This window comes from Heterodontus francisci, chromosome 5 (genome assembly GCF_036365525.1).
Source record: "Heterodontus francisci isolate sHetFra1 chromosome 5, sHetFra1.hap1, whole genome shotgun sequence".
Lineage (NCBI taxonomy): Eukaryota > Metazoa > Chordata > Chondrichthyes > Heterodontiformes > Heterodontidae > Heterodontus > Heterodontus francisci.
In genome coordinates, this window is record NC_090375.1 from 12,495,049 (window position 1) to 12,783,406 (window position 288,358).

Genomic DNA, 288,358 nt, shown 5'->3' on the forward strand with positions numbered 1-288,358 from the left:
TGAAAAGATCAGCCATGATGTTATTGAATGGCGGAGCAGGCTCGAGGGGCCGGACGGCCTACTCCTGCTCCTAGTTCTTATAAACAGCCTTACTGAAGTCCATGTAGACTACATCAACTGCTTTACACTCATCTACACATCTAGTCACCTTGAAAAATTCAATCAAGTTTGTTAGACATGATCTCCCCCTGACAAAGCCATGCTGACTATCCTTGATTAACCCCTGCCTCTCCAAGTGGAGATTAATCTGTCCCTTGGAGCAAGACACTTATAATTATCAGGAGCGAAAGTAATTACAAAGGATTGGGGCATCAGGCTAGTTCCTATAGCCCGCCAAAGTTTTGTATCCGGCCCGCTAATCAAAAGCGCAAATGGTTTGCCTGTACGTGGACCTCCATCCAATCGGAGTGCAGGGGAGACAGGACTCGCTGGGAAGACTGGAGCCATCAATCAGTTGCTCCCTGGCTGTGTCTGAGCAGATAGGATAGCGCACAGGAACCAATGCTCGAACTGGAAAGGCAAGGCTTCTTTGAGCCAGAGCTAGCTGTTTTTTTAGACACACTGTCCACGTTCTCAGCTCTCCAAACAACTTGATTTATCTCAGAGTGCGGGGCCGGCGGCAGTGTGTTTCTGCTCCTGGTGCTTGTGGGGAGGGAGAGGGGGAGAGAGGGAGAGGGGAGGGGGAGAGAGGTGGGAGGGAAAGAGAGGGGGAGAGGGAGGAGGGAGAGAGGGGGAGTTTGAGAGGGGAGATAGAGAAGGGGGAGGGAGAGACAGGGGAGATAGAGAGGGGGAGAGTGGGATGGAGGGGGAGAGAGTGGGTGAGGGGAGGGGGGAGAGTGGGAGGGAGGAGGGGGAGAGAAAGAGGAAGGGAGGGGGAAAAGAGAAAATGAGGGGGAGAGAGGGAGGGAAGGGGAGAGAGAGAGGCTGGGGGAGAGAGAGAGAGGGGGAGGGAGGGAAGGAGCGGACAGAGGGAGGGAGCGGGGAGAGAGAGGGAGGAGAGGGAGGGAAGAGGGGGACAGAGTGAGAGGGGCAGGGGTGGGGGAAGGGAGGGGGAGAGAAGTGTGAAGTGGGGGGAGGGGCAGAGCGAGTTATAGAGGAGGGCAATGAGGGGGAGGAGGAGAGAGAAAGGAGGACACAGAGGGGAGAAGGGAGCACAGAGAGGAGAGAGGGAGAGGGGAGAGATGGACACAGAGAGCAGAGAGGGCGAGGGATGGAGAGTGAGAGCGAAAGAGATCAAGATCAGTCCTGACAGATGGACATGAATCCGAATTCTCTGCATTGCTCATCAAGTGTGCGGGCTGACATTAACTACTTGTGCAAACAAAAACAATGCCAGGTATCTCACTAAATAATGAGAAATGTGTTTTAAATCAGACTGTGTTTTGATGGCATTAGGTTGGCTATACACCTTATATGCAGATTAAATGCCCCCACGTCTATGGTTGAGTCAATAATTTCGTGAAATGTCCGTGGTGCAACATGTCGGTGCCTATCCCTGACTGAGAGGCTGACTAGGAGTGGTAAAGAGTGTGAAGTCTCTGGTTAGAAGTTGAGACATAGATGAGGATGTCTTTGTTTATCTATCAAACTAGTATCAACTGATATTGAGAACAGTGTAAACCACCTAAGACTTAGGTTTTGCTATTAGCGTCACTTCTATGAATGCTGTTTCCGAACTGCTTTCAAACACTGTATTTTGTTTTGGCCACTAGATGGGAGTGCAGATCCAGCACACAAAGAATATGGTTATAAAATGGGAACAGACAAAAATCATCTTAATATGCTATTGCACCTAAAAAAAGGTCACCGTGTTACTTTCATTTAACATCATTGCAACAAAGTGATACATGGTTCTGTGAGCAGCCTTCTCCCTGCTGCCACCGTGTAATATAACCGATTTTAACTCTAAATGAATGGGTCTTGAGTAAGTAAAAATATCATTCTACCTCTTCAAAGCAGACACTGATGCTGACACTGGGTGACAAAGGTGCAAAACACATTTTGCTGGGTGAAATTCATCTTTGGATCTCCGCGCTGCTCCAATTCTGGCCTCTTGCACATTCCCCATCTTCATTGTTCCACTACTGTGTGCCGGTGTTGGAGAGAGTGAATATTTAAGGTGGATGGGATGCCAACCAAGTCGGCTGCTTTGTCCTGGATGGTGTTGAGCTTCTTGAGTGTCGTTGGAGCTGCACTCACCCAGGCAAGTGGAGAGAATTCCATCACACTCCTACCTTGTGCCTTGTTGATGGCGGACAGGCTTTGGGGAGTCAGGAGGTGAGTTATTCACTGCAGAATTCCCAGCCTCTGACCCACTCTTGTAGCCGCAATATTTATGTGGCTGGTCCAGTTAGGTTTCTGGTCAATGGTAATCCCCAGGATGTTGATAGTGGGGGAATTCAGCGATGGTAATGCCGTTGAACATCAAGGACAGATGGCTAGATTCTCTCTTGTTGGAGATGCTCATTGCCTGACACTTGTGTGGTGCGAATGTTACTTGCCACTTATCAGCCCAAGACTGAATGTTGTCCAGGTCTTGCTGCATGTGGGCATGAACTGCTTCAGTATCTGAGGAGTCGTGAATGGTGCTGAACATTGTGCAATCATCAACGAACATCCCCTCTTCTGACCTTATGATGGAGGGAATGTCATTGAAGCAGCTGAAGATAGTTGAGCCTAGGACACTACCCTGAGGAGCTCTTGCTGTGATGTCCTGGGAACTGAGATGATTGACCTCCAAGAATCCTTCAATCTGATTGATAAAGGTGATACACAGTTTCTTGCCCTGTTCACTCAGGTCCCTGATGCCTGGTGTTCCCTTGCTGCGATGCTATCAGCTCATAATTTCAGTAACAAGACATGCAAAAGTGTGAGAAACTGTGCACGGGCAAGACTAGCTCACAGCAGATGCCAATAGATGCTCTGCTACAGTGAAGTTTCACTCATTAGAGCAATGTGGTGCACCATTTAGCTCATCCTGTCTTTAACAGTTCTTATTGCGTCATCTCACACTTTAACATCTCACACTGAAGAGTGCCTGCAGAGTCTCATCGACAGGTTTGCGTCTGCCTGCAATGAATTTGGCCTAACCATCAGCCTCAAGAAAACGAACATCATGGGGCAGGATGTCAGAAATGCTCCATCCATCAATATTGGCGACCATGCTCTGGAAGTGGTTCAAGAGTTCACCTACCTAGGCTCAACTATCACCAGTAACCTGTCTCTAGATGCAGAAATCAACAAGCGCATGGGTAAGGCTTCCACTGCTATGTCCAGACTAGCCAAGAGAGTGTGGGAAAATGGCGCACTGACACGGAACACAAAAGTCCGAGTGTATCAGGCCTGTGTCCTCAGTACCTTGCTCTACGGCAGCGAGGCCTGGACAACGTATGCCAGCCAAGAGCGACGTCTCAATTCATTCCATCTTCGCTGCCTTCGGAGAATACTTGGCATCAGGTGGCAGGACTATATCTCCAACACAGAAGTCCTTGAAGCGGCCAACACCCCCAGCTTATATACACTACTGAGTCAGCGGCGCTTGAGATGGCTTGGCCATGTGAGCAGCATGGAAGATGGCAGGATCCCCAAAGACACATTGTACAGCGAGCTCGCCACTGGTATCAGACCCACCGGCCGTCCATGTCTCCGCTATAAAGACGTCTGCAAACGCGACATGAAATCGTGTGACATTGATCACAAGTCGTGGGAGTCAGTTGCCAGCATTCGCCAGAGCTGGCGGGCAGCCATAAAGACAGGGCTAAATTGTGGCGAGTCGAAGAGACTTAGTAGTTGGCAGGAAAAAAGACAGAGGCGCAAGGGAAGAGCCAACTGTGCAACAGCCCCGACAAACAAATTTATCTGCAGCACCTGTGGAAGAGCCTGTCACTCCAGAATTGGCCTTTATAGCCACTCCAGGCGCTGCTTCACAAACCACTGACCACCTCCAGGCGCGTATCCATTGTCTCTCGAGATAAGGAGGCCCAAAAGATTGCGTCAAGTAGGAACTTTAATACCTGAGCTAATCCATGAAACGTGAGGAAGTGTGCAGAAACTTTGTTTGGATGTGGATTAACATTGGCTTGATCTGACCTGAGATCACCAATGTACACATATAAAAAATATGTTTTTTTGTAAACTTTCCCACTTGGGAATATTTTACTCTTCACAAGTTATTTACCATTTCAACTTAAGGTTAACTAACAGACATTTGAGGCCTTCTGAATTTTGTGATGGTAGACACACAGTGATTCACATGGTCGTGATAGAATCCTGTGCTCCTGGCCAATAAACGTGATGGGAACACTTGCATGGTGCAGCACTACCTCGGAGTATAAGCCTCAATCTTTGTGCTCAAGCCCTGGGGCGGGACTTGAACCCAGAACCGTGTGACTCAGTGGTGGGTGTGCTGAACGACAGTAGATAAATGAGTGGGTGATTGGCTTTCTGATGGTGTTGCTTCTCTTGAGGTTGTGTTATGGGATCTTTTACATCCGGCTGAATCATCAGACAGAGCCTCGGTTTAATACCTCCACCATGCTTTCCTCATGCATTGCAGTGCCAGCCTAGATTATCTACTAAAGTCCTAGAGTGGGCATTGAACCCATAACCTCTGGATACAGAAGCACAAGTGCCTATTAAATCGAGCTGGGAAGAGGTAGCAATGCACCTTTCAATAGAATCCTCGAAATCATAGGCAATAAAGTGGGTACTGTTTAGAATTTATCCATCATTGAAATATTTTAGTTCTATGACGTCTGTTTATATCTGTACAGGTGCCAGTTTTTCATATGTTCGCGATAAGGAGTTTGGAATTTTCTATAAGTGCTCATTGGTGTCAGCTGTGACTCAGTTGATAGCCACTGTCACCTTTGAGTCAGAAAGTTGTGCGTTTGAGACCCACTCCAGAGACTTGAACACAGAAATCTAGGCAGACAATCCAGTGCAGTAATGAGAGAGTGCCACACTGTCATAGGTGCTGAGATATTAAACTGAGGATGGGAGTTGGGGGGGAAAGAGAGAGGGGGGGGGGGCGGGAGAGAGAGAGTGGGGGTAAGAGGGAGGAGGGGTGAGGGTCTGGGAGGGAGCCAAGGCAAAGAGGAAGGGATGTGCAACAGGGTACGAAATGGAATGGGGATTTAAACAAATCTCTAACATTAGCAAATCTCAGCACTGAAACCCCTTTTGACTGCATTATCTATCTGCATGTGTTACAGGAAATCATAGAATTATACAGCACAGAAGGAGGCCATTTGGCCCATCGTGACTGTGCTGGCTCTATGAAAGAGCTTTCCAACTAATCCCACTCTCCCTCCTCTTTCCCCATAGGCCTGCAAGCTTTTCATTTTCAAGTATTTATCCAGTTCCCGTCTGAAAGTTATTATTGAATCTGCTTCCACCGCCCTTTCAGGCAGCGCATTCTAGATCACAACAACTCACTGTGTAAAAATAATTCTCCTCATCTCCCCCTCTGGTTGTTTTTGCCAATTCTCTTAAATCTGTGTCCTCTGGTTACTGACCCTTCTGCCACTGGAACCAGTTCCTCCTTATTTACTCTATCAAACCCTTCACAATTTTGAACTCCTCAATTAAATTTCTCCTTAACCATCTCTGCTCTAACGGGAATAACCCCAGCTTCTCCAGTCTCTCCCCATAACTAAAGTCCCTCATCCCCAGTACCATTCTAGTAAATCTTCTCTGCACCCTCTCCAAGATCTTGACATCCTTCCTAAAGTGTGGTGCCCAAAATTGGTCGGAATACTGCAGCTGAGGCCTAACCTGTCTTTTTATAAAGGTTTAGCATAATATGCTTGCAGGAGTTGGAAGTAAATGTGGTTAGGACTGAGGGGCCAATCATTCAGGACTGAGATGAGGAGAAATTACTACACTAAAAAGCTAGTGAATCCTTGGAATTCTCTACCCCAGAGAGTTGTGGATCGTTGAATACATTTAAGGCTGGGATGGGCGGATTTTTGGTCTCTCAGGGAATCAAGGGATATGGGGAGTGGGCAGGAAAGTGGAATTGAAGCCCAAGGTCAGCCACTATTGTATTGAATGGCGGAGCAGGCTCGATGGGCAATATGGTCTACTTCTGCTCCTATTTCTTGTGTTCTTGTCACTAGCATCAATTGCTACCTTGAAGGGCTTAGTGAAATCTGGGGCAGCCAACACTGGTTCATTATTTAAAATGGTTTTCAGCCTCTCGGCAGGTGCTTGGCATTCTCCTGACCACCCTATCTTGCCTTTTTTTTTGTAGCAAGTCTGTCAATGGAGCAGCTATAGTATAAAATTTGGTACAAACTTGCGGTAGAAACCTCACATCCCCAAAAACCTCATGATTCCACGTTTAGTCTTAGGGACACGGAACTCTATCAATGCTTGTACTTTTGCTGTTCTTGGCAAAACTTGTCCTTGCCCAACTATATGCCCAAGGTAGGTTACTCGCACATTTGCAAATTCACTTTTGGCAAGGTTTATCACCAAATCAGCTGACTATAATTTTGTAAACAGAACTTTAAGTTGTTCCAAGTGGTCCTTCCAAGTGTCACTGTATACCAGCACATCACCAAGATAAACCACACAGTTAGGAACATTGGCTACCACTTTATTAGTCACTGAAAAGTTGCTGGGACATTTTTTAGTCCTAATGGCATCACTCAGCATTGGAAAACACCGTCTGCTGTGACAGGGTGTTAAAGGAACTTGCCAGTATCCCTTTAACAAATCTATTTTTGTAAGAAACGAGGCACTGCCAAGTCTGTCAATACAGTCTTCCAATGAAGAATTGGGTAGGAGTCTGCCTTTGTTACTGCATTAACTTTTATGTAGTCTGTGCAAAATCTAGTTGGACAATTAGGTTTAGGCACTAACACCACTGGTGAACTCCAGCTGCTTTGACTGGGTTTGATTAGGTGGTTTTTCAAAATGTATTGGATTTCTGTTTCCATCTGGGCCTGTTTCTCTGGACTTAAGTGATAAGAGTGTTGTATTCTCGGAGAGGATTCTCCTACATCCACATCATGTTTGTACACCCTGGTTTATCCCTACAGACTCCTTTAAATGCTGTGAGTAGCCTTGTTAGGTCTTCTCATTGTCCTGCATCTAAATATGAAAGCATAGTGTCCAATCTCCCTAACAATTCAGTGTTAGCTAACCGGATAGTAGGAGGTTCAATTTGAGCCTCCTTCTGCCTCATTCTCACTATCCCTTTCACCCTTCCCTGTTCCTACTACCTGACATATGTGTGCTTGCTTCTCCTCCTCCCGGCGGTGATATTGTTTCAACTTATTGATATGACACAGCCGATTCTTTTTCTGGCAATCTGGGGTGTCAATCAAATAATTTACTTTATCATTTCTTTTGACCACTTTATGTGGACCACTGAACCATGCTTTCAGTGGTTCACCCTGTAAAGGCAATAACACTAACACCTCATCCCCTGGTTGAAATGTTCGGGTCTTGGCATGCTTGTCTGCCCATTTCTTCATGGTAATTAAGGTTGTTCCTGAGCCACTTTGTAGGTACTCGTGAACCACTTCCGGAACACAGATACATAATCTAACATGGAAGATTCATCCCTCTGTTCTAAAAACTTTTCTTTAATTAATTTTAGAGGACCTCTTGTCCATAAACTGATTCAAAATGACTAAAACCAGTAGACTCATTAGATGAATCCCTAGAGGCAAACAAAAGAAATTCTAGCCCTTTGTCCCAATCATGGGGATGTTCAGGACAGTATACCCTGATCATCGTTTTGAAGGTCTGATGGTACCTTTCTAAATCCCCTTGTGTCTGTGGGTGGTAGGCTGAAGACTCCAACTGTGTTATACACAAATTATCCATAACTTCCTGAAAAACTTTAGACATAAAATTGGAACCTTGATCCGACTGAATCTCAATCACTAATCCATATCTAGTGAAGAACTGAGTTAACTTTTCTACTACTTCCGTAGCAGACATTGTTCTGAAGGGGATGGCCTCAGTAAATCGAGTAGCCATATCCACGATAGTGAGTATATATTGATGTCCCGCTTTTGTTTTTGGTAAAGGTTCTACACAATCTAAATGGTTCCCCAAAAACTGGTATGGGAATTAGAGGTGCGGTTTTACGGCAGGTTGTAGTTTTCCCACAATCTGGCATGTACAGCATGTTTTACAAAACTGCATCACGTATTTATAAAGACCTGGCCAATAAAAATGTCTGCTGATATGTAATTGGGTCTTCTGGATCCCCACATGTCCTGCCATAGGAATTTCCTGGGCTATCCTTAATATTTCCTGGTGATACTTGGGCGGTATTACTATCTGGTGAACAATTCTTCATCCGCAGGTCTGTGAGGAGGTCTCCACTTCCTCATCAGAATCCCAATTTAAATATAGTAGCCTTCTGGAACTCCCTTTGCTTCAGCTTCTGTTAGAACCGATTGTGCCACTTTACTTAACTTTTGATCGGCTTGCTGAGTTTTGATCAGAAAATCCAAATCCCCAAAGTAAGTTTCAGATATTCGGCTATTTGTCTGTGGTGCCAATTTTACCTCCGACAATGGAACTTGTTTAGCCATTGCTTGGGTCACTATACATGAAGGAGAAATTCCTGGAATCTTTTCCGGTAACTGTTCTGTCTCTAACTTCACTTGTTTTTGCCGTGACTACTGGTGAAGCGACTACCTTCGCTCCGGCCAAATCATTCTCCAGGAGTAGGTCAACTCCGTCTACAGGCAGACTATGGACAACTCCTACAGTTACCATTCCAGACATTAGATCACACTCCAGGTGCACCCGATACGAAGGTATGGGTATATACACCTACCGATACCATTCACTAAAACCTTGGCATTCAGTGCGCTCTCTGTTGGAAAAGTTATGTCTTTCCCCAGCAAAAATGTTTGGCTGGCTCCTGTATCCCTAAGTATAATTATAGATTTACCTGCCTCACTTGAGGGATAAGGAGTTACTTTTCCTTTTGACAAAAATTCCCTATAACTCGCAGGTATCGTGTTCACATCCCCTGCACTCTCAGCAGTTTTTGTATTTGACCTTACAGCTGCAGCCAGAGCTACAGCCTGATCTGTCGTACTCTCGGTCAGGGCCCCTTTCTCTACATTGGCTTTGTGTACCCCAATGAGTCCGGTGGGTTTACCCCGAAACTTCCAGCATTCTGCACAAAAGTGGAAATGGAAGCAGTTGGGCATGCAGCCCTCACTTCCACCCTTAGCATCTTCCTTTCTGGCCTGTGGAGGAGATCCTGCAGTGTTCCCAGCTGTCCCTTCTTGTCCCCAGCTACTTGCCTTCCTTTCACCCTCCCACTTTCTATCCTTCATGAGTTTGTGGGGGTGATGCACAAAGGATTTGGGCTTGTAAACAAGCTCATAATCATCAGCAATCTCAGCTGCCGGTCTGTCTGTTGAAACTTTCTGGTTCTCTTCATGGATTCTTACTAACAGAGGGAGTGAATTTTTAAATTCTTCCAGGAGAATTATTTCCTTAAGGTTCTCATACATGGCCTCTGCCTTTAGTGTCCAACAATCAAAGTTAATTTGCTTTACCCTCTCAAATTCTATACAAGTCTGCCCAGGCTGTTTCCGGAGGTACTGGAATTTCTGCTTATAAGCTTCAGGGACTAACTCATAAGCATGGAGAATAGCCTTTTTTTTTAACCATCTCATAATCTGCAGAAGCCTCCTCTGAAAGCATGGCATAAACTTCATGAGCTCGGCCCATCAACCTGCTTTGCATAAGCAGTGTCCAGCTTTCCTTCAGCCATTTCATCTGTCTTGCTATCTTTTCAAAAGAAATAAAAAATGCCTCTACATATCTTTCCTCAAACTTCGGGAGGGCTTGCACAAATTTAAACAGCTCTCCACTGGGTCCTGGGCTGGAGTCAGGCCTTTCTTCACTGTAATTTTCACTGGAGTTAAGACCACTCTTTTGTTTTAGTTCCAGCTTTTTAAATTTGAATTCCCTTTCTCGGTCCCTTTCTCTCTCCTGCCTCTCTTCTCTTTCCCTTTGAAATTCTAGTGAAAGTTTTCTCATTTCTTGGTCCTGTTCCAGCTACTTCATCTGCAACTGAGTTCTAGCTAATTTAACTGAACTACCAGCTGGATTGCCTTTTTTTTCTTCCAATTTCAAATGTCATGCTATTACTTCAATTATGTCTGCTTTCTTAGCCCCTGGTTTTAACTCTAACTCAAACTTCTCTGACAATTCCTTCAGTCTAGCCTTGGTTAAATTTTTCAAATCACTCAGGGATAAGTCCTCCCTCCCCAGAAAGGTCATAGCAACTGACAATTCCATTCCGGTAGTATAAACTTTAATGCACAAGAAACCTGGTGTTTTACTTTTCCCCTTTTCAATTGTTATTATCTCACTTACCATTGCACGTCAGCACCTTTGGGTGACCCTGCATAGAGCCCCCAATTATATGTTGTGACCGAGGCAGAAGGAGTGCACTGTCTTTCTCTAGTTTCACTTCTCCACAGGTCACAACATATATTTAAGTGTTTACTCCATTATCAATATAGCCAATTATATATTCTATTTTTATTTCAGAATAAAATCCACCAGCCAGGTTTCTTTAATAAACAACAAAATGATTAATTTATTATAAAACAAGACTTATCCAGTAAAGATGCAAAGCATTAACACACAGGTTGAAAAATGTAAGTTCCCTTTTAAAATTAGACGCACACACATGCAAACACACACTGGTTAAAGAAAAAATAAAGAAGTATTCTCTGCAGAGATCTTTTTACCAAAAAAGACATAATAATACTTTGGCCAAATACATGTTAATTCTTTAAGAAAAAGGAGAAGATATGGAATGATATCAGTTGTCGCTTTATTCTAGTGTCCCAAATATGCATAGACGACTGTCAATGGGATCTTTCTGGAGCAGCTCTCTTCAGACAACCATCAGTCTGGCAGGCTTTCCAGGAGAAATGTGGCATCAGGTGTTTCAGCTATCACACACTGGATTGTGCAGGGTTTCTCAGAGAGATTGAGAAAAGATGAGCTGGGCATTTCTCTTAGCAGGCTACAAACCCAACTGACTCAAAACTGTACTCCAAAACGAAACCAACTCTTGACCACCATAAATCTTGACCTGTCACTTCTCAGTAAACAACTCCCCCTAAAGTCACCAAGGCCTCTGTTGTTTACTTAGCTTAGGACATGTGACATCCAGTAAATGTTTTTAAACAGAAAGCTGAAGTGACCTGTTTAAAAAAAACAAAGTCCAGCATCTATGGAATCATAGATTCCATGCAATTCCATAAATTCCAAAGATTCCATAGATTTCAGTGCGAAAGATAAGGCTGAAGCATTTGCAACAATCTTCAGCTAGAAGTGCCGAGTTGATGATCCATCTTGGCCTCCTCCTGAAGTCCCCAGCATCACAAATGCCAGACTTCAGCCAATTCGATTCACTCTGCGTGATATCAAGAAACGACTGACGGCACTGGATACTGCAAAGGCTATGGGCCCTGACATTATTCTGGCAATAGTACTGAAGACCTGTGCTCCAGAACTTGCTGTGCCCCTAGCCAAGCTGTTCCAGTACAGCTACAACACTGGCATCTGCCCTGCAATGTGGAAAATTGCCCAAGTATGTCCTGTACACAAAAAGCAGGACAAGTCCAACCTGGCCAGTAACTGCCCCATCAGCCTACTCTCAATCATCAGTAAAGTGATGGAAGGTGTCATCAACAGTGCTATCAAGCAATACTTGCTTAGCAATAACCTACTCACTGACGCTCAGTTTGGGTTCCACCAGAGCCACTCAGCTCCTGACCGCATTACAGCCTTGGTTCAAACATGGACAAAAAAGCTGAACTCAAGAGGTGAGGTGAGAGTGACTGCCCTTGACATCAAGGCAGCATTTGACGGAGTATGGCATCAAGGAGCCCTAGCAAAACTGAGGTCAATGGAAATCAGGGGGAAAACTCTCCACTGGTTGGAGTCATACCTAGCACAAAGGAAGATGGTTGTGGTTGTTGTTGTGTCCTAGACCCAACCATCTTCAGCTGCTTCATCAATAACCTTCCTTCAATCATAAGTTCAGAAGTGGGGATGTTCGCTGATGATTGCACAACATTCAGCACCATTCGCAACTCCTCAGAAACTGAAACAGTCCGTGTAGAAATGCAGCAAGACTTGGACAGTATCCTGGTTTGGGCTGATAAGTGGCAAATGACATTCGCGCCACACAAGTGCCAGGCAATGACCATCTCCAACAAGAGAGAATCTAACCATCTCCCCTTGACATTCAATGGCATTACCATCGCTGAATCCCCCACTATCAACATCCTAGGGGCTACCATTGACCAGAAACTGAACTGGAGTAGCCATATAAATACCATGGCTACGAGAGCAGATCAGAGACTAGGAGTCCTGCGGCGAGTAACTCACCTCCTGACTCCCCAAAGCCTGTCCACCATCTACAAGGCACAAGTCAGGAGTGTGATGGAATACTCTCCACTTGCCTGGATTGGTGCAGCTCCAACAACACTCATGAAGCTCGACACCATCCAGGACAAAGCAGCCCGCTTGATTGGCACCCCATCCACAAACATTCACTCCCTCCACCACCAACGCACAGTGGCAGCAGTGTGTACCATCTACAAGATGCACTGCAGCAATTCACCAAGGCTCCATAGACAGCACCTTCCAAACCCGCAACCTCTACCAACTAGAAGGACAAGGGCAGCAAATGGATGGGAACACCACCACCTGCAAGCTCCCCTCCAAGTCACACACCATCCTGACTTGGAACTATATCACTGTTCCTTCACTGTCGGTGGGTCAATATCCTGGAATTCTCTCCCTAACTGCACTGTGGGTATACCTACCCCACATGGACTACAGCAGTTCAAGAAGGCAGCTCACCACCACCTTCTCAAGGACAATTACGGATGGGCAATAAATGTTGGCCTGGCCAGTGACGCCCACATCCCATGAATGAATAATAAAAAAATGTTTTAAAAACTTCAGCCCCAAATGAATCCATCTCCACAATCTTCAACCACGAGTCCTCAAAAAAATTAAAAAGCACTTTCATAACAATGTCAACACTTCTATTATAGAATTTTTTTTTATTTATAGGTCTGGGTTGACAAATGAGATTTCATTGCCTTTTGAAATGGATTGTGTGATCCACCTACCATTTCTAACACATAATAGATTAATGAGAATGATGGTGGTGTAGTGAACTGAATCGTCAAGTTTGCAAATAATGAGCAAAAAATGAAGAGTAATCCAACCATATTTAGCAGGATTTAGACCTTTTTTCTCAGTAAATATGTCATTATTTAGCAGCTATTATGGATAAGTTAAAGTAATTAATGTGGGAGCAAAGAACCTAAATAGCAGAAGGTGTTTAATGGAACAGGATGCACAAGTGGATCATGAAGGAGATCGATGGGCCAATTATTTTGGGAGTCATCTCAGTGTTCCCATGTAAACCTGGCAGCTTGGGGCTTGCATATGTTTGATTTGAGCAGTGCTGAAACCATTGTATTTCTGGTCGCAGCCAATTACTAGGATGTAGGCAAATGTCATGAATAGCAACCATCTGCTGTTGGGCATTCAAACAAAAGCAACAGCTTGCATTTATATAGTGCCTTTAATGTAGTAAAACATCCCAAAGTGCTTCACAGGTGAGATTATGAACACAAGTTTGACATCGAACCACATAAGGAGGTCTGAGGACATGTGGCTGAAAACATGCTCGAGGAAGTAGGTTATAAGGTGCGACCTAAAGGAGGAGAGAGAGGTAGAGAGGCGGAGAGATTTAGGGAGGGAATTCCAGAGGGGCCTAGGTAGCTGAATACACGGCTGGAGCAATTAAAATAAGAAAATCGGGGATGCGCAAGAGATCAGAATTGGAGGAGTGCTAAGATTGTGGAGGGCTGTAGAGCTGGAGGAGATTACAGAGATAGGGAGGGATGAGGACACGGAGGGGATAGAAATTTTTGTTGCTCCAGTTAGCTTAAAAAGGTGATCAGACATTCTGTCATCATCTCACTACTGATAGGCTGAAATAAGCTTCAGAAAATGTTGGTAATGATTATGACAGTAGCTCGGAAGAGCCACAGTTCAAGAAGGTAGCCATAACAATCTTACTTCAACATGTGCAAGCAGAGGAAGGACATCTACATTTTTCTTGTTGTCTATCAGATTGATTGAAGGGTAGATCTGGGTCCCTGATTATATTGGCGGTAATGACTAGAGCAACCTTTTCACAGGGGGAGGGCAACATTACAATTTTTGTATCACCTATGGGATCAGTGAGACAATTTCAGAAAGGTAAATCCTTTAAAAATGTATCTTACTATGAACCAAAACAATGACAAATATGCATTTTTGTGAAGAGCTTTAAATGAGAAGATTTATTTATTGACTTACTTTCTCGTCAATATGTTGGACATTGATTTAGTGAGATGCGTGGCATTTTTCTGCTTGCACAAGTAGTCAATGTTTGCCCACATTCTTGCTGTAGTGATGTGGAGTATTTTGGATAGATGTCCATCTGTCAGGAGTGATCTTGATCACTCTCTCTCTCCCTGCTCTCTCGCTCCCTGTCTCTCTCTTTCTCTCTCTCTCTCTCTCTTTCCCTGTGTTTCCCCTCTCTGTGTTCCCCTCTCTGTGTTCCCCCCTCTCTCTGTTACACCTCTCTCTGTCTTCCCCTCTATCTCTGTTCCTCTCTCGCTGACCCCATCTCTGTCCCCCTCTCGCTCTCTCTCTGTCCCCCCTCTGTCTGTCTGTCTGTCCCCCCTCCCTCTCTCTCTCTTTCCCCCTCTCTCTCTCTTTTTCTGTCCCCTCTCTCTCTCTCTGCCCCTCTCTCTCTGCCCCCCTTCTCTCCCTCTCTCTTTCTGCCTCTTTCTCTCTGCCCCCCTTCTCTCCCTCTTTCTTTCTGCCTCTCTGACAAGAACTCTCAGCAGAACAGCTTTGTGGTTGGTCAGTTTTTAAAAAAATTGCAATGTCAGTTTCACAGCTGACAGGTGCTGGGAGCGGGAACATCTATCTGAACATTGGGCAGCTTCAGAGTTTTCTGGCGGGCTTTTAAAAAAAGTCGGAACCTGCCGGAAAACCCTGAAGCTGTCCAAAGTTCGAAAACCACTATTCCCGCTCCCAGCACCTGTCAGCTGTGAAACTGACATTGCGATTTTTTTTGGAAGCCGGTCTGGAAGAAGAAGCCAATGGGAAATTTCTTATCTCTGAAATTACCAGTCACGGACTTCAAAATTGTTTACCATGGACACTGGTGTCCGTGTACAGACACGTTACCGACCCCTGGCGAGGTTGAGGAACAGCCCGGTACAGCTTACATCCGCAGGCCGGATGGAAATCTTTGGTGGGCCGGATCCTGGCCTGCGGGCTGTATGTTGGACAACTCTGGGCTAGAGAATCTACATTCAGAGTTGGAAAAAGTTCAATGATTCTTCAAGAAGGCCTTAGAGAAGGTGGTGGAGGCAGATTTCGGTGAGGTTTTCAAAAGTGAACTGGATACATATCTGAAGCAAAAATATTTGCAGGGCTACGGTGAAAAGGCGGATGAGTGGGACGAGGTGAGTAGCTTCTCCAGACAGCCGGCCTGGGCAAGATGGGCCAAATGACCTCCTTCTGCACTATAACCATTCTATGATTCTATGATGATAGAAAACATAGAGGCACGGGAGAGGGTGCAAAAAAGTCTTACAAGGATGACACCGAGAATGTGAGGTTCCAGCTATCTGGAGATGATGAGCAGGCAGAATGAAAAGAGAAAGCTGAGGGGTGACCTAATAGAAGTCTTTAAAATTATAAAAGGTTTTGATAGAGTAGATACAGAGAGAATGTTTCCACTTGTGGGGAAGAGCAAAACTAAAAACCATCAATATAAGAAAGTCACCTAGAAATCCAATCGGGAATTCAGGAGAAACTTCTTTACCCAGAGAGTGGTGAGAATGTGGAACTCACTACCACAGGGAGTGGTTGAAGCGAATGGTATAGATACTTTTAAGGGAAGGCTAAATAATCACATGAGGGCAAAGGGAATAGAAGCTATACTAATATAGTTTGCAAGTTTGCAAGTTCTCCCTGTGTCTGCGTGGGTTTTCTCCGGGTGCTCCTGTTTCCTCCCACAAGCCAAAAGACTTGCAGGTTGATAGGTAAATTGGCCATTATAAATTGTCACTAGTATAGGTAGGTGGTAGGGAAATATAGGGACAGGTGGGGATGTTTGGTAGGAATATGGGATTAGTGTAGGATTAGTATAAATGGGTGGTTGATGTTCGGCACAGACTCGGTGGGCCGAAGGGCCTGTTTTAGTGCTGTATCTCTAATCTAATCTAATCTAATCTAATCTAATCTAATCTAATCTAATCTAATAGATTTAGATGAGGAAGGATGGGAGGAGGCTTGAGTGGAGCATAAACACTGGCATAGACTGGTTAGGTGAATGGCCTGTTTCTGTGCTGTGCATCCTATGTAATCCTATGCAATATTACACAATAAGGGACATATGAAAGAATAGTGTCATGCTAGGCCTCCACCCGCCATGAATGAAGGCACATTAATTTTGTCATGAACATTGATTTTTACCTGTTGTTGGAGCGAGGAAATGACTTGTTAAACAGATCAGCCGAGGCTGGAAAAAAAATATTTACATACTAACAGACATCGAAGGTGAGGAAGCGCATTCCAGGGCCTACTAAGGATATACAATCCACAAGGGCCAGGACTGGGTTAGACCATTCGGTCCCATGACTACCTGGCTGTTCTAGGGTTTTCTTTTGAACTGGCCACAGAGAGTTTGAACGCAAAAAATTTGTTTGCTCCTGGACTGAGAAGATCTCTCCTGTCTTCTCCCATCTCTTTCGCACAATCCTCTGAATCCACTCAAGACACATAAGCCCCAAGAGAGAAGAGTCTCCTGCGCCAATCAAGGTTTAAGAAGAATACTGGGCCCCAACGAGAAGCAAGATCTACCTACAATCAAGGATTCTACAGTGAGCTCGGAGAACCGTAACAAAAACTCTTCAGATGTTGCCTCAAACTTTTCCACTTTATTTTTCTTCTGCTCTTTTCTGTCTCTATTTGCATGTATGTATCACGTATGCATGCTAGCATGGGCACGTGGTGTATCTGTAAGCATCAACCGAATTAGAGTTTAAGTTCAAGTTTAATAAATTTCAACTTTTCTTCTTTAAACCTAAGAAAACCTGTTTGTGCTGGTTTCTTTGCCTTATAATTGGAAAGTGGTGAACAAGGATTCACCAAGGGGGAGCTAAAAACACGGTGTGTTTAAAAATAAACCTTGTTACAGTAAGACCAGGTGAAGGCTGAGAGGGACCCCTAGACGCCTTTCTCACCTGGTCATAACAATAGCTAATCTATGGTTTAACTAACATTTATGGGCCATTTCTTTCCCCCCAATAATGAATGCATTTAAATAAAACAAAACACATCCTAACAGAAATGTTTGTCTACATGGTTTGATTTAATGGTTTCTGGGCCTATTTATAGTTTCATAGAGACAGTTCTTTTCCTTTTTCTGTCAGTTGACTTCGACAAAGATTTTCTTTTCTCTTTCATAGGAATAGGAGGAGGCCATTCAGCCCTTTGAACCTGTTCCGTCATTCAATTAGATCACGGTTGATCTGTATCAAGCTCAGTTTTGAGATTTTCAGTTGACCCTTCCAGATTCAACAGCTTTTTGGGGGAGAGAGGTCCAGATTTCCACCACCCTTTGTGTGAAGAAGTGCTTCCTGACATCATCCCTAAATGGCCTGGCCTAGATTTTAAGCGTATTGCCCCCTTGTTCTGGACTACCTGCCCCCCCCCCCCCACCCCCACCCCCCCCCCCCGCCCCACCGCCCCCACAACCAGAGGAAATCGTTTTTTTCTATGTACCCTATCAACTCCATTAATCATCTTCAACACCTCAATTAAATCACCCTTTCATCTTCTATGCTTGAGGGAATACAAGCCCAGTCTATGCAACCTGTCCTCGTAATTTAACCCTTTTAGCTCTGGTATCTTTCAAAGCTCACACTTTCTGTGACGAATGAAATCTCTTATCTGCTTAAAGAAGATATGTGGAAGAACCAGTGACCCATTTGAAATTGAGTCGAACGCCTTTTTAAAGGGACATTTCTTTGATGATGGCACTAATAAATGTACATTACAATATTTTTCTAGTTTTTTTAGTTTCTAGATAGGAGATTGAGTTAATTTCTTCAAAATAAAGTTTATCGAAAATTTCAAAACAACTCTGTCACAGCATTAAGTATAAAGAGTCTGAGATTTAAAAAAACTCAGGCAAACCACATCTTGGGAAATTCGTAGGCCAAATGCAGAGTTCAATGTTCATTCAAAGTGTGACAGTTTCTCTAAATCTACAGGGTAACACCATTTTAAACTTGGTAAGCAACCTATTCAAATGACAGAAAGGCTGAATGTATCTATTAGATATAAACAAAGTGTATGTCTTCATATAATGAAACAAGGAAAAATTGAAAATGACTGACAATAAATCCTAATTAGGTATAACAGTGACAGCATGTACTTAGATAGGACATTTAACATAATGAGGTGCATCACAGGAGTGTGTTATCAGACAATTTTTGCCAGTGAACCACAATAGGAGATATTCGGGCAGGTGACCAAAAGCTTAGTCAAAGTGGTAAAGAAAGAAAGACTTGCATTTATATAGCACCTTTCACTATCTCAGGATGTCCCAACAAATTTTTCAATCAATGAAGTACTTTTCAAGTGTAGTCACTGTTGTAATGTAGGAAACACAGCAGCCAATTTGTGCACAGCAAGCTCCCACAAACAACAATATGATAATGGCCAGATAATCTATTGTTGTGATGTTGATTGAACACTGGGGAAAACTCCCCTGCTCTTCTTCAAAATAGTGCCATGGGATATTTTACATGCTCCTCAAAGAGAAGGTTGGGCCTCAGTTTAACATCACAGCCTAAAGGCAGCACTTCTGACAGTGCAGTACTGCATTGGAGTGTTAGCTTTTGAATTTTGTGCTCAAGTCTCTATTGTGGAACTTGAACCCACAGCCTTGTGATTCAGTAGTAAGAGTGCTACCCACTGAGCCGCAGCTGACACCAATGAGCAGGAATCAACGTCTCATCTGAAAGACGGATGCCTTAAAAGGTAGGTTTTAAGGAGTGACTTAAAGGTGAAGAGAGGCGCAGAGGTTAGGAATGGAATTCCATTGCTTTCCCATTCCAAGCAACTGATGCCCCAGCCACAAATAGTGGGGCGAAGAAAACCAGGGATTGCACAGAAGTGGAGCAACAGAGCGATCTCGAAGGGCTGGTGGAATTTTCAGAGATAGGGAGGGACGAGACCATTGGAGGGATCTGAAGACCAGAGTCAGAATTTTGAATTTGAGGCTTACTCTTAACATCACAATATTAGTCAATATCACATTATGTTAGACTATTAAAGAAAGCAATCTTACACATTGCAAATAAATTCATCTTGGAAAAAAGTACTTTCAACAATGTGCAGCACTGAAAACAGAGAGAGGCCTGTGTACCTGCTGATACAAAGCACAAATTCCTGCATAGTTGCATTCTCAGGACCAGCGTGGTACTTAAACATTCGGTGGAAACAAAACCGCCTTGTGCTTTGATATTGTGAAAGACTTGTACTAATTGACTAAATCCAAACTTATTGCCACCTGACTAACTTTGTTTTTTTCCACAGCTCATTTTGTTATGCCTGAAAACAATCAGATGGATTTTCACTGCTGTAGATTTCCTGGAAGTACTGTTAGCAATGCCCTTTGTCGTGTAACCCTTTGAGGACTTTCATCATTATAGCACATAACATATTCTTATTCTTCTAAACAAACTTCTCGACAAATATCTTATCGAACTATATAAAAGGAAATGGATTTAACAACAAACTCAAGCAGTGCTCCATCATTTTGTGGAACCCCAAATCCACCTTCCCAAAATATTATAAAACTAATGTTATTGTCCTTACAATGGAATAATTGCTTTTGTATTTGTCAAGGGGGTACATAGTACCATGTATTTAGAGCAGATCAGTTTCCTTTATAGGAATGACACTAGCACTCAACATTTTACAAGCCACTTCTCTGTTTTCAGTGCCCTTTGCTAGTCATACAGATGACAGGAGTTCTTTTGTGGTGTCTTTTTCCTTCTTTTCTTCATTTTTATCAATGTCAATAACTTCAGAACTTTCAGGTTTGATAACCAAGTCCTCATACTCAATGGCTTGGCTCCTGCTGTTCTCCACCTCTGCATACTTGTCCCCAGAAAGCTGTGTAGACTTGAAAATGTCTTTAAAACGGTGCTTCCGATCTTTGTCTGGGCAGAACAGATATTCATAGAGGGCAGCAGAGATGATCCCACCCATCCCAGGGCCCACCCAGTAAACCTGACAGGGAGGGGGAAAGAGAAGCAACATAATAAGAATTACAATTACTTACAATGTGCATCACTAAAACAGGCCATTCGGCCCAACCCATCCACGCCAGCATTTATGCTCCACTTGAGCCTCCTCTCATTCTTCCTCATCTCACTCTATCAGTGTAACCCTCTATTCCCATCTCACTTGTGTTTATCTAGCTTACCCTTAGATGCTTAGATCCTCTGTGCTCAGCCACTCGCTGTGGTAGCAAGTTCCGCATTCTAACCACTCTGGGTAAAGAAGTTTCTCCTGAAATCCCTGTTGGATTTCTTGGTGACTATCTTATATTGATGGTCTCTAGTTTTTCTCTTTCCTACAAGTGGAAACATTCTCTCTGTATCCACTCTATCAAAAACTTTTATACTTTTTAAGACCTCTATTAGGTCACCCTTCAGCCTTCTCTTTCCAAGAGGAGAAAGCGCTAACAAAAACAAGAAATGCTGGATTCACTCAGCAGGTCTGGCAGCATCTGTGGAAAAAGACTTTTTCCACAGATGCTGCCAGACCTGCTGAGTGAATCCAGCATTTCTTGTTTTTGTTTCAGATTTCCAGCATCCACAGTATTTTGCTTTTATTATAGGAGAAAGCTCTAGCCTGTTCAAACTTTTCTGATACGACTTTAACAATTTAACAGCGGGCAGCCAACTAACTGCCCGTTGTCGGAGATGCCGTCCCTTTAAGGGACGAGCTCCCACCTCCAGAGCTGCTGGCCAATCAAAAGACTGGCAACTCTGCAATACTGGCAGCACCACTGGGAGCTGTGGCCACTGCAGGAGGCTCTGCAGCACCGAAGACCGGAGGAGATCTCGGCACAGGTGAGTGAGTTCAGGGTCACTGAGACTAGCCAGGCAGGCCCGGGCAATAGGGTGAGGGGAGATGGTGAGGGTGGGAGTGGGATCTTGCTGGGGGAGGCCATCGCTGCCAAGGGGGACTTCTGAGGGCCATGGATTTCCCAAAAGGAGGGACCCCTCCCCCCGAACCTACTGGAGGCTGCCAGGTCTTACCTGGCGGCATCTCTACATGGCAGTAGGCCCCTCCGTCTTCCACAAAATTGGAGTGGAGGCGAGAAGAGGCTCTTAAGTTGCGTTGGCCATCCTCGGCCTTCCCTGCTCCTGACAAAATGGCAGGGGGCCTGGGCAACGTTGGGAACGACACCCCTTGCCATTTTGTTTGCCCCCCAGCCTTCGTTCCCATTTCCAAGGCAGGATGTTGAACATTGTAAACGGCACTAGTTCAGCCTCAGCTGGAGTTACTACATCCAGTTCTGCACGCCAAACTTTAGGAAGGATGTAAAGGCATTAGAGAGAGTGCAGAAAAGATTCATGAGAATGGTTCCAGGGATGAGGAGCTTCAATTATGAAGATTGGAGAAGTTGGGACTGTTTTCCTTGGAGAAGAGAAGGCTGAGAGGTGATTTGATAGAGTTATTCAAGATCATGAGGGGTCTGGACAGAGTAGATAGGAAAAAAAACTGTTCCCACCCGTGAAAGGATCAAGAACGAGAGGGCACAGATTTAAAGCGATTGGCAAAAGAAGCAAAACTGACATGAGGAATAACTTTTTTCACACAGTGAGTGGTTAGGATCTGGAATGTGCTGCCTGAGAACGTGGTGGAGGCAGATTCAATCAAGGCCTTGTAAAGGGAATTAGACTGATATTTGAAAAGGAAGAAGGTGCTGGGTTACGGGGAAAAGGAGGGGGAATGGCATTCGGTAAATTGCTCATTCGGAGAGCTGGTGCAGACACGATGGGCCGAATGGCCTCCTTCTGCGCTGTAACAATTCTGTGACAAAATCCTGTCCACAGTATGACACCGAGCCACATATTAGGTCAGATGACCAAAAGCTTGGTCAAAGATGTAGCTTTGAAGGGGCGTCTTAAAGGAGGGTAGCAAGGTAGAGAGGTGGAGAGGTTTAGGGTGGGAATTCCAGAGCTTAGGGCCCAGGCAACTGAAGGCACGGCTGCCAATGGTGGAGCAATTAAAATCAGGGGTGCACAAGAGACCAGATATCTCGGAGGGTTGTGGGGCTGGAGGAGATTACGGAGATAGGGAAGGGGCGAGACCATGGAGGAATTTGTAAAGAAGGATGAGAATTTTTAAATCAAGGCGTTTCTTGACTGGGAGCCGATGTAGGTTAGTGAGCACAGGGGTGATAGGGTAACAGAACTTGGTGTGAGTTAAGACATGGGTGACTAAGTCATGAGTGAGAGTTTCAGCAGCAGATGAGCTGAGATTGAGGTGAAGTCAGGCAATGTTACGGAGGTGGAATTAGGCAATCTGAGTAATGGCATGGGTATGAGGTCGGCTGCTAATCTCAGGCTCAGATGTGACACCAAGGTTGCTAACAGGCTAGTTTAATCTCAGACTGTTGCCAGGGAGATTGCTATAATGCTGATATTGAAGATAAAGTGGTAACTTCTAAGTGGTTAAAAATATCTCTTGAACTTCTCATGAATTTGCCTTTTGAAATATTGTGGTACCATTTTGGATTATTTTTATGTGGATATGAGGTGATTATAATTGAGGGGATTAATTATCACTGAATATTACTTCACAGTACTTAAAATTGTCGAAAAATGAGTGGTGATCTAATTTCTTTTTGCTCCAGCCATAGTCCTAAAGGACCATTTGCATCTCTCCCCATTAGCGAGACAGTTGGTGATGCATAACTTGAGGGTCACCACTCCTCAATAGTCGGGCAAGGCAAGGAAGCAGGCATCCATGAACTACCCTAGCCGGTAACAGGGACTGAACCCACACTGTCGGCATCTTTCTTTGGCATACACTAGCCAACTGAGCTGGTGATCTAATTGAAGCGTGTACAATTTTTAAGGGGCTTGACAGGTTAGATGCTGAGAAAATGTTTCCACTGGTCAGGGAATCTGGAGCACAGGGGTCACAGTCTCAGGATAAAATGTCAGCCATTTAGGACTGAGATGAGGAGAAATTTTTTTTACGTAGTGAGTTGTTGTGATCTGGAATGCGTTGCCTGAAAGGGCGGTGGAAACAGATTCAATAGTAACTTTCAAAAGGGAATTGGATAAATACTTGAAGGGGAAAATTTGCAGGGCTATGGGGAGGAGCAGGGGAGTGGGATTAAATGGATAGTCCTTTCAAAGAGCCAGCACAGGCACAAAAAAGCCAAATATCTTCCTTTTGTGCCGTATCATTCTATGTGCTGGGCAATATGCCAATTTGACACATAGGGCTGGATTTAACCAGCCTCCTGATGTCGTGAGTAGTGGCGAGGTGGGCCCGGAATATATCTCCGGGAAAGGTCCGCCACAGGCCTAGACGTCGGGAAGGGCCCGCCCCATATTACTGGCGGTGACAAGGCCTCGTGGCAGCACCCCCCCCCCCATTCACCCTCCCCCCCCACCTCGCCGCTAGACAATGGAACCTTAATTTAAATACGTAAATAAATGTTAATTACTGCAAAATCACTTACCTTGTCCTACTGGCCGTCCCACGCTGATATTCTGGCTGGAACTCCTGCACCTTTGAGGAGATCCGAGGCAGAACACTGGTGGGGAGGGAGCAGGAGTGAAGTTTTCAGGGCAGGAGGTGGGGGGGGAGGGGAACCAGGGAAAACTTTTCCTATTGGTTAAGGGGATGGTGGGAAGGGGATGAGGGTCCAAGTTAGTAAAGTTTGGGGGGAAGTTCGAGATCTGAAAAAAGATTTTCTTCTGGGGAGAGGGCAATTTATATTTTGATTACTCATTGGCGGGGTGGGAGACGGGATTCAAAGTGCTATTTTTCAGAGACCGGGACCTTTACAAACTAAAATCTAACGGAAGGTTTTGAAGCCCTTTAAAACTGGTGCAGGCACCTATGTGGTGGCAGCGGACGCCGTTGCCGGGGACAGAGTGCCCGCCCTCTCCACATCATCGGCGGCAAGTTGGAAAAATTCAGCCCATAGTCTATCATTCACCATCATTTGAAATGACACAGAGTATCTTTTATTGCTACTAATGATAAGTGATTAATAATTACCCAGTGATGTTTCCATTTCCCTGTAATAACTGCAGGTCCAAATGATCGAGCGGGATTCATACTCGCACCAGTGTAGTTAATCTGAAGCGGAGAAAGAGAAGTTGCATGAACGCAAAACTGCAGGTAGTTTTGAATCAATCGCAATCTATTTCAAGAAAAGACTTACAGCGAACATGTGTCCAATGACTACAGAGAGACCAATTGCCAAAGCTGCCGAGCCCTTGAGATCATTGCGTTTAGAGTCACACGTGGCAAAGATGGTGAACACCAGCTGGAATGTTATGAACAGTTCAACCAACAGACCATGGCCTGCTGACAGTTTCTCATTTACCTGTGATATTAAGAAGAAGCCAAGAGTTTGTTATATTCATAGCTTTACATGGGTGTATGAGGTTGTTTATTCTGTATATACATACATAAAGAAAAGCAATTTTAAAGTCTTTTTCGGATTAGCAAGCTGAAAGAAATAAAGACTTGTATTTATATAGCACCTTTCACAACCTCAGGACATCCCAAAGCCCTTTATAGCCAATGAAGTAGAGTCACTGTTGTGATGTAGGAAACATGGCAACCAATTTGCACGTAGCAAGCTCCCACAAATAGCAATGTGATAATGACCAGACAATCTGTTTTGTGATTCTGGTTGGGGGATAAATATTGGCCAGGATACTGGTGGAGAACTCCCCTGCTCTTCAAACTACTGACTGTGGGATCTTTCATGTTCAACTGAGAGAGCAGACAGGGCCTCTGTTGGATATTTCATCCAGAAGGCAGCACCTCTGACAATGTAGAGCTCCCTCAGTACTGCACTGCAGCATCAGCCTAGATACATTCAAGTTGCTGCAGTGGGGCTTTAAACCCATAAGCTTCTAACATAGAGGCAAGCATGCTACACACTGCACCAGAGCTAACCACATTGCTCTTAACAACTTTTGATACTTAACTTCCCACTCATCCCCATTGCTACCCAACCTGCTAGTAGTTTTCTGAGATTGATTTACCATGGTAACGCCCAGTCCACCCACAACATCTGATGGCGTGATAAGGTAGAGGATTCCTGCTCCTACAATGGCACCGAGACATTGCGCAAGAATGTAGAAGAATCCTTTGGCTAGGCTTAGCTTCCGAGTACACACCATGGCAGCAGTTACCACAGGGTTAACGTGACCCCCACTGATGTGACCAAAGCACTGTACCATGGTAGCGATGCTGAGTCCGAAACAGAGAGAGATGAGGACAATGTTCAAAGGTGCATGTTTACCATCCCAGCCAATTGTGGAACCCAGGCTGAGAAGGACAAAGATGAGCGTTGCCAGGAACTCCCCAGAAACCGCTCTCCAGAACCGCTGTGTCCAGATCCCTTTGAAAGCCGTCATGGCTGCCTCACCACTGCACAATGGCGAGTGTTTGCTGAAAGGAGGAAGAGAAAGGAAAAGTTTAGGACCTTCGGAACTGGAGCTCCCAAAAACAGTAGTCTTGCATTAAAACCCTTCTAACATGCAGGTCAGCAAGCAATTAGGAAGGCTAATGGTATGTTAGCCTTTATCGCGAGAGGATTTGAGTACAGGAGTAGTGAAGTTTTGCTTCAATTGTATAGAACCTTGGTTAGACCATACCTGGAGTACTGTGTGCAGTTTTGGTCCCCTTACCTTAGGAAGGATATTATTGCCATAGAGGGAGTGCAATGAAGGTTCACCAGACTTGTTCCCGGGATGGTGGGACTGTACTATGAAGAGAGATTGGGGAAACTGGGCCTGTATTCTCCAGAGTTTCAAAGAATGAGAGGTGATCTCATTGAAACCTACAAAATACTTAAAGGGATAGACAGGGTAGATGCAGCTAAAATGTTTTCCCTAGTTGGGGAGTCTAGAACCAGGGAACACAATTTGAAAATAAGGGGAAAGCCACTTAGGACTGAGATGAGGAGAAATTTCTTTATTCAGAGGGTCGTGAATCTTTGGGAATTCTCTACCCCAGAGGGCTGTGGAAGCTCAGTCATTGAGTATGTTTAAAGCAGAGATTGACAGATTTCTAAATACCAATGACATAAGGGGATAGTGTCGATTGAAGTGGATGATCAGCCATGATCGTATTGAATGACGGAGCAGGCTCGATGGGCTGAATGGCCTACTCCTGCTCCTATGTTCCTATGAAATGTAGTGGGATCAGCCATTTGTCCTTCACTTCTAGCAAGGCTCCCATGTGACTGCCAGGAAACTAGTTCCTGTTGCTGCACAAGTGCTCAAGTTGCTTTGCAAACTTGTAATTTCCTCCTATGTGCAGGGTCACACTGGGTGCCCCTGTGAATGGTTCCCACAGCGCTGTACCTATGGTGCCCTCTCTGTTTGTGACATTCCCAACTCAGTCCAGGTGAATGCTGACAAATAACAACACTCTGCCCTTAAGAGAAAGTGTTCCCTGTTGTCCTGGTCAATATTTAACCTTCATCCAAGATTATCTGGTCAATATGACATTGCTCTTTGTGGGAGCTTGCTGTGCACAAACAGGCTGCCGCATTCCCTTCATTGCAACAGTGAGTACACTTCAGAAGTACCTCATTGGCTGTAATGTGCTTTGTGACATCCTGAGGGTGTGAAAGGTGTGATAGAAATCAAGTTCTTTCTTTCTAAAGACCGCATTGCCTTAAATTCATTTTTATAATATGTTGCAGTCATTTATTGTGACTCAATTTTATTCTTAAGACTATCTGTCTCCAAGGGCTTGTATGTCTTTGAGTCTAGAAGATTAAGGGATGATCTCATCGAGGTGTTTACGATGATTAAAGGAGTTGATAGGGCAGTTATTTCCTCTGGTGGGGGGAGTCCGGAACAAGACTCATAACCTTAAAATTCGAGTCAGGCCATTCCGGGGAGATGTCAGGAAGCACTTCTTCACACAAAGGGTGGTGGAAATCTGGAACTCTCTCCCTCAAAATAGCTGTTGAGGCTGGGGGTCAATTGAAAATTTCAAAACTGAGATTGATAAAGTTTGTTGGGTAAAGGGTATTGAGAGTCATGGAACTAAAGCGGGTCGTTGCAGTTGAGATACAGATCAGCCATGATCTAATTGAATGGCAGAATGGGTCCGAGGGGCTGAATGGCCTCCTCCCATATAACGTCTCAGGTCTGTGACCTTTCATTGGAACTGGACCTGAAACGTTAACTCTCTTTCTCTCTCCACAGATGCTGCCAGACCTGCTGAGTATTTCCAGCACTTTCTGTTTTTATTTGTATTTGTATTGCTGTACACTTTCAATGTCTATAGAACAGTTTAAAACTTGGCAGTTTTGGAATAAAGTTCTCGTATTCTTCCACCAGCACAATTCAACTTGAAGAGAGGGTTGCACAAACTTATTGTGGGTGCGACTTTTAAGATACTGGATCTGTAAGGAGTGTGTTGTTCATCTTAATGCAGATAATCATCAATTTAACAGAGAAAAAATGCGACTGCTGGTGAATCGTCAACAGGATGCAAGATTTCAGAAGTGCATCTGAGATTGTTCCCCTTAGACCAGAGAACGTTAAGGGGAGATCTGATAAAGGGGTTCAAAATTATGAAGTATTTAGATACAGCAAATAAGGAGAAACTGTTTCCAGTGGCAGGAGGGTCAGTAACCAGAGGACATATAATTGAGGCAATTAGCAAACGAGCTGGAGGGGAGATAAGGACGTTTTTTTGTATGCAGAGAGTTGTTGTGATCTGGAACGCGCTGCCCGAAAGGGTGTTGGAAGCAGACTCATTAGTAACTTTCAAAAGGGAATTGGATGTATTCTTATACAGGAGAAATTTGCAGGGGTGTGGGAAAAGAATAGTGGGTTGGGACTAATTGGGTCGCTCTTTCAAGGAGGCAGCACAGCACGGTGGGCTGAATGGCCTCCTTCTTTGCTGTGTCATTCTATGAATCTCGAAAGGCGATGGTGAATTTCACAGAAATCTACTGTCAATCTTCTTCACCCATAATCGCCCCTGTGCTGCAGTAAAAGGCCCCTCCACATCACATGTAGTTTCAGTAGCTTTGTAGCATATATGGTGCTCAATATTGAAATAAGACCACAGCAAATAAATGAGCTCCAGTTGGAAGTTCTACCCAATGTCGAACAAAATAATAACAACTTGCATTAATATAGCACCTTTAATGAGTAGAAATGCCCCAAGGTGCTTCACGGGGCAATATAAAACAAAATTTGACATCGATCCACATAAGGAGATATTAGGATAGGTGACCAAAGGTTTGGTCGAAGAGGTAGGTTTTAAGGAGCTTCTTAATGGAGGAAAGGGAGTGGTAGAGACGCAGAGAGGTTTAGGGAGGAATTCCAGAGCTTAGGGCCCGGGCTAGAGAAGGGATGGCCGTCTGTGGTGGAGCCAGCAATAAACTGTTATCGATGCCTAAAGTTATGAGTTTTATTACTGCTTTAAAAACTAGGCAGATACAATCATTTTTTAAGTTTGTCTGTTATGAGTAAAACTTTTCACAAGTGTTAAATCATTTTAAAAGGGACTTGGATAAAAACATCATTTGCAGTGCAATGGGGAAAGAGCAGGGGGAGCGGGATTAATTGGATAGCTCTTTCAGAGAGCTGACACAGGCATGATGGGCCGAATGGCCTCCTTCTGTGCTGTACAATTCTAGAAACACATCCAGATTGGCTATTGGTGCTTTTTTGACTGACAGAATAAGATTCATGCCACTCAGTTGGACCTTAATATTCTTTAGCTGTGCCTTTGGACATTTTGACCTGTTAAATTAACTAGCAGGGACCAGTTGGGCCAAGTGGCCTGTTTCTGTGTTGGACGTTCTATGTAATGAGCCTGGGCTGATGTAGAATGTCCCAAAACTCTGTGTTGTATTGAGTTTTGAAGCATATGAAGCCCATGTTTTAGAATTACTCCATAGCCTTGCCCCCTCCCTATCTCTGTAATCACCTCCAGCCCTGCAACCCTCTGAAATCTCTGCGCTTCTCCAATTCTGGCCTCTTGAGCATCCCTGATTTTAATCGTTCCACCATTGGTGGCTGCGGCTCCAGCAACTGAGGCCCTAATTTCTGGAATTCCCTCCCTACACCTCTCCACCTCTCTACCTCTCCGCCTCTCTATGCTCCTTTAAGACGCTCCTTAAAATCTTTGACCAAGCTTTTTGGTCATCTGCCCTAACATCTCCTTATGTGGCTCGGTGTCAAATTATTTTGATGACACTCCTGTGCAGTGCCTTGGGGTGTTTTATTACATTATAGGCGCTATATAAATGCAACTTGTCATTGTTGAAAGGAGCGAGTTTTAACTGGAGAGCAATCAATTTAAGCCAAAGCTCCCCAAATACACACAAACAAATCTGTATTGTAATGAAATCAACACCAGATCAATCCCGGATATTAACATCACACCCCAAGGCAAACTAGCTTAACTTCAAACTGACCAATTTCCTCTGATTAATTTATTATATAAAATGATCTAGGGGTATAAACTGTCATCAATATTTCAGCAGCCTTACATGCGCAATCGGTTCACTAACTGTGATCATTAATTCAAAGTGCTTGCTTACATTTTAATATGACTGACTGTTACTCACTGAATTATATCTGTGTCTCCGCCAGTTCTGAATGTTTACTTCCAATTTAAAATCCTGCCAAAACCCAATGGATTTGCCGTGGGTTATTTCATGATTATATTCCTTTTTTTCCCACAAAGACTATTTGCAAGAATCATCTCAAACTTGATTTGTAACAGGTTTTGAAAGTACTGTTAAATACCTTGCTGTTGATGGATGTGAGGATGTGACAGTAGCCAGAGAGTGCAGAGAGTGGACCAGGGGCTGGGAGTGAGACTCCTGCTCGATTCCCTGGTGTGAGCGATGCATTGTAGTCCGGCAATCCCTGCAGCTCTCTTTAATAAGCAGTTAGTGGGAGAGAGAGAGAGAGAGAGAGACGTCCCACGCCTGGTGCAGGGTAACGCCTGAATAAACAGGGCGGATCGTTGATAGTCCTGCCTCTGGAGCAGCCCCACACTGTCTGGATTTGGCACTGTGTCCTAAATAACAGCGTACCACACACTCACAGATGCACTCACAGACACACACATTCACTCACACACGTACATTCATTCAAACTCACATACTCCAACACATGCACAGACGCACTCACACACATAAATACACATAGTCACAGAAACACACACATTTGCTCACATAGACACAGACACACTCACACAGACACATACACACACACATACACACACACACGCTCACATAGACACAGACACTCATTCACATAGACCCACGTTCACACAGACACACACAAACACACACACAGGCACTCACATACAGACACGCTCACGTAGGCACGTTCACACAGACATGCTCACACAGACACACATACCCACACACTCACACACACATGCTGCATTTGTACTGCAGCCCACCTCTCCCAGTTTCCAGAACTGACATAGTGATTTGCTTGTTAATTCTCTAATAGTCCAGACTCCACTATTCCAATTTCCTCCTGACCAACCTCCCACCTTCCACTCTCCGCAAGCTTCAGTAAACCCAAAACTCTGCTGCCCGTATTCTAACTCTTGCCAAGTCCTGTTTACCCGTCACTCCCGTGCGTACTGACTGACACAGGCTTCTGGTTGAGCAACACCTCAAATTTAAATTTCTCATCCATGTTTTCCAATCTCTCTATGGCCTCACCCCCTCCCTATCTCTGTAATCTCCTCCAGCCCTACAACCCTCACAGATCTCTGTACTTATCTAATTCTAACATCTGGCGCATCCCCGCTTTTAATCACCACATCATTGGCGGCCGTGCCTTCAGCTGCCTGGGCCCTAAACTCTGGAATTCCCTACTTAACCCCCTCCCGCCTCTCTAGCACTCTCTCCTCCTTTAAGACGCTGCTGAAAACCTACCTCATTGACCAAGCTTTTGGCTGTCGAATTTTGTTTGATAATCGCTCCTGTGAAGTGCCTTGGGGGGTTTTACTACATTAAAGGTGCTATATAAATGCAGGTTGTTCTTGAAGTCGGATTCCACTGCACTAAAATCATAAATGAGAGCTACACTTTGGGCTGTGTGTGAAAGAAGTTTGGCATGAAGTTATTTTTAAAGTGACCAGACATTAACTGGAACCTTCTGGGGCTTTTCCAAACAGATTTCTATGGTTTTAATGTCAGGTGAAAGCAGACACTCCCACGTACACCCAGAAGTGAGACAGATTGCAGACACAGTGAAATAAGAGGAGTGCTGTGTAATTTTAAACATCATGCACATGGAAGTAAATTGCAGGTTAATCCAATGAGTGATTGCCATTCCTAGTGAGCAACACTTGTCAAACACACGAACACACAGAGGTTACTCCTTTTTTGGAATAAACTCCACTTTACCTTTACCATCCTTAATCTGAAAGATCTGCTTTGTTTGTCACTTCATAAAGTTGCTGTAAATATGTCACGGCTGTCAATATTTCTCTGAGGGCATCATCAGCAGAAACCCAGCTACAATAATAATATCTCAGTGAGATCTGTGGCTTATCTTATTTGAAGCCTCATACATGATCAAGGCAACATTGATGTGGTTTACAGTGTCAAAACAGAAATGCTGTTTCTTGACAAGTTACCTTGCAGCGGCCAAACAGCCTGATCTTAACCAAAGAGTCAAGGATTACTTGTCATAAACGAAATGATCATGTTCTGTTTAATTCCATCTCAATACCCAGGAACATCTATTTAAGAATCTGAAGTCTAGTGCTAAATGGCTCTGGTTAGGCCCCAACTAGGGTATTGCATCCAGTTCTGGTCACCACACTTTAAGAAGGATGTGAGGGTCCTCAAGAGGATGAAAAGGGGATTTACCAGAACGGTTCCAGAGATGGAGGATTTTACTTACAAGGTTAGGTTGGAAAATCTGGGGTTGTTCTCCTTAGGACAAAGGAGATTGAAGGGAGATTTAATAGAAATGTACAAGATTGTGACAGGCTTAGATAAGTTAGACAAGGAAAAACTGTTCCCATTAACTAATGATGCAAGGACTAGGGGAAGAGTTGGTGTCGTGGTGTTGTTGCTAGACGAGTAACCCAGAGACTTAAGGTATTGCTCTGGGAGCATTAGTTTGAATCCCACTACAACAGAAGGTGGGCAATTGATAAAAATCTGGAATTAAAAGGTGCTCTAATGCTAACCATGAAACCATTCTCATTTAAACCCATCTGGGACCACTAATGTCTTTTCCTTCCTTTAGGGAATGAAATCTGTTGTCCTACATGTGACTCCAGACCCACGGCAATGTGGTTAACTCTTAACTGTCCTCTGAAATGACCTAGCAAGCCTCTCAGTTGTATCAAACTGCTACAAAGTCCTAAGGAATGAACCTGCCCCACATGGACTGCAGCGGTTCAAGAAGGCAGCTCACCTTCACCTTCTCAAGGGCAATTACGGATGGGCAATGAATGCTGTCCTAGCTCACACTATGTAAATGATTTTATAGAATGCTTTTGTTCAAGTTGATCTCTCCAAAACCCTGCTGCTTGTATCCTAACTTGTACCAAGTCTTGTTCAACAGTCACCCCTTGTGCTCGCTGACCTACATTGGCTCCAGCCCAGCAATGCCTCAATTTAAAAATTATTATCCCTGTTTTCAACTATCTCCATAGTCCGGCCTCCCCCTCCTCCCTATCTCTGGAACCACCTCCAGCCCCACAACCCTCTGAGATCTCTGCGCTTCTCCAATTCTCGCCTCTTGCATATCCCCGATTTCCATCACTCCACCATTGGCAGCCGTGCCTGGCCCTAAGCCCTGGAATTCACTCCCTAATCCTCTCCACGTCTCCACCTCTCTTTCCTCCTTTAAGTCGCTCCTTAAAATCTACCTCATTGACCAAGCTTTTGGACATCTGTCCTAAACTCTCCTTATGGAACACGATGTCATATTTGTTGGATAGCACCCCTGTGAAGCTCTTTAGGAGGTTTTACTCTGATTTTATTTTATTCATTTCAGGAAATGTGAGTGTTGCTGGCGAGGCCAGCATTTATTGCCCATCCCTAATTGCCCTCGAGATGGCAGGGATGGTGAGCTGCCTTCTTGAACCACTGCAGGGCGCTTTATAAATGCAAGTTGTTGCTGTTGCTTCTTTCTTTCCACAGTAATATTTGTTTTCCTCCTCACTTGACTCTGGAGGGATTTAGACCTTTCAGTTAAATGTTAACACCAGGTGTTAATATTGATTGGCAAGCTAATCAGAACATTATATCTTATGACCAAACTCACGACCTCTACCACCTAGAAGGACAAGGGCAGCAAATACATGGGAACATGCAAATTCCCCTCCAGGTCACACACCATCCTGACTTGGAACTATATCGCCGTTCCTTCACTGTCACTGGGTCAAAATCCTGGAACTCCCTTCCTAACAGCACTGTGGGTGTACCTACCCCACATGGACTGCAGTGGTTCAAGAAGACAGCTCACCACCACCTTCTCAAGGGCAATTAGGGATGGGTAATAAATGCTGGCCTGGCCAGCGACGCCCACATCCTGTGAATTAATTTTAAAAACTGGAGCCCTTGCCATATACGTGGATTCTTTGGCCATTTTTCCACAGATCTAGATCTGAGACATTTTAAAATATTTGTTACTTTAAATCTAACCCTAAAGAAGTCAGTTTGTCAGAACAGTCCAATGCTAGGTTATGAATCCATACTTAGATGAAAGGTAGTTTAAGGTATGAATCAAAAGTTGTTTTTCCCAGAGAAAAAAGAATAAATGATTTGGTGGTTTGGCTCTGTAAGTGACAAAGAAAGAAAGACTTTCATTTCTATAGCATCTTTCATGAACTCAGGACGTTCCAAACTACTTTGCAGCCAGTGAAGTACTTCTGGAAGAAAACAAGAAATGCTGGATTCACTCAGCAGGTCTGGCAGCATCTGTGGAAAGAGAAGCAGAGTTAACGTTTCGGGTCAGTGACCCTTCTTCGGAACTGACAAGTATTAGAAAAGTCACAGATTATAAACAAGTGAGGTGGGGGTTGGGCAAGAGATAACAAAGGAGAAGGTGCAGATTGGACCAGGCCACATAGCTGACCAAAAGGTCACGGAGCAAAGGCAAACAATATGTTAATGATGTGTTGAAAGACAAAGCATTAGTACAGATTAGGTGTGAATATACTGAATATTGAACAGCAGCAAGTGCAAACCTGAAGAAAAACAACCTGAAAAAAGCACTTCTGGAAGTGCAGTCACTGTTGTAATGTAGGGAACATGGCAGCCAATTTGCGCACAGCAAGATCCCACAAACAGCGATGTGACAGTGAGCAGATAATCTGTTAATGTGATGTTGGCTGAGTGAACTCCCCTGTTCTTCGGAATAGTGGTATAGGATCTTTCTACAGAGGGCAGATGGGGCCTCGGTTTAACATCACATCCAAAAGACCGAACCTCTGACAGTGTGCTGAAGTACCAGCTGTGGCTCAGTTGCTAACATTCTTGCTTCTGCCTTAGACGGTTGTGGATTAAAGTCCCATCTAGGACTTGAGCACAAAAATCTAGGCTGGCACGCCAGTGCAGTATTTAAAGAGTGCTGTACTGTTGGAAGCGCTGAGTTTTGGATGTCTTGACTGATCCCTTTTAACTTGGTATTTCAAGGAAGTAATCACTTGAAAGTAATAATTATTCTCTGCTCAGCCTCAGTTTCATCGCCATTGGCATTCTTTAATAATCCAGTCTCTTTCCTCTCCCTACCCTTGATGTTATAATGCTGGAAGAATTTGTAAAGCTTATTTCTCTTCCTTATTTCACTTCAGATTTTCTTATTGATCCATTTGCGTTCATGTTTCTTTTAAGTCTTTGCTTGATAATTTTACAGGTGTTGTCCTACCTTTGAAGGCATTCTAGGTTTTAATCAACAATTACCACACCCCCTCCCCCCCATACCATCCCACTCCCCGCATCTTGTCAATCTATTTCAGTGCTTCCCTTATGCCCTTGCCCTTGCTCGTTTTGAAACTGTGTGGATGGGATGTTGGTGCTGAACTAGAACAAGTCCCAGATCAATATTGAATGTAATCATTTTATGTTTGCTATCACTCTGAGGTGCCTCAACTTCTATTTTCTGCAGACTGCTGCCTCTTTCCCGCTTGCTAAGTTGAACTGAGACCGTTTTCCTTTGAGGCACCGGGCAACAAAGCAATCATTTACCAATTCCGACTTCAATCCACTGGGGAAGTCGGAATGTCTGAAATTGCATCTTGAAGCTGCTAATGAGGAACTCCCACGACCTGAGAGGATGAGACAAGACCAGGTCCAGAGAGACAGGACCCAGTGTTACTGGGTGGACTGAATACACAAATTGGTAGGGGTCACAATCAGACAGAAAACACATTTAAACCAGTGCACTGAACAAAACAGTCAATCAATTGCTCATCAATACAAAAAGGACGTTGAATTCTACAGAATCATTCTGCACAACATTTAATCTGTCAGCAGGTTATTGAGCTTGTACCTCTGGTTGCAAAACCATTTAACTTGCAGTTAGTTTTAATGACAGAAATTAGATGGTGTCATGCTGATCACGGCTCCTGAAAGTTAGATTCCTTTATACAGCACAGAAGGAGGCCATTTGGCCCATCATACTTGTCCAGCTCTTTGAAAGAGCTATCCAATATGTCCCACTCCCTCCTGCTCTTTCCCCATAGCCCTGCAGTATTTTCCCTTTCAGTCAGTGCACTCCAGATCATATTCTTATTACATTGATAATTACTTTATTATAATATTTTTGGTCCAGGGATCTCATTATAAGGGGGTTGGTGCTCTGCAAGCTCAACACAAGCTCCCAAAAAAACACAGATTGCCAATCCAGAGGTGGAAAATTGAGGAAGAGGTGGCCAAATGTTAAGAGCTCATGACAACACCTTAGTAACAGAGGAACAGGAGGAGACCATTCAGCCCCTCGAGTTTGTTCCGCCTTTCAATTAGATCATGACTGATCTGTATCTCAACTCCTTCCACCCGCCTTGGCCTCATAACCCTTGATACCTTTATCTCGCAAAAACCTTTAAATCTCAGTATTAAATTTAAATCAGGAATCACATGTTTTGATTTCACATACTCCCCACTATTTGTTTGAAATCTTTCATTCATTCACAGGATGTGGGCGTAGCTGGCAAGGCCTATTCCTAATTGACCTTGAGAAGGTGGTGAACCTTCTTGAACCACCACAGTCCATTGTTGAAGGTATAGGTTTTTGGGAGCAATAAAATGTCCCAAAGGACTTCACAGGAGTGTTATCAGACAAAATTTGACACTGAATATTAGGACGGCTGGTCAAAAGCCTAGTCAAAAAGGTAGGTTTTAACGAGCATCTTAAAGGTGGAAAGAGAGATGGAGAGGTTTAGGGAGGGAATTCCAGAGCTTAGGGCCCAGGCATCTGAAGGTATGGTCACCAACAGTGGAGCGATTAAAATTGGGGATGCACAAGTGGCCAGAATTAGAGGAGTGTAGAGATCCCGGAGCGTTGTGGAGATGCAGGAGATTACAGAGATAGGTTTTGTCGGTTGTCATCAATCAGGCCACAGACACCACATACTTGCACGAGACAATTTGTAAGTGAAGGTGAGTTTAATGAATGTTGCTGTGTGGGAAAATTAGAGAAAGCATTTTTATTTGCAATTGCCACATAGATTTTTATTTCTTATATAAAAACAAAATACTGCGGATGCTGGAAATCTTAAATAAAAACAAGAAATGCTGGAACCACTCAGCAGGTCTGGCAGCATCTGTGGAAAGAGAAGCAGAGTTAACGTTTCGGGTCAGTGACCCTTCATCGGAACTGACAAATATTAGAAAAGTCACAGGTTATAAGCAAGTGAGGTGGGGGTGGGGCAAGAGATAACAAAGGAGGTCTAGATTGGACCAGGCCACATAGCTGACCAAAAGGTTATGGAGCAAAGGCAAACAATATGTTAATGATGTGTTGAAAGACAAAGCATTAGTACAGATTAGCTGTTAATACACTGAATATTGAACAGCAGCAAGTGCAAACCTGAAAAAAGTGGGTAAACAAACTGAACAAACTAAGATGAAATGAAAAAAATGCAAAAAAAAAATTGTAAAAAATGTAAAAAAGAATGTAAAAAAAAAAGAGAAAGAAAAAAATAACTAAAAATGAAAGTAAAATGGGGGGCTGTCATGCTCTGAAATTATTGAACTCAATGTTCAGTCCGGCAGGCTGTAGTATGCCTAATCGGTAGATGCGTTGCCAGCGGAGGTGGTAGATGCGGGCACGATGGCGTCTTTTAAGATGTATCTAGACAGATACATGAATGGGCAGTAAGAAAAGAGATACAGACCCTTAGAAAATAGGCGACATGTTTAGATAGAGGATCAGGATTGGCACAGGCTTGGAGGGCCGAAGGGCCTGTTCCTGTGCTGTAATTTTCTTTGTTCTTTGTTCTTTGTTCTATGAGATGCTGTTCCTCGAGCTTGCGTTGATGTTCACTGGAACACTGCAGCAATCCCAGGACAGAGATGTGAGCATGAGAGCAGGGGGGAGTGTTGAAATGGCATAGTGGTTCCAGCATTTCTTGATTTTTATTTCTTGTTTGCCAATGTCTCCCAATTAGGACATAATGCCCCTGTATCCTTAAATCTCAATTCCAATTCCCAGTTTGAATGTAAACGAGGGGTTAGAATGAAGTAGTGTCCTGGTGGGTGAGATTGCCTTTAAATAGCCAACGGACAAAATCGCAAATCCACCACTAGTACTCAGAAAGACGAGAGCAGCAGCTGCATGGGAACAAGTTCCCTCAAAGTCACACATCATTCCAACTGGGACATGTATCAGCCATTCATCATCGCTGGGTCACAATCCTGGAACTCCCTTCCAAACAGCACAGTGGGTGTACCTACAACACATGGACTGCAGCAGTTCAAGAAGGCAGTTCACCACCACCTTCTCAAGGGCAAATAGGGATGGGCAATAAATGCTGGCCTGGCCACTGCACTCACATCCTAAGAATAAATAAAGATTTAAATCAAACAGCAGGAGAATGTGACATCAAAACATGCGATTGTTCAGGAGATAATTTCATTCAAATACTGTTAATTGTGGAGGCGAATGAACATTCTTTTGGGTTTTGTTAAAAGATACATTTTACTCCCAAACTCTCTACAAGAGCAGGTCAGAGGCTAGGAATCCTGCGGCGAGTAACTCACCTCCTGACTCCCCAAAGCCTGTCCACCATTTACAAGGCACAAGTCAGGAGTGTGATGGAATACTCTCCACTTGCCTGGATGGGTGCAGCTCCAACAACACTCAAGACGCTCGACACCATCCAGGACAAAGCAGCCCACTTAATTGGCACCCCATCTACAAACATTCACCACCTCCACCACTGACGCACAGTGGCAGCAGTGTGTACCATCTACAAGATGCACTGCAACCACGCACCAAGGCTCCTTCAACAGCACCTTCCAAACCCGCGGCCTCTACCATCTAGAAAGACAAAGGTAGCAGATGCATGGGAACACCTCCAAGCTCCCCTCCAAGTCACACACCATCCTGACTGGGTCAAAATCCTGGAACTCCCTTCCGAACAGCACTGTGGGTGTACTACCCGACATAGACTGCAGCAGTTCAAGAAGGCAGCTCACCACTACCTTCTCAAGATCAATTAGGGATGGGTAATAAATGCTGGCCTAACTAGTGATGCCCACATCCCATGAACGAACAAAAAAAAACTCTCTGATTGGAAGATGCTGTACTGTAAAGGGAGCAATGTGAGATGATTAATTCTTTTCAATATGGTTTTGCTGCATTGACAAAATAGCTTGCCGCACTCTACCATCCCACTTCAAGCTGAGAATCTATAATAATGATGTTTATGGAATTGAGGTACAGATCAGTCATGATCTCATTGAATGGCAGAACAGGCTCAAGGGGCTGAATGGCCTCCTCCTGTTCCTCTGTTATTGAGGTATTGCCATGAGCTCTTAACATTTGGCCACCCCTTCCTCATTTTCCACCTGTGATTGTCAAGCTGTGTTTTTTTGGGAGCTTGCTTTGAGCTTGCAGAGCACCAACCCCCTTATAATGAGATCCCTGGTCAAAAAATATTATAATAAAGTAATTATCAATGTAATAAGGATATGATCTGGAGTGCACTGCCTGCAAGGGAAAATACTGCTGTTTTTGTCTGTCCGGTCTGTTTTGATTGGTCAGTTTAAGGGGTGCGTCTTTTGGTGGGGTAATTTGGTGGGTGGTTTGGTGCTCAGCATAGTGGGGAAAGTCTTTGCTCGAGTCGCTCTGAACAGGCTCCAGAAGCTGGCCGAGCGCGTCTACCCTGAGGCACAGTGTGGCTTTCGTGCAGAGAGATCGACTATTGACATGCTGTTCTCCCTTCGTCAGATACAGGAGAAATGCCGTGAACAACAGATGCCCCTCTACATTGCTTTCATTGATCTCACCAAAGCCTTTGACCTCGTCAGCAGACGTGGTCTCTTCAGACTACTAGAAAAGATCGGATGTCCACCAAAGCTACTAAGTATCATCACCTCATTCCATGACAATATGAAAGGCACAATTCAACATGGTGGCTCCTCATCAGAGCCCTTTCCTATCCTGAGTGGTGTGAAACAGGGCTGTGTTCTCGCACCCACACTTTTTGGGATTTTCTTCTCCCTGCTGCTTTCACATGCGTTCAAATCCTCTGAAGAAGGAATTTTCCTCCACACAAGATCAGGGGGCAGGTTGTTCAACCTTGCCCGTCTAAGAGCGAAGTCCAAAGTACGGAAAGTCCTCATCAGAGAACTCCTCTTTGCTGACGATGCTGCTTTAACATCTCACACTGAAGAATGCCTGCAGAGTCTCATCGACAGGTTTGCGTCTGCCTGCAATGAATTTGGCCTAACCATCAGCCTCAAGAAAACGAACATCATGGGGCAGGATGTCAGAAATGCTCCATCCATCAATATTGGCGACCACGCTCTGGAAGTGGTTCAAGAGTTCACCTACCTAGGCTCAACTATCACCAGTAACCTGTCTCTAGATGCAGAAATCAACAAGCGCATGGGTAAGGCTTCCACTGCTATGTTCAGACTGGCCAAGAGAGTGTGGGAAAATGGCGCACTGACACGGAACACAAAAGTCCGAGTGTATCAGGCCTGTGTCCTCAGTACCTTGCTCTACGGCAGCGAGGCCTGGACAACGTATGCCAGCCAAGAGCGACGTCTCAATTCATTCCATCTTCGCTGCCTTCGGAGAATACTTGGCATCAGGTGGCAGGACTATATCTCCAACACAGAAGTCCTTGAAGCGGCCAACATCCCCAGCTTATACACACTACTGAGTCAGCGGCGCTTGAGATGGCTTGGCCATGTGAGCCGCATGGAAGATGGCAGGATCCCCAAAGACACATTATACAGCGAGCTCGCCACTGGTATCAGACCCACCGGCCGTCCATGTCTCCGTTATAAAGACGTCTGCAAACGCGACATGAAATCGTGTGACATTGATCACAAGTCGTGGGAGTCAGTTGCCAGCATTCGCCAGAGCTGGCGGGCAGCCATAAAGACAGGGCTAAATTGTGGCGAGTCGAAGAGACTTAGTAGTTGGCAGGAAAAAAGACAGAGGCGCAAGGGGAGAGCCAACTGTGCAACAGCCCCAACAAACAAATTTCTCTGCAGCACCTGTGGAAGAGCCTGTCACTCCAGAATTGGCCTTTATAGCCACTCCAGGCGCTGCTTCACAAACCACTGACCACCTCCAGGCGCGTATCCATTGTCTCTCGAGATAAGGAGGCCCAAAAGAAAAAAGAATTTGGTGGGTGGTACCAGGGTACACTCAGCACTCGAATGCTACAGTAAAGTTTTAATTAACCAACTGTCAGCCAACACGTGCAGAACAACAGAGTTTTGCGGAACAACCTCACCAAACATCAAGCACTCTGCAAGAAGAGGGGGGAGGGGGAATGGCATGGGAGTGGGGGAAGGCATGGTGGGGGGAGGAATGCATGGGAGTTTGGAATGGGGGAATGGAGAGGCCATTCGGCCCAGCATGCCTGCACCGGCTCTCCGAATGAGCAATTCACCTAACGCCGCTCCCTACATTCTCCCTCTATCCTTTTTCAGATAACAGTCTAAGTCCCTTTGGAATGCTTCAATTGTGATCGGAGAGGGCTGAATGGAATGTGAGGGGTATGGTATGAGGGGGATAGGCATGGGGAGGGTGGAATGGCATGGGATGGGGATTTAAAGAAATACTGCTGCAATAAAGATACTAATTTCACTGCATTTGTTTTGTGGGTCTCTGCCAGTTTATATTAAACTAAAGGTTAGATTTTAACAGACTTTAATTCATGCAATGAACATAATGAGAGATGAATAACTCCATCAAAGACTGCAATATGAATCATTTAATGTATGCTTGCTGATCTGCACTTTAACACATAAATGAAAATCTGGTGAGTTAATCATTCTAGAGATTCTGGGATGAAATAGTCCACGCCAGTAGCACAACACAGACTCATAGCGAAGCAGCAGCCAATATCTTACCGTGCCAGTGTTCCATTGACAACATTGCCAAGATTTTTGATTTTGAACCAAGTTATAGTGACAGTGAGGCTAGGAAATGAGACAACAAGAAAGGTTAGACCTATCGTTCTGTGAATTCAGTGGCAGTGAAAAGTTAGCTGCTGATTCGCTATGAACCGATTACACGCCACTGGTGTACACGAATTCCTTTTCTTTTAATTTGTTCATGGGATGCCAGCACTTATGCCCATTCCTAATTACCCTTGAGAAGGTGGTGGTGAGCTGCCTTCTTGAACCGCTTCAGTCCATGTGGGGTAGGTACACCCACAGTGCTGTTAGGGAGAGGATTTTGACCCAGTGACAGTGAAAGAATGGCGATATAGTTCCAAGTCAGGATGGTGTGTGGCTTGGAGGGGAACTTGTAGGTGGTAGTGAAGGGAGCAAATGTTGAAGGTGGTGGAAGGGGTGCGAATCAAGCAGACTGCTTTGTCCTGGATGGTGTTGAACTTCTTGAGTGTTGTTGGAGCTGCACCTATCCAGGCAAGTGGAGAGTATTCCATCACACTCTTGACTTGTGCCTTGTAGATGGTGGACAGGCTTTGGGGAGTCAGGAAGTGAGTTACTCGCTGCAGAATTCCCAACCTGCTCCCCACTGAGCCACAGTTTCGATTGTTGTTAAAGTCATTTGGCCCTAAAAATGAAAAAGACCAGGGTTTGACTATGGCAATTAATCACAGAGTGATCAGTTGTGTTAGGGTTAGTCCAAAATGGTGGATTAAAAAAAATACTGAAACCTGAAAAATTTCCTGCCAGTTTGCAAATCCCCACTTCTGAGGAGGACATCCGAGCTGCAAATGGGACTCCATATAAGGGAATGGCACAATCTCAAAAAAGTGAGATGGAGGTTAGAGGCACAACTAATGGGCAGCACCAAAGAAAGTTGGTGGCCAATATTTTAGGATTATGGGTTGCCAACCCTCCAGAATTGCCCTGAAGTCTCCAGGGATTAAAGACTAGACTCCACCCATAGCAGCCACCCATAGAAAAATCACAGAGACATTTAAAAAGTGCCTATGCCTTTTTTATTATCTTTGAACACTTTAATTTATTAGTAAAAATATTGGAGCTGGGTTAAAAAGGCTGCTTAATTGCTTGAGACGGTTAGAGGCAGCAGGTCATGTGGTGAAACGTCCAGGAGTAAGTCCAAATGAGCCTAATGCTGTGGAGGATGAGTTTGTGGAGTGTGTTAGGGATGGTTTTCTAGAGCAGTATGTTGAGGAACTGACTAGAGAACAGGCTATTTTAGATCTAGTATTATGTAATGAGAAAGGACTAATTAATAATCTTGTTGTAAAAGAACCTTTTGGGAAGAGTGACCATAATATGATAGAATTTTTTACATGATGTTTGAGAGCGAGGTAGTTCAATCTGAAGCCAGGGTGTTCATTTTGAACAAAGGGAAATATGAAGGTATGAGGGGTAAATTGGTTGAGGTGGATTGCGAAAAATCATTAAAAGATTTAACAGTACATAGTCAGTGGATAGTCTTCAAAGAAATATTACATAGTTTACAGCAACTGTACATTCCATCAAGGCACAAAAACACCAAAAGTAAAGACAGTCAACCGTGGATAACAAAGATTGCATAAGATTAAAAGAAAAGGCCTATAAAGTTGCCAGAAATAGTAAAAAACCTGAGGATTAGGAGGATTTTAGAATACAGCAAAGAAGGACAAAGAAACCTATAAAGAAAGGGAGAACAGATTATGAATATAAGCTGGTAAACATTACCAAACCAGTCTGTAAAAGCTTCTATAGGTACATAAAAAGGAAACGTTTGGATAAGACAAACGGGGGTCTATTAAAGGCAGGTCAGGAGAATTTATAATGGAGAATACAGAAATGGCAGAGAAGCTAAATGATTACTTTGTATTTGTCTTCACTGAGGAAGATACAAGAAATCTTCCAGAATGAGAGATCCAAGGGATTAGGGGGGATGAGGAATTGAAGGAAATTAGTATTAGTAAGAAGGTTGTATTGGAGAAATTAATGGGGCTGAAGGTTGATAAATCCCCTGGACTTGATATTCTATATCCCAGAGTGTTGAAAGAGGTAGCTATGGAGATAGTGGATGCATTGGTGATCATCTTCCAAAATTCTATAGATTCTGGAGCGGTTCCTACAGATTGGAAGGTCGCAAATGTCATCCCACTATTTAAGAAGTAAGGGAGAGAGAAAACAGGGAATTACTGACCTGTTAGTCTTACATCAGTTGTTGGGAAAATGCTAGAATCCATTCTAAAGGATGTGATAAATGGACATTTGGATAATAATGAACTGATTGGGCATGGTCAACATGGACTTATGAATGGAAAATCATGTTTGATGAACCTGTTGGAGATTTTTGAGGATGTTACTAACAGAATTGATAAAAGGGAGTTGGTGGATGTGGTATACTTGGATTTTCCAAAGGCCTTTGATAAAGTCCCCCACAGGAGGTTGGTTGCAAAATTAAAGCATGTGGGATAGGAGATAATATACTGGAATGATTTAAGGAATGGTTAACAGGCAAAAAACAGAGAGCAGGAATAAATGGGTCATTCTAGCATTGGCAGGCTGTGACTAGTGGGATACCAGGGGGATCAGTGCTTGGACCCCAGCTGTTCGCAATATATATCAATGATATGGACGTAGGGACCAAATGTAATATTTCCAAGTTGGCGGATGACACAAAATGAGGTGGGAATGTGTGTTGTGAGGAAGATGCAAAGCGGCTTCAAGGGGATTTGGAAAGATTTAGTGAGAGGGCAAGAACGTGGCAGATGGAATATAATGTGGAAAAATGTGAGGTTATCCATGTTGTTAGGAGGAAAAGATGTGTAGACCATTTAAAAAAAATTCATTCATGGGATGTGGGCATCGCTGGCCAGGCCAGCATTTATTGCCCATCCCTAATTGCCCTTGAGAAGGTGGTGGTGAGCTGCCTTCTTGAACCGCTGCAGTCCATGTGAGGTAGGTACACCCACAGTGCTGTTAGGAAGGGAGTTCCAGGATTTTGACCCAGTGACAGTGAAGGAACAGCGATATAGTTCCAAGTTAGGACGGTGTGTGATTTGGAGGGGAACTTGCAGGTGGTGGTGTTCCCATGCATTTGCTGCCCTTGTCCTTCTAGTTGCTAGAGGTAATAGGTTTGGAAGGTGCTGTCTAAGGAGCCTTGGTGCATTGCTGCAGTGCATCTTGTAGATGGTACACACTGCTGCCATTGTGCGTCGGTGGTGGAGGGAGAGAATGTTTGTAGATGGGGTGCCAATTAAACAGGCTGCTGTGTCCTGGATGGTGTTGAGCTTCTTGAGTGTTATTGGAGCTGCACCCATCCAGGCAAGTGGAGAGTATTCCATCACAATCCTGACTTGTGCCTTGTGGATGGTGGACAGGCTTTGGGAAGTCAGGAAGTGAGTTACTCGCTGCAGGATTACTAGCCTCTGATCTGCTCTTGTAGCCACGGTATTTATATGGCTACTCTAGTTCAGTTTCTGGTTAATGGTAGCCCCTAGGATGTTGATAGTGGGGGATTCAGCAATGGTAATGCCATTGAATGTCAAGGGGAGATGGTTAGATTCTCTCTTGTTGGAGATAGTCATTGCCTGGCACTTGTGTGGCGCGAGTGTTACTTGCCACTTATCAGCCTGCATATTGTTCAAGTCTTGCTGCATTTCTACACGGACTGTTTCAGTATCTGAGGAGTTGCAAATGGTGCTGAACATTGTGCAATCATCAGCGAACATCCCCACTTCTGACCTTATGATTGAAGGAAGGTCATTGATGAAGCAGCTGAAGATGGTTGGGCCTAGGCGACTACCCTGAGGAACTCCTGCGGTGATGCCCTGGAGCTCAGATGATTGACCTCCAACAACCACAACCATCTTCCTTCTTAAAGGGTAAGAGATTAGAAAGTGTAGAAGTACAAAGGGACCTGGGTGTCCTTGTCAATAAGTCACTGAAAGCTAACATGCAGGTGCAGCAAGCAATTAAGAAGGCTAATGGTATGTTAGCTTTTATCGCAAGAGGATTTGAGTGCAGGAGTAGTGAAGTTTTGCTTCAATTGTATTGAACCTTGGTTAGACCACACCTGGAGTAGTGTGTGCAGTTTTGGTCCCCTTACCTCAGGACGGATATTATTGCCATAGAGGGAGTGCAATGAAGGTTCACCAGACTTGTTCCCGGGATGGTGGGACTGTCCTATGGAGAGAGATTGGGGAAACTGGGCCTGTATTCTCCAGAGTTTCGAAGAATGAGAGGTGATCTCATTGAAACCTACAAAATACTTAAAGGGATAGATAGGGTATTTGCAGGTAAGATCTGTCCCCTGGTTGGGGAGTCTAGAATCAGGGGGTACAATTTCAAAATAAGGGGGAAGCCACTTAGGACAGAGATGAGGAGAAATTTCTTTACTCAGAGGGTTGTGAATCTTTGAAATTCTCTACCCCAGAAGGCTGTGGAAGCTCAGTCATTGAGTATGTTTAAAGCAGAGATTGACAGATTTGTAAACACAAATGCATAAGGGGATAAGAGGATAGTGTGGGGAAAAGGCATTGAAGTGGATGATCAGCCATGATCGTATTGAATGGCAGGGCAGGCTTGATGGGCTGAATGGCCTATTCCTGTTCCTATGTTCCTATTTTCCTATATTCCAAACAGAGTTGGCAACCCAAGTCCTGACCAATGAGGCAACGGGTTCACAGGGAAAAAAGCATCTAAGAATAGCTGAGTATGTAACGTGATTCTCAACTCAGTCAAGCACATGTTTTCATGCAAGTGATTAGCCCTGCGCAGCCTGAGTGGCGTGATGGATTAAACACTACCCTTTTACCACTAGAAGCTGGTCTCAAAAACAGCCCAGAAGGATGGAATATCAATTCTGGCCTCTTGCGCATCCGTAGTTTTCGTCTCTCCTCCCTTGGCAGTTGTGCCTTCAGCTGCCTGGGCCCTGACCTCTGGCATGACCTCTTTCTTCTTCTTTAAGCTGCTCTTTATTGACCAAGCTTTTGGTCACCTGTCCTAATATCTCCTTATGTGGCCCAGTGTCAAATTTTGTTTAATAACGCTGCTGTGAAGCGCCTTAGGATGTTTTAGCATGTTGAAAGCGCTATATAAATGCAAGTTGTTGTTATTATACTTGCTGAATCTAAGAGCTGTCTGAAAGTTGCAATAAACAGCATCAAGCTAGATCCTTGTCAGCCTATTCCTTACTTGTTTCTATAACAGCACGATTTTAAGTGTAAGCTGCCTCGGAGACACTCCTGTCTAGTGTTCTGATAGAATGTGGTTCTCTCAACCTGGAATTAAGAAATATTAAAATAAATTGATTCGCCTCTCTGATAAGAGAGAAGAATTTGGCATGACTGCATTAATTGTTTGTTCAGTCACTTAGTTGCCAGTCATACTTTGCCTATAATAACAAACCATAGCTCTGAGTGCACATGAAATCTTTTATACAAATAGAAATTTGAGTTAATCGGTCATCCCTGTACAAACCGCCTCACACTTATTGAGGTAATCAGTTTCGATTTTATTGGGATGAATAGAAAAAAATCCCCATCTACCAAACTGGCGCTATCTTATGATAACTTCTTGTGATTCTTCGGTTTGATTTTAACATCCTGAACTTTATGGGAAAGATGAATGTAAACCTATGGTGACCCTTCTTTAGCCTCAATATGTTTGGAACCAATTACAACACCTGTTCCTAACTGTACCGGCTGTCAGGAGACATTCCTGGTCCTTTTGTACTCATTTATCACAAAGACAAGGAATTTTTTGACATGCAGAACCACTCCAGTTGGAATGTGTGGCATTATTATGAAGATCCTGGCTTTTACCCTTAAACTGATAGTCTAAGCACATAGGGGGTGAATTTCCACAGCGGTTTTCTCATTAGCAGATGAGTCGGAGAATCCAAACAGAAATTCACCCCCATTAAGTTTCCAAATGTCATGACTGAGACTCCTCCTCTCCTTCATCGCACCCTGTCAACATAACCTTCTATTCCTTTCTTCTTCATGTGTTTATCCAGCTTCTCTTAAATGCATCTCTACTATTGGCCTATTGGTGAGTTCCACATTCTCACCACTCTCTGGGTAAAGAAGTTTCTCCTCAATTCCTTGTTGGATCAATTAGTGACTATTTTTCGCCGCAAGTTCTGGTCTTGCTTGCAAATGAAAACAGCTTCTCTGTGTCCACCCGATTGAAGCCCTATCATAATTTTAAAGACTTATAAGGTCAGCCCTCAGTCTTCTCTTGTCTAGAAAGAAAGAGCCCTAATCTGGTCAGTCTTTTGAACAGATTTCAATTTAGGAAAAAAGGACTTGCACATATATTGTGCCTTTCATGACCATCGGACATTCCAAAGCACGACACAGCCAATGAAGGGTAGTCACTGTTGTAATGTAGCTGCCAATTTGCACACAGCAAGCTCCCACAAACAGCAATGTGATAATTTTTTTTTTATTTAGAGATACAGCACTGAAACAGGCCGTTCGGCCCACCGAGTCTGTGCCGACCAACAACCGCCCATTTATACTAACCCCACAGTAATCCCATATTCCCTACCACCTACCTACACTAGGGGCAATCTACAACGGTCAATTTACCTATCAATCTGCAAGTCTTTGGCTGTGGGAGGAAACCGGAGCACCCGGCGAAAACCCACACGGTCACAGGGAGAACTTGCAAACTCCGCACAGGCAGTACCCAGAATCGAAGCCGGGTTCCTGGAGCTGTGAGGCTGCGGTGCTAACCACTGCGCCACTGTGCCACCCAAAATAATGACCATCTGTTTTTTGTGACGTTGTTTGAGGGGTAAGTATTGGCCAGGGCACCAGGGAGAACTCCCCTGCTCTTCTTCAAAACAGTCCCACAGGATCTTTTACATCCATCAGGGCAGATGGAGCCTCAGTTTAATGTCTCACTCAAAAGACAGCACCACTGAGTGGAGCACTCCCTCAATACTAAATTTCCTCCCTTTAAGTCCTGGGGTGAAATTTGAACCCAAAACCTCCAGATTTAGAGACAAGAGGGTGCTACCCACTGAGTCAGGGCTGGTGTTTGTACTACTACTGGAATTAACAAAAGATTAATCAGTGAATCTGAATACTAATCGTCAGCAAGGATATTTTGTAAGACAAACATTGCAGCATTGAGCGTGCTCACTGTTCTGGTATTTGCACACACTTCCTTTTCTGACACACATCACTTGCTCTGTTAACTACGGATGATTTCATTTGAAAGGCAACAGAAGGAATCCAAAGGCATAATATGAAAATATAATTCATTTTATTTCATATTCACCAGTAGTATTGAAACCCAATAAAACGTAAGTCAGTTCCACATTTGTGATTAGATTTGAACCCGAGAAAAATTTCACTGTGTGTTGCATATTCACCATCAGGACTCGAACCCAGAGCATTGAAACCAATCCTATTTTTACATCGAGAATTTCCCTCCACTATCTGGCCCCCTAGTCAGGTGGGAATGTGTCAGAAGCAGCGGGGGGGGGGGGGGGTTTGGATAATGATGAGCCCCCAATCCTGATTGTCATCTCTCTGCCCTCGCTGGGAAGCCCCTTTGCACCGCCCCCACCCCCCCAACCCCCACACCACTTCCCCATCAGGCACTCCCCCACACCCTTCCTGCCCTTCACCCCCATATGCTGGTGGAAGGCAGGACTACACAATTTCCTGTGTCTCCTCCCCCATCTTGGCCAACCCCAGGGGTCACAGGAGAAGGCCCAGTGGGTTGTCCCTGGGGTAGCAGGGGCATCATGGGTAATAGTGGCTTTATCCTCCTCCAAAATGACTCCAAAAACTTACCTGTCCAGCTCAAGGCATTTGGTTAAAAAAAAAGGTTTGGCTTCTTCTGGACTTTTGCCGGTTCTTTCAGGAGTGTCTCCTTCATCTTTTGGTGCTACTGGGTATCCCCCTACTTTACAAATCAATTCTGAATCAAATATATTCAGTTGCTAGGGGAGATTAAAATGTTTCCATGACCCAGGCAGGACTAGGAACCTCCGAGATTCACCATTGCCTTAAATGTTGTGCCCCACAACATAAAACTTACAACCCTAGTATGATGAAACAGTAGCAAGTAAACACCTAAAAGCACCTAGTATAGTGGACATGTTACTGGACTTGTATTCCAAATGCCTAGGGTAATGATCTAGGCATATGAGTTCAAATCCCACTATAGCAGCTGGAGAGTGTGAGTTTAATTAAAAATAAACCTTGTATTAGTTTTGGTAATGATGACCAGGTAACTACCAGATTTTTGTAAAAAACTATCTGGTTGACTAATGCCCTTTAAGGATGGAAATCTGCCATCCTTACCTGGTCTGACCTACATGTGACTCCAGACCCACAGCAATGTGGTTGACTCTTAAATGCCCTCTGAAATGGCCTAGCAAGCCACTCAAGGGTAATTGGGGATGGGCAATAAATGTTGGTCTTGCCAGCCATGTCACACCCTGTGAATGATTTAAAAAAATTCTTCTAGAGTGCAGCAGAAGAATAGGCCACACATTGAACGAGTAGTTGGGGAAATCGTTTCCCGATCTCCTCAGCTGATCACGGAGAAGTCAAAAAGGTTGTTCAAACACCAGCTTCCTCACTTCCACACCATTCTATTGGAAAGAAGGGCAATGAACACAGTCACTGTTTATTTTGCTGGTTGCAAATTGGTTGGTGAAATCACAGCTTTTAAGACGTTTCCAAGATGATCATATTAGCATTGCTGAGTTAACTTTATAAACTCCCACTGTCAGCCCTGGACATGCATCCATTTTTAAAGGGCCCTCTCTCCCGAGCTGCTTGTGTTGAAGTCCCATCCCAGTGAGGAAGGAGGGAAGAATTCTTGATTCCCAAGCACGTTTTTTGATCCCTCTTAATCCTCTCCAGCTTTTTCTTTTTTCTACTGAATATGCTGATTCTTGCCAGGGCCTGGGATTCCCCATGACCTCGTTGAAATGGCTACCCTTCACACACGAGTTCCTGAGAGTGAGTGCGAGGGATCTATTGAACTGTAGAGTGCATCACTACCAGCATCGATCTGTCTTCCAACAATAGTGACATGCAGGAATCACTACAGAGCAAAGGCAAATCTTCTCTTCCCAAGTTCAGGAATGCTAAGAGCAAATTTTAACGGGAATTGCTCCATCAGTAGAGACTGGGATTTGAGTCTTTGATCTTTTGATTTGTATGGCTTCAGTGCCATACAGTACGATGTATCTATCCATAAAGCAACAGAGAGAGCTCACCCTTTCCTTTCCCATCATCTGTTATGCTAATGAATAAAGAAAAAACGTACAAATTCATTGAAGGCCTTATGTCTAAACATGATTCCAACTGCATAACAACATATCAACATAAGATCCACATCACAAAATATATTAATATTTGTGATAAATTACTTTTTCAGTCAGATACATATTAAAAATGTGGCTTAGAATAGTTAAACATAAGGTAGTCGAGGTAATAAAAGTTATAAATCTGTTGCCTTTCCAAAGGGGATATTTGATGTAGATATTTCTCAACCAAAGCAGAAGTTGTCCTTCCATCAGAGGAGTGCCTGTCTTTGAAACTAGGGAAATGGAGTTCGGGAGGGGCACCTATGAGTTTCAGAAAGTAGTTGGCATCATTCTCTAAGTTCTCAAACTTTCCAATAAAGTCATAATTAATTAGGCAGGGAGAGCAGAGCCTGCTGATTTGCTCCCAATGAATATCCATGCCTACAGGCTTCTGTGGATCCAAGAGATAGTGAACAAACTCCCTGAAAGTGACCCCTGATCCTGTCTTTAGGGCCTCAGTGCTAGCATTGGTTCTGTATTTCTTCAAGATTGCCCTGCCAAACACAGGGTGGTAATAAACATTTGGGTGCTCAAATTTATCCCTAAAAGCTGACACCAGTCTTTCCATCGGATCCCTCACAAACAAAATTTTAGTAAAGGTACTCAAAAACTCATAGGTCTCCTGAAGGCTGTAGCTGTCCAGCCTGCGAAGATGCTTTCCATAGTGCACAAAGTTGTGCGAGATATTGTGTGGGGATGAGGCGAGACCATTCAGCACCATCAGGACACGCTTCCAGTTCGAACATCCAGCTTTGGGCACCTCACAGTACAGCAGCTTATTTTTGTCCTCCACATAAACACGAGACACGAGCCTTCTCAAGGAGATCCTGTGTTTACTGATGTTATACTTCTTGCAGAAGTCAGCGAGGAATCGTTTCCTTCGCTCCTGAATGTTATCTGTCACCAGACTCCGATTCAAGGGATGAACCGTTGGCAGGTAAATAATCGGTTCGAAGAGCTTCTTTAGTAATAGATTCTTCATCTTGCTCTGTTGAGATAACCTCTTCTTCAGTGAGTTATCAACTTCATCGAAAGTGTATGTCGTGGCCTTTGAAGCAATCCCATTTCGAATTTCCTTAATCCGGTTACCTGCAGCTCCTGTGGTCTTGAAACTTATGCGATGCTCTCCTGGGATTTTATTTGGTTGATACCAGACCTATAAAGCAAATAAGACTAGATAAATAAAAGCAAAAGTCTGAAGAATGATTGGAGAAAGCCACTCTCGACCCAATTCAAAAATGATCGCCCACGCACTCTTGATAAACTAAAGCATAGCTAGCCCAAACTAGACTAATTTTCAGATTACAAATGTGTTGTCCAAAACTGAGTTTCAGTGCATCATAATTTTTCTGCTTTGCATAGCTGTTGCATAACTGCGCTGTTATAGCTAACAAGAAAGGCTGAAAAGGCTGGGTCTAAAAGAGGGGGCTGAGGTGTGACCTGTTAGAGGTCTCTAAAATTACAGAAGGTTTTGATAGAGTAAACACAGAGACACTTTTGGGGAAGAGCAAAACTGGAGGCCATCAATATAAGATAGTCAGCCAGAAATCCAATCGGAAATTCAGAAGAAACTTCTTTATCCAGAGAGTGGTGAGAATGTGGAACTCACTACCACAGGGAGTGGTTGAAGTGAAATAGTATAGATGCATTTAAGGGGAGGCTAGATAAGCACATGAAGGAGAAGGGAATAGAGGGCTACACTGACAGAGTTAGATGAGGCTTTACTGGAGAATTAATGTTGGCATGGACGGGTTGGGCTAAATGACCTATTTTTGGGCTGTACATCCTATGTAATTCTATGTAAAAAAAAACTTCTGTTCTTCAATGTGAGAAAGAAGAAAGTGTTTTTTAAACCACATTGTTCTGCCAATGTCTATTATTAGATTAGGAAGCATTACGTACAGATTGCAGGGGAAACACTTGGTACTGGAATAGCAAGAAAATTTAGCAGACCATGGGGTTGTAGACTTCCTGCAATGTGCTTGTCCCTTTAAAACAAATCCACCATCTCATGCAAATAGTTTACTTGGTTCTAACCAAATTAACTCTTTAATTCATTAAGGTTGCAAATATGAGGCAGCATAAACATGAAGAAGTGCGGTTTCTCAAACTAATACCAAACAAAATCAGAAAGGTTAATTTTTTTTTATCCCAGCCGTTTGGAATTTCAACCTCCTCAGCAGAACAGAGAGCAAGGATAGCCACCCAAAAACCTCAACGTTCCAGTACAGTACTGAGGGAGTGCTGCACTGTCAGAGGTGACGTATTTAAGATGAGACCTTAAGCCGTGGCTCCTACTCGACCTCTCAGGTGGATGTAAAAGATCCCACAATCACTATTTCAAAGAGGAGTGGACAGTTTTCCCCAGTGTGATGGTTAATATTTATCCCTCAACCAACAACACTAAAAAAAAATTATTTGGTCATTGATGTTTGTGGGATCTTGCAGTGTGCAGATTGGTAGCCATGTTTCCCACATTACAACAGTAACACCCATTCAAAAAAGCATTTCATTTCATTCCTTTGTTGTACGCCCTCCTCACAAATGCAAGACCCTTCCTCTCCTCCGCCCATGGGACAGCCCAGGCACGTAATCCTGTGCCCTCACTTTGTCTCAGTGACTGGGCTCCAGGCCATATTGGAAAAATCAGTCTGCTGGGACTTCCGTGAGACTGGGTTGTTATAATTGGCCAGGTGATATATTTCCGCACAGGAGGTTGGGGAATTCCACCAGGGCGAATTCCCCACCCGGACACTTTTTGGGATCTAAAATCCTGGCCAAATTCTCACAACAGTTATTGAATTGGGAAGTTAATTAAAATGATTATAGAATCGTACAGTACAGAAGGAGGGCATTCGGCCCATTGTGTCTGTGCCAGCCCTTGGAAAGAGCTATCCGATTATTTGCACTCCCCTGTTCTTTCCCCATAATCCTGCAAATTGTTCCCCTTCAAGTATTTGTCCAATTTCCCTTTGAAAGTTACTATTGAATCTGCTTCCACCGCCCTTTCAGGCAGCGCGTTCCAGATCACAACAACTCGCTGTGTAAAAAAATTCTCCTCATCTCCCCCCTGGCATTTTGACCAATTATTTTAAATCTGTGTCCTCTGGGTACCAACCTCCTGCCAGTGGAAACAGTTTCACCTTATTTATTCTATCAAAACCCTTCATGATTTTGAACACCTCTATCAAATCTTCCCTTAAACTTCTCTGCTCTAAGGAGAACAACCCCAGCTTCTCCAGTCTCCACATTAACTGAAGTCCCTCGTCCCTGCTACCATTCTAGTAAATCTCCTCTGTACCCTCTCAAAGACCTTGATATCCTTCCTAAAGTTTGGTACCCGGAATTGGCTGAAGCCTAACCAATGTTTTATAAAGGTTTATCTTATATGAATTATTTTTCACTATTTTGTATTCAATATCCTAGCTATTATTACTATAAGGATATTGATTCAACTGTAGTTGGGGGGCCCACAGTAGCATTTCACAGTCACTTGAATTATGAAAACATCTGTAATTACAATAGAATTATGGATTGTGTCCTTTCAAATTTGCACTGGTTAAACCACACCTGGAGTTACTGTGAGCAGTTCTGGGCACCACACCTTAGGAAGGATATACTGGCTTTGGAGGGAGTGCAGTGTAAATTTACCAGAATAATACCTGGACTTAAAGGGTTAAATTACAAGGAGCGATTAAACTGATTTCCAGCATCCGCAGTATTTTGCTTTTGTATTAAACAAACTAGGGTTGTATTTCCTGGAATTTAGAAGGTTATTGGAGGATTTAATCAAAGTTTTTGAGATATTGAGGGGAATGGATAGGGGAGATAGAGAGAAACTATTTCGGCTGTTTGAGGAGTCTAGGACTAGGGGGTGTAGACTGAAAATTGAGCCAGATCTTTCAGGAGTGAACATACGAACATACATGATGCTAGATCAATTGATAATGCTAAAACTGAGATTGATAGATTAACAAAAGGTATAAAGGGATACGGGGCAATGGCGGGTATATGGAGTTAGGTTGCAAATCAGCCATGATCTCATTGAATGGCGGAACAGGTTCGAGGGGCTGAATGGTCTCCTCTTGTTCCTATGTGTTTCAAAAGAGCAATTTGAGATTTTTAACACAAAGGGTGAAATAACTGTGGGTACAATTTAAGGTGATGAATTAAGACCATCACGCAATAGTACATCATCACACCAATATTAAAGCATTTTGCCTTGTGGGACCTTTTCATCGCCCATGCTACTAAACACACAATACTGACAGTACATTCTGTGCATCATTCTGTTGCTGCAGCTAGTGTTGCCAAGCTCCAGGACTGCCCTGAAGTCTCCAGGAATTAAAGACCAATCTCCAGGACAGTGCTGCCAGCAAACCTGGGAGAAAAATCATAAAGGCAATAATATATTTTAGAAACATTTATTTGAACAATTTCATTTACTGGTTTAAAAAAATATTGGACTGGAGCACACTGTCTGTCTGACAGAGAAGAATCATCCAATCAGATAATGACGAATGGCTGGGACGGCGGGGCACACTTGAAGATGGACATGTCGGGCGACCAATGGTGAGAGTTGTGGGGGTGGGATAGTCAGAGGCAAGAGGCCATGTGATTAAAGCAGAGGATTATGCACAACCACAGTTGACAACCCTAACCCCAGCTATTCTTTCAGTCCCAAATTGGATCCCAGAAACAATCTAAGTCAACAGAATGATGTTATAATATTGCATTGGAAAGCATTACATAAAAAAACTAAAACTGAAGATGTATCCAAGATCTGTTGTAGAAATGGTGAGGGTTGGTTTTGAATGTGAGCTATTGTCAGGTTGCTTACCTATTCTTCATAATTCTTGTGCACACAGTACCTGCATTATAACAGTGACTACACTTCAAAAGTACTTCATTGGCTGTAAAGCACTTTGAGATGTCCAGTGGTCATGAAAGGCACTATACAACTGCTAGTCTTTCTTTTTTCTTTTTATGTAATACACGTAATATGTAACACTACCATTAGGTTCAATTACCTTATCGCTTTGGCCCCGTTGAAGCTTATATCTCAACACTAAAAGAAAAGCAGAACATAAAATAAGGGTTAATTGGTATGAAAATATAATCTTCAAAAACAGAAGTGAATTCACCTGGACAAAATAAACTGCTTCTGAAGGCTACACTATGGCTGGATTTTGCAGTAGGAATAACAATGAAGCTATCAACATCCATCATTATTAAGAAGTAAATCGGATAGCAACTTCTGGAGTCTGCATGCGGAAATCAAGAGGTTGCTGTCCGAGTTGCCCTTCTCCACAAGCTTCCCTACACCAGTCCCTCGACATCAAACACACGAAGAGTGTGACGTTGTTTTACTTACCCACCAGATACCCATCAAACAGTCCAGAAAAAGTTACTGTGTCTATTCAAGTGTAAATGAATTTTTAACTGTGATAAGTCTTGATTACTGCCAAACAATCTCTCTGGCCCTGAAAATTTAATTTAACAAATATGACACCTCATTCCTTCAGATCTTAGTTATTGCTGGAGATTGTTACGACCAGGCGAGACATGTGTCTAGGGGTCTTTTGCTGTCTTTACCTGGTCTTATTGTAACAGGGTTTTATTTTTAAACACACCATATTTTGAGCTCCCCCTTTTGTGAATCCTTATTCATAGCTTTCCAATTATAAGGCAAAGAAACCAGCACACCAGGTTTTCTCAGGTTTAAAGGAGAAACATGAAGTTTATTAAAACTTAAACTTAAACTCGAATACAGTTAGCGCCTATGGATATATGATGCGCCGACGCTAGCAGCACATGTGATATACACATGCCGATAGGGACAGAAAAGAGGAGAGGAAAATATAGTAGAGAGGGGTTTGAGGCAATTTCAGAAGAGTTTCTTGTTTACTGTACTTCGAGCTCCCTTGATTGTAAGTAGTCTTGCTTTTCATTGGGGCCCAGTATTTTTAAACCTTGTTCACTGTAGGAGACATTTCTCTCTTTGAGGTTCATGTGTCTTCACAAGATTCAGTTCCTTGAGAGATGAGCAGGCAGACAGGAGAGGCTGCGGTGAGCCAGCCGGAGAGATCTTCACTCCATGGGCACACAGCTTTTTCTGAGTTCAAATTCCTTGTTGGAAGTTCAAACCTCAACAGCCAGCTAGTCATGTTACTAAAACTGGTCTGACCACTTCTTCTGTGTATTGGGGATTCTGCTATCTTAGCAGTCAACCTGGAATGCTAGCTCCCCCCACCTTCAAAGTCTGGTAATCAAAAGTCCATTGTTGGTTGAATGAGTCAGGGCATGGCCCTTTGTCCCTTGCTCCAACACTGTCTGTTACCATGCAAATGTCTTTTCAGTCAGGAGCTTGCAATTTTAAGTTTAATGTTCATGTGGCAAAATAACGTGTGCCTCAGTCTTGGGTGGCTTGCCTGACAAGATTTTTAAAATACATTTTAAATTTTTTTCTTTGCTTCTTTTATCTTTCTCTCTTAATCCCATATTTCTTTTTTCTTTCCCTCTCTTTATTTGGCTTTCTGTACTTGATTTTACATTGAATTAGAATATTCAAACTTAAAGTTCCTGGTATTAGGGATGGGCAACAAATGGCCGCCTTGCCAGTGTTGTCTACATCCTGTGAATGAATTTAAAAAAGAATCCATGTGTCTTAGTAAAGATTGTTCAATCTGATTGGCTGAATGTACACAGATTTGCTAGCCGTGAAGTGGGCAGCACACTGAAATACCTCTCCAATTAATGTAACTTGCTGCACAAACGCTGATTGTGGGCAGCTGTAAGTGTAATGAATGGTGGCCCAGTGCAATTTGTTCACTGCTGACTGCAAAATCCGGGCTATTATTCTTTCCTACAATGAAATTACTGGTTAGATGCACTATCAGATAGATTCCATACCAAGTCATGCAGACTGTGAAGATCCCTCAGTACTGACCCTCCGACAGTGCAGCGCTCCCTCAGTACTGACCCTCCGACAGTGCAGCGCTCCCTCAGTACTGACCCTCCGACAGTGCAGCGCTCCCTCAGTACTGAGCCTCCGACAGTGCAGTGCTCCCTCAGTACTGCCCCTCTGCCAGTACAGCACTCCCTCAGTACTGACCTTCCAACAGTGCAGCCCTCCCTCAGTACTGACCCTCCGACAGTGCAGCGCTCCCTCAGTACTGACCCTCCGACAGTGCAGCGCTCCCTCAGTACTGCCCCTCTGCCAGTACAGCACTCCCTCAGTACTGACCTTCCAACAGTGCAGCCCTCCCTCAGTACTGACCCTCCGACAGTGCAACGCCCCCTCAGTACCAGGAATTTCAGCCAAGATTAAATCGCCAGTGTGGGACTCAAACCCAAGAGCTTCGGACTCGGAAGCGAGAGTGCAACTCACTGAGGCAGGGAGACATAAATCTCACGGTCAGCATTCTGAATACAGAGACACCAATTAGTCCCAACAAAGAAACATTTACAAAGTGGAACACTGATTAAAAGATTTCCGCAACAAAGGAACCAGCTACAATTATCCAGACAGCAAAATGATAATGACCAAAGCTGGGAAGACAAATGAAGCATTTGGGGAAGGAACAATCAACCAGCTCATCAAACATTCAATCTGACAATCAAGAAGCCCATTTACACTTGCCAGGAAAACAACAATACAAATAGAGACAGAACTCATTACAGCTCCCGTCAGGTCAGAATCAGCTGATGTACAAACGTATGTTGGAAGACGAGCACCTATATCTGATATTATTATTGCGGGACCACTGGCACCAGGCTTAATGTGTGGGACTGCTGGTGCTCCAGAGTTTAATGGTGTCAATTTTAACCTGTATTGCTCAATGTTAATGGAGCGATAATGGTCTTATACCCGTTACACCCAACAATTCACCTGCCGCCATTTTGAAAGGGGCAAAAAAGATTAAATATTGAGGACAGATTGCAAAGACTAGGCTTGTCCCTCAAGTCTAGAAGATTAAGGTAAAATAAAAGCAAAATACTGCAGATGCTGGAAATCTGAAATAAAAACAAGAAACGCTGGAAATACCCAGCAGGTCTGGCAGCATCTGTGGAAAGAGAAGCAGAGTTAATGTTTCGGGTCAGTGACCCTTCTTCGGAACTAGCAAATATTAGAAATGTCAAATGTTATAAGCAAGTGAGGTGGGGGTGGAGCAAGAGATAACAAAGGAGAAGGTGTAGATTGGACAAGGCCACATAGCTGATCAAAAGGTCATGGAGCAAAGGCAAACAATATGTTAATGATGTGTCGAAAGACAAAGCATGAGTACAGATAGGGTGTTAACGGACAAAATATTGAACAGCAGCAAGTACAAACATGAAAAAAAAAGTGGGTAAGCAAACTGAGCAAACTAAGACGAAATGACAAAAACAAAAAAAATTGTCAAAATGTAAAAAAGAAAAAAAGAAAAAATAACTAAAAATAAAAGTTAAATTGGGGGCCAGTCATGCTCTGAAATTATTGAACTCAATGTTCAGTCCGGCAGGCTGTAGTGTGCCTAATCGGTAAGTGAGATGCTGTTCCTCGAGCTTGCGTTGATGTTGATTGGAACACTGCAGCAATCCCAGGACAGTGATGTGAGCATGAGAGCAGGGGGGAGTGTTGAAATGGCAAGCAACGGGAAGCTCAGGGTCCTGCTTGCGGACTGAGTGGAGGTGTTCCGCAACGCGGTCACCCAGTTTGTGTTTGGTCTCCCCAATGTAGAGGAGACCACATTGTGAGGAGCGAATACAGTATACTACGTTGAAAGAAGTACAAGTAAATCACTGTTTCACCTGAAAGGAGTGTTTGGGGCCTGGGATAGTGTGGAGAGAGGAGGTAAATGGTCAGGTATTACACCTCCTGTGACTGCAGGGGAAGATGCCATGGGACGGGGACGAGGTGGTGGGGTAATGGAGGAGTGGACCAGGGTGTTGCGGAGGGAACGATCCCTTCGGAATGCTGACAGTGGAAGGGAGGGGAAGATGCGTTTGGTAGTGGCATCACGCTGGAGGTGGCGGAAATGGCGGAGGATGATCCTTTTGCTATGGAGGCTGATGGGGTGGAACGTGAGGACAAGGAAAACCCTATCACGGTTCTGGGAGGGAGGGGAAGGGGTGAGGGTAGAGGTGCGGGGAATGGGCCGGACACGGTTGAGGGCCCTGTCAACAACAGTGGGGGGGAATCCTCGGTTGAGGAAAAAGGAGGTCATATCAGAAGCACTGTCGTGGAAGGTAGCATCATCAGAGCAGATGCGTCGGAGTCGGAGAAACTGGGAGAATGGAATGGAGTCCTTACAGGAGGCAGGGTGTGAAGAAGTGTAGTCAAGGTAGCTGTGGGAGTCGGTGGGCTTATAATGGATACTAGTAGACAACCTATCCCCAGAGATGGAGACAGAGAAGTCGAGGAAGGGAAGGGAAGTGTCAGAGATGGACCATATAAAAGTGAGAGAAGGGTGGAAATTGGAAGCAAAGTTGATAAAGTTTTACAGTTCGGGGCGGGAGCAGGAAACGGCACCGATACAGTCATCAATGTACCGGAAAAAGAGTTGGGGGAGGGGACCTGAGTAGGACTGGAACAAAGAATGCTCGACATATCCCACAAAAAGACAAGCATAACTAGGACCCATGCGGGTACCCACAGCAGCACCTTTTACAAAGAACAAAGAACAAAGAAAATTACAGCACAGGAACAGGCCCTTCGGCCCTCCAAGCCTGCGCCGATCCAAATCCTCTATCTCAACCTGTCGCCTATTTCCTCAGGGTCTGTATCACTTTGCTTCCTGCCCATTCATGTATCTGTCTAGATACATCTTAAAAGACGCTATCGTGCCCATGTCTACCACCTCCGCTGGCAACACGTTCCAGGCACCCACCACCCTCTGCGTAAAGAAATTTCCACGCATATCCCCCCTAAACATTTCCCCTCTCACTTTGAACTCGTGACCCCTAGTAATTGAATCCCCCACTCTGGGTAAAAGCTTCTTGCTATCCACCCTGTCCATACCTCTCATGATTTTGTACACCTCAATCAGGTCCCCCCTCAACCTCCGTCTTTCTAATGAAAATAATCCTAATCTACTCAACCTCTCTTCATAGCTAGCGCCCTCCATACCAGGCAACATCCTGGTGAACCTCCTCTGCACCCTCTCCAAAGCATCTACATCCTTTTGGTAATGTGGCGACCAGAACTGCACGCAGTATTCCAAATGTGGCCGAACCAAAGTCTTATACAACTGTAACATGACCTGCCAACTCTTGTACTCAATACCCCGTCCGATGAAGGAAAGCATGCCGTATGCCTTCTTGACCACTATATTGACCTGCGTTGCCACCTTCAGGGAACAATGGACCTGAACACCCAAATCTCTCTGTACATCAATTTTCCCCAGGACTTTTCCATTTATTGTATAGTTCACTCTTGAATTGGATCTTCCAAAATGCATCACCTCGCATTTGCCCGGATTGAACTCCATCTGCCATTTCTCTGCCCAACTCTCCAATCTATCTATATTCTGCTGTATTCTCTGACAGTCCCCTTCACTATCTGCTACTCCACCAATCTTAGTGTCGTCTGCAAACTTGCTAATCAGACCACCTATACTTTCCTCCAAATCATTTATGAATATCACAAACAACAGTGGTCCCAGCACGGATCCCTGTGGAACACCACTGGTCACACGTCTCCATTTTGAGAAACTCCCTTCCACTGCTACTCTCTGTCTCCTGTTGCCCAGCCAGTTCTTTATCCATCTAGCTAGTACACCTTGGACCCCATGCGACTTCACTTTCTCCATCAACCTACCATGGGGAACCTTATCAAACGCCTTACTGAAGTCCATGTATATGACATCTACAGCCCTTCCCTCATCAATCAACTTTGTCACTTCCTCAAAGAATTCTATTAAGTTGGTAAGACATGACCTTCCCTGCACAAAACCATGTTGCCTATCACTGATTAGCCCATTTTCTTCCAAATGGGAATCGATCCTATCCCTCAGTATCTTCTCCAGCAGCTTCCCTACCACTGACGTCAGGCTCACCGGTCTATAATTACCTGGATTATCCCTGCTACCCTTCTTAAACAAGGGGACAACATTAGCAATTCTCCAGTCCTCCGGGACCTCACCCGTTTTTAAGGATGCTGCAAAGATATCTGTTAAGGCCCCAGCTATTTCCTCTCTCGCTTCCCACAGTAACCTGGGATAGATCCCATCCGGACCTGGGGACTTGTCCACCTTAATGCCTTTTAGAATACCCAACACTTCCTCCCTCCTTATGCCGACTTGACCTAGAGTAATCAAACATCTATCCCTAACCTCAACATCCGTCATGTCCCTCTCCTCGGTGAATACCGATGCAAAGTACTCGTTTAGAATCTCACCCATTTTCTCTGACTCCACGCATAATTTTCCTCCTTTGTCCTTGAGTGGGCCAATCCTTTCTCTAGTTACCCTCTTGCTCCTTATATATGAATAAAAGGCTTTGGGATTTTCCTTAACCCTGTTTGCTAAAGATATTTCATGACCCCTTTTAGCCCTCTTAATTCCTCGTTTCAGATTGGTCCTACATTCCCGATATTCTTCCAAAGCTTCGTCTTTCTTCAGCTGCCTAGACTTTATGTATGCTTCCTTTTTCCTCTTAGCTAGTCTCACAATTTCACCTGTCATCCATGGTTCCCTAATCTTGCCATTTCTATCCCTCATTTTCACGGGAACATGTCTCTCCTGCACGCTAATCAACCTCTCTTTAAAAGCCTCCCACAGATCAAATGTGGATTTATCTTCAAACAGCTGCTCCCAATCTACATTCCCCAGCTCCTGCCGAATTTTGGTATAGTTGGCCTTCCCCCAATTTAGCACTCTTCCTTTAGGACCACTCTTGAAGGAAGTGAGTGGAGTTGAAGGAGAAGTTGTTCAATGTGAGAACAAGTTCAGCCAGGCGGAGGAGGGTGGTGGTGGATGGGGACTGGTTGGGCCTCTGTTCAAGGAAGAAGCAGAGAGTCCTTAAACCATCCTGGTGGAGGATGGAGGTGTAGAGCGTTTGGACGTCCATAGTGCAGAGGAGGCGGTTGGGACCAGGAAACTGGAAATTGTCTAAATGACGTAGGGCGTCAGAAGAGTCACGGATGTAGGTGGGAAGAGACTGGACCAGCGGAGAAAAGATAGAGTCAAGATAGGAAGAAATAAGTTCAGTGGGGCAGGAGCAGGCTGACACAATGGGTCTGCCGGGACAGTCCTGTTTGTGGATTTTGGGAAGGAGGTAGAAGCGGGCTGTCCGGGGTTGCGGGACTATGAGGTTGGAAACTGTGGACGGAAGATCTCCAGAGGAGATGAGGTCAGTGACAGTCCTTTGGACAGTGGCTTGATGTTCGGTGGTGGGGTCATGGTCCAGAGGGAGGTAGGAAGAAGTGTCTGTGAGTTGGCACTGAGCCTCTGCAAGGTAGAGCTCGGTACACCATACGACAACAGTACCACACTTGTCTGCAGGTTTGATGACCATGTCGGGTTTCGACCTGAGAGAATGGAGTGCCTCAAGTTCAGAGGGGAACAGGTTAGAGTGAGTGACGGGGGCAGAGAACTTGAGATGACAAATGTCTCGCCAACAGTTTTCAATGAAGCGATCAAGAGCGGGTAAGAGGCCAGGGGGAGGGGTCCAGGTAGAGGGAGAATGCTGGATGCGGGTGAATGGGTCTGCTGGTTGCGGGGAGGACTCCTGGTCAAAGAAGTGAGCCCGGAGGCGGAGGCGACGGAAGAAGAGCTCAACGTCATGCCGAGCGTGAAATTCATTGAGGTGGGGACGTAAGGGGATAAAATAGACCTTTGCTGAGTACAGAACGTTCAGCATCAGAGAGGGGGAGGTCAGAGGGTATACTGAATACACGTTCTTCTAATCTTCCCAGAAGATTAAGGGCCCATTAGGGATCAGAGTGGCAATCTGTGTGTGGAGCCGGAGGACATAGGTGAGGTTTTAAATTATTACTTTTCATCTGTGTTCACTATGGAGAAGGCGATGTACTTGAACAAATTAGCATTGAAAGGGAGGAAGTATTAGCTGTTTTAGTGGGCTTAAAAGTGGATAAATCCCCAGGCCCAGATGACTTGTATCCCAGGCTATTATGTGAGGCAAGGGAGGAGATAGCAGGGGCTCTGACACAAATTTTCAAATTTATCTCTGGCCACAGGAGAGGTACCAGAGGACTGGAAGACAGCGAATGTGGTACCATTATTCAAGAAGAGTAGCAGGGATAAACCAGGTAATTACAGGCCAGTGAGTCTAACATCAGTCGTAGGGAAACTATTGGAAAAAATTCTGAGAGATAAGATTAATCTCCACTTGGAGAGGCAGGGATTAATCAGGGATAGTCAGCATGGCTTTGTCAGGGGGAGACCATGTCCAACAAACTTGATTGCATTTTTCAAGGAGGTGACTAGATGTGTAGAAAAGGGTAAAGCAGTTGATGTAGTCTACATGGACATCAGTAAGGCTTTTGATAAGGTTCTGCATGGGAGATTGGTTAAGAAGGTAAGAGCCCATGGGATCCAGGGCAAGTTGGCAAATTGGATCCAAAATTGGCTTAGTAGCAGGAGGCAGAGGGTGATGGTCGAGGGTTGTTTTTGTGAGTGGAAGCCTGTGACCAGTGGTGTACCACAGGGATCGGTGCTGGGACCCTTGCTGTTTGTACTGTACATTAATGATTTAGATGTGAATATAGGAGGTACGATCAGTAGGTTCACAGATGACATGAAAATTGGTGGTGCCGTAAATAGTGAGGAGGAAAGCCTTAGATTACAGGACGATATATATGGGCTGGTAAGATGGGCGGAGCTGTGGCAAATGGAATTTAATCCTGAGAAGTGTGAGATGATGCATTTTGGGAGGACGAACAAGGCAAGGGAACATACAATGGATGGTAGGACCCTAGGAAGTACAGAGGATCAGAGGGACCTTGGTGTACTTGTTCATAGATCACTGAAGGCAGCAGCACAGGTAGATAAGGTTGTTAGGAAGGCATATGGGATAGTTGCCTTTATTAGCCGAGGCATAGAATATAAGAGCAGGGAGGTCATGATGGAGCTGTATCAAATGCCGGTTAGGCCACAGCTGGAGTACTGTGTACAGTTCTGGTCACCACACTATAGGAAGGATGTGATTGCACTGGAGAGGTTGCAGAGGAGATTCACCAGGATGTTGCCTGGGCTGGAGCATTTCAGCTATAAGGAGAGACTGGATCGGCTAGGGTTGTTTTCCTTAGAGCAGAGAAGGCTGAGGGGGGATCTGATTGAGGAATACAAAATTATGAAGGGCATTGATAGGTTAGATAGGAAGAAATCTTTTCCCTTAGCGGAGGGGTCAATAACCAGGGGGCACAGATTTAAGGTAAGGGGCAGGAGGTTTCAAGGGGATTTGAGGAAAATCTTTTCACCCAGAGGGTGGTTGGAATCTGGAACACACTGCCTGAAGGGGTGGTAGAGGCAGTAACCCTCACAACATTTAAGAAGTATTTAGATGAGCACTTGAAATGCCATAGCATACATGGCTATGGGCCAAGTGCTGGAAAATGGGATTAGAATAGATAGGTGCTTGATGGCCGACACAAATACGATGGGCCGAGGGGCCTGTTTCTGTGCTGTATAACTCTATGGCTCTATAACCTCCGACAGTGCAGCTATCAGTGACTCAGAGGTGAGAGTGCTACCCACTGAACCACAGCTGATATACAAGTAAATAAGGTGAAACTGTTTCCAATGGTAGGAGTGTCGGTAACAGAGGACGCAGATTTAACGCAATTGGCAAAGAACCAACAGGGAGACAAGGCGAATTTTTTTTTACAGAGTGAGTTGTTGTGATCTGGAATGCACTGCCTCAAAGGGCAGTGGAAGCAGATTCAATAGTAACTTTCAAAAGGGAACTGGATAAATACTTGAAAGGGAAAAATATTACAGGATATGGGGAAAGAGCTGGGTGAGTGGAAATATTCGGAAAGCTCTTTCCTAGGGCTGGCACTGGCATGACAGGCTGAATGGCCTCCTTTGGTGCTATAACATTCTATCACGTAGTTCTTGTGTAGTGTATTCTTACTTTTAATGTGTTAAAGGGGTTCTGCAAAAACGCAAGTTGTTATCAACTCCATTTACTTGAGAGAGCCAGTTTTCTAGTTTGTGGCCTGAGGCAGAATTTATCCTTTTACTCCATTAACTTCCTGAAATCCCCACCCACTGGCATCTCCGGACCTTTCAGATGGATAGTTTCTGAACAAAATAAATTTGCTTCATTCAACAAGTCACGTAATCCCGAAAAGAATTTGACATTTAAGACTTTGCTGAATTACTTTGCGGCTCTGAGAGTTCACGGAACTGTGCACCAATATGCAAGTCATGACTCAGCAACATTCTAATTAAAAACTTTCCATGCATTATCAGAGTGATATTTACCCTTTTTTTTTGAGGGACGAGGAGGGGACGGGGGCTATTCCCAGTTAAACACTCAGCAAGGTCATTTCACAATTCAATAATAAGCTTGCTTCCTTCAACATACATACGAACCTACGAATTAGGAGTAGGAGTCGGCCACTCGGCCCCTTGAGTCTGCTCCGCCATTCAACAAGATCATGGCTGATCCAATTGTAACACAACTCCACATTCCCACCTACCCCCCAATAACCTTTTACCCCAAAGTGAGGTTTTTTTTCATGTTTTTCAGAAGTTCCACAAGGGCATCATCTTTTACCCTTAGGGACTCTGCTCTTAGTTTCAAGCCCACATCCTCGCTTTCAAACCCTCCATGACCTCATCCCTCCCTAGCTCTGTAACCTCCTCCAGCCACAAAACCCTCGAAGATCTATGCGCCCCTCCAATTCCGGCCTCCGTCCCAACCCTGATTTTCATCCCTCCGCTATTGGCGGCCGTGCCTTCAGCTAAAGGCCTGCTCGGGTCTGCAAATGAGACCCGGCCCGAGCCCCACGGAACCCCATCCGAGCCCGACCCGGCCCGAGTCCTTCCATTTTTTCCCGCGCCCGACCCGACCATCAGTTAACCTACCTTCCGTTTTTCACTTTGTTCCTTACCTGCACAAGCTTAAAATAACTGTAGCAAAACCACCTTTAAAGTCCAAAAAGTAAATTAACATTAAAGTCACTTATCTGAGGTGGTGATGGACCACCGAATGCCCGAATGCCGGACCCGGAAGTGCGACCCGACCCGTCCCGAACCCGACACATGTCGTCAGGTTCCGTCGGGTTCGGGTTGGGTAGCAAGCCTTTACCTTCAGCTGCCTGGGCCTAAGTTCTGGAATTCCCTCTATAAACCTCTCCACCACTCTCTCTCTCTTCCTTTAAGACTCTACTTAAAACCTACCTGCTTAAACAACCTCTCGGTCACCTGTCCTAATATCCCCCCATCTGGTTCTGTGTAAAATCTTGTCTAATAATGCTCCTGTGAAGCATCTTGGGATGCTTTACTACCATAACTATGATATAATAAATGCAAGTTGGTGTTATTGTACTCCTACATAGAATTACATAGATTGTACAGGAAAGAAACAGGCCATTCAGCCCAACAGGTCCATGCTAGTGTTTCTGCTTCAGAGATGAGCCTCCTCTCTCCCTGCTTCATCTAACCTTATCAGCATAAACTTCTAGTCCTTTCTCCCTCATGATCGAGCTTCCCATTAAATGGATCTATACCATTCACCTCAACTACTCCATGTGATGGCAAGTTCCACATTCTCACCACTTTCTGGGTGTTTCTCTTGTTTGGATAGTTCTTTCAAAGGGCTGACATAGACACCATGGGCCGAATGCACTGTGCTGCCAATTCTAAATAGGTGTTTTTCCTCCTCTCCATATTGTTACTGTATTTAAACCATTACTAATTGTATAATCTACCTTCACTGTTTTTACACAGATCTCAAATTTTTTTTTAAACCTCCAATTGACTTTTAAAACCCAAACTCAACATTATCTAATCACAACTCTAAGGGGCCAACATGTAAGGGAAATGTTAATCAGATGATCCCAAAATCTACCAAGCAGCAGGATTTTGCCCTTTGGGTCGGCACCCTGATATCAGGGTCAAGTGGGGGCCACGACCCGGGGAACAGTCACTCAGCAGTGATTTTCCCCGAATTGGCCAATGCATGGCCAGAGGGCGGGTTCGACGTCCAATTAAGGAGGATGGGCGGGCTCTCAAAGCTGAAGGGCCAATAGGAGGCCCTCCAGCTAGGATGAAGCAGCAGGTAAGAGTCAGAGAGGGTTCCTCCACCTCTTTCCATCTGTTTAAACTTTTAAATATAAACTAGGCTCAGCAGCTGGGGCACCAGTGCGGAAGGGGATTCCCCACCAGAGGGAGGCCTGTGGCTGCAGCTGAAGGTAGGCAGACAGGAGACCCTGAAACTCTGCCTGGCGTGCTGGCTGCTTGGTGAGCCACTCGGAGGCCACCTCCAGGCAACTGGCCTAGTCCCAGACACCTCTGGGGGGTCCGCAGGCTGGCTGGAAAATTCCACTTCCCTGCTTACCCCCATTGAGGGCTGAAAAAGTTATATTACTATCGATTTCTCATCAAGCTGTAGCATTGTTCTCCTTTAGTCTTTGCCTGTTAAACAGGGAAATAGAAGTTAAAGTACCACTGGATGGTTAAAGAACCAGGGGATGATCCTGTAGCAATGATTAGCCCCAGGATAAAGCAGTGACAAGCTTCATTGGTGACCTGCCACTGCATGTTGCTTCATCTGAGAGTAGAGTGGGAAAACAGTAAGTTCTGCAGAGGAAAACTTCCAAATGCACATCATCCTTAATTAATTGGTACGAATGATACAGGGACAAGGACAAGCTTGTAATTAAAAAGTTTTCATTTGATGGAATAGCCATTATCTGGAACAAGAGTGCAACTATCGATAACAAAGTGAGGGAGTTATCTCAGTAAGGAGAAACTGTTGACACTGGCAGAAGGGTCGGTAACCTGAGGACACAGATTTAAGGTAATTGGCAAAAGGACCAGCAGTGAGATGAAGAGGATATTTGTTTTTTTTAAAGCAGCCAGTTGTTGCGATCTGGAATGCGCTGCCTGAAAGGGTGGTGGAAGCAGATTCAATAGTAACTTTCAAAAGGGAATTGGATAAATACTTGAAGGGGAAAAATTTGCAGAGCTATGGGGAAAGAGAGAGCGAGGCGAATTGTGTGTCTTTTTCAAAGAGCTGGAACAGGCACGATGGGCCAAATGGTTGCCTTAGGTGCTGTATCATTGTATGAGTATACTGGCTAACTCAATGGAAAAAAGAGCTTGTGCTATGCGAGGAAAACCAAAGATCCTAATAAGGGTTAAGTCAATCAACTCTCCCGTTATGGAGTAGCATTTTACCTTGTAAATAAATATGCAAAATGGAATCGTGTGGATTGTCAGGTGAAATGACGAAGGGAAATGTATAAAAATCACTGGTAAAAGCTTAAGATATGGAGCCACTTTACAGAGAGCACTTGCAATCCACAGCGAACAGAAATGTGGCCTTAGCCTTATCAAGTGTTTACTTGCTGCAGAAGTTTCCAACACCACAACTTGTGTCGTTGGCAGCTGATTTTTGCCCATTTGGCATTTGACAATTGAGCTTTAAACTGCATGCGTGTAATGTTTCCCACAGAACAATAAGCAATCTGGACACAGCTTCCACAAGGTATTAACACAATCTCTTCTGAAGAGGTTTCTTTTTGCCAAGTATTCAGTTCCCTTAGCAATGTGGACATAAAAGAGAAATCTTCAGCTGATGCTGATTGAACTAAATTAAGCAAAGCTGGCTGTCGAATTCTCCCAGTGCACAGCAGTTCATATTTAGCGATTACCCTCGCTATTGAAACAGAATTGTAATTGTTTGGGATGTTAATAAGGATGCATTGTGGTTTCCCACAGGGTTTAACAGATCCTGGGAAGCTTCATATTTCGTGTTATTAATACATCACCTGCCGTTTCATGAACCTTTACAAGATTCTCTCTTATGCAACCAGCCAATGATTCAGAAAATCTTGATTCACCAGGGGGTTCTATCACAGAATCTTAGAATGCTACATTGCAGAAGGAGACCATTCGGCCCATCATGTCTGCACCGGCTCTTTGAAACACCTATCCAATTAGTCATGAGTTTCTCTTATTTATTTTATAATGAACTGTTTTAACTGAGAGGGAGTATTGCTTCTGATGCTCTCAGTGTCTAAAGTGTTTCAGGACAGGTAACAAATCTGATTTGGTCCAAGGCCCATATGATTATCGCACTGCACTGAGCTTGAGCTTTGTTTGATCAAGCTCCTGTGTTCAAGTACACTGTTTGTTTAGTGACGTTCACTAAAACAGTTGAAAAGTTGTGATGCAGGAATTACATCGCATGTACAGCATAGAAACAGGCCATCGGCCCAACTGGAATATGCTCCACACGAGCCTCCTCCTAGTCTATATTCTTATGTGCTTATGCATATCCGTTTATTCCTTTCTCCATCATGTGTTTATCTAGCTTCCCCTTAAATGTATCTATACTATTCACCTCAATCACTCCCTGTGCTAGTGAGTTCCACATTCTCACCAATCTCCAGGCAGAGAAGTTTCTCCTGAATTCCCTATTGGATTTGTAGTCATAGTCTTATATCTATGAGCCCTAGTTTTGGACGTGGAATCATTTTCTCTATATCTAGCCTATCAAACTCTTTCATAATCTTAAAAACCTTTATCAGGTCACCCCTCTAGAGAAGAGAGCCCCAGCCCCAGTTCAACCTTTCCTGATAGGTATAACCTCTCAGTTCTGGTATCAGTCTAGTAAATCTTTTTTGCACTCCCTCCAGTATCTCTATATCCTTTTTATATAGAGAGAACTGAACTGGGCACAGTTTTTTAAGTGTGGTCTCACAAAAAAAAAAGGTTCCATACAAGTTTAACACAACTTCCCTGCTTTTCAATTCTATCCCTCTAGAAATGAACCCAGTGCTTCGTTTGCATTTTTGTGGCCTTGTTAACCTGCTTTGCTACTTTTAATGATTTGTGAATCTGTACACCTAAACCTCATCGACCTTCTATCTCAAAAAGCAAGATTTCACATTTATCTATTTGGAGTTTGTTTGCCAATTACACGCTCATTCAGCAAGTTTATTAATGTTTTCTTGTATTTTGTCACAGTCCTCAACATTTACTATTCCCACCAATTTGGCGTCATCCACAAATGTTAAAATCGTACTACTGATTTTCAAATCTAAGAAGATAATTATCATAGACTCCTACAGCACAGGAAGAGGACATTCAGCCCAGTGTATCTTTGAAAGGGCTAGCCAATCATGGTAAAGTTCCAATGATTTAATTGTTAAAAATAGTTTGGCCTGAAATATGATCAGAATGTGAAATTCTCAATGTGAATGTCAGTTTGTGATTTGTTTATGGAAATTGTCCTGTATGCCTGATTTCAAGAAACGACTGAAGGCACTGGATACTGCAAAGGCTATGGGGCCCTGACAATATTCCGGCAATAGTACTGAAGACCTGTGCTCCAGAACTTGCCGCTCCCCTAGCCAAGCTGTTCCAGTACAGCTACAACACTGGCATCTACCCGGCAATGTGGAAAATTGCCCAGGTATGTCCTGTACACAAAAAGCAGGACAAGTCCAACCCGGCTAATTACCGCCCCATCAGTCTACTCTCGATCATCAGTAAAGTGATGGAAGGTGCCATCGACAGTGCTATCAAGCGGCACTTGCTTAGCAATAACCTGCTCAGTGACGCTCAGTTTGTGTTCCGCCAGGACCACTCAGCTCCTGACCTCATTACGGCCTTGGTTCAAACATGGACAAAAGAACTGAACTCAAGAGGTGAGGTGAGAGTGACTGCCCTTGACATCAAGGCAGCATTTGACCAAGAATGGCATCAAGGAGCCAAGGAAAACTGAAGTCAATGGGAATCAGGGGGAAAACCCTCCACTGGCTGGAGTCATACCTAGCGCAAAGGAAGATGGTAGTGGTTGTTGGAGGTCAATCATCTCAGCTTCAGGATATCACTGCAGGAGTTCATCTTCAGCTGCTTCATCAATGACCTTCCTTCAATCATAAGGTCAGAAGTGGGGATGTTCGCTGATGATGCACAATGTTCAGCATCATTCGTGACTCCTCAGATACTGAAGCAGTCCGTGTAGAAATACAGCAAGACTTGGACAATATCCAGGCTTGGGCTGATAAGTGGCAAGTAACATTCATGCACACGAGTGCCAGGCAATGACCATCTCCAACAAGAGAGAATCTAACCATCTCCCCATGATGTTCAATGGCATTATGATCGCTGAATCCCACACTATCAACATCCTAGAGGCTACCATTGACCATAATCTGAACTGGAGTAACTGGCTACAGGAGCAGGTCAGAGACTAGGAATCCTGCGGCGAGTAACTCACCTCCTGACTCCCCAAAACCTGTCCATCATCTACAAAGCACAAGTCAGGAGTGCGATGGAATACTCTCCACTTGCCTGGATGGGTGCAGCTCCAACAACACTCAAGAAGCTCGAAACCATCCAGGGCAAAGCAGCCGGCTTGACTGGCACCCCATCCACAAACATTCACTCCCTCCACCACTGACACACAGTGGCAGCAGCATGTACCATCTACAAGATGCACTGCAGCAATGCACCAAGGCTCTTTCGACAGCACCTTCCAAACCCGCAACCTCTACCAACTAGAAGGACAAGGGCAGCAAATGCATGGGAACACCACCACCTGCAAGTTCCCCTCTAAGTCACACACCATCCTGACTTGGAACTATATCGCCGTTCCTTCAGTGTCGCTGGGTCAAAATCCTGGAACTCCCTTCCTAACAGCACTGTGGATGTACCTAACCCACATGGACTGCAGCAGTTCAAGAAGGCAGTTCACCACCACCTTCTCAAGGGTAATTAGGGTTGGGCAATAAATGCTGGCCTAGCCAGCGACGCCCACATCCCATGAATGAAAAAAAAACCTGTGCTCCCCAATTCGAGCCTCTTGAGCATTTCCCAATTTAATCGCTCCCCCATTGGGAGGCGTGACATCAGCTACCTCGGGCCTAAGCTCTGGAATTCCCTCCCTAAACCTTTCTACCTCTCTACCTCTCTCTCCTCCCTTCAGACGCTCCTTAAAACCTACTTCTTTGACTAAGCTTTTGGTCACATGCCCTAATATCTCTTCAGCGTCAAATTTTGTTTGATAACACTCTAGTGAAGCACGTTGGGACATCCTATTATGTTCAAGGGTGCTATATAAATGCAAGTTGTTGTTGTTGTTGTCTTTTATCTCTGGGTTACTGGTCCTGTTTGCACTCCACCTGCAGTAGCTCGCTAAAGAGGGGAAAGAATTCAAAAGAATGTTGATGAGGCCAATATTAAACCCCACGTTCAGTTATGTGAGAAGCCAACATTCCAACAAATCTTTGCAGCAGTAATTATGTACTTTAAAAAAAATATATATATATAGCCTGTAAAATTGGAGAAATAAGGGACAATAATCATTCTGAAACATCTGCACTGAATTGGCAGCAGTAAGATAAAGTGGGCCTGAACTGAGAGGCAAGTGCTGAGTTTCCCAATCTCAATAGCATTGACAATGGACAGACTATATTTGGTGTCATTGTCCCCAAACTGGAAGGCTGGGGGAAAATTAGCTGCAGCCCTGCTCACGATCGCTGTCAAGTAATTCCTAACTTGAAAACAAAAGACTACATCGACAATCCAGTGTGGTACTGAGCGAGTGCTGTGCTATGCTGTGGCTAATTTTCATGAGACCTTAAACCGAGGCCCCATCTGTCCTCACAGGTGGACACAAAAGTTCCCATGGGTTTACAAAACCGAGAGCAGGCTGGGAGTGGAGCAGAGCGGCATAAAGCAAGCCGGGAGTGGAGTGGGAAAACAGGCCGTCTCTCAGGCTGAGAGACTGAACCGAATGGGAAGGAAATAAAATTGAGGCTGAGATAGCACATTTATAGGTGTGATCACCCTGGAGCTTAAGGAGTTGCAAGCAGAGAGGGAACGGGTGACCACCAGACAGGTAGTGTCTGCATCCCCTGAGTGCATCTCACTCTCCAACTGGTCTTCAGTTCTGAATACTGGTGAGAGTGATGGTGCCTCTGGGAGGGCAGCCAGAGTCCACGGCAACCCAGATGGCTCAGCTGTACAGGGGGCAGCAGGAAGATTGGGAAAATCCATAGTGATAGGAGATTCGATAGTTCGGGGAAGAGACAGGCATTTCGGCGGCTGCAGACATGAATCCAGGATGGTCTGTTGTCTCCCTGGTGCCAGGGTTAAGGAAGTCACTGGACAGCTACAGAACATTCTGAGGGGTGAGGGGTGAACAGCCAGCGGTTGTGGCCCGCATCGGTATCAACGACATAGGTGCAAAGAGGGATGAGGTCCTCAAGGCAGAGTTTGGGGAATTAGGAAAGAAACTAGCAAGAAGGACCTCAAAGGGGCTAGTGAGTACAGAAATAAGAGGATAGAGCAGACGAATGTGAGGTTGGAGAGACGGTGCATGAGGGAGGGTTCTAGAGTCCTGGGACCGATGGGATCTGTACAGGCCAGGCAGGTTGCACCTGAACAAAGGCAGGACTACTGTCTTTGTGGGGCAATCTGCTAGTGCTATTGGGGAAGGTTTAAACAAACCTGGCAGGGGTGTGGGAACCAGGAGGTAAATGTAGAGAGGAAAACCAAGCTACACAGAGAATTGGGAGAGACAGATAGCACTAGAGTAGGAAGTAGTTAGGTATTAGGTGGGGTCAGAGTAAGCGGGAATGTAATAAGGTCTAAATTAGGTTTACTGTGCACGTATATAAATACACAGAGTGTGGTAAATAAGGTTGGTGAGCTGCAGGTGCAGATAGCTACGTGGAAATGTGATGTTATGGCAAAACGATGACCTGGCTCAAAAAAAGGCAGGACTGGGTACTAAATATTCCTGGATACAAGGTGTTCAGGAAAGATGGAGAAGGAAGGGAACGAAAGAAAGGAGGAGGGGGTAACAGTATTGATTAAGGAGAACTTTACAAGTGCTGGAGATAGAGGGTGTCCTAGAGGGGTCAAGGACAGTATCTATCTGGTTAGAGATAAGAAACAATGGAGGTACCTTTATATTGCTGGGTGTATTCTACAGGCTACCAACTAGTGGGAAAGATATAGAGGAACAAATCTGCAAGGAAGTTACAGAGGTGCAAGAATTATTGGAGGACTTTAATTATCTGAAGAGAAAAAATTGCAGGGCTACGGGGAAACGGTGGGGGTGTGGGAGGATGGTTGTGATGGTTGCTCTTGCAGGGAGCTGGCACAGACATGATGGGCCTAATGGCCTCCTTCTATGGGTAACCATTCTATTCTATTCTAAGTCTGGGGAAGAGCTAAATTTTGATCCTTGGCTCAAGTCAACAGAGCTGAGTGAGGACTTCTCAAGTACATAGTGCTGGCTCACAAAAAACATGCTAAGTTAAAGAATAACCTTTGTGCTCGCTGACCTACATTGGCTCCTGGTCTGCCAATGCCTCAATTTTAAAACACTCATCCTTGGTTTCAGATTCCACCGTGTCCTCGTCCCTAGCTCTGTAACCTCCTCCAACCCTACAACGCACCGAGATCTCTGTGCTCCTCCATGAGCATCACCGATTTTAATCGTTCCACCATTGGTGGCTTTGCTTTCAGCTGCCTGGGTCGTAAGCAATGAAATTCCCTCCCTAAACCTCTCCACCTCTCCCTTCTCCTTTCTTGTTGTTCTAGCCATAGACCCAAAGGACCATAGGCATCTCTCCCCATTTGAGAGAGACAGTTGATATTGTATAGCTTGAGATTCAAGACTCTGCAAGCGTAGGGTAAGGCGAAGAGGCAGGCCTCCATGAACTACCACAGCCGGTGTGGGTGCTCAACCTGCACTGTTGGCATCTTTCTGCATCACACCCCTCCTTCTTTCAGATGCTCCTTCAAACCTACCTCTTTGACTGAGCGTTGGGTCACCTGTCCTAATATCTCCTGATGTGGCTTGTGGTCAAATTGTTATTGATAATGCTCCTGTGAAGTGCCTTGGGATGTTTTACTATGTTAAAGGTGCTATATAAATGCACGTTGCTGTTATCACGGTACAATTAGTCTCCTGAAATAGTGCATGAACTTCCAACAAGGCAAAAAAGGCTGCTGGAAAAGTAAAGAAGCTGATCAAACTGTGTGACCTCATATTTCTTTTACAATGGTACATGATGAGGATAGGTTGTCGCCTTTTGAGTTTGGGTTTAAAATTTGCAGCTGGATAAAAAGTTCTTTGATCTGCATCTTGCCATGTTATGCAAATTTATGGGAGGAGGGTCGGTAACCAGAGATCACAGATCTACCACAATTGGCAAAAGAACTAGAGGGGGAGATGAGGAGAATTTTTTTTCACGCAGTGAGTTGTTGTGATCTGGAACGCGCTGCCTGAAAGGGCGGTGGAAACAGATTCAATAGTAACTTTCAAAAGGGAATTGGATAAATACTGGAAGGGGAAATAATTGCAGGGCTATGGGGAAAGAGCAGGGGGAGTGGGACTAACTGGATAGCTCTTCCAAAGAGCTAGCACAGACACGATGGGCCGAATTGCCTCTTTCTGTGCTGAATAATTCTCTGATAAAGTTGAACTTGCTTTGTGTGTTGTTCTCAGCTAACATGGCGCCCTCTGCTGGCAGAACTGCTTTGCACGATATTGCATTCCACTTACACTCCTGGCTTACTGACACTTGATTTAAAGTCCCAGTTCTTAGGAACATAGGAGCAGGAGTAGGCCGTTCAGCCCATCGAGCCTGCCCCACCATTCAATATGATCATGGCTGATCTTCCACTTCAATGCCTTTTTCCCCCACACTATCCTCATATTCCCTTATGTCATCTGTATTTAGAAATCTGTCAATCACTGCTTTCTTTTTGGTACCTTTCTTCGAAAATAATAAATCTGGAATCATTTTAAATTTCAACACCATTTATTGTTTCATTCTATCTTCTCGTTTACTGAAAATCATATCTCTCAGGAAGACGAGACTTTTCCTGCCCATACTGAAAGACCTGCCATTTTATAAGACAAACTTGCATTTCTATAGCGCCTTTCGTGCCTCAGCGCTCCCCAAGTGCTTCACAGCCAATGAAATATTTTAGAAGTGTAGTCACTGTTGTAATGTGGGAAATATGGCAGCCAATTTGTGCACAGCAAGCTCCCACAAGCAGCGATGTGATAATGAACAGATAATCTTTTTTTTCAGTGATCTTGGGCGAGCGATATATATCGGCCTCGTACTCCATCAAAACCTCGCAAAATTTTGAACGCCAGTATGAAGTCTGCATCTCTGACAATTTTCCAGCACTTCCAGAATGCTCTGCCAGAATTACGATGGGAAATGTGGACACATTGACTGCAGGTTCATCAGTGAAAGGACTAGTGGAACGTATTAAAAATGTGCAGCTTTCATTGAGCTCTGCAGCTCTCAAATCACATTCAACTTTGTATTGAAGGAAAATGAAGGAAACACCATTATTACACCATTCAAAAAAGGTTGGCAATGTGATAAAGTCCCATGATAGCTGTTCTTAATTATACTAATCACATGAACCCATAAAGGGATTGCCAGCGTGTTTACAGAATCTACAAACCATGCTTCACAAATCTAGAGGAATGCTTTGAGGGGGGTAACAAAAACTTGCATTTATATAGTACCTTTAATGTAATAAAACAGCCCAAGGCATTTCACAGAGGAAAAAAATTGACATCAAGCCATATAAGGGGATTTTAGCATGGATGAGAAAAAGCTCAATGACGTCGGTTTTAAGGGTTTAGGAGGGAATTCCAGAGCTTAGGATAGGCATCACTGGCATTTATTTCCCATCCCTAATTGCCCTTGAGAAGGTGGTGGTGAGCCGCCTTCTTGAACCGCTGCAGTCCATGTGGGGTAGGTACACCCACGGTGCTGTTGGGAAGGGAGTTCCAGGATTTTGACCCAGCGACAGTGAAGGAACGGCGATATAGTTCCAAGTCAGGATGGTGTGTGGATTGGAGGGGAACTTGCAGGTGGTGGTGTTCCCATGCGTCTGCTGCCCTTGTCCTTGGTTGAGGTTTGAAAGGTGCTGTTGAAGGAGGCTTGGTGAATTGCTGTAGTGCATCTTGTTGATGGTGCACACTGCCGCCACTATGCATTGGTGGTGGAGGGAGCGAATGTTGAAGCTGGTGGATGGGGTGCCGATCAAGCGGCCTGCTTTATCCTGGATGGTATCGAGCTTTTTGCGAGTGTGTTGTAGGTTCTTGGCAGCTGAAAGCACGGCTGCCAATGATGGAGAAATGAAAATTGGGGATACGCAAGAGTCAGAACTGAAGGAGCGTAGAGATCTCATAAGGCTTTTGGGCTGGAGGAGGATACAGGGATAGGGATGTATTGCAAAATGCTTTACAGCCAATGAGGTTGAGTTTATGGAAGTTGGTAAATGGGAGGCCAGCCAGGAGCATATTGAGATAGTCGAGTCTGGTGGTAACAAAAGATGTACAGTGGGCATAATTTATTTGGATTTTCAGAAAACATAGAATCATAGAATGGTTACAGCACAGAAGGAGGCCATTCAGCCCATCGTGTCTGTGCCAGCTCTCTGCAACGGCACCTCACCTAGTCCCACTCCCCTGCCCCCTCCCCTTAGCCCTGCAGTTCTTCTCTTCAGGTAATTATCCAATTCTCTTTTGAAAGCCCCGACTGAATCTGCCTCCAACACACTCCCAGGCAATGCATTCCTGGGCTTAACCACTCGCTGTATAAAAAAGTTTTTCCTCATGTCGCCAATGGTTTTTTTGCCATTTACCTGAAATCGGCATCTTCTGGTCCTAGATCCTTCTGGAACAATTTCTTTCTATCTACTCTGTCTAGACCCCTCATGATTTTGAACACATCTATCAAATCTCCTCTCGACCTTCTCTTCCCCAAAGGAGAACAGCCCCAGTTTCTCCCATCTGTCCCTGTAACTGGAGTTCAGATAACATTCAGCCATGATCTAAATAAATGGCGAAACATGCTTGAGGGGCTGAATGTCCTCCTCCTGTTGCTATGCAGCTGAGGTTTTTCCAAGAACTTTAGGACTTGGAGATTGCTGCATTGAAAACTGTGCTGGGAATTGAAAGCAGAAAGCAATAATAAATGGGAAGAGGGTCTCACTGGGAGACAGTGACTCGTGTATAGAAAGAGCTTGCATTTAAGCAACAACTTTCATTACCTCAGGATGTCCGAAAGTGCTTTAAGGCAATGGAGTACTTTTGAAGAGTAGTCACTGTTGTAATGTACAAAATGCAACATCTAACATCCACCAAGAGAGGACTCGAGCAGTGGTTATAAGGCTGAGGGGTTCCTGTGCAAAGCATGTTTTAAGAAGAACTTCCCATTAAATACAGCATGCTGCTGATAGCTCAGAGATTCGTGTGCTACATAGCTCTGCATTGCTGTTTTAATATGTTGGTTCTTAAGCTGTGAAAAGCACTGTGTCACTACCAGAAGCCCATTAAAGACTGAAGTAAAGCTACAGCATATGAGGTTCACTCACTTTAACTCAGCTTGATCCTCCATTTGTTCTGGAATCATACAGTGCAGGAGGAGGCCATTCAGCCCATCAGCTCTGTGCCAGCTCTTCAAAAGAGCTATCCAATTACTTCTTATAGCTCTGCGATTATCTCCCCGTTGTGACAATTACAACTTGATATAGCAAAGTCTCTAACAACCAGGCAAACTACATTAAGTGATGCTGTCACCTCCATGACCTTAACAAACAACTTGTTAGGACATTAATCACATCAGTGTCAGTACTTGAGGGAGTGCTGCACTACCAGAGGTGGCGTCTTTCGGATGAGAAATTAAACCGAGGCCCTGTCTGTTCTCTCAGGTGGATATGGCACTAATTCAAAAGAGCAGGGGAAAGTTCTCCCTGGTGTCTTAGCCATTTTCCATTCAAGAAACAAACATCACTAAAGCAGATTATCAGGTCATAGTCACATTTGCTGTTTGTGGGAGCTTGCTGTGGGCAAATTGGCTGTCGCTTTTTCTACATTACAACAGTGACTTCACTTCATAAAGTACTTCATTGGCTGTAAACCGTTTTGGAACATCCCGAGGTCATGAACTCAATGTAAATGCAAATGCAAACGTAAATGCAAGTCTTTCTTTCCAGCATCACATAAGCAGGGTGTGAATTTGCCTTCAGAGTGACATTACCTGATCAATATTTATCCTCTCAAAAATAAGATAAAAAATTAACAGAGAGACAGACAGCTGAAGGACTAACTAGGTATACCAACGGCCAGTGTAAAATGATTGGCCTTGTCTCATTAATTAATAGTCAAAATATATAGGCTTTCTTTATGATTCTCCCTGTCTGTCACAGCTACGTCTCCCATTAAAGACAGCCAGGTTTGCCAGCTTCTGTCTTTCGCAGTAGTTCTGGGAGGAATTGGACAATATAGTTTTATGTATATTTTTTCTTCGTTAATAATGGTTCAATTAATTCCTGTAACTCTGTCTTTATTAAACAGAGAATATCAGGCTCAAGGAGAAGTACTTCTCCTATTTCTTATGAGCTGTACACTTACTGATGAAGTCTGCAAGTCTGAGATGAAGTGATGTTTATTTACTTATGCTCTGCGTTGCTCGGTTTATTGGGTGAGAAACTCATTGATCTTGAAGTGGACAGTGCCTACACCACTCAGTAGCATCGCTTACAAGTAGCTTTTGACATCACAGAACAACGTGGACTTTTCATATTGAGGACAGTTCATTTAGATACTGTCACACATGAAGTATTTTCCATGCGCTGCTGAAATAGTCAGTAATATCGCCCAAACACAACTGGTGTTAGCGGTGGCTCAGTACACTCGGCTCTGAGTCAGAAGTTTGTGTGTAAGTCCCACTTCAGAGACTTGAGCACAAAATCTACACTGACACTCCTGTGTCATACCAAAGGAAGGGCTGCACTCTTCTCAATGAGATGTTAAACTGAGGTCCCATCTGTCCTCCCAGGTGGATATAAAAAATTCTATGGTGCTATTTTGAAGAAGAGCAGGGGAGGTTTCCCTGGTGTCCTGATCAATGTTTATCCTTCACTCAACGTCACGACAACAGATTATCACATTGCTGTTTGCGGGAGCATGCTGTGTGCAAATTATGTATATTACAACAATGACTACACTTCATTGGTTGGAAAGCACTTTGGCACATCCTGATGTTGGTGGAGTAAATAATGGGAAACTATTCCCTCTGGCAGGATGGAGTTCAGAACAAGTGGGGTGTAACTTAAATTTAGAGCTAGCGCCATTCAGGGGTGATGTCAAGAAGCACTGCTTCACACAAAGGGTCGTGGAAATCTGGACCTCTCGCCCCCAAGAAGCTGTTGAGGCTGGGAGTCAATTGAAAATGTCGAAACTGAGCTTGATGGATTTTTGTTGGGTAAGGGTGGTAAGGTTACAGAACCAAGGTGGGTAGATGGAGTTAGGATACAGATTAGCCACGATCTAACTGAATGTCGGAACAGGCTTGAGGGGCTGAATGGCCTCCTCCTGTTTCCTATGTTCCTAGAAGATCATGATACTAGTATCACTAAAACAAAGTTTATTGGCTCTCAAAAGGTGAAAAGATGCCACATAAGCCAAAGAAGGCGACAGGCAGTGTGATTACAGCAATTGCTTGGAAGACGTAGAAGGGATTATAGTCAAAGAATGTTAACTGAAGACCAGTTCACTGTGATCCTGTATAACAATCATGTTGGGAGAGTCCACAACTTCGATTGTGAAATTGTGAGCTAACTCATTGTACACAGTGAGCTGAATTGTGTGCCCACAGCTGGGCTCCCAGTGCCAGGCCGAAAAGGCAGGTGGGAATCCCGCCCTGGCCAGCAGGAACTCCCACCACCCCCCCCCCACCCAAGCCCCGCTGTGATTCTATGGCGCCAGGCCAATTAACAGCTCGGCATCGGGATTCCCATCCTTTCAAAGGTGGGGGATCTAATCTACAAGAGCTGCCGGCCAATCACAGGGCTGGCAGCTCAGCATATTGGCAGTACCACCAGGAGCAGTGGCCACTGCCGGTACTGCAAGTGGCCTTAAACCAAGGCCCAGCACTGGAGACCCAGCACAAGGTCAGTGAAGCAGAGTCGCTGGGGCCTCACCGGCAGATCCCAGCGAGGGTGAGCATATAGTGAAGGGGGAGGGTGGTTCGGGAGTTGCAGGTTTTCCTGGCAGGGACCCTCTGTGGGCCACAGATTGGCATGCAGGAGGGCCTCCACCCCCCCACAAGCCCACAGGGAGTTTGCCTAGTTTTACTGGGTGACCTCCCCGTGTGGTGGAGACACCCCCTCCCCCACAGCTGCTGGTTAAATCCCAGCAGTGGCAGCAAAAGGCCCTTAAGCAGCCATTAATAGGCCACAAGGGCCTCAATTGGCCTCTGGGTGGGAAGGCTGTCTTTGGCCAGCAGAGAAACAATGGGCTGAATGGCCTCATTCTGTGCCGTAATTTTTCTATGGTTTTTTTCTATGGCCTAACCGGCCATTGACAAAACTGTGTTGCGACAGGGAGGTGACAGGCCCTCCGCTCCCAGTCTCCCGTCACAATTCTATGGGCCGGCCCCCCTCCCCCGCCTTCGAACCTATCGTAGGGGGCCCCATAAAGTTTTTTTTATTCATTCATGGGATGTGGGCGTCGCTGGCTAGGCCAGCATTTATTTCCCATCCCTGATTGCCCATGAGAAGGTGGTGGTGAGCTGCCTTCTTGAACCGCTGCAGTCCATGTGAGGTAGGAACACCCACAGTGTTGTTAGGAAGGGAGTTCCAGGATTTTGACCCAGCAACAGTGAAGGAATGGCGATATAGTTCCAAGGCAGGATGGTGTGTGACTTGGAGGGGAACTTGCAGGTGGTGGTGTTCCCATGCATCTGCTGTCCATGTCCTTCTAGTTGGTAGGGGTTGTGGGTTTGGAAGGTGCTGTCGAAGGACCTTGGTGCTTTGCTGCAGTGCATCTTGTAGATGGTACACACTGTGCGTCGGTGGTGGAGGGAGTGAATGTTTGTGGATGTGGTGCCAATCAAGAGGGCTGCTTTGTCCTGGATGGTGTTGAGCTTCTTGAGTGTTGTTAGAGCTGCACCCATCCGGGCAAGTGGAGAGTATTCCATCACACTCCTGACTTGTGCCTCATAGAAGATAGACAGGCCTAGGGGAGTCAGGAAGTGAGTTACTCATCTCAGGATTCCTAGCCTCTGACCTGCTCTTGTAGCCACGGTATTTATATGGCTACTCCAGTTCAGTTTCTGGTCAATGGTAACCCCTAGGATGTTGATAGTGTGGGATTCAGCGATCATAATGCCATTGAATGTCAAGGAAAGATGGTTAAAATCTTTCTTGTTTGAGGTAGTCATTGCCTGGCACTTGTGTGGTGCGAATGTTACTTGCCACTTACCAGCCCAAGCCTGGATATTGTCCAGGTCTTGCTGCATTTCTACACGGACTGCTTCAGTATCTGAGGGGTCACGAATGGTGCTGAACATTCAGCCCAGTGTCACTCAGAGCATTATTTTGGAAGTAATGATACAGTTCTGGTTACCATATTATAGGAAGGTTGTGATCACACTAGAGAGAGTACAGAGGAGATTTACACTGGAGAGGACACAGAGGACATTTACAACCATGTTGCCAGGAATGGAGAATTTTAGCTATGAGAAATGATTGGATGGGTTGGGGTTGTTCTCCTTGGAAAAGAGGTGGCTGAGGGGAGGTTTAATTGAGGTGTTTAAAATTAGACAGAGTGGATAGGAAGGACCTATTTCCATTAGCAGAGAGGCCAAAAACCAGGGGGCCTCGATTGAAAATAATTGGTGGAAGGATTAGAGAGGAGTTGAGCAGTAATGTTTTCACCCAGAGAGTGGTGGGGATCTGGAACTCACGGCCTGAAAGGGTGGGAGAGGCAGAAACCCTCGTCACATTTAAAAAAACACTTGGATATGCAGTTGAGGTGCCGTAACCTGCAGGACTACGGACCAGGAGCTGGCAGGTGGGATTAGGCTGGATGGCTTTTCCCTCGGCTGCGATAGTCATGATGGGCTGAATGGCCTCCTTCCTGCATCATAAATCTTTCAACGTTTCTATGTGGAACTTTGTTGACTGCTGAATGAAGAGGCTCTGCCTTTGAGTGGCCACCAGAGGGCAGATGAGAAGTGTCTTGCTGATCTCAGTTGGCCTGGTATCTCCTCAGCCCGGCCGACTAAGTGATAACAGCACAGAAACAGGTCACTTGGCACAACTGATCCATGCCAGTATTTATGCTCCACTTGAACCTCCTCCCACCCCTCTGCATCTCACCCTATCAATATATCCTCATTTCCTTTCTCCCTAGTGTTTATCCAGCTTTCCCATAAATACATCTATACTATTCGCCTCAACCACTCCCTGTGGTAGTGAGTTCCACATTCTCACCACTCTCTGGGTAAAGGAGTTTCTCCCAAATTCCCTGTTGGATTTATTAGTGACTATTTTAGATTGATGGCCCCTAGGTCTAGTCTCGTCCGCAAGTGGAAACATCTTCTCTATGTTTACCCTATCAAATATTTTCATAATTTACCCCTCGGCCTTCCCTTTCTAGAGAAAAGAGCCCCAGCCTGTTCAATATCGCCCGATAGTTATAAACTCTCAGTTCTGGTTTCATTCTCATATATCCTTTTTCTGCACCATCCCCAGTGCGGCTATAATCTTTTTCCTAATATGCAGGGCAGGACTTTTCACAGTACTGTTAATGTGGTCTAACCAAGATTCTATACGTGTTTAAGATAACCTACCCCTGATGTCACATTTAAAGCTCCTCCAATTTAGAAACACATCTTAATCCATTGCTACTGGTTTATAATTCATTGGGATTTTTGATGCTGTTTGTTGGTCGGTTTCTTCCTCACCTTTCTCTCGATGCTGCCTCTCGCTGGGGTCTGGTTCCACAGGCAGTGTCTATACCCCCTACACCCCACAGTTAACTAGTCTTTATCAGTCAGTTCAGACTGTGAATGTAGACAGGCTTTAGGAGACAACAACTAAAATTTGTATTTATATAGTGCCTTTAAGATAGTAAAACATCCCAGGGCACTTCACAGGAGTGTTATCAAACAAAATTTGGCCCCGAGCCACATAAGGAGATATTAGAGCAGGTGACCCAAAGCTTGGCCAAAGAAGTACGTTTCAAGGAATGTCTTAAAGGATCAGAGAGAGGGAGAGAGGTGGGAAGGTTTAGAGAGTGAATTTCAGAGCTTAGGGTCTATCTCTATCTCTATTTCTGCAATCTCCTGAAGCCCCACAACCCTCTGATATCTCTCTGCTCCTCCAATTCTGGCCTCTGGAGCATCCCCGATTTTAATCACTTCATCATTGGCGGCCGTGCCTTCAGCTGCTGGACCCTCAGCTCTGGAATTCCCTCCCTAAACCTTTCCGCCTCTCTCTCCTCCTTTAAGACATTCCTTAAAACCTACCTCACTGGCCGTGTTTTTGGTCCATGCCCCAATATCTCCTGATGTGACTCAGTGTCAAATTCTGTTTGATAATACTCCTGTGAAGCGCCTGGGGACATTTCATATGTTAAAGGTGCTATATAAATGCAAGTTGTTGTTGTGCACCTTCAGAGATTATATTTTGATTGTGCAAAATTATCATTTTCATTAGCACCAAAAGAATGAAACAGATATCACGCTTCATTATTATCCATGAGCAGTTCTTTGTTCACACCATTTTTGAAAGACAAACCGCCAAGTTATAATTATTTTAATATCTGCCTCATGATCTTCAAGCACTGAAGATTCCTACTGGCAGCAACTGAGAGTAGAAACGAGACTCGAGCTTGATGTACACAAACATATTTTCCTCTCTGCACCAGGCTGGGTTGGAATATTCTGCAGGGAAGAGGCCAGTGTGTATTAGAATACTTCCACTTACCTTGTTTATTCTTCACGGCTTGTCAAACCCTTGATACATCAGAATTTTAGAGCTGCAGATTGCAACAAACATCACAAACTACTGAGCAATCCACAGCCTAAGAGACCTTTTCAAGAAGGGGCTAAGTTCCTAATTAATGAGGCAGTGGGAAGATACAGAGCAGACATAAGATTGAACACTGCAATTGGGAATTATATTTCAATCTCAATGACTGGGACTTGAATGCTTTTTCTCATAATTATGTAACTGCGAGGAATGAGGCATGTTAATTTCGTCATATGGAACATTAATTTTAAACTGTTAATGGACTGAAAAGATAACTTGTTTAAAGAGACCACAATAGTGGCTGAAAACATACTGCTCATTTGCCTTCTGGGAGACAGCTGTCTGGAGAAGACAATGGAACTGCTCCTTGGTTCAATTAACCAGATGGATTTTGCCCAAAAGACGTTGAATGTGTGGAAAGCTAGCATTCCAGACCCCCTACTGAGGATGTCTACTGAGATTGAAAGAATCCACAAATAATCCAGGCGGGGAGCTAGTCACAGGACTGGCCCGCTGGCCCAGGTTTTGTTTGAATTTTTCTGCATAGAAAAAAACAGACTGCAACTGAACTTGAAGACAGAACATCTCTCCCTGTCTCTCTCTCTCTCTCTCTCTGTCTCTCTCTCATGAAAAGAAGAAACTGCAACTAGATTTCAAGAAGACAGAAAACCATCGAAACAAGTTTGAAAGAGTGTACTGGGCCCCAACGAGACGGCAAGATCGAACTGCAAAGACTTTACATCAAAATCAAAAGACAGTCAGTGAACTCCAGCTATTGCTTCAAATCTTTCTCCTTGATTCTTTCTCCTTTTCTGTCTCTATCTGTGTGCGCGTTTACCGCGTATGCATGGCGTGTCGCATATTTTTAGCAGTTTTAACCAAATTAGAGTTTTAAGGTTAATAAACTTTCCGAGAAAACCTGTCTGGTTGATTTCTTTGCCATTACAATTGGAGAGCAGTGAACAAGGATTCACGGAGGGGAAGCTTCAAACACAACGTTTTATAAATTAAACCCTGTTATGGTCAAACCAGGAAAAGGCCGAGAGGGAACCCCTAGACCCCTTTATCACTTGGTCGTAACAGTAATATATTTTACTTTCTTTCAGTAGTGTCCTGTTTGTTTTTCCTGCAGATGGTAATTCTTTACCACAATACCACAAGTGCCTCTGGTACCTCACTCATGTCACCATCCTTCTTGTAAGAGTCTAGATAATGATTGTTGGCTTCACAGTTGGAGCCTGGACCTAACCTCAGCCAATTTCCAAAATAGTAACTTGTATTTATATAGCACCTTTGGCACAGATAGTAGTCCCAAGGCGTTTCACAGGAGCATTATCAGATCAAATTTGACCCCGAGTAACTTAAGGCAATATTGGGACAGATGACCAAAGGTTTTGTGAAATAAGTAGGTTTAAGGAGGCGAGAGAGGTTTAGGGAGGGAATTCCAGAGCTTGGGGCCCAGGCAGCCGAAGGCACAGTCATCAGTGGTGGAGTGATTAAAATCAGGGATGTGCAAGAGGCTGGAATTGGAGGAGCGCAGAGATCTCGGAAGGTTGTGGGGCTGGAGGAAATTACAGAAAAGGGGAGGGGCAAGGCCATGGAAGGATTGGAAAACCCAAGGATGATCATTTTAAAATCGAGGCGTTGCTTAACCGGGAGTCCATGTAGGTGAGTAAGCACAGCTGCTGCTGGGTGAACAGAACTTGATGCCTGTTCGGATATGAGTTTGCGATGAGCTGAAGTTTAGAGAGGGCGTAAGGTGGGAGGCCAATCAGGGGAGTATTGCAGTAGACGGGTCTAGAGATAACAAAGGCACCGTGATGTGATGTTGCAGGATAGCAGTGAGGAATGGGACCTTTAGCTGAGTTTTTTTGCCTCCCAAGTCTGGAGCAAAGACGGCTCGTTTTACTTCCTCTGCTGCTGCACCAGCTGAGGCCTGTCAGCTCGATGCAAACTTGGAGCCTGTTCGTCTCAATGGGTCAATTATACCCTGTGCCACCACCTAGATTGTCAGTGAGGTTTTTAAACCATTATTTTAATGTTAACCATACTGAGCTGCTGTGAAAACCTAATTTAAAACATTATTGGTGAATGAAAAGTTAAATTTAGTCCAAATCTGCAAAAAAATATAAAATCCTATTTTACAGCCATAGAATGGCTTTTGTGACATGTATTGCAGTGTGTTATCAGATTGAATCGCGCATAAGGATTTGCCTTCAGAGGGCATTCTAATATTTTTATTCTACTCCCAATAGCCTCTTGACAAACAAACCCACAAAGGACCGTCATAAGAACTTGCAGCCGCGTTTGCCGATGTATGAACAGTCCCAAATTAAAAGACAGCTGGAGGACTTTATTTAAGAGGGAAGATTCATGGGGCATGTTTTTAAGCTTAACCAGTGATGTGGGACTTCATTTACATGGAGCGACTGGAGAAGCTGGGATTGTTCTCCTTAAAGCAGAGAAGGCTAAGAGGAGATTTAATTGAGAGCACAGACGCAGACTTGGTTTCATACCTCATCGGAGACATGGCAGCTCAGACAATGCAGCTCTTTCAGTACCGCACTGGGAACGTCATCCCAGATTTTGTGCTCAAGTCTCTGCAGAGGGTTTTGAATCCACAACCTTCTACTCAGGGAACAAGAGAGCTACCCTCTGATTCACAGCTGACAGTGGTGAGGGGGGGGGGGGGGGGGCGGGCCTGGGCGGTGGGGCTTGAATTTCGGCGATTGCGAGCTGGGACCTCAGCTTAAAATCTGGAGAAATGGCGCAAGTGCTGATTATGTCACGACTTTGGACTTCCCACCATTTGGGTGAACCCATCTGGGAATAACTCGATAACTTCAACTCCAAACCACTTCCTCCTCTATAATCTCCAGCCTTTTAAAACCCAAGCTTCCAGCTGCTGATCACTTCTTCCTGATTTATTTATTTCTCTTCTACTCTTTTCAACTTCATCCAGATCCTACACAATGATCTTTGACCCTTCAAATTAGTTACTTCAATAAGAAGTCTGCACCTAGCTTTATAAGCAGGCTGTGGATTCAACCATGGAGGCTCTTTGATTTGCAAACCTGGCAAAGCATCATACGCAAAGTTATGCTAACCCTTTATAAATTACTGGTTCGGCCTCAGCTGCAGTATTGTGTTCAATTCCAGACACTGGACTTTGGAAAGGATATTGTTCAAAATTATGAAGGGTTTTAATAGAGTAAATAAGGAGAAAGTGTTCCCACTGACAGGAGGGGTGGTAACCAGAGGACACAGACTTAACAAAAGACCTGAAACATTAACTATGTTTCTCTCTCCACCGATTCTGCCTGACCTGCTGAGTATTTCCAGCACTTTCTGTTTTTATTTCATATTTAAGATGATTGGCAAACAAGAGGGGAAATGAGGAGAATAGTTTTTATTCAGCGAGTTGTTGTTGTGATCTGGAATGCTTTCAAAAGGGAATTGGATAAATACTCGAAGGAATTTTTTTTTTTGCCTTGCCAAGGGGAAAGAGTAGAGCAATGGGACTAACTGGATAGCTCTTTCAAAAGAGTCGGCAAAAGCATGATGGGCCGAATGGCCTCCTGCTGCGCTGTATCATTCAAGATTCGACAAAGAAGCAGCTCTGAAGGATGCTTTAAATTATTACCTTTGTATCAAAGTAGATTGGGTGCCGCAAGGATCAGTGCTGGGGCATTATGTTAGCAACTTAGACGAAGAGACTGAGCAATTTATCTAATTTTGCTGACGATACAAAGCTGGGTGGGAATGTCAGCTGTGGGAAGGACACCAAGAGACTGCAAAGAGGTATAAACAGGTTCAATGAGTGGGCAAGAAGGTGGCAGATTGAGTATCATATGGGTATCAATTTGAAGAGATGGTCTTGGCTACCTGTCCCCACATGGCAGATAGCTGATGAGGCTCACTAAGAGCCTAGTCAAGGCCAATTAAAGAAGGACAAATGGAGGCCCAGCACTCCGGGTAGGCCTCGAGGCCCTCCCTGCCTGCCTGAGTCCTGCCTGGACTCCCCATCCCCACCCAACAGTGGTGGCCTGGCTGCAGGAACCATTTTTTAATTAATGATTTAAAAAAAGTTGGAGCGAGGGACCTCCATGTTGAAGCACCTTCTCTCTTACTTACCTTCCATTGCAGCCTGCTGCTCCCCTCAAACTGGAAGGCCTCTGATTGGCCCGCCTGCTTCAAGAGCCCACTCACTGCCCTTAATTGGACAGGGAAGATATCTCTGTGCCAATTAAGGGGGCACATCCATGAAAATCCCATTGAGTAACTGTTTCCCTCCCCTCACCCCCAGGGGCGAGTTTAGGACCCAGAAATCGTCCCGACTTCTCTTTCCTGCCCCCGGAGGGAAAAATCCAGCCCAAAGTCCTGGACGAGCCACAATTTCCTCCAGTTAAATATTAGAAAACATTGATTTTATATCCCCACCGCCAACTTTGTACCCTCGCCACTGTTACCACTTTCTCTCCCGACTTGCTGTCTCAGGCTGAACCAGATTCTTCATAGCCTCAGCAGGCTATTTTAACTCCGAGCTGTGCTTCTGACTCGACATCCTCTCCCTCGCAAAGGCCACCTACTTCCAGCTATATAGCGTCACCTATCTCTGCCCCACTTCAGCTCATCTGTTGCCAATGCCGCTCATCCATGCCTTTGCTACCCCCAGACTCAACTATTGCTCTCCTGACCCGTCACCCACCTTCCACTCTCTATACTCTTCAACTCATTCAAAACTCTGCTCTGCCTATTCTACCCATTCACCCATCTTCCCTCTGCAGTGGCTGCTGGTTTCCTCAGTGTCCCACGTTTAAAATTCTTATCCTTGTGTGCCCCTTGGCTGCTGCCCCTTCTGTAACTTTTTACAGACCCACGATCTTCCAAGAAATCTGCCCCTCTCCAATTCTGCCCCCTTTTGCACCTGCCACTCCCTTTAACCCAGCGTTGGTTGCCATGCCTTCAAATGGCAAGGCTCTAAGCTCTAGAATTCTCTCCCCAAATCCCTCCTATTTTAAGGCTGTCCTTAAAGCCTACAATTTTTGACCAAATTTTTGTACTAATATCATCTTTAATTCAGTGTCAATTTTGTCTCTTCATGCTTCTGTGAAGCACCTTAAGACATTTTCCCAGGTTAAAGACAACATGCAAATGCAAGTTGTTGTTGAGGTAAAAAGAAAGAGCTTGCATTTATATAGCACCTTTCATGACCTCAGGAGGTCCCAAAGTGCTTTACAGCCAATGAGTACTTTTGAAGTGAAGTCACTGTTATGTAGGAAACGTGGCAGCCAAATTTGTGCACAGCAAGATCCCACAAATAGTAATATTTGGAGTTGAATTTTGTTGAAAGCTGCTCAAGGAAAAGGAGTAAATAAGTTGGGCAGAATTTGATTGAGCATCTTGGGCATAATGTGTGAAGGAGCAGGTCTGCTAATCTAAATAATAATTCTGCGTTTCAACCTGCTATGGCATTGAGTGACATTTGCGTCTGATAGATCCAGACAAGGGACAGAATAAAAAGCAGGAGAAATAGATGTTTAAATTCAATTGTTTTCCTATTTACTGAACGGGAGTTGGGTGGGAACCAGTAACCTGGGGCTGGATTTTACCAGCCCTATGGAGTGGGGCTGGGAGGCAAAATGGTGGGAAAATGCATTGGATGGGGAGCCCAACAGCTTCCCGCTGCCAAGGTATATTACCAGTGGCAGGAACCTCAGAGGAACTGTCACCTGCCAGTCAGCCAATGGTGGCAACTAAGTGCCCAATTAAGGGCCACCTCCCACCCCCACCAGCATTTTACCAGTCAGGATGGGCTGCCACCATGTGGGGAGATTGCCAGGTGAACCCTCTTTTTTTTTTATGCTTTCATGGGATGTGGGCATTGCTGGCAAGGCCAGCATTTGTTGCCCATCCCTAATTGCCTTTGACAACTGAGTGGCTTGCTAGGTCATTCCAGAGGGCAGTTAAGAGTCAACCACATTGCTGTGGGTCTGGAGTCACATGTAGGCCAGACCAGGTAAGGACGGCAGATTTCCTTCCCTAAAGGACATGAATGAACCAGATGGGTTTTTATGACAATTGATAATAGTTTCATGGCACTATTAGCTTTCAATTCCAGATTTTTATTAATCAATTGCAACTATTAATGAATTGAATTTAAATTTCACCAGCTGATATGGTGGGATTTGAACCGGTGAACCCAGGGCATTTGTTTAAGCCTCTGGATTAGTAGTTTAGTGACATTACCACTACACCACCCAACCCTGCCAGCCTCCCAGTACTTCCAGAGGTTGGGGGGGGGGGAGGTCCAATGGAGGGGCTGCCCGGTGGCAATGGCCACCCCTGCGGCTACAGTGCTGCCTCTTAAAGGTGCCTTACCCCACTACCTGCACCCCCACCACCCCCCCCCCCCCCCCACCCCCCCCCGCTACCGATCATCAGGGCCATCCTGTCTGGCCCCAGCATGTTTAAATAAAAAACTAACCAGCGTTCGAGGTCACCTGGCCCTTGAGGTGCCCTCGCCTTCATCGTGCAGCCTCAGCGGTGGTTACTCCTAACAGTGGCTACGGACAAGGCTGCTGAGCTGCCAGCACTCTGATTGGGCCAGCAGTTCTGGGAGGCGGGCCGCTGCCGGTAAAATGCCGCCCCAGAGTCCCGGCGCCCACCGGTCGGCTCCTGCTTTCAGTCCAGGTGGCAGGACCTCTTCCCTGGTGATAAAATGCAATCTCTGATCTCTCCACAGAGGAGTGATGTCCTTAATTGTAGAGAATTGCTTGTTCATTTCCTGTGAAGCTTCTATGAGGACCAAAGTGTTTAGAAATGTTAAACTGGCAGTCAGGAAATGCAGGTTCTAACTTTTAACGGTGTGTATTAATCAAGATTTTCTTATAGTTTCAAATGTCTTGGGTCAAGTTTGGGGAAACTTTTTTTTTCAGTGTGTGTGACCCATAACATCTTGTACAGCTGAAGAAACCCACTGCTGTATTTAATTGGATCACACAGGCGTGTGGACTTTCCCATAAGCCCTGAGTGAAGGGAGCCATTCTAGGAGTTGTGCATTCAGCCTGTTGCCCAGTGGGGAGATTGTGTTTTCAGGCTTTCCATCAACATTCCAGTGATAATAATCAGCCGCCTGACTTTCATATAACTAGAGGTCACATATGCCAGTGAGAGAGCAGCAAAGCAACTAGAAACAGATGGGAATTGTCTCCGTTTACTAAGCAAAGATGTCTTCAGAGCCATGTAATTCATGACGAGGGGGTAACCAGATAGCCTCTCCTCCTTATCCTGTATTAAAAGCACATTTCTCATGTCATGCATGCTCTGACGATTTCTGGTGTTGCACCTTTCAAACCTCTCAAATCTCCATTTCACCAGTGTCGAGTCACAGGATCCATGCTATCTGTCCTGTCGCCTTTGAAGTCAGTTCAGTTCCAATGTAAACCTTCTGAAGAATTGTGGTGACAATTAACTGCCGAGTGAAAAGCCAAAGGCTGTTACTAGGTCCTTCATACTGACTGTAAACAATCCCTGTCTCCGTATTATAAATAGGATATAGAGGCCATGCAGAAGGTGCAAAAATGATCTACTAGAATGATACCAGAACTGAGAGGTTATACCCAGCAGGAAAGATTGAATAGGCTGGGGCACTTTTCTCTACAAAAGGGAAAGCTGAGGGGTGACTTGACACAAGTCTTTAAAATTATGAAAGGGGTTTGATAGGGTAGATGTAGAGAGGATGTTTCCACTTGGGGAGACTGGAACTCGGGCCATCAATATAAGATAGTCACTAATAAATCCAACAGGGAATTCAGAAGAAACTTCTTTACCCGGCGGTGAATAGCGTCGATGCATTTAAGGGGAATCTAGATAAGTACATGTGCGAGAAAGGAATAGAAAGATATGCTGATAGGGTGAGATGTAGAGGGGGTGGGAATGGGCTGTGTGGAGCATAAATACCGACACAGACCAGTTGGGCCAAATGGCTGTTTCTGTGTTGTTAATTCAGAATCACAGAATTCTTACAGAATCACAGAATCACAGAATAATACAGTGCAGAAGAGGCCCTTCGGCCCATCGAGTCTGCACCGATGCATTAAAACACCTGACCTGTCTACCTAATCCCATTTGCCAGCACTTGGCCCATAGCCTTGAATGTTATGACGTGCCAAGTGCTCATCCAGGTACTTTTTAAAGGATGTGAGGCAACCTGCCTCTACCACCCTCCCAGGCAGGGCATTCCAGACCGTCACCACCCTCTGGATAAAAAAATTCTTCCTCAAATCCCCCTTAAACCTCCTGCCCCTCACCTTAAACTTGTGACCCCTCGTAACTGACCCTTCAACTGAGGGGAACAGCTGCTCCCTATCCACCCTGTCCATGTCCCTCATAATCTTGTACACCTCGATCAGGTCACCCCTCAGTCTTCTCTGCTCCAGTGAAAACAACCCAAGCCTATCTAACCTCTCTTCATAGCTTAAATGTTCCATCCCAGGCAACATCCTGGTGAATCGCCTCTGCACCCCCTCCAGTGCAATCACATCCTTCCTATAATGTGGCGACCAGAATTGCACACAGTACTCCAGCTGTGGCCTTACCAAAGTTCTGTACAACTCCAACATGACCTCCCTGCTTTTGTAATCTATGCCTCGATTGATAAAGGCAAGTGTCCCATCTGCCTTTTTCACCACCCTATTAACCTGCCCTTCTGCCTTCAGAGATCTATGGACAAACACACCAAGGTCCCTTTGTTCCTCGGAACTTCCCAGTGTCAGGCCACTCACTGAATACTTCTGTGTCACATTATTCCTTCCAAAGTGTATCACCTCACACTTTTCAGCGTTAAATTCCATTTTCCACTTTTCTGCCCATTTGACCATCCTGTCTATATCTTCCTGTAAACTAAGACACTCCACCTCACTGTTAGCCACTCAGCCAATCTTTGTGTCATCCGCGAACGTACTGATCCTACCCCCCACATAGTCATCTATGTCGTTTATATAAATGACAAACAATAGGGGACCCAGCACAGATCCCTGTGGTACGCCACTGGACACTGGCTTCCAGTCACTAAAACAGCCGTCTGTCATCACTCTCTGGCTCCTACAGTGAAGCCAATTTTGAATACACCTTATCAAGTTACCTTGTATCCCAAGTGCATTGGCTTTCTTGATAAGTCTCCCATGTTACAGCACAGAAGGGGGCCATTTGGCCCGTCGTGTCTGTGCTCGCTCTTCGAAAGAGCAGTTTGCATAGTACCAGTCCCCAGCCTTCCCTCCCCCACCCCCATCATTGCCCTGCACATTCTTCCTTTTCAGGTAACAATCCAATTCCCTTTTGAAAGCCTCGATTGAACCTGCCTCAGGCAGTGCGTTCTGGATCCAAATCACTCTCTGCCTAAAAAAGTTTCCCCTCTTGTTCGTGATCCTTCCACCAATGGGAACAGCTTTTCTCCATTTACTCTGTCCAGACCTCTTATGATTTTGAACACCTCTATCAAATCTCCCCTCAACCATCTCTTCTCTAAAGAAAATAGTCTCAACCTCTCCATCTATCCACATAACTGAAGTTCCTCATCCCTGGAACCATTCTTGTGAACCTTTTCTGCACTCTCTCCAATGCCTTCACATCTTTCCCTACAGTGTGGTGTCCAGAACTGGACACAATGCTCCAGTTGAGGCGGAACCGGTATTTTATACAAGTTTAACATGACTTCCTTGCTTTTGTGCTTTATGCCCTATTAATGAAGCCTAAGATACTGTATGCTCTATTAACTGCTCTCTCAACCTGTCCTGCCACTTTCAATGGCTTATGCACGTATACACCCCAGTCCATCTACTCCTGCACTCTTTTAGAATTGCACCCTTTATTTTGTATTGTCTCTCCATGTTCTTCCAACCAAAATGAATCACTTCACAATTTTCTCCATTAAATTTCATCTGCCACTTGTCCTCCCATTCCACCAACCTTTTTTTGGCCATTTGAGGTTCTACACTATCCTCCTCCACAGTTCATAATGTTTCCAAGTTTTGTATCATCCACAAACTTTGAAATTGTGCCCTGTACACCAAGGTCTAGGTCATTAATATAAAACAGGAAAAGCAAGGGTCCCAAGACTGATCCCTGGGGAACTCCACTACAAACCTTCCTCCAGCCTGAAAAACATCCATTAACCACCACTCTTTGTTTCCTGTCACTCAGACAATTCTGTATCCATGTTGCTACCGTCCCTTTTATTCCATGAGTTATAACCTTGCACACAAGTGTGCACTTCATCAAATGTTTTTTGAAAGTCCATGTACACCACATCAACAGCATTGCCCTCATCAACCCTCTCTATTACCTCCTCAAAAATCTCCGGCAAGTTAGTTAAACACGATGTAATAATTTCAGACGTTATGGTCAAAGTCTTTGGCTGGCTTTCCAAGACCTCATGTATCGGCTGTTTTGTCCCAAGCATTTTCTTTTAATGGCCGGACCCCCGCAGGCCACATCACTGTCCCACACAGCACAGTTTGTCCTTTGTGCCCTCCAGTCCCACCCTGGAGTTAAAACCGGGCCCTTAAAGTCACTGACACTAACATATGTGTGCTGGGTGGGGTTGTCAACTCTAGTTGGATGTATCCGGGAGATTCCAACATATGACTTACTGCCTCCGACTGCCCCGCCCGGTCAAATAGCCTGGAGCCAGGCCCTACGTACCCGATGGTATTCTGTAATCTGCCCTGTAAGCTGGTCCAAGGCAGAGTAACTGCAGTTTTACCATGTTGTGGAGCTGTTCCAATTAGAGGCGATTCAGTAATAGTTTTTCCCCCATCTAAAAAAAAATTAATTAAAAAAAATTTATTCTGGGAATATAGATGTCACAAGGGACGGGCATTTATTGGCTAGCCCTTATTGACCTTGAGAAGGTGGTGGTGAGCTGCCTTCTTGAACTGCTGATGTCTGTGTGACAAAGGTACTTTTACTGTTGGGTATTAAAGGGAGATTTGCACTTATATAGCGCCTTTCACAGCAACTGGGCACCCCAAAGCACTTTATACAGCTAATGAAGTAGTTTTGAAGTTTAGTCTCTGTTGTGATGTAGCAATCACGGCAGCCAATCTGTGCACAGCTCTCACAAACCGCAATGTGATTATATCCAGACAATCTGTTTGTTTTTAGTGATGTTGATTGAGTGATAAATATTGCCCACAGGGCACCAGGCAGAACTTCACTGCTGTTCTTCGAAATGGTGCCATGTATTATTTTACATCCCTCTCAGAGGGAAGACAGGGCTTCAGTTTAATGTCTCATCCAAAAGGCAACAGTTCTGACAGTGCAGCACTCCCTCAGCACTGCATTGGAGTGTCAGGCCAGCTTTTTGTGTTGAAGCCTGGGAGAACTTGAATCCACAACCTCCTGCCTCAGAGGCAAGAGTGCCACCCACTAAGACACAGCAACAATGAAGGAACGGCAATATAGTTCCACGTCAGGATGGTGTGTGACATGGAGGGGAACTTGCAGGTGGTGGTGTTCCCATGCATCTGCTGCCCTTGTCCTTCTCGGTGGTAGAGGTCGCGGGTTTGGAAGGTGCTGTCGAAGGAGCCTTGCTGAGTTGCTGCACTGCATCTTGTAGATGGTACACACTGCTGCCACTGTGTGTCGGTGGTGGAGGGAGTGAATGTTTTACAGTAACTATGGCTAGCATTAGCTCAACAGCCTGGAATTTTCCCTCTGTTTGCTAATTTTTGCACAAAGTTAGACATGAGTAGTAAGCGTCCTGTCACATTCTGCTTGTTTTGCTAAAATTTTGTAATACTGTGCATTTAGCAGAGGTAAGTATTACTTTAAAACAGTACTGTCCTTGAAAACTGGAGGGATTATGCAACAAAGCTACGAAACGTTGGAACAATCTATGACCCACCTATCAAAGATCTAAAGATCTCATTATTGTGTACTGTATGTACCCAATGCTGTGTAATTGTGAATACAATTTATAACTTAATTGTTTCAATTCTATTGTGTGCAGAATAATATTTCCACTTGGATTTCCTATTATGCAAGCTCTGCTGTCAAATTCTTTAAGATCTGCAGCTGATCTTTGAATTAATCAGTAGCTTTATTATAATTGGTGATTCAGAGACCAAAAACAGATTGGCAAAATAGTCAATTGGCTTCCATTGTAAATCCAAATCATTCTTTCCTGTAATCCACTGTTAGAAGTTGATAACTATAAATTTTCTCCCCACACTGAAGCCTTCAGAAACCACAACATGAAGAATAACATGAAACCTTCTGCATCCATTTAGCTATGCTTTAACTACACCTCCTCAGAGAGGAAAGAATGATGAATTGTGCCTTGCAGAAGTAAACAGCTGGTTCCATTGCAGATGTGCATACTTATGATGCCAATGTGATCGTCTCAAAATGTGTTTCAGCAGCAGTGCCAAACTGTGGTCCCACATCAAGAGCTACTACAATAAATATTTCCCCGTTTCTGTCTCCAGTCACAGCCAACATATGACAGATTTAGAAGTTATGCTTTACGTCCTTCCTAGTAACTGCAAAGTGCTGCTCCCCAAGTTCTCAGCCTCTGTTTGTTTGACTGGTGAAGTAGTTGGGAGGAGTATGCGCTGAGGATTCTAGAAAGTAGAACTCTTCTTCTTTGGCCTCCTTGTCTTGAGAGACAATGGGTAAGCGCCTGGAGGTGGTCAGTGGTTTGTGGAGCAGCGCCTGGAGTGGCTATAAAGGCCAATTCTAGAGTGACAGACTCTTCCACAGGTGCTGCAGATAAAATTGGTTGTCGGGGCTTTTACACAGTTGGCTCTCTCCTTGCGCTTTTGTCTTTTCTCCTGCCAACTGCTAAGTCTCTTCGACTCGCCATACTTTAGCCCCGCCTTTATGGCTGCCCGTCAGCTCTGGCGATCACTGGCAACTGACTCCCACGACTTGTGATCAATGTCACAGGACTTCATGTCGCGTTTGCAGACATCTTTAAAGCGGAGACATGGACGGCCGATGGGTCTGATACCAGTGACGAGCTTGCTGTACAATGTGTCCTTGGGGATCCTGCCACCTTCCATGTGGCTCACATGGCCAAGCCATCTCAAGTGCCGCTGACTCAGTAGGGTGTATAAGCTGGGGATGTTGGCCGCCTCGAGGACTTCTGTGTTGGAGATACGGTCCTGCCAGCTGATGCCAAGGATTCTCCGGAGGCAGCGAAGATGGAATGAATTGAGACGTTGCTCTTGGCTGACATATGTTGTCCAGGCCTCGCTGCCATAGAGCAAGGTACTGAGGACACAGGCTTGATACACTCGGACTTTTGTGTTCCGTGTCAGTGCGCCATTTTCCCACACTCTCTTGGCCAGTCTGGACATAGCAGTGGAAGCCTTTCCCATGCGCTTGTTGATTTCTGCATCGAGAGACAGGTTACTGGTGGTAGTTGAGCCTAGGTCGGTGAACTCTTGAACCACTTCCAGAGCGTGATTGCTGATATTGATGGATGGAGCATTTCTGACATCCTGTCCCATGATGTTCGTTTTCTTGAGGCTGATGGTTAGGGCAAATTCATTGCAGGCAGCTGCAATCCTGTCGATGAGTCTCTGCAGACACTCTTCAGTGTGAGATATTAATGTAGCATCATCAGCACTGAGGAGTTCCCTGATGAGGACTTTTCGTACTTTGGTCTTCGCTCTAAGACGGGCAAGGTTGACCAACCTGCCATCTGATCTTGTGTGGAGGAAAATTCCTTCTTCTGAAGACTTTGAACACATGTGACAGCAGCAATGAGAAGAAGATCCCAAACAGTGTAGGTGCGAGAACACAGCCCTGTTTCACGCCACTCAGGATAGGAAAGGGGTCTGATGAGGCGCCGCTATGCTGAATTGTGCCTTTCATATTGTGATGGAATGAGGTGATGATACCTAGTAGCTTTGGTGGACATCCAATCTTTTCTAGTTGACAAGGTCAAAGGTTTTGGTGAGATCAATGAAAGCAATGTAGAGGGGCATCTATTGTTCTTACCACTGATGGGTACTACATGTTGGTATGATCAGTGATCCACTTGTTGACGAAGACGGTGCAGATGGAAGCGAACAGGTTCACCGAGAGCCCGATTTACCCGATGAGGTCCTTTCTTAAGTGCATTACTACTAACCAATTAATGAAGGTACCCCACCAGCATTCAGATCACGAGAGGACAATGGTGGGAGCTGATGAAATGTTTTATTACCTGCACCCCCTTCCTCCACCCCCTCCCCCCTCCCTGCTCCCCCCTCGCGCCCCCCTCCCAGCTCACCACCCTCGCACCATTTTCCCCTCGCACCCCCTTCCCCTGCACCCCCTCCCCTACCCCCCTGCAGCCCCCTTCCCAGCTCCCCCTCGCACCCCCTTCCCTCAATCCCTTCCCACCGCACCCCCTCCCCCTCGCACCCCCTCCCCCCTGCACCCCCTTCCCCCCGGCATCCACCTATCCCTGAGCAGGGGCCCTAACAACCCCACTGCCTTGTGGGCGTCTCGGGAGAGACCAAAGTAGAACTAATTCTGGACAATTGTAGCTGTGTGGAGAGAGTGGAGAAGCTGGGATTGTTCTGCTTTAGAGCAGACATAGTTTTGGGGGAAATGTAATGGAAGCATTCAAAGCAGTGAAGTATTTTACATAAGAATATAAGAAATAGGAGCAGGAGTAGGCCATTTGGCCCATCGAGCCTGCTCCACCATTCAGTACGGTCATGGCTGATCTTCAGCCTCAGCTCCACTTTCCCGCCCACTCCCATATCCCTTTAATTCCTTGAGTGACCAAAAATCTATCTATCGCAGCCTTAAATATATTTAATGATGGAGCAGACACAACCCTCTGGGGTAGAGAATTCCAAAGATTCACAACCCTTCGAATGAAGAAATTTCTCCTCATCTCAGTCCTGAAGATTGGCCCCTCATTCTGAGACTATGCCTCTATGTTCTGGATTTCCCAACCAGGCGAAGCACCCTCTCAGCTCAACCTGCCAAGCCCCTTCAGAATCTTGTATGTTTCAATGATATCACCTCTCATTCTTCTAAGCTCGAGAGTATAGTCCAATTTACCCAGCCTCTCATCCCAGGAACCAATCTAGTGAATCTTCACTGCACTGCCTCCAAGGCAAGTATATCCTTCCTTAGGTAAGGAGACCAAAACTGCACACAGTATTCCAGGTGAGGTAGCTGGCGCCAGTATTTCTGGGCCCCATCTGTCCCAGTTTCTGCACCCCCCCCCGCATGTCTTTAGATGACGTCACCACAGGGCAGCCAATAGATGAGGAAGAGGATGAGGCCAAGGGGATCCTTGGGGGATCCCAGAGCTAACAGAGTGAGGTCGGGAAGAGAAGCCACTGCTGGAGATGCTCTGACTATGACTACATAATTAAGAGTGGAACTAAACGAGGACAGTCCCACTGAGCGAGAGGACAGAGAGAAGCATGAGAGGGGAATAGTGTGGTTGACCATGTCAAAGGATATTAGGCTGGTTGAGAAGAGCAAGGAGGAATAATGTACCATGGTGACAGTCACAAAGCAGGTCAGGTCAGGGCTTGGGGTGGTGATGGGGAGTTGAAGAACACAGGGCATAAGTAATGGACTTGTACGTAACCATGTAAAACATCAGAAACTAAGAAATAGGAGCAGGGCCATCAGCAGCAGCAGAATTGTATTCAACCACAATCTGTAACCTCATGGCCCGGCATATCCCCCACTCTACCATTACCATCAAGCTGGGGGTCAAAGAAGCATGCAGGACGTGCCAGGAGCAGCACCAGGCATACCTCAAAATGAGTTACTTGCATGCCAAACAACGAAAGGGCTAAGTGATCCCACAAGCAACGGATCAGATCCAAGCTCTGCATCCCAGCCACATCCAGTCGTGAATGGTGGTGAACAATTAAACAACATACAGGAGGAGGAGGCTCCACAAACATCCCCAGCCTCAACCATGGGGGACCCCAGCATATCAGTGCCAGAGACCAAGGCTGAAGCATTTGTAACAATCTTCAGCCAGAAGTGCTGAGTGGATGATCCATCTCGGCCTACTCCTGAGGTCCCAGGCATCACAGTTGCCAATCTTCAGCCAATCTGATTTACTCCGCGTGATATCAGGAAACGGCTTATGGCACTGGATACTGCAAAGACTACGGGCCCTGACAATATTCCGGAAATAGTACAGAAGACCTGCGCTCTGGAACTGGCTGTGCACTTAGCCAAGCTGTTCCAGTACAGCTACAACAGTGGCATCTACCCGGCAATGTGGAAAATTGCCCAGGTATGTCCTGTGCACAAAAAGCAGGACAAATCCAATCCGGCCAATTACCGCCCCATCAGTCTACTCTTGATCATCAGCAAAGTGATGGAAGGGGTCGTTAACAGTGCCATCAAGTGGCACGTGCTCAGCAATAACCTGCTCACTGACGCTCCGAAAGGGCCACTCAGCTCCTGACCTCATTACAGCCTTGGTTCAAACATGGACAAAAGAGCTCAAGGCCAGAGGCAAGGTGAGAGTGGCTGCCCTTGACATCAAGGCAGCATTTGACCGAGTATGGCATCAAGGAGCCCTAGTAAAACTGGAGTCAATGGGAATCAGGGGGAAAGCTCTACGCTGGTTGGAGTCATACCTAGCGCAAAGGAAGATGGTTGTGGTTGTTGAAGGTCAATCATCTGAGCTCCAGGACATTACTGTAGGAGTTCCTCAGGATAGTGTCCTAGGCCCAACCATCTTCAGCTGCTTCATCAATGACCTTCCTTCAATCATAAGGTCAGAAATGGGGATGTTCGCTGATGGTTGCAGTGTTCAGTTCCATTCAAAACTCCTCAGATACTGAAGCAGTCCATATGCAGCAAGACCTGAACAATATCTAGGCTTGGGCTGATAAGTGACAAGTAACATTCCTGCCACACAAGTGCCAGGCAATGACCATCTCCAACAAGAGAGAATCTAACCATCTCCCCTTTCGGTTCAATGGCATTACCATTGCTGAATCCCCCACCATTAACATCCTGGGAGTCATCATTGACCAGAAGCTGAACAGGACCAGCTACAAGAGCAGGTCAGAGGCGCGGAAACCTGTGGCGAGTAACTGCCTCCTGACTCCCCAAAGCCTGTCTACAAGGCACAAGTCAGGAGTGTGATGGAATACTCTCCACTTGACTGGATGGGTACAGCTGAAATAAAATTCAAGAAGCTCGACACCGTCCAGGACAAAGCAGCCCGCTTGATTGGCACCCTATCCACAAACATTCACTTCCTGCACCACCGACGCACAGCGGCAGCAATGTGTACCATCGACAAGATGAACTGCAGCAACTCACCAAGGGTCCTTCGATAGCACTTTCTAAACCCGTGACCTCTACCACCTAGAAGGACAAGGGCAGCAGATGCATGGGAACACCACCACCTACAAGTTCCCCTCCAAGCCACACACCATCCTGACCTGGAACTATATCACCGTTCCTTCACTGTTGCTGTGTCAAAATCCTGGAACTCCCTTCCTAACAGCACTGTGGGTGCACCTAACCCACATGGACTGCAGCGGTTCATAAAGGCAGCTCACCACCACCTTCTCAAGGGCAATTAGGGATGGGCAATAAATTCTGGCCTTGTCAGCGACACTTACATCCTCCAAATGAATAAAAACAGGAGTAGGCCATTCAGCCCCTCGAGCCTGCTCTACCATTCAAGAAGATCATGGCTGATCTGATAGTGGCCTCAATTCCACTTTCCTAACAAAAATCCTAAACTTCTTGAAGTCAAACCTAAAGCATATATCCATTTCCCCCATTGCTGTACCAAAATACAATGTACAAATGCCTCAACATTTTCTGGCCAGACAATTACTGAGATGGGAAACAAACAACAAATTTTACATTTGTCCACAGTGGAACATGCTTTAATTAGCATGCAATGTTGATTAAATATTGACAACATCAATGATCATAGGAGATGGGGTGTTATTTCAATTCCATGTGGGTTTGACATGACAACAGTGCTTAAACAGACAAAAGCACTGCTGGATGCAAACTGTGGAGTATATATTCCCAATGTAAAAATCACCAGAAATGTAGTCACATATACTGCAAAGATGTGATTTAATGGTTACTTCACTGCTCGTCCAGTCAACGAATGATTCTAGGTGAATCTCTGCAATATTACATCGAAAAGCAGAGGAGTTATGTTAAATTTGTATAGAAGCTTGGTTAGACCACATTTGGGAGTACTGTGAACAATTCTGGTTTCCATATTATAAAAAGGATTTAGAGAAGGTGCAAAAAAAGATTTATGAGAATGATACCAGAACAGAGAGGTTATACCTATCAGGATAGATTGACCAGGCTGGGGCTCTTTTCTCCAGCAAGTGAAGACTGAGCGAGGTCCTTAAAATTATGAAAGGATTTGATAGGTCAGATGAAGAGAAGCTTGAGGAACACCAGAACGGGGGGGGGGTCATAAATAAGAAAATAAGAAATCGGAGCATGAGTAGACCATATGGCCCTTCGTGTCTGCTCCGCCATTTAATAATGTCATGGCAGATCTTTTACCTCAAATCCACTTTCTTGCCCTATCCCCATATTCCTCAATTCCCTTAAGTTAAGGTAGTCTCACCAATAAATCGAACAAGGAATTCAGGAGAAACTTCTTTACCCAGAGAGTGGTGAAAATGTGGAACTCGCTACCACAGGGAGTGGTTGAGGTGAACGGTATCGATACATTTAAGGGGAAGCGAGATAAACATGTGAGAGAGAAAGGAATAGAAAGTTATGTTGATGGGATTAAATAAAGTTTTTGTTATTTGTTCATGGGATGTGGGCGTTGCTGGCTAGGCCAGCATTTATTGCCCATCCCTAATTGCCCTTGAGAAGCTGGTGGTGAACTGCCTTCTTGAACCACTGCAGTCCTTGGGGTGTAGGTACACCTATAGTGCTGTTAGGAAGGGAGTTCCAGGAGGTGAGGCGAGAGGAGGCTTACGTGGAGCATAAGCACCACATGGGCTTGTTGGGCCAAATGACCTGTTTCTCTGCTGTAAATACTATGTAATGCTATGAAACAAAATAGGCCCACAGTGAAAATGCAGTTAACTTGTGGGCAACTTGTCCTTGAACCGACTTGTTGAGCAGTGTTGTAATGTCGTCTGAAGAGGATGGAGACCACAAAAGAGAGACAGGTAGAAAGCCTTCTTTCATAGTGGTCTACTGAGCAGTTTGCTCGGCCACTTGAGGAGACATTAATGGGGTTCTCCCATCCTCCTGCTGTAACTTTTTTGGAAGACAGACATCGGATGAAATCTAAGATTTCCACTATCCGTGCCATAGTTAAGATGGATGGCAAAATCATCAAGGGTCAACTACATGGTTTGGAACTGGAGTCACTTGTAGGTCAACCAGCAAAGGCAATGGAATTAAAAACTGGGAGATTTGTGAAAACAGGCTGCCTGTGTGACACTATCGCAGCAGCTCTCAAGCTGGGGTCCAAAGATTCCTGGGGGGTTCATAGACACTTTCTCGAGGGCGTCCGACATTCACTCCCGAGCAGAAGAGAGACAGAGAGAGAGAGAAAGAAAAAGAGAAAGACAAGGGGTGAAAAAGAAAAATGAGGCTTGCATTTATATAACGTTTTGTCATGACCACTGGATGTCCAAAAACTCTTTATAGCCAATGAAATACTTTTTGAAGTGTAGTCACTGTTATAATGTAGGAAACACGGCAAACCAGTTTGCACACAGCAAACTCCCACCGACAGCAATATGATAATAACCAGATAATCTGTTTTTTGTGATGTTGATTGAGGGATAAATATTGGCCAGGACACCGGGGAGAACTTCCCTGCTCCTCTTCAAAATAGTGCCATGGAATCTTTCACATCCACCTGAGAGGGCAGATGGCACCTTGGTTTTAACGTTTCATTTGAAAGACAGTACAGCACACTCCCTCAGTACTGCATAGATTTCTGAGGAGAAGGAAAAAAAAAAGACAAGCCAACTGCATTGCATAAAGTAACAGTAGTTAGTGCTCGTCCCACACAAAGTCGCCAGCAAGATGTCTGTACCCCAAAGTTCCTGAATACCCACCCTTCTTTGTAACGGACACCTTAGCTGCCATGATTTTCAGCTGTGAGTGTCACATTTACTTTTGGTGGGGGGGATGGTTGGGGGAAGAGAAGGGAAGGGGAGGAGAGGTGGGAGGCCAACTACTGCTGTGATACTAGGGTGCATTCAATTTGGATTCAAACTGTCAGCAAGTGCCATTATAATGCTGCCTGGTCTGCTGAGTATTTTCAGCAATTTCTGTTTATATTAACCTGCTGTTGGTTCAGCGTTCGCCAGAGCTGGCGGGCAGCCATAAAGACAGGGCTAAATTGTGGCGAGTCGAAGAGACTTAGTAGTTGGCAGGAAAAAAGACAGAGGCGCAAGGGGAGAGCCAACTGTGCAACAGCCCCGACAAACAAATTTCTCTGCAGCACCTGTGGAAGAGCCTGTCACTCCAGAATTGGCCTTTATAGCCACTCCAGGCGCTGCTTCACCAACCACTGACCACCTCCAGGCGCGTATCCATTGTCTCTCGAGATAAGGAGGCCCAAAAGAAGGTTTGATTATTGCAATCATCATGAAGCTGTGAGTTTGACTTACTTAAATCTTCCACTATGTTGCTTATAATGTAAATTCCTTGAATGATTAAATATCACTGAGAAACTGGGATGAGTTTGCACAGGTCTGTAAAACATTCCCATGACTGTCCCATTCTGTAATAGAATCGGCAGCAAGGAAACGTGTTCATGGAAAATTATATTTTTAAATTAAAGTTGAAACCTGCTTTGAGCCTATTAAACATCTAAAATAGGGTGAGATGGCTATTGATACCGATTTGATCAATCACTGTGTGTATTGGATGTGATCTAGCAACTGATTGCCTCTTAATGGCAGATTTAACCTAATCTTTAACCACATTAAAAGCTGTTCAGTTGGCGTGCAGTCAAGTTATATCCTTTATCTCTAACTTGTCTGGTGTGTCTCATCATTGTTTACATCAGTGCTGTCCTCAAATTGATACTCTAAATAATTACCTGTTTTCTTAAAAACATTTTAAAAACTCTCTTTACATGCAGCATGTAATACTATGTGCATTATATAGTATTACAATTTTAGGTAGGGGTCTGTGATTACTAATCCATTGAAAAGGGGGTCTTGACCTAAAAAAGATCGAGAACCAATGCACCATCTCACAAAGTCAAGATCGACCCATTTGGCATCTGGTTTACCTTTTAGTAATTTCCTTAGACTTTAATTAAAAAACAGCCTCTGCTCCAAAACTGGAGTACGGCAAAGCTGGAGTGCGCAGGAAAACAGAACAGCATATTCCTCGGGACTAAAAAGCAGTGGGCTGCATTGCACATCAATAATTGAATTTGGCCTCACAGCTCAAGTCCCAGGAATGATCAAAGCTACACACATTTGTAGGGGATAGTAGATAACTGTCTTATTTCTGACTTTCTGAATAAAACATCCACTTTCTAAATCTGCTTCATATTATTAAGATGAGTGACTTAATAGTCGCGTTCAAGAATGATAATTTATAAAAGGTGAAGGATTGTTACACATGAGGTGAGGTGAGGTGAGAGTGACTGCCCTTGACATCAAGGCAGCATTTGACCGAGTATGGCATCAAGGAGCCCTAGAAAAACGGGAATCAATGGGAATCAGGGGGAAAACTCTCCTCTGGTTGGAGTCGAATCTAACGCAAAGGAAGATGGTTGTAGTTGTTGGAAGTCAATCATCTCAGCTCCAGGACATCACTGCAGGAGTTCCTCAGGGTAGTGTCCTTGCCCCAACCATCTTCAGCTGCTTCATCAATGACCTTCCTTCAATCATAAGGTCAGAAGTGGGGATGTTCGCTGATGATTGCACAATGTTCAGCACCATTCACAACTCCTCAGATACTGAAGCAGTCCATGCAGAAATGCAGCAAGACCTGGACAATATCCAGGCTTGGGCTGATAAGTGGCAAGTAACATTCGTACCGCACAAGTGCCAGGGAATGACCATCTCAAATTGTTTATCCCTGTCTGGTGCAAAAGTAAAACGGGAAAGGTAGCCAAACCATGGCTTACAAGGGAAATTAGAGATAGCATTAGATCCAAGGAAGAGGCATATAAATTTGCCAGGAAAAACAACAGACCTGAGGATTGGGAGCAGTTTGGAATTCAGCAAAGGAGGACCAAGGGACTGATTAAGAAGGGGAAAATAAAGTACGAGAGCAAGCTTGCAGGGAATATAAAAACTGACTGTAAAGGTTTCTATAGGTATGTGGAGAGAAAGATTGGTGAAGACAAATGTATGTGCCTTACAGTCAGAAACAGGGGAATTTATTATGGGGAATAAAGAAATGGCTGACCAACTAAATGCATACTTTGTTTCTGTCTTCACAAAGGAGCACAAAATATCATACCAGAAATGTTGGGGAACACAGGGCTTAGTGAGAGAGAGGAACTGAAAGAAATCAGTATTAGCAGAGAAATGGTGTTGGGGAAATTGATGGAATTGAAGGCCGATAAATCCCCAGGGCCTGATGGTCTGCATCCCAGAGTACTTAAGGAAGTGGCCCTAGAAATAGTGGATGAATTGGTGGTCATCTTCCAAGATTCTATAGACTCTGGAACAGTTCCTACAGATTGGAGGGTAGCTCATGTAACCCCACTATTTAAAAAGGGAGGTAGAGAGAAATCAGGGAATTATATTCCAGTCAGCCTGACGTCAGTAGTGGGGAAAATTCTAGAGTCCATTATCAAAGATTTTATAGCAGAGCACTTAGAGAACAGTGGTAGAATCGGGCAGAGTCAGCATGGATTCACGAAAGGGAAATCATGCTTGACAAATCTACAAGAATCCTTCAAGGATGTAACTAGTAGAGTTGATGAGGAGGAGCAAGTGGATGTGGTTTATTTGGACTTTCAGAAGGCTTTCGACAACGTCCCACATAAGAGATTAGCATGTAAAATTAAAGCGCATGGGATTGGGGGTAGTGTACTGCGATGGATAGAAAATTGGTTGGCTGACAGGAAACAAAGAGTAGGGATAAATAGGTCTTTTTCCGAATGGCAGGCAGTGACTAGTGGGGTACCACACGGATCGGTGCTAGGACCCCAGCTATTCACAATATATATATTAATGATTTAGATGAGGGAACTAATGTAATATCTCCAAATTTGCAGATGACACAAAACTGGGCGGGAGGGTGAGTTGTGAGGAGGATGCAGAGAGGCTTCAGGGTGATATGGACAAGTTGAGTGAGTGGGCTAATGCATGGCAGATGCAGTATAATGTGGATAAATGTGAGGTTATCCACTTTGGTAGCAAAAACAGGAAGGCAGATTATTATCTGAACGGCTATAAACTGAGAGAGCGGAATATGCATCGAGACCTGGGTGTTCTCGTACACCAGTCTGAAGGTAAGCATGCAGGTGCAACAGGTGGTAAAAAAGGCAAATGGTATGTTGGCCTTCATAGGGACAGGATTCGAGTACAGGAGCAGGGATGTCTTGCTGCAATTATACAGGGCCTTGGGGCGGCCACACCTGGAATACTGTGTGCAGTTTTGGTCTCCTTATCTGAGGAAGGATGTTTTTGCCATAGAGGGAATGCAGCGAAGGTTTACCAGACTGATTCCTGGGATGGTGGGACTGACGTATGAGTAGAGATTGAGTCGGTTAGCATTATATTCGCTGGAGTTCAGAAGAGTGAGGGGGGATAATAGAAACCTATAAAATTCTAACAGGACTTAACAGGGTCGATGCAGGAAGGATGTTCCTGATGGTGGGGGAGTCCAGAACCAGGGGTCATCGTCTAAGAATACGGGGTAAAGCTTTCAGGACTGAGATGAGGAGAAATTTCTTAACCCAGAGAGTTCTGAGCCTGTGAAATTCGCTACCACAGAAAACAGTTGAGGCCAAAACATTGTATGTTTTTAAGAAGGAGTTAGATATAGCTCTTGGGGCGAAAGGGATCAAAGGGTATGGGGCAAAAACGGGAACAGGCTACTGAGTTGGATGATCAGCCATGATCATAATGAATGGCGGAGCAGGCTCGAAGGGCTGAATGGCCTACTCCTGCTCCTATTTTCTATGTTTCTATGTTTCTAACCAGTCTCTCAATCACAGAATCATACAGTGCAGAAGAGGCCCTTTGGCCCATCAAGTCTGCACCGATGCATTAAAGACACCTGACCTGTCTACCTAATCCCATTTGCCAGCACTTGGCCCATAGCCTTGACTGTTATGACGTACCAAGTGCTCATCCAGGTACTTTTTAAAGGATGTGAGGCAACCTGCCTCTACCACCCTCCCAGGCAGTGCATTCCAGACCGTCACCACCCTCTGGGTAAAATAATTCTTCCTCAAATCCCCTTTAAACCTCCCGCCCCCTCACCTTAAACTTGTGTCCCCTCGTAACTGACCCTTCAACTAAGTGGAACAACTGCTCCCTATCCACCCTGTCCATGCCCCTCATAATCTTGTACACCTCGATCAGGTCACCCCTCAGTCTTCTCTGCTCCAGCGAAAACAACCCAAACCTGTCCAACCTCTCTTCATAGCTCAATATGTCGTGCCACCTCAGAGATCGATGCACATGCACCCTCAGGTCCCTCTATTCCTGCATACTCTTTAGAACTGTGACATTAATTCTATATTGCCTCTCCCTATCCTGGGAAGGGGGGTAAGGTACTGGTTGGCAGACAGGAAACAAAGAGTAGGGGTAAACGGGTCTTTTTTCGATTGGCAGGCAGTGACTAGTGATCAGTGCTACGACCCCAGCTATACACAATATATATTAATGATATAGATGAGGGAATTAAATGTAATGTATCCAAGTTTGCAGATGACACAAAGCTGGGTGGGAGTGTGAGCTGTGAAGAGGATGCAGAGAAGCTCCAGTGTGATTTGGACAGGTTGAGTGAGTGGGCAAAAACATGGCAGATGCAGTATAATGTGGATAAATGTGAGGTTATCCACTTTGGTGGCAAAAACAGTAAGGCAGATTATTATCTGAACGACGATAGATTGGGAAAGGGGGAGGTGCAGCGAGACCTGGGTGTCCTTGTGCACCAGTTTCTGAAAGTAAGCATGCAGGTGCAGCAGGCGGTTAAGAAGTCAAATAGTATGTTGGCCTTCATAGCAAGAGGATTCGAATACAGGAACAAGGATGTCTTGCTGCAATTATACAAGGCCTTGGTGAGACCACATTTGGAGTATTGTGTGCAGTTTTGGTCTCCTTATCTGAGGAAGGATATTCTTGCTATGGAGGGAGTGCAGCGAAGGTTCACCAGACTGATTCCTGGGATGGCAGGACTGACGTATGAAGAGAGATTGGGACGATTAGGCTTGTATTCGCTAGAGTTTAGAAGAATGAGAGGAGATCTCATAGAAACCTACAAAATTCTAACAGGACTGGACAGACTAGATGCAGGAAGGATGTTCCCGATGGAGGGGGAGTCCAGGACCAGTGGTCACAATCTAAGGATAAGGGGTCAGCCATTTAAGACTGAGATGAGGAGGGATTTCTTCACACAGAGAGTGGTGAACCTGTGAAATTCTCTACCACGGAAATCAGTTGAGGCCAAATCATTAAATATATTCAAGAGTTAGATATAGTTCTTAGGGCGAAAGGAATCAAGGGATACGGGGAGAAAGTGGGAACAGGGTAATGAGTTTGGACGATCAGCTATGATCTATTGAATAGCAGTGCGGGCTTGAAGGGCCGAATGGCCTACTCCTGCTCCTATTTTCTATGTTTCTGCCAAAATGCATCACCTCACACTTGTCTGTATTAAATTCCATTTGCCACTTGTCTGCCCATTCTGCTAGCCTATCTATGTCCTGTTGCAAGCAGTTTGTATCTTGAAATCACCTTTCAAATTTTTGAAAGAGAAAATAATTGCAGGGATATGGGGAAAGAGCAGGGAGTGGCACTAACTGGATTGTTCTTCAAAAGAGCTGGTGCAGACTCGATGGGCCGAATGGCCTCCTTCTGTGCCCTATTATTTTACAGTTCCAAGAACATCTGATCTGATTTGGATGTGGCAGCATTCCATAGTAATCAATGCTATTTATCAGGATATCATTGGATCTTAGGAAGCCAAACACTGTGGTTGAAAGCTTAATTGACGAAGACACAAAGGGGGCTATTCAGTTGCCGGAATCTGCATTGCTAAAATGTGCTGGCCTTTCTCCAAAGCCTCCCTGGTCACTGTGAGACACTGTCTACCTGTGTGAGCAATTCCCTTTGAAACAGTCCAGAGGGCTGTAACTGAGAAACAGCTGTTTCCTGCCACCTTGCATGCTGCATTAATCTGCTCCTTTCATCATTGTTCTGCCTTTAATCCTCAAACAATTGTCTCACATGTGGATCCAGGAAAGGGGTTGCAAGTTTGCTTCGAATAATTAAGCTGATACAATGTCATTAGAAGCAGCTCGCAACCGCCAGAGTGGTAGAGTTTAGCTGAAATCACAGTGGAATTTACTCACAAAATGAAAATGCACTTTTTCTTAATTGTGTGGGCTTCATAGATCATTTTTTTAAAAATTTGTTTGTGGGTGTCACTGTCTCAGTCATCATTTGTTGCCCTTGAACTGAGTGACTTGCCAGGCCATCTCAGAGTAACCACATTGATGTCACATGTGGACCAGCAGATTTCCTTCTCTAAAGGACATTAGTGAACCAGATGGGTTTTTTTTGTAACAATGGCTTCATAATCACCATTAGACTAGCTTTTGAATTGGCAGCATTTCCTACATTAGAACACCGACATCAAAAGTACTTAATTGGTTATAAAGTACTTTGAGACGTCCAGTGGCTATACAAATGCAAATCTTTCCTTTCTTTCTCTTTCTAATTGCTTGCTGTAGCTGCTTGTTAACTCTGTGGAGCTTAAACACCGACATAGATCAGTTGGGCTGAATGGCTGTTTCTATGATTTACATTCTATGTAATTCAAAGAACAAAGAACAGTACAGCACAGGAACAGGCCATTCGGCCCTCCAAGTCTGCGCCGATCTTGATGCCTGCCTAAACTAAAACCTTCTGCACTTCCGGGGACCGTATCTCTCTATTTCCATCCTATTCATGTATTTGTCAAGATGCCTCTTAAACGTCGCTACCGTACCTGCTTCCACCACCTTCCACCATTCGATGCTGTGATTGCCCGTGTTCCAACTCCATTCATGTTGGTCACAGAGTGGGTTCAGAGAAATGGCAGCTAACACTCAGTGCACTCGCACAAACATTGCAATGGTAATGTTAATTTCTAGCCACCCAGCAGTCTTTCCCAACAGTCAAGGGAAGGCCCACACTGGCCATTGCATGAAACCACATTTGTGGCCCTTATGGCAAACTAAGAATTGAACCTGAAATATGTATATCGCGATTGTTAGTCCGACTAGAATACATGAACGGCAAGAGGAAATTATCAAGGAGGAGCACAGGGACTGGGGTCACAGAGACAGAAACCAACTGACAAAAGTTGTCCTGAAAATAATTAGTTCAAGATAAAAAGGCATCAAGTGAATGCATGGAGTAACAGTTATGAGAACTAACTTACTTGACTTAAGAATATAGTGTTTCCTTATGAATAATAAAACAAATAAATCACAGTGCCTTCCCTTGGGTTAGCAGTCTAATGTTCGCTTTGATCAGTCTGTCACTGAAACAAACTAAGTGATACATGGGTTTTTCTAGCTCTAGTCTGACAGAGGCGCAAGGGGAGAGCCAACTGTGCAACAGCCCCAACAAACAAATTTCTCTGCAGCACCTGTGGAAGAGCCTGTCACTCCAGAATTGGCCTTTATAGCCACTCCAGGCGCTGCTTCACAAACCACTGACCACCTCCAGGCGCGTATCCATTGTCTCTCGAGATAAGGAGGCCCAAAAGAAAAGAAGAAGTCTGACAGAATACTTACCTTTGTCAACTGTGTATTGGTGGGTGGTACTCTTGCCTCCCAGTCCAAAGGTTGAGGGTTCAAGTCCCACTGCAAAGACCTGAACAGAGAATCTAGGCTGATCATTAAAGTGCCAATACTGAGGGAGTGCTGCACTGTTGGAGGTGTCAGCTTTCAGATGAGATGTTAAACTGAGGCCTGTCTGCCCTCTCCATTGGGAGGAAAAAAGTCCTGTAGCATTATTTTGATGGGCAGAGGAGTTCTCCCTGGTGTCCTGGCCAATATTTATCCCTCATCCAACTTTACTAAATCAAATTATTTAATCATTATCACATTGCTGTTTGTGGGAGCTTGCTGTGCATAAATTGGCTGCTATGTTTTCTACATAACAACAGTGACTACACTTCAGAAGTATATCATTGGCTGTAAAGCAACATTGGGACGTCCTGGAGTCAGGAAAAGGTGCTATATAAATGTCAGTCTTTCATTCATCAAACCATCCTGACAGAATAATTTTAAAAGTGGGTGTTAATGGTCCTTTGGAAGAAGCTAACAGTCCTGTCCAGGTCATCGAACTGAAGTGTTATTTCTGTTTCTCTCTCCACAGATGCTGCTGAGTATTTCCAGCACTTTCTTTTCTTCTTTCAGATTTATGAGGTGTCAACCTGGTGAAGCTACAACACAGGACTACTTGCATGCCAAACTGCATAAGCAGCATGCGATCGGCAGAGCTAAGCGATCCCATAACCAACGGATCAGATCTAAGCTCTGTCGTCCTGCCACATCCAGCCGTGAATGGTGGTGGACAATTAAACAACTAACTGGAGGAGGTGCCTTCACAAATATCCCCATCCTCAATGATGGGAGAGCCCAGCACATCAGTGCAAAAGCCCAGGCTGAAGCATTTGCAACAATCTTCAGCCAGAAGTGCTGAGTGGATGATCCATCTCGGCCTGAAATCCCAGATGCTAGTCTTCAGCCAATCTGATTCACTCTGCATGATATCAAGAAATGACTGAAGGCACTGGATACTGCAAAGGCTATGGTCCCTGACAACATTCCGGCAATAGTACTGAAGACCTGTGCTCCAGAACTTGCCGCGCCCCTCGCCAAGCTGTTCCAGTACAGCTACAACACTGGCATCTATCCAGGAATGTGGAAAATTGCCCAGGTATGTCCTGTGCACAAAAAAGCAGGACAAATCGAAACCGGCCAATTACCAACCCATCGGTCTACTCCATATCATTAGCAAAGTGATGGAAGAGGTCTTCGACAGAGCTATCAAGCGGCACTTGCTCAGTAATAACCTGCTCACTGACACTCAGTTTGGGCTCTGCAGGGCCACCTTGGTCCAAACATGAACAAAAGAGCTGAACTCCAGAGGTGAGGGGAGAGTGACTGCTCTCGACATTAAAGCAGCATTTGACCGAGCCTTGGCAAAACTGGAGTCAATGGGAATCTGGGGGAAAATTCTCCGCTGGTTGGAGTCATACCTAGCGCAAAGAAAAATAAGACAGCACCTTACAAACCCGTGACCTCTACCACCTAGAAGGACAAGGGCAGCAGATGCATGGGATCACCTGCAAATTCCCCTCCAAGCCACACACCATCCTGACTTGGAACTATATCGCCGTTCCTTCACTGTCACTGGGTCAAAATCCTGGAACTCCCTTCCTTATGCACTGTAGGTGTAACTACCCCACATGGACTTCAGCGGTTCAAGAAGGCAGCTCACCACCACCTTCTCAAGGGCAGTTAGGGATGGGCAATAAATGCTGGTCTAGCCAGCGACGCCCACATCCCAGCAATGAGTACATAATAAAAAAAAGGATGGCTGTAGTTGTTGGAGGTCAACCATCTCAGTCCCCGGACATCACTGCTGGAGTTCCTCACACTAGTGTCCTAGGCCCAATCATCTTCAGCTGTGTCATCAATGACCTTCCCTCTATCATAAGGTCAGAAATGGGGGATGTTCGCTGATGATTGCACAATGTTCAGGACCATTTGCTACTCCTCAGATACTGAAGCAGCCCGTGTGCAAATGCAATAAGACCTGGACAATATCCAGGCTTGGGCTGATAAGTGGCAAGTTACATTTGCGCCACACAAGTGCCAGGCAATGACCATCGCAAACAATAGAGAATCTAACCATCTCCCCTGGACATTCAATGGCATTACTATCACTGAATCCCCCACTATCAACATCCTGGCGGTCATCATTGACCAGAAACTGAACTACACCAGCTCTCTGGGGTAGTGAATTCCAAAGATTAACGACCCTCTGAGAGAAGAAACTTCGAGGTGAAATTTCCAGCTGGGCTTGGAATCAACATTAATAAGCTTAGTAAGTTGAGTGAAGCACAAACAATCCACTTGCCACCCACTTGGAAACTCTCACTGCGCAAACTATGCCTTTGGATACAGAAACAAGAATGAAGATACAGATCAGCTATGATCTTACTGAGAGGCAGAACAAACTTGAGGGGCTGAATGGCGTCTGCCTGCTCCTATGGTTCAGCTTTTAATGACCTTATCAACTTGTACTGCCACATTTAATTACCCAAGTATCTGCACAGCAAGGTTGCTTTTGCTTGCCATTTAAGGGAGATTCCCTTTTCCCATTCTTATTACCAAAATATATTAACTCACATATCTCTATGCAAAACTGTATCAGCCATTTAGAGGCCCATCTTGCAATCCTATTTGTGTCCTTCTACAGACTTGCTATTTCATTGGTTTTCATAATGCCTCAGCATGCTGTCATCAGCAAATTTCAACAATTCCAGTCTAGGCCTGCTCTGCCAAATGCAGCCCAATTTCTTGTGAGGATACTTAAACATTGGGCTGCTCATTAGCACATACAAGGAGCCCCAACATCTGAAAAATGGACCAACCCTGTTTTTCCAGAGGGTCTTTAGGGCACAGGATGCTGTGCTTCCAAATTAATCCCTTTTAGGCCAGTTCACAGTGTTATGATCCTGTAGTTTTATTTTGGGAAGAATGCGGTGTGCTTTTAAGGCTGGGAAAAGGAGCCATATTGCTATAAGGCAGCAGGCTCTAGAAGCTGAGTCAAACAATGCATTTTCGTTGTCCCAGGATGTAGCCATTTAGAGACTACAATTCAAGCGGTGCATTCTCGTTGCCTTGGATGCAAACATTCGGACCAAGCATCGAGAGATACATTTGTTACAATTTAATTTTGAACTGGCTTATAGTGGAAACATAGCCTGTTCTAACAGAGAAACAGACAGACAGCTGTGTGTTAGTACTTGAAAGGAGTGTTCTCAGACCATTTAAATGAAGGCAGAGAATTTAGTCTATTTATTATTCCCTCTCAAAATTCTAAAATGTCAAGCCAAAACAGAGATCTCTGATAATTTAAAGTGAAGGAGGGGAAGTTAGACTCTGACAATCTTTTATCCCTCAAAATTTCTAAAGCCAAATTGATTCATTAAAAAGTGTTTGCAAGATGCTAGTTGTAGAATTTCATCGCTGGAGAAGGAAAGCAACAATTTCAACTTCTGTATTAGACTTTGACTGTTCTACTGTTGAAGAACATTTTCTCCCATTGGACGGCTGTGAGGACTTCAAGCAACCTTGGACTGTTTCACATCCAGCAGGAGCGTAAATTTGCAAGGACTCTATTTTTTTCTATTTTAAATGTTGTTTATATATTTGCAGTGTTTAAGAATTTAGTTTTTCTAATTAAACAGCTAATTTGTTGACTTAAAGACACCTAGTTTGGTTAGCCTCATTTGGGGGTTAATAAATGGTACAATTTGGCTGAGTCTTTCTTTAATTTGGAAAGTTTAAAATGATATGTTTGGTAATCTTTGGAGAGACGGGATTGAATTAACAGTGCATTTCTCCCACCACAATCAGAATCGTATATTTTGATTGGGAACTTTGACAGGAGCGGTCAGTCGTAACAACAGCAGCAAAATAGACGCAGGAAGGATGAATTTCTACTTTGTTGATTGGTTATTCAGCTTATTGCTGTTTGTGGCATGTTGCAGGTGCAGAATGGTTGCCACATTTGCCTGCATAATAAATATAAATATATTTTGGGAAAAAAATGTGTTGAGCTGAAAAAGACTTCTTTAAGAACAGGAGCCCCTCAAGCCTGTTCTCGCACTTAGTTAAATCATGGCTGATCTGTATCGTAACTCCTTCTACCAATCTTGGTTCTGTAACCCTTAATACACTTATCCAACAAAAATCTATCAAGTAGTTGTTCGGTAGTACAGAACTTAAGTATTGCTGAAATTAGAGACATGTTGTCGAAGCTTTTCATCTTGCACTCATTGGGACAATTCGCAAGAATACCAATATAAGGGAAAGCAACAAATTTATACTGTATGAGAAGAGAGTGCTGATTGGTAAAGGCGTTGCCATGGAGAATGCATCAGTTTATAGTGACTGACTGTTAACTGCCAAGCTTTGTTTGAAATTTAAACCAGGCAGCTTGACTCTGATTGGTCAAGGCATTGTCCTGAGGAATGAACCAGCGAATGGCTGTCACTTATTTTGTTCAGCTGAAACAGGCGCAATGTGTGTACATGTTCTTTCTGCCTGCAAAGAACAGGGCCCTGTGTATTAATATATGTAGCTTCCAGTACGTGCAAATGTGCCACACTGCGAGCCCGACTGACAGTCTTAAATTGGTTGTCAGCGTAATTCCTAGAACACTGAGGATTATTTAGCAAATGTTGTCCAATTGCGGAATCGCATCTAATGTTGGGCACTGTGTTTTGAGTTTTGCAAGCACGGGCTGGTTGGATGCGGCCTGTACCTTGCCCGTTGCGAACAGCAGAAGGGACATGTTGTTTGATACGATCCTCCAGTCTTTCCGCCAACTTATGAACGGGCCTAAGGCCATCATTTTCGGCCCTGAAAAGTGCCCAGTCTACCTCAGATTACCCCGGAAGGGTAATGTATCCTAAAAATTTGATCAACAGGTGAAGCTAGCTGTTTCACGCTGCTACTATGCAGTTACAACACGTGTGGTGTTCACCACTAACAGGATGCTGCCATCAAGCCAAAAAGACGTCCTGCCTATCACACAAATGAATAATCTAATATATGAATTTCAGTGCCAGTGTGATGCTAGGAATATAGGCCGTACGTCCCAAAGACTGGAGGATCGTATCAAACAACATGTCCTTCCGCTGTTCGCAAAGGGTAAGGTACAGGCCGTACCCAACCAGCCCGTGCTTGCAAAACTCAAAACACGGTGTCCAACATTAGTTGTGATAAAAGATCACTGACTTAAAACATTAACTCTGCTTCTCTCTCCACAGATGATGCCAGACCTGTTGAGTATTTTCAGTAATTTTTGTTTTTAGTCCAACATTAGATGTGATTCTGCAATTGGGCAACATTTGCTAAATAATCCTCAGTGTGCTAGGAATTATGCTGACAACCAATTTAAGACTGTCAGTAGGGCTCGCAGTGTGGCGCATTTGCATGTACTGGAAGCTACATATATTAATACACAGGGCCCTGTTCCTTGCAGACAGAACACGCATTGCACCTGTTCCAGCTAAACAAAATAAGTGACAGCCATTCGCTGGTTCATTCCTTGGTCAAGCAGAGTCAAGCCGTCTGGTTTAAATTTCAAACAAAGCTTGGCAGTTAACTGTCAGTCACCATAAACTGGTGCATGCTCCATGGCAACGCCTCTACCAATCAGAGTTCACTTGCCAACCAATCAGCACTCTCTTCTCATACGGTGTAAAGTTGTTGTTTTCCCTTACATTGGTATTCTTGTGGATTGTCCTGATGAGCGCAAGATGAAAAGCTTCGACAAAATGTCTCTATTTTCAGCAAAAGTCTGTCAACCTCATTTTTGAGAATTTCAATTGACACTCCGCCCACCTCCCTCACCCTACTCCCCTCCCACCCCTCCACCGCCTCAACAGCTTTTTGGGAGAGAAAGTTTCAGATTTCCACTACCCTTTGTGTGAAAAGGTGTTTCCTAAAATCACCACATAAAGACAACTCTTTACTAATAAAGGAGAACCCGTACAAAAGTAAAGATCAAAACACATGCACGCACAAACCCAAGATTGCTCCTATAGTATCCGATACTATTTCTACTTCAGATAATTATTTTATCTTTCCCACCAGACACTTATCAATGACTATCATGAATAAAACACTCATCATATTTAAAGGTTACTAAAAGCAAAAGGGAACTTCCCCTGTTTTGAGTCTTGTGGTCTTGCATTTACCGCTAGAGAATGCACAAAAATGTAGCTGCTTTGTAATACACCTGGACAACTAAAACATCTACTCGTTCTTTCTAACATATGTTTACCAGACCTGTCTGACATGTTGTTGCTCAAGAATGTCAACCTAAGAATCCCACCATTTTTATTTTGCATGCAAACACAGAACATTGAATAAATATGTTGCAATTAATCTCAGTGTGGAATGTTTCAATAGCACTGTAAGCAATAAATCCAAAATATTTCACAAAAAAGATAGATTAGCATTAATGTCACCGTCGTTCACGACCTCAGGGCATCCCAAAGTGTATTACAGGCAATGGGCAATGAATTTCTTTTCGAGGTGTGATGGCTGCTGGAGCAATGTAGGAACTGGCTACGGAGATCTTTTTGAATTTTATTAAAGCAACATGAGGATTTGGTCAGTGCACTTTTCCAAGAAAAAATGTAGAGCCACAAGGCTGCAATAACACTGCATTTGTCATGCAGGAAAAGCCTAATTATGAGGTAAGTCCAAACTGCTGTGTGGGATGGATACCCAAGCTGAACTCTGCAATGTTTGCAGGAGTAGGGAGGTACTCAGCAGACTCTTGTTATGTTTCTACCATTGTGCTGCTTCAGGAAGGCAAAAGTAGCATGAAATCATCCCATGACCCTCAACTCCTCCACCGGTGGTTGTACAAATATGAAACATGACTTAAAACATTTCTGATAATTGTTACTCAGTGCTTTTCTTGCAACTCAATCAGTTACCAGCTCCAGTATGAGCAAGGTGCTGTTTGCTTTATCATAGAACTGTTCAGCACAGGAGAAGGCTATTCAGCCCATCAAGTCTGCGCCAGCTCTTTTGAAGAGCAATCCAGCTAGTCTCACTCCCCGCATCCCGGCAATTTATTTTCTCCTTCAAGTCCTCTTCCAGATTTTTCTTGAAGGCTACTTTTCAATCTGTATCCAGCACCCTAACAGGCAGTTCATTCTGAATCCTAACCATTCATTATGTAGAAGGTTTTTCCTCATGTCACCCTGGCTCTTTTACCAATTAGCTTAAATCTGTGCTATTTGATTATCAACCCTTCAGCTGTTGGAAATAGTTTCTCTTTATTTACTTGCTCTAAACCCTTCATGATTTTAAACACTTCTATCAAATCTCCTCAACCTTCTCTTTTCTGAGCTTCTCCAGTCTAGCCTGAAATCCCTCATCTCTTGAACCATTCTAGTAAACCTTTTCTGTACCCTCTCCAAAGCCTTGATGCCCTTCCCAAAGTGTGGTGCCCAAAACTCGATACAATACTCCAACTGGGGCTGAGCTAGTGTTTTATATAAGGATAGCACAACTTCCTGTGTTTTGTACTCTATGCCTCTATTTATCAAGTTCAGAAACCCGTATGGTTTATTAACAGCTTTGTTAACCTGCCCTGCCATCTTCAAAGATTTGTGCACAAACGCCCCCAGATCTCTCCGCTCATGCATTCCTTTAAAATTGTACCATTTAACTTGTTATTCTTCCTACCAAAATCAATCACTTCACACTTTTCTGTGGGGATTTCATCTATCATGCACCTGCCCATTCCACCAGCCTATGTCTTCTCGAAGTCTATTACTGTCTTTCTCATTCTAGTGCAAGACTGCTCAATCTCCCCTCAATCCCCTTTGCTCCAAGGAGAACAATCCCAGTTTCGCCAACCTAACCTTGTAGCTAAAATCCCTCATCCCGGGAACCATTCTGGTAAATCTCCTCTGTACTCTCTCAAGGACCCTCACATCATTCCTAAAGTGTGGTGATCAGAACTGGACAGAACACTTTAGTTGTGGCTTAACCAAACAGTATAAAGGTTCAGCATAACCTCCATGCTTTTGTATGAAATTCCTCTATTTATGAAGTCCAAGATCCCATATGCCTTGGTAGCTACTCTCTCAATCTGACCTGCCACCTTCAAAAATCCATGCACATGAACCCCCATGTTCCTCTGTCCCTGTACACTCTTTAGATCTGTACCATTTAGTCTATATTGCCTCTCCCTATCCCTTCTGCTGAAATGCATCACCTCACATTTCTCTTTATTTAATTCCATCTGCCACTTGTCTGCTAGCCTATCTATGTCCTGTTGCAGTTGATTGGCACCATTCTATCTGCCACATCTCCAAGTTTGGTATCATCGACAAATTTTGAAATTTTACTCTGTATTCTGATATCCAAGTCATTTATATACATCATAAAAAGCAGTGGTTCTAGCACTGAACCTTAGGGAACACTGCTATCCACCATCCTCCAGTCTGAAAACAGCTTTCTGACTATGCAGCAGTGTCGAGAGAGAATTGTTCCTTATTTAGAATTTGCAGTTCAAGGGGAGGTGGGGAGAAGCCCTTCTTGAAGCTTCTAGTGGTAGTTATGCATGACGCAGCAGAACATGACTGGCACCGTAAATCATCTGTCTGCAGGAAGGGAGGGAAACTGTGGAAGTCAAGAAGGCATACTTTCATTTCTATAGCACCTTATGTCCCTCAAAAACAATCAAGGCTTTTCACACATATTGAATTACTTTGTCATTATGTGTTATGTAGTATGTAGAAATGCATGTCGAATTAATTGCTAGTAAAAGTTAACGGAACTATAATCCAAGGCACCGGCTGTGGGTAGTCCCACTCCATGGACTTGAGCACATTATCTAGGCTGACACTCCCAGTGCAGTAAGGAGGGTGTGCTGCACTGTTGGAGCTACTGTGGCTGTGTCTGACCGTTTGGGGATGTAAAAGGATGTATTTTGAAGAAGGGCAGACGATTTCTCCCTGGTGTCCTGGACAATATTCATCCCTCGACCAAATCACTAAAACGGATGACCTGGTCATTATCACATTGTTGTTTTTGGGATCTTGCTGTGTACAAAATGTCTGCTGTGTTTCTTACATGACAACAGCAACTACACTTCAAAAGTTCTTCATTGGCTGTAAAGTGCTTTGAGACATCCTAAGGTTGTGAAAGCCGTGATATAATTCAAGGCTTTCCCTTTATTTTAAGATCACTGAAGCTCCTTAAACATTGGAGATTGGAGAGGAGAGAAGCTATAACCAAATAATCACCAATGAGACATAGTGCAGAGCTCCTGGCTCTTAAACCAAAAAGCAGTTATGTCAATTATTGCTTCAAGAGAATTAGAGAGGTGACTCTGCAGCTACCACTGTGAGACCATATCTGCTAAACAGGTGGCAATGACCATAATACAAGGGGCAAAGCCACAAGTGTGTCAAGATCATAAAAGGGTATTTTATATATACCATACTTTCCACAAAGATAGACTTAAACAATATGCATTACGTCCAAAATTATAGACCCGCACACAAATCTCAGATGCAAAAAGACGCTTGTTAAAATTTATTTTCCTACTTTTGAAGTGTTTTACTCACACAGTCCATGATTCCCACAGCGCTAAAACTGACAAATATTAAAGCAACTCCCCCTTGATCATAGAAATATATGGCAAAGAAGGTGGCCATTCAGCCCATCATGACTGTGCTGACTCTTTATTCTCACTCTACCCTTCTTCTGTCCCCATAGGCCCAGCAAATGTTTTACTTTCTAACACACTGGGGTAAATTTCGCCATTTGGGTGACTGATTTTGAGGCTGTGGGGAGCCACATTTGAATCTCCCTCCTCCTCCCCATGGTTATGGCCCACTGGGAGTCCAGTGGTATGTGCAAGAAGGTCCTGTTAGGGGATTAAGGCAAACTCAAGCATTGGAGATAAGATGAGTTATTACTTCAGATACAGACTGTTGGTTAAGGGTAACATCATACGTATTGAATTTTTGACACAAAATTAACTAAGTTAACAATAGTTAAGGGGAAATCAGCCACTGAGACATTTTTAAAAATGAAAACTCCCCCCTCGCCTCTTCACCAAGTTTAGGTTGCAACTGGCACCTTACAATTGTGAAAAGACCAAATGACCATTGACTAACCTATAGGCTGTACTTCAATCCAGGCATGGAAATACATGAAGAGCAGCAGCCCAGCTGCTCCAAATGACAAGATGGAAAAGAAGATGTGTCTCAGATTCATGTCTTCAGCTGACTCTTTATAGTAACATCTTCCTCTCGGCACAGTCTTCATGCATTGTGGCATCTCATCTTCAATCGTGTATACTTCTTCCCCGGAGGCTCTGCCGAAATGGATACATCCATGGTTATTAAAGCCTGTCCACCATCTACAAGGCACAAGTCAGGAGTGCGATGGAATACTCTCCACTTACCTGGATGAGTAGCTCCAACAACACTCAGGAAGCTCAGGTAACAATCCACAGATGATTAGCTTTGTGGTTCTGTCTCAAGCCCTCAAACTCTCTCAGCAGAATGTCATTCCTAGGTCTACCTATGTCGCTGATTCCTATGTGGACCATGACAACTGGATCCTCCTCCTCCCCACTCCAAATTCATCTCCATTCCCATGGAAATGTGCTTGGCACAGGCACTGGTGGGCAATGCAACCTTTGGAGCTCCCAGTCGCAGCTGCAGAGAACTGTATCCATCCCCCCTCCTATACTGTCGCATATCACTACCACATTCCTTTTTGCTGCCCCCCACTTGAATAACATCCTGCACCAAAGGGCCATGGTCAGTTTGCTCAGCCACCTGACAGTCCTTGCTCTTGTTCACATACGCAGCAAGCACCTCGTACCTACCCAAAGTCAAGGGCTGAGGCTCCTCCATCACAACATGCAGGATCCCCATACCTGCCTGACTCACAGTCACACCCTCCTGTCCCTGACCATTGACCAACAATAAAGTTCAACTTAACCCAAGGGGTGTGACTGCCTCCTGGAACAGTGTCCAGATAACTCTCCCCCTCCCTGATGCCCAGCAAGGTCTGCAACTCGGAGCTGAAGTTGCTCAAGCTGCAGAAACTTACCACAGATATGGTTGTGGAGGATTGAAATATGTTCCAAAGCACTACACCATCCCTGCCATGACTGTCTAACCTTATTTAATTATTTGATTAATTAATTAGTTACTAATTACACCGTGAAAAATACATGAGAGAGAACCCACCTGCACCAAATTCCCAGCTTAGCACTCAATCCACAAAGCAATCTGCTCCCAGATCACTTTGAACATAAGAGATAGGAGCAGGAGTAGGCCATTCGGCCCCTCCGCCTATACTGCCATTCAATACAGGCTTAAAGACAGGATTCTTGGTAGTGTGGAGGAACAGAGGGATCTTGGGGTCCATGTCCATAGATCGCTCAAAGTTGCCACCCAAGTTGATAGGGTTGTTAAGAAGGCGTATGGTGTGTTGGCTTTCATTAACAGGGGGATTGAGTTTAAGAGCCGCGAGGTTATGCTGCAGCTCTAAGAGGCCCTGGTTCGATCACACTTGGAATATTGTGTTCAGTTCTGGTCGCCTCATTATAGGAAGGATGTGAAAGCTTTAGAGAGGGTGCAGAGGAGATTTACCAGGATGCTGCCTGGACTGGAGGGCATGTCCTACGAAGAAAGATTGAGGGAGCTGGGGCTTTTCTCATTGGAGCGAAGAAGGATGAGAGGTGACTTGATAGAGGGGTACAAGATGATGAGAGGCATAGATAGAGTGGATAGTCAGAGACTTTTTCCCAGGGCGGAAAGGGCTATCACCAGGGGGCATAATTTTAAGGTGATTGGAGGAAGGTTTCGGGGAGATGTCAGAGGTAGGTTCTTTACACAGAGAGTGGTGGGTGCGTGGAATGCGCTGCCAGCGGTGGTAGTAGAAGCAGATACATTAGGGACATTTAAGTGACTCTTGGATAGGTACATGGATGATAGTAGAATGAAGGGTAGGTAGTTAGTTTGATCTTAGAGTAGGTTAAAGGTTCGGCACAACATTGTGGGCCAAAGGTCCTGTACTGTGCTGTACTGTTCTATGTTCTATGTTCTAATAAGATCATGGCCGATTCTCGACCTCAACTCCACTTCCTGATCCCAATGGAATCCAAATTCTGTTGATCTCAATCTTGAACATACTCAATGATTGAGCATCCACGAGCCTCTGGAGCAGAGAATTCCAAAGATTCACAACCCTCTGAGTGAAGAAATTTGTCCTCATCCCAGTCCTGAATAGCCGGCCCCTTATCCTGAGCGTGTGGTCCCTACTCCTAGATTCCGCATCCAAGGGAAACAACCTTTCGGCATTTATCCCATCAAGCCCCCTCAGAATCATATAAGTTTCAATAAGGTCATCTCCCATTCTTCTAAACTCTCAAGAGTACAGGCCCGTTCTCTTATCATAACAGTAATTTAATCTTTAATCATTAAAGCTCCACCTCTCCCAGTTTCCTTATCCTTCCTGTGACCTTATAACCTGTTATATTCCGTTTTCGGTCCTGACCATCTTGCAACTATATCTCAGTAATGGCTATCATATCATACCCACACACCCCACACCCCGCACCCCGCCCCAAGTTGAATTTGAATTTGCACCCATTCATTCAGTTTGTTTCTTATACTTATGCGTTTGAATAAAGAACATTAACTTGGGGCACACACCCTAACCTGTCCTGGTCTCTATTTATAGCTCTTGCTATTTAATTATTCAAGGGAGACTTGTCATTATGAGCAGCAGCAGTTAAATAAAAGAACCTATGTGACGTAATGTTTCATTGCACTCCCACTTTGTTGCAAAAATCATGGGCTGGATTTTCATTACAGAAGCAGGAAACGGGATCCGGGTCAGGTTTTGGGTCAGAAACCTACCTCCAGTGGGAAACCGATTCAGATTCAGATTTTCAAACAGGGAAGCCCTTAATTGGTATGGAGGTGGGTTTCCTGTCCACTTAGAGAGAGTGGGGGTGGGAAAGAGGTGGGTCAGATCAAGTGTGGGTCTTTTGTAGACTCCCCATGGCAGGCATTACTGAAGCTGCAGGTTGTCCTGAGGGAGAGATCTGCCTTCCACTGCACCAGAGGGAAGCGAGATGTCACAGGGGAGCGGAAGGCCTGGCACTAGGGGCGGAGCAGACCCGCACTTCATTGATGCCGACCTGGATCTAATACTGGAGGCCGTGAGGGAGAGAAGGGAGGTCTTCTTCCCAGTCATGCAGCAAGGGTACCTCTCTGTTCAACATCATCTTCCTCGGCCTCCAATTCCTCCTTTCATACCTCATGCTCCTCCTCCAATGAGGTGTCTCCTTCTAGGGCCTCATTGTCCATGGTCCACACTTTTCTGGAGGGCCCTGTTGCAGAGAACGCAGCAGACCACCACAATGACTGAGACCCTTACAGGACGGTATTGGAGGGCACCACCCAACCGATCCAGGCACCAGGATCACATCTTCAGAAACCTGATGTCCTGCTCAATGGTTGTCCTGTTGAGCAGGTAACATTGGTTGTATTGCCTCTATGCCTCTGTCTGGGGCTCCCATGGAGAGGTCAGTAGCAATCTCTTCAAGGGATTTCCCTTGCCCCCTTGGATCCATCCATGCACTTTGGAAAATGGAGTGAAGATCCAATCAGCCTGGAATGGCGGAGGATGAAGGATCATGGCTGTTGCCAGGAAAGAGAGCGCACACATAGAGGAAGCTCTTATTGTGGTTGGATGTTGAGGGAGTGGAAGCCCTTCCTGTTAATGGGTCTCACTGGCTGGTCACTGGGTGCCTTGGTGGCCACATGGACGCAATTGATGATGCTCTGCACCTGGGGGAATCCAGCGATGGCGGCAAAACACAATGCTGTCTGTACCTGCCCAGGCCCATCTGTGACAAAATGGATGTAGCCGCCTCCCGCTCCCCCACCCTCTTGAATAAGGCATCTGTGACCTGCCTGACAGGTGTGATGAGCTGCCGACTGAGAGATGCCACCTTGGTCCACAGCTGATCCCTGGAATGAGCCGGTTGCATAGAAACGCAGGGCAACGGTGACCTTGATGGCTACTGATAAAGGACTGTCATGGGGGACGTGAGGCCTCAGGCCATTGTGGATCAGAGCACACAGACCCGAGACCATCTGTCTGGATAGGCGTAGCCTCCTACAGCACTGGTGCTGTCATTTGCAGGTATATGACTCTTGGGCGGTAGACTTGATGTCTTGAGTAGCGCCTTCTTCCCCTTGAAGTCCCCCCATTCAGCTCCTCTGGCCTTCTCCTGTCCAGGAGGTTGCATCTGCGGCAGCTCATCCTGTCAGGGATGTTCCCATCTGAGCTCCGTCACCTGGGCCTTGTGCATTCACCAGGCCTTCCCGTGCCAACCCCAGCTGCCCAAGTGATGCCAGCAGCCTCACATCCCTCTCCAGATTCCTCCTACTCACCACTGAGAAGAGCAAGTCTTACAGCTCCAGCTATGGCTGCTCTGTGGCACTTTTGAAACTGCCGAGCTTCATTTTAATCATTATCTTAAACAGCCCTTCCCATAGCCTTCGTGGCCCTCCACAGTGTTCACAACTTGCACACTCTGTCATGTTCCCCACATGGTGTTCACCCTGTTCCCTACCTTCAAAAATTATAACAGGCTTGTCAGCAGCAGTTTAATAAACTCCTCGATGAACTCAACAGGCACTCAATTGGAGGCAGCGGGATTGCCGTTCACTGCCTCCTGGCGCCCCTTTAAAAATGCGTCACATTCGGTAGGCGATCTGGTGCCAATCTCTGGAACGTGATCTTTAAATCGCGCTTGTCCCCGCTCCCACCCTAGCGGGATTTAAAAATACAGCCCTCATCTTACTAAAATTGCAATGCACTGTTTTGGTGGGGATTAATTATTTAAAAGCAGTCTGCAGCTATTATGTTATCAGTTCGTGCATGAGATAAAAGGTTCTCCTTCTAATTTATTTTCCATTACCATGATTAGAGATCGGCTCCTGTTTCACTTAAAAGGGCACAGAGCTCTATATCGGCCGTCATCTTTGGCAATGCTGTGCTCGACTGGAAAGTGAAAACATTGCACTGAGCTCCATCGGGTTCACCAAGCGTCTACCTCATCTTTGAGCTGCTTCAGCAGTTCATCCAGCTCTCACATCAGCCTGCAATTCTGTGCAGCCGGAAATTATCCATTCTTGCTTTGCCTAAAGCAGGGAGATCTCAAGCTCTCTCTGTTGCGATCATTTACAAGTCAAGTATTTTGCAACAAAACAAAAATAAACTGAGCGACGGTTGTTTTTCCAACCCCCCCCCTCCCCAGTAAATCCTAAGAGATCTCTGAACTCCTCCAATCCGGGCCTCCTGAGCCCTTCCCGATTTCCAACTCTCCACCACTGGCGGCCGTGCCTTCCGCTGCCTGGACCCTCAGCTCGGAATTCGCTCCCTAAATCTCTCCACCTCTCCATCTCTCTCTCTCCTCCGCAAAAACCTACCTCTTTAACGAAGCTTTTGGTTCCTAACATCTCCTTTTGTGAGTCAGTGTCAAATTCTGTCCGATAATTGCTCCTGTGAAGCACCTTGGGACATTTTACTACATTAAAGGTGTAAATAAATGTTGTGTGTTATTATATTTCACAAACTAGGAGGTTTAACTCACCTCGCCAAATGGAACTTTCCAGTGTTTTGTTGCAGTGTGTAAAAGCTCAACAAACATCGAAGGTGGAAAATGCTTATGTAGTCCCATGTGTCAAATATAAGATCTGTTAGGCAAATGTTACCATTGGATACCAGATATTGTTTAACATTAATCAGGTTGAAGGCAGTTAGATATTATCCTAACATTGGTGAGGCAGGAATTGGTACCTTTGAGCCGTGAAACTGAGTGAAGTCAACACATTAGAACCATGGAAAAATTATGGCACAGAAGGAGGCTATTCAGCCCATCATAGAGTCATAGAGTTATACAGCACAGAAACAGGCCCTTCGGCCCAATGTGTCTGTGCCGGCCATCAAGCACCTATCTATTCTAATCACATTTTCCAGCACTTGGCCCATAGCCTTGTATGCTATGGCGTTTCAAGTGCTCATCTGAATACTTCTTAAATGTTGTGAGGGTTCCTGCCTCTACCACTCCTTCAAGTAGTGTGTTCCAGATTCCAACCACCCTCTGGGTGAAAACATTTTTCCTCACATCTCCTCTAAACCTCCTGCCCCTTACCTTAAATCTATGCCCCCTGGTTGTTGGTCCCTCCGTCAAGGGAAAAAGTTTCTTCCTACCTAACCTATCAATGCCCCTGATAATTTTGTATACCTCAATCAGGTCCCCCCTCAGCCTTCACTGCTCTAAGGAAAACAACTCTAGCCTATCCAGTCTCTCTTCATAGCTGAAATGCTCCAGCCCAGGCAACATCCTGGTTAATCTCCTCTGCACCCTCTCCAGTGAAATCTCATCCTTCCTATAGTGTGGTGACCAGAACTGTACACCGTACTCCAGCTGTGGCCTAACTAGCATTTTATACAGCTCCATCATGACCTCCCTGCTCTTATATTCTATGCCTCGGCTAATGAAGGCAAGTATCCCATATGCCTTCCTAACCACCTTATCTACCTGTGCTGCTGCCTTCAGTGATCTATGGACAAGTACACCAACCTCCCTCTGACCCTCTGTACTTCCGAGGGATCTACCATCCATTGTATATTCCCTTGCCTTGTTAGTCCTCCCAAAATGCATCACCTCACACTTCTCAGGATTAAATTCCATTTGCCACTGCTCCGCCCATCTTACCAGCCCATCTATATCGTCCTGTAATCTAAGGCTTCCTCCTCACTATTTACGACACCACCAATTCTCATGTCATCTGTGAACTTACTGATCATACCTCCTATATTCACGTCTAAATCATTCATGTACACTACAAACAACAAGGGACCCAGCACCGATCCCTGTGGTACACCACTGATCACAAGCTTCCACTCACAAAAACAGCCCTTGGCCATCGCCCTCTGCCTCCTGCCACTAAGCCAATTTTGGATCCAATTTGCCAAATTGCCCTGGATCCCATGGGCTCTTACCTTCTTAACTAATCTCACATGGGGGACCTTCTCAAAAGCCTTACTGAAGTCCATGTAGACTACATCAACTGCTTTACCCTCATCTACACATCTAATCACCTCCTGGAAAAATTCAATCAGGTTTGTTAGACACGATCCTCCCCTGACAAAACCATGCTGACTATCCCTGATTAATCTCTGCCTCTCCAAGTGGAGATTAATCCTGTCCCTCAGAATTCTTTCCAATACTTACCCTACCACTGATGTTAGACTCACTGCCCTGTAATTACCTGGTTTATCCCTGCTACCCTTCTTGAATAATGTACCACATTTGCTGTCCTCCAGTCCTCTGGTGCCTCTCCTCTGGCCAGAGAGGTTCGAAAATTTGTGTCAGAGCCCCTGCTATCTCCTCCCTTGCCTCACATAACAGCCTGGGATACATCTTATCTGGGCCTGGGGATTTATCTGCTTTTAAGCCTGCTAAAACAGCTAATATTTCCTCCCTTTCAATGCTAATATGTTCGAGTGTATCACAACCCCAGTCCCTGATCTCTAAACCTACATCGTCCTTCTCCATAGTGAACACAGATGAAAAGTAATCATTTAAAACCTCACCTATGTCCTCCGGCTCCACATACAGATTGTCACTTTGGTCCCTAATGGGCCCTATTTTTTCCCTGGTTATGCTCTTGCCCTTAATATACTTATAAAACACCTCCGGATTTTTCTTTATCTTGCCCGCCAGTCTTTTTTCATGTCCCCTCTTGGCTCTCCTAATTACTTTTTTAAGTAGCCCCCTACACTTTCTATACTCCTCTCGGGCCTCCGCTGTTTTCAGCGTTCTGAATCTGCCATAAGCCTCTTTTTTTTCCTGATCCAATCCTCTATAGCCCTTGACATCTAGGGTTCCCTGGACTTGTTGGTCCTACCCTTCACCTTAAGGGGTACATGTTGGCTCTGAACTCTCACTACTTCCCCTTTGAATGACTTCCATTGGTCTGATGTAGACTTTCCTACAGGTAGCTGCTCAATAAATCTGTGTCCTCTGGTTATCCAGTCAGTGGAACCAGGTTCTCTTAATTTACTCTATTTAAACACTTCATGATTTTAAACACCTCCATCAAATCTCTTGATAGAAAATAAAATCCGAAGGACACTTATACACCAAGACACACATTCACTCTATGGGAAACACATCAGGGCAGGTTGAAGACTGAATATTTCAGCTGCAGTATGCAACATAACAACAAGCTACCAATTTCCCTCCCCCTGCTCACTCACTGTACAAAACGTGCTGGACTATCAAACTGAACAGGACACCATACTGACAGACCACTCACAAAGGAGAAGTCATGACGTTTTCAGGTTAATATAGATACAAGTCAGAGTTTTTTTAAATCTCAAAATTATAAAGGTCAATCAAGGGTAAAACTAACTTTCAATCATAGAATCAAAGAAGGCTACGCCACAGAAAGAGGCCACTTGGCCCATCTGTATCTGTGCCGGCCAAAAAATGATCCACCCAGTCTATTCCCACATTCCAGCATTTGGTCCGTAGCCCTGTAGATTACGGCACTTGAGGTGCATATCCAGACTCCTTTTGAATGAATTGAGGGTTTCTGCCCCAACTACCCTTTCAGGCAGTGAATTCCAGGCACCCACCACCCTCTGGGTGAAAAAGGTTTTCCTCATGTCCCCTCTAATCCTTCTACCCATCACCTTAAATCTGTGCGCCCTGGTAATTGACCTTTCCGCTGGGGAAACAGGTCCTTCCCGTTTACTCAATCTAGGCCCTCATAATTTTGTACACCTCAATTAAGTCACCCCTCAGCCTCCTTTGTTCCAAGGAAAACAACCCTAGCCCATCCAAACTTTCCTCATAGCTGCAACTTTCAAGCCCTGGCAACATTCTTGTAAATGACCTCTGCACTCTCTCGAGAGCAATTATGTCCTTCCTGTAATGTGGTGACCAGAACTGCAATACTCCAGCTGCGGCCTAACCAGCATTTTATACAGTTTCAGCATTACATCCCTGCTTTTGTATTCCATACCACGGCCAATTCCATATGCCTTCTTCACCACTCTATCTATCTGCCCTGCCACCTTCAGGGACCTGTGGACATGCCCTCCAAGGTCTCTCACTTCTTCTACACCTCTCAATATCCTCCCACTTATTGTATATTCCCTCGCTTTGTTTGCCCTCCCCAAATGCATAACCTCACACTTGTCTGGATTAAATTCCATTTGCCACTTTTCCACCCACAACCAAACCATTGACATCATTCTGGAGTCTACAGCTATCCTCTTCACTATCAATTACATGGCCAATTTTTGTGTCATCAGAAAATTTCCCAATCATGTCTCCCACATTTAAGTCCAAATCATTAATATATATCACAAACAGAAGGGACCCAACACTGAGCCCTGTAGAACGCCACTGGAAACTGCTTTCCATTCGCAAAAACATCCGTCAACTACTACCCTTTGTTTCCTGTCACTGAGCCAATTCTGGATCCAACCTGCCACACTCCCCTGTATCCCATGGGCTTTCATTTTACTGACCATTCTGCCATGTGGGTCCTTGTCAAATTCCTTACAAAATCCATATAGACCACATCCACTGCACTACCCTCATCAATCCTTCTTGTTACTTTATCAAAAAATTCAATTACGTTAGTAAGACATGACCTTCCCTTAAGGGCGGCACAGTGGCGCAGTGGTTAGCACTGCAGCCTCACAGCTCCAGCGACATGGGTTCAATTCTGGGTACTGCCTGTGTGGAGTTTGCAAGTTCTCCCTGTGACTGCGTGGGTCTTCGCCGGGTGCTTTGGTTTCCTCCCACAGCCAAAGACTTGCAGGTTGATAGGTAAATCACCCCTAGTATAGGTAGGGGAATATAGGGGATGTGGTAGGGAATATGGGATTAGTATGAATGGGTGGTTGATGGTGGGCCAAAGGGCCTGTTTCAGTGCTGTATCTCTAAATAAGTAAATCCATGTTGACTATCCCTGATTAATCTGTGCCTTTTTAGGTGGCGGTTTATCCTGTCCCTCAGAACTGATACTAATAAGTTACCCACCACTGAGGTCAGATTGACTGCCCTATCCCTCACACCCTTTTTAAACGATGGTGTAATGTTCGCAGACCTCCAATCCTCTGACATCTCCCCAGCATCCAGTGAGGATTTGAAGATGATCCTCAGCGCGTCTGCTATTTCTTCCCTGGCTTCCTTTAACAACCTGGGATGCATTCCATCCGGCCCTGGCAATTTATCCACTTTCAAGGATGTCAGACCCTCTAGTATATCCTCTCTCATTATGCTTATTGTATCTAATATTTCACACTCCTCTTTAACTACAATGTCTACATCAACCCTCTCCTTTGTGAAGATAGAAACAAAAAACTCATTAAGAACCCTGCCCACATCTTCTGCATCCATGCTTAAGTTCGCTTGTACACTTCTGATAGGCCCTACCCTTTCTTTAGTTATCCTTTTGCTCTCAATGTACAGATAAAACATCTTCAGGTTTTCCTTGATTTTACCTGCCAATAATTTTTCATGCCCTCTCTTTGCTTTTCTAATTTCCTTTTTTACTTCACCCCTGCACTTTCTATACTCCTCTAGGCTTTCTCAGAATCACAGAATAATACAGTGCAGAAGGGGCCCTTCGGTCCATCGAGTCTGCACCGATGCATTAAAACACCTGACCTGTCTACCTAATCCCATTTTCCCATTTCTAAAGCATTAAAAATTTTTGTGATCGTCATAAGCTTTCTTTTTCTGCTTTAACTTACCCTGTAAACTTCTAGATAACCAGGAAGCTCTAGATTTGGCAGTAGTCCCCTTTATCTTTGTGGGGACATACCTACACTGTGCCTGTAGTATCTCGCTTTTGAATGCCTCCCACTGGTTTGCCACTGATTTTTCCTTCAAGTAGCTGTATCCAGTCCATTTTCGTCAGGTCACCTCTCAGTTTTGTAAAATTTAGAACTTTTACTCCTGTTTTATCTTTGGCCTTTTCCATGATTATGCTAAAACTAACTGTATTATGGTCACTATCTCCAAAATAGGCACCCACTGTTACTTCATCCACTTGCCTAGCTTCATTATCGAAGACTAAATCTAGAATTGTGCCCCCTCTCGTTGGACTTGTTACGTGCTGGCTAAAAAAGTTCTCTTGAATGCAGTTCAAGAGTTTTGTGCCCTCTGTGCCCTTCACACTGTTTGTATCCCAGTTGATATTGGAGTAGTTGAAATCCCCAACTATTATTGCCTTATAGTTTTTGCATTCATAAATTTGCCTACATATTTGTTCTTCTATCTCCCTCTCACTATTTGGAAGTCTGCAGTACACTCCTAGTAGTGTGGCTGTCCCTTTTTTATTTCTGAGCTCCACCCATATGGCATCATTTGATGATTCATTTAGCATATCATCCCTCCTCACAGCTGTTATCGATTCCTTAACTAATAATGCTACACCCACTCCTTTATTATGGCTTGGCCATGTGAGCCGCATGGAAGATGGCAGGATCCCCAAAGACACATTGTACAGCGAGCTCGCCACTGGTATCAGACCCACCGGCCGTCCATGTCTCCGTTATAAAGACATCTGCAAACGCGACATGAAATCGTGTGACATTGATCACAAGTCGTGGGAGTCAGTTGCCAGCATTCGCCAGAGCTGGCGGGCAGCCATAAAGACAGGGCTAAATTGTGGCGAGTCGAAGGTTAGTAGTTGGCAGGAAAAAAGACAGAGGCGCAAGGGGAGAGCCAACTGTGCAACAGCCCCAACAAACAAATTTCTCTGCAGCACCTGTGGAAGAGCCTGTCACTCCAGAATTGGCCTTTAAAGCCACTCCAGGCGCTGCTTCACAAACCACTGACCACCTCCAGGCGCGTATCCATTGTCTCTCGAGATAAGGAGGCCCAAAAGAACTCCTTTATTATCTCCCTCTCTATCCCACCTGAAAACTCTATTTCCAGTGATATTGAGCTGCCACTCTTGCTGCTCTTTAAGCCAAGTTTCCGTTCTAGCAATGATATCATGTTGCCACGTGTCTATCTGTGCCCTCAGCTCATCGGCTTTATTTACTCTACTGCTTGCATTTAAATAAATACCCTCTAACACTGCCAAATTCCTGTGCTGCACACTTTTAACCTTTGTTTCTGTCTTTCAGAGTTACTCACTAATTTTCTGCCTCCCATATCTACCCTGTCAAGCCCTCTCAGAATCTGATGTTTCAATGAGATCATAGAAACATAGAAAATAGGAGCAGGAGTAGGCCATTTGGCCCTTCGAGCCTGCTCCACCATTCATTATGATCATGGCTGATCACCCAACTCAGTAACCTGTTCCCGCTTTCGCCCATATCCTTTGATCCCTTTAGACCCAAGAGCTATATCTAACTCCTTCTTGAAAACATACAATGTTTTGGCCTCAACTGCTTTCTGTGGTAGCAAATTCCCCAGGCTCACCATTCACTGGGTGAAGAAATTTCTCCTCACCTCAGTCCTGAAAGGTTTACCCCGTATCCTTAAACAATGACCCCTGGTTCTGGACTCCCCCACCATTGGGAACATCCTTCCTACATCTACTCTGTCAAGTCGTGTTAGAATTTTATAGGTTTCTATGAGATTCCCCCTCACTCTTCTGAACTCCAGCGAAGATAATCCTAACTGACTCAATCTCTCCTCAGTCCTGCCATCCCAGGAATCAGTCTGGTAAACCTTCGCTGCACTCCCTCTATTGCAAGAACATCCTTCCTCAGATAAGGAGACCAAAACTGCACACAATATTCCAGGTGTGACCTCACCTGTATAATTGCAGCAAGACATCCCTGTTCCTGTACTTGAATCCTCTTGCTATGAAGGCCAACATACCATTTGCCTTTTTTACCGCCTGTTGCACCTGCATGCTTACCTTCAGCGACTGGTGTACGAGAACACCCAGGTCTCGCTGCATATTCCCCTCTCTCAGTTTATAGCCGTTCAGATAATAATCTGCCTTCCTGTTTTTGCTACCAAAGTGGATAACCTCACATTTATCCACATTACACTGCATTTGCCATGTATTAGCCCACTCAACTTGTGTAAATCATCCTGAAGCCTCTCTGCATCCTCCTCACAACTCACCCTCCCACCCAGTTTTGTGCCATCTGCAAATTTGGAGATATTACATTTCGTTCCCTCATCTAAATCATTAATGTATATTGTGAATAGCTGGGGTTCCAGCACCGATCCCTACGGTTCCCCACTAGTCACTGCCGGCCATTCCATTGGAAAAAGACCCATTTATCCCTGCTCTTTGTTTCCCGTCTGCCAACCAATTTTCTATCCATCGCAATACATTACCCCCAATCCCATGTGCTTTAATTTTACACGTTAATCTCTTATGTGGGACTTTGTCGAAAGCCTTCTGAAAGTTCAAATAAACCACATCCACAGGCTGCCCCTCATCAACTCTACTAGTTACATCCTCGAAGAATTCTTGTAGATCACCTCTCATTCTTCTAAACTCCAGAGAATATTGAACCATTCTATTCAATCTCTGCTCAATGGACATCTTGCTCATCCTAGGAATCAATCTACTGAATCTTTGTTGCACCCTCTCTAAGGCAAGTATATCCTTTCTTCGGTAAAGAGACCAAAACTGTACACAGTACACCCGGTGTGATGTCATCAAAACCCTGTCCAGTTGTAGTAAGACTTCCTTATTCTTGTACTCCAACCTCCTTGGAATATAGGCAAGGCCATGGAGGGATCTAAAAACAAAGATGAGAATTTAAAAATTCAAGGCCTTGCCAGACTGGGAACCATTGTAGGTCAGCGAGCACAGGGGCCGATGAGTAAATAGGACTTGGACTCGCCAACAGCTTTCTCTTGGGCCATTCAGATCTTGGGGCAGACCTGCCGTCAATCTTATTGAGAACTCAGTGAACCACCTGCCTGCAGACAATGTAAGAACATAAGAAATATGAGTAGGAGTAGACCATATGGCCCATTGAGCCTGCTCCGCCATTCAATACGATCATGGCTGATCTTGGGTTTCAACTCCACTGTCCCGTCCGCTCCCCATATCCCTTGATTGCCTGAGGAGACCAAAAATCTGTCTATCGCAGCCTTAAATATATTCAACAAAGGAGCATCCACTACCCTCTGGGGTAGAGAATTCCAAAGTTTCACAACTCTGAGTGAAGAAATTTCTCCTCATCTCAGTCCTAAATGATTGGCCCCTTATCATGAGACTGTGCCACCATGTTCTAGATTCCCCAGCATTTACCCTGTCAATCCCCTTCAGAATCTTGTAAGTTTCTTTTAAGACAAACAACAGAAGCAAAGGGTCTACCTTATTTACCATGTCCATCCCTTCGCCTAGTGCACACATTGGAGTCTGCTCCATCCTTAGTCATAGCAACACATCACCAAACTGAAAGCAAAACTTGCCCCAATGACAGAAAATCGAGGGTAGTCAATCATAGAAACTTTGCAAACTGGATAGAGGTTACAAGTAGCAGATGCACATGTCAGTCTTCAGAAACTTGCTGTTGTCTTAACGCTCCTGTGAAGGGCCTTGGGCCATTTTATTGCTTTAAAGGTGCTATATAAATGCAAGTTGTTGTTCGCATATAGTATTAAGTTATTTTTACCAAATTTTACGACAATGCCAAGTTAATAGGTTGGACAACTGATGAGAAACAGTGCAAGTGGAATAGAAGGAGTTTGATGTTTTAATTATGTGAGCCAGTGGATGGCAATTGCAGTTTAATGTGAATATATATGCTAATTGGACTGTAGTTCGGTGTGCTGATGAAGAAGGACATACAAGGACAAATGATTAATCTAGATAAATCTATGAAATAGGTGAACTAAATCTACAATACCACCAGGTAAGCATAAGTAAAGAGGGGCCTAAGAGCAGAAAGATAGAGCAGAAGTCAAGATGAAACACAACCAAGAAACGTTGGAAATACTCAACAGGTCTGGCAGCATCTGTGGAGACAGAAGCAGAGTTAACGTTTCAGGTCAGTGAACCTTCATCAGAACTGGAAGATATTAGAAATGTAAAAGGTTTTAAGCAAGTAAAGCGGGGGTGGGGCAAGAGATAACAAAAGAGAAGACCTCTGGATAAGGTCACAGAATAGCTGACCAGAGGGTCATGAAGCAAAGACAAATGGGATGTTAATGGTGTGCTGAAAGGCAAAGTGTTAGTGCAGAGAGAGTGTTAATGGACAGAAAACTGAACAGCCTGGATCCAAGCACAAACATGGAAAAAAACCATGGGTAGGCACAATAGAAACAAACTAAAATAAAATAAACACATAAAAAAGAAAAAAGAACTAAAAATAAAAATAAAATGGGGGGCCCGTCATGCTCCGAAATTATTGAACTCAATGTTCAGTCCGGCAGGCTGTAGTGTGCCTAATTGGTAGATGAGATGCTGTTCCTCGAGCTTGCGCTGATGTTCACTGGAACACTGCAGCAATCCCAGGACAGAGATGTGAGCATGAGAGCAGGGGGGAGTGTTGAAATGGCAACCAACTCCAAGCAAGCTCAGGGTCCTGCTTGCGGACTGAGCAGAGGTGTTCCACAAAGCGATCACCCAGTCTGCGTTTGGTCTCCCCAGTGTAGAGAAGACCACATTGTGAGCAGCGAATACAGTATACTACATTGAAAGAAGTACAATTATATTACTGTTTCACCTGAAAGGAGTGTTTGGTGCCTTGGATAGTGAGGAGAGAGGAGGTAAATGGGCAGGTATTACACCTCCTGCGATTGCAGGGAAAGGTGCCGTGAGAAGGGGACGAGCTGCGGGGGTAATGGAGGAGTGGACCAGGGTGTCGTGGAGGGAACGATCCCTTTGGAACGCTGACAGGGGAAGGGAGGGGAAGATGTGTTTAGTAGTGCCATCACGCTGGAGGTGGCGGAAATGGCGGAGGATGATCCTTTGGATGTGGAGGCTGGTGGGGTGGAAAGTGAGGACAAGGGGGACCCTATCATGGTTCTGGGAGGGAGGGGAAGGGGTGAGGGGTGAGGGTAGAGGTGCAGGAAATGGGATGGACATGGTTGAGTGGGGGGGGGGAAATCCTCGGTTGAAGAAAAAGGAAGACATATCAGAAGCGCTGTCATGGAAGGTAGCATCATCAGAGCAGATGCGTCAGAGATGGAGAAACTGGGAGAATGGAATGGAGTCCTTACAGGAGGCAGGGTGTGAAGAAGTGTAGTCGGGGTAGCTGCGGGAAGTCAAGATGAAGTTGGTTAGACCCCCAACTAGTTACTATGTACATTCCTGGAATCCTAGTCATAGAACCAAATTTATTACCCTTGCTTTGTTTTAGTCAGCTGGGAGTCTTTGGATCGTAGAAGCCCATTATCATGGTTTTAAAATACCCTAGGTGGAGTGAAAGGAACAATACCCTCATTCCCTATTATTTACAATGATTTTGACATATGGTAAAATTGTTAACTAAATAACCAACAGCATTCAAACAACACAAGCAGCTCCACTAAGGCTGCAAATTAAATGCTTTATTTTACTCAAACATATATTAACTAGTCTAGATTATAAACAAGGTACCAAGATCTAATTACTCGACTGATTTGATTTGTTTGGAATTGGATCTAACGTCAAGACAAAGCAAAGGTTTGACTGAACCAGGTTAACAGCAGAACTCTGAACCTCCTGTTGTAGCTAAAAAGACAGTAACACATCTGCAGACAATATAAGAAGCCACTGCTCAGTTTGCATTGCACTCTGGGTTATGTTAACATTGACTAACCACAGGGTATTGGGCAAAACCTTTTTAGCTACAAGCACTAAGTATTGCTGAAAAAAAGAGACATGCTGTCAAAGCTTTTCGTCTTACACTCATCAGGACAGATGGAAGAATGCCAAATTTCAAAGGGAGCTACCATTTATACTGCATGAGAAAAGGATGCTGATTTCTCCATGGCAATGCCTCGACCATGCACCAGGGAACTATTGCCCCTGCGCTTTTGTTAATTCAAAAAAGGCACAATGCCTGGACATGTTCTTATTGCCTGAAGAGGACAGGTGCCTGCATATGAATATATGTAGCTTCTAGCAAGTGTAAGTGAGCCACATTGCGAGCCCGACTGATAATCTTAAATTGGTTGTTAGTGTAATTCTTAGCATACTCAGGATTGTTCAATAAGTGCTGTCTAATTGCTGAATCACATCAAACGTTAGACATTATGTTCTGAGTTTTGCAACTATGGGCTGGTTGAGTACGGTCAGTACACTGCCTACAGCAAACAGCCAAAGGGAAGTGCTGTTTGATACGATCCACTAGTCATTGGGACGTACGGCCTACATACCTGGCATCGCAGTGGCACTGGAATTCACAGATCACATTACCCATTTGTGTGGTCGGCAGAATGACTTGACAGCAGCATCCTGTTAGTGGAAAATATCATTAGGCTGAACACAGAAGGAGGCCATTCAGCCCATCATGCCGATGCTGCCTCTTTGGCAAAGTTATCCAGCTAGTATTGAACATTAAGATCACACAACCAACTGGAGGTATCTATTACACTTTTCAGAAATGTCATATTGAATCCTAATTAACCACGTGTGGAGAGTGGCTAATGTATTAGGCAAAGCTGAATTAAATCACTCCAGTTTTTTGCATGTTAAAATCTAGCTTTATGCAGCAACTCTCACAGTTTCTCCCACTTTCAATTCATCATGCCTTTCATAACTTCAGGGTGTCCAAAGCACTTTACAGCCAATGAAGTGTGGCCACTATTGTGATGCAGGAAACGTGACAGGTAGTTTGCGCATAGCAAGCTCCCACAGATATGATATTTGGGTGTTGGTTGATGGGTAAATGTTGACCAAGAGACTGGGAGAATTCCCCTGCTGCTCTAAGAAATCGTGCTGTGGGACCCTTGACATCTACCTGAGAGGGCAGATGGGGCATCAGTTTAACATCTCATCTGAAAGACAGCACCTCCGACAGTGCAGCACTCCTTTAGTACTGCACTGGAATATCAGCCTAGATTTTGGGATCAAGTGTATGGAGTGGGACTTAACCCCACAGTCTTCTGACTCGGAGATGTATGTGCACCCACACATATCGTTCAACACCATTCAGGACAAATCAGTCCACTTGATCAGCAACCGATCAACCATCTTAAACATTCACTCCCTTTACCTCCGGGGCACCAGGTCAAAATCTGGCAGTTGGGAGACCCAGAGACATAATATCTTTTCTTCATTCATGGACGTCGCTAGCAACCAAATTGCCCTTCTTGAACAGCTTGCTCCACCTTCTTGAACAGCTGCAGTTCAGGTAGTATAGGTACACCTATAGCAGCAGTGCTGTTAGGGAGGGAGTTCCAGGATTTTGATATAGTTCCAAGCCAAGAGGACCCTTGGTGTCCTTTTTAATCCTGAGCTGAACTCTGACCCATTATCCTCTCTATCATCAAGACTGCCTACTTCAACTTCTGAAACCTCACCTGTCTCTGGCCCTGCCTCAGCTCCTCTCCTGCTGAAACACTCATCCATCACTTTGTAACTTCTAGACTCAACTATTCCAATGATTCCCTGGCCGATCTCCCATCTTGCACTGTCTGCAAACTTGAGCTCATCCAAAACTCCGCTGCCTGTACCCTAACTTGCACCAAGTCCCATTCACTCATGACCCCTATGCTCGCTGACCTACAGTGAATATCCCTTGATTTTAAAATTCTCATCCTCGTTTTCAAATCCCTCTATGGCCTACAATTGTCCCAGATTTCAGCGAGCCTCCAATTCTGGCCTCCTGACCATCCCCAATTTTAATTACTCCACCATTGTTGGCCGTGCTTTCTGCTGCCTGGGCCCTAAGCTCTGGAACTCCCTCCAAAAACCCTTCCATCTCTCGAACTCTCTCTCCTCCTTTAAGACACTCTTTAAAACCTACCTCTTAGTTTGTGTGACTCGGTGTTAAAGTTCTGTCTGATGGTGCTCCTGTGAAGCACACTGGGACATTTTACTATGTTAAAAGACCCTACATAAAAGTTGTTGCTAGGTGAGAAATCCTAGCAGAGTTTATCGAGGACAGAGAACTAAGCCCCAGTCATATTCTATTTTATTCACTCTTTGATGTATGTGCAGCTGGCGTGAACAGCATTTATTGCTCATCCCTAACTGAGTGGCTGGCAAGGTCATTTCAGAGGACAGTTAAGAGTCAACCACATTGCTGTGCATCTGAAGTCACATGCAGGTCAAACCAGGTAAGGACGGCAGATTTCATTCCCTAAAAGGACATTAATGAACCAGATGGGTTATTACAACAATCCACTAATTTCATCATTATTATTAATGAGACTAACATATTATTCATGGTTTAATTAGTTAAATTTACATTCCTCCAACTACCATGCTGGCATTCAAACTCATACATCCGGAGTATTCATCGCAGCCTCTAGAGTAATAGTTCAATAACAGTACCATTATGCTACCATGCCCTTAAGTACAATCCTTGGACATTCTATTACTTGAGGCTTGCTGTTTGTAAAGGGAAATTAGTCCACATCTCAAATTACAATTCTAGATATGGTGTTACTGAACTGGCTATCAACTGTAAAGTAGATTGTAATGGCAGATGAATTTAGAGTCATAGAGTTATACAGCACAGAAACAGGCCCTTCGGGCCCATCGTGTTTGTGCCGGTCATCAAGCTAATCCCATCTTCCAGCACTTAGCCCATAGTCTTGTATGCTATGACGTTTCAAGTGCTCATCTAAATACTTTTTAAATGTTGTGAGGGTTCCTGCCTCTACCACCTCTGCAGGCAGTGTTCCAGATTCCAACCACCCTCTGGGTGAAAATATTTTTCCTCAAATCCCCTCTAAACCTCCTGCCCCTTACCTTAAATCTATGTTATTGACACCTCCGCTAAGGGAAAAAGTTTTTTCCTATCTATCCTATCAATGCCCTTCATAATTTTGTATACCTGAATCAGAACCCCCCTCAGCCTTCTATGCTCTAAGAAAAACAACCCTAGCCTATCCAGTCTCTCTTCATAGCTGAAATGCTCCAGCCCAGGCAACATCCTGGTGAATTTCCTCTGCACCCTCTCCAGTGCAATCACATCCTTCCTATAGTGTGGTGCCCAGAACTGTACACAGTACTCCAGCTGTGGCCTAACTAGCATTTTATACAGCTCCATCATAACCTCCCTGCTCTTATATTCTATACCTCGGCTAATGAAGACAAGTATCCCATATGCCTTCCTAACCACCTTATCTACCTGTGCTGCTGCCTTCAGTGATCTATGGACAAGTACACCAAGGTCCTTCTGACCTTCTGTAGTTCCTAGGGTTCTACCATCCATTGTATATTCCCTTGCCTTGTTAGTCCTCCCAAAATGCATCACCTCACACTGCACAGGATTAAATTCCATTTGTCACTGCTCCACCCATTTTACCAGCCCATCTATATCGTCCTGTAATCTAAGGCTTTCCTCCTCATTATTTACGACACCACCAATTCTCATGTTTTCTGCGATCATATCTCCTATATCCACGTCTAAATCATTAATGTACACTACAAACAGCGGGGGTCCCAGTACCGATCCCGGTGGTACACCACTGGTCACAGGCTTCCACTCGCAAAAACAACCCTCAACCATTACCCTCTGCCTCCTGCCACTAAGTCAATTTTGGATCCAATTTGCCAAATTGCCCTGGATCCCATGGGCTCTTACCTTCTTAACCAATCTCCCATGCGGGACCTTATCAAAAGCCTTACTGAAGTCAATGCAGACTACATCAACTGCTTTACCCTCATCTACACATCTAATCACCTCCTGGAAAAATTCAATCAGGTTTGTTAGACACGATCCCCCCCTGACAAAACCATGCTGACGATCCCTGATTAATCCCTGTCTCTCCAAGTGGAGATTAATCCTGTCCCTCAGAACTTTTTCCAGTAGTTTCCCTACCACTAATGTTAGACTCACTGGCCTGTAATTACCTGGTTTATCCCTGCTATACTTCTTGAATAATGGTACCATATTCGCTGTCCTCCAGTCCTCTGGTACCTCTCCTGCTCAGAAGGCAAGGTGTACTGTAATGTGTTGAGAGTTCAGTTGCTCGGTTGTTGTCTGGCGCAAAGTGAATCCAGCTCAGCTTGAAAATAACCTAACAAAGTTATTACACAGCATTACCTTTTTTGAGAGTCTTGAAGGAGATGCAGTATGGCATCAGTGGAGTTAGACATGCTTATGTAAATCTGTATCTAGTTCTCTAATATGTAATAAACTAGTTATTGTTAAAACTTACTGAAGATTCAATAATCTCTCCTAGCTAAACTAGCCAAACATACAACAGGATGCCTCCCACTGATCTGGCACTGATTTACCTTCAAATAGCTGTTTCCAGTTCACTTTAGCTAAATCACATCTCAGATTAATTAAAATACCTCTTCCCCAATTGAGAACTTTTATTCCCGGCCTATCTCTGTCCTTTTCCATAACTACCCTAAATCTAACTGAATTGTGATCACTTTCACCACTGATACCCCATTCCACCTGCCCAGCTTCAATCCTTAAAACTAAGTCTAGAACTGCTCCCTCTCTTGTTGGGTTTGCTATGTACTGGCTAAAAAGGTTCTCCTGAATGCATTTTATGAATTCTGATCCCTTTGCACCTTTCACACTAACTCTATTCTAGTTAATACTAGGGTAGCTGAAATCCTCCACTATTACTGCCCTTTGTTTTTGCAATTTCAGCAATTTGTCTACATATTTGCTCTTCTATCTCCTCTGACTGTTTGTTTGGGGCTCTAAAGTACACTCCCAGTCGTGTGATTGCCCATTTTCTGTTCTTCAGTTCAACCCACATGGCCTAATTTGATGATCCTTCTGCAATATCATATCTCCTCACAGACATAATTGATTCTTTAATCAATACTGCAAACTACCCCACCCCCACCGCCTTTTCATCCTCCTCTCTACCTCGCCTTATTCCCTACACTTCTTGCATTGAAGTATATACCATTTAGCACTTTCAAACTCCCTTTAGTTTAGTTTAGAGATACAGCACTGAAACAGGCCCTTCGGCCCACCGAGTCTGTGCCGACCATCAACCACCCATTTATACTAATCCTACACTAATCCCATATTCCTACCACATCCCCACCTGTCCCTATATTTCCCTACCACCTACCTATACTAGGGGCAATTTATAATGGCCAATTTACCTACCAACCTGCAAGTCTTTTGGCTTGTGGGAGGAAACCGGAGCACCCAGAGAAAACCCACGCAGACACAGGGAGAACTTGCAAACTCCACACAGGCAGGACCCAGAATTGAACCCAGGTCGCTGGAGCTGTGAGGCTGCAGTGCTAACCACTGCACCACTGTCCCTTGTTTCCTCTGCCTTCCAAACACGCTTACTAATTTTCTGCCTTCCATTTCCAACTGTTTTCTCCCTTCTGAATCTACTCTCAGTTTCACATCTCCCTGCCAAGCTCGTTTAAACAGCACTAGCAAACCCCTCTACAAGGATATTGGTCCCAGCCCTGTTGAGGTGCAACCCGTCTGCTTTGTACAGGTCACACCTCCCCAGAAGCGTTCCCAATGCCTCAGGAATTTAAAGCACTCCTTCCTGCAGCATCTCTCCAGCCACACATTCATCAGCTCTATCTTCCTATTTCTGTACTCATTAACATGTGGCACTGGGAGTAATCGGAGATTGCTGCTTGTGAGGTCCTGCTTTTCAGTCTCTCTCCTACTTCCCTAAACTCTGCCTTCAGGACCTCATCCCTCTTTCTGCCTATGTCATTGGTGCCAATAAGGTGACTGAGGTGGGAGGAGTGCACTGTCTTTTTCTAGTTCCACTTCTCCAGAGGTCACAACATATACTTAAACGTTTACCCAGTTACTGATACGGCTAATTATTTTATTTTATTTATTTTTTTATTTAGAGATACAGCACTGAAACAGGCCCATCGGCCCACCGAGTCTGTGCCGACCAACAACCACCCATTTATACTAACCTTACAGTAATCCCATATTCCCTACCACCTACCTACACTAGGGGCAATTTACAATGGCCAATTTACCTATCACCTGCAAGTCTTTTGGCTGTGGGAGGAAACCAGAGCACCCGGAGGAAACCCACGCAGTCACAGGGAGAACTTGCAAACTCCGCACAGGCAGTACCCAGAATTGAACCTGGGTCCCTGGAGCTGTGAGGCTGCGGTGCTAACCACTGCGCCACTGAGCCACCCATTATATACTCTATTTTTATTTCAGAATAAAATCCACTAACCAGGTTTCTTTAATAAACAACAAAATTATCACATTATAAAACAAAGACGTATGCAGTAAAGATGCAAAGCATTAACACACACACACACACTAGTTAAAGGAAAAATAAAGAACCTTTCTCTGCAGAACTTTTGACAAAAAAAACTTTGGCCGAATACTTATTAATTCTTGAAGGAAAATGAGAAGATATGGAATCATATCAGTTGTCCCTTTTCTGGCTGTCACTGGGATCTTTTTGGAACAGTTCTCTTCAGGCGACAGCAAGGATTAGTCTGACTGGCTTTCCTGGAGAAATTCAGCATCAGGGGTTTCAGCTATCACACACTGGATTTTGCAAGGTTTCTCAGAGAAGTGGAGAAGGGGTGTCTTTATTTATTTATTTATTTATTTATTTTTATTTAGAGATACAGCACTGAAACAGGCCCTTCGGCCCACCGAGTCTGTGCCGACCAACAACCACCCATTTATACTAATCCTACATTAATCCCATATTCTCTACCACATCCCCACCATTCTCCTACCACTTACCTACACTAGGGGCAATTTACAATGGCCAATTTACCTATCAACCTGCAAGTCTTTTGGAGGTAGGAGGAAACCGGAGCACCCGGCGGAAACCCACGCAGACACAGGGAGAACTTGCAAACTCTGCACAGGCTGTTAGCAGGCTGCTTCTCTCTTAGCAGCCTGACCCTCAACTGACTTAAAACAGTATTTAAAATTAAACCAACTCTTGACCCCCATAAATCTTGACATGTCACTTCTCTGTAAACAACTCCCATAGGCAGAAGGCACCTGTTGTTTACCTAGCTGAAGAAATGTGACTTCCAGTAAGTGTTTTTAAACAAAGTCCTTCCAGTGATCTTTTTTTTTTAAAAAAAAGGTCCATATCTATGGAAGCACTTCAGTCCTCCAAAGTAATTCATTTCCACAATTCTAAAACATGAGTCCTCAAAAAATATTTAAAAATGGAAGCACTTTCATAATAACCACGACCTCTGGCTATTCATCCTGCCCCACCAGAATGTCCTTTAGCCGTTCAGTGACATCATTGAACCTGGACCCAAGGAGGTTACATACCCTGGCATCACGTCTACAGCCACATAAGCACCTATCTGTTCCCTCACTATCGAATCCACCATCACTATTGGTCTTCCAAACTTTTTCCTGCCCTACTGTGCAGCTAAGCCATCTGTAGTGCCATGGACTTGGGTCTGCCTACACTCCCCAGAACGGAATACCAGTTGGAGAGAGAAATGCACTCCAGGGTCTCCTGCACTACCTGCCTGGTCTTCCTTGACTGCCTGGCAGTCAACCATTCCCTGTCTGCCTGCTCTATCTTAAGCTGTGGGGTGACCACATCCAGAAATGTGCTATCCATGAAACTTGCAACCGTAGTGGCTCCAGCTGCTGCTTAAGCTTTGAAACCCAGAACTCGAGCTGCTCTAGCTGGCGACACTTCCTTCCACGGGTCTGAGGTGCCCTGCCATGCCTTCACTTTCTATACTGTTAACTAGAAACACTTAACTACTCACCAATCGGCTCCTACCTTGGATGGGACATCACTATAGCTGTTTTGCAGATGTTGCTTTTGCTATTGGTGATTTTGCTGGAGGCTCGCTTCCCCACTTTTAACTACTTGGTCATTGCATTCATTCTCTACCCAGGTCCATCACCACCATTGCTGCCAGTGAGTCTCAGTACCTTTAATGTAGTAAAGCCCCCCCAAAGTGCTTCGCAGGAGTATTATCCAATAAAATTTGACGCTGAGCCACATAAGGAGATATTAGGACAGATGTCCAAAGGTTTAGTCAAAGAGGTGGCATCTTAAAGGAGGAGAGAGAAGCGGCGAAGTTGAGGAAGGGAAAACCGTGCTTAGGGCCCAGGCAACTGAAGGCACGGCCACCAATGGGGGAGTGATTAAAATCAGGGATGCACAAGAGGCCAGAATTGGAGGAGCGCAGAGATCTCGAAGGGTTGTGGGGCTGGAGGAGATTACAGAGATAGGGAGGGCGAGGCCATGGAGGGATTTGAAAACAAGGATGAGAATTTTAAAATTGCTGGACAACAGTTAATTTGTTACAGTCTCTTTGCTTAAAGTGACATCATTTTCATGAGAATGTATTTAGTTAATCACTTTTCAGTTACAAAAACAATAAGGATACAACTTTGTAAATTATATCAAAACAACTTCACTTGAACAGGACCTGTTTCTGGTAAAAATATGCGTGCCCGTTCTTTTTTTTTCCATTCTTCAACTAAACAAGAAAAGTTACAAATTTATTTTCACAAAGCCAGTGCTCCTTTTATATTTTCTCGATTGTGTACAGGACACTTCCTTCTAATAGTCGCTCCTGTTTATAATCTGGATGTTTTGTTCTCTCTACTTCAAGCTGTATCTCAGTGTCAGCACTGTTTGAGCGTTCCTTTCTCTACTATAACATGAACAGAAAATACTCTGCAGGTCGGCACAGTATCTGTGAATAGAGAAACAGAGTTAACGTTTCAGGTCAATACCTCTCGTCAGAATCATAGATCTGAAATATTGGGCTGAATTTCGAGCAAGAGGATGGTGTACCCATTGCCCGGCGTGTTGTTGCCTCTGTGTGATTTTCCCAGAGGTAGCTTCTTGGGAATGATGGCCACCCACCCGGAAACGTAGAAACATAGAAAATAGGAGCAGGAGTAGGCCATTTGGCCCTTCGAGCCTGCTCCCCCATTCATTATGATCATGGCTGATCATCCAACTCAATAGCCTGTTCTGGCTTTCGCCCCATATCCTTTGATCCCTTTAGACCCAAGAGTTATATCTCACTCCTTTTTGAAAACATACAATGTTTTGGCCTCAACTGCTTTCTGTAGTAGCGAATTCCATAGGCTCACCACTCTCTGGGTGAAGAAATTTCTCCTCATCTCAGTCCAGAAAGCTTTACCCCATATCCTTAGACTATGACCCCTGGTTCTGGAAACTGCAGGCAACTAAGGCAATTAAGCGGGCAAGTAAGAACTATTTTTCTACAGAGGTGCAATTTTGTCAGGGGCGCACAGGCCCCACGCTGTGTCAGCACCATGTCAGCAAAGCAGATGAGGTGGCTGCCCAGCGCGAAGTCATTGGCTAAAGTGACAGCCATTGAATCATTTTTATAAAAGGTGGAATCAGCAAAGAGTAGCTCATGCATTGCCACTTGCCACAGTGGAAGCAGAGCTATCAGATAATGAAGGGGGTTTTTTGGAGTAGGAGTCAGTCCACTAGGTCACTGTAAGGTGGCAGGGAAATTTTGCAGCTGATGTGGCTGCAATTGAGGCTGTCTCTGGAAATGGGGCCCGCTGCTTCTAACTCGTGCCTCTTGAACGTGCCCTTCATCCCTAATTTGATGGCAAATGCGGAGGCGACCTACTAATGTGTTGCCTTCCCTCAAAATTCAGCCAGGTGTCGTGCAATGACCTTGAGTGGTGTCGGGACCTGGAAATTGTCCTGACATCGGGTTCCCAACATTCTCAGGAATTTCAGTCCATTAACTCTGTTTCTCTCTCCACAGATTCTTCCAGACCTGCTGAGTATTTCCAACATTTTCTGTTTTTATTTCAGATTTCTGGCATTTGCAATATTTTGCTTTTCCTTTTTCTACTACGATGTTCTTTAGAGACACTCCCTTTAAAACTCATTGCTTCTCCCACAGTGACACAAACTTGGTCTCTTATTGGCCTCAAATATTTTCTTCCCCGTTATTTGCTATATTTTGAGTTTGTATTCCTGTTGTCCACATTCCTGCTGCCTTCACAATATGTTCATGTCCTACCTTCTACTGAATTTTGTGGTATATCACTCAAGAGGTCTGATCATGTCTGTTCCAACCTCTCACTTTAAAACTCTCTGAAACTTTCTAAAGAGAAAAATGTTAAAGAATATCAGGAAATATTTGATCTGTGAACAGAAAATGCAGGCAAAATATTTTGTTTGTCTACCCTTTGTCACAGAATGACTACACAACAGAGCATTAGCTCATTAACCACTTTGTTCTCTTTACAGATGCTGTGTATTGCCAGAATTTAAGGTTTTTATTTTCTTCTTTATTTTTCTCCCTCGCAAACTCCCTTCAACTCTGCTGTAGATCCTGCACTTGTTGGGGTAGGGTAGGGGTGGTGGGTCCAAGTGATGGAAGGGGGTCATTGACAGTGCTATCAAGCGGCTCTTGCTCAGCAATAACCTGCTCAGTGATGCTCAGTCTGGGTTCTGCCAGGGCCACTCAGCACCTGACCTCATTACAACCTTGGTCCAAGCATGGACAAAAGAGTTGAATGACAAAGGCAAGGTGAGATGAGAGTGACATCAAGGCAGCATTTGACCAAGTATGGTATCAAGGAGCCCTAGCAAAACTGGAGTCAATAGGAATCAGGGGAAAACTCTCCACTGGTTGGAGTCATACCTAGCACAAAGGAAGATGATTGTGGTTGTTGGAGGTTAATAATCTCAGTCCCAGGACATCAATGCAAGAGTTGCTCAGGGTACAGTGCTAGGACCAACCATCTTCAGCTGCTTCATCAATGACCTTCCCTCCATCATAAGGTCAGAAGTGGGGATGTTCACTGATGATTGCACAACGTTCAGCACCATTCGCGACTCCTTAGATACTAGAGCAGCTCATGTCCATATGCAACAAGACCCAGACAACATCAAGGTTTGGGCTGATAAATGGCAAGAAACATTTGCGCCATACAAGTGCCAGGCAATGACCATCTCCAACAAGAGGAAATCTAACCATCTCCCCTTGACATTCACTAAATTCCCCACTATCAACATCCTGGGAATTACCATTGACCAGAAACTGAACTGGACCAGCCACACAAATGCTGGGCTACAAAAGTAGGTCAAAGGCTGGGAATTCTGCAGCGAGTGACTCACCTCCTGACTTCCCAAAGCCTGTCCACCATCTACAAGGCATAAGTCAGGAGCGTGATGGAATACTCTCCACTTGCCTGGATGGTGCAGCTCCAACAACACTCAAGATGCTCAACTCCATCTAGAACAAAGCAGCCCACTTGATTGCCACCCCATTCACTCCCTCCACCACTGATGCACAGTGGCAGCAGTGTGCACCATCTACAAGATGCACTGCAGCAACTCACCAAGGCTCCTTGGGCAGCACCTTTCAAACCTGCGACCTCTACCAACTAGAAGGACAAGGGCAGCAGATGCATGGGAACACCAACACCTGCAAGTTCCCCTCCAAGTCACACACCATCCTGACTTGGAACCGTTCCTTCACTGTCACTGGGTCAAAATCCTGGAACTCCCTTCCTAACAGCACTGTGGGTGTACCTACCCCACATGGACTGCAGCAGTTCAAAAAGGCAGCTCACCACCAGCATCTCAAGGGCAATCAGGGATGGGCAACAAATGCTGGCCTAGCCAGTGATGCCCACATCCCACGAATAAATAATTAAAAAAAACAATTGGCCATGCTCTTCTCATTCGCATATTCACTTGACTGGCTGCTCCATAAGCTTTTGCTAAAGGACCTGTCTGCCCACCCCTGGCGTTGAGTGTTTGAGAAATCCTAGACCCTGCCATTTTCATTGAGAAAGGCCATTTGACCTTTTATTTATAATGATAGTGATAATTGATAAACTAGTTTCCATAGAACATTAAAAATAAACCAATCCTTGCATTGCATAGCAATTACAGCAGAGAAGCAGGCCAGTCAACCCAACTGGTCTTTGCCAGTGTCTCATTAAATTCTCATAAACGTTCTAATTTTAACATATCAGACCTAGCGTTGGAGAATAAACCCCTTTCCACTCCATCGTCTAGTTTCCCCTTAAATGTATCTATACTATTCTCCTCAACTACTCCCTGAGGTAGCGAGTTCCAGATTCTCACCACTGTCTGGGTAAAAAGGTTTCTCCTGAATTCCCTATTGGATTTATTGGTGACTGTGTCATATTCATTGCCCTCTGGGTTCTTGTCTTGCTGCAAGTCCAAATATCTTCTCTACATCTACCCCATTGAATCATTTCATAATATTAAATACCTCTGTTAGGTCCCTTACTCTAGAAGTCTAGAAATATCCCAATCAACAAAACACACTAAATACATTCAAGAATACAGCTATAAGTACCCTGATATTCAACTGTGATCTTTACTGCTAACACTGGTTGCCCTGCAAAACATCAGCCATTATTATTAGTTCCCCTCAGAATCATCATCCTCCAAATTGAGTGCCATTGATGATAGTGAATACTCCCTTCCTTCACCATCAATATCATGGACCTCTCTGCCCGACTTCATTTTCCACTTGCTCCTTAAGTATTTGAGGTATCAAGGCATGGATTGTTTCAATTCAATTCAGCCAGGTCCATCAAAGCTGCATCACAGCCTACAATTTACATTTAAATAGCACCTTTAATGCAGTAAAATGTCCCAAGGTACTCCACAGGAGCAGTTATCAAGCAAAATTTAACATTGAGTCACATCATGAGATATTAGGATAGGTGACCAAAAACTTGGTCCAAAAGGTTAGTTTTAAGGAGGAGACAGAGATGGAGAGGTTTATGGAGGGAATTCCAAAGCTCGAGGCCCAGGCAGCTGAATGCACGGCCGCCAATGGTGAAGAAATTAAAATCGGGGATGTGTAAGAGGCCAGAATTTGGAGGAGCTTAGAGATCTCGGGTGGGGTTGTGGAGAAGGTTACAGAGATATTTTGGCAGAGCCAGATTCTCAGCCTTCCCTGCAGTACGATAGGAGGGACCTTTTCAGTTACATAATAGAAACAAGCAATTTGCAAGTCCAAACCAAATAAAGACAACATGTTAGCATTACCCAGGGGCAACCAGGGATGTTTCGCCCTGGTGCTGTATTTCTCCTGTTGAGGATTAATCATTACTTTCTCGAAAGACATGTTATACATTATACCGAGACAGATGACAACGCATAAAGATTTCCAAAATACCATTAAATGTTCAAATAGCATTGCCCTGGGAGATTACATTACATGAGTATAACTTCTGACATCTTTTTACTTGGGAGTTACACTTGGCTAATTCGAGACAGCACTAGCTGGAAGCACTCAACACATCTGGCAAGGTCACCGTGAGCTCTCTCCTTCTACAATTCAGCTTTTCTTCTAATCACCAGCCGACATCATCTCAGGAAAATGTTGCCCCCCGCCCTCATTTTAGTTTTTGCCTTGTTAAAAAGTCTGTTGTTCAGCATTTACTCTCTTTCGCCCCCCCCCCCACTTTAGAGACGTTCCCTAAACTTAAGCAAGGGAGGAGAGACATGCACAAACAGGTGAAAAATACCTTACAACTGCACTGCAATGTGTTCGTTTTAGACAGGAGAAGCCCTGAGGCACTCTGTCACCTCCAGTTTTCCTGTTGGATTCCTACTGTCAAGTGTTCCAGTCTAGCAGTGAGACATTCTGTCAAATAAAGAGCAGACCCCCACACGTTTGCAGAAACTCCCCAAATGCTCCTAATGTACTCAGAAGTCTTTTTGTATATTCCCAGTTTTTGCATCACAAAAAGAAACATTGGAAGCAAGATAAGCTGTTTTTTTTTCTCTTAAAAGTGCAAATACTCACAGGAACTGTGTCTCTCCTCTGTACTTCCGCAGTCACACGAAGAGCTGTGCAGATTTTGCGGGGATGAACTTGTCCTTTTCACAAGAAATTGGAGCCTGAAGTCTTTCCCCATTTCACTGTTTTCCCTCTGTGTCTGCCTCAGTCTTGGAATCTCTGGAAATGGGAGAACAGTGGCTGTACACTAGGAGCAGGGGGGTGGAGAGAGAGAGAGAGAAAGGATCATCTGTGATGTGTGTGTGCGAGCTTGTTACTCTGACTGAGCTGCTGTGCCCCCAGCCTTAACATCTGGCGTAAACCAATCAACAGGATCAGCCACTCTCACTTGGTGTGTTTGACTACTCAAATAATCCATTTTTATCTCAGGAACGAGGATAAACTATTCCAAACAGGATCAGAAGAAGCCTGCTCTCCACTCACCAAAGCCACTTCCATTAGAAATCCACAGAGCATTGCTTTGTTCCGGGGAGACAGGAAGGGAATTAAAGAGAGACGACAACACTGTATATAAGGCAAGAGACATTACCAAACACCAAAGGAATGACAATAAAGGTAACTCTGGATCACAGCCAAAGCAAATACGACACAAACTTTCTGCAAAGGCAGGAACCTCCGCTGTTTGAGCTTTGTGTTAATTCAAACAGTTTTAAACAGTAATTGGTGCCTTATTGCAAATTCTCATGAAAAGTTCCCATTTTGGCATATCAGGTCTAGATCTGAAGAGCAACCAGTTTTCACCTCCCCCCAAGCCCCTCCCCCCCCTCCCATCCAGTGCTCACAGTTTGAAATTGATGTTATATTTACATAGGAGGTACAGTAGGCAATTAGGAAAGCAAGTGGTATGTTAGCCTTTGTTGCAAAGGGGATTGGAGTATAAGAGCAAGGGAGTCTCGCTACAATTATACAGGGTAATGGTAAGACCACACCTGGAGTACTGTGTATCTGTGTATAGTTTTGGTCTCCTTACCTAAGGAAAGATAAATTTGCCTTCGTGGTGGGGGGGTGCAACAGCAGTTCTCAAGAGTGATTCCTGGGATGAGAGGGCTGTCTTACAAGGAGAGATTGTGTAGAATGGGCCTGTACTCTCAAGGAATGAGAGTGCATTGAAACATATAAAATTCTTAGAGGGTTTGACAGGATAGATGTTGAGAGGATGTTTCCTCTGACTGGAGAGGACGAGGCATCACAGTCTTAGGATAAGGGGTCAACCATTTAGGACTGAGAATCCTTTCCTTTATTAATCCAGGTATAGAATACAAGAGCAGGGAGGTTATGCTGGAACTGTATAACTCATTGGTTAGGCCACAACTTGAGTACTGTGTGCAGTTCTGGTCACCTCATTACAGGAAGGATGTAATTGCACCTCGAGAGGGTACAGAGGAGATTTACGAGGATATTGCCAGGACTGGAAAAATGCAGCTATGAGGAAGGATTGGATAGGCTGGGATAGACAGAGAAGGCTGAGATCTGATTGAAATGTACAAAATTGTGAGGGGCCTGGATAGAGTGGAGGTGAAGGGCCTATTTACCTTAGCAGAGAAATCAGTAACAAGGGGGCATAGATTTAAAGTGACTGGTAGAAAGATTAGAGGGGAGATGAGGAAAAAAAATTTCACCCAGAGGGTGGTGGGGATCTGGAACTCACTGCCTGAAAGGGTAGTTGAGTCACAGACTCCCTGTAATTATACATTATACCTTATATATCCTTAGTCTGTTTGGAAATCATTCCCTTATAAATATGCAATTTAAGAATGCATGATTTTAATTCACAGCAGTGTCTGTTCATTTCAAATAATTTCAAAAAGGACTGACATTTAAATAGTGCCTTTCACGACCACAGAACTTTAAAAAAAATATTCTTTCATAGGATGTGGGCGTCACTGGCAAGGCCAGCATTTGTTGCCCATCCTTAATTGCCCATGACAACTGAGTGGCTTGCTAGGTCATTTCAGAGGGCAGTTAAGAGTCAACTACATTGCTGTGGGATTAAAAACAAAAAGTGCTGAAAAATACTCAGCAGGTCTGGCAGCATCTGTGGAGAGAGAAGCAGAGTTAATGCTTCAGCTCAGTTCTGATGAAGGGTCACCGATCTGAAATGCTAACTTTACTTCTCTCTCCATAGATGCTGCCAGACCTTCTGAGTATTTCCAGCACTTTTTATTTTAGATTTCCAGAATCTGCAGTATTTTGCTTTTATTACATTGCTGTGGGTCTGGAGTCACACGTAGGCCAGACCAGCTAAGGACAGCAGATTTCCTTCCCTCAAGGATTTTAGCAAACCAAATGGGGATTTATGACAATTGATGATAGTTTCATGGCACCATTATTGAGCTGAGCTGTTAATTCAAGATTTTATTTAATTGAATTTCTTCATAAACTGAACTTAAATTCCACCAGTTGCTCTGGTGGGATTTGAACCCATGTCCCCAGGATATTAGCATAGGTCTCTAAATTATAAGCATAGTGACATTATCACTGTGCCACCACCTCCCAACAAACTTGACAAGCAATTAAATACTTTAAGTGTAGTCACTGTTGCAATGGGCTGATTTTTGGACTGTACTTACTATGTAATTCAATGTTAATGCTGGGAAATATTTTCCAAAAAGCTGGATAATTTTATTCCAGCTTTGCTTCTTGAACAGGTTACTTTCTTAAATTTTGTCTTCGATGATTGGTCCAGCTCTCGCCAGTCTGCCTTATGCAGAATCTAATTCTCCAAGCAACACAGAAGTGTGTCAAATGGAATGAACAGATAGCTTTGCTCTGGAATCACACCTCAAGAGAGAGTCATGACCACATGAGTATTGTGGCTTTACAACTGACCCTGGTGGGACTGTGCTGGTTACAGATATAGAACCCTAACCATTTTTAGCCAATAGAAATCTTTCCCATTGTGCCTAATTGCATATAAAGGGCTGGATTCTATTGCCAATATGGGGGTGGGAATGGAGGTTGAATTTCCCGCTGCCAGCCGGCATGCCGGTTTCCTGCCGCAGTCCCAACTCCCGGCCATTTCCCTGGTCGGATATGGAATGCCTACCCGCCTGATTAAGAGGCTAATTCAGGCCATTCGGGGGTGGGGAGGGGGGTGGGGGGGCACACAGTGTTCCAGGGTCAATCTGAGGACCTGCTCCCTTACAGCTGCCACACCTATATGGTCACAGCTGTGGCCACAGGCTGCCCTGTGGAGGTGTTTCCCCTCCCTCTAGATGGCGCTGCCCTCTCTTTCCTATACCTGCAATGGCAGGCTGCGGCTCCTTCAGTGCTGGAGCGCCTCCTATTGGGCCTTCAGCTTCAAGAGCCCACCCACCATCCTTAATTGGATGGCGAGCATGCCCTCTGGCCACGAATTGACCAATCCCTCGGAAATTGTGTCGGCCAACTGTTGCCAGCATGGTGAGGGGGCGGGACCAGGATTTGATCCCAAAGTGGGGCACCCAACCCAAATGGAAAACCCTGTCCAAAGTATAGAGAGGCTACCAGATGAGGGTATTGCAGTTGATGTAGTATACATGGATTTCAGTAAGGCTTTTGATAAGGTCCCGCATGGGAGATTGGTTAAGAAGGTAAGAGCCCATGGGATCCAGGGCAATTTGGCAAATTGGATCCAAAATTGGCTTAGTGGCAGGAAACAGAGGGTAATGGTCGAGGGTTGTTTTTGCGAGTGGAAGCCTGTGCCCAGTGGTGTACCGCAGGGATCGGTACTGGGACCCTTGCTGTTTGTAGTGTACATTAATGATTTAGACATGAATATAGGAGGTATGATCAGTAAGTTCACAGATGACACGAAAATTGGTGATGTCACAAATAATGAGGAGGAAAGCCTTAGATTACAGGATGATATATATGGGCTGGTAAAGTGGGCGGAGCAGTGACAAACAGAATTTAATCCTGAGCAGTGTGAGGTGATGCATTTTGGGAGGACGAACAAGGCAAGGGAATATACAATGGATAGTAGAACCCTAGGAAGTACAGAGGGTCAGAGGGACCTTGGTGTACTTGCCCATAGATCACTGAAGGCAGCAGCACAGCTTGATAAGGTGGTTAGGAAGGCATATGGGATACTGGCCTTTATTAGCCGAGATATAGAATATAAGAGCAGGGAGGTGATGATGGAACTGTATAAAACGCTAGTTAGGCCACAGCTGGAGTACTGTGTACAGTTCTGGTCACCGCACTATAGGAAGGATGCGATTGCACTGGAGAGGGTGCAGAGGAGATTCACCAGGATGTTGCCTGTGCTGGAGCATTTCAGCTATGAAGAGAGACTGAAAAGGCTAGGGTTGTTTTCCTTAGAACAGTGAAGGATGAGGGGGGTCATGATTGAGGTATACAAAATTATGAGGGTCATTGATAGGTTAGATAGAACATAGAAACATAGAACATACAGCACAAAACAGGCCCTTCGGCCCACAATGTTGTGCCGATCCTTTGTCCTCTGTCAAGGACAATTCAATCTATACCCCATCATTCTCCTTTATCCATATACCTATCCAAAAGCCTTTTGAAAGTCCCTAAAGTTTCTGACTCAACAACTTCCCCGGGCAAGGCATTCCATGCCTCGACCACTCTCTGGGTAAAGAACCTTCCCCTGACATCCCCCTTATATCTCCCACCCTTCACCTTAAATTTATGACCCCTTGTAACGCTTTGCTCCACCCGGGGAAAAAGTTTCTGACTGTCTACCCTATCTATTCCCCTGATCATCTTATAAACCTCTATCATGTCACCCCTCATCCTTCTCCTTTCTAATGAGAAGAGGCCTAGAATGTTCAGCCTTTCCTCGTAAGACTTATTCTCCATTCCAGGCAACATCCTGGTAAATCTCCTCTGCACCCTCTCCAAGGCTTCCACATCCTTCCTAAAATGAGGCGACCAGAACTGCACACAGTACTCCAAATGAGGCCTTACCAAGGTCCTGTACAGCTGCATCATCACCTCACGGCTCTTAAATTCAATCCCTCTGCTAATGAACGCTAACACCCCATATGCCTTCTTCACAGCCCTATCCACTTGAGTTGCAACTTTCAATGATCTATGCACATAGACCCCAAGGTCTCTCTGCTCCTCCACATGCCCAAGAACCCTACCGTTAACCCAGTATTTTGCATTCATGTTTGTCCTTCCAAAATGGACGACCTCACACTTTTCAGGGTTAAACTCCATCTGCCACTTTTCAGCCCAGCACTGCAACCTATCCAAGTCCCCCTGCAGACGACAATAGCCCTCCTCGGTATCCACAACTCCACCAACCTTTGTATCATCTGCAAATTTACTGACCCACCCTTCGACTTCCTCATCCAAGTCGTTAATAAAAATCACAAACAGGAGAGGACCCAGAACTGATCCCTGCGGCACGCCACTGGTAACTGGGCTCCAGGCTGAGTATTTACCATCTAAGACCACTCTCTGCCTTCTATCAGTTAGCCAATTCTTAATCCAACTGGCCACATTCCCCACTATCCCATGCCTCCTGACTTTCTCCATAAGTCTACCATGGGGGACCTTATCAAATGCCTTACTAAAATCCATGTACACCACATCCACTGGTTTACCCTCATCCACTTGCTTGGTCACCTGCTCAAAGAATTCAATCAGGCTTGTGAGGCAAGACCTACCCCTCACAAAACCATGCTGACTGTCCCGAATCAAGCAGTGTCTTTCCAGATGCTCAGAAATCCTATCCCTCAGCACCTTTTCCATCAACTTGCCTACCACCGAAGTAAGACTAACTGGCCTGTAATTCCCAGGGTTGTTCCTATTCCCTTTCTTGAACAGGGGCACAACATTTGCCACCCTCCAATCACCTGGTACCACCCCCGTCAGCAGAGAAGATGAAAAGATCATTGCCAGCGGCTCTGCAATTTCATCCCTTGCTTCCCATAACATCCTTGGATATACCCCGTCAGGCCCGGGAGACTTGTCTATCTTCAAGTTATTCAAAAACCCCAACACATCTTCCCTCCTAACGAGCACTTCCTCGAGCTTACCAGTCTGTTTCACACCATCCTCTTCAGTAATACACCCCTTCTCATTCGTAAATAGATAGGGAAAGACTTTTTCCCTTAGTGGAGGGGTCAATAACCAGGGGGCATAGATTTAAGGTAAGGGGCAGGAGGCTTAGAGGGGATTTGAGGAAAGGTTTTTTCACCCAGTGGGTGGTTGGAATCTGGAACACACTGCCTGAAGGGGTGGTAGAGACAAGAACCCTCACAACATTTAAGAAGTATTTAGATGAGCACTTGAAACGCCATTGCATACAAGGCTATGGGCTAAGTGCTGGAAGTGGAGAGAGTGCTGGACTAGAATAGTTAGGTGCTTGATGGCTGGCACAGACACAATGGGCCGAAGGGCATGTTTCTGTGCTGTATAACTCTATAACTCTCTCTCTTTGGCCTCCTTGTCTCGAGAGACAATGGGTAAGCGCCTGGAGGTGGTAAGTGGTGTGTGGAGCAGTGCCTGGAGTGGCTATAAAGGCCAATTCTAGAGTGACAGGCTCTTCCACAGGTGCTGCAGAAAAATTTGTTTGTCGGGGCTGTTACACAGTTGGTTCTCCCCTTGTGCCTTTGTCTTTTTTCCTGCCAACTGCTAAGGCTCTTCGACTCACCACACTTTAGCCCCGCCTTTATGGCTGTCCGCCAGCTCTGGCGAACGCTGGCAACTGACTCCCACGACTTGTGATCAATGTCACAGGATTTCATGTCACGTTTACAGATGTCTTTAAAGCGGAGATATGGACGGCCGATGGGTCTGATACCAGTGGCGAGCTCGCTGTACAATGTGTCTTTGGGGATCCTGCCATCTTCCATGCGGCTCACATGGCCAAGCCATCTCAAGCGCCACTGACTCAGTAGTGTGTATAAGCTGGGGATGTTGGCCGCCTCGAGGACTTCTGTGTTGGAGATACGGTCCTGCCACCTGATGCCAAGTATTCTCCGGAGGCAGCGAAGATGGAATGAATTGAGACGTCGCTCTTGGCTGACGTACGTACTCAGGGAATTACCTTTTTTTGAAAAAAAATTAATTTCTGTACTCTAGAGAAGCTGGCTTGTTCTCCTTTAGAGTAGAAACATAGAAATGGCGAAACATAGAAAATAGGAGCAGGAGTAGGCCATTCGGCCCTTCGAGCCTGCTTCGCCATTCATTATGATCATGGCTGATCATCCAACTCAGTAGCCTGTTCCCACTTTCCCCACATATCCTTTGATCCCTTTAGACCCAACAACTATATTTAACTCCTTCTTGAAAACATATAATGTTTTGGCCTCAACTGCTTTCTGTGGTAGCGAATTCCACAGGCTCACCACCCTCTGGGTGAAGAAATTTCTCCTCATCTCATTCCTGAAAGATTTACCCCGCATCCTTAGACTATGACCCCTGGTTCTGGACTCCCCCACCATCGGGAACAAGGGGAAATTTAATAGAGGTGTTCAAAATCATAAATGGCTTTGAGATAGTAAATAAGGAGAAACTGTTTCTACTGGCAGGAGTGTCGGTAACAGTGGGTACAGATTTAAGGTAATTGGCAACAGTACCAGAGGAGGAGATGATGGGGCATTTATCTTTTAAAATGCAACTAGTTGTGATCTGGAATGCGCTGCCTGAAAGGGCGGTGGAAGCAGATTCAATAGTAACTTTCAAGAGGGAATTGGATTGAAGGTGAAAAAAGAATTGCAGGGCTATGGGGAAAAAACCAGGAGGAGTGGGGCTGATTGGATAGCTCATTCAAAGAGACGGCACAGACACAATGGGCCGAATAACCTCCTTCTATGGTTCTATGATATACTGTTTTGGGTTAAATGCTATCTTATGATATGACCTGATGATGTACATTTACCAAAACATCTAAATCTTAGCAGTCCATCCTGAATGACAGTATAACATTCCAAACTCTCTGTCCTTGTGACCTCTGGAATAGAGATGTGTAAATCAGTACAAGCTGTTCACAAGGATGGCTAAGTCTGTTCTCCGGAAAGGGAGTGTGTGGCCAAGGGGGAGCAACAAAAACTTGAATTTATCTTGAATGTAATAAAACGTCCCAAGGCTCTACACAGGGGCAGATTATCCGAGACAAAATTTGACCTCGAGCCACATAAGGAGATATTAGGACAGGTGACCAGAAACTTGGTCAAAGAGGTAGGTTTTAAGGAGTGTCTTTAAGAGGAGGAGAGAGAGGTGAAGAGGTTTAGGAAGGGAATTCCAGAGCTTAGAGTCTCGGCAGCTGAAAGCACGGCCGCCAAAGGTGGAGCAATTAAAATCGGGGATGCACAGGAGACCATAATTGGAGGAGGCCGAGTACATTGGAGGGTTGTGAAGCTGAAGGAGGTTACAAAGATAGGGAGGGCAGGGCCTTGGAGGGCTTTCGAAAGAAGGATGAGAACTTTCAAATTGAGGCGTTGCCAGACTGGGAGTCAACGAAGGTCAGCAAGCACAGGGAATGCTGGGTGAACAGGACTTGGCGTGAGTTAGGATACGGGCAGTACAGGTTTGGATGAGTTTAAGTTTACAAAGGGTGTAAGATGCGAGGCTGGCCAGGAGAGGGTTGTGTGTCTTAGGAACTCTCTTCCTCAAAAGGCGGGGGAAGCAGAGTCTTTGAATATTTTTAAGGCAGAGGTGGATAGATTCTTGATAAGCAAGGGGGTGAAAGGTTATCGGGGGTAGGCGGGAATGTGGAGTCAGCGTTACAATCAAATCGGCCATGATCTTGTTGAATGGTGGAGCAGGCTCGAAGGGCCGAGTGGCCTCCTCCTGCTCCTAATTCGTATGCTCATAAGCCTTGGAATAGTCAGGTCTGGAAGTAACAAAGGAGGCCTGGGCTATGAGGGAGCAGTGGGACAGCTTGGAAGTGAGGAGGGAGACTGCTGTCTGAGGCAACATAGAAGTGCAAAGTGGGAGCCAGTACTGGGATTGACACTTAAAATGATGACAGTAACACTGTTGTTTTATATTTAACTACCACTTCCAATTCCTCGCACCTGTTAAAAGTAGATTTTATTTAAAAAACACCATTGCTGTAACCTTTGCCAGCCCTACAACCTCCCAAATGTCTGCGCTCCTCCAACTCTGCTCTTTTGGTCTCCTTATATGGCTCGGTGTCAAATTTGATAACTGTCTTGTGAGGCACCTTGGAATGTTTTCCTACATTAAAGGCTCTGTATATTGAGCTTAGTTTTTCAGTAACATTTCCATATTGTGCAATGTACATTAACATGAACAAAAGTCAAATATTTTTATATATATAAGGTAATCACAAGAGGCTTTTGGGATGAAATCTTTGAAGAATCAGCATTCTCCATCAGGTACAAATTTCCATATTTACTTTGATAACTGACAGCAGACCCTCAGCTCTCTCAGATAGTGGGATGTCCATGTTCAGACAGTTGTTAGTGGAGTGGAACTTCAGAGAATGTTAAGAGCCCACTTCAGTATATTCAAGTACACATGCTGTGATCAGGTTACACCTCTTTGTCGAGCCATTACTCAGTGGGTAGCACTTCTTGTCTTTGAGTTAGAATGATGAGGGTTCAAGTCCCCTGACAATGACCAGAACACAAATCTAGGCTGACAGACCCAGCGCAATGCTGAGGGAGTGCTACACTGTCAGGTGTGCCATCTTTCCAATGACTCCTGTCTGTCCTTGAAGTAAAGGCTCCCACAGCACTATTCAAGGATAAATAGTGAAATTCTTCCCAATGTTCCTGGCCAATTTCTATCTCTCAACCAGCATCATTATCTGGTAATTATGTCATTGCTGATTGTGGGAGCTTGCTATGCATAAAAAATAAATACTTCATTGGTGGTAAAGCGCTTTGGATCATTCTGAGGTCATGAAAGGTGCTATATAAATGCAAACCTTTATTATTGTTGTTTTTAGGAATTTTAGGAATCTAGAGGCCTGGATTGATGATCCCAGTGTTGAAATCCCACCAGGGCAGTTTTGAGAATTTGAATTAGAAAATTGAAATCCCTCCCAGCAATGTAATGGCACCACTGCAATAAAAAAAAAGACTTGTGCATTTCTATAGCGCCTTTCACGACCACAGGATGTCCCAAGGCGCTCTACAGCCAATGAAGTACTTTAGAAGTGTAGTCACTGTTGTCATATATGAAAGGTGGCAGCCGATCTGTGCACAGCAAGCTCCCACAAACAGTAATGTGATAATGACCAGAAAATCTGTTTTTGCGATATTGACGGAGGGATAAATGTTAGCCAGGACGCCGAGGAAAGATCCCCTGCTCTCTTCAAAATAGTGCCACTGGATCTTTTACATTCACCCAAGCAAGCAGATGGGGCCTCGATCAAAAGAGGGCACCTCGGACGGTGCAGCACTCCCTCAGTACTGCACTGGAGTGTCAGCCTAGATTTTTGTTTTCAAGTCCCGGAGTGGCTTGTGACTCAGGGATGAGAGTGCTACCCATTGAGCCACAGCTGACAATCTCCAAGCTATTTTATTTCCACCTGCCATTTTAAGGGTGATCGAATTGAGGTGTTTAAGACGTTTAAAGGAGTTGAGAGGGGAGAAAGAGACAGAGAAACTAAAGTTAGAGCTAGGGGGATGATGTCAGGAAGCACCTCTTCACATAAAGGGTGGTGGAAATATGGAACTCTCTCACTCAAACATTTGTTGGGGCTGGAGGTCGATTGAAAATACAAAACACAGATTGGTAGATTTTTGATGGATAAGTTATAGAACCAAGGCGAATAGATGGAGTTACAATCCAACTGAATTGCAGAACAGGCTCGAAGGGCTGAATGGCCTCCTCCAGTAGCTCAGTTAGGCCAACGAAGTGATCTTTGGCTTTGCATATTCTCCCACCAGCCTCACTCCCTGTCACTGTGAGAAGCTCGACTTTAAAATAAGTGTACGAGGGCAAGCTTGTGCATGGACTGAAACAGAAAATTCTGGAAATACTCAGCAGGTCTGGCAGCGTCTGTGCAGAGAGCATCAGAGTTAACGTTTCAGGTTGGTGACAACTCAGTTCCGATTTCTGAGTTCTGATGAAAGGTCACAGACCTGAAACGTTAACTCTGTTTCTCTCTCCGCAGCTGCTGCCAGACCTGTCGAGTATTTCCAGCATTTTCTGTTTTTATTTGCGATTTCCATCATCTGCAGAATTTTGCTTTTGTACTTGTGCGTGGATTGTTGTCTTTTGTCTTCCTCCAATTATACAGCAGAAGGAGGCCATTCGGCCCATCGTGCCTGTGCCGGCTCTTTGAAAGAGCTATCCAGTTAGTCCCACTCCCCCTGGCTCTTCCGCCAGAGCCCTGCAAATCTTTCCTTTTCGGGTATTTATCCAAATCCCATTAGAAAGATACGATTGAATCTGCCCTTTGGCAGTGCATTCCAGATCATAACAACTCACTGCACTAGGAAGAATTCTCCTCACCTCACCTCTTGTTCTGCTCCTGTGGAATCTCTGCCTTACAAATCAGGTGTACAACAGAGTACTGGGAGCCTCCAGCTACGCACGGAACACCTTCCAAGAAGGATAACTAAGGCTAGCTTGGGAGTCCGACAATGTGTGCAGTTTGTAGACGAGTGAGAATTTGAATTACAAGGGATGTCTTTATCTGATTATCAGCCATTCAAACTGAATCCCCCGTGGATTTCTGACTGAATCCGTACAAACAAGTACAGTGACTCGACGTGAAAAATAAAACTGTCCTAGAGAGATCTAGGGCAGGGCGGGGGCGGGGGTGGTTGTGGGGGGTTGTTTTTTTTGCTGTCAGTGATTAATTGCCACCACTTACTTTTCTGTTGTCAAGACTGGGAAAACTAAAAAGTCAAATACTCTGGTGAAGAATTGAAAAGCAGCTCGAGATTTATTCAGCGACCCAGTACTGTGCTCCCAGAGGTCTTGGTTTGCACAGGGGGGTGGCATGCACAAACATATCTACATGCACAAACATATACAGCAGGCAACTTTCCCAAGCTGGCACAGAGATGGATTAATCAAGCTTTTCAATCCAATTGCACTTCATCCCAAGGTACAACATGAAATGTGTTCCTGTGTCGCAAATGCGAATGAATTGACAGAGGATTTGTTAATTGGTTTAATTGCTTTCCTAAACTTTGAGTGGAGGCAGCTGTGAAACTGATACTGCCCAGAAGAATTATATTTCTGGATGACGTGACAACATTGCAAACAAATCCCCTGGCTTGCTGGGAAGTGAGGGCCTCAACATTTTTGAATCTTTCATTTTTAAACCTCGTATCCTCACTAATTTCTTAATAAAATTACTTAATGTTTACCCTTTTGAGGCACAGGATTTAATATGTTAAAGGGCCAGAAGGATATAGAGCCTAATTCCACTCAGAGTTAGGTTGACAGTTCTGGCTGGAGACATCACTGGAGGATTTGATCACATGATATCCTAACCACATGACATCAGACCAAGTAATGTCTGTCACATGATGCCTCATAAAATGCCATCTGATTACATGCGATCTGTAAATGTTCTTGCATTTACCTTACCAATTTGGTTTTATGAACAATAACTTGCTTTCCAGGAAGATAATCAGACAGAATTTGACACTGAGCTAAAAACTGGTGGCCAAAAGCTTGGTCAAAGAGGCAGGTTTTAAGGACCACCTTAAAGGTAGAGAGAGAGGTAGCGAGGCGAAGGGGTTTCGGGAGGGAATTCCAGATCTTAGGGCCCATGCAGGTGAAGGCAGGCCTGCCAATGGTGGAGCCATGGAAATTGGGGATGCGCAAGAGGCCAGAATTGGAGGAGTGCAGAGATCTCAGAGGGTTGTAGGGCTGCAGGACATTACAGAGATAGGGAGGGGTGCGAATTTGAACATGAGGATAAGAATTTTAAAATTGAGGCGTTGACGGACCGGGAGCCAATGTAGGTGAACGAGCGCAGCAGTAATTGATGCGTGGGACTTGGCGGGAGTTAGGATACACTTAGCAGTGTTTCGGATAAGCAGAGGATTGAAGGTGGGAGTTCAGCCAAGCGAGTATTAGAATAGTCAATTCTGGAGGTAACAAAGGCACAGATGGAGCTTTCAGCAGCAGATCGGTTGAGGCAGGGGCGAAGACAGGTGATGTTACGGAGGGGGAGGTGTGAAAAATTCTCGGAGGCTACCCGAAGCGAGGAGGTTAACCCAACGCCCTGAAACATCTTGTGTGATCCTGCGCACAATGACTGCATTCATGAATTGCAAGGGCTGCCACTCCTCTGTTCAACTCTTCAAGGTACTTATGGCGTCCCAAGCATAAAGATAAGATATGCATGATGACTCTGCAGGCAGTTCAGCAAATCCATGAGTCCTAATGCACGCAGTCAATATTGACAACAACAATAGCTTTGATTCAAGAAGGCAGCTCACCACCACCTTCTCAAGGGCAATTAGGCCTGGCCAGCGACGCCCACAAATGAACAAATTTTTAAAACTTGCATGTGTACAGTACCTTAAATGTAATAGCACATGCCAAGGTGCTTCAAAGGAGCGAACCAGACAAAATTTGCTACATAAGGAGATATTAGGACAGGTGACCAAAAGCTCGGTCAAAGAAATAGGTTTTAAGGATCATCTTAAAAAAGGAGAGAGGTTTAGGGAGGGTGTTCCAGAACTTTGGGCCGAGGCAGCTGAAGGCATGGCTGCCAATGGTGGGATGATTAAAATTGGGGATTAAGCACATTGGGACATTTTATTACATTAAAGGTGCGATATAAATGTAAGTTGTTTTTATTATTGGACTGACTGAAGCTTGCAAGCTTAGATTTGAGTGTAAGAAACTTATCCATGTTGCGACTGCCTGTCAAAACCATGCAATCTGCTTAAATTGAAAAATCCATTGTTCCAACGTCATAGAATTCACCAGATTAATATTCCTGTTTTAGTGAAGCTACCACAGTCTGTGTTTGCGGTGCAGGTTGGAGTCTAGGTGGAGTCCACTGCTGTTTGTTTTGAATATTGTGGTTCTGTTTAGGATCTCTTTGTCCCCTTTCTTGAGTTTCACCTAAAGCTTTTCCTTTGGCCCTGCCTCACGAATTAGGCGAGATTTGTCTATTGTGACTTTGTGCAACAAGTAATTATTGTTTAGTTTTATTTTTCCTTTCAGCAGCCTTGGGGAATGGGTTGCCAACATTGTCACCATCCTGCTGTGTTGGGTTGCCTCGATTTTTGCCTCCGCCATTGCAGAGTTCAAGCAGTGTACACCCAATCGAAGAAACTTGCAGCGCGAAAGGAGGCCATTCATGGCTGTGTTGGCTCTTTGAAAGAAATGTCATGCTTAGTCCCAAACTGTGGGATTTTTAATGTGGTGATTGTCAATACTTTTCTCTGACGGGGTTACAGTGCCTATTTGTGGGTTTGAGTCTCCCTCCATGAGGGGTCTGGACAAAGTAGATAGGGAGAAACTGTTCCCATTGGCTGAAGGATCCAGAACCAGAGGACACCAATTTAAATTGATTGGCAAAAGAACCAGGGGGCACAGGAGGAAAAGCCTTTTACACAGCGAGTGGTTAGGATCTGGAATGCACTGCCTGAGAGTGTGCTGGATGCAGGGTCAATCCATGCCTTCCAAGGAAAACTGGAAAATTATCTAAATAGAAAACATTTGCAGGGCTACGTGGAAAAGGCAGGGGAGCGGGACTGGGTGAATTGCTCTTGCAGAGAGCCGGCATAGACCTAATGGGCTGAATGGCCTCCTTCTGTGCTGTGGCCATTTCATGATTCAATGATAATCCAGGTTGATGCTCCCAGTGCAGGGTTGAGGGCGTGCTGCATTGTCAGAGGTGTCACCTTTTGGACGGGGCATTGAAGAGAATTCCTGTCTGTCGTCTCAGGTGAACATAAATGATCCCATGGGACTATTTGGAAGAAGGGTAGGGAAGTTCTCCCTGGGGTCCTGTCCCAATATTTATCCCTTAACTAATGATACAAAAAAAATATTTTCTGGTCATTATCACATTGCTGATTGTGAGATCTTGCTGTGCACAAATTGGCTGCTACATTTCATACATTACAACAAAGACTACATTTCAAAAAGCACTTCATTGTCTGTAAAGCACGTCCTGAGGTTGTGAAAAGCACTACACAGAAGCAAGCTTTTTTTGAAAATGGTAGCTGTGGTTCAGTTGGTAGCACGCTTGCCTCAGTGATGTAACGTTTTGGCTTCAAATTCCACTCCAGGACTTAAGTGCAACAACCCAGGCTAACATTCCAGTGCAGTGCTACACTGTCAGAGGTGCTGCCTTTTGGATGAGACAATAAACTGAGGCCCCATCTGCTTGCTGGGGTGGATATAACAAAGATCCCATGACACTATTTCGAAGAAGAGCAAGCGAGTTATCCTTGTGTCCTGGCCAATATTTATCCCTCAATCAACATCACAAAAAATAAATGATCTGGTCATTATCACATTGCTGTTAGTGGGATCTTGCTGTGTGGATACTGGCTGCTGTGTTTCCTACAGAACAACAGTGACTACACTTCAAAAAGTACTTCATTGGCAGTAAAGCGCTTTGAGACATCAGGTAGTTGTGAAAAGTGCTATTCAATGCAAGTTTTTTTTATTATTTATTCAAAGTCTATGTTGTAACAATTTTGCCTTCTCACATTTCGTGTGGCAGGGGGTTGGGGATGGAGAGTTGCGCATTATTGGCTTACATCTGGAAACCACTCCCAGGAATGGGGTAATCTCATGAAGTATAGCGTGAATATTCCTCATGAGATCATTGCAGTTTTGGAATTAGTTTCCATATGTACAGCAGTAACACCCACCTCTACCTTCCTGTCATTATTGTACTGTACGCTCTGTCTGCCAACCTCAACAACTGGAGAAGTTACAATCATACAGCACTGGAAGAGGCCATTCGGCCCATCATATACCTGTGCTAACTCTTTGAAAGAGCTATCCCATTAGTCCCAATCCTCCTGCTCTGACCCTATAAATCTGTGGTTTTTTTCCCTTTTCCAGTATTTATTACCACTGCCATTTTAGATCATAACAACATGCAGTGAAAAATGATTTCTCCTCATCTTGTCTCTGGTTCTTTTACCAATTATCTTAAATCTGTGTCCTTTGGTTACTGACCCTGCTGCCAGTCAGTGGAAAGAGTGTCTTACTCTATCAAAACCCTTCATAACTTCGAACACCTCAATTAAATCTCCCCTTAAACCTCTCTGCTCTAAGGAGAACAATCCTTGTTTTTTCTATTCTCTCCATGTAGCGTATACTTTTTAAAAAAATGATGTCTCCCTCCAGGCTGAAATTAGCAATCTCCCCTCTTTAGTGGGTTTGCCTACATTATATACAGGCCATTAGCATCAGAGTGACCAGTAAATGTTGCCTTTTCACATTCATCTGTGACTGTTAGGAGATGATAATCATACATCTTTTCATCTTTGACATTTGCCCTCGAGTGTGTCTCTCTGGATTATCCTCTGACCCTTTCTGCACCCGCACAGCTCTAATTACCAACTGCTCAAAGGGACAGAAATTATCTCAAGGTCAGAACTACTGAAACCCCTGGAAGGCACGGCTTAATCTTTCTTCATGCTTTATGGACTGAGAAATACTGCATTCTAATCAAAGGAAAGTTAAGACGTAATGAAAAATCTTAACTGTCATTGCTGCAAGCCTAGATGAGTCTGCCAACCACCTCGAAAAGGGCATTTATTGTGTGCCATTTTTCAATTTTATTTCGTGTTAACCATTAGAAGGTTGATAAGTTTGTCTCACGCAATATAAGACTGAAACAGACCCTCTCTTCCCTTTTTTAAGTTTATGTTCTTTTTATCTAAGATAATCTATTCCCATTTCTATTCTACAACCATTATAACCGAACCATAAAATCTTGCAGCAGAGAAGGAGGCCATTCGGCCCGTCATACCTGTGCCAGTTCTTTGAAAGAGTTGTCCAATTTGTCCCAGCTTTTTCTCCATGGCCTTGTAAATTAGTCTTCTTCAAATATATATCCAATTCCCTTTTGGAAGTTACTTTTTTTTTAAATTCATTCATGGGATACATGCATCACTGGCAAGAGCAACATTTATTGGCCATCCCTAATTGCCCTTGAGAAGGTGGTGGTGAGCCGCCTTCCTGAACCGCTGCAGTCCATGTGGTGTAGGTACACCCACAGTGCCGTCCTTCTTCCACCAGCCTTTCAAGGAGTGCATTTCAAGGGCCTGTTTCAGTGCTGTATCTCTAATCTAATCTAAAAAATCTAATCTAATCTAAGATCACAACAACTGCGTAAAAAAAAACTTCCTCATGTTGCCTCTGGCCCTTTTGCCACTCACCTTAAATCTGTGTCCTCTAGTTACTGACCCTTCTAGCACTGGAAACAGTTTCTCCTTATTTACTCTATCACAAACAGTTCATGATTTTGAACACCTCTATAAAATCTCCATTAGCTCTTGATGATGTTGTTATGAATGTTGAAGGCACCAACCGGCAAGGCCCAGATCACCACAAACATGATGTGTGATCTTGTCCTTCAGGTGTGCAAAGGGAGCAGCTTCAGGTTGCTGCTTCCCATCTCTAGATTGCTACCTCCATCTCCCGAATCCTCCAGCAACTACACCCTCAGGTGGTGAATCTGAGATGACTGTAGATCACTTAGGAGTGATCTCAGTGCAGGCGAGTGGCCTTCACGGCCATCAGCAAAGGTGCACCAAGAGAAGACACCCCACCTAAATCTTGACAGGAACCAGACAGAAGAATTTTTGAACAGCGAAGGACAATTTTAGGGAGGAAAGGAGATTAAAGACAGGAACAGAGTCATACAGCACTGAAACAGGCCCTTCGGCCCACTGAGTCTGCGCCGAGCAACAACCACCCATTTATACTAAGCCTACATTAATCTCATATTCACTACCACATCCTCACCACCTATGCACACGAGGGGCAATTTACAATAGCCAATTTACCTATCAACCTGCAAGTCTTTGGCTGTGGGAGGAAACTGGAGCACCCAGTGGAAACCCACACAGTCACAGGGAGAACGTGCAAACTCCGCACAGGCAGTACCCAGAACCGAATCCAGGTCACTAGAGCTATGAAGCTACAGTGCTAACCACTGCTCCACTGTGCTGCCCAAATAGTTAGGGGTGATGGCAGGATCAAAGTGGGCTTTTCAAAAAGGGGCTAATTAGAGTCATAAAGAGTCATAGAGTTATGTAGCACAGAAACAGACCCTTCAGCCCACCGTGTCCATGCCGGCCATCAAACCTATGTATTCTAATCCCATTTTCCAGCACTTGGCCCATAGCCTTGTATGCAATGGTGTTTCAAGTGCTCATCTAAATACTTCTTAAATGTTGTGAGGGTTCCTACCTCTACCACCACTTCAGGCAGTGTGTTCCAGATTCCAACCACCCTCTGGGTGAAAACATTTTTTCTCAAATCCTCTCCAATCCACCTGCCCCTTACCTTAAATTACCTTCCCTGGTTATTGACACCTCCGCTAAGGGAAAAGGTTTCTTCCTATCTACCCTATCTATGGCCCTCATAATATTGTATACCTCAATCAGGTCCCCCTTCAGCCTTCTCTAAGGAAAACAACCCTAGCTTATCCAGTTTCTCTTCATAGCTGAAATGCTCTGCCCAGGCAACATCCTGGTGAATCTCCTTTGCACCCTCTCCAGTGCAATCACATCCTTCCTATAGTGTGGTGACCAGAACTGTACAGAGTACTCCAGCTGTGGCCTAACTAGCGTTTTATACAGCTGCATCATAACCTCCCTGCTCTTATATTCTATGCCTATACTAATAAAGGCAAGTATCCCATATGCCTTCCTAACCACCTGATTAGAACAGCTTTGAATTGGGAGGGAGCATCACGTGAGGAAATAAAGAGATTAATTATCATGATGAGAATTGGACCAGGGAGGTACAAAGAACAAAGAACAGTACAACACAGGAACAGGCCATTCGGCCCTCCAAGCCTGCGCCGATCTTGATGCCTGCCTAAACTAAAACCTTCTGCACTTCCGGTGACCGTATCCCTCTATTCCCATCCTATTCATGTATTTGTCAAGATGCCTCTTAAACATCGCTATCGTACCTGCTTCCACCACCTCCCCCGGCAGCAAGTTCCAGGCACTCACCACCCTCTGTGTAAAGAACTTGCCTCACACATCCCCTCTAAACTTTGCCCCTCGCACCTTAAACCTATGTCCCCTAGTAACTGACTCTTCCACCCTGGGAAAAAGCTTCTGACTATCCACTCTGTCCATGCCACTCATAACTTTGTAAACCTCTATCATGTCGCCCCTCCACCTCCGTCGTTCCAGTGAAAACAATCTGAGTTTATCCAACCTCTCCTCATTGCTAATGCCCTCCAGACCAGGCAACATCCTGGTAAACCTCTTCTGTACCCTCTCCAAAGCCTCCACGTCCTTCTGGTCGTGTGGCGACCAGAATTGCATGCAATATTCTAAGTGTGGCCTAACTAAGGTTCTGTACAGCTGCAGCATGACTTGCCAATTTTTATACTCTATGCCCCGACCGATGAAGGCAAGCATGCCGTATGCCTTCTTGACTACCTTATCCACCTGCGTTGCTACTTACAGTGACCTGTGGACCTGTACGCCCAGATCTCTCTGTCTGTCAATACTCCTAAGGGTTCTGCCATTTACTGTATACTTCCCACCTGCATTCGATCTTCCAAAATGCATTACCTCACATTTGTCCGGATTAAACTCCACCTGCCATTTCTCCACCCAAGTCTCCAACCGATCTGTATCCTGTTGTATCCTCTGACAATCCTCATCACTATCCGCAACTCCACCAACCTTTGTGTCGTCCGCAAACCTACTAATCAGACCAGCAACATTTTCCTCCAAATCATTTATATATACTACAAACAGCAAAGGTCCCAGCACTGATCCCTGCGGAACACCACTTGTCACAGCCCTCCATTCAGAAAAACACCCTTCCACTGCTACCCTCTGTCTTCTCTGACCAAGCCAGTTCTGTATCCATCTTGCCAGCTCACCTCTGATCCCGTGTGACTTCACCTTTTGTACCAGTCTGCCATGAGGGACCTTGTCAAAGGCTTTACTAAAGTCCATGTCGATAACATCCCCTGCCCTTCCTTCATCAATCATCTTCATCACTTCCTCAAAAAACTCAATCAAGTTAGTGAGACACGACCTCCCCTTCACAAAACCATGCTTTCTCTCGCTAATAAGTTCATTTGTTTCCAAATGGGAGTAAATCCTGTCCCGAAGAATCCTCTCTAATAATTTCCCTACCACTGACGTAAGGCTTAGCGGCCTATAATTTCCTGGATTATCCTTGCTACCCTTCATAAACAAAGGAACAACATTGGCTATTCTCCAGTCATCTGGGACCTCACCTGTCACCAATGAGGATACAAAGATTTCTGTCAAGGCCCCAGCAATTTCTTCCCTTGCCTCCCTCAGGTAGTTGAGTGATCAGGAAGTATGTGCCTGAAAGGACGGTGGAAGCAGAGTCAATGGTAACTTTCAAAAGGGAATTGGATAAGTACTTGAAAAGGAAATAAATTATCGGGCTACAGGGAAAGAGTAGGGGAGTGGGACTAATTAGATAGCTCTTTCAAAGAGCCAGCATAGTCATGATGGGATGAATGGTCTCCTTCTGCGCTGTGAGATGTGTTAGTAATTAAGTTTTTATTTTTAAACCTCCTAATGATTTGCCTCTTCGAACTTGCCTTTGATTATCTACCTTATACATTCTGCTCTTGCTTAGCATCAATGGAACACCCCTTGGGATGGTTTATGATGTGTTGTGCAAGGGAAAGTGGATACTATTATAGCAATAGACAGCTGCAAGGCAAAGCAGCTTATACAAATCAATAAAACTCAATCTGGATCAGCGGAAACAGCCTGTGTCCAATTTGATTCACCAAACAGCTCTGCTCCTCTGTTTACATCATATTTTGGCAAGGAACAGCTGTTCAACAAGAAGAAAAGACTTGCATTTCTATAGCGCCTTTCACAACTTCAGGACATCCCAAAGGGCTTTACAGCCAATGAAGTATTTTTGAAGTCTAATGACTGTTGTAATGTCGGAAACGGGGCAGCCAAATTTGCGCACAGCAAGCTTCCCCTAATGGCAGTGAGAGAATGATGAGTAATCTCCTTCTTATTGATGTTTGCGATCACTCAGCCCATACTGGACCTGGCACTGAGCTCACCCGAGAGACCATGGGAAACTGAATGGCAGCTTCACTGCGAGACTAAGGCCCCAGGATTAGCAAGGAGGCCGTGGGAGGTGGAGTGTGTTGGGGAAGGTACAAGGAGGCATGGGAAGAGTGCAGGGGAGGGGGAGGGGAAGAGTATGGTGGATGGGGATGGCACTGGGATGGGTAGGCCATGGGTTAGGGTGTGGAGAGGGAGAGGATGCGGGGAGTGTACGCGTGAGATCAGTAGCAGGCAAGGAACCCAGCAAGTCCAGGAAATGCATCTTAACAGTTAAGGTCCATTTCAATGAATCAGTGCAGAGTCCCACTCATCACTCATCTGGATTGGCTCTCTCAGCCAGCATGTGGGGACAACAGTTCAGTGGCGGTGGGATCACTGCCAGGAATCTGCGGGGATGGTCTTAGGCCTGGGGTCTACGGCTCTTTAACATCCCATTTGCGGCTCCCAACTTTTTCCAGTTAGACTGCATCAACTTGAAAAAAGCCTAAAACAATTAAATCAAGAAAAATAAGAGCTCTGTTTTACTGTGGGGATAAAAAGCTCATCATTAGCTTTACAGTTTCAAATCATTATTTTAACGAAAAACATTAATTTGCTGTAAATAAACCTGTTTGAGTGGTACAGCTACACCATGCTTTTAGATAATGTCTTTGGTTTGAGGAACAGGGTTTATGGTTGTGACCAATATTTTTCCGAATATAGCCGAGGTGATAACTTACTCTGAATGTGCTATTAGAAGCTTTTTTTAAATCACAAGAATCAATAGCCAAAATAATTGTCTTAAATCTACGCGTCTCAAGTTAGTTTGTTTTAAAGATGACTTCACGGACAAAATTATAGTTTAAAAAAGTCAAAAAATGCAATAATTCAGAATTAGATCTATTTTAATCTTGATTTAAAACATAAGAAATAGGAGCAGCCCCTCAGGCCTGCCCCACCATTCAATGGGATCATGGCTGATCTGTCCCAGGCCTCAACTGGGCTGCACAGTGGCGCAGTGGTTAGCACCGCAGCCTCACAGCTCCAGGGACCTGGGTTCAATTCTGGGTACTGCCTGTGTGGAGTTTGCAAGTTCTCCCTGTGTCTGCGTGGGTTTTCCCCGGGTGCTCCGGTTTCCTCCCACAAGCCAAAAGACTTGCAGGTTGATAGGTAAATTGGCCATTATAAATTGTCACTAGTTTAGGTAGGTGGTAGGGAAATATAGGGACAGGTGGGGATGTTTGGTAGGAATGTGGGATTAGTGTAGGATTAGTATAAATGGGTGGTTGATGTTCGGCACAGACTCGGTGGGCCAAAGGGCCTGTTTCAGTGCTGTATCTCTAATCTAACTCCTCTTTCGGGCCTGCTCCGCATACCCCTCGACTCCCCGAGATTTCTAAAATCTATTTACCTCCTCCTTAAATACATTTTGACAACTCCCTGAGGTACAGAATTCCAGTGATTCACCACCCTCCGAGAGAAGAAATTCCTTCGCATCTCAGTTTTAAATGTGTGCCCTCTTATTCTGTAACTATATCTCCTAGTTCGAGATTCCCCCACTAGTGGAAACATCTTCTCAACATCTACCCTGTCAAGCCCCCTTAAAATCTTATATGTTTTCAATAAGATCATCTCTCATTCTTCTAAACTCCAATGAATAAAGGCCTAACCTGTTCAGCTGTTCTTGATAAGACAACCCCTTCATCCCAGGAATCAGCCTAGTGAAGCTTTTCTGAACTGCCTCCAATGCTAGTAAATCCTTCCTTAAATACGGGGACCATAACTGTACACAGTACTCCTCACCAATACCCTGTACAGTTGTAACAAGACTTCCCTATTTTTAAACTCTAACCCCCTAGTAATAAAGGCCAAAATTCCATTTGCCTTCCTAATTACTTGCTGTACCTGCATGCTAACCTTTTGTGTTTCATGTTCAAGAACTCCCTCTTTATTAGTTTTTTCGTCACCCGTTGATGGTTTCTAAAAACGTCCCAATCCTCTGGCCTACCACTAGCTTTCGCTGCATTGTCTGCCTTTGTTTTTGATTTGATACTCTCCTTTGCTATCTATTGATAAATAAAATACATGTATTGAATTTATGTACTATATAAGCAAATTATGCATGCTACTCGAGACACTTGGCATTTTTTGGTTTAGCAATGCTGAAATTTCCTCTTGTGGCTCCCAATAGTTTTTATTTCCAGCGATTTTTTTAAAAAGGCTCTTCGGGTATAAAAGGTTGCAGACTCCTGTCCTCGGCTGTCAGGAGGGGGTTGGAAGTCTCAGGGCACCGAATAGGAGTAGGGGGTGAGAGGTCGTCATGGTGACGTAACTTTTGCATCTTAAGTAGGTCCCCACCTGCTGATAGCAGAAGCCTCTTCCAAGGCCTTAGTCACGGCCTTACACATAACAGTGACTGAGAGCAGGGTTGGGCTCAGTACGCTTGATTCCATGGGGATGGGGGGTTAAAATCAAGGACTTTCCTAAGTACACTTAACGATCCAATGTTCCTTCAGTTTGATATGCGACCTGATCCCAGCTGAGATCTCTATGGTTTCTACTCCAAATGGTGTCTGTCTTAAATTGGAAGCAAACATTACTGGATTTGTAACCACAGAGAGCTACTTCAATCACTGCCCCTAATCTCAGAAAATGGGGCAGCTTCAGATAAGAAGTTCACTATCAAACTGTTGCCAGCAAGCTTTCTCTGGACCATTAGGATAATCATTCTCTTCCCACGTGATCTTGGAAGACTTGTGATCCTCAGGGTTATTTATTGTCTACTGACAAGATCAGCCCCTGGAGGGACATTTGACAAATTGGAAAAAAAAGCAGTAGCATGCCAGAGCGTGAACACTAAACCTCTCAATGTCACGCGTAGATAAAAGTCATCTCACTCCAGTATTCTGTATTAACAACAACAAAGTTTTCAAGATCAGAAAACTGAATGCTAACTGACCAGTTACAAGCTACATAACAGAGCTGATTAATTATTGGGCTGATTTGGCCTACAATAAGAAATCTGAAATGGTTACTTTTTTGTTAGCTAAGGGCGTTAAGGTTTATGGAACCAAGGTAGGCAAATGAAGTTAGGATACTGGTCAGTCATGATCTCAATGAATGGTGGAACAGGCTCAATGAACTCCTCCTGTTCCTATGTTCCTATGCAAGATGTAGTGAGCTTTTGATTTAATCCTCAGGCCAAGGTTCGAAAATTCCACTTTCCAGCTATTCTGAGATAATTTAGAAAATTTACAACACAGAAGGAGGCCATTTGGCCCATCATGTCTGTGCCAGCTGAAAAAGCGCTATCCAGCCTGATCCCACTTTCCAGCTCTTGGTCTGTACCCCTGTCGGTTATGGCTCTTCAAGTGTTTTTTAAATGTGGACGGTTTTTGCCTCTACCAACCTTTCAGGCAGTGAGTAACATTCACGCCACACAAATGAAATTTGTTAAGGGCAAATCATGTCTGACCAAATTGATTGAACCGTTGATAAATAATGGGGATGGTTGATAACGGTAGCATGCTGATGTTTATTTATTTAGAGATACAGCACTGAAACAGGCCCTTCGGCCCACCGAGTCTGTGCTGACCAGCAACCACCCATTTACACCAATGCTACAGCAATCCCACACTCCCCATCACCTCCCTACACCAGGGCAATTTACAACGGCCAATTTACCTATCACCTGCAAGTCTTTGGATGTGGGAGGAAACCGGAGCACCCGGCCGAAACCCACACAGACACAGGGAGAACTTGCAAACTCCGCACAGGCAGTACCCAGAATCAAACCCAGGTCGCTGGAGCTGTGAGGCTGCAGTGCTAACCACTGTGCCACTGTGCCGCCCATGGGGATGTTGTGTATATGGACTTTGAAAAAGCTTTTGATTAAAGAACCCCATGATAGACTCTTTAGCAAGTTCGAAGGCCATGGGATTAGAGGGTCAATGGCTATATGAATATGAAATTGGCTGAGTGAGAGAAAGCAGGGAGTAGTGGTAAACGGTTGCTTTTTTAGACAAGAGGGAAGTGTATAGTGGTGTTCCCCAGGGGTCAGTTTTAGGACCACTGCTCTTTTTGATATATATTGAGGACCTCGACTTGGGCATAATTTCAAAATTTGCAGAGCTTAGGGCCGAGGAAACTGAAGGCACAGCCACCAATGGTGGAGTGATTAAAATCGGGAATACTCAAGAGGCCAGGAGTAGAGGAGTGCAGATATCTCGGAGGGTTGTGGGGCTGGAGGAGGTTATAGAGATAGAGAGGGGTAAGGCCATGGAGGGATTTGAAAACAAGGATGAGAATTTTAAAATCAAAGCGTGCTAGATCAGGACGGGAGGGGAATTGAATACAAAAGTAGGGAGGTTATGCTTCAGCTATACAGGCATTGGTGAGACCACATCTGGAGTACTGTGTACAGTACTGGTCTCCTTATTTAGAACATAGAACATAGAACAGTACAGCACAGTACAGGCCCTTCGGCCCACGATGTTGTGCCGACTTTAAGGAAGGATGTAAATGCGTTGGAGGCAGTACAGAGAAGGTTTACTAGACGAATACCTGGAATGGGCAGGTTGTCTTACGAGGAAAGATAGAACAGGCTAGGCTTGTATCTGCTGGAATTTCGAAGAGTAAGAGGTGACTTGATTGAAACATAGAAGATTCTGAGGGGTCTTGACAGGGTGATGTGGAAAGGATGTTTCCCCTTGTGGGAGAATCTAGAACTATGGGTCACAGTTTAAAAATAAGGGGGCGCCCATTTAAGACAGAGTTGAGGAGAAATTTTTTCTCTCAGAGGGTTGTGAGTCTTTAGAACTCTCTTCCTCAAACGGCTGTGGAAGCAGAGTCTTTGAATATTTTTAAGGCAGAGGTAGATAGATTCTTGATAAGCAAGGGGGTGGAAGGTTATCAGGGGTAGGTGGAAATATAGAGTAATCAGTTCAGCCGTGAACTTATTGAATGGTGGAGCAGGCTCGAAGGGCCGAGTGGCCTACTCCTGCTCCTAATTCGTTTGTTTGCATGTTCGTGTGAGCCAAAATAGGTCAGTGAGCAGAGGGATGATGGGGGAACGGGAGTTAAGACACAGGTAACAGAGTTTTGGATGACCCCAAGATTACGGAGGGTAGAATGTGGAGTGCAGCCAGGAGTGCATTTACACTCCTGAAAGGAAGTTATGCTATACCTTTATAAATCACTGGTTAGGTCTCAGCTAGAGTATTGCGGCCAATCCTGGGCACCACACCTCAGCATATAGTAACCAGAGAAAGTGATCATTTCAGTTTGTATCTTTCTTTCTCCATCTCTGTTACTTCCACCTTTGCAATATGTTGCAGCTAGAGATCCCAGTTTTTAAACAGTGTGCTTTTTCACCACATAACTGCTGACTGCTTCAAACACAAGAAGAGAATATTAGGAGCACTGCTACCTCCACAGTGATAAAGAGGCTATCTAGTGATAACTATTAAAACACCATAGTGACACAGAGACCTTCATTTCACATTCAAGTTAAAAATAACCCCGAGGAGGGAATTTTTTTGTTCAGTAAAGTTGAGCTCATCCAAAACTCTGCTGCCCGTATCCTAACTCACATCAAGTCCCGTTCACCCCTCACCCCTGTGCTTGCTGACCGACACTGGCTCCCAATTAAGCAATGCTTCGATTTTCAAATTCTCATCCTTGTTTTCAAGCCTCTCCAAGGCCTCTCTCCTCCCTATCTGTGTAACCTCCTCAGCCCACAACCCTCTAAGATCTCTGTTACTGATCTAATTCTGGCCTCTTGAGCATCCCCAATTTTAATCGCTCCACCATTGGAGGCTGTGCCTCTGAGGCCCTAAGCTCTGGAATTCCCTCCCTAAATGTCTCCGCCCCTCTGTCTCTCCTCTTTCAAGTCGTTCCTGCAAACCTACCTTTTTGGCCAATCTTTTGGTCACCTGTCCTAATGTCTCCTTATGTGGTATGGTCAACTATTGTCTGCTATCGCTCCTGTGAAGTGCTTAGGATTATTTCACTATATTAAAGGTGCTATATAAATGCAAATTGTTGTTGTTTTAATATCATTGTGAGCGAAGTGGAATAAGTTTCACACTAACAACTTGAGTTTCAGCCTCAGGTTTGCTCAACTGACCCAGAGCGCAAACAATTGGGTGTAGCAGCAAGTCCGCAAAAGGTCAGAGAAGACAGATAGTTTCGCCAATTTCTAAGTGCCATCATTAAAGATAAAGGACAGGATAGAAAGAACTCACCACCAGAGGGGCGCCTGCCTCGACAAATAAACTCCTTAAAACATCGTAAGTTCTTAAAGAAGAATCTATTTTTCCAAAATCAGTCAATAAAGAAAGAAAGACAGTCTTGCATTTCGAAAGCGCCTTTCATGACCATGGGATGTCCCAAAGCACTTTACAGCCAATGAAGAATTTTTGGAGTGTAGCCACTGTTGTAGTGTAGGAAATGGGGCAGCCAATTTGCACACAGCAAGATCCCACAAACAGCAATACAATAATGAACAGATGATCCATTTTAGGTGTTGGTTGAGAGATACTATTGGCCAGGACACTGGGGACAGCTTCACTGGTCTTGTTCACCGGCCTGCGCGATCTCCTACATCTACCTGAGAGGGCACACAGCACACCATAGAGTCATAGAGTTGTACAGCATAGAAACAGGCCCTTCGGCCCACCGCGTCCATGCTGACCATAATGCCTATCTATACTAATCCCACCTGCCTGCATTAATTCCATATCCCTCTATGCCTTGCTCATTCAAGTACCTGTCCAGATGCTTCTTAAATGTTGCTACTGTTCCTGCCTCCACCACCTCCTCTGGCAGTTCATTCCAGATACCCAATATTATTTGTGTGAAAAATTTACCCCTTTGATCCCCTTTAAACCTCCTCTCTCTCACCTTAAATCTATGCCCTCTAGTTTTAGTCACCCCTACCATGGGAAACAGACTCTGGCTATCTACCCTATCTGTGCCTCTTATAATTTTATATACCTCTGTCATGTCCCCTCTCAGCCTCCTTTGCTCCAGGGAAAACAGACCCAGACTATCCAATCTCTCTTTATCACTCAAGCCCTCCAAAACAGGCAACATCCTTGTGAATCTTTTCTGCACCCTCTCTAGCTTAATCACATCTTTCCTGTAGTGCGGCGACCAGAACTGCAGACAGTACTCCAAATGTATAACATCTCTCCTGAAAGACAGCACCTTTGACATTGCAGCACTCCCTCAGTACTGCACTGGATTCTCAACCTACAGGTGTCTATAGAATGGGACTTGAACCCAGGACTCAATGATACCGATTGAGCCACAGCTAACACTGATTTTTATAGTTAATAGTTTTTTTTTTCTCAGATTACATTCCTACAGTCTAATGGATATATTGAGACTATTTGCATGTGGGTGTCCATGAACTTCCAAAGGTTTGCTCATGGGATCGATCAGAGTGAATGTACTTAACTTGCAAACAGATCTTGTGAATGGCTGAAAAGATACAATGGACCCTTTGTAGGTGGGAGAACTCATTCCATTCAGAGTGCTAAGTTTTCCAAAAAGCACGGAAATCAAAAGCAGAGAGGAAGCAATAATAACAGATTGATTTCAATAGAAAGACTGTAGCCAAGGAGACAGGTAGCTCCAACTGCGGTGGTTGCTGAGTGGAAGGGGGATGATGGTGGGAGAAAATTAGACAATGTTCAGTTTGTCTGTTCACTCAGTTTGTAATACAATAGGATCCGCCCTAGCTTCTTGACTCATTATTGTTAAAATATACACATCCGTCTGAGGTTTATAAAAAATATACTTTAAATGAGCCCGATTACCAAACAGCAGCTCTTTCCCAATCTTTATGTTTCAGAGCAGAGCAGGTTAAGGGGAGATTTAATAGAAAAGAAACACTTACATTTATATGACGCCTTTCACGACCACCAGACGTCTCAAAGCGCTTTTGAAGTGTAATCACTGTTGTCATGTCGGAAATGAGACAGCCAATTTGCACACAGCAAAGTCCCACAAACAGCTATTTAAATGAGCTTCCGTGCTTGGAACTGCAGCGGCTCTTTGGCATGCGGCTCCTCCCCCCCACGGGGACGGGTCGCCATTTCTTTTCACCCGCCCCCGCCGAATTATAATTCAGCCCAATATCTCAGAAACAAAACGACAATAGAAAGTCAACCCCCTGACCTCCATAAATCTTGACATGTGGCTTCTCTGTAAACATCTTCCCCAGGTCACCAAGGTTTCTGTTGTTTATTGAGCTTAAAGTACATGATTTCCAGCAAAGGTTATTTTCAAATATCTCTCTGTCCTTTCAGTGAATTGTCAATAACAAAACAAAGTACTGCATTTATAAAGCCTTTAGCCTTCCAATGAATCCATCTCCACAATTTAAATGAGTCCTCAAAAAAAAACTTAACAAAAAATATAGAAGCATCTACTTGCAGAGTGACAGGTTTTGCTCTGTTGAAGTATGACAGAAGTGTCTCCTTGCATATTACTTCTTTGAGTTTACTGAAACGCCTCTTCTGTGACTCTGACCATTGGTACTCAACATCTTCTCTCATCAGCTCTCATAGGTTTGCTGTGTGCTCTGATATGTGAGGTATGAAAGAGCTCATGTATTGGATGAAGCCAAGAAAACTTCTCAGCTCTTTCTTGTATCTTGGAGCCTCCCTCTCAGAGAAAGCTGTGATTTTTGTCAGGACTTGGCTTGGCTCCATCAGGTGTGTAGACCATTCTGAAGAACTGCCATTCTGACAACTAACAATGCATTTAGCTTGATCTCAGCTTTCCTGGTTCTCTCCGTGGTTTTATGTGGGTGGTAGCTATGATCATTCTCATCTACACCATAGATATGGATATCATCAGCTATGTCAATTGCTCCTTTGCATCCCCTGTATGTCTCATCTATTTTCTGTTGGAATACACCCTGGCTCACTTTAAGGCCAAAAGGTAGGTGCAGGAATTTGTATTGTCCAAAGGTTGTGTTGAATGCTGTCAACAGCGAAGATTCCTCATCAAGCTTCACATTCCAGGAGCCATTTCTGGCATTATGCTGCTGAAAACATTTGCTTCCTGCCAGTACTGGTGTGATCTCTTGCATTGTTTGAGAAGGATAGTGATTCCCCTTTGTTGCTTGGTTAAGATCTTTGGGATCCAGGCAAATCTGTAGCAGTCCATTTGTCTTCTCTCTCACTGTGATGGAATTAACCCAATCTGTAGGTTCTGTGACTCTGGCGATCACTTTATTTTCTTCCATCTCTGAGTTCTCTTTCAAGCTTTCCTTTTAACCCTATTGGTGATCTTTGGGATCCAGGCAAATTTGTAGCCTTCCATTTGGCTTCTTTCTCACTACGTCGGAATCTATCTAATCTGTAGGCTCTGTGACACTGGCAATCACTTTATTTTCTTCCAAGCTTTCAGGCTTTCCTTTTAGCTCTATTGGTACTTTATGTGGGGCATGAATAACTGGTTTCTTCTCTGGGTCAATGGTGATGTGATACTCAAAATCTTCAAAGCATCCAACCATCTCACCAAAATACTCTGGATACATTTAGACCAGATCTTCCTTGCTTCTGATTGGAAGGCCCTTTTCAATGGGTGTGTTACCGTCAACCTTCATTGAGGTCTCCTTCATCTGATGGTTTAACGAAATCAATGAGATGATGAATAACCTCAAGAGGCAGTTGGATGGCCAACCATCCGTGGTTAACTAAAACAGTTAAAGATAGTATCAAACTTAAAGAAAAAGCATATAATTGCGCAAAGATGGGTGGACGGTCAGAAGGTTGGACAGAATATAAAAAACAGCGAAGAATGACTAAAAGATTAATAAGGAGGGAAAAATTAGTATACGAGAGAAAGCTAGCTAGAAATATAAAAACAGATAGTAAGAGTTTCTATAGATATTTAAAAAAGAAAAGAGTTAACAAAGTGAGCGTTGGACCTATAGAAAGTGAGTCTGGGGAATTAATAATGAAAAATGAGAAGATAGCAGGTGAATTAAATAGATATTTTCATCGGTCTTTACTATAGGGGATACAAGTAACATCCCAGAAATAGCTGTAAATCATGAAATGGAAGGGAGAGAGGAACTCAGGAAAATTACAATTACCAGGGAAGTCGTGCTGAGAAAATTGTTGGAGCTGCGGGCTGACAAGTCCCTGGGTCCTGATGGACTTCATCCTAGGGTGTTAAAAGAAGTGGCTAGTGACATAGTTGATACGTTGGTTTTAATTTTGCAAAATTCACTAGATTTGGGGAAGGTTCCATTAGATTGGAAAATAGCCAATGTAACTCCTCTATTCAAAAAAGGAGACAGAAAGCAGGAAACTACAGGCCAGTTAGTTTAACATCTGTCTTAGGGAAAATGTTAGAAGCTTTTATTAAAGACGTTATAGCAGGGCATTTCGAAAAATTCAAGGTAATCAGGCAGAGTCAACATGGTTGTGTGCCTGGATGGGTGCAGCTCCAACAACATTCAAGAATCTCAACACCATCCGCTTGATTGACACCTTCAACATTCACTTCCTCCACCACCGACACACAGTAGCAGCAGTGTGTACCATCTACAAGATGCACTGCAGCAACTCACCAAGTTTCCTTCGACAGCACCTTCCAAACCTGTGTCCTCTACCACCTAGGGGCGGCACAGTGGCGCAGTGGTTAGCACCGCAGCCTCACAGCTCCAGCGACCCGGGTTCAATTCTGGGTACTGCCTGTGTGGAGTTTGCAAGTTCTCCCTGTGTCTGCGTGGGTTTTCTCCGGGTGCTCCGGTTTCCTCCCACAAGCCAAGTTGGTAGGTAAATTGGCCATTATAAATTGCCCCTAGTCTAGGTAGGTGGTAGGGAAATATAGGGACAGGTGGGGATGTGGTAGGAATATGGGATTAGTGTAGGATTAGTATAAATGGGTGGTTGATGGTCAGCACAGACTCGGTGGGCCGAAGGGCCTGTTTCAGTGCTGTATAACTAAACTAAACTAAACTAGAAGGACAAGGGCAGCAGATGCATGGGAACACCAGTGAAAAGGAAATCATGTTTAACCAATTTATTGGAGTTCTTTGAAGGAGTAACATGTGCTGTGGATAAAGGGGAACTGGTGGATGTACTGTACTTAGATTTCCTGAAGGCATTTGATAAGGTGCCACATCAAAGGTTACTGTGGAAAATAGAAGCTCATGGTGCAGAGGGTAACATTTTGGCATGGATAGAAGAATGGCTAGCTAACAGGAAACAGAGGCCTGGATTTTAAGGAGCCCTCGACATCGGGATCCGTGGTGGGGGGTCCTGAAGATGGCCCTGGATGAGGCCCGTCACGGACCTCGGCGCCAGCAAGGCCTGGCCCAATCCTCCCAGCGGCAGTGAGGCCTCATGGCAACTCCCTTGCCGCTTGGCGACGGGACCACAATTTAAATATTTAATAAATTAAAATGGATTAATTAATTTCACGTTGCCTCCTGATGTCCAGCTGCGATCTTCACCCCGGCCGCTGACACTGCCAAGCCTCAGATCCCCGTCCGGGGAAATGAGGCGGCACACTTGTGAGGAGCGGAGGGGAGGTAAGTTTATCAGTGCAGCAAGGAGGGGGATGGATTCAAATTAGCATCATGGATATAGGGGATGGGTGGGAAGGGTTGTAGGTGAAGGTTTGTGTAGTTTGGTGGGGTGAAGGTCAGATGGTAAAGATAAGTGTTGTGGGTCAGGAAGGGCAAATAATTAATTTAATTGTTATTAGGTGGGTGGGAGAGGGCAAAAGATATGTTTTTTAAAAATTCTGTTTAACTTTAGATATTTAAATATGCCAGTAGAGCTGACAGCCCTTTAAAAATGGCAGCGGTGCCTGCGCACAGGTAGCTGACGCCATTGCCGGTGATGGACGGCCCATCCTCTCCATACAATCGTGGGGCAACCCGCTCTGGCTATTCAAATGAGCCATTTCGCTTGGAATCGCGGCAGCTCTTTGGCGTGAGCCCTGCCCATTTTTTCACCCCGCTGCCAATTTTGGCGGCGGGCGTATAAAATTCAGCCCAGAGAGTAGGCATAAATGGCTCATTTTCTGGTTGGCAAGATATAACGAGTGGTGTGTCACAGGGATCAGTGCTGGGGCCTCAACTTTTTACAATTTATATAAATGACTTGGTTGAAGGGACCGAAGGTATGTTTGCTAAATTTGCTGATCACACAAAGATAGGTAGGAACGTAAGCTGTGAAGAGGACATAAGGAGGCTACAAAGGGATATAGGTAGGTTGTGAGTGGGCAAAGATCTGGAAATTGGAGTATAATGTGGGAAAATGTGAAATTGTCCATTTTGGCAGGAAGAATAAAAAAGCATATCATCAGAACTGTTCTGATGAAAGATCTTCTTCTTTGGCCTCCTTGTCTCGAGAGACAATGGGTAAGCGCTTGGAGGTGGTCAATGGTTTGTGAAGCAGTGCCTGGAGTGGCTATAAAGGCCAATTCTAGAGTGACAGACTCTTCCAGAGGCGCTGCAGATAAAATTGGTTGTCGGGGCTCTTACACATTTGGCTCTCCCCTTGCCCTTCTGTTTTTTTTCCTGCCAATTGCTAAGTCTCTTCGACTCACCACTCTTTAGCCCCACCTTTAGGGCTGTCTGCCAGCTCTGGCGATCACTGGCAACTGACTCCCACGACTTGTGATCAATGTCACAGGATTTCATGTCGCGTTTGCAGACGTCTTTAAAGCGGAGACATGGACGGCCGATGGGTCTGATACCAGTGACGGGCTTGCTGTACAATGTGTCCTTGGAGATCCTGCCATCTTCCATGTGGCTCACATGGCCAAGCCATCTCAAGCGCCGCTGACTCAGTAGGGTGTATAAGCTGGGGATGTTGGCTGCCTCGAGGACTTCTGCGTTGGAGATACGGTCCTGCCACCTCATGCCAAGGATTCTCCGGAGGCCGCGAAAATGGAATGAATTGAGACGTTGCTCTTGGCTGACATACGTTGTCCAGGCTTCGCTGCCATAGAGCAAGGTACTGAGGACACAGGCTTGATACACTCGGACTTTTGTGTTCCGTGTCAGTGCGCCATTTTTCCACAGCCTCTTGGCCAGTCTGGACATAGCAGTGGAAGCCTTTCCCATGCACTTGTTGATTTCTGCATCTAGAGACAGGTTACTGGTGATAGTTGAGCCTAGGTAGGTGAACTCTTGAACCACTTCCAGAGCGTGGTAGCCGATATTGATGGATGGAGCATTTCTGACGTCCTGTCACATGATGTTCGTTTTCTTGAGGCTGATGGTTAGGCCAAATTCATTGCAGGCAGCCACAAACCTGTCGATGAGTCTCTGCAGACACTCTTCAGTGTGGGATGTTAATGCAGCATCGTCAGCAAAATATAAATAAACTAGTTAAGCATACAAACATCAATGGAGAGCAGCGCAACTGTATTAGCCAGCTAGTAAGCAAAATAGCATGCAATGCCAATCTGAATCACTTTTGTTGAGAGAATGGGCTGAATTTTAAAAGCTCGCCACCAAGATTGGTGGCAAGCATCAAAAAAGGCATGGTGCCCGCGTGACTTGTTCTCCATTGAGCCACCGTGATATTTCGCGCAGCGGCTCTTTTAAATGGAGGGGGCGGAACACCCGCCCCATGGATGAAGAGGGGGAAGCCGCTTCATTCCGGCAACGACATCCGGTGCCACCATGCAGGTGCCGGCGCCATTATTAAAGGCCTTCAAGGGTTTCCGTCGCATTTTAAAGTTTAAAGGTGCAGTAAAGCCTTTGACAAGGTCCCGCATGGCAGACTGGTACAAAAGGTGAAGTCACACGGCATCAGAGGTGAGCTGGCAAGATGGATACAGAACTGGCTCGGTCATAGAAGACAGAGGGTAGCAGTGGAAGGGTGCTTTTCTGAATGGAGGGATGTGACTAATGGTTTTCCGCAGGGATCAGTGCTGGGACCTTGGCTCTTTGTAGTATATATAAATGATTTGGAGGAAAATGTAGCTGGTCTGATTAGTAAGTTTGCGGACGTCACAAAGGTTGGTGGAGTTGCAGATAGTGATGAGGATTGTCAGGGATACAGCAGGATATAGATTGGTTGGAGACTTGGGCGGAGAAATGGCAGATGGAGTTTAATACAGACAAATGTGAGGTAATGCATTTTGGAAGATCTAATGCAGGTGGGAAGTATACAGTAAATGGCAGAACCCTTAGGGGTATTGACAGGCAGAGAGATCTGGGCGTACAGGTCCACAGGTCACTGAAAGTGGCAACGCAGGTGGATAAGGTAGTCAAGAAGGCATACGGCATGCTTGCCTTCACGATCAGGGCATAGAGTATAAAAATTGGCAAGTCATGCTGCAGCTGTACAGAACTTTAGTTAGGCCACACTTAGAATATTGTGTGCAATTCTGGTCGCCACACTACCAGAAGGATGTGGAGGCTTTGGAGAGGGTACAGAAGAGGTTTACCAGGATGTTGCCTGGTCTGGAGGGCAATAGCTATGAGGAGAGGTTGGATAAACTCGGATTGTTTTCACTGGAACGACGGAGGTGGAGGGGTGACATGATAGAGGTTTACAAAGTTATGAGCGGCATGGACAGAGTGGATAGTCAGAAGCTTTTTCCCAGGGTGGAAGAGTCTGTTACTGGGGGACATAAGTTTAAGGTGCGAGGGGCAAAGTTTAGAGGGGATGTGCGAGGCAAGTTCTTTACGCAGAGGGTGGTGAGTGCCTGGAACTTGTTGCCGGGGGAGGTGGTGGAAGCTGGTACGATAGCGACATTTAAGGGGCATCTTGACAAATACATGAATAGGATGGGAATAGAGGGATACGGACCCCGGAAGTGCAGAAGGTTTTAGTTTAGGCAGGCATCAAGATCGGTGCAGGCTTGGAGGGCCGAATGGCCTGTTCCTGTGCTGTACTGTTCTTTGTTCTTTGTTTTCCAACAAATATCAATAAAACTTTATATACACATCCAATCCCCCCTCCTGCTCCCCCGCAATGAATAGTAAGTTTATTATTTGATCTTTCCTCTCAGAAAAAGTAAATTTCCGATCATGTCCTTCCTCCCCCCCGAACTTTTTAAACTTTAACCTTCGACCCCTTCCCACCACCCCCCCGGTCCTGAAAACGTCACTCCTTCCCCCCTCCCCCTCTCCACCAGTGTTCCATCTTGGATCTCTGAACGGAGATCTGAAGGCATGGAACTTCCGGCCACCGGCTGGAATATTGGCGTTAGGACGGCCAGCGTGGAGAGGGAGGTTATTATTCATTCATTAAAATTTTCAAAGTGACTCCTGACAATGCAGCGGCCCATCAATGCCATCAGAGCGTTCCGCACGTGCGCAAACGGTCCCCTGCTCTCAGTGAGATGCTGTGCATGCTCAGCTTACGTCTTGCTAGGACTAATTGGCACAAGCTGAGGAAAATGTCATCAGCTACTCATCGCCTGCTTCCCCCCACTCAGTTACTGCTCGCCAGCCGCTTGCTCCTCGCTTCACGCCCTCCTGCGCCAACCCGCTCTCCGGCCACTCGCTCCTTGCTCCTCGCTCCGCCCCCACCCACCATCCCACTCTCCAGACACTAACTCTAGGATGCACCGGCTCCCTCCTCTCAGCCATTCACTCCTACCTCACCCCTCGCGGCCCGCCTTGCTTCTTCGGGCAGCGTGCGAAGAACGATCGAACGTGGGAGTGAGTGGATGGGGGATGGGGTGGTGGCTCGGCCTAGAACTAGCATTTGGAGGGTGTGGGGGGGTGCGGAAGCGGGGAGCGAGCAGCTGGAGAGCGGGGTGGTGAGGGGGTGGTGGGGGCAGGAAGCGAGGAGCGGGGAACAATCGGCCGAGGGAAGGGGAAGTGGGGGAGCAGTGGCGAGGGCTGGAGGGAGCGGCTGAGGGGTTGGGGGGAACAGCGAGGCTGTAGCGACTATGAATGTGTGGATTGGGAGAATGGGAGATTGCAGAATGGAGAGGGAGTGGGGAGGGTGGGGCAGAAATTCACAGTGTTATTTCCTCCAAAAATGTCACAGTGTCAATGTTGACTTTACCATCCCACAGAAAGTTGCTTTACATTCCAAAGTTCAATGGCAGTATCATACCATAGATCATCTGCCTTTGTCAAAAAAGATCAAAAGAATTGAGCAGGAGACCTCCAGGAAATGATACAAATGAAGCAATGGCAGGCAGGAGCAGGGGGCTGTTGGGGGTGGGATGGAGGTGGCGATGGCAACCTTTGAGGGGATTTTCGAGTTGGAGTTGTTTTCTTGTGATAAATTGAGCAGCACCATCTTTAATCCTGGCAGCTGTCTGAATGTCACGGACACTGGCATGTCAGTGGAAGAAGCTGCATTTGCGCATGTGCTAGTACTGCGCCCCTAGTGGTTGTGTTGTCAGCAAACACAGCCTAAAATTTAGGAATATATGCAATTAGGTTTTCTTTGCTGAACAGCAGGGGTTGCCTTCCTGAGGCCTCGCTGCCGCTGGTAAAATGGACGGGGCCACTCGCGGAAGGATTTTCTGGGGCCGCCCCCGACGCGACTCCCCAGAAATGGGGGGACTTATAAAACTCAGCCCAATAGAGCTGGCTACACCATGCACTAACGCAGCATTAGCATGTAACCAGCCAGCTAAACCATTGCGCAATTTAAACCAGGACTGTGAGAAGTAACATACGGTCATACGAAGTAGGAGCAGGAGTAGGCCACTCGGCCCTTCTAAAGACTCACAACCCTCTGAGAGAAAAGATTTCTCCTCATCTCTGTCTTAAATGGGTGACCCCTTATTTTTAAACAGTGATCCCTAGTTCTAGATCCTCCCACAAGGTAAAACATCTTTTCCACATCCACCCGATCAAGACCCCTCAGGATCTTATATGTTTTAACCAAGTCGCCTCTTGCTCTTCTAAATTCCAGCGGATATAAGCCTAACCTGTCCAACCTTTCCTCGTAAGACAGCCCACCCATTCCAGGTATTAGTCCAGACTTTTTTCTCTTGGGGTTCATGTGTCATCAGTGGATTCAAAGGATTGTGAGAAAAAGATGGGAGCAGACAGGAGAGATCTTAGTCCAGGGGAAAACAGATTTTTCTGCCTTCAAACTCTTTGTGGCTAGTTCAAAAAACCCCAGAACAGCCAGTTAGTCATATGACCAGCTGGTCCAACCAGTCCTGGCCCCTGTGGATAGCATCACCCCATCAGGCTCTGGAATGCACTTTGCCGCCCTCTCAACATCCATTGTGTGTTGACTGTACCAGGGAATGGTCCTTTGTCTACACAAGCACCGTCTGTTAGTATACAAATGTTTTTTCCAGCCACGGCTGATCTGTTTCCTCACTCCAGCAACCGTTAAAAATCAATGTTCATATGACAAAATTAATGTGCCTCATTCTTGGGACAGACAGCCCATCCCTTCCACGTGATTGGACAGGGCTGGTGGGGGGGGGGGGGGGGGGGGTGGTTGCGGGCTGCCCCAGCTCTTTAAATGAGCTGCCGTGTGGGAGATCGCGGCAGCTCTTCGGCGTGCGGCCCATGCGGGTGGACGCCATATTTTGGGCTAGCTGCCGAGATCGATGGCGGGCTCTAAAAATCCAGCCCAATGTAGGAGCTGTCCTTTATTCCTGTCTGAAGGTAATTGCAGCATTATTTAATACCGTAATAGCGCATGTGACTCTTTGCCTCTGTGAAAAAAGAGATTTTAACAGCAGTGAGAATAAGGCTTAAATATAGAGGAAATGCATGACAGAATTCCAGGCATAGTAAGCAATGATTTAAAGTTATATGGTTTGAACAAGTTACCTGTTTTGCATTTACAAGAAACAGATCATTGAGTTTATGATATAAATTTAAGCTGGTAATAAAATCCTTGCGATTAAAGGTATATATGTTACAAATGTTTATATGTAGTACACGGTTCAGATTTTGCATGGCAGGATGCATTCACAAAAGGTGTGTGAATATGAATATGGATGTAAGCCAACATAAAACCAGTGTCAAGGGCGTTGTGGCCAATAATGTCAAACCTAGCGTTGCATCCTCACGTAATTATTTTCTCCTTAAACTGCACGTGGGTTTGGGGAGATTAATAATTAAAAAAAACTTTTGTATATTTTGCAGTGGCATTTTAATAATTCCGTACCATATAGGAAAATACAGCAAGTGATATTATCAAAGAATACTTTCATTATTTGTGAATCACGTTGAGCTTGTGAACATCTTTTACATTAGAGTTCAGAAGGCTGCACTCCTTGTGGGAGTCATTCTGGAAGGCTCATGTTTAGTGTTCATTTTGAATCCTAATTATTTCGCATGATTATTATGAGGAATCTGAGTTTTGTGGCAACCTAAAGTAAACACTAAAGGAGGGGTGTTAGAACTCAGAGCGATTTGTCAAGTGACTCTGGTCAGACCCTTTCTGTCCCTTTGGTTTATCTACTTGGACTTGACTGCTTTCAACACCCTAATCTTGTTTTTCTGCAAGAAACGAGTTTCAGAGTAAATACAGTAAACGAAAGGTGATTGTGACTCAGGAAGTGTTTGGACTCCATGTCACGAGGCACCGATCCAAGGCGAGGGGGGAGGGAGAGCAAGGATCTGTGTTTGGATACAACATGTTTCATCAGAAACCTCCTTGTTTTCACCAGTTCCCTGATCTATGTAACTAAAAATTAAAAATAACATGCGAGGATATGGTCAGCCATGAAATCCGGACAATTAAATGAACATCTTTCTCTTTGCCCATTTGACGAGATTTAATGCTGCTCAAAACACAAGTTTAAAGGCTTGGAGCAAGACATTTAAAAGTACCATGGATCTCAAAATTTTTACCGTGGACAATGTTGTCCGTGTACAGACAGGTTTCCGACCCCCAATGATGTGAGATTGTGGTGATACATATTATATTCTCTTTGGCCTCCTTGTCTCGAGAGACAATGGGTAAGCGCCTGGAGGAGGTCAGTGGTGTGTGAAGCAGCGCCTGGAGTGGCGAAAGGGCAATTCTAGAGTGACAGGCTCTTCCGCAGGTGCTGCAGAAAAATTTGATTGTCGGGGCTGTTACACAGTTGGCTCTTCCCTTGTGCCTTTGTCTTTTTTCCTGCCAACTGCTAAGTCTCTTCGACTCGCCACACTTTAGCCCCACCTTTATGGCTGCCCGCCAGCTCTGGCGAACGCTGGCAACTGACTCCCACAACTTGTGATCAATGTCACAGGATTTCATGTCGCGTTTGAAGACGTCTTTAAAGCGGAGACATGGACGGCTGATGGGTCTGATACCAGTGGCGAGCTCGCTGTACAATGTGTCTTTGGGGATCCTGCCATCTTCCATGTGGCTCACATGGCCAAGCCATCTCAAGCGCCGCTGACTCAGTAGTGTGTATAAGCTGGGGATGTTGGCTGCCTCGAGGACTTCTGTGTTGGAGATACGGTCCTGCCACCTGATGCCAAGTATTCTCCGGAGGCAACGAAGATGGAATGAATTGAGGCGTCACTCTTGGCTGACATACGTTGTCCAGGCCTCGCTGCCATAGTGCAAGGTACTGAGGACACAGGCTTGATACACTCGGACTTTTGTGTTCCGTGTCAGTGCGCCATTTTCCCACACTCTCTTGGCCAGTCTGGACATAGCAGTGGAAGCCTTTCCCATGCGCTTGTTGATTTCTGCATCTAGAGACAGGTTACTGGTGATAGTTGAGCCTAGGTAGGTATACTCTTGAACCACTTCCAGAGCGTGGTCGCCAATATTGATGGATGGAGCATTACTGACTTCCTGCCCCATGATGTTCGTTTTCTTGAGGCTGTTGGTTAGGCCAAATTCATTGCAGGCAGCCGCAAACCTGTCGATGAGACTCTACAGGCACTCTTCAGTGTGAGATGTTAAAGCAGCATCATCAGCAAAGAGGAGTTCCCTGATGAGGACTTTCCGTACTTTGGACTTCGCTCTTAGACGGGCAAGGTTGAACAACCTGCCCCCTGATCTTGTGTGGAGGAAAATTCCTTCTTCCGAGGACTTGAACGCATGTGAAAGCAGCAGGGAGAAGAAAATCCCAAAAAGTGTGGGTGCGAGAACACAGCCCTGTTTCACGCCAGTCAGGATAGGAATGTGCTCTGATGAGGAGCCACCATGTTGAATTGTGCCTTTCATATTGTCATGGAATGAGGTGATGATACTTAGTAGCTTTGGTGGGCATCCAATCTTTTCTAGTAGTCTGAAGAGACCACGTCTGCTGACGAGGTCAAAGGCTTTGGTGAGATCAATGAAAGCAATGTAGAGGGGCATCTGTTGTTTGCGGCATTTCTCCTGTATCTGACGAAGGGAGAACAGCATGTCAACGGTCGATCTCTCTGCATGAAAGCCACACTGTGCCTTAGGGTAGACGCATGGAGTGGGCTTCGCCATCAGAAACTCCTTGCTCAGCATGATCGAGCCTCCCTCAAATGGCTCGGAACGCAAACTGTCCATCCGACTGCTCACCGCCTCTGGTCCAGTACACCTACTCAGCATCTATGCTCCAACACTCTGCTCCCCACCTGAAGCTAAAGATCAGTTCTACGAGGAACTCCATAACATCATTAGCAGCATCCCCAACACCGAACACCTATTCATGCTGGGGGACTTTAATGCCAGGGTTGGGGCCGACCATGACTCATGGCCCTCCTGCCTTGGAAGGATGAATGAGAACGGGCAGAGACTGCTTGAGTTGTGTACCTATCATAACCTCTGCATCACCAACTCGTTCTTTCACACTAAACCCTGTCACCAGGTTTCATGGAGGCACCCAAGATCGCGTCATTGGCACCAGCTAGACCTCATTGTCACAAGGCGAGCCGCCTTAAACAGTGTTCAAATCACACGCAGCTTCCACAGTGTGGACTGCGACACCGACCACTCCCTGGTGTGCAGCAAGGTTAGACTCACACCAAAGAAGTTGCATCATTCCAAGCAGAAGGGCCACCCGCGCATCAACACGAGCAGAATTTCTCACCCACAGCTGTTACAAAAATTTCTAACTTCACTTGTGTCAGCCCTTCAAAACACTCCCACAGGGAATGCTGGGACCAAGTGGGCCCACATCAGAGATGCCATCTATGAGTCAGCTTTGACCACCTACGGCAAAAGTGCGAAGAGAAATGCAGACTGGTTTCAATCTCACTTTGAAGAGCTGGAACCTGTCATAGCCGCTAAGCACATTGCACTGTTGAACTACAAGAAAGCCGCCAGCGAGTTAACATCCGTAGCACTTAAAGCAGCCAGAAGTACTGCACAAAGAACAGCCAGGCGCTGCGCAAACGACTACTGGCAACACCTATGCAGTCATATTCAGCTGGCCTCAGACACCGGAAGCATCAGAGGAATGTATGATGGCATTAAGAGAGCTCTTGGGCCAACCATCAAGAAGATCGCCCCCCTCAAACCTAAATCAGGGGGACATAATCACTGACCAACGCAAACAAATGGACCGCTGTGTTGAGCACTACCTAGAACTGTACTCCAGGGAGAATGTTATCACTGAGACTGCCCTCAATGCAGCCCAGCCTCTACCAGTCATGGATGAGCTGGACGTACAGCCAACCAAATCGGAACTCAGTGATGCCATTGATTCTCTAGCCAGCGGAAAAGCCCCGAGGAAGGACAGCATTACCCCTGAAATAATCAAGAGTGCCAAGCCTGCTATACTCTCAGCACTACATGAACTGCTATGCCTGTGCTGGACTGAGGGAGCAGTACCACAGGACATGCGCGATGCCAATATCATCACCCTCTATAAAAACAAAGGTGACTGCAACAACTACCGTGGAATCTCCCTGCTCAGCATAGTGGGGAAAGTCTTTGCTCGAGTCGCTCTAAACAGGCTCCAGAAGCTGGCCGAGCGCGTCTACATATATATATATATATATATATATCCTAAGTCATTTTGGATAATATAACTACATAACAGGCAAGCTGTCTGCCTGGCAGTCCTAAATTGGTGTAATAAGCCCAATGAGAGTGGAAGCAGCCCGGCACAGAGATTGATGTCTCGTCACACCAGCATGCTGCTGCCTACACCTGAGGAACGACTGAAACCACATGTCATAGAAGGCGTAGCTGGGAACATTCAACACAGAAAAAAACAAGCAAAGAAGCAGTATGACACAGGTGTGGCCCCCCACTGTGCAACCCCCCCCCCCCACCCCCTCACCATCACACCCCTCCACCTTCCAGAGCTGGAGATAGGTCAGAATCCAGACAGACAGTCAAGGCCTGCAATGGAGGCTAGGCTGGCATCAAGACAAAGTGCGACCCAGATCTTACCTGGTTCAGACAGAGACAGGATGTGTCTACAGGAGAAATCGTAAATTCCTGAGACTGATGGATGAACTGCTACAACCTCCAGCTCAATCTACGAGTGGGCTCACATGAGAGAATCAGCGAGAAGCAGAGCGGGTGGCGGCTCAGGGTGGAGAGAGTAAGGAAAACCCTTCCTATTCAGCAGCAACTGCTAGCATACCAGTCAAATCTGAGACTGGCAAAGACCAGCTTCAGAAACATAAAGGAGCAACTGCATCCACCAGACCTAGAGCAGAGAAACTACCAGTCACAACATCCTTGACGGCAGCGCAGCAGGGGTGGTTTGCTAGATCAAGGCAGAATATCGAGATGCCAACCAAGTATGGGCAGTTTGTCAGCAAGTGAGCTGAGCATGCCTACTAGAGCACGGGGAATTCTTTCATAAAGCTCAAGGTTTTCTTTTTGATATGATCTGTGCAGGTTTGAGAACATGCTAATTAGTCGCTAAAGAGAACACTGATACACATTTGTTGATTCACTGAAGTGAAAAGAACATTAAAAACACTCAAGGACTCAGTTAAAAGAGAACGTATTTCATGCACATACATTGTTTGTTATTGTGCTGTGATTGGGATCACTGTATGATTTTACTTTTGTTCTTTTGGACAAGTAATTTAAAAAAAAGGAGGTGTTATGCTATGTGAGGAGAAGATGACTTGTTTGCTGTGCTGTTGTGATAACCAGAGCTGGTTGCATTTAAGTCCCTGCGTGTGACTTGATGTGAGTCTATTTATACTGGGTCCCTCTAGTGACTAGGGCTACACACCCACAGACACAGGAGAATAAAGATAATGCTTACAGAGAGAAGCGCGTGTTAGAATGCTGAAATTTGTGCTGTCTTTTGTGTCAACCAAACCAAATAATTGTTTAGTAAAGCATTGTCTGAGGAGATTAGAGCTGAAAAAAAGGAAGAAAGACTTGTATTTATGTTTTTTTATTCGTTCGTGGGATGTGGACGTCCAGCATTTTTGCCCATTCCTAATTGCCCTTGAGAAAGTGGTGGTGAGCTGCCTTCTTGAACCGCTGCAGTCCTTGGGGTGTAGGTACACCCACAGTGCTGGAGTTCCAGGATTTTGACCCAGTGACAGTGAAGGCCAGTGCCTAGGTCGATGCTGGGTGGTCTGTCCAGTTTCAATCCTTTTCTTACACTTTGTAGCAGTTTGATACAACTGAGTGGCTTGTTAGGAGGGCATTTAAGAGTCAACCACATTGCTGTAGTTCTGGAATCACATGTAGGCCAGACCAGGTAAGGACAGCAGATTTCCTTCCCTAAAGGACATTAGTGAACCAGATAGGTTTTTACAACAATCGACAATGGTTTCATGGTGACTATTAGACTAGTTTTTTAAATTCCAGATTTATTAACTGAACTCAAATTTCACCATCTGCTGTAGTGGGATTCGAACCCATGTCCCCAGAGCATTAGCCTGGGCCTCTAGATTTCTAGTCCGGTGCCTTCCACCACCTCTTTTTTTTCTTAGGATGTCCCAAAGTGCTTTACAGCCTATGAAGGTACTTTTAAGTGTAGTCACTGTTGCAATGTAGGAAAAGCAGCAGCCAATTTGCACACAGCAAGATCCCACAAACAGAAATGGGATGATGGCCAGATTATCTGTTTTTATTAATGTTGGTGAAAGGATAATTATTCTCAGAACACCACGGAGATCTCCACTGTTCGTTGAAATACTGCCAGGGGATCATTTACATCCTCTGCTACCATTGACCAGAAACTGAACTGGAGTAGCCATATAAATACCATGGCTACAAGAGCAGGTCAGAGGCTAGGAATCCTGTGGCAAATAACTCACCTCCTGACTCCCCAAAGTCTGTCCACCATCTACAAGGCACAAGTCAGGAGTGTGATGGAATATTCTCCACTTGCCTGGATGGGTGCAGCTCCGACAACACTCAAGAAGCTCGACACCATCCAGGACAAAGCAGCCCGCTTGATTGGCACCCCATCTACAAACATTCACTCCCTCCACCACCGATGCACAGTGGCAGCAGTGTGTACCATCTACAAGATGCACTGCAGCAATGCACCAAGGCTCCTCAGACAGCACCTTCCAAACCCGCGACCTCTACCAACTAGAAGGACAAGGGCAGCAAATACATGGGAACACCACCACCTGCAAGTTCCCCTCCAAGTCACACACCATCCTGACTTGGAACTATATTGCCATTCCTTCACTGTCGCTGGGTCAAAATCCTGGAACTCCCTTCCTAACAGCACTGTGGGTGTACCTACCCCAAATGGACTACAGCGGTTCAAGAAGGCAGCTCACCACCACCTTCTCAAGGGCAATTAGGAATGGGCAATAAATGCTGGCCTGGCCAGTGACGCCCACATCCCATGAATGAATAAAAAAAAAACATCCACACCTGTGAGGGCAGATGGGACCTCAGTTTAATGTCACATCCGAAAGACAGCACCTCCTGACAGTGCAGCACTCCCTTACTAAAGTGGAACTTGACCCAACAATCTAGTGACTCAAAGGCGATAATGCTGCTCACTGAGCCACAGCAGACACTAGGTAATCACCAAGGTCTGTGTGATGATGGCTCCACCTGTGAATTGACGAATCTTTCAATCAGTCCTACACTTTGTCCGTAGTAACCAAACTGTCCCAGCCTGTCTGGAATTTTGCAACAAGCAGAGATTATATGAGAAACCCTCAGGGCCCAAATTCCATTTGCATTCAGGATGTGCTGAGACTCCTCGGTTGCTTTCTTTCCACTTCCTACTTTTCCAAGAACAAAATCGGGTGTCAAATATATTTGTTGCATGATTTCCAAAAAAATGCCAGGCTCATTTGATCGCAAGCCTGCCAAGTTTTCGGGGGAAAGAAATCTGATAGCCTACATTAGCCACAAGGAGTTCCATTCCCTAAATATTCAGACAACCTGTGATGCACAGAAATCCAAATCATTGATCAAGATGGTGAACAGCAACAGTCCCTGTGGATTCCCTCAGTGAATTATCTGGTCATTATTCTGTTGCTGCTTGTGGGAGCTTGCTGTGCGCAAATTGGCTGCCACCTTTCCTACATTACAACAGTGAGCACACTTCAAAAAGTACTTCACACGGCGAGTGGCAATGACCTGGAACTCGCTGCCCACGAGGATGGTGGAATCAGAGATGATCAATGATTTCAAAAGGAAATTGGATGGGCATTTGCAGGGCTATGGGGATAGAGCAGGGGAACAGGATTAACTGGATTGCTTGACATCGCCTTTGTCTATGGCCTGAATGGCCTCCTTCTTTGCTGTAATGTCTCCATGAATTGCTTGTAAAGCGCTTTGGGACGTCCTGAGATCATAGCAGGCGCTATATAAATATAAGTCTTTCTTTGTAATCGGTGCAATAAAATTCGGACACAAAATGGTCCTTAGCCCTCAAAGAGTTAAACTGAAATTTTGTTAGCATTTTGAGAACGTCTTGAGTTCCCCCCCCAAAAAAAATCAGGGAACTGAGGTTCCACCTCCAGAACTGTCATTCTGTAAAAGCCAATGTTTACACAAGCACTGTCAGCTGGACAGGATCCTTTTAGGGAAATGGATCAATGATTAATGTAGGGTAACAGAGTAGAACTGATTGAAGTGCAGCAGTAACAGAAACTGACAGTCGGCAGTCTTAGAGAATACAGATAGATTTGCCACAAGTGCAATGGATAGTGTCCAATCATTGTTCCCAGTAAGTGATGCTTACACATGATAGGAATTGACCTCAATTTTAACCAGTTCTCTACATTCCCCTACCCCAAGACATTTTTTGAAGATATAAGCAAACAGAATAATATCTTAAAAAAGAAAGACTTGCATTTATATCGCACTTTTCATGACCACGAGAGGTCTCAAATTCCTTACACAAAGTCAAACGTAGAATGAAGCTAGATTTCTTTGGAATGTGCTGCCTGAAAGGGTGTTGGAAGCAGATTTGATCGTAACGTTCATAAAGGAATTGGATAAATACTTGAAGGGGAAAAATTTGCAGGTCTGTGAGGGAAAATGCAGGGAAGTGTGACCAGGGATAGGCACTGACATGTTGCACCACGGACATTTGACAGAATTATTGACTCAGCCATGGGCAATTAATCTGTATATTCATTTTATTTAGAGGTACAGCACTGAAACAGGCCCTTCGGCCCACCGAGTCTGTGCTGACCAACAACCACCCATTTATACTAAGCCTACAGTAATCCCATATTCCCCACCACCTACCTACACTAGGGGCAATTTACAACAGCCAATTTACCTATCACCTGTAAGTCTTTGGCTGTGGGAGGAAACCGGAGCACCCGGCGAAAACCCACACAGTCACAGGGAGAACTTGCAAACTCCGCACAGGCAGTACCCAGAATCGAACCCGGGTCCCTGGAGCTGTGAAGCTGCGGTGCTAACCACTGCGCCACTGTGCCACCCACAAAGTGGTGTGTAAGGTGTATAGCCAACTTAATGCCATCAAAACAGAGTCTGATTTAAAACACATTTCTCCCTATTTAGTGAGATACCTGGCATTGTTTTTGCTTGCACAAGTATTCAATGTCTGCCCGCACACTTGATGTAGCGATGTGTGTTCTATGATCACCTTTAAGAGTAATGTCCCGTTAAGATCTTAGTATGCTAATGAGCTATGTACCAGTACCATGTGACTCGGAGACATATAACTGTAACACCAAGAGGCAAGTCCTGTAAATAGTTAGCTCTGCACTGTATATACTTGTTAGCTGTTTAATAAACCGGTTTTGAGATCTTCAACAACCTGGACTTCACACATCTCATTTACGTTGCATCAGACAACATAAAAAAAGCTTCTCATTACATGGTGGCAGTGGTGGTGAGAAGACAAAATCCAAGATTAGTTTTTAGTTTTGGTGGCAGCAGCTTTGACAGTAGCTGAGGTGCGGAGCGAACTTGCAGCTGGGAAGTCAATTTCAGAGTAAGTTAAAAGTTAATTCCCTTTTGTTTTCGGAGGACCAGGGGACTGCTGGGTAAGTAAAAACTATATATTTGGGTGGTGGCTGTACCTGAGACACCCACCCACCCTCCTCCTCTAACCAAAAAAAAGGACTCTGTTGTGTTGATAAGGTAAGCTTTTTATTTAAGAAGTTCTGTCCGTTGGATTGCTAACCTAACAAGTTTTGACTTTTTGTTTTTGGTTTTTCAGTAGATTTGTTGGGAATTTAGAATAGAGGGAATGGAAGTTAAGGCAGTTGTATGTTCCTCCTGCAGAATGTGGGAGGTAAGGGTCGCCAAGAGTGTCCCTGCTGACTGCATCTGCGGGAAGTGCACCCAACTCCAGCTCCTCGAGAACCGCGTTAGGGAACTGAAGCTGGAGCTGGATGAACTTCGGATCATTCGGGAGGCGGAGGGGGTTATTGAGAGGAGTTATGGGGAGGTAGTCACACCTCAGGTAAAAGAAGCAGGTAGATGGGTTACCGTCAGGGGAAGGAGAGGGAACCAGCAGGCAGTGCAGGGATCCCCTGTGGCTGTTTCCCTCAACAACAGGTATACCGTTTTGGATACTGTTGCGGGGGACGACTTACCAGGGGTAAGCAATGGGGTACAGGTCTCTGGCACAGAGTCTGTCCCTGTTTCTCAGAAGGGAAGGGAGAAGAGGAGCAGAACATTAGTCATTGGGGACTCCATAGTTAGGGGAACAGATAGGAGGTTCTGTGGGAACGAGAGAGACTCACGGTTGGTGTGTTGCCTCCCAGGTGCCAGGGTTCGTGATGTCTCGGATCGTGTTTTTGGGATCCTTAGGGCGGAGGGGGAGCAGCCCCAAGTCGTGGTCCACATAGGCACCAACGACATAGGTAGGAAGAGAGATGGGGATTTAAGACAGAAATTCAGGGAGCTAGGGTGGAAGCTTAGAGCGAGAACAAACAGAGTTGTTATCTTTGGGTTGTTGCCCGTGCCATGTGATAGCGAAGCGAGGAATAGGGAGAGAGAGGAGTTGAACACGTGGCTGCAGGGATGGTGCAGGAGGGAGGGTTTTGGTTTCCTGGATAATTGGGGCTCTTTCTGGGGTAGGTGGGACCTCTACAAACAGGATGGTCTTCACCTGAACCAGAGGGGTACCAATATCCTGGGGGGGGGGAGATTTGCTAGTGCTCTTCGGGGGGGGTTTAAAATAATTCAGAAGGGGAATGGGAACCTAAATTGTAGTGCCAGTGTACAGGATGTTGAGAGTAGTGAGGTCAGGGATAAGGTTACAAGGACGCAAGAGGGCACTGGCAAGCAAGAACCTGGTTTAAAGTGTGTCTACTTCAACGCCAGGAGCATCCGGAATAAGGTGGGTGAGCTTGCAGCATGGGTTGGTACCTGGGATCTCGATGTAGTGGCCATTTCGGAGACATGGAGAGAGCAGGGGCAGGAATGGATGTTGCAGGTTCCGGGATTTAGATGTTTCAGTAAGAACAGAGAAGATGGTAAAAGAGGGGGGGGTGTGGCATTGTTAATCAAGGAGAGTATTACAGCGACAGAAAGGACATTTGAGGACTCGTCTACTGAGGTAGTATGGGCCGAGGTTAGAAACAGGAGAGGTGAGGTCACCCTGTTGGGAGTCTTTTATAGACCTCCGAATAGTTCCAGAGATGTAGAGGAAAGGATAGCGAAGATGATTCTCGACAGGGGCGAGAGTAACAGGGTAGTTGTTATGGGGGACTTTAACTTTCCAAATATTGACTGGAAATACTATAGTTCGAGTACTTTAGATGGGTCAGTTTTTGTCCAGTGTGTGCAGGAGGGTTTTCTGACACAGTATGTAGACAGGCCAACCAGGGGCGATGCCACATTGGATTTGGTACTGGGTAATGAACCCGGCCAGGTGTTAGATTTAGATGTAGGTGAGCACTTTGGTGATAGTGATCACAATTCGGTTAGGTTTACCTTAGCGAAGGGCAGGGACAGGTATATACCGCAGGGCAAGAATTATAGCTGGGGGAAAGGAAATTATGATGCGATTAGGCAAGATTTAGGATGCGTAGGATGGGGAAGGAAACTGCAGGGGATGGGAACAATCGAAATGTGGAGCTTATTCAAGGAGCAGCTACTGCGTGTCCTTGATAAATATGTACCTGTCAGGCAGGGAGGAAGTTGTCGAGCGAGGGAGCCGTGGTTTACTAAAGAAGTTGAAGCGCTTGTCAAGAGGAAGAAGAAGGCTTATGTTAGGATGAGACATGAAGGCTCAGTTAGGGCGCTTGAGAGTTACAAGCTAGCCAGGAAGGATCTAAAGGGAGAGCTAAGAAGAGCAAGGAGAGGACACGAGAAGTCATTGGCGGATAGGATCAGGGAAAACCCTAATGTTTTCTATAGGTATATCAGGAATAAAAGAATGACTAGAGTTAGATTAGGGCCAATCAAGGATAGTATTGGGAAGTGTGTGTGGAATCAGAGGAGATAGGGGAAGCGTTAAATGAATATTTTTCGTCAGTATTTACAGTAGAGAAAGAAAATGTTGTCGAGGAGAATACTGAGATACAGACTACTAGGCTAGATGGGATTGAGGTTCACAAGGAGGAGGTGTTAGCAATTTTGGAAAGTGTGAAAATAGATAAGTCCCCTGGGCCAGTTGGGATTTATCCTAGGATTCTCTGGGAAGCTAGGGAGGAGATTGCAGAGCCTTTGTCCTTGATCTTTATGTCGTCATTGTCGACAGGAATAGTGCCGGAAGACTGGAGGATAGCAAATGTTGTCCCCTTGTTCAAGAAGGGGAGTAGAGACAGCCCTGGTAATTATAGACCTGTGAGCCTTACTTCGGTTGTGGGTAAAATGTTGGAAAAGGTTATAAGAGACAGGATTTATAATCATCTTGAAAAGAATAAGTTCATTAGCGATAGTCAGCACGGTTTTGTGAAGGGTAGGTCGTGCCTCACAAACCTTATTGAATTTTTCGAGAAGGTGACCAAACAGGTGGATGAGGGTAAAGCAGTGGATGTGGTGTATGTGGATTTCAGTAAGGCATTTGATAAGGTTCCCCACGGTAGGCTATTACAGAAAATACAGAAGTATGGGATTGAAGGTGATTTAGAGCTTTGGATCAGAAATTGGCTAGCTGAAAGAAGACAGAGGGTGGTGGTTGATGGCAAATGTTCATCCTGGAGTTTAGTTACTAGTGGTGTACCGCAAGGATCTGTTTTGGGGCCACTGCTGTTTGTCATTTTTATAAATGACCTGGATGAGGGTGTAGAAGGGTGGGTTAGTAAATTTGCGGATGACACTAAGGTCGGTGGAGTTGTGGATAGTGCCGAAGGATGTTGTAGGGTACAGAGGGACATAGATAGGCTGCAGAGCTGGGCTGAGAGATGGCAAATGGAGTTTAATGCGGAAAAGTGTGAGGTGATTCACTTTGGAAGGAGTAACAGGAATGCAGAGTACTGGGCTAATGGGAAGATTCTTGGTAGTGTAGATGAACAGAGAGATCTTGGTGTCCAGGTACATAAATCCCTGAAGGTTGCTACCCAGGTTAATAGGGCTGTTAAGAAGGCATATGGTGTGTTAGCTTTTATTAGTAGGGGGATCGAGTTTCGGAGCCACGAGGTCATGCTGCAGCTGTACAAAACTCTGGTGAGACCGCACCTGGAGTATTGCGTGCAGTTCTGGTCACCGCATTATAGGAAGGATGTGGAAGCTTTGGAAAGGGTGCAGAGGAGATTTACTAGGATGTTGCCTGGTATGGAGGGAAGGTCTTATGAGGAAAGGCTGAGGGACTTGAGGTTGATTTCGTTGGAGAGAAGGAGGAGGAGAGGTGACTTAATAGAGACATATAAGATAATCAGAGGGTTAGATAGGGTGGATAGTGAGAGTCTTTTTCCTCGGATGGTGATGGCAAACACGAGGGGACATAGCTTTAAGTTGAGGGGTGATAGATATAGGACAGATGTCAGAGGTAGTTTCTTTACTCAGAGAGTAGTAGGGGCGTGGAACGCCCTGCCTGCAACAGTAGTAGACTCGCCAACTTTAAGGGCATTTAAGTGGTCATTGGATAGACATATGGATGAAAATGGAATAGTGATGGTCAGATGGTTTCACAGGTCGGCGCAACATCGAGGGCTGAAGGGCCTGTACTGCGCTGTAATATTCTAATATTCTAATTCTTTGAAAAAAAGATTGAAGAGGATTCAGATTGAAAAGAAGTGCCAAACAGCTTTCGAGAGGCTGAAAGCCATCTTAACCAATGAACCAGTGTTGGCAGCTCCAAACTTTAACAAACCATTTAAAGTGACAGTGGATGTTCATGACCTAGGGGTAGGTGCTATCCTGCTCCAAGATGATGAGTTAGGCATTGAGAGACCAGTTGGGTATTTCTCCAAAAAAATAAACAAACATCAATGGAGGTACTCTATTATGGAGAAGGAAGCCATGGGACTGTTGCTAGCTCTCAAAAATTATGAGGATATAGAGAGATTGTAGCTTATACCGATCACAATCCTTTGAACTTTGTAGAGAAATTCAAAACCCATCATACAAGGCTTTTTCATTGAAGCCTGCTTCTGTGATCTTGCCGCCTAAAAATTATCCATATTGCAGGGAAAAACAATGTGATAGCTGACTCTTTATTGAGGGTTTAGCTCAACGTGGAACCATCCTGGATATCGAAAAAAATTAAGCCAGAGTATGGCTATGACAGTGAGACTGATGAGTGTGTGTACAGTTTCATTTTAATTTGTGACCTCATAATGAAATGCCCCTCTGGTCGCATTTCATTTCACGTGATAGGGAGGTGCTTTGTTGAATGATAATTTTCATTGCTCCACTGACTGGAGATTTGAATTCATATTTTTTTGAAGAAATTTAAAAAGAACAGATAAAAAAAGATAAATTTGCTAGCAGCTTAGGATGGCCATCTAATTTGCAACACTGTATCCTAAATTGCAAGGCCTGTGAGGAGGAGACGAAATGGCTGTTCATCCCAGCAAGAACCAAGACCCAAGAAGTTTAAGGGAACTACCTGTTCTTGTTAGCAAGAAAAGAAACACTGCTGCCCTGTTTGAATCACTGGGTTACTGTCATGTGACAAACCCCTCCCAATCTATAGTTTTAAGCTTGTGTTTCTCGACAGCAGCAAGGAGAAGCTTCTGGACTCTGACACGTGCAGACCCAAGTAGGGGCCCCTCTCTCTCTGTCTCTCTCCATTTTAGCTTACAAGTTTTGAACCCCCGCCTGTTTTGAGATCACCTTTGCATACTCGGCTACAATCAGAAACCCCATTGGAGGAAATCATCCGCATTGCTGTCTCCAGGTGAACCATCAGCTGAACCAGTCAGCTCCATCTTCAAACTAACAGCCTCAGGACCACTGAATTCAGCTAGATGCCAGCTGAATCACCAAACGCCACAGACTGTATGCCCCTTTTACCTCTGGACTCTAACTCAACCAATCTACCTTTCCCCACTCTGTAACCTATTTGTGTGTGTGTAAACCTCTAGTGTGTGTATGTGTGTGTGTGTGCATGAAAGTCGGTGCATAGTTTATTATTTTCATTAGTTTGGTTTAGTTACAATAAATTCAACCGCTTTCTTTGTTAAACTCAAGAAAACCAGTCCGATTGGTTCTTGTCATGATCATAGCAAGTAAGTAATCAAACACCCACTGAATTGGCCAGTACATCCACTTTAAGAAGGAATTAAACCTATTGTGGACCAGCAGGGAGAGGGAAGAAAGTGAAGCCTTTCGACCCCTCCTTACCTGACCATAACAGGGGAAAGTGAGGTAGAGGGGCAGAGAGGTGTAGGGAGGATATTCCAGAGCTTAGTGTCCAAACCTTCAACTCAATGACTGTTTGCCCACAAGTTTGCTGAATGTGTGAACTGGTATATGTTACAGCTAGGAAACCCTAGCTTCCAGATGCCTGAATGGACAAGCAACAGGATATATCCTTATCCAAAGACAAAGGGAAATAAACAGTGAATGGACTGCGAAGGAGCTTGATTAGAGTGGGTCAGTTCAATAGCAAATCATTGAATCATAGAAACTTACAGCACAGAAGGAGGCCATTTGGTCTGTCATATCTGTGCTGGCTCTTTGAAAGAGCAGTTACGCTTAATCCCACATCCCTGCTATTGTCCGTAATGCCTGTAAATTCCTCATGCTTGGGTACCTGCCCGACTCCCTTTTAGAATTATTTATGGAATCAGCTTCCACCATCTTTATCAGCTCAAGTGTTCCAGATCCCGACAATTCTCTGAGTGAAAAACGTTCTCCTCATCTCCCCACAAGATCTTTTGCCACTGATTTTAAATGTATGACCTCTGGTTATTGACCCTCTCACCAGAGGGAATAACATTTTGCTAATCAGGTACAGAAAGAGAAATAAAGAGAGGAAAAGTAGGATTGGAAAGATAGGGCAAAATAGAGACAAGAATGCAAAGTAAGAAAATAAAAGACTAAATTAAAATTTTAACATCTTTATAATCACCGGAATGTAAATACTGCTTGGAATCCATATGACTCCAGCACAATCGATAGGGGCCTGAGGAAACTTGGGTGCAGCTCGATAACTGTATACTGAAGCAGCCCATGTCTACATACAGCAAGACCTGGACAACATTCAGGATTGGGCTGATAAGTAGCAAGTAACATTCGTGCCAGACAATGACCGTCTCCAACAAGAGAGAATCTAATCATCTCCACTTGACATTCAACAGCATCCTGGGGGTTACCATTGACCAGCCATATAAATACTGTGGCTACAAGAGCAAGTCAGGGGCTGGGAATTCTGCAGTGAGTAACTCACTTCCTGACTCCCCAAAGCCTGTCCACCATCTACCAGTCCGGAGTGTGATGGAATACTCTCCACTTGCCTGGATGGGTGCAGCTCCAACAACATGCAAAAAGCTCGACACCATCCAGGACAAAGCAGCCTACTTGATTGGCACCCAATCCACTACCTTAAACGTTCACTCCCTCCACCACCAGCGCACAGTGGTAGCAGTGTGCACCATCTACAAGATGCACTGCAGCAACTCACCAAGACTCCTTCAACAGCACCTTCCAAACCAGCGACCTCTACCACCACCTAGAAGGACAAGGGCAGCAGATGCATGGGAACACCATCATCAGAAAGTTCCCCTCCAAGCCACACACCATCCTGACTTGGAACTATATCGCCGTTCCTTCACTGTCACTGGGTCAAAATCCTGGAATTCCTCCCTAATAGCACTGTGGGTGTTGCTACCCCACATGGACTACAGCGGTTCAAGAAGGTGGCTCACCACCACCTTCTCGAAGGCAATTAATAATAACTGCTGGCCTAGCCATCGACGCCCACATCCCATATAAGGATAACAGAAAATAAAAGCGCTGTTCATACATTATTCTGTAGCAAATGGCTTGGAGGTTGGAGGTAAGCATCAGATACTGCTTATCTCATAGAATCAAAATAATAGAATGATTACAGTATAGAAGGAGGCCATTTGGCCCATCGTGCCCATGCCAGCTTTCTGCAAGAGCAACTCAACTAGTCCCACTCCCCCACCTTCTCCCCATAGCCCTGCAACGTTTTTCTCCTCAGATAATTATCCAATACCTTTTTGAAAGCCATGATTGAATCTGCCACCACCACACTTTCAGGCAGTGCATTCCTGATCCACTCACTGCGTAAAAAATCTCTCTAATGAAGACAACAACAACCTTAACAGCTTGCATTTATATAGGACCTTTAACATAGTAAAAACATCCCAAGGCGCTTCCCAGGACCGTTATCAAACATATTTGACACTGAGCCCCATGACGGGATATTAGGACAGGTGAACAGAAGCTTGTCAAAGAGGTAAGTTTTAAGGAGTGTCTGAAAGGCGAGAGAGAGAGAGGTAGAGAGACGGATAAAAGTTTAGGGAGGGAATTCCAGAGCTTAGGACCTCGACTGCTGAAGCCACGGCCACCAGTGGTGGAAAAATGAAAATTGGGGATGTGCAAGTAGCTGGAATTGGAGGAGCGCAGTTGTCTTGGAGGGGTGTGATGCTGGAGGGGTTACAGAAATAGGGAGGAAGGAGGCCATGATTGGAAACAAGGGTGGGAATTTTAAAATTGTGGTTTTGCTGGACCGGGCGCTAATGTAGGTCAGCAGGCACAGGGAGCGATGGATGAACAGGAGTTGGTGAGAGTTAGGATAGGTGCAGCAGAGTTTTGGATGAGGTGAAGTTTACATCGGGTGGAAGGTGCGAGGTCAGTCAGGAGTGTGTTGAATTAGGTCTAGAGGTAACAAGAAAAGTGCTGCAATTGCTCCTGGAGGAGATTGAAGGGAGGTTTACAGATATTTGTAACCTATCAAAATAAAAGCTATCTTAAGAACTTCAATGCAACCTTCGAGGGTCAAGTTTAAAAAATGGGTTAATGCTGTTCATTAAAATTCCGCAGAGGGGAATGTGAAGTATTATGTTAAATATTCATCTGCTATTACCATCAACAGCACATTCTGGACTACATTAGCATCTGTCAACAAGATTTATCCGCTGTCCTAGAAATAAAAATCGTTTTACATTGCAGCTAAAATTAAATTGCACCAAAATGTGGATGGTGGGGATGAGTGGGGAGGGCTGAATACTGTGCTACCTACAGTCCTACAGTCTGCACATGGATGCACACCACTCTGGCACAGATTGTCTGGGCTCTCGTCTTGTTACAGCATGGTAACAAAGGGACCACCACCAAACATATGTAATGAAAGAACTTGCATTTATATAGAGCCTTTCACAACCTCAGGACAGCGCAAGGTGCTTTACAGCCAATGCTGTAGTTTTGAAAGGTAGACACTATTTTAATGTTGCCGAAACATGGCAGCTACTTTGCTCACAGGAAGCTCCCATAAACAGCAATGTGATAATGATCAGATCAACTATTTTGCAAAAAAACAATCATAGTTGCAGAACATAACTCATGCACAAACAAGCTAACAACAGCAACTTGTGTTTATATAAGGATGAGGGGTGACATGATAGAGGTTTATAAGATGATCAGGGGAATAGATAGGGTAGACAGTCAGAAACTTTTTCCCCGGGTGGAGCAAAGCGTTACAAGGGGTCATAAATTTAAGGTGAAGGGTGGGAGATATAAGGGGGATGTCAGGGGAAGGTTCTTTACCCAGAGAGTGGTCGAGGCATGGAATGCCTTGCCCGGGGAAGTTGTTGAGTCAGAAACTTTAGGGACTTTCAAAAGGCTTTTGGATAGGTATATGGATAAAGGAGAATGATGGGGTATAGATTAAATTGTCCTTGACAGAGGACAAAGGATCGGCACAACATCGTGGGCCGAAGGGCCTGTTCTGTGCTGTATTTTTCTATGTTCTATGTTCTATGTTCTATAGCACTTTTAAAATAGTAAAATGTCCCAAGATGCTTCACAGGAGCGATCATCATATAAAATTGACATCAAGTCACTTTTTTGATTCGTTCATGGGATATGAACGTCGCTGGCTAGGCCAGCATTTATTGCCCCTCTGTAATTGCCCTTGAGAAGGTGGTGGTGAGCTGCCTTCTTGAATTGCTGCAGTCCTTGTGGTGTAGGTACACCGAACAGTGCTGTTAGGAAGGGAGTTCCAGGATTTTGACCCAGCGACAGTGAAGGAACGGTGATATAGATTCAGGATGGTGTGTGACTTGGAGGGGAACTTGCAGATGGTGGTGTTCCAATGCATCTGCTGTTCATGTTCCTCTACACGGAGATACTAAGGAGATACTGGTACAGGTGACCAAAAGCTTGATCAAAAAGGTAGGTTTTAAGGAGCATCTTAAAGGAGGGGAGAGAGGTGAAGAGGTTTAGAGAGGGAATTCCAGAGCGCAGGGTCAGGCAACTGAAGGTGCAGCCACCAATAGTCAAACCATTAAAATTGGGCATGTTTAAAAGGCCAAAATTAGATAAGCGTAGAGATGTTGGAGGGGTTTTTTAAATTTTAGAGATACAGCACTGAAACAGGCCCTTCGGCCCACCGAGTCTGTGCCGACCAACAACCACCCATTTATACTAACCCTACAGTAATCCCATATTCCCTATCACCTCCCTACACTAGGGGCAATTTCAAAGCCAATTTACCTGTCACCTGCAAGTCTTTGGCTGTGGGAGGAAACCGGAGCACCCGGCAAAAACCCACACGGTCACAGGGAGAACTTGCAAACTCCACACAGGCAGTACCTCAGAATCGAACCTTGTCAGGTTGGAGGAGATTACAGAGACAAGGAGGGGCGAGGCCAGGGAGGGATTTGAAACAAGGATAAGAATTTTTAAATTATGGTATTGCCAGACGGGGAGTCAATGTAAGCCAGTGAGCACAGGTGCCAGACGGGGAGTCAATGTGAGTCAGTGAGCACAGGGGGTGATGGGTGAATGGGTCTTACTGCCAGTTAGGGCATGGGACGCAGAACTTTGGATGAGCTGAAGTTTACGGAATGTTTGCAGCTGAAAGCAGAAGCAGAGTTTGATACGGGGTGAAACAGAACTTCAGCAGGCCAAATCCACGAGAGGGAATATCAGATGAGGTGTATAACAGTCAGCTGATCTGCGCCCCCACTCCCTCTGTCCCCCAGTTGAAGTTGAAATCCCCTGCTCCACCGCCAGCATTGCGAGCTCATTGCGGAAAGTAGTAAGAGAGGGTAAAGGGGCCGACTTGCCAAGTGAGCATTGCTGAAGGCAATCTTGCAGAGTGACTGTAGTTAATTACGCAGTGAGAAGGGGGCCAGTTAGTCAGTGATTGCTGCTGAAAGCAGGACTGTAGAGCGATAGTGGGCGGACTGCATTACATCAATTATTAGCTGCTGGAAGCCCCTGGGAATGCTAGTCGTAGAGCCCCTGTGCTAATATAGCAGTGGGAAACAAGAGCTACCGAGTCACAAAGAGGTCAGCCATTCCAAATCAATCACTGAAGATTCCACTTACCCAAGGAGGTTCTAAAGGTGCTTTCTGCTCTGTAATGCTTCCGAGTAACCACTGAAAAGTGACAGGACTAAGATTGTTTTCCTCTGAGGCTCTTGTCCAGGCCACTCATGCACTCCGACTTGTGAGGGTTGTCTGAGCTGTCTGGCAACAGCACACGTGAGCGGACAGCTCTGCAAATACGAGCTGGAGGTCTGACATGTGGAGGAGTTCCTTGTGCTCATTTGCTTATCCCGTGCAGCTGAAACCTTTGAATAGATTGAATCTGATAGGAGGAACCCACACACTTGGAAAAAAAAATGGCATTGGTATGATAGTTTATTGAAACTATTTAGCCCTGGTCTCACAATCCAATAATTTTACAGTGGATTTAAATAAACGCACAAAAACAGAGGTTAGGGATTTTGCTTAATGCTTAAGCATGAAGCAGTCCCATCGTCGTTCCAAAGTGACATTCAATTATCGTTGGCTGGATATATAACGTCTGGAACAGGAAACTTTATTTCCAGTGGCAACACCATCAATGACTAAAGACGCTAAACTGAATATGGAACACAAAGTAAACAGGCTGGCACAGTTTTCAGACACTTATCTACTGCCAAGTATCCTTGGGAAAGGAACCTGGCTTGGCATTCTGCTCCTGTCAGCAATAGGAACAGAAAGAATCCATTCAGCCCCTCGAGTACGCTCCGCCTTGCAAGTAGATCATGGCTGATTTGCCTCTCAAACCCATCTACCTGCCTTGCCTCCTTGGCCTTCAACACCCCTGCCTAACAAAAATTTATTCATCTCAGTTTGCAAATTTTCAACTGACCCACCCCGCACCCCCCACCCCCCAGCCTCAACAGCTTTTTGTGGAGAGAGTTCCAGATTTCCACCACCCTTTGTGTGAAGTAGTGCTTCCTGGCATCACCCCTGAACGGCCCGGTTCAAATTTTAAGATTATGCTGCCCTGTTCTAGAGTCCCCGCACCAGGGGAAATGGTTTCTCTCTATCTACCATATCAACTCCTTTAATCACAAACACCTCAATTAGATCACCAGGTCACCATCGATACTGAGGGAATACAAGCCTAGTCTATGCAACCTGTCCTCATAAATAAACCTTTTAGCCCTGCTTTCATTCTGGTGAATCTGTGCTGCTTCACCTCCAAGGCTGATATACCCTGCCGGAGGTGCACAGAAATAAATACAGCACAGAATCGACCCACACAGAATCGAACCACACAGAATCTACCTACACAGAATTGACCCACACAGAATTGACCTACACAGAATCGACCCACACAGAATCTAATCACACAGAATCGACCCACACAGAATCTAATCACACAGAATCGACCTACACAGAATCGACCCACACAGAATCTAACCACACAGAATCTACCCACACAGAATCGACCCACACAGAATCTAACCACACAGAATCGACCCACACAGAATCGACCCACACAGAATCTAACCACACAGAATCTACCCACACAGAATCGCCCCACACAGAATCTAACCACACAGAATCGACCCACACAGAATCGACCCACACAGAATCGACCCACACAGAATCTAACCACACAGAATCGACCCACACAGAATCGACCAACACAGAATCGACCCACACAGAATCTACCCACACAGAATCTAACCACACAGAATCTAACCACACAGAATCGACCCACACAGAATCTAACCACACAGAATCTAACCACACAGAATCGACCTACACAGAATCGACCCACACAGAATCTAACCACACAGAATCGACCCACACAGAATCTAACCACACAGTATCGACCCACACAGAATCGACCAACACAGAATCTAACCACACAGAATCTACCCACACAGAATCGACCTACACAGAATCTAACAACACAGAATCGACCTACACAGAATCGAGCCACACAGAATCGACCCACACAGAATCGACCCACACAGAATCTAACCACACAGAATCTACCCACACAGAATCGACCCACACAGAATCTAACCACACAGAATCTAACCACACAGAATCTAACCACACAGAATCGACCCACACAGAATCTAACCACACAGAATCTAACCACACAGAATCGACCTACACAGAATCGACCCACACAGAATCTAACCACACAGAATCTAACCACACAGAATCTAACCACACAGAATCTAACCACACAGAATTGACCCACACAGAATCTAACCACACAGAATCTAACCACACAAAATCGACCAACACAGAATCTAACCACACAGAATCTAACCACACAGAATCGACCCACACAGAATCAACCAACACAGAATCTAACCACACAGAATCTAACCACACAGAATCGACCCACACAGAATCGACCAACACAGGATCTAACCACACAGAATCGACCAACACAGAATCTAACCACACAGAATCTAACCACACAGAATCGACCAACACAGAATCTAACCACACAGAATCTAACCACACAGAATCGACCCACACAGAATCGACCAACACAGAATCTAACCACACAGAATCGACCAACACAGAATCTAACCACACAGAATCTAACCACACAGAATCGACCCACACAGAATCGACCAACACAGAATCTAACCACACAGAATCGACCAACACAGAATCTAACCACACAGAATCTAACCACACAGAATCTAACCACACAGAATCTAACCACACAGAATCGACCCACACAGAATCTAACCACACAGAATCTAACCACACAGAATCTAACCACATAGAATCTAACCACACAGAATCTACCCACACAGAATCTAACCACACAGAATCTAACCACACAGAATCTAACCACATAGAATCTAACCACACAGAATCGACCAACACAGAATCTAACCACACAGAATCTAACCACACAGAATCGACCCACACAGAATCGACCAACACAGAATCTAACCACACAGAATCTAACCACACAGAATCGACCCACACAGAATCTAACCACACAGAATCGACCCACACAGAATCTAACCACACAGAATCGACCCACACAGAATCGACCCACACAGAATCGACCCACACAGAATCTAACCACACAGAATCGACCCACACAGAATCTAAATACACAGAATCGACCAACACAGAATCTAACCACACAGAATCTAACCACACAGAATCGACCCACACAGAATCGACCCACACAGAATCGACCAACACAGAATCGACCAGCACAGAATCTAACCACACAGAATCGACCCACACAGAATCGACCAGCACAGAATCTAACCACACAGAATCGACCAACACAGAATCTAACCACACAGAATCTAACCACACAGAATCGACCCACACAGAATCTAACCACACAGTATCGACCCACACAGAATCGACCAACACAGAATCTAACCACACAGAATCTACCCACACAGAATCGACCTACACAGAATCTAACAACACAGAATCGACCTACACAGAATCGAGCCACACAGAATCGACCCACACAGAATCGACCCACACAGAATCTAACCACACAGAATCTAACCACACAGAATCTAACCACACAGAATCGACCCACACAGAATCTAACCACACAGAATCGACCTACACAGAATCGACCCACACAGAATCTAACCACACAGAATCTAACCACACAGAATCTAACCACACAGAATCTAACCACACAGAATCGACCCACACAGAATCTAACCACACAGAATCTAACCACACAAAATCGACCAACACAGAATCTAACCACACAGAATCTAACCACACAGAATCGACCCACACAGAATCAACCAACACAGAATCTAACCACACAGAATCTAACCACACAGAATCGACCCACACAGAATCGACCAACACAGAATCTAACCACACAGAATCGACCAACACAGAATCTAACCACACAGAATCTAACCACACAGAATCGACCCACACAGAATCGACCAACACAGAATCTAACCACACAGAATCGACCAACACAGAATCTAACCACACAGAATCGACCAACACAGAATCTAACCACACAGAATCTAACCACACAGAATCTAACCACACAGAATCTAACCACACAGAATCGACCCACACAGAATCTAACCACACAGAATCTAACCACACAGAATCTAACCACATAGAATCTAACCACACAGAATCGACCCACACAGAATCTAACCACACAGAATCTAACCACACAGAATCTAACCACATAGAATCTAACCACACAGAATCGACCAACACAGAATCTAACCACACAGAATCTAACCACACAGAATCGACCCACACAGAATCGACCAACACAGATTCTAACCACACAGAATCTAACCACACAGAATCGACCCACACAGAATCTAACCACACAGAATCGACCCACACAGAATCTAACCACACAGAATCGACCCACACAGAATCGACCCACACAGAATCGACCCACACAGAATCTAACCACACAGAATCGACCCACACAGAATCTAAATACACAGAATCGACCAACACAGAATCTAACCACACAGAATCTAACCACACAGAATCGACCCACACAGAATCGACCCACACAGAATCGACCAACACAGAATCGACCAGCACAGAATCTAACCACACAGAATCGACCCACACAGAATCGACCAGCACAGAATCTAACCACACAGAATCGACCAACACAGAATCTAACCACACAGAATCTAACCACACAGAAACGACCCACACAGAATCGACCCACACAGAATCGACCAACACAGAATCGACCCACACAGAATCGACCAACACAGAATCTAACCAAACAGAATCTAACCACACAGAATTGACCCACACAGAATCGACCCACACAGAATCGACCAACACAGAATCTAACCACACAGAATCGACCCACACAGTATCGACCCACACAGAATCGACCAACACAGAATCGACCCACACAGAATCGACCCACACAGAATCTAACCACACAGAATCTAACCACACAGAATCGACCCACACAGAATCGACCAACACAGAATCGACCCACACAGAATCGACCCACACAGAATCGACCCACACAGAATCGACCCAAACAGAATCGACCCACACAGAATCGACCCACACAGAATCGACCCACACAGAATCGACCAACACAGAATCTAACCAAACAGAATCGACCAACACAGAATCGACCCACACAGAATCGACCAACACAGAATCGACCAACACAGAATCTAACCACACAGAATCGACCAACACAGAATCTAACCACGCAGAATCGACCAACACAGAATCGACCCACACAGAATCGACCCACACAGAATCGACCAAAACAGAATCTAACCACGCAGAATCGACCAACACAGAATCGACCCACACAGAATCGACCAACACAGAATCGACCAACACAGAATCGACCCAAACAGAATCGACCCAAACAGAATCGACCAACACAGAATCGACCAACACAGAATCGACCCAAACAGAATCGACCCAAACAGAATCGACCCACACAGAATCGACCAAGACAGAATCAACCCACAAAGAATCGACCCACACAGAATCGACCAACACAGAATCGACCAACACAGAATCTAACCACGCAGAATCGACCAACACAGAATCTAACCACACAGAATCGACCAACACAGAATCGACCAACACAGAATCGACCAACACAGAATCTAACCACACAGAATCGACCCACACAGAATCGACCCACACAGAATCGACCAACACAGAATCTAACCACACAGAATCGACCCACACAGAATCGACCCAAACAGAATCTAACCACACAGAATCGACCAACACAGAATCGACCCAAACAGAATCTAACCACACAGAATCGACCAACACAGAATCGACCAACACAGAATCGAACCACACAGAATCGACCAACACAGAATCTAACCAAACAGAATCGACCCACACAGAATCGACCCACACAGAATCTAACCAGACAGAATCGACCAACACAGAATCAACCCACACAGAATCGACCAACACAGAATCTAACCACACAGAATCGACCCACACAGAATCTAACCACACAGAATCGACCAACACAGAATCGACCCACACAGAATCGACCAACACAGAATCGACCAACACAGAATCTAACCACACAGAATCGACCAACACAGAATCGACCAACACAGAATCAAAACACACAGAATCGACCCACACAGAATCGACAAACACAGAATCGACCAACACAGAATCTAACCACACAGAATCTAACCACACAGAATCGACCAACACAGAATCGACCCACACAGAATCGACCCACACAGAATCGACCAACACAGAATCGACCAACACAGAATCTAACCACGCAGAATCGACCAACACAGAATCGACCCACACAGAATCGACCCACACAGAATCGACCAACACAGAATCGACCAACACAGAATCTAACCACACAGAATCGACCAACACAGAATCGACCAACACAGAATCGACCAACACAGAATCTAACCACACAGAATCGACCCACACAGAATCGACCCACACAGAATCGACCAACACAGAATCTAACCACACAGAATCGACCAACACAGAATCGACCCACACAGAATCGACCCACACAGAATCGACCCACACAGAATCGACCAACACAGAATCTAACCACACAGAATCGACCAACACGGAATCGACCCACACAGAATCGACCAACACAGAATCGACCAACACAGAATCAAAACACACAGAATCGACCCACACAGAATCGACAAACACAGAATCGACCAACACAGAATCTAACCACACAGAATCTAACCACACAGAATCGACCAACACAGAATCGACCCACACAGAATCGACCCACACAGAATCGACCAACACAGAATCGACCAACACAGAATCTAACCACGCAGAATCGACCAACACAGAATCGACCCACACAGAATCGACCCACACAGAATCGACCAACACAGAATCGACCAACACAGAATCTAACCACACAGAATCGACCAACACAGAATCGACCAACACAGAATCGACCAACACAGAATCTAACCACACAGAATCGACCCACACAGAATCGACCCACACAGAATCGACCAACACAGAATCTAACCACACAGAATCGACCAACACAGAATCGACCCACACAGAATCGACCCACACAGAATCGACCCACACAGAATCGACCAACACAGAATCTAACCACACAGAATCGACCAACACGGAATCGACCCACACAGAATCGACCAACACAGAATCGACCAACACAGAATCTAACCAAACAGAATCGACCCACACAGAATCAACCCACAAAGAATCGACCAACACAGAATCGACCAACACAGAATCGACCCACACAGAATCGACCAACACAGAATCGACCAACACAGAATCGAACCACACAGAATCGACCAACACAGAATCTAACCAAACAGAATCGACCCACACAGAATCGACCCACACAGAATCTAACCAGACAGAATCGACCAACACAGAATCAACCCACACAGAATCGACCAACACAGAATCTAACCACACAGAATCGACCCACACAGAATCGACCCACACAGAATCTAACCAGACAGAATCGACCCACACAGAATCGACCCACACAGAATCTAACCACACAGAATCGACCCACACAGAATCGACCCACACAGAATCTAACCAGACAGAATCGACCAACACAGAATTCAACCCACACAGAATCGACCAACACAGAATCTAACCACACAGAATCGACCAACACAGAATCTAACCACAAAGAATCGACCAACACAGAATCGACCCACACAGAATCTAACCAGACAGAATCGACCAACACAGAATCTAACCACAAAGAATCGACCCACACAGAATCGACCAACACAGAATCTAACCACACAGAATCGACCAACACAGAATCTAACCACAAAGAATCGACCCACACAGAATCGACCCACACAGAATCGACCCACACAGAATCGACCCACACAGAATCTAACCAGACAGAATCGACCAACACAGAATTAACCCACACAGAATCGACCAACACAGAATCTAACCACACAGAATCGACCAACACAGAATCGACCCACACAGAATCGACCCACACAGAATCGACCCACACAGAATCGACCAACACAGAATCGACCAACACAGAATCGACCCACACAGAATCTAACCACACAGAATCGACCCACACAGAATCGACCCACACAGAATCGACCAACACAGAATCAACCCACACAGAATCGACCAACACAGAATCTAACCACACAGAATCGACCAACACAGAATCGACCCACACAGAATCGACCCACACAGAATCGACCCACACAGAATCGACCCACACAGAATCAACCCACACAGAATCGACCAACACAGAATCGACCAACACAGAATCTAACCACACAGAATCAACCCACACAGAATCGACCAACACAGAATCTAACCACACAGAATCGACCAACACAGAATCGACCAACACAGAATCTAAACACACAGAATCAACCCACACAGAATCGACCAAGACAGAATCGACCAACACAGAATCTAACCACACAGAATCAACCCACACAGAATCGACCAACACAGAATCGACCAACACAGAATCTAACCACACAGAATCGACCCACACAGAATCGACCAACACAGAATCGACCAACACAGAATCGAACCACACAGAATCGACCAACACAGAATCTAACCAAACAGAATCGACCCACACAGAATCGACCCACACAGAATCTAACCACACAGAATCGACCAACACAGAATCTAACCAAACAGAATCGACCCACACAGAATCGACCCACACAGAATCGACCAACACAGAATCTAACCAGACAGAATCGACAAACACAGAATCAACCCACACAGAATCGACCAACACAGAATCTAACCACACAGAATCGACCCACACAGAATCGACCCACACAGAATCTAACCAGACAGAATCGACCCACACAGAATCGACCCACACAGAATCTAACCACACAGAATCGACCCACACAGAATCGACCCACACAGAATCTAACCAGACAGAATCGACCAACACAGAATCAACCCACACAGAATCGACCAACACAGAATCTAACCACAAAGAATCGACCCACACAGAATCGACCCACACAGAATCTAACCACAAAGAATCGACCCACACAGAATCGACCCACACAGAATCGACCCACACAGAATCGACCCACACAGAATCGACCCACACAGAATCTAACCAGACAGAATCGACCAACACAGAATCAACCCACACAGAATCGACCAACACAGAATCTAACCACACAGAATCGACCCACACAGAATCGACCAACACAGAATCGACCCACACAGAATCGACCCACACAGAATCGACCAACACAGAATCGACCAACACAGAATCGACCCACACAGAATCGACCCACACAGAATCGACCCACACAGAATCGACCCACACAGAATCAACCCACACAGAATCGACCAACACAGAATCTAACCACACAGAATCGACCCACACAGAATCAACCCACACAGAATCGACCAACACAGAATCTAACCACACAGAATCGACCCACACAGAATCGACCCACACAGAATCAACCCACACAGAATCGACCAACACAGAATCTAACCACACAGAATCGACCAACACAGAATCAACCCACACAGAATCGACCAACACAGAATCTAACCACACAGAATCGACCAACACAGAATCGACCCACACAGAATCGACCCACACAGAATCGACCCACACAGAATCGACCCACACAGAATCGACCCACACAGAATCCACCCACACAGAATCGACCAACACAGAATCGACCAACACAGAATCTAAACACACAGAATCGACCCACACAGAATCGACCAGCACAGAATCGACCAACACAGAATCTAACCACACAGAATCAACCCACACAGAATCGACCAACACAGAATCTAACCACACAGAATCGACCAACACAGAATCGACCCACACAGAATCGACTTACACAGAATCTACCCACACAGAATCGACCAACACAGAATCAAACCACACAGAATCGACCCACACAGAATCGACCAACACAGAATCGACCAACACAGAATCTAACCACACAGAATCGACCAACACAGAATCGACCCACACAGAATCGACCCACACAGAATCGACCAACACAGAATCGACCAACACAGAATCTAACCACACAGAATCGACCAACACAGAATCGACCCACACAGAATCGACCCACACAGAATCGACGCAAACAGAATCGACGCAAACAGAATCGACCAACACAGAATCGACCAACACAGAATCTAACCACATAGAATCTAACCACACAGAATCGACCCACACAGAATCGACGCAAACAGAATCGACCACACAGAATCGACCAACACAGAATCTAACCACACAGAATCTAACCACACAGAATCGACCCACACAGAATCGAGCTAAACAGAATCGACCCAAACAGAATCGACCAACACAGAATCTAACCTCACAGAATCGACCAACACAGAATCGACCAACACAGAATCGACCAACACAGAATCTAACCACACAGAATCGACCCACACAGAATCGACCCAAACAGAATCGACCCAAACAGAATCGACCAACACAGAATCTAACCACACAGAATCGACCAACACAGAATCGACCAACACAGAATCGACCAACACAGAATCTAACCACACAGAATCGACCCAAACAGAATCGACCAACACAGAATCTAACCACACAGAATCGACCAACACAGAATCTAACCACACAGAATCGACCAACACTGAATCGACCAACACAGAATCGACCAACACAGAATCTAACCACACAGAATCGACCAACACAGAATCGACCAACACAGAATCTAACCACACAGAATCGACCAACACAGAATCGACCCACACAGAATCGACCCACACAGAATCGACGCAAACAGAATCGACCAACACAGAATCGACCAACACAGAATCTAACTACACAGAATCTAACCACACAGAATCGACCCACACAGAATCGACGCAAACAGAATCGACCAACACAGAATCGACCAACACAGAATCTAACCACACAGAATCTAACCACACAGAATCGACCCACACAGAATCGAGCTAAACAGAATCGACCCAAACAGAATCGACCAACACAGAATCGACCAACACAGAATTGACCAACACAGAATCTAACCACACAGAATCGACCCACACAGAATCGACCCAAACAGAATCGACCCAAACAGAATCGACCAACACAGAATCTAACCACACAGAATCGACCAACACAGAATCTAACCTCACAGAATCGACCAACACAGAATCTAACCACACAGAATCTAACCACACAGAATCGACCAACACAGAATTGACCAACACAGAATCGACCAACACAGAATCTAACCACACAGAATCGACCAACAAAGAATCGACCCACACAGAATCGACCAACACAGAATCGACCAACACAGAATCTAACCACACAGAATCGACCCACACAGAATCGACCAACACAGAATCTAACCACACAGAATCGACCCAAACAGAATCGACCAACACAGAATCGACCCACACAGAATCGACCCAAACAGAATCGACCCAAACAGAATCGACCAACACAGAATCGACCAACACAGAATCGACCAACACAGAATCTAACCACGCAGAATCGACCCACACAGAATCGACCCACACAGAATCGACCAACACAGAATCGACCCACACAGAATCGACCCACACAGAATCGACCCACACAGAATCGACCAACACAGAATCTAACCACACAGAATCGACCAACACAGAATCGACCAACACAGAATCTAACCACACAGAATCGACCCACACAGAATCGACCAACACAGAATCTAACCACACAGAATCGACCAACACAGAATCGACCCACACAGAATCGACCCACACAGAATCTAACCACACAGAATCGACCAACACAGAATCGACCCACACAGAATCGACAAACACAGAATCGACCCACACAGAATCGACCCACACAGAATCGACCCACACAGAATCGACCAACACAGAATCGACCCACACAGAATCGATCCACACAGAATCGACCCACAAAGAATCGACCAACAAAGAATCTACCCACAAAGAATCGACCCACAAAGAATCGACCCACAAAGAATCGACCCACAAAGAATCGACCAACAAAGAATCGACCAACAAAGAATCTACCCACAAAGAATCGACCCACAAAGAATCGACCAACAAAGAATCGACCCACAAAGAATCTACCCACAAAGAATCGACCCACAAAGAATCGACCCACAAAGAATCGACCAACAAAGAATCGACCCACACAGAATCGACCAACACAGAATCGACCCACACAGAATCGACCCACACAGAATCTAACCACACAGAATCTAACCACACAGAATCGACCCACACAGAATCGACCAACACAGAATCGACCCACACGGAATCGACCCACAGAGAATCGACCCACACAGAATCGACCCAAACAGAATCGACCCACACAGAATCGACCCGCACAGAATCGACCCACACAGAATCGACCAACACAGAATCTAACCAAACAGAATCGACCAACACAGAATCGACCCACACAGAATCGACCAACACAGAATCGACGAACACAGAATCTAACCACACAGAATCGACCAACACAGAATCTAACCACGCAGAATCGACCAACACAGAATCGACCCACACAGAATCGACCCACACAGAATCGACCAACACAGAATCTAACCACGCAGAATCGACCAACACAGAATCGACCCACACGGAATCGACCAACACAGAATCGACCAAAACAGAATCGACCAACACAGAATCGACCAACACAGAATCTAACCACACAGAATCGACCCACACAGAATCGACCCACACAGAATCGACCAACACAGAATCGACCCACACAGAATCGACCCACACAGAATCGACCCACACAGAATCGACCAACACAGAATCTAACCACACAGAATCGACCAACACAGAATCGACCCACACAGAATCGACCAACACAGAATCTAACCACACAGAATCGACCAACACAGAATCAGCCCGCACAGAATCGACCCACACAGAATCTAACCACACAGAATCGACCAACACAGAATCGACCCACACAGAATCGACAAACACAGAATCGACCCACACAGAATCGACCCACACAGAATCGACCCACACAGAATCGACCAACACAGAATCGACCCACACAGAATCGATCCACACAGAATCGACCCACACAGAATCGACCCACAAAGAATCGACCAACAAAGAATCGACCCACAAAGAATCGACCCACAAAGAATCGACCAACAAAGAATCGACCCACAAAGAATCGACCCACAAAGAATCGACCAACAAAGAATCGACCAACAAAGAATCGACCCACAAAGAATCGACCAACAAAGAATCGACCCACAAAGAATCTACCCACAAAGAATCGACCCACAAAGAATCGACCCACAAAGAATCGACCAACAAAGAATCGACCCACACAGAATCGACCAACACAGAATCGACCCACACAGAATCGACCCACACAGAATCTAACCACACAGAATCTAACCACACAGAATCGACCCACACAGAATCGACCAACACAGAATCGACCCACACAGAATCGACCCACACAGAATTGACCCACACAGAATCGACCCACACAGAATCGACCAACACAGAATCTAACCAAACAGAATCGACCAACACAGAATCGACCCACACAGAATCGACCAACACAGAATCGACGAACACAGAATCTAACCACACAGAATCGACCCACACAGAATCGACCAACACAGAATCTAACCACACAGAATCGACCAACACAGAATCGACCCACACAGAATCGACCCACACAGAATCTAACCACACAGAATCGACCATCACAGAATCGACCCACACAGAATCGACAAACACAGAATCGACCCACACAGAATCGACCCACACAGAATCGACCAACACAGAATCGACCCACACAGAATCGATCCACACAGAATCGACCCACACAGAATCGACCCACAAAGAATCGACCAACAAAGAATCTACCCACAAAGAATCGACCCACAAAGAATCGACCAACAAAGAATCGACCCACAAAGAATCGACCCACAAAGAATCGACCAACAAAGAATCGACCAACAAAGAATCGACCCACAAAGAATCGACCAACAAAGAATCGACCCATAAAGAATCTACCCACAAAGAATCGACCCACAAAGAATCGACCCACAAAGAATCGACCAACAAAGAATCGACCCACACAGAATCGACCAACACAGAATCGACCCACACAGAATCGACCCACACAGAATCTAACCACACAGAATCTAACCACACAGAATCGACCCACACAGAATCGACCAACACAGAATCGACCCACACAGAATCGACAAACACAGAATCGACCAGCACAGAATCTGACCACACAGAATCTAACCACACAGAATCGACCAACCCAGAATCGACCCACACAGAATCGACCCACACAGAATCGACCAACACAGAATCGACCAACACAGAATCTAACCACGCAGAATCGACCAACACAGAATCGACCCACACAGAATCGACCCACACAGAATCGACCAACACAGAATCGACCAACACAGAATCTAACCACACAGAATCGACCAACACAGAATCGACCAACACAGAATCGACCAACACAGAATCTAACCACACAGAATCGACCCACACAGAATCGACCCACACAGAATCGACCAACACAGAATCTAACCACACAGAATCGACCAACACAGAATCGACCCACACAGAATCGACCCACACAGAATCGACCCACACAGAATCGACCAACACAGAATCGACCAACACAGAATCTAACCAAACAGAATCGACCCACACAGAATCAACCCACAAAGAATCGACCAACACAGAATCGACCAACACAGAATCGACCCACACAGAATCGACCAACACAGAATCGATCAACACAGAATCGAACCACACAGAATCGACGAACACAGAATCTAACCAAACAGAATCGACCCACACAGAATCGACCCACACAGAATCTAACCAGACAGAATCGACCAACACAGAATCAACCCACTCAGAATCGACCAACACAGAATCTAGCCACACAGAATCGACCCACACAGAATCGACCCACACAGAATCTAACCAGACAGAATCGACCCACACAGAATCGACCCACACAGAATCTAACCACACAGAATCGACCCACACAGAATCGACCCACACAGAATCGACCCACACAGAATCTAACCAGACAGAATCGACCAACACAGAATCAACCCACACAGAATCGACCAACACAGAATCTAACCACACAGAATCGACCAACACAGAAACTAACCACAAAGAATCGACCCACACAGAATCGACCCACACAGAATCGACCCACACAGAATCGACCCACACAGAATCGACCCACACAGAATCTAACCAGACAGAATCGACCAACACAGAATCAACCCACACAGAATCGACCAACACAGAATCTAACCACACAGAATCGACCCACACAGAATCGACCCACACAGAATCGACCCACACAGAATCGACCCACACAGAATCAACCCACACAGAATCGACCAACACAGAATCGACCAACACAGAATCGACCCACACAGAATCTAACCACACAGAATCGACCCACACAGAATCGACCCACACAGAATCGACCCACACAGAATCAACCCACACAGAATCGACCAACACAGAATCTAACCACACAGAATCGACCAACACAGAATCGACCCACACAGAATCGACCCACACAGAATCGACCCACACAGAATCGACCAACACAGAATCTAACCACACAGAATCGACCAACACAGAATCGACCCACACAGAATCAACCCACACAGAATCGACCAACACAGAATCGACCAACACAGAATCTAACCACACAGAATCAACCCACACAGAATCGACCAACACAGAATCTAACCACACAGAATCGACCAACACAGAATCGACCAACACAGAATCTAAACACACAGAATCAACCCACACAGAATCGACCAACACAGAATCGACCCACACAGAATCGACCAACACAGAATCAACCCACACAGAATCGACCAACACAGAATCGACCAACACAGAATCTAACCACACAGAATCAACCCACACAGAATCGACCAACACAGAATCTAACCACACAGAATCGACCAACACAGAATCGACCCACACAGAATCGACCAACACAGAATCGACCAACACAGAATCTAACCACACAGAATCAACCCACACAGAATCGACCAACACAGAATCTAACCACACAGAATCGACCAACACAGAATCGACCAACACAGAATCTAAACACACAGAATCAACCCACACAGAATCGACCAACACAGAATCGACCAACACAGAATCTAACCACACAGAATCAACCCACACAGAATCGACCAACACAGAATCGACCAACACAGAATCTAACCACACAGAATCGACCCACACAGAATCGACCAACACAGAATCGACCAACACAGAATCGAACCACACAGAATCGACCAACACAGAATCTAACCAAACAGAATCGACCCACACAGAATCGACCCACACAGAATCTAACCACACAGAATCGACCAACACAGAATCTAACCAAACAGAATCGACCCACACAGAAGCGACCCACACAGAATCGACCAACACAGAATCTAACCAGACAGAATCGACCAACACAGAATGAACCCACACAGAATCGACCAACACAGAATCTAACCACACAGAATCGACCCACACAGAATCGACCCACACAGAATCTAACCAGACAGAATCGACCCACACAGAATCGACCCACACAGAATCGACCAACACAGAATCGACCAACACAGAATCTAACCACACAGAATCGACCAACACAGAATCGACCAACACAGAATCAAACCACACAGAATCGACCCACACAGAATCGACAAACACAGAATCGACCAACACAGAATCTAACCACACAGAATCTAACCACACAGAATCGACCAACCCAGAATCGACCCACACAGAATCGACCCACACAGAATCGACCAACACAGGATCGACCAACACAGAATCTAACCACGCAGAATCGACCAACACAGAATCGACCCACACAGAATCGACCCACACAGAATCGACCAACACAGAATCGACCAACACAGAATCTAACCACACAGAATCGACCAACACAGAATCGACCAACACAGAATCGACCAACACAGAATCTAACCACACAGAATCGACCCACACAGAATCGACCCACACAGAATCGACCAACACAGAATCTAACCACACAGAATCGACCAACACAGAATCGACCCACACAGAATCGACCCACACAGAATCGACCCACACAGAATCGACCAACACAGAATCGACCAATACAGAATCTAACCAAACAGAATCGACCCACACAGAATCAACCCACAAAGAATCGACCAACACAGAATCGACCAACACAGAATCGACCCACACAGAATCGACCAACACAGAATCGACCAACACAGAATCGAACCACACAGAATCGACCCACACAGAATCTAACCAAACAGAATCGACCCACACAGAATCGACCCACACAGAATCTAACCAGACAGAATCAACCAACACAGAATCAACCCACACAGAATCGACCAACACAGAATCTAGCCACACAGAATCGACCCACACAGAATCTACCCACACAGAATCTAACCAGACAGAATCGACCCACACAGAATCGACCCACACAGAATCTAACCGCACAGAATCGACCCACACAGAATTGACCCACACAGAATCTAACCAGACAGAATCGACCAACACAGAATCAACCCACACAGAATCGACCAACACAGAATCTAACCACACAGAATCGACCAACACAGAAACTAACCACAAAGAATCGACCCACACAGAATCGACCCACACAGAATCGACCCACACAGAATCGACCCACACAGAATCTAACCAGACAGAATCGACCAACACAGAATCAACCCACACAGAATCGACCAACACAGAATCTAACCACACAGAATCGACCCACAAAGAATCGACCCACACAGAATCGACCCACACAGAATCGACCCACACAGAATCAACCCACACAGAATCGACCAACACAGAATCGACCAACACAGAATCGACCCACACAGAATCTAACCACACAGAATCGACCCACACAGAATCGACCCACACAGAATCGACCCACACAGAATCAACCCACACAGAATCGACCAACACAGAATCTAACCACACAGAATCGACCAACACAGAATCGACCCACACAGAATCGACCCACACAGAATCGACCCACACAGAATCGACCAACACAGAATCAACCCACACAGAATCGACCAACACAGAATCGACCAACACAGAATCTAACCACACAGAATCAACCCACACAGAATCGACCAACACAGAATCTAACCACACAGAATCGACCAACACAGAATCGACCAACACAGAATCTAAACACACAGAATCAACCCACACAGAATCGACCAACACAGAATCGACCAACACAGAATCTAACCACACAGAATCAACCCACACAGAATCGACCAACACAGAATCGACCAACACAGAATCTAACCACACAGAATCGACCCACACAGAATCGACCAACACAGAATCGACCAACACAGAATCGAACCACACAGAATCGACCAACACAGAATCTAACCAAACAGAATCGACCCACACAGAATCGACCCACACAGAATCTAACCACACAGAATCGACCAACACAGAATCTAACCAAACAGAATCGACCCACACAGAAGCGACCCACACAGAATCGACCAACACAGAATCTAACCAGACAGAATCGACCAACACAGAATCAACCCACACAGAATCGACCAACACAGAATCTAACCACACAGAATCGACCCACACAGAATCGACCCACACAGAATCTAACCACACAGAATCGACAAACACAGAATCGACCAACACAGAATCTAACCACACAGAATCTAACCACACAGAATCGACCAACCCAGAATCGACCCACACAGAATCGACCCACACAGAATCGACCAACACAGAATCGACCAACACAGAATCTAACCACGCAGAATCGACCAACACAGAATCGACCCACACAGAATCGACCCACACAGAATCGACCAACACAGAATCGACCAACACAGAATCGACCAACACAGAATCTAACCACACAGAATCGACCCACACAGAATCGACCCACACAGAATCGACCAACACAGAATCTAACCACACAGAATCGACCAACACAGAATCGACCCACACAGAATCGACCCACACAGAATTGACCCACACAGAATCGACCAACACAGAATCGACCAACACAGAATCTAACCAAACAGAATCGACCCACACAGAATCAACCCACAAAGAATCGACCAACACAGAATCGACCAACACAGAATCGACCCACACAGAATCGACCAACACAGAATCGACCAACACAGAATCGAACCACACAGAATCGACCAACACAGAATCTAACCAAACAGAATCGACCCACACAGAATCGACCCACACAGAATCTAACCAGACAGAATCGACCAACACAGAATCAACCCACACAGAATCGACCAACACAGAATCTAGCCACACAGAATCGACCCACACAGAATCGACCCACACAGAATCTAACCAGACAGAATCGACCCACACAGAATCGACCCACACAGAATCTAACCACACAGAATCGACCCACACAGAATCGACCCACACAGAATCTAACCAGACAGAATCGACCAACACAGAATCAACCCACACAGAATCGACCAACACAGAATCTAACCACACAGAATCGACCAACACAGAAACTAACCACAAAGAATCGACCCACACAGAATCGACCCACACAGAATCGACCCACACAGAATCGACCCACACAGAATCTAACCAGACAGAATCGACCAACACAGAATCAACCCACACAGAATCGACCAACACAGAATCTAACCACACAGAATCGACCCACACAGAATCGACCCACACAGAATCGACCCACACAGAATCGACCCACACAGAATCAACCCACACAGAATCGACCAACACAGAATCGACCAACACAGAATCGACCCACACAGAATCTAACCACACAGAATCGACCCACACAGAATCGACCCACACAGAATCGACCCACACAGAATCAACCCACACAGAATCGACCAACACAGAATCGACCCACACAGAATCGACCAACACAGAATCGACCCACACAGAATCGACCCACACAGAATCGACCCACACAGAATCGACCAACACAGAATCAACCCACACAGAATCGACCAACACAGAATCGACCAACACAGAATCTAACCACACAGAATCAACCCACACAGAATCGACCAACACAGAATCTAACCACACAGAATCGACCAACACAGAATCGACCAACACAGAATCTAAACACACAGAATCAACCCACACAGAATCGACCAGCACAGAATCGACCAACACAGAATCTAACCACACAGAATCAACCCACACAGAATCGACCAACACAGAATCGACCAACACAGAATCTAACCACACAGAATCGACCCACACAGAATCGACCAACACAGAATCGACCAACACAGAATCGAACCACACAGAATCGACCAACACAGAATCTAACCAAACAGAATCGACCCACAGAGAATCGACCCACACAGAATCTAACCACACAGAATCGACCAACACAGAATCTAACCAAACAGAATCGACCCACACAGAAGCGACCCACACAGAATCGACCAACACAGAATCTAACCAGACAGAATCGACCAACACAGAATCAACCCACACAGAATCGACCAACACAGAATCTAACCACACAGAATCGACCCACACAGAATCGACCCACACAGAATCTAACCAGACAGAATCGACCCACACAGAATCGACCCACACAGAATCTAACCACACAGAATCGACCCACACAGAATCGACCCACACAGAATCTAACCAGACAGAATCGACCAACACAGAATCAACCCACACAGAATCGACCAACACAGAATCTAACCACAAAGAATCGACCCACACAGAATCGACCCACACAGAATCTAACCACAAAGAATCGACCCACACAGAATCGACCCACACAGAATCGACCCACACAGAATCGACCCACACAGAATCGACCCACACAGAATCTAACCAGACAGAATCGACCAACACAGACTCAACCCACACAGAATCGACCAACACAGAATCTAACCACACAGAATCGACCCACACAGAATCGACCCACACAGAATCGACCCACACAGAATCGACCAACACAGAATCGACCCACACAGAATCGACCCACACAGAATCGACCCACACAGAATCGACCCACACAGAATCAACCCACACAGAATCGACCAACACAGAATCTAACCACACAGAATCGACCCACACAGAATCAACCCACACAGAATCGACCAACACAGAATCTAACCACACAGAATCAACCCACACAGAATCGACCAACACAGAATCTAACCACACAGAATCAACCCACACAGAATCGACCAACACAGAATCTAACCACACAGAATCGACCAACACAGAATCGACCCACACAGAATCGACCCACACAGAATCGACCCACACAGAATCGACCCACACAGAATCAACCCACACAGAATCGACCAACACAGAATCGACCAACACAGAATCTAAACACACAGAATCGACCCACACAGAATCGACCAACACAGAATCGACCAACACAGAATCTAACCACACAGAATCAACCCACACAGAATCGACCAACACAGAATCTAACCACACAGAATCGACCAACACAGAATCGACCCACACAGAATCGACCAACACAGAATCGACTAACACAGAATCTAACCACACAGAATCGACCAACACAGAATCGACCCACACAGAATCGACCCACACAGAATCGACCAACACAGAATCGACCAACACAGAATCTAACCACACAGAATCGACCAACACAGAATCGACCCACACAGAATCGACCCACACAGAATCGACGCAAACAGAATCGACCAACACAGAATCGACCAACACAGAATCTAACCACACAGAATCTAACCACACAGAATCGACCCACACAGAATCGACGCAAACAGAATCGACCAAACAGAATCGACCAACACAGAATCTAACCACACAGAATCTAACCACACCGAATCGACCCACACAGAATCGAGCTAAACAGAATCGACCCAAACAGAATCGACCAACACAGAATCTAACCACACAGAATCGACCAACACAGAATCGACCAACACAGAATCGACCAACACAGAATCTAACCACACAGAATCGACCCAAACAGAATCGACCAACACAGAATCTAACCACACAGAATCGACCAACACAGAATCTAACCACACAGAATCGACCAACACTGAATCGACCAACACAGAATCGACCAACACAGAATCTAACCACACAGAATCTACCAACACAGAATCGACCAACACAGAATCTAACCACACAGAATCGACCAACACAGAATCGACCCACACAGAATCGACCCACACAGAATCGACGCAAACAGAATCGACCAACACAGAATCGACCAACACAGAATCTAACTACACAGAATCTAACCACACAGAATCGATCCACACAGAATCGACGCAAACAGAATCGACCACACAGAATCGACCAACACAGAATCTAACCACACAGAATCTAACCACACAGAATGGACCCACACAGAATCGAGCTAAACAGAATCGACCCAAACAGAATCGACCAACACAGAATCGACCAACACAGAATCGACCAACACAGTATCTAACCACACAGAATCGACTCACACAGAATCGACCCAACAGAATCGACCCAAACAGAATCGACCAACACAGAATCTAACCACACAGAATTGACCAACACAGAATCTAACCTCACAGAATCGACCAACACAGAATCTAACCACACAGAATCTAACCACACAGAATCGACCAACAGAGAATTGACCAACACAGAATCGACCAACACAGAATCTAACAACACAGAATCGACCAACACAGAATCGACCCACACAGAATCGACCCACACAGAATCGACCCACACAGAATAGACCCAAACAGAATCGACCAACACAGAATCGACCCACACAGAATCGACCCAAACAGAATCGACCCAAACAGAATCGACCAACACAGAATCGACCAACACAGAATCGACCAACACAGAATCGACCCACACAGAATCGACCCACACAGAATCGACCAACACAGAATCTAACCACACAGAATCGACCAACACAGAATCGACCAACACAGAATCGACCAACACAGAATCTAACCACACAGAATCGACCAACACAGAATCGACCCACACAGAATCGACCAACACAGAATCTAACCACACAGAATCGACCAACACAGAATCGACCCACACAGAATCGACCCACACAGAATCTAACCACACAGAATCGACCAACACAGAATCGACCCACACAGAATCGACAAACACAGAATCGACCCACACAGAATCGACCCACACAGAATCGACCAACACAGAATCGACCCACACAGAATCGATCCACACAGAATCGACCCACACAGAATCGACCCACAAAGAATCGACCAACAAAATATCGACCCACAAAGAATCGACCCACAAAGAATCGACCCACAAAGAATCGACCAACAAAGAATCGACCCACAAAGAATCGACCCACAAAGAATCTACCCACAAAGAATCGACCAACAAAGAATCGACCCACAAAGAATCGACCCACAAAGAATCGACCAACAAAGAATCGACCCACAAAGAATCGACCCACAAAGAATCGACCAACAAAGAATCGACCCACAAAGAATCTACCCACAAAGAATCGACCCACAAAGAATCGACCCACAAAGAATCGACCAACAAAGAATCGACCCACACAGAATCTACCCACACAGAATCGACCAACACAGAATCAAACCACACAGAATCGACCCACACAGAATCGCCCAACACAGAATCGACCAACACAGAATCTAACCACACAGAATCGACCAACACAGAATCGACCCACACAGAATCGAACCACACAGAATCGACCAACACAGAATCGACCAACACAGAATCTAACCACACAGAATCTAACCACACAGAATCGACCAACACAGAATCGACCCACACAGAATCGACCCACACAGAATCGACGCAAACAGAATCGACCAACACAGAATCGACCAACACAGAATCTAACCACACAGAATCTAACCACACAGAATCGACCCACACAGAATCGACGCAAACAGAATCGACCAACACAGAATCGACCAACACAGAATCTAACCACACAGAATCTAACCACACAGAATCGACCCACACAGAATCGAGCTAAACAGAATCGACCCAAACAGAATCGACCAACACAGAATCTAACCACACAGAATCGACTAACACAGAATCGACCAACACAGAATCGACCAACACAGAATCTAACCACACAGAATCGACCCACACAGAATCGACCCAAACAGAATCGACCCAAACAGAATCGACCAACACAGAATCTAACCACACAGAATCGACCAACACAGAATCGACCAACACAGAATCGACCAACACAGAATCTAACCACACAGAATCGACCCAAACAGAATCGACCAACACAGAATCGACCAACACAGAATCTAACCACACAGAATCGACCAACACAGAGTCGACCCAAACAGAATCGACCAACACAGAATCGACCAACACAGAATCTAACCACACAGAATCGACCAACACAGAATCGATCCACACAGAATCGACCAACACAGAATCGACCAACACAGAATCTAACCACACAGAATCGACCAACACAGAATCGACCCACACAGAATCGACCCACACAGAATCGACGCAAACAGAATCGACCAACACAGAATCGACCAACACAGAATCTAACTACACAGAATCTAACCACACAGAATCGACCCACACAGTATCGACGCAAACAGAATCGACCAACACAGACTCGACCAACACAGAATCTAACCACACAGAATCTAACCACACAGAATCGACCCACACAGAATCGAGCTAAACAGAATCGACCCAAACAGAATCGCCCAACACAGAATCGACCAACACAGAATCTAACCACACAGAATCGACCAACACAGAATCGACCCACACAGAATCGAACCACACAGAATCGACCAACACAGAATCGACCAACACAGAATCTAACCACACAGAATCTAACCACACAGAATCGACCAACACAGAATCGACCCACACAGAATCGACCCACACAGAATCGACGCAAACAGAATCGACCAACACAGAATCGACCAACACAGAATCTAACCACACAGAATCTAACCACACAGAATCGACCCACACAGAATCGACGCAAACAGAATCGACCAACACAGAATCGACCAACACAGAATCTAACCACACAGAATCTAACCACACAGAATCGACCCACACAGAATCGAGCTAAACAGAATCGACCCAAACAGAATCGACCAACACAGAATCTAACCACACAGAATCGACTAACACAGAATCGACCAACACAGAATCGACCAACACAGAATCTAACCACACAGAATCGACCCACACAGAATCGACCCAAACAGAATCGACCCAAACAGAATCGACCAACACAGAATCTAACCACACAGAATCGACCAACACAGAATCGACCAACACAGAATCGACCAACACAGAATCTAACCACACAGAATCGACCCAAACAGAATCGACCAACACAGAATCGACCAACACAGAATCTAACCACACAGAATCGACCAACACAGAGTCGACCCAAACAGAATCGACCAACACAGAATCGACCAACACAGAATCTAACCACACAGAATCGACCAACACAGAATCGATCCACACAGAATCGACCAACACAGAATCGACCAACACAGAATCTAACCACACAGAATCGACCAACACAGAATCGACCCACACAGAATCGACCCACACAGAATCGACGCAAACAGAATCGACCAACACAGAATCGACCAACACAGAATCTAACTACACAGAATCTAACCACACAGAATCGACCCACACAGTATCGACGCAAACAGAATCGACCAACACAGACTCGACCAACACAGAATCTAACCACACAGAATCTAACCACACAGAATCGACCCACACAGAATCGAGCTAAACAGAATCGACCCAAACAGAATCGACCAACACAGAATCGACCAACACAGAATCGACCAACACAGAATCTAACCACACAGAATCGACCCACACAGAATCGACCCAAACAGAATCGACCCACACAGAATCGACCCACAAAGAATCGACCAACAATGAATCGACCCACAAAGAATCGACCCACAAAGAATCGACCAACAAAGAATCGACCCACAAAGAATCGACCCACAAAGAATCGACCCACAAAGAATCGACCAACAAAGAATCGACCAACAAAGAATCGACCCACAAAGAATCGACCCACAAAGAATCGACCAACAAAGAATCGACCCACAAAGAATCTACCCACAAAGAATCGACCCACAAAGAATCGACCAACAAAGAATCGACCCACAAAGAATCGACCAACAAAGAATCGACCCACAAAGAATCGACCAACAAAGAATCTACCCACAAAGATTCGACCCACAAAGAATCGACCAACAAAGAATCGACCCACAAAGAATCGACCCACAAAGAATCGACCCACAAAGATTCGAACCACAAAGAATCGACCAACAAAGAATCGACCCACAAAGAATCGACCCACAAAGAATCGACCAACAAAGAATCGACCAACAAAGAATCGACCAACAAAGAATCGACCAACAAAGAATCGACCCACAAAGAATCGACCAACAAAGAATCGACCAACAAAGAATCGACCCACAAAGAATCGACCAACAAAGAATCGACCAACAAAGAATCGACCCACAAAGAATCGACACACAAAGATTCGACCCACAAAGAATCGACCAACAAAGAATCGACCCACAAAGAATCGACCAACAAAGAATCGACCCACAAAGAATCGACCAACAAAGAATCGACCGACAAAGATTCGACCCACAAAGAATCGACCGACAAAGAATCGACCAACAAAGAATCGACCCACAAAGAATCGACCAACAAAGAATCGACCAACAAAGAATCGACCCACAAAGAATCGACCCACAAAGAATCGACCAACAAAGAATCGACCAACACAGAATCGACCAACAAAGAATCGACCCACAAAGAATCGACCCACAAAGAATCGACCAACAAAGAATCGACCCACAAAGAATCGACCCACAAAGAATCGACCCACAAAGAATCGACCAACAAAGAATCGACCCACAAAGAATCTACCCACAAAGAATCGACCCACAAAGAATCGACCCACAAAGAATCGACCAACAAAGAATCGACCAACAAAGAATCGACCCACAAAGAATCGAACCACAAAGAATCGACCAACAAAGAATCGACCAACAAAGAATCGACCAACAAAGAATCTACCCACAAAGAATCGACCAACAAAGAATCGACCAACAAAGAATCTACCCACAAAGAATCGACCCACAAAGAATCGACCCACAAAGAATCTACCCACAAAGAATCGACCCACAAAGAATCGACCCACAAAGAATCGACCAACAAAGAATCGACCAACAACGAATCGACCCACAAAGAATCGACCCACCAAGAATCGACCAACAAAGAATCGACCAACAAAGAATCGACCAACAAAGAATCTACCCACAAAGAATCGACCAACAAAGAATCGACCAACAAAGAATCTACCCACAAAGAATCGACCCACAAAGAATCTACCCACAAAGAATCGACCAACAAAGAATCGACCCACAAAGAATCGACCCACAAAGAATCGACCAACAAAGAATCGACCAACAAAGAATCGACCAACAAAGAATCGACCCACAAAGAATCGACCAACAAAGAATCGACCAACAAAGAATCGACCCACAAAGAATCGACCCACAAAGAATCGACCAACAAAGAATCGACCAACAAAGAATCGACCAACAAAGAATCTACCCACAAAGAATCGACCAACAAAGAATCGACCCACAAAGAATCTACCCACAAAGAATCGACCCACAAAGAATCGACCCACAAAGAATCGACCAACAAAGAATCGACCAACAAAGAATCGACCCACAAAGAATCGACCCACAAAGAATCGACCAACAAAGAATCGACCAACAAAGAATCGACCAACAAAGAATCTACCCACAAAGAATCGACCGACAAAGAATCGACCGACAAAGAATCGACCCACAAAGAATCGACCCACAAAGAATCGACCAACAAAGAATCGACCCACAAAGAATCGACCAACAAAGAATCGACCCACAAAGAATCTTCCCACAAAGAATCTACCCACAAAGAATCTACCCACAAAGAATCGACCCACAAAGAATCGACCAACAAAGAATCGACCCACAAAGAATCGACCCACAAAGAATCGACCAACAAAGAATCGACCCACAAAGAATCTACCCACAAAGAATCGACCCACAAAGAATCGACCCACAAAGAATCGACCAACAAAGAATCGACCCACAAAGAATCGACCCACAAAGAATCGACCAACAAAGAATCTACCCACAAAGAATCGACCCACAAAGAATCGACCAACAAAGAATCGACCCACACAGAATCGACCCACACAGAAACGACCAACAAAGAATCGACCCACAAAGAATCGACCCCCAAAGAATCGACCAACAAAGAATCGACCCACAAAGAATCGACCAACAAAGAATCTACCCACAAAGATTCGACCCACAAAGAATCGACCAACAAAGAATCGACCCACAAAGAATCGACCCATAAAGAATCGACCCACAAAGAATCGACCCACATAGAATCGACCCACAAAGATTCGAACCACAAAGAATCGACCAACAAAGAATCGACCTACAAAGAATCGACCCACAAAGAATCGACCAACAAAGAATCGACCAACAAAGAATCGACCCACAAAGAATCGACCAACAAAGAATCGACCAACAAAGAATCGACCCACAAAGAATCGACCAACAAAGAATCGACCAACAAAGAATCGACCCACAAAGAATCGACCCACAAAGATTCGACCCACAAAGAATCGACCAACAAAGAATCGACCAACAAAGAATCGACCCACAAAGAATCGACCAACAAAGAATCGACCCACAAAGAATCGACCAACAAAGAATCGACCAACAAAGATTCGACCCACAAAGAATCGACCGACAAAGAATCGACCAACAAAGAATCGACCCACAAAGAATCGACCAACAAAGAATCGACTAACAAAGAATCGACCCACAAAGAATCGACCCACAAAGAATCGACCAACAAAGAATCGACCAACACAGAATCGACCAACAAAGAATCGACCCACAAAGAATCGACCAACAAAGAATCGACCCACAAAGAATCGACCAACACAGAATCGACCAACAAAGAATCGACCCACAAAGAATCGACCAACAAAGAATCGACCAACACAGAATCGACCAACAAAGAATCGACCAACAAAGAATCGACCAACACAGAATCGACCCACAAAGAATCGACCAACAAAGAATCGACCCACAAAGAATCGACCAACACAGTATCGACCAACAAAGAATCGACCCACAAAGAATCGACCCACAAAGAATAGACCCACAAAGAATCGACCAACAAAGAATCGACCCACAAAGAATCGACCCACAAAGAATCGACCAACAAAGAATCGACCAACAAAGAATCGACCCACAAAGAATCGACCCACAAAGAATCGACCAACACAGAATCGACCCACAAAGAATCGACCCACAAAGAATCGACCCACAAAGAATCGACCAACACAGAATCGACCCACAAAGAATCGACCCACAAAGAATCGACCAACACAGAATCGACCAACAAAGAATCGACCCACAAAGAATCGACCAACAATGAATCGACCCACAAAGAATCGACCCACAAAGAATCGACCCACAAAGATTCGACCCACAAAGAATCGACCAACAAAGAATCGACCAACAAAGATTCGACCCACAAAGAATCGACCAACAAAGAATCGACCCACAAAGAATCGACCCACAAAGAATCGACCAACACAGAATCGACCAACAAAGAATCGAAAAACACAGAATCGACCCACACAGAATCGACCAACACAGAATCGACCCACAAAGAATCGACCAACACAGAATCGACCAACACAGATTCTAACCACACAGAATCGACCCACACAGAATCGACCAACACAGAATTGACCAACAAAGAATCGACCCACAAAGAATCGACCAACACAGAATCGACCCACAAAGAATCGACCCACAAAGAATCGACCAACACAGATTCTAACCACACAGAATCGACCCACACAGAATCGACCAACACAGATTCTAACCACACAGAATCGACCCACACAGAATCGACCCACACAGAATCTAACCACACAGAATCGACCCACAAAGAATCGACCCACACAGAATCGACCAACACAGATTCTAACCACACAGAATCGACCCACACAGAATCGACCCACACAGAATCGACCCACACAGAATCGACCCACACAGAATCGACCAACACAGAATCGACCCACACAGAATCGACCCACGAAGAATCGACCAACACAGAATCGACCCACAAAGAATCGACCAACAAAGAATCGAACCACAAAGAATCGACCCACAAAGAATCGACCCACAAAGAATCGACCCAAACAGAATCGACCCACAAAGAATCGACCCACAAAGTATCGACCCACAAAGAATCGACCAACACAGAATCGACCCACAAAGAATCGACCAACAAAGAATCGATCCACAAAGAATCAACCAACACAGAATCGACCCACAAAGAATCGACCAACAAAGAATCGATCCACAAAGAATCGACCCACAAAGAATCGACCCACAAAGAATCGACCCAAACAGAATCGACCAACACAGAATCGACCCACAAAGAATCGACCCACACAGAATCGACCCACAAAGAATCGACCCACAAAGAATCGACCCACAAAGAATCGACCCACAAAGAATCGACCAACAAACAATCGATCCACAAAGAATCGACCCACACAGAATTGACCCACAAAGAATCGACCCACACAGAATCGACCCACAAAGAATCGACCCACACAGAATCGACCCACAAAGAATCGACCCACAAAGAATCGACCAACAAAGAATCGACCAACAAAGAATCGACCCACAAAGAATCGACCCACAAAGAATCGACCAACACAGAATCGACCCACAAAGAATCGACCCACAAAGAATCGACCCACAAAGAATCGACCAACACAGAATCGACCCACAAAGAATCGACCCACAAAGAATCGACCAACACAGAATCGACCAACAAAGAATCGACCCACAAAGAATCGACCAACAATGAATCGACCCACAAAGAATCGACCCACAAAGAATCGACCCACAAAGAATCGACCCACAAAGATTCGACCCACAAAGAATCGACCAACAAAGAATCGACCAACAAAGATTCGACCCACAAAGAATCGACCAACAAAGAATCGACCCACAAAGAATCGACCCACAAAGAATCGACCAACACAGAATCGACCAACAAAGAATCGAAAAACACAGAATCGACCCACACAGAATCGACCAACACAGAATCGACCCACAAAGAATCGACCAACACAGAATCGACCAACACAGATTCTAACCACACAGAATCGACCCACACAGAATCGACCAACACAGAATTGACCAACAAAGAATCGACCCACAAAGAATCGACCAACACAGAATCGACCCACAAAGAATCGACCCACAAAGAATCGACCAACACAGATTCTAACCACACAGAATCGACCCACACAGAATCGACCAACACAGATTCTAACCACACAGAATCGACCCACACAGAATCGACCCACACAGAATCGACCCACACAGAATCGACCCACACAGAATCGACCAACACAGAATCGACCCACACAGAATCGACCCACGAAGAATCGACCAACACAGAATCGACCCACAAAGAATCGACCAACAAAGAATCGAACCACAAAGAATCGACCCACAAAGAATCGACCCACAAAGAATCGACCCAAACAGAATCGACCCACAAAGAATCGACCCACAAAGTATCGACCCACAAAGAATCGACCAACACAGAATCGACCCACAAAGAATCGACCAACAAAGAATCGATCCACAAAGAATCGACCAACAAAGAATCGACCCACAAAGAATCGACCAACAAAGAATCGATCCACAAAGAATCGACCCACAAAGAATCGACCCACAAAGAATCGACCCAAACAGAATCGACCAACACAGAATCGACCCACAAAGAATCGACCCACACAGAATCGACCCACAAAGAATCGACCCACAAAGAATCGACCCACAAAGAATCGACCCACAAAGAATCGACCAACAAAGAATCGATCCACAAAGAATCGACCCACACAGAATCGACCCACAAAGAATCGACCCACACAGAATCGACCCACAAAGAATCGACCCACACAGAATCGACCCACAAAGAATCGACCCACAAAGAATCGACCAACAAAGAATCGACCAACAAAGAATCGACCCACAAAGAATCGACCCACAAAGAATCGACCAACACAGAATCGACCCACAAAGAATCGACCCACAAAGAATCGACCAACACAGAATCGACCCACAAAGAATCGACCCACAAAGAATCGACCAACACAGAATCGACCAACAAAGAATCGACCCACAAAGAATCGACCAACAATGAATCGACCCACAAAGAATCGACCCACAAAGAATCGACCCACAAAGAATCGACCCACAAAGATTCGACCCACAAAGAATCGACCAACAAAGAATCGACCAACAAAGATTCGACCCACAAAGAATCGACCAACAAAGAATCGACCCACAAAGAATCGACCCACAAAGAATCGACCAACACAGAATCGACCAACAAAGAATCGAAAAACACAGAATCGACCCACACAGAATCGACCAACACAGAATCGACCCACAAAGAATCGACCAACACAGAATCGACCAACACAGATTCTAACCACACAGAATCGACCCACACAGAATCGACCAACACAGAATTGACCAACAAAGAATCGACCCACAAAGAATCGACCAACACAGAATCGACCCACAAAGAATCGACCCACAAAGAATCGACCAACACAGATTCTAACCACACAGAATCGACCCACACAGAATCGACCAACACAGATTCTAACCACACAGAATCGACCCACACAGAATCGACCCACACAGAATCTAACCACACAGAATCGACCCACAAAGAATCGACCCACACAGAATCGACCAACACAGATTCTAACCACACAGAATCGACCCACACAGAATCGACCCACACAGAATCGACCCACACAGAATCGACCCACACAGAATCGACCAACACAGAATCGACCCACACAGAATCGACCCACGAAGAATCGACCAACACAGAATCGACCCACAAAGAATCGACCAACAAAGAATCGAACCACAAAGAATCGACCCACAAAGAATCGACCCACAAAGAATCGACCCAAACAGAATCGACCCACAAAGAATCGACCCACAAAGTATCGACCCACAAAGAATCGACCAACACAGAATCGACCCACAAAGAATCGACCAACAAAGAATCGATCCACAAAGAATCGACCAACACAGAATCGACCCACAAAGAATCGACCAACAAAGAATCGATCCACAAAGAATCGACCAACACAGAATCGACCCACAAAGAATCGACCAACAAAGAATCGATCCACAAAGAATCGACCCACAAAGAATCGACCCACAAAGAATCGACCCAAACAGAATCGACCAACACAGAATCGACCCACAAAGAATCGACCCACACAGAATCGACCCACAAAGAATCGACCCACAAAGAATCGACCCACAAAGAATCGACCCACAAAGAATCGACCAACAAAGAATCGATCCACAAAGAATCGACCCACACAGAATCGACCCACAAAGAATCGACCCACACAGAATCGACCCACAAAGAATCGACCCACACAGAATCGACCCACACAGAATCGACCCACAAAGAATCGACCCACAAAGAATCGATCCACAAAGAATCGACCCACACAGAATCGACCCACAAAGAATCGACCCACAAAGAATCGACCAACAAAGAATCGACCCACAAAGAATCGACCCACAAAGAATCGACCCACAAAGAATCGACCCAAACAGAATCGACCCACAAAGAATCGACCCACAAAGAATCGACCCACAAAGAATCGACCTTAACAGAATCGACCCAAACAGAATCGACCCACAAAGAATCGACCCACAAAGAATCGACCCACACAGAATCGACCCACAAAGAATCGACCCACAAAGAATCGACCCAAACAGAATCGATCATCACAGAATCGACCCACAAAGAATCGACCCACAAAGAATCGACCCACAAAGAATCGACCAACAAAGAATCGATCCACAAAGAATCGACCCACACAGAATCGACCCACAAAGAATCGACCCACAAAGAATCGACCCACAAAGAATCGACCAACAAAGAATCGACCCACAAAGAATCGACCCACAAAGAATCGACCCAAACAGAATCGACCCACAAAGAATCGACCCACAAAGAATCGACCCACAAAGAATCGACCTTAACAGAATCGACCCAAACAGAATCGACCCACAAAGAATCGACCCACAAAGAATCGACCCACACAGAATCGACCCACAAAGAATCGACCCACAAAGAATCGACCCAAACAGAATCGACCAACACAGAATCGACCCACAAAGAATCGACCCACAAAGAATCGACCCAAACAGAATCGACCAACACAGAATCGACCCACAAAGAATCGACCCACAAAGAATCGAGCCAAACAGAAACGACCAACACAGAATCGACCCACAAAGAATCGACCCACAAAGAATCGACCCACACAGAATCGACCCACAAAGAATCGACCCACAAAGAATCGACCCACAAAGAATAGTTCCACAAAGAATCGACCAACAAAGAATCGACCCACAAAGAATCGACCCACAAAGAATCGACCAACAAAGAATCGACCCACAAAGAATCGACCCACAAAGAATCGACCCACAAAGAATCGACCAACAAAGAATCGACCCATAAAGAATCGACCCACAAAGAATCGACCCAAACAGAATCGACCAACACAGAATCGACCCACAAAGAATCGACCTACAAAGAATCGACCCAAACTGAATCGACCCACAAAGAATCGACCCACAAAGAATCGACCCACAAAGAATCGACCCACAAAGAATCGACCCAAACAGAATCGACCAACACAGAATCGACCCACAAAGAATCGACCCACAAATAATCGACCCACAAAGAATCGACCCAAACAGAATCGACCCAAACAGAATCGACCCACACAGAATCGACCCACAAAGAATCGACCAACACAGAATCGACCCACAAAGAATCGACCCACACAGAATCGACCCACAAAGAATCGACCCACACAGAATCGACCCACACAGAATCGACCCACAAAGAATCGACCAACACAGAATCGACCCACAAAGAATCGACCCACACAGAATCGACCCACACAGAATCGACCAACACAGAATCGACCAACACAGAATCGACCCACAAAGAATCGACCCACAAAGAATCGACCCACAAAGAATCTACCCACACAGAATCGACCCACAAAGAATCGACCCACACAGAATCGACCCTCGCAGAATCGACCCACAAATAATAGACCCAAACAGAATCGACCAACACAGAATCGACCCACAAAGAATCGACCCACACAGAATCGACCCACAAAGAATCGACCCACACAGAATCGACCAACACAGAATCGACCCACACAGAATCGACCAACACAAAATCGACCAACACAGAATCGACCCACACAGAATCGACCAACAAAGAATCGACCAACACAGAATCGACCCACACAGAATCGACCCACACAGAATCAACCCACACAGAATCGACCCACACAGAATCGACCCACGAAGAATCGACCAACACAGAATCGACCCACACAGAATCGACCCACACAGAATCGACCCACACAGAATCGACCCACAAAGAATCGACCCACACAGAATCTAACCAGACAGAATCGACCAACACAGAATCGATCAACACAGAATCGACCAACACAGAATCGACCAACACAGAATCGACCCACACAGAATCGACCCACACAGAATCTAACCAGACAGAATCGACCAACACAGAATCGACCCACACAGAATCTAACCAGACAGAATCGACCAACACAGAACCGACTCACACAGAATCTAACCAGACAGAATCGACCAACACAGAACCGACCCACACAGAATCTAACCAGACAGAATCGACCAACACAGAATCGACCCACACAGAATCGACCCACACAGAATCAACCCACACAGAATCGACCCACACAGAATCAACCAACAAAGAACCGACCCACACAGAATCTAACCAGACAGAATCGACCAACACAGATCCGACCCACACAGAATCTAACCAGACAGAATCGACCAACACAGAATCGACCCACACAGAATCGACCCACACAGAATCGACCCACAAAGAATCGACCCACACAGAATCGACCCAAACAGAATCGACCGACACAGAATCGACCCACGATGCAGCGACCAACACAGAATCGACCCACACAGAATCGACAAACACAGAATCGACCCACAAAGAATCGACCCACACAGAATCGACCCACACAGAATCGACCCACACAGAATCGACCCACACAGAATCGACCCAAACAGAATCGACCCACACAGAATCGACCCACACAGAATCGACCCAAACAGAATCGACCCACACAGAATCGACCCAAACAGAATCGACCCAAACAGAATCGACCCACACAGAATCGACCGACACAGAATCGACCCAAACAGAATCGACCAACACAGAATCGACCCAAACAGAATCGACCGACACAGAATCGACCCACGAAGAATCGACCAACACAGAATCAACCCACACAGAATCGACCCACACAGAATCGACCCACGAAGAATCGACCAACACAGAATCGACCCACACTGAATCGACCAACACAGAATCGACCCACGAAGAACCGACCAACACAGAATCGACCCAAACTGAATCGACCCACACAGAATCGACCCACACAGAATCAACCCACACAGAATCGACCCACACAGAATCGACCCACGAAGAATCGACCAACACAGAATCGACCCACACAGAATCAACCCACACAGAATCGACCCAAACAGATTAGACCGACACAGAATCGACCCAAACAGAATCGACCAACACAGAATCAACCCAAACAGAATCGACCCACACAGAATCAACCCACACAGAATCGACCCACACAGAATCGACCCACGAAGAATCGACCCACACAGAATCGACCCACACAGAATCAACCCACACAGAATCGACCCACACAGAATCGACCCACGAAGAATCGACCAACACAGAATCGACCCACACAGAATCGACCCAAACAGAATCGACCCACACAGAATCGACCCACACAGAATCGACCCAAACAGAATCGATAGACACAGAATCGACCCAAACAGAATCGACCCAAACAGAATCGACCGACACAGAATCGACCCACACAGAATCGACCAACAAAGAATCGACCCACACAGAATCGACCCAAACAGAATCGACCCACACAGAATCGACCCAAATAGAATCGACCGACACAGAATCGACCCAAACAGAATCGACCCAAATAGAATCGACCGACACAGAATCGACCCAAACAGAATCGACCCACACAGAATCGACCCACAAAGAATCGACCCACACAGAATCGATCCACACAGAATCGACCCACACAGAATCGACCCACAAAGAATCGACCCACAAAGAATCGACCCACACAGAATCGACCCACACAGAATCGCCCCAAACAGAATCGACCGACACAGAATCGACCCAAACAGAATCGACCGACACAGAATCGACCCACGAAGACTCGACCCACACAGTATCGACCCAAACAGAATCGACCGACACAGAATCGACCCAAACAGAATCGACCCAAACAGAATCGACCCAAACAGAATCGACCCACACAGAATCGACCCACACAGAATCGACCCAAACAGAATCGACCGACACAGAATCGACCCAAACAGAATCGACCCAAACAGAATCGACCCAAACAGAATCGACCGACACAGAATCGACCCAAACAGAATCGACCCACACAGAATCGACCCACAAAGAATCGACCCACACAGAATCGACCAACACAGAATCGACCCACACAGAATCGACCCACAAAGAATCGACCCACAAAGAATCGACCCACACAGAATCGACCCACACAGAATCGACCCAAACAGAATCGACCGACACAGAATCGACCCAAACAGAATCGACCCAAACAGAATCGACCCACACAGAATCGACCCACACAGAATCGACCCAAACAGAATCGACCGACACAGAATCGACCCAAACAGAATCGACCCAAACAGAATCGACCCACACAGAATCGACCCAAACAGAATCGACCCACACAGAATCGACCCACAAAGAATCGACCCACACAGAATCGACCCACACAGAATCGACCCACAAAGAATCGACCCACAAAGAATCGACCCACACAGAATCGACCCACACAGAATCGACCCAAACAGAATCGACCGACACAGAATCGACCCAAACAGAATCGACCGACACAGAATCGACCCACGAAGACTCGACCCACACAGTATCGACCCAAACAGAATCGACCGACACAGAATCGACCGACACAGAATCGACCCAAACAGAATCGACCAACACAGAATCGACCCACACAGAATCGACCCACACAGAATCTAACCAGACAGAATCGACCAACACAGAATCGACCAGCACAGAATCTAACCAGACAGAATCGACCCACGAAGAATCGACCCACAAAGAATCGACCCACACAGAATCGACCCACACAGAATCGACCCACACAGAATCGACCCAAACAGAATCGACCCACAAAGAATCGACCCACACAGAATCGACCCAAACAGAATCGACCCACAAAGAATCGACCCACAAAGAATCGACCCACACAGAATCGACCCAAACAGAATCGACCCAAACAGAATCGACCCACAAAGAATCGACCCAAACAGAATTGACCCAAACAGAATCGACCCACAAAGAATCGACCGACACAGAATCGACCCAAACAGAATCGACCCAAACAGAATCGACCCAAACAGAATCGACCGACACAGAATCGACCCACACAGAATCGACCCAAACAGAATCGACCCACAAAGAATCGACCCAAACAGAATCGACCCAAACAGAATCGACCCACACTGAATCGACCCACAAAGAATCGACCCAAACAGAATCGACCCACACAGAATCGACCCAAACAGAATCGACCCAAACAGAATCGACCCACACAGAATCGACCCAAACAGAATCGACCCAAACAGAATCGACCCACAAAGAATCGACCCAAACAGAATCGACCCACAAAGAATCGACCCACACAGAATCGACCCAAACAGAATCGACCCACAAAGAATCGACCCACACAGAATCGACCCACACAGAATCGACCCACACAGAATCGACCCAAACAGAATCGACCCACAAAGAATCGACCCACACAGAATCGACCCAAACAGAATCGACCCACAAAGAATCGACCCACACAGAATCGACCCAAACAGAATCGACCCAAACAGAATCGACCCACAAAGAATCGACCCAAACAGAATTGACCCAAACAGAATCGACCCACAAAGAATCGACCGACGCAGAATCGACCCAAACAGAATCGACCCAAACAGAATCGACCCAAACAGAATCGACCCACACAGAATCGACCCACACAGAATCGACCCAAACAGAATCGACCCACAAAGAATCGACCCAAACAGAATCGACACAAACAGAATCGACCCACACAGAATCGACCCACAAAGAATCGACCCAAACAGAATCGACCCACACAGAATCGACCCAAACAGAATCGACCCAAACAGAATCGACCCACACAGAATCGACCCAAACAGAATCGACCCAAACAGAATCGACCCAAACAGAATCGACCGACACAGAATCGACCCAAACAGAATCGACCCACACAGAATCGACCCTCACAGTATCGACCCACACAGAATCGACCCACACAGAATCGACCCACAAAGAATCGACCCACACAGAATTGACCCAAACAGAATCGACCCACACAGAATCGACCCAAACAGAATCGACCCACACAGAATTGACCCACACAGAATCGACCCACAAAGAATCGACCCACACATAATTGACCCAAACAGAATCGACCCACACAGAATCGACCCAAACAGAATCGACCCATACAGAATCGACCGACACAGAATCGACACACAAAGAATCGACCCAAACAGAATCGACCCACACAGAATCGACCGACACAGAATCGTCCCAAACAGAATCGACCCACACAGAATCGACCGACACAGAATCGACCCAAACAGAATCGACCCAAACAGAATCGACCCAAACAGAATCGACCCACACAGAATCGACCCACACAGAATCGACCCACACAGAATCGACCCAAACAGAATCGACCCACACAGAATCGACCCACACAGAATCGACCCAAACAGAATCGACCCACACAGAATCGACCCACACAGAATCGACCCAAACAGAATCGACGCAAACAGAATCAACCCACACAGAATCGACCCACACAGAATCGACCCAAACAGAATCGACCCACAAAGAATCGACCCAAACAGAATCGACGCACACAGAATCGACCCACACAGAATCGACCCAAACAGAATCGACCCACACAGAATCGACCGACACAGAATCGACCCAAACAGAATCGACCCAAACAGAATCGACCCAAACAGAATCGACCCACAAAGAATCGACCCACACAGAATCGACCCACACAGAATCGACCCACACAGAATCGACCCAAACAGAATCGATCCACAAAGAATCGACCCAAACAGAATCGACCCACACAGAATCGACCCACAAAGAATCGACCCAAACAGAATCGACCCATACAGAATCGACCCACACAGAATCGACCCACACAGAATCGACCAAAACAGAATCGACCCACAAAGAATCTAACCACACAGAATCGACCCACAAAGAATCGACCAACACAGAATCGACCAACACAGAATCGACCCACAAAGAATCGACCCAAACAGAATCGACCCAAACAGAATCGACCCACACAGAATCGACCCACAAAGAATCGACCCACACAGAATCGACCCAAACAGAATCGACCAACACAGAATCGACCCACAAAGAATCGACCAACACAGAATCGACCAACACAGAATCGACCCAAACAGAATCGACCCACACAGAATCGACCCAAACAGAATCGACCCAAAAAGAATCGACCCACACAGAATCGACCCAAACAGAATCGACCCACACAGAATCGACCCACACAGAATCGACCCAAACAGAATCGACCGACAAAGAATCGACCCAAACAGAATCGACCCAAACAGAATCGACCCAAACAGAATCGACCCACAAAGAATCGACCCACACAGAATCGACCCACACAGAATCGACCCACACAGAACCGACCCACACAGAATCGACCCAAACAGAATCGACCCACAAAGAATCGACCCAAACAGAATCGACCCACACAGAATCGACCCACAAAGAATCGACCCAAACAGAATCGACCCACACAGAATCGACCCAAACAGAATCGACCCACAAAGAATCTAACCACGCAGAATCGACCCACAAAGAATCGACCTACACAGAATCGACCAACACAGAATCGACCCACAAAGAATCGACCCAAACAGAATCGACCCAAACAGAATCGACCCACACAGAATCGACCCACAAAGAATCGACCCACACAGAATCGACCCAAACAGAATCGACCAACACAGAATCGACCCACAAAGAATCGACCAACAAAGAATCGACCCAAACAGAATCGACCCACACAGAATCGACCCAAACAGAATCGACCCAAACAGAATCGACCCAAAAAGAATCGATCCAAACAGAATCGACCGACACAGAATCGACCCAAACAGAATCGACCGACACAGAATCGACCCACACAGAATCGACCCAAACAGAATCGACCCACACAGAATCGACCCAAACAGAATCGACCCACAAAGAATCGACCCAAACAGAATCGACCCAAACAGAATCGACCCACAAAGAGTCGACCCACAAAGAATCGACCCAAACAGAATCGACCCAAACAGAATCGACCCACAAAGAATCGACCCAAACAGAATCGACCCACAAAGAATCGACCCAAACAGAATCGACCCACAAAGAATCGACCCACAAAGAATCGACCCACAAAGAATCGACCCACAAAGAATCGACCCAAACAGAATCGACCCACAAAGAATTGACCCACACAGAATCGACACACAAAGAATCGACCCACACAGAATCGACCCAAACAGAATCGACCCACACAGAATCGACATACAAAGAATCGACCCACAAAGAATCGACCCAAACAGAATCGACCCAAACAGAATCGACCCAAACAGAATCGACCCACAAAGAATCGACCCACAAAGAATCGACCCACAAAGAATCGACCCAAACAGAATCGACCCACAAAGAATCGACCCAAACAGAATCGACCCAAACAGAATCGACCCAAACAGAATCGACCCACACAGAATCGACCCAAACAGAATCGACCGACACAGAATCGACCCACACAGAATCGACCCACAAAGAATCGACCCACACAGAATCGACCCAAACAGAATCGACCCACACAGAATCGACCCACAAAGAATCGACCCACACAGAATCGACCCACACAGAATCGACCCACAAAGAATCGACCAACACAGAATCGACCCACAAAAAATCGACCCAAACAGAATCGACCCACAAAGAATCGACCCACAAAGAATCGACCCGCACAGAATCGACCCACAAAGAATCGACCCACAAAGAATCGACCCACACAGAATCGACCCAAACAGAATCGACCCAAACAGAATCGACCCAAACAGAATCGACCCACAAAGAATCGACCCACACAGAATCGACCCACACAGAATCGACCCAAACAGAATCGACCCACACAGAATCGACCCACACAGAATCGACCCACACAGAATCGACCCACAAAGAATCGACCCAAACAGAATCGACCCACACAGAATCGACCCACACAGAATCGACCCACAAAGAATCGACCCACAAAGAATCGACCCAAACAGAATCGACCCACACAGAATCGACCCACACAGAATCGACCCAAACAGAATCGACCCACACAGAATCGACCCACAAAGAATCGACCCACAAAGAATCGACCCAAACAGAATCGACCCACACAGAATCGACCCAAACAGAATCGCCCCACACAGAATCGACCCACAAAGAATCGACCCACAAAGAATCGACCCAAACAGAATCGACCCACACAGAATCGACCCACACAGAATCGACCCACAAAGAATCGACCCACAAAGAATCGACCCAAACAGAATCGACCCACACAAAATCGAGCCACAAAGAATCGACCCACAAAGAATCGACCCACAAAAAACGACCCAAACAGAATCGACCCACAAAGAATCGACCCAAACAGAATCGACCCAAACAGAATCGACCCAAACAGAATCGACCCACAAAGAATCGACCCAAACAGAATCGACCCACAAAGAATCGACCCAAACAGAATCGACCGACACAGAATCGACCCACACAGAATCGACCCACAAAGAATCGACCCACACAGAATCGACCCAAACAGAATCGACCCACACAGAATCGACCCACAAAGAATCGACCCGCAAAGAATCGACCCAAACAGAATCGACCCACACAGAATCGACCGACACAGAATCGACCCAAACAGAATCGACCAACACAGAATCGACCCACACAGAATCGACCCACACAGAATCTAACCAGACAGAATCGACCAACACAGAATCGACCAGCACAGAATCTAACCAGACAGAATCGACCCACGAAGAATCGACCCACACAGAATCTAACCAGACAGAATCGACCCACACAGAATCGACCCAAACAGAATCGACCCAAACAGAATCGACCCACAAAGAATCGACACACACAGAATCGACCCAAACAGAATCGACCCACAAAGAATCGACCCACACAGAATCGACCCACACAGAATCGACCCACACAGAATCGACCCAAACAGAATCGACCCACAAAGAATCGACCCACACAGAATCGACCCAAACAGAATCGACCCACAAAGAATCGACCCACACAGAATCGACCCAAACAGAATCGACCCAAACAGAATCGACCCACAAAGAATCGACCCAAACAGAATTGACCCAAACAGAATCGACCCACAAAGAATCGACCGACACAGAATCGACCCAAACAGAATCGACCCAAACAGAATCGACCCAAACAGAATCGACCGACACAGAATCGACCCACACAGAATCGACCCAAACAGAATCGACCCACAAAGAATCGACCCAAACAGAATCGACCCAAACAGAATCGACCCACACAGAATCGACCCACAAAGAATCGACCCAAACAGAATCGACCCACACAGAATCGACCCAAACAGAATCGACCCTAACAGAATCGACCCAAACAGAATCGACCCACACAGAATCGACCCAAACAGAATCGACCCAAACAGAATCGACCCACAAAGAATCGACCCAAACAGAATCGACCCACAAAGAATCGACCCACACAGAATCGACCCAAAGAGAATCGACCCACAAAGAATCGACCCACACAGAATCGACCCACACAGAATCGACCCACACAGAATCGACCCAAACAGAATCGACCCACAAAGAATCGACCCACACAGAATCGACCCAAACAGAATCGACCCACAAAGAATCGACCCACACAGAATCGACCCAAACAGAATCGACCCAAACAGAATCGACCCACAAAGAATCGACCCACAAAGAATCGACCCAAACAGAATCGACCCACACAGAATCGACCCACAAAGAATCGACCCACAAAGAATCGACCCACAAAGAATCGACCCAAACAGAATCGACCCACAAAGAATCGACCCAAACAGAATCGACCGAAACAGAATCGACCCAAACAGAATCGACCCACACAGAATCGACCCACAAAGAATCGACCCACACAGAATCTAACCAGACAGAATCGACCAACACAGAATCGACCAACACAGAATCGACCAACACAGAATCGACCAACACAGAATCGACCCACACAGAATCGACCCAAACAGAATCTAACCAGACAGAATCGACCAACACAGAATCGACCCACACAGAATCTAACCAGACAGAATCGACCAACACAGAACCGACCCACACAGAATCTAACCAGACAGAATCGACCAACACAGAACCGACCCACACAGAATCTAACCAGACAGAATCGACCAACACAGAATCGACCCACACAGAATCGACCCACACAGAATCGACCCACACAGAATCGACCCACACAGAATCAACCAACAAAGAACCGACCCACACAGAATCTAACCAGACAGAATCGACCAACACAGAACCGACCCACACAGAATCTAACCAGACAGAATCGACCAACACAGAATCGACCCACACAGAATCGACCCACACAGAATCGACCCACAAAGAATCGACCCACACAGAATCGACCCAAACAGAATCGACCGACACAGAATCGACCCACGATGAAGCGATCAACACAGAATCGACCCACACAGAATCGACCAACACAGAATCGACCCACAAAGAATCGACCCACACAGAATCGACCCACACAGAATCGACCCACACAGAATCGACCCACACAGAATCGACCCACACAGAATCGACCCAAACAGAATCGACCCACACAGAATCGACCCACACAGAATCGACCCAAACAGAATCGACCCACACAGAATCGACCCAAACAGAATCGACCCAAACAGAATCGACCCACACAGAATCGACCGACACAGAAACGACCCAAACAGAATCGACCAACACAGAATCGACCCAAACAGAATCGACCGACACAGAATCGACCCACGAAGAATCGACCAACACAGAATCGACCCACACCGAATCAACCCACACAGAATCGACCCACACAGAATCGACCCACGAAGAATCGACCAACACAGAATCGACCCACACAGAATCGACCAACACAGAATCGACCCACGAAGAATCGACCAACACAGAATCGACCCAAACAGAATCGACCCACACAGAATCGACCCACACAGAATCAACCCACACAGAATCGACCCACAAAGAATCGACCCAAACAGAATCGACCCACACAGAATCGACCCACACAGAATCGACCCAAACAGAATCGATAGACACAGAATCGACCCAAACAGAATCGACCCAAACAGAATCGACCGACACAGAATCGACCCACACAGAATCGACCAACAAAGAATCGACCCACACAGAATCGACCCAAACAGAATCGACCCACACAGAATCGACCCACACAGAATCGACCCAAACAGAATCGACCGACACAGAATCGACCCAAACAGAATCGACCCAAACAGAATCGACCGACACAGAATCGACCCAAACAGAATCGACCCACACGGAATCGACCCACAAAGAATCGACCCACACAGAATCGACCCACACAGAATCGACCCACACAGAATCGACCCACAAAGAATCGACCCACAAAGAATCGACCCACACAGAATCGACCCACACAGAATCGACCCAAACAGAATCGACCGACACAGAATCGACCCAAACAGAATCGACCGACACAGAATCGACCCACGAAGACTCGACCCACACAGTATCGACCCAAACAGAATCGACCGACACAGAATCGACCCAAACAGAATCGACCCAAACAGAATCGACCCACACAGAATCGACCCACACAGATTCGACCCAAACAGAATCGACCGACACAGAATCGACCCAAACAGAATCGACCCAAACAGAATCGACCGACACAGAATCGACCCAAACAGAATCGACCCACACAGAATCGACCCACAAAGAATCGACCCACACAGAATCGACCCACACAGAATCGACCCACACAGAATCGACCCACAAAGAATCGACCCACAAAGAATCGACCCACACAGAATCGACCCACACAGAATCGACCCAAACAGAATCGACCGACACAGAATCGACCAACACAGAATCGACCCAAACAGAATCGACCCACACAGAATCGACCCACACAGAATCAACCCACACAGAATCGACCCACAAAGAATCGACCCAAACAGAATCGACCGACACAGAATCGACCGACACAGAATCGACCCAAACAGAATCGACCAACACAGAATCGACCCACACAGAATCGACCCACACAGAATCTAACCAGACAGAATCGACCAACACAGAATCGACCAGCACAGAATCTAACCAGACAGAATCGACCCACGAAGAATCGACCCACACAGAATCTAACCAGACAGAATCGACCCACACAGAATCGACCCAAACAGAATCGACCCAAACAGAATCGACCCACAAAGAATCGACCCAAACAGAATCGACCCACAAAGAATCGACACACACAGAATCGACCCAAACAGAATCGACCCACAAAGAATCGACCCACACAGAATCGACCCACACAGAATCGACCCACACAGAATCGACCCAAACAGAATCGACCCACAAAGAATCGACCCACACAGAATCGACCCACACAGAATCGACCGAAACAGAATCGACCCACAAAGAATCGACCCACACAGAATCGACCCAAACAGAATCGACCCAAACAGAATCGACCCACAAAGAATCGACCCAAACAGAATTGACCCAAACAGAATCGACCCACAAAGAATCGACCGACACAGAATCGACCCAAACAGAATCGACCCAAAAAGAATCGACCCAAACAGAATCGACCGACACAGAATCGACCCACACAGAATCGACCCAAACAGAATCGACCCACAAAGAATCGACCCAAACAGAATCGACCCAAACAGAATCGACCCACACAGAATCGACCCACAAAGAATCGACCCAAACAGAATCGACCCACACAGAATCGACCCAAACAGAATCGACCCAAACAGAATCGACCCACACAGAATCGACCCAAACAGAATCGACCCAAACAGAATCGACCCACAAAGAATCGACCCAAACAGAATCGACCCACAAAGAATCGACCCACACAGAATCGACCCAAACAGAATCGACCCACAAAGAATCGACCCACACAGAATCGACCCACACAGAATCGACCCACACAGAATCGACCCAAACAGAATCGACCCACAAAGAATCGACCCACACAGAATCGACCCAAACAGAATCGACCCACAAAGAATCGACCCACACAGAATCGACCCAAACAGAATCGACCCAAACAGAATCGACCCACAAAGAATCGACCCAAACAGAATTGACCCAAACAGAATCGACCCACAAAGAATCGACCGACACAGAATCGACCCAAACAGAATCGACCCAAACAGAATCGACCCAAACAGAATCGACCCACAAAGAATCGACCCAAACAGAATCGACACAAACAGAATCGACCCACACAGAATCGACCCACAAAGAATCGACCCAAACAGAATCGACCCACACAGAATCGACCCAAACAGAATCGACCCAAACAGAATCGACCCACACAGAATCGACCCAAACAGAATCGACCCAAACAGAATCGACCCAAACAGAATCGACCGACACAGAATCGACCCAAACAGAATCGACCCACACAGAATCGACCCACACAGAATCGACCCACACAGAATCGACCCACAAAGAATCGACCCACACAGAATTGACCCAAACAGAATCGACCCACACAGAATCGACCCAAACAGAATCGACCCACACAGAATCGACCCACACAGAATCGACCCACAAAGAATCGACCCACACAGAATTGACCCAAACAGAATCGACCCACACAGAATCGACCCAAACAGAATCGACCCATACAGAATCGACCGACACAGAATCGACCCACAAAGAATCGACCCAAACAGAATCGACCCACACAGAATCGACCGACACAGAATCGTCCCAAACAGAATCGACCCACACAGAATCGACCGACACAGAATCGACCCAAAAAGAATCGACCCAAACAGAATCGACCCAAACAGAATCGACCCACACAGAATCGACCCACACAGAATCGACCCAAGCAGAATCGACCCAAACAGAATCGACCCACACAGAATCGACCCACACAGAATCGACCCAAACAGAATCGACCCACACAGAATCGACCCACACAGAATCGACCCAAACAGAATCGACCCAAACAGAATCGACCCACACAGAATCGACCCACACAGAATCGACCCAAACAGAATCGACCCACAAAGAATCGACCCAAACAGAATCGACGCACACAGAATCGACCCACACAGAATCGACCCAAACAGAATCGACCCACACAGAATCGACCCACACAGAATCGACCGACACAGAATCGACCCAAACAGAATCGACCCAAACAGAATCGACCCACAAAGAATCGACCCACACAGAATCGACCCACACAGAATCGACCCACACAGAATCGACCCAAACAGAATCGACCCACAAAGAATCGACCCAAACAGAATCGACCCACACAGAATCGACCCACAAAGAATCGACCCAAACAGAATCGACCCAAACAGAATCGACCCACACAGAATCGACCCACACAGAATCGACCCACAAAGAATCGACCCACAAAGAATCGACCCACACAGAATCGACCCACACAGAATCGACCCAAACAGAATCGACCGACACAGAATCGACCCAAACAGAATCGACCGACACAGAATCGACCCACGAAGACTCGACCCACACAGTATCGACCCAAACAGAATCGACCGACACAGAATCGACCCAAACAGAATCGACCCAAACAGAATCGACCCAAACAGAATCGACCCACACAGAATCGACCCACACAGATTCGACCCAAACAGAATCGACCGACACAGAATCGACCCAAACAGAATCGACCCAAACAGAATCGACCGACACAGAATCGACCCAAACAGAATCGACCCACACAGAATCGACCCACAAAGAATCGACCCACACAGAATCGACCCACACAGAATCGACCCACACAGAATCGACCCACAAAGAATCGACCCACAAAGAATCGACCCACACAGAATCGACCCACACAGAATCGACCCAAACAGAATCGACCGACACAGAATCGACCAACACAGAATCGACCCAAACAGAATCGACCCACACAGAATCGACCCACACAGAATCAACCCACACAGAATCGACCCACAAAGAATCGACCCAAACAGAATCGACCGACACAGAATCGACCGACACAGAATCGACCCAAACAGAATCGACCAACACAGAATCGACCCACACAGAATCGACCCACACAGAATCTAACCAGACAGAATCGACCAACACAGAATCGACCAGCACAGAATCTAACCAGACAGAATCGACCCACGAAGAATCGACCCACACAGAATCTAACCAGACAGAATCGACCCACACAGAATCGACCCAAACAGAATCGACCCAAACAGAATCGACCCACAAAGAATCGACCCAAACAGAATCGACCCACAAAGAATCGACACACACAGAATCGACCCAAACAGAATCGACCCACAAAGAATCGACCCACACAGAATCGACCCACACAGAATCGACCCACACAGAATCGACCCAAACAGAATCGACCCACAAAGAATCGACCCACACAGAATCGACCGAAACAGAATCGACCCACAAAGAATCGACCCACACAGAATCGACCCAAACAGAATCGACCCAAACAGAATCGACCCACAAAGAATCGACCCAAACAGAATTGACCCAAACAGAATCGACCCACAAAGAATCGACCGACACAGAATCGACCCAAACAGAATCGACCCAAAAAGAATCGACCCAAACAGAATCGACCGACACAGAATCGACCCACACAGAATCGACCCAAACAGAATCGACCCACAAAGAATCGACCCAAACAGAATCGACCCAAACAGAATCGACCCACACAGAATCGACCCACAAAGAATCGACCCAAACAGAATCGACCCACACAGAATCGACCCAAACAGAATCGACCCAAACAGAATCGACCCACACAGAATCGACCCAAACAGAATCGACCCAAACAGAATCGACCCACAAAGAATCGACCCAAACAGAATCGACCCACAAAGAATCGACCCACACAGAATCGACCCAAACAGAATCGACCCACAAAGAATCGACCCACACAGAATCGACCCACACAGAATCGACCCACACAGAATCGACCCAAACAGAATCGACCCACAAAGAATCGACCCACACAGAATCGACCCAAACAGAATCGACCCACAAAGAATCGACCCACACAGAATCGACCCAAACAGAATCGACCCAAACAGAATCGACCCACAAAGAATCGACCCAAACAGAATTGACCCAAACAGAATCGACCCACAAAGAATCGACCGACACAGAATCGACCCAAACAGAATCGACCCAAACAGAATCGACCCAAACAGAATCGACCCACAAAGAATCGACCCAAACAGAATCGACACAAACAGAATCGACCCACACAGAATCGACCCACAAAGAATCGACCCAAACAGAATCGACCCACACAGAATCGACCCAAACAGAATCGACCCAAACAGAATCGACCCACACAGAATCGACCCAAACAGAATCGACCCAAACAGAATCGACCCAAACAGAATCGACCGACACAGAATCGACCCAAACAGAATCGACCCACACAGAATCGACCCACACAGAATCGACCCACACAGAATCGACCCACAAAGAATCGACCCACACAGAATTGACCCAAACAGAATCGACCCACACAGAATCGACCCAAACAGAATCGACCCACACAGAATCGACCCACACAGAATCGACCCACAAAGAATCGACCCACACAGAATTGACCCAAACAGAATCGACCCACACAGAATCGACCCAAACAGAATCGACCCATACAGAATCGACCGACACAGAATCGACCCACAAAGAATCGACCCAAACAGAATCGACCCACACAGAATCGACCGACACAGAATCGTCCCAAACAGAATCGACCCACACAGAATCGACCGACACAGAATCGACCCAAAAAGAATCGACCCAAACAGAATCGACCCAAACAGAATCGACCCACACAGAATCGACCCACACAGAATCGACCCAAGCAGAATCGACCCAAACAGAATCGACCCACACAGAATCGACCCACACAGAATCGACCCAAACAGAATCGACCCACACAGAATCGACCCACACAGAATCGACCCAAACAGAATCGACCCAAACAGAATCGACCCACACAGAATCGACCCACACAGAATCGACCCAAACAGAATCGACCCACAAAGAATCGACCCAAACAGAATCGACGCACACAGAATCGACCCACACAGAATCGACCCAAACAGAATCGACCCACACAGAATCGACCCACACAGAATCGACCGACACAGAATCGACCCAAACAGAATCGACCCAAACAGAATCGACCCAAACAGAATCGACCCACAAAGAATCGACCCACACAGAATCGACCCACACAGAATCGACCCACACAGAATCGACCCAAACAGAATCGACCCACAAAGAATCGACCCAAACAGAATCGACCCACACAGAATCGACCCACAAAGAATCGACCCAAACAGAATCGACCCAAACAGAATCGACCCACACAGAATCGACCCACACAGAATCGACCCAAACAGAATCGACCCACAAAGAATCTAACCACACAGAATCGACCCACAAAGAATCGACCAACACAGAATCGACCAACACAGAATCGACCCACAAAGAATCGACCCAAACAGAATCGACCCAAACAGAATCGACCCACACAGAATCGACCCACAAAGAATCGACCCACACAGAATCGACCCAAACAGAATCGACCCACACAGAATCGACCCACAAAGAATCGACCCACAAAGAATCGACCCAAACAGAATCGACCCAAACAGAATCGACCCACACAGAATCGACCCAAACAGAATCGACCCAAACAGAATCGACCCAAAAAGAATCGACCCACACAGAATCGACCCAAACAGAATCGACCCACACAGAATCGACCCACACAGAATCGACCCAAACAGAATCGACCGACAAAGAATCGACCCAAACAGAATCGACCCAAACAGAATCGACCCACACAGAATCGACCCACACAGAATCGACCAACAAAGAATCGACCCACAAAGAATCGACCCAAACAGAATCGACCCACACAAAATCGACCCACACAGAATCGACCCAAACAGAATCGACCCAAACAGAATCGACCCAAACAGAATCGACCCACAAAGAATCGACCCACACAGAATCGACCCACACAGAATCGACCCAAACAGAATCGACCCACACAGAATCGAACCACACAGAATCGACCCACAAAGAATCGACCCAAACAGAATCGACCCACACAGAATCGACCCACAGAATCGACCCACACAGAATCGACCCACAAAGAATCGACCCACAAAGAATCGACCCAAACAGAATCGACCCACACAGAATCGACCCACACAGAATCGACCCAAACAGAATCGACCCACACAGAATCGACCCACAAAGAATCGACCCACAAAGAATCGACCCAAACAGAATCGACCCACACAGAATCGACCCAAACAGAATCGACCCACACAGAATCGACCCACAAAGAATCGACCCACAAAGAATCGACCCAAACAGAATCGACCCACACAGAATCGACCCACACAGAATCGACCAACAAAGAATCGACCCACAAAGAATCGACCCAAACAGAATCGACCCACACAAAATCGAGCCACAAAGAATCGACCCACAAAGAATCGACCCACAAAGAAACGACCCAAACAGAATCGACCCACAAAGAATCGACCCAAACAGAATCGACCCAAACAGAATCGACCCAAACAGAATCGGCCCACAAAGAATCGACCCAAACAGAATCGACCCACAAAGAATCGACCCAAACAGAATCGACCGACACAGAATCGACCCACACAGAATCGACCCACAAAGAATCGACCCACACAGAATCGACCCAAACAGAATCGACCCACACAGAATCGACCCACAAAGAATCGACCCACACAGAATCGACCCACAAAGAATCGACCCACAAAGAATCGACCCAAACAGAATCGACCCACAAAGAATCGACCCACAAAGAATCGACCCAAACAGAATCGACCCACAAAGAATCGACCCAAACAGAATCGACCCACAAAGAATCGACCCACAAAGAATCGACCCACACAGAATCGACCCAAACAGAATCGACCCACAAAGAATTGACCCACACAGAATCGACCCACAAAGAATCGACCCACAAAGAATCGACCCACAAAGAATCGACCCAAACAGAATCGACCCACAAAGAATCGACCCAAACAGAATCGACCCACAAAGAATCGACCCAAACAGAATCGACCCACACAGAATCGACCCACAAAGAATCGACCCACACAGAATCGACCCAAACAGAATCGACCCACACAGAATCGACCCACAAAGAATCGACCAACAAAGAATCGACCCAAACAGAATCGACCCACACAGAATCGACCCAAACAGAATCGACCCAAACAGAATCGACCCAAAAAGAATCGACCCAAACAGAATCGACCGACACAGAATCGACCCAAACAGAATCGACCGACACAGAATCGACCCACACAGAATCGACCCAAACAGAATCGACCCACACAGAATCGACCCAAACAGAATCGACCCACAAAGAATCGACCCACAAAGAATCGACCCAAACAGAATCGACCCAAACAGAATCGACACACAAAGAGTCGACCCACAAAGAATCGACCCAAACAGAATCGATCCAAACAGAATCGACCCACAAAGAATCGACCCAAACAGAATCGACCCATAAAGAATCGACCCAAACAGAATCGACCCACAAAGAATCGACCCACAAAGAATCGACCCACAAAGAATCGACCCACAAAGAATCGACCCAAACAGAATCGACCCACAAAGAATTGACCCACACAGAATCGACACACAAAGAATCGACCCACACAGAATCGACCCAAACAGAATCGACCAACACAGAATCGACCCACAAAGAATCGACCAACACAGAATCGACCAACACAGAATCGACCCAAACAGAATCGACCCACACAGAATCGACCCAAACAGAATCGACCCAAACAGAATCGACCCAAAAAGAATCGACCCAAACAGAATCGACCCACACAGAATCGACCAAAACAGAATCGACCGACAAAGAATCGACCCAAACAGAATCGACCCAAACAGAATCGACCCAAACAGAATCGACCCACAAAGAATCGACCAACACAGAATCGACCCACACAGAATCGACCCACACAGAACCGACCCACACAGAATCGACCCAAACAGAATCGACCCACAAAGAATTGACCCAAACAGAATCGACCCACACAGAATCGACCCACAAAGAATCGACCCAAACAGAATCGACCCACACAGAATCGACCCACAAAGAATCTAACCACACAGAATCGACCCACAAAGAATCGACCAACACAGAATCGACCCACAAAGAATCGACCCACACAGAATCGACCCAAACAGAATCGACCAACACAGAATCGACCCACAAAGAATCGACCAACAAAGAATCGACCCAAACAGAATCGACCCACAAAGAATCGACCCAAACAGAATCGACCCAAAAAGAATCGACCCAAACAGAATCGACCGACACAGAATCGACCCAAACAGAATCGACCGACACAGAATCGACCCACACAGAATCGACCCAAACAGAATCGACCCACACAGAATCGACCCAAACAGAATCGACCCACAAAGAATCGACCCACAAAGAATCGACCCAAACAGAATCGACCCAAACAGAATCGACACACAAAGAGTCGACCCACAAAGAATCGACCCAAACAGAAACGACCCAAACAGAATCGACCCACAAAGAATCGACCCAAACAGAATCGACCCACAAAGAATCGACCCAAACAGAATCGACCCACAAAGAATCGACCCACAAAGAATCGACCCACAAAGAATCGACCCACAAAGAATCGACCCAAACAGAATCGACCCACAAAGAATTGACCCACACAGAATCGACACACAAAGAATCGACCCACACAGAATCGACCCAAACAGAATCGACCCACACAGAATCGACCCACACAGAATCGACCCAAACAGAATCGACCCACACAGAATCGACCCACAAAGAATCTAACCACACAGAATCGACCCACAAAGAATCGACCAACACAGAATCGACCCACAAAGAATCGACCCACACAGAATCGACCCAAACAGAATCGACCAACACAGAATCGACCCACAAAGAATCGACCAACAAAGAATCGACCCAAACAGAATCGACCCACAAAGAATCGACCCAAACAGAATCGACCCAAACAGAATCGACCCAAAAAGAATCGACCCAAACAGAATCGACCGACACAGAATCGACCCAAACAGAATCGACCGACACAGAATCGACCCACACAGAATCGACCCAAACAGAATCGACCCACACAGAATCGACCCAAACAGAATCGACCCACAAAGAATCGACCCACAAAGAATCGACCCAAACAGAATCGACCCAAACAGAATCGACACACAAAGAGTCGACCCACAAAGAATCGACCCAAACAGAAACGACCCAAACAGAATCGACCCACAAAGAATCGACCCAAACAGAATCGACCCACAAAGAATCGACCCAAACAGAATCGACCCACAAAGAATCGACCCACAAAGAATCGACCCACAAAGAATCGACCCACAAAGAATCGACCCAAACAGAATCGACCCACAAAGAATTGACCCACACAGAATCGACACACAAAGAATCGACCCACACAGAATCGACCCAAACAGAATCGACCCACACAGAATCGACCCACAAAGAATCGACCCACAAAGAATCGACCCAAACAGAATCGACCCAAACAGAATCGACCCAAACAGAATCGACCCACAAAGAATCGACCCACAAAGAATCGACCCAAACAGAATCGACCCACAAAGAATCGACCCAAACAGAATCGACCCAAACAGAATCGACCCAAACAGAATCGACCCACACAGAATCGACCCAAACAGAATCGACCCACAAAGAATCGACCCAAACAGAATCGACCCACAAAAAATCGACCCAAACAGAATCGACCCACAAAGAATCGACCCACAAAGATTCGACCCGCACAGAATCGACCCACAAAGAATCGACCCACAAAGAATCGACCCACACAGAATCGACCCAAACAGAATCGACCCAAACAGAATCGACCCAAACAGAATCGACCCACAAAGAATCGACCCACACAGAATCGACCCACACAGAATCGACCCAAACAGAATCGACCCACACAGAATCGACCCACACAGAATCGACCCACACAGAATCGACCCACAAAGAATCGACCGAAACAGAATCGACCCACACAGAATCGACCCACAGAATCGACCCACACAGAATCGACCCACAAAGAATCGACCCACAAAGAATCGACCCAAACAGAATCGACCCACACAGAATCGACCCACACAGAATCGACCCAAACAGAATCGACCCACACAGAATCGACCCACAAAGAATCGACCCACAAAGAATCGACCCAAACAGAATCGACCCACACAGAATCGACCCAAACAGAATCGACCCACACAGAATCGACCCACAAAGAATCGACCCACAAAGAATCGACCCAAACAGAATCGACCCACACAGAATCGACCCACACAGAATCGACCAACAAAGAATCGACCCACAAAGAATCGACCCAAACAGAATCGACCCACACAAAATCGAGCCACAAAGAATCGACCCACAAAGAATCGACCCACAAAGAAACGACCCAAACAGAATCGACCCACAAAGAATCGACCCAAACAGAATCGACCCAAACAGAATCGACCCAAACAGAATCGACCCACAAAGAATCGACCCAAACAGAATCGACCCACAAAGAATCGACCCAAACAGAATCGACCGACACAGAATCGACCCACACAGAATCGACCCACAAAGAATCGACCCACACAGAATCGACCCAAACAGAATCGACCCACACAGAATCGACCCACAAAGAATCGACCCACACAGAATCGACCCACAAAGAATCGACCCAAACAGAATCGACCCACAAAGAATCGACCCACAAAGAATCGACCCAAACAGAATCGACCCACAAAGAATCGACCCAAACAGAATCGACCCACAAAGAATCGACCCAAACAGAATCGACCCACAAAGAATCGACCCACAAAGAATCGACCCACACAGAATCGACCCAAACAGAATCGACCCACAAAGAATTGACCCACACAGAATCGACCCACAAAGAATCGACCCACAAAGAATCGACCCACAAAGAATCGACCCAAACAGAATCGACCCACAAAGAATCGACCCAAACAGAATCGACCCACAAAGAATCGACCCAAACAGAATCGACCCACACAGAATCGACCCACAAAGAATCGACCCACACAGAATCGACCCAAACAGAATCGACCAACACAGAATCGACCCACAAAGAATCGACCAACAAAGAATCGACCCAAACAGAATCGACCCACACAGAATCGACCCAAACAGAATCGACCCAAACAGAATCGACCCAAAAAGAATCGACCCAAACAGAATCGACCGACACAGAATCGACCCAAACAGAATCGACCGACACAGAATCGACCCACACAGAATCGACCCAAACAGAATCGACCCACACAGAATCGACCCAAACAGAATCGACCCACAAAGAATCGACCCACAAAGAATCGACCCAAACAGAATCGACCCAAACAGAATCGACACACAAAGAGTCGACCCACAAAGAATCGACCCAAACAGAATCGACCCAAACAGAATCGACCCACAAAGAATCGACCCAAACAGAATCGACCCACAAAGAATCGACCCAAACAGAATCGACCCACAAAGAATCGACCCACAAAGAATCGACCCACAAAGAATCGACCCACAAAGAATTGACCCAAACAGAATCGACCCACAAAGAATTGACCCACACAGAATCGACACACAAAGAATCGACCCACAAAGAATCGACCCAAACAGAATCGACCCAAACAGAATCGACCCAAACAGAATCGACCCACAAAGAATCGACCCACAAAGAATCGACCCACAAAGAATCGACCCAAACAGAATCGACCCACAAAGAATCGACCCAAACAGAATCGACCCAAACAGAATCGACCCACACAGAATCGACCCAAACAGAATCGACCCACAAAGAATCGACCCAAACAGAATCGACCGACACAGAATCGACCCACACAGAATCGACCCACAAAGAATCGACCCACACAGAATCGACCCAAACAGAATCGACCCACACAGAATCGACCCACAAAGAATCGACCCACACAGAATCGACCCACACAGAATCGACCCACAAAGAATCGACCATCACAGAATCGACCCACAAAAAATCGACCCAAACAGAATCGACCCACAAAGAATCGACCCACAAAGAATCGACCCACACAGAATCGACCCAAACAGAATCGACCCAAACAGAATCGAACCAAACAGAATCGACCCACAAAGAATCGACCCACACAGAATCGACCCACACAGAATCGACCCAAACAGAATCGACCCACACAGAATCGACCCACACAGAATCGACCCACACAGAATCGACCCACAAAGAATCGACCCAAACAGAATCGACCCACACAGAATCGACCCACAGAATCGACCCACACAGAATCGACCCACAAAGAATCGACCCACAAAGAATCGACCCAAACAGAATCGACCCACACAGAATCGACCCACACAGAATCGACCCAAACAGAATCGACCCACACAGAATCGACCCACAAAGAATCGACCCACAAAGAATCGACCCAAACAGAATCGACCCACACAGAATCGACCCAAACAGAATCGACCCACACAGAATCGACCCACAAAGAATCGACCCACAAAGAATCGACCCAAACAGAATCGACCCACACAGAATCGACCCACACAGAATCGACCAACAAAGAATCGACCCACAAAGAATCGACCCAAACAGAATCGACCCACACAAAATCGAGCCACAAAGAATCGACCCACAAAGAATCGACCCACAAAGAAACGACCCAAACAGAATCGACCCACAAAGAATCGACCCAAACAGAATCGACCCAAACAGAATCGACCCAAACAGAATCGACCCACAAAGAATCGACCCAAACAGAATCGACCCACAAAGAATCGACCCAAACAGAATCGACCCACACAGAATCGACCCAAACAGAATCGACCCAAACAGAATCGACCCAAAAAGAATCGACCCAAACAGAATCGACCGACACAGAATCGACCCAAACAGAATCGACCGACACAGAATCGACCCACACAGAATCGACCCAAACAGAATCGACCCACACAGAATCGACCCAAACAGAATCGACCCACAAAGAATCGACCCACAAAGAATCGACCGAAACAGAATCGACCCAAACAGAATCGACACACAAAGAGTCGACCCACAAAGAATCGACCCAAACAGAATCGACCCAAACAGAATCGACCCACAAAGAATCGACCCAAACAGAATCGACCCACAAAGAATCGACCCAAACAGAATCGACCCACAAAGAATCGACCCACAAAGAATCGACCCACAAAGAATCGACCCACAAAGAATTGACCCAAACAGAATCGACCCACAAAGAATTGACCCACACAGAATCGACACACAAAGAATCGACCCACAAAGAATCGACCCAAACAGAATCGACCCAAACAGAATCGACCCAAACAGAATCGACCCACAAAGAATCGACCCACAAAGAATCGACCCACAAAGAATCGACCCAAACAGAATCGACCCACAAAGAATCGACCCAAACAGAATCGACCCAAACAGAATCGACCCACACAGAATCGACCCAAACAGAATCGACCCACAAAGAATCGACCCAAACAGAATCGACCGACACAGAATCGACCCACACAGAATCGACCCACAAAGAATCGACCCACACAGAATCGACCCAAACAGAATCGACCCACACAGAATCGACCCACAAAGAATCGACCCACACAGAATCGACCCACACAGAATCGACCCACAAAGAATCGACCATCACAGAATCGACCCACAAAAAATCGACCCAAACAGAATCGACCCACAAAGAATCGACCCACAAAGAATCGACCCGCACAGAATCGACCCACAAAGAATCGACCCACAAAGAATCGACCCACACAGAATCGACCCAAACAGAATCGACCCAAACAGAATCGAACCAAACAGAATCGACCCACAAAGAATCGACCCACACAGAATCGACCCACACAGAATCGACCCAAACAGAATCGACCCACACAGAATCGACCCACACAGAATCGACCCACACAGAATCGACCCACAAAGAATCGACCCAAACAGAATCGACCCACACAGAATCGACCCACAGAATCGACCCACACAGAATCGACCCACAAAGAATCGACCCACAAAGAATCGACCCAAACAGAATCGACCCACACAGAATCGACCCACACAGAATCGACCCAAACAGAATCGACCCACACAGAATCGACCCACAAAGAATCGACCCACAAAGAATTGACCCAAACAGAATCGACCCACACAGAATCGACCCAAACAGAATCGACCCACACAGAATCGACCCACAAAGAATCGACCCACAAAGAATCGACCCAAACAGAATCGACCCACACAGAATCGACCCACACAGAATCGACCAACAAAGAATCGACCCACAAAGAATCGACCCAAACAGAATCGACCCACACAAAATCGAGCCACAAAGAATCGACCCACAAAGAATCGACCCACAAAGAAACGACCCAAACAGAATCGACCCACAAAGAATCGACCCAAACAGAATCGACCCAAACAGAATCGACCCAAACAGAATCGACCCACAAAGAATCGACCCAAACAGAATCGACCCACAAAGAATCGACCCAAACAGAATCGACCGACACAGAATCGACCCACACAGAATCGACCCACAAAGAATCGACCCACACAGAATCGACCCAAACAGAATCGACCCACACAGAATCGACCCACAAAGAATCGACCCACACAGAATCGACCCACAAAGAATCGACCCACAAAGAATCGACCCACAAAGAATCGACCCAAACAGAATCGACCCACAAAGAATCGACCCAAACAGAATCGACCCACAAAGAATCGACCCACAAAGAATCGACCCACAAAGAATCGACCCAAACAGAATCGACCCACAAAGAATTGACCCACACAGAATCGACCCACAAAGAATCGACCCACACAGAATCGACCCAAACAGAATAGACCCACACAGAATCGACCCACAAAGAATCGACCCACAAAGAATCGACCCAAACAGAATCGACCCACACAGAATCGACCCAAACAGAATCGACCCACAAAGAATCGACCCACAAAGAATCGACCCACAAAGAATCGACCCAAACAGAATCGACCCAAACAGAATCGACCCACAAAGAATCGACCCAAACAGAATCGACCCACAAAGAATCGACCCACAAAGAATCGACCCAAACAGAATCGAACCAAACAGAATCGACCCAAACAGAATCGACCCACACAGAATCGACCCAAACAGAATCGACCCACAAAGAATCGACCCAAACAGAATCGACCGACACAGAATCGACCCACACAGAATCGACCCACAAAGAATCGACCCACACAGAATCGACCCAAACAGAATCGACCCACACAGAATCGACCCACAAAGAATCGACCCACACAGAATCGACCCACACAGAATCGACCCACAAAGAATCGACCAACACAGAATCGACCCACAAAAAATCGACCCAAACAGAATCGACCCACAAAGAATCGACCCACACAGAATCGACCCACAAAGAATCGACCCACAAAGAATCGACCCACACAGAATCGACCCAAACAGAATCGACCCAAACAGAATCGACCCAAACAGAATCGACCCACAAAGAATCGACCCACAAAGAATCGACCCAAACAGAATCGACCCACACAGAATCGACCGACACAGAATCGACCCAAACAGAATCGACCCAAACAGAATCGACCCACACAGAATCGACCCACACAGAATCGACCCACAAAGAATCGACCCAAGCAGAATCGACCCACACAGAATCGACCCACACAGAATCGACCCACACAGAATCGACCCACAAAGAATCGACCCACAAAGAATCGACCTAAACAGAATCGACCCACACAGAATCGACCCACACAGAATCGACCCAAACAGAATCGACCCACACAGAATCGACCCACAAAGAATCGACCCACAAAGAATCGACGCAAACAGAATCGACCCACACAGAATCGACCCACAAAGAATCGACCCAAACAGAATCGACCCACACAGAATCGACCCAAACAGAATCGACCCACACAGAATCGACCCACAAAGAATCGACCCACAAAGAATCGACCCAAACAGAATCGACCCACACAGAATCGACCCACAAAGAATCGACCCACAAAGAATCGACCCACAAAGAATCGACCCAAACAGAATCGACCCACAAAGAATCGACCCAAACAGAATCGACCGAAACAGAATCCACCCAAACAGAATCGACCCACACAGAATCGACCCAAACAGAATCGACCCACAAAGAATCGACCCAAACAGAATCGACCGACACAGAATCGACCCACACAGAATCGACCCACAAAGAATCGACCAACACAGAATCGACCCAAACAGAATCGACCCACACAGAATCGACCCACAAAGAATCGACCCACACAGAATCGACCCACACAGAATCGACCCACAAAGAATCGACCAACACAGAATCGACATACAAAAAATCGACCCAAACAGAATCGACCCACAAAGAATCGACCCACACAGAATCGACCCACAAAGAATCGACCCACACAGAATCGACCCAAACAGAATCGACCCAAACAGAATCGACCCAAACAGAATCGACCCACAAAGAATCGACCCACAAAGAATCGACCCAAACAGAATCGACCCACACAGAATCGACCCACACAGAATCGACCCAAACAGAATCGATCCACACAGAATCGACCCACACAGAATCGACCCACAAAGAATCGACCCAAACAGAATCGACCCACACAGAATCGACCCACACAGAATCGACCCACAAAGAATCGACCCAAACAGAATCGACCCACACAGAATCGACCCACACAGAATCGACCCACACAGAATCGACCCAAACAGAATCGACCCACACAGAATCGACCCACAAAGAATCGACCCAAACAGAATCGACCCACACAGAATCGACCCACAAAGAATCGACCCACAAAGAATCGACCCAAACAGAATCGACCCACACAGAATCGACCCAAACAGAATCGACCCACACAGAACTGACCCACAAAGAATCGACCCACAAAGAATCGACCCAAACAGAATCGACCCACACAGAATCGACCCACACAGAATCGACCCACAAAGAATCGACCCACAAAGAATCGACCCAAACAGAATCGACCCACACAGAATCGACCCACAAAGAATCGACCCAAACAGAATCGACCCACACAGAATCGACCCACAAAGAATCGACCCACAAAGAATCGACCCACACAGAATCGACCCAAACAGAATCGACCCACACAGAATCGACCCACACAGAATCGACCCACAAAGAATCGACCCACAAAGAATCGACCCACACAGAATCGACCCAAACAGAATCGACCCACACAGAATCGACCCACAAAGAATCGACCCAAACAGAATCGACCCACAAAGAATCGACCCACACAGAATCGACCCAAACAGAATCGACCCACACAGAATCGACCCACAAAGAATCGACCCACAAAGAATCGACCCAAACAGAATCGACCCACACAGAATCGACCCACACAGAATCGACCCACAAAGAATCGACCCACAAAGAATCGACCCAAGCAGAATCGACCCACACAGAATCGACCCAAACAGAATCGACCCACACAGAATCGACCCACAAAGAATCGACCCACAAAGAATCGACCCAAACAGAATCGACCCACAAAGAATCGACCCACACAGAATCGACCCAAACAGAATCGACCCACACAGAATCGACCCACAAAGAATCGACCCACAAAGAATCGACCCAAACAGAATCGACCCACACAGAATCGACCCACAAAGAATCGACCCACAAAGAATCGGCCCAAACATATTCGACCCACACAGAATCGACCCAAACAGAATCGACCCACACAGAATCGACCCACACAGAATCGACCCACAAAGAATCGACCCACAAAGAATCGACCCAAACAGAATCGACCCAAACAGAATCGACCCACACAGAATCGACCCACAAAGAATCGACCCACAAAGAATCGACCCACACAGAATCGACCCAAACAGAATCGACCCACACAGAATCGACCCACAAAGAATCGACCCAAACAGAATCGACCCACAAAGAATCGACCCACACAGAATCGACCCAAACAGAATCGACCCACACAGAATCGACCCACAAAGAATCGACCCACAAAGAATCGACCCAAACAGAATCGACCCACACAGAATCGACCCACACAGAATCGACCCACAAAGAATCGACCCACAAAGAATCGACCCAAGCAGAATCGACCCACACAGAATCGACCCAAACAGAATCGACCCACACAGAATCGACCCACAAAGAATCGACCCACAAAGAATCGACCCAAACAGAATCGACCCACAAAGAATCGACCCACACAGAATCGACCCAAACAGAATCGACCCACACAGAATCGACCCACAAAGAATCGACCCACAAAGAATCGACCCAAACAGAATCGACCCACACAGAATCGACCCACAAAGAATCGACCCACAAAGAATCGGCCCAAACATATTCGACCCACACAGAATCGACCCAAACAGAATCGACCCACACAGAATCGACCCACACAGAATCGACCCACAAAGAATCGACCCACAAAGAATCGACCCAAACAGAATCGACCCAAACAGAATCGACCCACACAGAATCGACCCAAACAGTATCGACCCACACAGAATCGAGCCACAAAGAATCGACCCACAAAGAATCGACCCACAAAGAATCGACCCAAACAGAATCGACCCAAACAGAATCGACCCACACAGAATGGACCCACAAAGAATCGACCCACAAAGAATCGACCCACAAAGAATCGACCCAAACAGAATCGACCCACACAGAATCGACCCACAAAGAATCGACCCACAAAGAATCGACCCAAACAGAATCGACCCACACAGAATCGACCCAAACAGAATCGACCCACACAGAATCGACCCACAAAGAATCGACCCACACAGAATCGACCCAAACAGAATCGACCCACACAGAATCGACCCAAACAGAATCGACCCGCACAGAATCGACCCACAAAGAATCGACCCAAACAGAATCGACCCACACAGAATCGACCCACAAAGAATCGACCCAAACAGAATCGACCCACACAGAATCGACCCAAACAGAATCGACCCACAAAGAATCGACCCAAACAGAATCGACCCAAACAGAATCGACCCAAACAGAATCGACCCACAAAGAATCGACCCACAAAGAATCGACCCAAACAGAATCGACCCACAAAGAATCGACCCAAACAGAATCGACCCACAAAGAATCGACCCAAACAGAATCGACCCACAAAGAATCGACCCACAAAGAATCGACCCAAACAGAATCGACCCAAACAGAATCGACCCACAAAGAATCGACCCACAAAGAATCGACCCAAACAGAATCGACCCACAAAGAATCGACCCAAACAGAATCGACCCACAAAGAATCGACCCAAACAGAATCAACCCACAAAGAAACGACCCACAAAGAATCGACCCAAACAGAATCGACCCACAAAGAATCGACCCAAACAGAATCGACCCACAAAGAATTGACCCACACAGAATCGACCCACAAAGAATCGACCCACAAAGAATCGACCCACACAGAATCGACCCAAACAGAATCGACCCACACAGAATCGACCCACAAAGAATCGACCCACAAAGAATCGACCCAAACAGAATTGACCCACAAAGAATCGACCCACAAAGAATCGACCCAAACAGAATCGACCCAAACAGAATCGACCCACAAAGAATCGACCCACAAAGAATCGACCCAAACAGAATCGACCCACACAGAATCGACCCACAAAGAATCGACCCACAAAGAATCGACCCACAAAGAATCGACCCAAACAGAATCGACCCACAAAGAATCGACCCAAACAGAATCGACCGAAACAGAATCGACCCAAACAGAATCGACCCACACAGAATCGACCCAAACAGAATCGACCCACAAAGAATCGACCCAAACAGAATCGACCGACACAGAATCGACCCACACAGAATCGACCCACAAAGAATCGACCAACACAGAATCGACCCAAACAGAATCGACCCACACAGAATCGACCCACAAAGAATCGACCCACACAGAATCGACCCACACAGAATCGACCCACAAAGAATCGACCAACACAGAATCGACATACAAAAAATCGACCCAAACAGAATCGTCCCACAAAGAATCGACCCACACAGAATCGACCCACAAAGAATCGACCCACAAAGAATCGACCCACACAGAATCGACCCAAACAGAATCGACCCAAACAGAATCGACCCAAACAGAATCGACCCACAAAGAATCGACCCACAAAGAATCGACCCAAACAGAATCGACCCACACAGAATCGACCCACACAGAATCGACCCAAACAGAATCGACCCACACAGAATCGACCCACACAGAATCGACCCACAAAGAATCGACCCACAAAGAATCGACCCAAACAGAATCGACCCACACAGAATCGACCCACACAGAATCGACCCACAAAGAATCGACCCAAACAGAATCGACCCACACAGAATCGACCCACACAGAATCGACCCACACAGAATCGACCCAAACAGAATCGACCCACACAGAATCGACCCACAAAGAATCGACCCACAAAGAATCGACCCACAAAGAATCGACCCAAACAGAATCGACCCACACAGAATCGACCCAAACAGAATCGACCCACACAGAATCGACCCACAAAGAATCGAGCCACAAAGAATCGACCCACACAGAATCGACCCACACAGAATCGACCCACAAAGAATCGACCCACAAAGAATCGACCCAAACAGAATCGACCCACACAGAATCGACCCACAAAGAATCGACCCAAACAGAATCGACCCACACAGAATCGACCCACAAAGAATCGACCCAGAAAGAATCGACCCAGACAGAATCGACCCAAACAGAATCGACCCACACAGAATCGACCCACACAGAATCGACCCACAAAGAATCGACCCACAAAGAATCGACCCACACAGAATCGACCCAAACAGAATCGACCCACACAGAATCGACCCACAAAGAATCGACCCAAACAGAATCGACCCACAAAGAATCGACAAACACAGAATCGACTCAAACAGAATCGACCCACACAGAATCGACCCACAAAGAATCGACCCACAAAGAATCGACCCAAACAGAATCGACCCACACAGAATCGACCCACAAAGAATCGACCCACAAAGAATCGACCCAAGCAGAATCGACCCACAAAGAATCGACCCACAAAGAATCGGCCCAAACATATTCGACCCACACAGAATCGACCCAAACAGAATCGACCCACACAGAATCGACCCACACAGAATCGACCCACAAAGAATCGACCCACAAAGAATCGACCCAAACAGAATCGACCCAAACAGAATCGACCCACACAGAATCGACCCAAACAGTATCGACCCACACAGAATCGAGCCACAAAGAATCGACCCACAAAGAATCGACCCACAAAGAATCGACCCAAACAGAATCGACCCAAACAGAATCGACCCACACAGAATGGACCCACAAAGAATCGACCCACAAAGAATCGACCCACAAAGAATCGACCCAAACAGAATCGACCCACACAGAATCGACCCACAAAGAATCGACCCACAAAGAATCGACCCAAACAGAATCGACCCACACAGAATCGACCCAAACAGAATCGACCCACACAGAATCGACCCACAAAGAATCGACCCACACAGAATCGACCCAAACAGAATCGACCCACACAGAATCGACCCAAACAGAATCGACCCGCACAGAATCGACCCACAAAGAATCGACCCAAACAGAATCGACCCACACAGAATCGACCCACAAAGAATCGACCCAAACAGAATCGACCCACACAGAATCGACCCAAACAGAATCGACCCACAAAGAATCGACCCAAACAGAATCGACCCAAACAGAATCGACCCAAACAGAATCGACCCACAAAGAATCGACCCACAAAGAATCGACCCAAACAGAATCGACCCACAAAGAATCGACCCAAACAGAATCGACCCACAAAGAATCGACCCAAACAGAATCGACCCACAAAGAATCGACCCACAAAGAATCGACCCAAACAGAATCGACCCAAACAGAATCGACCCACAAAGAATCGACCCACAAAGAATCGACCCAAACAGAATCGACCCACAAAGAATCGACCCAAACAGAATCGACCCACAAAGAATCGACCCAAACAGAATCAACCCACAAAGAAACGACCCACAAAGAATCGACCCAAACAGAATCGACCCACAAAGAATCGACCCAAACAGAATCGACCCACAAAGAATTGACCCACACAGAATCGACCCACAAAGAATCGACCCACAAAGAATCGACCCACACAGAATCGACCCAAACAGAATCGACCCACACAGAATCGACCCACAAAGAATCGACCCACAAAGAATCGACCCAAACAGAATTGACCCACAAAGAATCGACCCACAAAGAATCGACCCAAACAGAATCGACCCAAACAGAATCGACCCACAAAGAATCGACCCACAAAGAATCGACCCAAACAGAATCGACCCACACAGAATCGACCCACAAAGAATCGACCCACAAAGAATCGACCCACAAAGAATCGACCCAAACAGAATCGACCCACAAAGAATCGACCCAAACAGAATCGACCGAAACAGAATCGACCCAAACAGAATCGACCCACACAGAATCGACCCAAACAGAATCGACCCACAAAGAATCGACCCAAACAGAATCGACCGACACAGAATCGACCCACACAGAATCGACCCACAAAGAATCGACCAACACAGAATCGACCCAAACAGAATCGACCCACACAGAATCGACCCACAAAGAATCGACCCACACAGAATCGACCCACACAGAATCGACCCACAAAGAATCGACCAACACAGAATCGACATACAAAAAATCGACCCAAACAGAATCGTCCCACAAAGAATCGACCCACACAGAATCGACCCACAAAGAATCGACCCACAAAGAATCGACCCACACAGAATCGACCCAAACAGAATCGACCCAAACAGAATCGACCCAAACAGAATCGACCCACAAAGAATCGACCCACAAAGAATCGACCCAAACAGAATCGACCCACACAGAATCGACCCACACAGAATCGACCCAAACAGAATCGACCCACACAGAATCGACCCACACAGAATCGACCCACAAAGAATCGACCCACAAAGAATCGACCCAAACAGAATCGACCCACACAGAATCGACCCACACAGAATCGACCCACAAAGAATCGACCCAAACAGAATCGACCCACACAGAATCGACCCACACAGAATCGACCCACACAGAATCGACCCAAACAGAATCGACCCACACAGAATCGACCCACAAAGAATCGACCCACAAAGAATCGACCCACAAAGAATCGACCCAAACAGAATCGACCCACACAGAATCGACCCAAACAGAATCGACCCACACAGAATCGACCCACAAAGAATCGAGCCACAAAGAATCGACCCACACAGAATCGACCCACACAGAATCGACCCACAAAGAATCGACCCACAAAGAATCGACCCAAACAGAATCGACCCACACAGAATCGACCCACAAAGAATCGACCCAAACAGAATCGACCCACACAGAATCGACCCACAAAGAATCGACCCAGAAAGAATCGACCCAGACAGAATCGACCCAAACAGAATCGACCCACACAGAATCGACCCACACAGAATCGACCCACAAAGAATCGACCCACAAAGAATCGACCCACACAGAATCGACCCAAACAGAATCGACCCACACAGAATCGACCCACAAAGAATCGACCCAAACAGAATCGACCCACAAAGAATCGACAAACACAGAATCGACTCAAACAGAATCGACCCACACAGAATCGACCCACAAAGAATCGACCCACAAAGAATCGACCCAAACAGAATCGACCCACACAGAATCGACCCACAAAGAATCGACCCACAAAGAATCGACCCAAGCAGAATCGACCCACACAGAATCGACCCAAACAGAATCGACCCACACAGAATCGACCCACAAAGAATCGACCCACAAAGAATCGACCCAAACAGAATCGACCCACAAAGAATCGACCCACACAGAATCGACCCAAACAGAATCGACCCACACAGAATCGACCCACAAAGAATCGACCCACAAAGAATCGACCCAAACAGAATCGACCCACACAGAATCGACCCACAAAGAATCGACCCACAAAGAATCGGCCCAAACATATTCGACCCACACAGAATCGACCCAAACAGAATCGACCCACACAGAATCGACCCACACAGAATCGACCCACAAAGAATCGACCCACAAAGAATCGACCCAAACAGAATCGACCCAAACAGAATCGACCCACACAGAATCGACCCAAACAGTATCGACCCACACAGAATCGACCCACAAAGAATCGACCCACAAAGAATCGACCCACAAAGAATCGACCCAAACAGAATCGACCCAAACAGAATCGACCCACACAGAATGGACCCACAAAGAATCGACCCACAAAGAATCGACCCACAAAGAATCGACCCAAACAGAATCGACCCACACAGAATCGACCCACAAAGAATCGACCCATAAAGAATCGACCCAAACAGAATCGACCCACACAGAATCGACCCAAACAGAATCGACCCACACAGAATCGACCCACAAAGAATCGACCCACACAGAATCGACCCAAACAGAATCGACCCACACAGAATCGACCCAAACAGATTCGACCCACACAGAATCGACCCACAAAGAATCGACCCAAACAGAATCGACCCACACAGAATCGACCCACAAAGAATCGACCCAAACAGAATCGACCCACACAGAATCGACCCAAACAGAATCGACCCACAAAGAATCGACCCAAACAGAATCGACCCAAACAGAATCGACCCAAACAGAATCGACCCACAAAGAATCGACCCACAAAGAATCGACCCAAACAGAATCGACCCACAAAGAATCGACCCAAACAGAATCGACCCACAAAGAATCGACCCAAACAGAATCGACCCACAAAGAATCGACCCACAAAGAATCGACCCACAAAGAATCGACCCAAACAGAATCGACCCAAACAGAATCGACCCACAAAGAATCGACCCACAAAGAATCGACCCAAACAGAATCGACCCACAAAGAATCGACCCAAACAGAATCGACCCACAAAGAATCGACCCAAACAGAATCGACCCACAAAGTATCGACCCACAAAGTATCGACCCAAACAGAATCGACCCACAAAGAATCGACCCAAACAGAATCGACCCACAAAGAATTGACCCACACAGAATCGACCCACAAAGAATCGACCCACAAAGAATCGACCCACACAGAATCGACCCAAACAGAATCGACCCACACAGAATCGACCCACAAAGAATCGACCCACAAAGAATCGACCCAAACAGAATCGACCCACACAGAATCGACCCACACAGAATCGAGCCAAACAGAATCGACCCACAAAGAATCGACCCACAAAGAATCGACCCAAACAGAATCGACCCAAACAGAATCGACCCACAAAGAATCGACCCAAACAGAATCGACCCACAAAGAATCGACCCACAAAGAATCGACCCAAACAGAATCGACCCACAAAGAATCGACCCAAACAGAATCGACCCAAACAGAATCGACCCAAACAGAATCGACCCACACAGAATCGACCCAAACAGAATCGACCCACAAAGAATCGACCCAAACAGAATCGACCGACACAGAATTGACCCACAAAGAATCGACCCACAAAGAATCGACCCACAAGGAATCGACCCACACAGAATCGACCCAAACAGAATCGACCCACAAAGAATCGACCCACAAAGAATCGACCCACACAGAATCGACCCAAACAGAATCGACCGACACAGAATCGACCCACAAAGAATCGACCCAAACAGAATCGACCGACACAGAATCGACCCACAAAGAATCGACCCACAAAGAATCGACCCACACAGAATCGACCCACAAAGAATCGACCCACACAGAATCGACCCACAAAGAATCGACCCACAAAGAATCGACCCACACAGAATCGCCCAAAACAGAATCGACCCACAAAGAATCGACCCACAAAGAATCGACCCACAAAGAATCGACCCACACAGAATCGACCCAAACAGAATCGACCCAAACAGAATCGACCCACACAGAATCGACCCACAAAGAATCGACCCACAAAGAATCGACCCACAAAGAATCGACCCACACAGAATCGACCCACAAAGAATCGACCCACACAGAATCGACCCACAAAGAATCGACCCACACAGAATCGACCCAAACAGAATCGACCCAAACAGAATCGACCCACAAAGAATCGACCCACACAGAATCGACCCACAAAGAATCGACCCACACAGAATCGACCCAAACAGAATCGACCCAAACAGAATCGACCCACAAAGAATCGACCCACACAGAATCGACCCAAACAGAATCGACCCACACAGAATCGACCCACACAGAATCGACCCACAAAGAATCGACCCACAAAGAATCGACCCAAACAGAATCGACCCAAACAGAATCGACCCACACAGAATCGACCCAAACAGTATCGACCCACACAGAATCGACCCACAAAGAATCGACCCACAAAGAATCGACCCACAAAGAATCGACCCAAACAGAATCGACCCAAACAGAATCGACCCACACAGAATGGACCCACAAAGAATCGACCCACAAAGAATCGACCCACAAAGAATCGACCCAAACAGAATCGACCCACACAGAATCGACCCACAAAGAATCGACCCATAAAGAATCGACCCAAACAGAATCGACCCACACAGAATCGACCCAAACAGAATCGACCCACACAGAATCGACCCACAAAGAATCGACCCACACAGAATCGACCCAAACAGAATCGACCCACACAGAAT

The 288,358-nt window shown here is 45.5% G+C and overlaps 2 protein-coding genes across 6 annotated transcripts; both read right to left on the reverse strand.

Annotated features, from left to right (window-relative positions):
• Positions 1-17,857: 17,857 nt before the first annotated feature.
• aqp4 (aquaporin 4) lies at positions 17,858-30,334 on the reverse strand. The gene is made up of 5 exons (XM_068031120.1): positions 30,180-30,334; positions 25,434-25,842; positions 24,599-24,763; positions 24,433-24,513; positions 17,858-20,406 (listed from the first exon to the last, which is right to left on the reverse strand). Exons 1-5 carry the CDS (start codon positions 30,284-30,286, stop codon positions 20,128-20,130), a joined length of 1,041 nt encoding a protein of 346 aa, XP_067887221.1. The 5' UTR covers positions 30,287-30,334; the 3' UTR covers positions 17,858-20,127.
• An 18,922-nt stretch (positions 30,335-49,256) lies between these two features.
• LOC137369736 (carbohydrate sulfotransferase 9-like) lies at positions 49,257-214,643 on the reverse strand. 5 transcript variants are annotated; one of them, XM_068031126.1, is made up of 4 exons: positions 214,512-214,643; positions 155,228-155,401; positions 56,369-56,406; positions 49,257-52,494 (listed from the first exon to the last, which is right to left on the reverse strand). In XM_068031126.1, exons 2-4 carry the CDS (start codon positions 155,337-155,339, stop codon positions 51,421-51,423), a joined length of 1,224 nt encoding a protein of 407 aa, XP_067887227.1. In that variant the 5' UTR covers positions 155,340-155,401; positions 214,512-214,643; the 3' UTR covers positions 49,257-51,420. The 5 variants fall into 5 exon arrangements, with proteins under 5 accessions (XP_067887227.1, XP_067887226.1, XP_067887222.1 ...); XM_068031125.1 differs by having other exon boundaries at positions 155,228-155,408; XM_068031121.1 differs by lacking the exon at positions 214,512-214,643 and adding an exon at positions 184,259-184,391 and having other exon boundaries at positions 155,228-155,408.
• Between the last annotated feature and the right edge of the window lie 73,715 nt (positions 214,644-288,358).

Bases quoted from the DNA above. Each gene is read 5' to 3' on its own strand.
- aqp4 (XM_068031120.1), bottom strand. From the start codon at position 30,286: ATGCATCGCTCACACCAGGGAATCGAGCAGGAGTCTCACTCCCAGCCC. The intron at 25,843-30,179 runs GTATTTAACAGT...TCCTCCTTTCAG, and splicing joins TCACATCCATCAACAGCAAG to CAAACACTCGCCATTGTGCA. The intron at 20,407-24,432 runs GTAATTATTAAT...CCTCCCTGTCAG, and splicing joins GGAAATGGAAACATCACTGG to GTTTACTGGGTGGGCCCTGG.
- LOC137369736 (XM_068031121.1), bottom strand. From the start codon at position 184,327: ATGACAACAGTGATTACACTTCAAAAGCGCTTTGAGACGTCTGGTGGT. The intron at 56,407-155,227 runs GTGAGTATTTGC...CTTTTCTTTTAG, and splicing joins AGAGGAGAGACACAGTTCCT to TGTTGAGATATAAGCTTCAA. The intron at 52,495-56,368 runs GTAATTGAACCT...TTTGCTTTATAG, and splicing joins AACGGGGCCAAAGCGATAAG to GTCTGGTATCAACCAAATAA.